We start from the raw sequence: 288,358 nt of genomic DNA, 5'->3' as shown, positions 1-288,358 counted from the left end.
TGCCCAAAGTGGTGGTGAAGTTCACCATCCTTGGAATTGTTCAAGAAACAGCTGGACATGGCACCCAGTGCTCTGGACTAATTGACAAGGTGGTGTTTAGTCCAAGGTTGGACATGATGATCCTGGAGGTCTTTGCCAACCTTAACGATCCTGTGATTCTATAATGTGAATTATCTCAGAATTTTTTTTTTAAAGAAGCCTACAAATTGTACCATAAGTCTCAAGCATCCATACTCTCAAATTCTTTCTTTGGTACCAAATAAATAAATACTAAACCTTCTATTCCAAACAATTCCTCTGGATATCTGTGCAGATTGTATGCTTTGTTGTATCACAGTTTTAGACAGCATGTAGCTGTTCCAAGGTGCTGATTAGTTTGGGAAGGCTGCTAGAAGCACTGATGAGATACTCCCCTTCTTCTGCTGGGTGTGGCATGTCCTTTCGACCCTCTCCCTCTTCTTCCCTCCATGCTCTTTTACCAAAGGGATTCCAGCTTTAGAATTATGAAGTTCTTATTCCGGTTGCAACTCTAAGGATTTAAATTTCATTTTCTAGTTCTCTGCAATCATGCTTCTCATCCTGTGCCAAAGTCATTCCTTGGGAATGTCCAGAACATTGACTCCCACACTATTTCTTCATCAATGCTATTTTTTCTGGTTCAAACTTTTCAAGCTTTTCACATAAATTTAGAAGTTGTATATCACATTCATATTACTGGACTCTTAATTTCCAGTCTGCTGGGAGCTTTCCACACGGAAAACACATAAAATATTTGATCTCTACAATACTTCTAAATACTTTCATCTTCCTCTTTCCCTTCTCTCCACTACCACCTTGTGTCAGGTTTTGGTGTGTATGTGTGGCATTGTGAGCAATCATCCGTATATAAAGAAGAATGTGTGTAAAAAGAAAATTATACCCTGTATTAGAGAAATCGCTGGCCATACTCTAGGACAGGTGCCTGTAGATAGGAAGAGTGAGCTACATTTATTGCCCAAAGACAACAAAACCAAAAATGTTTGTATTTCTAAAGCGTGTACCCTTAAGGTTTCATAGTTGCAGTTTGAAAAGGACAGAAACAAAAAATATTTGGCATAATGAAATGAAAGAATAAAAGGTCTGGCTCGGCTTTTGTCAGTTCAGTACTTAATGGAAAAGCAGGCAATGTTCCTGGGACCCCGTGGTGGTGAGCAGCCTCTTCAGTCTGGCCCTTGGGCTCTTGAATGAGAGCAGCAATCTGATTAGGTATTGCAAATTTGTCTTGTGAGTGAGATTAGAAAGGGAGGCAGATCCCAGCTTGTGGATAACCATGATCTCTGTGTGCCCTTAAGACATCTCTCCCCACCATGCCTTCGAGTGCTTGGGACAGAATGAGGAGGGGACGGCATCTCCTGTGGCATGGCTGACCCCAGGCCCTGCCTCGCCTGTGGAAGGCAAGTGCCCGCTGCTGAAGGGCTCTTTACAGATCCCTGTGCCACACCAAGTGCTTCAAACATGATTTCTGACAGCTCCACTCCTTAGGGAACAGGGAAGGGGGACAGGCAGTCACCACCGATCTGACCCATCTCTTCAAACAGAACAACCAAATTTTCCTCTTTCTGCTCCTTCTGGAGGTGGTGGCCTGGGAGTGCTGCTTGGTTTGGGTGCATTTCTGATTGTAACACCCTTTGTAATAAAGAAATCTTGTGTCCCTGTTAGGGAATAGGATCTAAGGCTCTCAAGGGCTGGCCAGAAGTGCCAGCTACTGTCTTGCTCTCCTAACACCTCCCAGCTTCCTTCTGGAAAGAAACCAGCTCAATAAGCAATGTCTTCACCAAAAATTAAACCTAAGCCTGCCTGGCCCTGCTCCTCATTACTACATACATACATACACACATACACACACATACACACACATATATATATATATATATATATATATAAAAATTTAGTTTTTCTACTTCTTGGGCTTATTGTCATTAGGGGCTTAGGATTGAGGGATAAGGTAGAAGAGTTAATTGCTGCAGCACTGACAGGTCTTTCCTGGGTTTTTGTTTGGTTTTGTTTAATTTTAGCTTTTTTTTAACACTGCTTGGGGCTTTCTTTTTTAATCTACTTTCTGAAATGTCTAGTGCTGAGAGATGTATTTATCCATAATGATGAACACATGGTTTGTGCTGCCTAGGTATTATATATCCATGTATTTCACAGGGGCATATTGTTTTAGGTAAGTGATGCAGCTTTTTTTTTTTTTTTTTTTTTTTTCCTAGTTTGGGGCTGTTTCCTGAACCAAATACTCATGCCCCCAAGGGTTTCTGCTCATGGCCACATGCACTAAAAGAAGACCACATACCTAAAAGCGTTCCTGGCTACTTGCCCTCTAACAGGATCCTTGTGAGGGCTCCATTTGAAGTTGCATGTTTTATTAATATTTATTGATAGTGAGCCACCCTCCGTGACAGCCTTCATTCTGAACATGTGCCAGGTTTTTCCTGCTCTACCCATAGACCTCTTCTCAGGGTTGCAAAAGCAATGAACCAGCATCCCACTTTATTTTTTAGTAAATTACTCCAAATTGAGGCAATAAAAAAGAGGCGTAACCCAGGAAAGTGAATTAAACTAATCTGGTGATTTTGTAGTTCCTGCACTGTAAGTATAAAAGTGGTGCAATCAGGCTCTTGAAAGCAAGACTGTAGTTTGATCATTTCAGTACCTTGCATGTTTTTTTGCAGAACCCATCAAATATTTCAAGGGGACATTCTCTGAAATAAAATATGTCCTTTAAAACACTCCCAATTGTGTCCAGTTCTCACCAGGCAAACTGTGGATTTTCATGGTGACAAGTGGAAGAAAACTATAATAATTTGTAAATAGCAATGTACATTTTAGCCCAGAGAAAGATAAAGACCCTTCACCAACTAAGAAGAAAAAAAAGAGTGCTTCAATGAAATTGACAGCCATGATAAATTCAGTATGTACTGAATGGTTAAAAGTGGGGGAATTTTACTCTTCAGGGTTGTCAGGCCTGTTTTGAGAAGGTGCTAAGAAGGTATCATTCTAAATTACTTGGCAGCTGTCAAAAGTATTCTTGAATAATTTGGACTGGTGTCTAAAAAGGAGTGTTTCATTCTGTGTAGGTAAGCGTGGAAAAATAAATGAAAAGCTTAACAGTGATACCACAGAGTATATCTCCCAGCCCACATCAGAGGAGAGAAAGAACTGCTAAGGTGGGAAAAAAATCCACTATGGATGTTGCTGACTGTGATTTTTGTCACATGTTCGAATGGCTTAGAGCTGTAGAACAAGGCTGCAGTTGTCAGAATATGAGGTCTTGCTGCTTCAAAGGTGTCAAATTCTTACTCCTCAGCTGGAAGAAGCAGGGCCTCAGTGCCAGAAGTCTGTAGACTTTGGCCTGCGTCTTATCCACTGCTGGCACGTGTGCTTTGTTGTTCTTAAAATAAAATAAAAACAAAAATAAAAGTTTTAATTCTAGTTTAAAGAGGAGAGATTGTTGTTAATGCTGCTAATATCAAAGGGGTGAAAGCTGAATGGGATCACACAAGTTGTGAGACTGGCCACGAGGTGAGGAACTGTTCACCTCTAATCTGGTTCAGGCAGTTCAAGTGAGGAAGCTGCTTCCACCTCATGCATGGGGTTGTTCATCTTTAAAATGTCTTCATTCAGGTCATTAGAAAAATGTACTGAAAGGAGTTTAATTCCACAAGTGTTACCCTGCTTTGCCAGCTCTGTAGGTAAAAGGGGGCCTTGGCTGTCCAGTTCAACAAGATGTGTATTCAAATGTGTATTATCATTCATCAGCCCCTGAGGTCATCAAGGTGCATAGCAACAACATCATTAATGACATCCATGGAAATCATTTCCAAACATCCTCAAAAATCAGGTAAATTTCTGATGAAATTACTCCAGGTGCTTTTAAACCATTTCTCATCTTATGGTCTGTGAAATTTTGCTCATCACCTAACCCTTCCTTGAATCAACAAAAAGCCCAGTATATTGACCTCAGCTGGCAGTTTAAGCCCCTACCCTGTCTCTCTCACTTCTCCAAAGCAGGATGGAGGAGAGAATCAGAAGGGGAAAAGGGACAAATTTGTGGGTCAAGAGAAAAGCAGGTTGTTTTTTGTTTTTTTTTTTAATAAGGTGGGGGGAAAAGTTGAACAAAGAAACAAGAAATGCAAAAGCAGTCACCACCAACAGGCTCACACCCAAAAAGCCTTGGAGCAATAGGTACTCTGGAAAAAATGCCCCCCAGCTTTATTGCTGAGCATTATGTTGTATAGTATGGACAATTCCTTCAGCCACTTTGTGTCACCTGTTGGTCTGTGTGCCCTCAGCCTCCTCACTGGACATGGAGAGCAAGGACAGACTGTGCTTTGGGGCTGGGAACGAGCTGGTCAGCAAGAACTAAAACACTGATGTGTTATCAACACTGTGTGAGGGTCCCAGACAAGCTGTAGCACCACAGAGGCTGCTAGGAAGAAAATTAATCCCATCCCAACCAGACCCTCTGCACACTTCTAAAAATATGCCCAGCATCACTCAAGAGCACCCTAACTGAGTGGCAGACTTAGGGTATTGCTCCCTGTCACCAGGCTTTCAGCAGGAGCAGCTTTCCAAAGAAGGGCATTGCCTGGGAGTTTCACACCTTGGCTTCTCACTTCAGCTTGGAAACTCAGAGATGGGACAAGGCATCTGAGGTCTGACTCAGGCTGAGGCTCGGGCTTGAACTCTCAGAACCAAACTGATGCATTCATTCTCAGCTACATGGAATAAACCAGGATGCCTTTCTGTTAACAAAATCCAAGGCCTGTTAGGCTGCTGACTCCATGTAGCCTCTGCCCTCCCGGCTGTTATGGCGCATTCCCCATTTTTAAAATTTGCTTTGTCACACCAGCTGCAGGAAGTACAGGGACTAATCTTCTGCAACGCATTCGTTTTGCTGTAGGGAAGGCAAATTAATTTCAAATTCCTCTGAGGTTGGTCTGGTAAAGTCATTAAGTTAATATTCATTCATAATAATGGAATTTTTGAGGCTTTTGCCTAAGCTTTACTCAGCATGCCCTGTTCCAGCTCTTACAGTCCTAGAATTGTCCAAGAGGGGCAATATTCCAGGAATGAAGGTAAGGGGGTTTTTTTTATGGTTGACCTCCTCTAAGCCAAAGTTTTACTTCAATAGTTTTCCCATCCTGGACTTGTCTTTGAAAATGTTTCCATGAAGGGGAATTTCTTCCCATTTATTTCATTGCTTCCCTCCAGCTTCCATTCTTAATGAGATTTGGGCTTCAAAACAGGTGTTTAGGTCATACTTCCAATTTCCAAATTTAGACTCCCTCTTTCTGACAGCTATGAATTCATTCCTCCTCACTAAGGAAATTCCTTGCTGCTTCCATTCTTCTGTGCCTGTCTGAAAACTGGCAGAGGCACCCCAATTGTTCTCATTGTTAGCATTCCACAGCCAGAAGACAGAAAAGTCCATTTGTAATGAAATGAGATTTTTCACATCCTGTCCTTCTCTTACATGTTGCCTGTGCCAGCACCATTTCATGCTCAGAATAAGCCATAAATCCAGAGCAGAAGGCTTTTTTAGATGATGACCAACTGCGTTTTGTATTTTCTCGAAAATACTTTATCATTTTTAAAAAATGGTTTAAGAAATGTTGATAGTGGAGGCAGTGTTTCACTTGAATTTAGACAGAGCACAGCTTCTACATCTCCAAGTGATAGACTTAGGCTACTAAATTAACCTTAATAAATAAAGAAACACAGGGTGAGGCTTATTAAAAATTACATCTTCCACTGTCTAAACATGAGTTTAATATGAGTAAATGGTGTTTTCACAGCTTGGTTCATAGCTTTTCCATGGTGGTGGTCCATTAAGGAAAGGTATAAATAATTAACATGTCCCTCTAGGTTGCAAAAAAGAAGGTCTGCTTTGTGTCATTCCATAGCTCTGTGGCCAAGGAAAGAGACCCATAACAGTGTGCTCTGTGAGCAGGAAAATCCAGCCATACAGCCCTGAATGCCTGCAAGGATGACTCTTTTGTCTCTACAAATATGATTACCTTGGAAAAAACCTCTAAAGAAATTATTTGATGGGCTCGTAGCCAAGATTTTTTTTTTTAAATATATAAACAAAAAAAAAAAAATCACCTCTGAAAAAAATACTTCTGAGCTCACTTTTCACACTTGAACAATTCCAACTTGAAGTATGCATCTTGGTGCCAGAATGCATTGGCTGGTTGTTTAGCAAAGGATTGGGTGATTTGAAAAATTATTCTGTTTCTCAAGAGCAATTATACCAAAAGTGGGAGCATTGAGGATGAGGAGAGTTCCAGGAATAACCTGCATGTTTCCAAAGGTATAAGTAAAATTCGGAGGCTCCATACTGCTGGTTGTAGAATGAGAGTCAGTTTCCTAGGAGATCATGTAAGATATCCCAAACAGAACACTTCAAGGGGTTGACTTCAGTTCTCTCAGTTTCCACTTCAAAATAAAATGTTGCTTGGCAGAAACAGGTGCCAATACTACCAGGATTGTCCCAAACTTCAGTCTTTTACAGAGTGAGAGAGAAAGTGCAAGAGACAAAGTAATCCATTCAGTTGGCCATATCGTCTGAGTAATTTTTATTTCTGAAGTACAGAGAGCAAGTATCCAATACAAATCTCTACAAGAATTAAGGGGCTTGGTACACCCACAATTTGGCCACAGTACCTGTGTCAGAAAACTTACCAGCTAATAGAGGTAATCTCTCATCACTTTGGTCACTCATTTGTTGCTCTCCTTCTCCAGAAGCTGTTCCATTTTAGTTGACAGCAATTATTGCATCATTGCAAATAGGAATAAGGGAACTTTTTTTCCTGGGAACTTCATAGGTCCTGTACCAAGGGTATCATTCCTATGCTTGAGTAACCAAGCTACTCCATTCACGGTACCTGAAGCCTGCTGGGAGTGCTCCATAGCAGTGCAAACTCGATATTTAGAGTCACTTAAGCCATGACAGAGGTGACTTCAGAGAAGAGTGTGCTGTGTAACATCTCTGCCCAGAGAGGATGCTGGCTTGCATGAAGAGACAGAGCTATTAACAGCCAAATATAGAGGCTGATTTTTTTAAAGTGCTATTCCTGTTGACTGATTTGTTACTACACCTGCCAACCTGTACTTCCAAGAAAGAGCTAAAAAAGTGTCCTTGAACCACTGTTCATGGTCTTTTGGGGAGGTGCAGTACTGTTTGCCTGACCCCAAACTATTAGGATAAAGAAATAGTAGTTCTGCTGAATTACGGATATTTCCCACTTTCAGAAGATATCTCCCACTTTCTCCTCCTCAGAGACATGAAATGTGAACAACCCTGACCCAATGTGTACCCATGTGTACTTAGGAGTACGATCAAGCACTTGGCTTCATGTCAGGTGAAGTAAAAACAAGATGCTTTTAAAAAATAAATCCATGCAAATGCTCTTCTTTTTTTTTTTTTTTTTCTGTTACAAAAGCTGGAATTTTGTCTTATACAAAATGCAAATGAGTAAGAGGCATTATATATATAAGTCATCAGAGCTTGGCTTGAGCAGAACATGGCTGGAGTGAGGTCCATGTGCTGCTGTGGCTCAACCCATGCCTTCTTTCATGTTCAAAGCCACTCAGGAAAATAAAAATAGACTTCTGTTTATCACAATAAGTACTGAAATTAGCCAACATGACCATCTAAAAGCCAATTTACTTTCTTTAGTTAATTGAGATATTTCTTACTTTTTGCATCTGCATACATTTGAATGGGAAAAAAATGACACAATTAGTTTTGGACTAGCTTGAAGTGATTTCACTTTGATTTCTCAAAGGTCTGAATTTCAGATATTGGGAAGCAATATATTTTTAAGCAGTTTTTTAAACAAAATTAAAATCATGTAAGTCCTCTGTTAGTTTTTTTGGAAAAAAGAAAATCTTATTTTAAAAACTTCTGATTTTGGTCATATTTTGAGGCTGACAGTTTCCAGTTGTTCCAACTGGTCCCATTGCCATCTTTTGTCAGTCACAATGAAACCTGAATGAATGGATATTGAATTGGTTCAAACAAAACTGGTCATTTATTTAATAGCTGTATTGACAGTCCTTGATATGATATCACTCTTCGGCCTGCAAAAAGGCTTTAAGAAAGTCTTGGGTCTTAAATACTCTTGTGAATATGTGGAGCTGTACCAGAAATACACAGGGGGTGAACTGCCTTCTTTGGAAAATAGCTTCTTCAGTAACCATGACTTGACAGACCATCAGACCAACCAAGAGAGTCCACAGTTCATATCAGGGGTCCAGACCCAGCATGGCTCCAATTCTGGAATACCCAGTCTCCTGCATCTCAGGGTATGGCAGTTTGGCTCCCCAGAAAAAAACCTCCACAAGTGGAAGAAGCAGAACTCAAGCTGCTTGCCAGATGTTTTTGACCAAGCTTTTGTCCTCTATAACTCTGTGGGATACAGTCAAACTCCACAGTCAGATGGGATAGGACAGAGCACCCAGACGAACCACGCAGGGCACCGAGTTCAGACTTCTGCAGCTGCAAGCCACTGAATAACAGGGAGAAACCTAGATTATAAAGTCTTTTCACATTTATTTAGCCAGTTGCGTCTACTGTTCCTCCAGGCACATTTTTAAGAGAAATTGTGTGCCCAGTGGATTTGACTTTCCTACTCTAAGCGCCTACCTGCTTCAGCATGCACCATTGTAATTACACAGACATACATGCTTGCTCACTCTCCCATAATTAGCTAGCTCCAGGCATTTACCAAGAGGTACAGATTCCCTTCTGGCATCTGTGGCATTTTAGCACCATAAACTCCAGCCTGCAGAAAGATGCAGTGTCCCATCCCAGCACGTTATTTCTCATAGCTGCAACAGACACTCTTTCTTATTCTTGGAAATGGCTAAATCTAAATGCCTGGAAGTTCAGAAGTCCATCCTCCCAGAATCACAGGATAGACTCGTGAATCATGAGATTAGAAAAAAGTTTTATCATTCTTTTACTTGTCTTTTAGCTCTTTGACCTTAAGTATCGATACCTTCAAACAATAGGGGAGGGGAACAGAGGTAGGAATGCAATAATCAAAAAAAAAAGAAATCTCCCATGGCTGCAGGACCTAAAGTGCACCATAAAATCTGGCACCATGGTGTGCTCATCACCTTCAGCCAGCAGTAAAAACATGAACTCCAAGGACATATTCTCACATCTATGACACAATATCACTATTGTGTAGAACCTAGCCAGACAATCACTTTGTTTCTATGCTTAAAATCTATTTTAACACTCTGTCAACACATAACCCTAAGAAAACGTGTAGAATCTGGACTCATAATTTGGTGGGCTCAGAAATACACTGCTTTGGAAATCCATGCCTCAATCTACAGAGCCAGCACCTCACACTCAGCAGCATGTTTTCAGAAGAAGCTGAGAATGAAAATTATTTCTTATTGAGCAGTGTAAGTAGCAGGAGGCCATTTGTCATTGTGTCCTCCCCTGTTTGGACAGTATGTTGCATAATGGCAATCCCATCCTGGTTACCTCCTTTTTGTAACCCATAATCAAAATATTAACACTGCTTGTACTACTATTACCACTAATGAACACAGTAAAGTATTATATTGTGAACTGCATCACCTAGCTGTTCAATTCCAGTCTTTTCAATATTAACTTTAGTACTTTAGGTTTCTTTTATATTGTAATTTTTTTGATTGTTTGTTTATTTAAAGAAACTGAGACTTTGGCCAGCAATTTGTTGGATTCCATCATTAAACTGTAAATTTTTGGTTAACTTGGTCTTTCAATCCTTTTTGTTTTATTTCTCTACCCTGTCAAATGGAGGGATTGGAGAAGTGATGGAAACCACAAATCGAATGCATGAGATTCCAAGTAAATAACAGCAGTGCTCCACTCTCACAGGCATTGAGAGGCAGAGCATTAGAGGCTTCTCATATCTGAGGAACAAAGATGTGATTTTTATGATGAAATTTATGGAACATGCTTTTTGCTCTGGAGTTTGCTTATCTGTCAATCATCCTTCTGTGAAATGGCTAAAGAGCAAAGCAAACTCAAACAGTTGTAATGTTTGCATCTACCTTGCATCTAACATTTACTATCACCCCCTATTTTAAAAAATATGTTGGGTGTTTCCTTATTTTTCTCATCTTTTTGTCCTTATTTCCAAGATACCTAAATTATATTAGTCCAAGATACCTAAATGATAGTCACACCATTCAGAGGAAAGAAAAATAAAAATAGCTTTACAGTAAATCCTACAATACTGTTCACAATCAGAATGTTTATGTGTCTAAATCAGGACTATGAGTAGAAAATGACACAAAGTTGAAATTATTTAACCCTCACAAAGAGACTGTATCTGTTTCCTTGAGCCTTCTTCTCATACAATTAGACTTACTGTTAAATTATAAATAAGAAGGCAACAATTATTGCACAGAACATATTCAGTGTACTCACCCAACAGAGTCATGATTTACAGCAATGACTAAGAATACTTTCTCTGAAAGTTGTGGGATTTCAGTCAACAAGAATAAAGAGACTATAATAGAAACTAGAATTATATCTAAATAAATGACTTGGGTTTATATTTAGGAAATGAGAGAAAAGGAGGATAAAATAGTCAGAATGTGATAATTTTCTGGATAAATAAATCTTATAAATTCCAAAAACAAGGTTGAAGCTTTTGGAATCTAAACCTATAGAAAACTGGAAAAATTCAGGCAGAATATCAAGATAATGTAAATTACTCTAGGAAATAAAAGTCTCCTTGATGCTCACTTCCCTGTCCTCATTGACTGCAAATTCCTGCTTGCCATCCCTTTTGTTAATATCTGTCCAAGCTGCACTAAACCCCTGGGTGTGGAGTTTTTAGCGCAGCCAACAGGACTGTAACACAATGAAAATACTTCTTTGACCTCTCTGTTTTCACCTTTGAAGTCACATTATGGATACAAAATATCTTTCAGTGCAGTACAGTATTTTATCTGGGCTTTTTCTTATAAAATGACCTGCTGTGCCGAAAAAGATGAGCAAAATCAGAATGACTTGAGATGTGAGAGAGCCCTGCAAGCAGAGAAGGGAATTACCTCGTGATTAGAGACACGTACTGCACAGATACACTGATTATTCTGCTTCTGTCTAGCAGACGGCTTTGAAAGGCACAATCCTTTTCAGTATTCCGAAAAAAGTGGTTTTCAGTGCAATCTTTATTCTATACTAAATAATAAAAAACTTTAGCCAGCTCCTCCTCCTTTGAAATAACCTGAATTGAAAGGAAGGTTGTCTGTATGGTCCTAACCCCAACCTTCCTTGTCTATGTTTTAGCATCATTGATTTTCCAGCCTTGTTAACATCTCTTCACAAGGCTCTTGTTTCTGAAAGTGCAGCAAGGTGCACATTAACCTGCCTGTCTCATTAACTGCAGCTGTTAAGCCATCTGCAATCAATGACGCTGATAATCAGATATTTTCTTTTGGTGCCAGGTATTAAAATGCAGAGTTACCATCTACTTCCAGTCACTCACCACAGACTTCTCCACAGCAACAATCTCTTTATTTATTTCATATGGATACTGGAACTCTTCACATGGATAGTGGAAAGTATGTAAAGAACCTGGAATTACTGAGTGCCTCCAAATGACAACTATACTTTATAAGTTCATAAAGTTATAATTTGAGATATCCATAATTGCTTCAAAGGAGGGCTTGAAATCCCATACTAATGTCTTACAATACTCACTTCCAAAGCTAAGCAAAGTACTTTGCTTATAGGCAGAAATATGAAGATAAGAAAGAGTTAATAGGAAATAATAATAATAACAATAATAATAATAATAAAGGGTTAAGAGGACATAATCTTAAAACAGGACATAATCTTACCCACAATTTTTTGTGGTTTTATTTGTTCTGGTAAGCACTGTTATACTCAGATTTCTTGAGTTTAAAGCGGAGGTGAAAATATTCCTTCCTGATTCTATGGTGTTGCACCCACTGATATCACTGGGGCTCTCGTAATAATCACAAATAAATTAGTTTCTCTCTCTCTTCCAGTGTTCCCTTGGCATTGCAGCTTTACAGCTCTTGCTGGAAAATGACTGGAAAAAGACAAATACAAAGAGGGTAAAAGAGGAGGTTATGGTTTTAACTTTACTGCTGCAGACTGGGAAAGGCTTGGAGCGAGCCCAGAGGTGTCTCTGTGAACTGGAAGAGTTATCCTGAAAACGTATAAAAGTAGGTAAATGGTCTCAATTCACAGTGCACTATTAACATTCCTCTGAAGGGAGGAGACCTGCATTCAGTACCCCAGAACCAACTAAAACCTGGTTTGCTTCATTGGGAACTTTGCTATGTACTATAGTGAAGCCTTTCTATTCCTGAGTGCAGCATATGAAGTCCAAGAACTGTTACCATGTGGATTTTTGAATATACTTACTTTTTCTGACTGATAAAAAAAAGGGCTCTCCTATTTTTTTCTCTATTTCAATGACAGTAGTACAAAAATGTTCCTTATAGGCTGTAGGGAGCTGGGGATTGGAGTTGATCAAGTGTTTCTTTAATAGAGACAAGACAGCAAAAAAAGCAAAAGAGCCCTCACATCCGGCCAAGTTGAAATTCTCCTTTCCCTGTGGCCACTTGTCCTATGATACTCAATTGCCAGCATCTTCATGTGACTCTCTTGCTCTGTTTGCAATCCAGTTCCCATTTTTTTTTTCTTAAACATGATACAGTCCAGTTCCAACACCACTGCACTCTTTAAAGTAAATATGAATGCACATTTAAAGCTTAAATAAATACAATTTCTCCTTAAGAACAAGAATCTCATTGTCTAGGTTGGGAAATTTACCCGAAGCTGAGTTTTTGATCCTTAATTGAAAAACTGAGCATCCAGTGGCCCAAACATACACTGAAATGTGAAAGACGTTGGGGCATTGGCATCTTCAGGGACCTGGCAGTGGTTATTCTAGCCATGGGGATTTCTTTTTGCTGAAAGCCTGCTTTTGATTTATTTCCATAATAAAGAGTGAATAGCTGTAGCATCCTAATGATTTGAGATTTGTTTCTAGCTAACTAGCCTCTGGTGGCCTTATAAATTTGTTATGGAAGGATGTATTAGGGAAAATGGAATCTGTCCAGCAGAGTACCTGGCTTGACTCTTGTAGGTGGTAGAAAACATGCTTCTAATCACCTCCATGAGCAACACTGCTCCAGAGCTGTAATCCTGCAACCATTCCATCATGGCTGCTCTTCTCCACACTTACAGGAAAGCCTGTGGAGGAATTCTGTGAGTTTCCATGTGGTAACACCCAGGCAGGGCATCCTGGCTGTTTGGAGACAGCTCCATGGGAGGCTGAGAGGAAGAGAGGGAACACAGAGGTAAAGGAAGGGATTAACTGCCCTCCCAAGAAGCAACCAACTTAATGAATAACTATGAAAAACTCTCCAGCCTGGAACATTTATGCTTAGAAATACCCAACAGAAATCAGCACAGTCGCTCCAAAGAGCAGTAATACCTCATTCCCAGGCTTGTGGTGATGCCAGCTCAGAGTTCAGATCCATAAATTTATCATTTGAAATAAACCTCTTTTTCATGCCTTTTTTTTTTTCTTCAGTTCTTTCTGAGAAAAATTATCTTCTCAAAAAAAATTTTACTAACATGTGGAAGGTTCACGAATGATTGTGTGTCAGCAGAAACAAGAGTCACGTCAAGGAAATCACAGAATATCCTGAGTTGTAAGGGACCCATGAAGATCACCAAGTCCAGCTCCTGGCCCTGTGCAGGACACCCTAAGAATCCCACATGTCTGAGAGCAGCTGAAGTCTGCCTGGGCCGACAGCATCCCTGGGAGGAATGACATTTAAACCAGGTTTCTCCTATGCTGTGTAAAGTTCAGTGGTGCACCCGAGACCAACCCCACAAAAGTGTGTGTGTATTTTTATCAGTAGTTTCCCAGAGAAGCTGTGGCTGCACCATCCCTGGAAGGTTCCAAGGCCAGGTTGCATGTGGCTCTGAAGTCACCTGGTCTCATGGAAGGTGTCCCTGCCCATGGCAGGTGGGTTTGAATGAGTTGATCTTTAAGATTCCTTCAAACCCAGCCCATTCTGTGATTCTGTGATTCCTGGTGCTCTTTTAATCCAGATAAGAAACCATGAGCTGAGCTCAGACATGCAGCCTCAGTCTTACCCATAGGAACTTTGCACCAAGTTTTCTGACAATGGTTAGAAAGAGCCTTTCTGAGGGAAAGGGTGGGTTATGAGCCCTTCCCTCTTTAAACACCAAGGAATTCAGCTGTGAGACACAAAGCTGCTGGAAGCCAGGCTTTCTTTGCACCACTCTGCATAATTCTACCTTTTTCTCAGCCTCCAGTTCCCCCATTTGTCTGAATCAATGCCTTGCTGTCAAGTATCATATTATTCTTTTGTGAACAAACACTATTTACCCAATTTACTCTCACTTACTTCCTCTTGTCACATCCATGAGGAATTTTCAGTGTTCTTCCATTCATCTTTTGCTTGGTTGTGCTGTAAAGCCACATCTATAAATGTAATAGATAGCCACTCCCTGTTAAAAATTGAAATATAATCTTTGTTCTCCAATTTCAGTTGGATGCATGAATCACATGGCATTGTTTGGTCTCAAGTAGGTCTGTGCTGAATGAGTATTTTGAATTCATTCTGAATTCATTCAATCTGTCAGAATTAGAAGTTGGTTCTTATGAATGCTCTCTTTTAGCGTCCCTCAAAATTTATTGAGAGTATTCATGGCAGCAAATTGTGTTCATATGATTCACTCATGGGAAAGAAACAAAAACAGGCAGTGCCATACCCAACACAAATAGTTTTATCTGCATACTACTTAATTCAGGTTTCAATTATCACCTTGTTTTATGATAATCCAAAAGCTGCTGTTCCCTTCTACTGTACAATATTAGCAAAAAGGTTTTTGTCGCAAAGGTGTTGCACACTCTGACATGTATCAAAAACCATTTCTGAGCCCTTCTGGCCTAGGGGACTTAAATAATGATTCCATTTTAAAGGTGTATCAGTTATTCTGGAGTGCACATGTCTTTCATTTCAAAGTGACATCTACTTCAAGATATCCTGGTATTATATAATAATTTATGTCACAAGATGAGACATCTTTGCTGATGTCAGAACTCAGCCTTGAGGGTTTCAACTATTCAGGTCTTCCTCTTTCTGTAAATAATTTGAAATTGTAGATCACCACTGGAAATACACCTTGAAAAGCCATGCTTTTGGCTTTTGGGAACCAAGAGAAAGAAGACCTGAATAAGGGTCAAATTCAACAGCCACTTCTTCCTACTCTAAGTCCATTTGTTTCTCTCAGGAAATATGCAAGCAATGGATAAAATACTTGATGCAGCCACAAGTAATGCACACTGTGCATTACCATGGAAGTATCAAAAATCAAAACAAAAAAGGCATGAGGTCTGCTGTTGTAGTGTCATTTCTTGCACACATTTCACAGAATCACAAAACACTGAGGTTGGAAGGGACCTCTGGAGCTCATCCAGTCCAACCCCCCTGCCCAGGCAGGGTCACCCAGAGTAGGTGACCCAGGAACACATCCAGTTGGGTTTGGAATGTCTCCAGAGGGGGAGCTCCACAACCTCCCTGGGCAGCTGTTCCAGTGCTCTGCCACCCTCCACAGAAAGAAGTTCTTCCTCATGTTTAGGTGGAACTTTTTGTGTTTGTATTTATGGCCACTATTCTTTATCCAGTCATTGGTTTGTTTGTTTCTTTGGTTTTTTGTTTTGTTTTGTTTTGTTTTATTTTGTTTGTTTGATTGCTTATTTGTTGGTGGGGGTGTTTAGATTTTTTTTGATTAGGGTGGATTTTTTTCACCATTATTTAGCATTTATCTTTCCAGATTTTGTTCTGTTAGAAAATAACGTCACAACCAACACTGAAGATAATTTATCTGCAGGCCAAGGGAAAAGCAAGATATTTGCAATATTTATCCCAGAACACAGTTGCAAATATGTTTTATTCTCAGCATTTTGATTTAAACAGCAGCCTGTTATCTGTGTTCATTTTGATGCCAACAGTGAGTGGCAAACAACTTTTCTTCTCTAGACAAGGCTTTTACTAGAATCTTTCTAATATTCTTTTCTGATTTGGTTTCAGAACTTGAAACCCGTAACTAGGGTTTACCATAATGTCATAAACCAAATAGCATATTAATAATGCAGGTTCTAAAAGTCCTGAGTTAATCCATTTCTGAGACTTACATATTCTTCACAGATTCATGAGAATGGTCTGAGGAAGGTACTGAAATGCATGACAAGATTGATAGGAACTCTAAAACAAGGCTGATCCTCTTCTTGTGATTATTATAGTTGTGTATCAGTTTTGGTGTTTTGGGTCCTGAGTTCTACAGTTGTGCTGTGGCCATGAGAAGGAATGAGTTATCTTTGCACCCACCAGGCGGGGCTCAGAACTGCTTATTTTGAAAGAAAAGAGAAGAAATTTTAATAAAGGCGCTCAGGTAGAGAGGTAAGTGTGGCCTGGGGTGTAATATCCTCATCTCAAATTGCAGAAGGTAGCACAACCTCAGTTGCTGCTGGGATCATTTTAGAAAGCAGAGGAAAACATAAACAGAGAGCAAGCACCTAAAATACCCCACAAGCAAGAGTAGATGCTCCATTTTTTGTCTTAAACCAGGCTCAGGAATGTGATCTGAACCCTAAACTCTTTCTTTCTATTACTGGATTCCACTCATCACAAGAAAAATAAAGAAATTAAGTACTAAAATTGTATTTCTAACCTTATTCTGCCAAACCACTTTATTTCACATAAAAGTTGTATCTCAATTCTGCACAAGCCATAAAAATTTGGGGTTTAGACTGACATGCCAGCCTTTGAAATGGCGTCTCATAAAAGGAGGAAAAGAGAGAAAAAAATAGATCTTCAGAATGGCAGTAGAAAAGCTCTTGGTCTTAGCTGGGAGCAGTATGACTTTTGTTGTTCCTGTGTCACTATCCCACTATTCTTTAAATGCAAAATTGATTTTTTTTCATATTGAAGTAAAATACAGGGTTGTTTTCCAGGCTTTTCATATTGGAATTTGGAACTTGAAAAACTTGTTTTCCTCCTCATTCTGCCAGGCTAGTAAAGAAGAAGAATTAGGTGATGCATAGTGTATATTTGTTGGCAAAAAACCTCAAGAGCAATAAATGAAGCTGCCACTTTTTTTTTTTCCTGAATAATTTGCCTCAACACGTAGAGCTCAGTGTGTTCAGATGCAGTTGGAGGTGGACTGTCAGCCTGAGCATGGCTGCAAAATGCTATCGTGCTGCACAATCAAATTTCTGTGCCAGGTCTGCCAGTGAAATATGTTCAACTATCAAACCACACAGCCCAAAATGAGCACAATTGTCAAACCTATGCACTGCAAGCATCATAGGTAGGCAAATATTTTTGGTAACAGTATGTCAGAGTAATTAAGGTTAATTATCTGCAGCTACAGAGGTCTGCTATTGGAACAACAATCTGTTTCCATGACAACCTGAAATTCATTTGATCTTTCTGTGTTTTGAAAGCATGGGTAATTTAGGTTTTCTCATGCCCAGGGCCAGTGGAGTAAAAGCTTTTACAGTTTTTAATTAAATTAAAACTGTGAATACCTGGTGGACTTACATCAGAAATCCTGACTTTGGAGGGCTGTGGCTCAAAAACTTCCGCAGATGGTAAAATTATTATGATTTCTTATTGTAACAAATTTTGTGGGTTTCCTGTTATTCTGCAGGACTAGTAATTAACTCTATTCCACTCAGGGGAGGGATAACAGCCAGTCTTTGGACTCTAGGCCAGGCATTAGTAGAGGTACAAAATTCAACCAGCTGCAACAACTGGAAACCAAAGAGGGCAAAGAAATCTCGGTCATTGTGTCTGGCAAGGCCATTTCAATACTTGAAGCAAAGCATGAGAGTTCCAAAGTAAGATGGGGGTAAACGTGAAGTTGGGTAGAAGTGGCTTTCCTTATACTGGCAAAATGCTTGACATTTCCAAAGGATTCCTAAGAGAAAAAAATCAACTTGTCATCAGATTTTGTGGCAGCACAAAAGCACAGTGAATACTGGCAAAATGCTTGACATTTCCAAAGGATTCCTAAGAGAAAAAATCAACTTGTCATCAGATTTTGAGGCAGCACAAAAGCAAAGTATTCAAGGGAAGTAAAGAAATCCATCAGCAGGAAGGAGAGTTCAGATCAAATACCAATTCCATTCTTGTCTCTTGAGTGTGGCAGGCACCTTGACTACCACAGTCTCATATGTAATGGGTGGAGAGCAACACAATGTGTTTATAATATTTCAAATGTATTCTGGTCCTGTCAAAGGAGTCATTATTATATCAATGAACAAGCAGGAGTCTACCTGATGTAACCCATAAATCCCCAATTCTACCATGTTCTTTTTGCTGTGATTTTTGCTGTGAAGAAAATATAAAACCCAGTTATGGGTTTTATTCTTTTCCCATAAATTGTTGGTATATTGGCTTTTGTATTGAAAGAAGATGGAATTTGTTTGGGCAGGACTATTCCAAAGGAGGGAAAAACTTCCAGATGTTGTATGCTTGAAGGAAATGTACCCATCTCACCTGAGGAGAAATAGAATGGCTAAAGCCACAGCTTGATGGTGGCTTACAAATAGCACAAAAATTCTGTCAGAGGTTCTTCTGAAAACAACCACCAGTGGACTTGTGAGTATTTCTAGAGACACACCAGTGCTGGACGCCTACAGGGCAGGAGATGTCATCTTAATGTCTTCTACAGAACAGTTTATACACCTGATTTACTTTGTCTCCAGAACAATAATCATGCTGAGTACCAGACTTTGTGTGAAATTACACCAGCTCATCAGAAAAATTTTGAATCTGTTAATTCATGAATTCATTTCTTAATATAAAGAAAAGTAGCAATGTCCTTGTCTCCCAAGACACTACATCAAGAGCAGAAGAGAAATTCCAAAATAGTTCAGAGGTTTACTTCAAACAGTATACACAATTTAATTTAGTTCTTCTGAGGGATGCTTTCAATAATTTTATATCAATATTGTACAGAAATGCTAGCTAAGAGATTCTTCTTCTCCCTCTCCTTGTTATTTAGATTTTGATGTCTTTGTTTGAAAGCAACAACATAGATGACAGTTCCCATTTCCTTGAAATACATGTTGTGAAAACTTTGTCTTTCCAGGATGATATGGAGGAGAATCTTTCTGATTCAAAACCAAGCGACTCTTACAGTCTATATATGTACCATAAGAGAGAACTGGAGTTTTATTTAATAATAAATTATCTCCTCTTCCATCTAAAGGTAATGATATTGAAGCTGCAGCCCATTGTTCAGTCATATGAAGAAACTGTAATGCCTGTTCAAAAGCATGAGGCACTTCCTTTTAGATCTAAATAGTAGAAATGGTAATAAAGTTTATTGAAGTGACTATTTCATTAGGCTGTACTTGTGAAAGTATGAAACACTGGAAGGTCAGACTAAATGTGTGCAGTCCTTGTCCAGTGTTCCATGCCATTTTTGTGCTGACGACTTGGCAGTGCGGTACATACCCTGAAACTGATGTGGTTTTAGCTCTGTGTACAATTTTCAAATTAACCATTTTCCTTCAAGTTATTTTAAACTATGAATCTGTCATCAAACTTAGGAGCAGAACATCTTGCCCTTTTTAGAGAGACAAATTTTTAGCAGTATATTTTTGCCAGCCTGCTTAAGATTTCTATCACAATTTCACGCAAAGATTTGTCTTCTGTTGTAACCCAAGTATCCATGCCCTGAAAGCACCAAAAGCTTCTGCCTATCTTCCTCCTGGACATTACCCCAGCAGCTCCACTTAAAATTCTAGTCCCATCACGTGTCCAGGCCTGGCTGTTCCTGCTTGCTCACAGGACCTGGCTGCAGGACTCTACATGAATCCTTTAGGAGGCTTCTTCACCACTCCTGCTGCTGGCCTTGTCTTGCTAATTTTGCCTGGAGTTGGATCACAGAGTCATGGAATCTCAAAATGGTCTGCGTTGGAAGGGATCTTAAAAATCATCCAGTTTCCAAACCCCTGCCATGGGCAGGGATACCTTCTACTATCCCAGGTTATTCCAAACCCCATCCTACCTGGCCTTGGGCGCTTCCAGGGATGGGGCAGCCACAGCTTCTCTGGACAGCCCGTGCCAGGGCCTCACCACCCTCACAAGGAAGAATTTCTTCCTGATAGCCAACCTAAACCTGCTCTTTGTCAGTTTGAAGCCATTCCCCTTTGTTCTGTCACTCCAGGTCCTTGTCAAGAGTCTCTCTCAGGAGAGTCAGACTTACTGGGGCTGTGCCAACCTGTGTCATTCTAGAATAAAACCCAATGTGAGTACACATTCCTTTCATGGCAGCTCCATCCGTGAAGGATTCTTACCAAGAGCTCATCACCAGATCCTGAAGACCAAACTGGAAGGTTACCAGGTTGCCAGGAGACACCCTCAGTCTCTGAGTTTCTTTGTCCTATAGTTCTTGTAATAATTTCTACGCAACACAGGACAAATGTAAAACAAATAACACATGAGAATATTTGTGTCCAAAGTTCCCTTTCCAACATAACGAGAAAATGTGTCAGAGGGAGAGCAACTGAAGCTAATTAAATCAGTGCTGGTATGATGCAAAAGGTTAGAGTAGACAACAAACAAGCACGCTCTGCTTTTGCAAATGATTCATCTGTTTGTTAGAAATGAGTGATACAGGTCAGGAAAGTGTTTGTAAGCAGCGGAAGCTCCCACCCTTTTCTGAACAGACTACGTGCTGCAGGTTGAGGCAAAGCCCCTCACTTCTGTCATTGCAACAGACACAGTAAGGACAGAGTCCAGCTATTCTTCTCAGGCTTAGCTGCTCTTGGATCTCTCTCTGGAGGATTCCTCTGCTGCAGCCAGCGTGCTCCAAACCCTCTTGTATCATGCTTGGAATAAATAAGGTTTGTTTGCCAGCGTAAGTCGGCAGTAAACACCATCTCTGGACAATTACACAAGAAACTGAGCAGAGGATGGCATGCCACAAGCCCTCTATCTGTGTGTAGGGTCCCAGAAGCTGCCCTGCTCTTTGTCGTTTGGTTAATTCCCAACAGTATCTGCAGTTTGTTATTGCTGGTTTTCATGTGCTCTGCGCTTCTGGGTTGAGAAACTGCCAAAACACTCTTAAGCACCAATTCTTGCAGCCCTTTTCTCATGAGATTTCCTCTTTTCTTCCCTGATCTCATACCATTCCCCACCCAGCTTTTCCATGCCCAAATGATCCAGATAAATGGATAAGAATTGACAGTTCTGAGTGCTTATCTGAAACAACAACATAATGTTTCCCTATTCATCTATTATTATAATATCATGTATGTTTAAAGACTTGAATGAATAAAATAAAACTTTATCTGTAACATAGCTATCCATTTAACTTCAAAAGTGCATTTTGTGTCCCTCATTGTACACTTTTACTGGATGGTTGAGCTTTCCTAGCAGAATTCTCATGGAAAACACATTCTTTTTACTGTAGTCTGAATTCTGAGCTGTCCACAGTAACGTTTCACTGCATAGCCAAAAACAATGTGACTTTTCAATTTTCCATTCAACCGTGCAGCCAGTAGTACCTAATGCTGTAAGTGTACATGGAAATTATCTATATTGCATGCAATATTCCACAACAGTACTAGTCTGCTGAGGATGTTCACAAATGTTTTGAATTAAAGAAGAGATGAGAATTTTGTAAGCTGTCCTCAGGCATCTTTTGATGATCCCTGTGGGTCCTCTCCAAATCAGGATGTTCTATGATTCTGTGATATTCTATCATGAAAAAATGGAAAGAGGGAAAATGACTGTTTAAATGGTTGATTTCGATTTGCATACTGAGCTCAAATCTATACTTTTACTTCTGTGGCAGATGAGTAACACTTCTGACCCCCTGGACCTGTGGCATTATCTTGAAAATGGTGCCCAAACTGGCAAGCTTTGAAGTCAGTGATGCTTACACTGTGTCACATCACACTTCCAGAGACATTTTTCTCATTGAGAAAATCAGTTGAAGCTGTTCCATGCCTGTCCTTCCAACACCAGCTGCTCATTTCCGTTCCCTGACTGCCCTGTCTATTGTTCTGGCAACAATTACTTCCTTGATTTATCCTTTTCAGTCAACTCTTATATTCCCTGATGGGTAATTTTCAATCCACAGCTTTTTCTTAATTTAGTTCCTCTGTTTCATTATGATCCTGTAGTAGTGGGACAGTGGGTTTGAGGTGGCAGCATAAGGGCAGAAGACAAAAGCCTGTCTGTGCCGCCAAGATGTGACCATGGTTTAAGGCACTAAAACTAATCTTTGGTTATCTGTAGACCCTTTGTGGGAAGAGTATCTGCAATGTCAAGATTCACCTATCTAAGATCACTGCAAAAATTATATTTTAAGTTTGGACACCGCTTCTTAAGATAGAGAGGGCAGTGAAAAGCAGTAGTGCCTTGAGTGGACTTTTTTGTAGGAGAGCCTAACCTCCAGCTTTGGATCTAACTCCAGCAGAGCCTGCTCCTGACATGCAGGAAGTCTAATTCATGCCTTCTGCAAATGGCTCCTGATACTCAAACCTTATCCAACCCTGCAGCTAATGTCAAAATTTTAAATGACTGCTCTGGAATACCAACAAAGATAAATTAAGAACTGCTTCTACATTCAAGAGTTCTTAGTCAAGTCTATGGCAAAATTCCTTTTGGCTTTGATATGAAAAAAATAGAATTAGTGCTTTTTGTTGCTCTCTGCTGGGTTTTGGTGGGGATTTCTTTACAGCTTTTTTCTTCATTGGCTGCAATCTTTCAGCTTTCCCTCACCCGACGCAGCCTTGAGAGCCCTGAACCATCTGCACAGAACAGAAGAATCTTCTTCAGAGCTCCAGAGGACAAGTGAAATATTTCAACTGTACCTTGTGGAAGAATGGTGTGGGTAGGAATATTTCCTTTAGGATGACAATATCTATGCAATGTATCTGCCTAGTGGTTTGCTGGGTTGTGTAGCTTTCCTGATGACAGGTTAGGATTCCTATTGCATCAGTAGCATTCATATATTAAAGGTTACAAAATCCCATACACTCTCATAGCTCAAACATAGGTCAAAAAGTACAAAGGGACAAGACGGGTGTGAGAACAAGCTAGAAAGTTGAATTTATGGGATTAGGGCCAAAATTTGGAAGGTGTTAAACTGGGCAGTGATGTATCATCGAGTGTCAAGGGGCTGAGCATAAAAGTCTTCTTTTCCAAGAAAAGGAAACCCCACACAGACAGACAGCTTTTGCTCCAGAGCTGCTCTTTCACAACCTTCTCAACCAGGGGATATTGTGGATGTGCCGTATCCCAGATGGCCATGGGCCCAGGCAGAAAAACTTTTCAAGATGGGGACGTTGTGCTCACAGATCTGATGCACGGTCTGCTGGGAGCTGTGGCTTTCTCTTATGAAACCAAGGGATGATACAGAGAGGAAAAGGCTCTTGGGTTCATCACCTCCTCTGTCCAGGAAATGCACCTCATGTCTCCTCACCTCACTTCTTCTTACACATGTGACTGCGGATGACTAAGCAAGATGTTTCCCACAGTCACAGAAGTGAGAGCTGGCAGATTTAGAACTAAAAAACCCCACCATGGATGTTGTGTCATTGAATAGCATTCCAGCTCCTTAAGGATGGATGAGACTATTCCAGCATAAGGGTTTCATGATATTATGAACATAAGATATTATGAAATCTTACGGAATTTTGCATTGGAGCCTGTATTTTGATCAAGAACTAAGAGATTGCTATTCCTCTAGAAACTTTTACATGTGAAAAGAATACAAAAAATCATTCACCTCTCCCTTTCTCAATTAAAGGGTGTAATCAATGGTGTACATGCCAGCTGTCTAGTTGAAAGATATAACATTTGTGTTTATGATGGCAGAAGAGACATAAAAATCTTCACAGTCCTTGGCATAACTTCCTTGTGGGTCTTGGCACACAGGGCAATGCCATTCCACCCAGAAAACTGCTGTCTCTTTCAATGTGGTAACCATGTACCCTAGCCAGGGATAATTTTGGAATAAATCCTTACCTCTTTCTCTTAAAAAAAAAAAAAATTAAAAAGAGAGATTTTTGTTGTGGTCAAATTTTAAAAATGAAGGATATGTAGTTAATCAGTGTGAATTCTTTGAGAAGCACAGAGTTCTAATTGTTGAAGTGGAAAAATCAACTATTTAAGAAATGCAAAACCCCACTTTTTATTTCAGGTTTGAAACATAGTGGTTCTCTGAGCCAGGACACACAAATTTTAGCTTTACCTTCTAGGGTTTGGCTTCTCATGTATCCTGGCAATTAGTTTGGCCTCTACAGTAAAACTCTGGGCCTGAGCTTGATTAAGGGAACATTTATGAATAACATCCTCAGAAAAATTAAGGCCATGGCCAGGCCCAGGCCACAGTGGCAGTGAAGTAGGTCCTGTGCTATGGCCAAGCTATTTCATAAAACAGAAGAACCAGGCAGCTCATAACTCTTTACATTGATAGCAGTCATCACTCTTCTTTCACAACTTTTAAGCCCAATTGGAAATTCCTGAAATTTTAATTTCATTTCTTTCTAAGTACTCTTGCCAAATTCAGTGCAAAACACCAGCCATGGTGGTATATTTATTATTAAGATGCTCTTGACATGATGGATGAATCATGGCTTTACATAAGGACAGAAAGACCAACCTCTTCAATCCCTCTAAAAAATACTGGGAATTAAAAAGGCTATTACCCACACAGGGACAGATTCTGCAGCCCTACTACCACTGACATGACTGAGAGTTAAAAAAACCTGCCAATCCTGTAAGTATTTGGATCTTTTCAAACTTTGATAGCTGTTTCTTGCAAATGGGGTTTTTTTTCCCATCTCTTTTTAAATCTTCACCAGTCTGTCTACAGGGCTATTCATGAGGTTTTACAAACTTACCCCTACCTAAAGCTTATCTGCCAGAACCTTTCCCCCTCTTCCCAACATGCCCTTTTAGGCTTCAAAGGATGGTTTCCCCAGTAGCAGGGTCGAATTCTAGTTGCTTCTCTCACTGTCCTGCAACCATTTGTTGGAAAAGTGAGAAGACATGCCTCTCCAAGGGGCACTTGCACCTCTCTGCACTTGTCAACGAGGCAAAACTTACTGGAAGCAGATGGAGTTTGAAGATTTTTTTAGTAAGGGATTCCCAGATGCAGCTCAATCCCTGGTTTTGAGACTCTTAACTCTCTAGTGACTTCCACAGCAAAGCAAGTGAGAGGATTTTTTTTTGTTTCAGATGAAGGAGCCAACAAAGCCAGGGCAGGCAGGACAGGTGGAGTGTGTCAGAAATAAAGGACATTTCCTAGGAAGACTGACTTGCTAAGGGGCCCTATTCACAGCTCATTACTGGGCTGCCCAATAGCGCCCCAAGGAGAATAACACAGCCCTTGTATGTCACAAAAATGGTTAGGCTGGGTTAGGGAAAGCTCATTCCAGAGTGTCATGAAACCATAATGCACATCAAGGGAAAAATGGGCAAGTCTTGCTATAAATTTTCTTCTGAATACAATGGGGTACCAAAATCCCTTCCCACAGTGTGATATGGCTCTGAGCTTCTCATTAGGAATGTCACAAACACAGAGAAAATGATTGTGGTGGGTTGACCCTCTCTACATGCCAGGTATCCACCAAAGCTGGTCCATCATTCCCCCCTCCTCAGCTGGACAGAGGAAAGAAAACAATGAAGGGCTCATGGGCAGTGAAAGAGCACTCACAAATTAACATCATGAGCAAAACAGACTGGACCTGGAGAAAGAAAATAGTTTAATTTACTACCAATTGAACCAGAGTTGCACAATAAGCAACAAACCCGAACCTTAAAACCATCTTTCTTTCACCCATCCCTTCTTCCCAGGCTCAACTTCACTCCCAATTTTCTCTACTTTCTCCTGTACAATGGTGCAGGAGGAGAGGGAGAGAGGGTTGTGGTCAGTCTATCACACATTATCTCTGCCATTCCTCTCTCCTCTGGGGAAGGACTCCTCACACTCTTCCCCTGCTCCAGTGCAGATCCCTCCCAAGGGAGACAGTCCTCTAGGAACTTCCACAGTGGGAGTCCTTCCCAGTGGCTGCAGTTCTACAGAAACTGTTCCAGAGTGGGTCCCTTCCACAGGGTCACAATCTTGAACAAGCCAGCCCCAGTGTGAGCATCCCACAGGGCACAGCATCCGTTGGGCATGCCCCTGCTCCGGCATGGGCTCCTCCATGGGCTGCAAGGGGATCTCTGCACCCCTGTGCCCTCCACAGGCTGCAGGGGAGCCTCAGCTGCAGGAGCACCTCCTGCCCCTCCTTCTGCCCTGACCTGGGTGTCTGCAGGGCTGTTCCTCTCACATCTTCTCAGTCCTCTCTCCAGGTGCCAAATGGGCTGGTTTATCACCTGTCCTTTTATGTTATTTATGTTATTTATGTTATTTCAGAGGCAGAGGCATAACTACCATTCCTGCTGTGTTCAGCCTTGGCCAGCGGTGGCTCCATCCTGGAGCCAGCTGGAATTTGCTCTGTCAGACAGGGGGGAAGCTTCCAACAGCTTCCCAGAGAAGCCACCCCTATACTCCCCTCCCTACCAAAACTTTTCCCTGTAAGTCCAATACAATTGTTCAAACATGAAAATCACTTCTCCATGGATGAAACCAACAGTTTTTCGCCCTTACCTGCTAATAAATTTTGGCTTTCACCTAATTCATCTCATTGTCAGCTGGGAGGATGTGCTGGGAGATAACTGGCCTGAGCAGTGCAGTTAAAAGCAAGCCGTGCTCCTCAGAAGGGATGGATTCTGCACAGTCCATTGAGTCATCCTGCAAATCTTATGGTTTCATTATTTTCTCTTTCCTGTTTCTAAAACTTGTCTACAAGTCCTTCAACAAATACCCACAAGTATTTTCTTCCACTTTAGATGTGACTTTCTAATGGGTCAGATATTATACTAATTATGTAGCACTTTTCAATAAGTATTCTTGTAACTTCATTCTCCTTACAACCCCAAGGCTATAGCTCTCCACACTGGTACGACTTTCAATATTCCATACCAAACAATGGGAAAAAGACCTGGAGTTCAAAGTCTGAATGCATTTTTCAAATACATTTGGTGCATTTTCTTGACAGAAAATTAATACAATCAAATTAATCAAATTAATACTAGGCCTATGCAGCGTGCAAACCCCATATTGTATTTACATACAAATGTATGTGCAGAGAAATTTAATTTGAGAGGATTTTGACAGAGAGTTCTGTTCTTATAAAGAACTTCTAACTTCTTCAGAGCAGAAGTTTGAGATCAAAGGTATTACATAAATCCATTGTTGCCTCCTATAAAAACTAAAATTTTAATACAACTCTGGTGTTATAAAAGAAGTGAAGAATTTCACCTCCTAGCTAGAAAGACCAATTGCTGAAGTTGTCTCACATGCAAGCTGTGTTTTCCAAAATTTCTCTTAAGCAAGTGCTGTTTATGACTATTCATCAATATACAAGTTGCTGATAAACTGAGCATTCAAAACACAATGGAAGTGTGATATATTTAAAAAAAAAAAAAAAGAGAGAATTTTCTAGAATGTACGAGATACATCAAGGTCCCAGTGGAAGCTGTCCCTGCCTGTGGCAGGGGCATTGGAATGACATAATTTTCAAGGTCCCAAACTATGCCACAGTTCTGTGATTGATTGAAAAACTGGTTTAAATATTAAATAACAAGTATTTTCAATAAGTAGTGTTTTAAGTAGCACAACATTAATTTCAAGAGGGTGTACTATGACAAATAATGTATTTCCCTTGCTTTTTTGATGCACTCCTTGAAGGATGGAAACGGGTTTGGTTTCTGAAAGTGCAGTGTCAGACACTCAGAAAGTAGTTCATGTTTTAGAGGAATTAGGCAAGAATGTTGCTTCCAACATCATCTGTTCTGTTGCTGTTTTTTGTTGTTGTTACATATTGCTATATACATGAGTAGCTATTCAATGTCCTTCATCCAAAAAAAAAAAAAAAAGCTTGAAAAAATTACTTCAAAAGGCTCAAACACAAAAAGCAGTAACGTTGATACACAAATACAGCTAATACACTAAAAGAACTTTTAGGAAAAAAGTATTTTTCAGGCAGGCTTGGGATTTAAGAATCTGGTTTAATATACTTTGGTTTCAAGAACAGTGGCATGGCACATTTATTTATACATTCACCTGCATCACAGCAAGCACACTGAAGAGCTTCCTCCTCTCTACATAAATGCCCTGGATTAGTGGTGATTTCTTTCCCCTTTTCCCAATTTACTTAATGGCAGAGTTTAAAATATCAGCTGAAGCTACAGAACATACACAAAAAGTGGGCCAGGATATAAGGAAAAAGCAGAATCTTAGGCAAGCTTTATGTGAAGCATTGTTTCTCATCTTCCAGAAGATGTGGATATGGTACACAAAAAACAGCATCAAATCCCTGCAGAATGTGCTTTTCTTGAGAACTCTCCTTAGATCCTAGTAAGCACTGAGGTTTTGGCAAATAATGTATTTCTGGTACATGTCTTTCCGCAATCCCCTTCACATGAACGTTTTTAAGGGCAAGCACTCAAAAAGATTGAACCCTATTACTCAAAATTTGTGGTTTGGCACTTCAGCCACACCTTTATAAGTTTCACTCCTCCCCTCCTTGTCTTTGCAAGGGCCTTCCCCAGGCACTGGCAGCAATTCAGTCTCTCCTGCTCTCCTCTCACCATGCTCAGAACCTTCTCTGGGGACCAGAAATTTTGCAGCTCAAGTGTCTGTGTTTAGTGTGAGGGGGTTGGGGTGACAATAAGTGACGCTATGCAGGAGTGTCTCTTGTGACTTTTAAATTTTCCAAACATGTGAAAAACTAATCATGTTTATCCAGCTCTCCAATTCCAACAATTATACTGTTAAGCCTTTTATCCATAAATGACAGTGAGAGGGCTGTTATTCATGTACATATATATGCATAACTTGTTTTCATCTTGCTAAATTCTTTGTTTCAAGCACATAGTTACATGTTCTCCTAAAATGTGTTTATTTTCACCATATTTAAGTGACTCGCCCTTTGACTTTCCTGAATGTGACTGTTCTCACTTTTCGAAACTGCTGTGACGTTGTATAGTCTCTAGTCCCTTGCTATTTACTTCTTCTCTAAAATGAAGAAATGCTTTCTTTTGCACTAGTTTTTCCAGCCTGGAATCGGCCTCTTTTTTTTGCGGCAGAGCTGATTACAGATAAGACCACGTGTGACATAAGGAGCTTTATACCCATTTCTGTATTATTTATTCCATGTGTCCTTAGGTTTCCCAGCTCTGTTGTCTAACTACTAAACAATACCGTCTCTCGCTCTGAGGGGGAAAAAAAAAGAAACCGCAAAAACCCTCAAGTATTTTTCATGTACTCATTTAAAAACAGAGAAAAACAGATGAAATATTTGAGCAGCGCTATCCATTATGCTTCAGTGTCAGAACTTTTGGGTTGTCTTTCATGGGGTGCACCCATGGTTTTAATGACTCAAACTGTGGGCCTGCAGGCTCATGCCAACCCATAAAGCAAGTGAAATATTGCTTTTTAAATTTAATTTATGATTTTTTGTTTGCAGGGAGACTTTTGTTCCCGCAGCTTCAAGCAGAGTTTGAAGCTGCTTCCATCTGTACAGCATGTTGCCTCTCCTTCAGAAGATAGCATCATAGAAAAAAAATCATATTCTAATGATGTTAATCTGGGGGGTTTATGGAGACTTATAATCTGATTTTCATTAGACCAAAGTAACTTTTAAATAGCGGGAGGGGTTGTGAAGGCAGAAAGAGATTTTGTCTTCTCCAAGGCTTCTTTACTTCATCTTATTCAAGACCTCTCCAATTTACTACGGTGATTTAATGTGTCTTCAGAATACAGCTGAGTCTAGATTAAATGTAACAAAGAACTGGAAAACTGTACAAGTATAATTGGAACATTTCTTTATCTCATTTTCCAATATATTTTGATTGGGGTTTTTCTTTTCACTCTCAGCTAATTGCTTTGCAATTCATTAAAGGATGGAAGGAAGAGGATGGAACCAGGGCATTCATCTGGAGCTGGATGAATCTGGAACTACATCCAACTCCTTTATTTTCTATGAGTTTCTCCTTAGTCCTTGGTTGAGGCCCATAGTGCTAATTTCTCAGATGTATATAAATAATTTAATGCTCTTGAAAGCCAAAGAAACTGGATCATGATCTTCAAAGGTTTTCAGCTCTTCAGCTGACCAACAGAAATAAAAGTGCTTTAATACCTTAGAGAGTAGAAAATATAGTTTGTAAAAAAACCCCATAAAACATGTTGAAGAGCTTGGAACCTGCAATTACAAAGAAATAAGGGGGGCCCTACATGTGTGTGTACATGATTCATAATTGTGTACACATTAATGTATTTTTAGATGGAAAACCCAAAGGAATCTAATTCCTCCTTCACTGGTCACCCTGGTAGCCACCTCAGAAGACTCAGAGACACTTTGGGGAGACTTACACAGGTGAATAGCTTCAGTTACATGAATCTTAAATGAAAACAAAACACACTGTGTCTGCAGTGGCACCTGTGCATAACTCTATGGTTTTGGTTCATTTAATACTGGTCTTAAAGGCTTCTGTGATGGGGCTATTTTTAGGTTGGTTTCCTATAGAAATAGGTTTCTGTGAGCATACAGTGTGTTCATCTACCCCTCATGATAACTGCTGAAGTCACTGCTCATTTCACGTCAGTTTGGCAGAGGCATGAAAGTGAAGATGGGTGCACGTGAATTTTCATGAGAAGGGGTAGCAGGATGGAGAAAGAAGATTCAGAATAGTTCTTTTACTGAGGAAATGGTAATTTTAGCTTAGTTCCTTGTATATCTAAAAAAGCAGCAACCAGCTGAGGAGGCAGCACATGCACTGCCCTAAAATAGCTGGGACCACTACCCCAGCCTATTGCTAAGATATACAGAGTGCCACCATGGAGAGGGGAAGCAGGAATGATGCTGTGGATGGGAAAAAGATGCTGGGAATGGGGAATTTGGGAACTGGGGAAGAATCCACAGGAAACCAGAACTCCAAAGATGTTCTCCTGGCGCTTTTTTGGTGTTTTTATTGGAGTTGGTGCTACCAAAACCCTTTTTGGCAAGGGCAGGGAGCCAGAAAAGCATAACAGGTGCTAACTGGAAACTTACAAAATAGGGATGCAGAGCCAAGACTGCTGCCTGTGACAACGAAGACCTGGGCAGAGAGAAAGCAGCTGCCCTGCATGCCTGTGAGTTAGAGGTCTGGTCGTGTGGGAATGGGAGGGAGGGTATGGTGGCAAGCCTCCTATTTATTTTGTGGGAATTTGCTATATGTTTAGGACCCACCAGAAAGCAGCCAGTATTATCTCTGCTCTCTACTCTTTTCCTCAGGGGTGAAGTAAGGACAAGCTTTCAGTCAGACCTCACCATGTTTCCCAGCTTTTGCGGGTTTCAGTCAGTCCCTTGTAGTTTAGAGGAAGAGATTTTTTTTCACTGTGGTTTGAATACTCAAGGAATATACTCTAACATACCATTGTAATTTCAATTGGTTTCTATGTTAGCCTGATTATGTAAAACTCTTGGATTTGCCTTCCAAATGCAAGGAAGTCAGTTGGACAGCATGTAAGATTCACCCCCTCCGTCTCCTCTGTAGCCGTAGGGAGGGTGGGGTAAAAAAAGCTATTGTGCAAAGAAATAAGAGATTTTCAGTGATGCATGTCACATTGTTGGAGGGAAGCAATGGGACCCCTGCTCTGAAGCACATGGAAATCCTTGGATACACTCGCAGGCACCCTTTGTTTACGCAGGAGCCTGCAGTGACAGCCTCTGCTCCGGAGGCTCCCTGCTTCGCAGGGTGGCTCGGAAGGGATATTTTTGAATTCCCAGGGCTTCAGGCCAGCTGTTTCTCTAACTGTGTGGATAGCATCAGTCAGTTCCCCCAGGCAGGGCTCACTCCTCTCTGGTGTTAGCACACTGCTGCAGCTGCAGTGTACATGCAGTCGGGATGAGTGGGGCCATTACTGTCGAGGTTGCCCACTGGCCTGATAGGGCAAATATTTTTGGGGCAGGATGTACCCTTTGTGTTGGTTTTGGCTGGGACAGACTCAATTTTCTTTGTAGTGGCTGGTGTGGGGCTGTGTTTTGGATGTGTGCTGGAAGCAGGGCTGGTAACTCAGGGATGTTTTCAGTATTGGTGAGCAGGGCTTGTACAGTGTCACGGCTTTTCCTGCATCTCCTTCCATGCCATCAGGGAGAAGGCTGAGGCTGCACAAGGAGCTGGGAGGGTACACAGTGGAACAACTGATCCCAATGGCCCAGAAGGACATTCCAGACCAGGTGGCATTGTGTTCAGCACATAGAGCTGGGAGAAGAAGCAGGTATGGGGGTATATGTGTGGTGATGGAGTTTGTGTTCCCAAGTCACCATTGGGAGTGCTGCAGCCCTGCTTTCCTGGGGATGGCTGAATATCTGCCTGCCTGTGGAAAGTGGGAAATGAATTCCTTGGTTTGCTTTGCTTGTGTGTGCAGCTTGCTTTACCTATTAGAGTGTATTTAGCTCAGTGCAGGATTTCTCTCACTTTTGCTCTTCTGAGTGTGTCCCCCACCCCAGGGGAGCAGGAGGGAGCAGGCAGCTGTGTGGGCTGAGCTGCCAGCTGGGATTAAGCCACATCACCTGGTGGCACCAGGACTGCTGAGAAGGATGTGTAGCCCCAGCTGCCTCCACAGCTTTGTGCAGATATACATCAGTGAAGCACCTAGCCCAGAAACAGCACCTTTCCTACACCTTTCCCAACCTATGGTGGCAAAAAATACCTTTTTTCTCCCAAATTTTAGGAAGAAACTCTTCTCAGAATCCTCTTTCATTAAAAAATAAAGCAGTCATTTTTCCATTAATCTGACATATTTCTCTGTGAGAACTGCAAGGGAAAGAGCTAAGCCAAATATATTCTGCTTTTTCTTCTTTTTTAAACAAATGTTGTCTTGAATCAGTGAGAGGTCTCCTATGCCCAAATATGATTAAACCCCATATAAGTTAAGTCTTTTTGAGCTGAGTGCAAGTTATAAAAGCTGCTGTGAGTCAACAGTAATTTTACAGTCCTAGTTTTGTGTGGTCCTTGTTTGGAGAGTATTAGGCATAAAGTTGTCATACTGGAGCTCTAATGGGTGCACTCAGTAGGTGTGATTTATGGGACTTGTTGCCTTGTGAGAATGAAGTCATGTAGTGTATCAGGATTGCCCTGCAAATGAAGCAATTAAATTTTGTCATCTTTCTTATGAAGGTGTCCTGACTGGGGGTAAGAACAAGCATGGGGGAATGTAAAATGGGGAGGGGCGACAGGGGAGGGGAAGTTGGGGGAGGTGGGTGATTAGACTCCATCTGTGGATGAACACTTACAGCACTTTTTCTAAAGTCTTCAGTTGAATTTCATTTGCTGAAGTCTAGTGCCATGTCTGGAGGCAAACAGCACATCTTTTACTTGCCAGTTCTATTTATATGCCTGTGAAGTAGATCATTGTAATGAATACAGATGGGCAATAACTACAAAGTTATTGCATAATTTTTCAAAATTTTATGATTGCCTTTCCTACTTCCTCTTAAAATAATGGCTCCACTGTACAGCCTGCAGACCATTCAGTATATCTTTCGTATATTTTACCATTTCAGCAGGATTTAATTTATTGGAGACACACTAGAAGTGGTAGGTAAACAATCTACAGAAAGAATCCGATTTATAAGACAAGGAAGACTTGAACCAGTATTAAGTTGCTTTGGAGATCACTTGGTGAATGCAAGTATATATGATTTTTCGTCTTTCTGACTTGGCAGCAAAGCATGTGGGGAGGAAGTCAACAGAAAGCCACCCACAGCCAGCTTTACAGAATATAGAACAGGTCTGTAATAGGATGTCTTGTTGGATGGAAACTGTTTCTGCACAATTTGCAGGTTTAAACCTGCCACAGGGAAAGTTTCAGGCCTGCTGTGAGAAATCCAATTCTCTTTCGTGGGGATGAAGCAGGTTTGGGTTTGCCACCATGGGGATAACTGGAACAGTCTGGACCTGTGAGTATCATTCTTCTTTCTCCTCCATTTCCAGTCTAATCCACTCTACTTCCACTTCTGAATTAATGAAGTGGCACAATTTTTCCTGAGCAGCCTTTGTGAGTTTACTGACTTCTGAGACTGAGATCCATCTCCCATTTAACTCAATGGAAGTCTTTGCCTTGATAAAATGAGTATTGGATGTGTCCCTAAAATAACAGGGTTTGAATTCTGGCCACACTGAAGCTGATGGCAAAGAGAAATTGGAATTTCAGCTTGATGTCTACGCATCATCTGCTGTATTGGCAAAGACTATTGCAAAGTCTGCTTCCCCTTGAAGGCAGAGTTAAGTGCTCTGGAACCACAAGCAGCTTTTCTTAGTCTCACTTCTGAAACCACTCCCAACTCAAGCCTGCAACCCTCAGGACCACCAGCAATTAACTGTATAAATGCCAGCTGATCTGGTCTTTGTACCCTATTTTGGGGCTGCCTTATGATTGCATAATTGGTTCTCAAAATCAAAGTCCTTTCCTATGACCTGAATATTCAGAAATACTTTGCCTTTTGGGTGCCCAGCTGGAAATCTGTTAGAAGAACTTGGTTTTTAGAAGGGTCTCTACTTCTAAAATTCTTGACTTCTCAAATTGCTTCATGGCACTTAATAAAAATTTGGTTATCTCAGCCTCTTTTGGAAATTGAAATATCCTTTCCTTTAACAAATTTTTATGGCACACAGCACCAAAGAGTACTTATATCATAGAAGTATGATTTGGGTTTGAATTTCCACTCATGTTTTATTGGTTGGTCTTGCTAAATAAAACTACCAGAACTGGTAACCTATTACGGTGGCAAAAGGCATTCTGAATCTTGTCTTGCCAGGACAGAGAATATTAAATTCCTGCCCAAGAATAAAGTATTTTTATAGTGTCATCTGCTTTTTATTCAAATATCAGATTTAAAAAACCAAACATAAAAAAAAGAGCCATTTCTCATTAGTTTGAGGGTTTTTTCATAGTTTTTTGGTATTTCATTTACTATCTACTATTATAATAAATTTGACCCTTGCTGCTCTCTCAATAGAGGGCATCTGTTGTGTTTTGTTAGCCTTGCCCTGGAGCATAAGGACTCCTTGGCTAGCAGAATTATCTCAAGAAACTCCAAGCATGCACTTAGTACTGTGCCAGCAACTTCGTAATACTATTGTGAACAGAGCTAATTTTTTAATGGTTTTTTTGGTAGTTTTTGGTTGGTTGTTTTTCATTGAATTTTGGTTTTTCGGTGTTTCTTTTTGTTTGTTTGGGGGTTTTTTTGTGGTTGTTGTTCAGGTTTTTTGTTTGTTTGTTTGTTTGTTTGTTTGTTTTGTTCTGATCAATAGATTAAAATTAGAAGACCTGGAGCTGGTAGCTTCACAGTGTCTCAGTGGCCTCTGGCTGGAATCTTTCAGCCTTCAGCCTGAACCATGCCTAGAGCAGAGAAAGGTAAATCTGTTTAACCTTCACCCCTCTCCAAACATTGAAATTTATACTATCAGCATTTCAAATCATAAATTTCCCTTTCAGGCACAGACAACTGTTTTCTTTCTAGGAGGCCACAAGCATCTTAGATTCCTGATCTCCTAAAAAGATTTTACTCTTGTTTTTCCCTCTTTCTATATATATTTTAATACTTTGGCCTAGTCTTTTCTTTCACCATATGGAACCACTTCTGCCTCCTTATCCCCTGAACACACTTTCCCACTCGACATGATGACATGTGACCATTCAACTCATAAACAGAAGTTAGGGAAACAGAGGTTAAACCACGGGCACCAAAAGTGGTTTTGAGAATGCAAATGTGGAAAAAGTGGGATAATCCACAAGCATGTGGTCTGTTACCATCTGCCCTGTGCTCTGATTGTACAAGCACATTCACCCAGAGTTTACAATTGAAGGGATACAATGTTTTGGGGTTTTTTTGCCTGGTAGAATACTGTGCATTTTGGCTTGGAAGGCATGCTTCCTTCCCTTCCCGTGGTGAGAGCACAGGTGCTGCATGCTGCTATTATGGTTGATCTTTTCCAATAAAGATCCCACACAGACCAGGATACCAAACACACAGCTCAGCTTGATCCTGATGGATTGCCCATGACCCCACAGCTCTCTTCTTCCTCCTGGAGCCCCATCTAGTGGCTCTGCACATCTGTCCATCTGCCATATTGTTCATCTCTGTTAATCCCAATATCCATACAGCCCAGAATGGTACAAACCAGCAGAAGAAAAGAGGGACGGCTGGATGCACGAGTAGCTCTGCAGCATTTGCACATGGGCTTGTCTTTGCTCTAAATGTCCCTCTGACAAATAAATACTCAAAGCTGAATGCTTCATCCTTAACTTTTCCTGCTCTGTTTCTCCTTTCATTCATTTAGAGTTTCCACTGAGAACAGGTTTCAGGTGATTAAACTAAGGAGGAAGGCTGGCTCAGATGGTGGGAGAATATAGAAACTAATGTAGCATCTGATGGGAAGTGTGTCAAAGGAAAGACTCAAAACCAGACAATGCATCATTGCCTGCAAGATAACCACATCTTTTCACAGTTACAAAGGTCCGATGGAGCAGGGAGCTGGTGGAACAAAATTACTATGTTTGGGGCTCAGGTCTTCTGCTAACAGACTTCATCCAGGTCATTTCACCCTCTGTGTCATAGCATCCCACCTGCAGAAAACAGTGTTGATAATATTTGACTACCACATGGTACTAAATTGCAGCTTAATTAATGGTTTGCAAAGCACTTTGAAATGTTCAGTTGAAACAGGTAAAGGATAATTAACATCATGTATTTATTTACTGAGCTTTTCTTGCCAGGAACAATCTTCCTTAAATTCCCCTTGCAATAACTGTTTGCACTGCTCTAGGAAAAACAAAGTGGTTCAGCCAGTATGTTTTCTGTGGGGAGACTTTTTGCTGCATGAATCAGATGGTTGAAACTTGAAGAGAGTGGCTGCCAAAAGGAGGGACAGGCAGGTTTCTGAATGGAGGAGCAGGGGAGATGAACAGATGCACAAGTGTTTGTGCTCCCTCAGAGCTGCATGCATTGTACCAGGCAGCTTGGGAGACACAGCTACAAGGTTGTTTGTAGCCACATTTCTCTTCACAGAGAAAAGCAAGGTACAATTCTTCCCAAGAATATTTCTGGGTTTCACGTTCTCTCAATTTTTTCAAGAAACTACAAGCATGCACTTAATACCATGCCAGCAACTTCCTAATACTATTGTGAACAGAGCTAATTTTTTAATGTGTTTTTTGGTAGTTTCTCTGAACCTCAAAGAAAGAAAAACAATTCTTATCTCATTTGCTGTGCCTCTGTGCTAAAGTAGAATGCAATATGGAGATTGTTTACCCAAAGTGATGGTGTTTTGTTTCCTTGGTCTGTCAGGGCCAATGTATGTGTGTGTGTCGGGACTGTCGGCTGGCAGTCACAAGATGAGTGCAGTGGAGTGCAGAGTTGAGTGCTTGGCAGATTCAGTTTAGATGTAATGTAATATAGTGTAATATAAAATGGAATAATATAGTATAATAAAGTAATTAATTAGCCTTCTAATATCCATGGAGTCCTCCTCATCATTCCTCTCCTTCAGGGGAAAAAATATCGCCGATAGTTGTTGTTCACTCCTGTGCCTGGACAAAACAGGCTCCCCATTCCTTTGCAGGACTCATGTCTTCATGTCTTACTTCTGTAGCACTTCTGCCATGTGGGTCAAGGCAGGCCTCAGTTAGACAGCAACATCTTCAGAGCTGACCTATTATTTCCGAGGGAAGTTTCATACCTCTCCTTCACTGTGCTTCACAAATTTTTCTAAATATGGAATGATGGCTTCAAGATCAGGAGAGGAAAAACCTTAAGTCTGAAGGGTCGTTGCCATAGTGAAGCTTGGACCCCCTGGCCAGGAGATGTCACAGATTCAGAGAGCTGCTCCCCCACCCCAAGCTGCACTCACTGTTTATGTGCTGGATGCAGTACAAGTGGCTCAAGGTGGGATGCAGCCCCCCACAGCAAATGAGGCAGAACACAAGCAAGTACATCCTGCTGGGAATCTGTGTGGGCTCCTGGTCTGAGTGACTTGGTACACAGGCACATAGTGATAGGATTACTGAGAACAGCCCTAAGCTAGAAGAGGAGAGATTCAGATTGGGTTTTAGGATGAAATTGTTCCCTGTGAGGGTGGTGAAGCCCTGCCACAGGGTGCCCAGAGACGCTGTGGCTGCCCCATCCCTGGAGTGTCCAAGGTCAGGTTGGATGGGACTTGGAGCAATCTCTTCTGGGGGAAGGTGCTCCTGCCCACAGCAGGGGGTACAGGTACATGGTCTCTAAGGTTCCTTCCAATCCAGGCCATTCTGTGATTCCGTGATTTCTGTGCGTAGCTGCAGTGTTAACAGAGAAGGCTGAGTGTTAAGAGTGGCTTGAATAATAAACAAATGCTGGTAAGAAATTGCTTATTCTTGGAATTCCAGGTCTAAATTTGGAGCTCACCATGAAGAAGCCAGAGTCATTCACTCCAGAAAAGAACGACTGCTGTTTTCACAAAAGCTCATCAATGTTCCATCTTTGTTCGCTTCCTCACTTCCGCAGGGAGATTGGCAGGAAATATTCAACAGCTCCTACAACATTTCCCTGGCATTCTGAGTGAGAAAGGGGAGGTCCAGAGCAAACGGGATTTTGATGCCTGAACCAAGCAGACTTTGCCCAGTTAGTCTGTACAATAATAAACACTGAAGGTTGCTCTTGAGGCATATTGTGAAATCCAGCCTTGCAATGGAAGAGAGAGACTTTGAGTAAATCACAACTGCATTTCCCCAGCAGTTTGGGTTCAGGAGCTCAGTTCTGTAGGTGAGGCTTTGAAGAATAGTAAATAAACTCAAGATCTGGAAAATTAACTCAATGAGCCCTTTGTACAACTCTTTCAAAGAGATCACATCATTGAAGAAAAGCATATATTGAAAAGGCTGCTTACAGGCTTTCAGAAAAATTAGAGCTATTTAATTAGATTGATAATTTTTTTTTTTGCTTTTGCCAGCATTGCCAAACTGAAACTTTCATAAAATGTGAGCACCCTTAAAATAAGAAAATTGGCGTAAAAGTAATGGAATTAAAAATAAATAAATTAAAAACATGAGTTCTCACTCTCCGTTCCAGTGACCTTCTGACTTCTAGGTTTTTAGATCTCCTCCCCAGGTTTTTCTCTATAAGCACCAGATTGAAAAAAATGGTTTTGATGGGATTTTAGTGGGGTTTTTTATCAGTTCAGGCAGACATTATAACCTAATCACCTGCCCTTGCCAAAGGAAGCTGTAAGAGCACCAGATGCTGAAAAAGACCAAAGAAATGAAGCCCTGTGTGAGCTCTCTTCAGAGCAGGGGCACAGGGATGGGAGGCAGGATGGGAGCCCACGCCTCAGCCGCACCTCCCAGACCCTGACCTGCTTCTCAAACCCCAGGTCCCACCTTCCCTCACAGCAGCTCTCAGGATCAGCTTTGAAGGGATCAAAGAGGCTGCCTGCAGAGCGAGTTATTAACCCGAGTGAGGCTGGAACAGATCTCAGGTTGCCTCTGCATTCAGATGCTTCAGCCAGGAGGGTCTGGCTTGTCCCTTTCTTTGGCTGAAACCTCACACAATGCAGAAGTGCCCTCAAATGTTGCTCATGAAACAGAAGGCCTGCATGTCAAGCAAAGCTCCTGATAGCTGCAGGTGTATTTTTCTTGGGAAGCTAAATTGCTAGAGAAACAAAAGTTTTGGTTAGTTTAGTTTGGCAGGACAAAAATGCCATCCTAGGGGAGACTTTATTTAGAAACTTTATTTTTCCTCTGTTAATTTAGATATTTTTATTGAAAAAAAAAAGTTTAAAGGTTCAAAAGTTCACAAGACATTCTTTTTCTGTTGTATTTTAAAAATATATATTTATGTATAATTTCCCAGTTAGGCAGGACTGTTGTTGCAGAGCTGTTGAACTCCAAAGTGACATTTCATTAGTTTTTGTGCTATAGTTTGAATTTTTTCAGTAAAACCTGCTTGCTTCATGCAGTATTCATTAGTCCCAGAGCAAAAGGAAACGGAAACTGCTTTCTTCTAACAAAAATCCTGGCTTCCATCCTCAGTAGAATTAGGTCTAATGATTTTAATTGCTGAAATTTCTTTATTCTACTTTAGAAATACTCTTCACCATTGGAAGCCTGATCATGACATGAATTACTCCTCTCCAGATGAAGCCAAGAATGTTGAGCCAATCCCACGGTCAGATATTAGGTGACAACTGGCACTTGAAATCAGAAAAAAATAAAAGTAGTGTACAGATTTCATGTGTGCCCAATGGACAATGTGTCTGCAGGCTGGTTTAGGCGTGGGAAATATTTCACTATGGAGTGAAATATGAATCTGGCTTTTTTTTCTGCTTAGGCTGAGTTCACAGAAGCAAAACAATGGCTGCATGCAGAGCCCTTTAATATTATATTAAAAAACAAGATTCCTCTACCAAATACAGTATATCTTACTCTGGCATTAGGAATAGTACAACACAGGCTCTGGTAACAGGGAGATGGCCCAGAAATTACAAAAATAAGGTTCAATAATAGTCTTAAAAAAAGAAAGAAGTCGTAGAGGAGCCATCATCATCTAACTTCATATAACAGACAGACCTGAAGGCAAACGAGGAATGAGAGCTTGGAGGGAAGATATAGGAGCATAACAAAGGATAAGTAAGAGAAAACTCCAAACAACATACACCACTTGGGACTCCATAAATATTGCCCATATTTGAGCTTGCTTCTTCTGGCCTCCAGATGGTCAGCATGGAGAAGGGCAAAAGAATCCATCAGAGCATCAAGAAATACACCTGTGTATTAAAAAAAAAAAAAAAAAAAAAAAAAAAAAAGAAAAGAGCACTTTGAAGGGCAGTTTTGGGGAGTCCAGGATAAGGCTCCTGGCTCATTACATGAGTTGCAGGACATATCTGTGCCACCTTCTCTGATCCAACCAGGCAAGCACCAGCAGAAGGTGTGGTTGTCGCTGGGGACACTGGAGGCAGATCTTTTGTGACTTGGGGGAGCCTCGAGCAGCCCCACAGGGAGCCTTGACCTTCAGAGGGCAGCTGGGAAGTATTACTGTGGGTGGTTTCTTAGTTTATATTTCCTCAGAGAATCCTCAGACACTTCAAGCAGCTACAGCCAGATTGGATGACCGCAGAGCCTTTTCAATACCCACTGTATAGCAGGTGAAACAATAAAAAAATTTATTGAGTAAGGAGCATTAATCTGTAGTCAGAGTCTTTTAATAGATGATAAATAAATATATCTGCTCTGTTCCTTTGAATCCTACCCCTTGTGTTCAGCTTGTGTTTTTAGTGGCAACACAGTCTCCGTGAGCTGTAGGCCCAACAAAATCAAGAGCTGTTTGAAAAAAAATAAAAATAATCTGAGCAGGGATTTAAAAGAGGGTGTGGTGGAACGGCGAGGGTGAAAAGTTTGACAGTACATCAATAGGCTGTTGGGACCTCCTGGCAAGCCCCTCACTTCCCCTTCAGTGAACACATGATTTTTGCAGAGACGTGTTTTTGCTGCCACATTTTTGCAGCTTCCCATTTCAACTCATGTTTATGCATTCCCCAGCAAGAAATCAAAAGCTATCCCAATGCTGTCTCTCATCCTCTGAACAAACTTTTTCATTCAGGAACTTTAGCCGAAGCAGACAGAAGGTCACAGAATTTTAAATTTCAAAAAATTTTAAATTTCCCTTTAGTGTGGTGTTCAGTTCCATGTGGGAGAGGGATAGAAGGATATTTCCAAAGTACTCTCTGGCCTGTGTGAAGCACAAGCTGGAAGAGACACCATCAGGAAGAGGAGAATAGTAAAGGAGATGGAAAATTATATAAATTAAATAAAGTGAAAGAAAGCTTGAGGCAGGCATGATGGGATAGTTCAGGAAATAGAGGATAGGGTATCCAGCTGTCCATCTGATGGGGAACAGGGAATAAGAATCACCAACCAAACCCTGAAAAAAAGCAGTCTCAAAGCATATGTTCCTTCCAGCTCAGCACAATCTGTGACTCTACAACAGATGGTGCCTTTCACTCCTTATTTCCACTGAACTCCTTTGGATGAGGAGGGGATGAAAGCTCTTAGAGTTGTAGGGACAACACGGGTTTAGCAAACCAGAGCCGCCACTCGCCGCTTTGCCGTGAATGCAAACAGGTTTCATGACCAGCACTCTGGCACTGTCCTCTTGAGCACTGTGTTGATGTCAAAAACCCTTTGCAGATAAGCACGTTCAGTAAAAATGCAGGGTTTGGTACTTTGTTTTCTTGCAGTCTGTCTTCCCTCCCTTTGTGCTCACCCATTTTTTAGTACCATCTTTTCTTGGAGCTTTTTTAAGTATGTGGCCCCATATCTAGCGCACAACAGAGGCAGGAAGAGTGATTCATAGAAAGATGACATTTTATGAGCGAGAAAGAATTAAATGTTCATTTATATTTTGTTGTTGCTGTGGGGACATATTTTTATTTCTGAAGGATTTTCTAATAAATGCAGTATTTTTGTGTTGGAATCAGTGAAATCCCCTGCTGTTGATTAAAATACTTCCATTATCATGTTTGGGGTTTTTTGTGAATTGGGCATCATTATAATTTTAGGAAAAAAGCTACAGTGGTTCCAGGCAGCTATTTTTCCTGAATTCCCTGTAGTGGATTCTTTTTCTCTAGGCAGGAAACTCTAACAACTCTAGGTGAATGGGCCAAAGGAAAGCAGTGGTTTTGTACACTTCCCTAACATTCATGTGGCTTGGGCTTTTCCAGAGGCTTGGAAGTCTTGCTTGGGGACTCTGAAACTTGCATTTTCAGAGTACTCAACAGACATTTTGGATAGATGACAACTGCCTCTTTTCCCTGAAGTCCTTCATTATAACTTTTCCATTAATATTTACTTTTTCCAGTCACCACATCTCACTGAAGGGTTGGGAATTTTCATTCACTGCTAAAGCTGTCAGTTAAAATTGCTGGTTTTCTGGGTTGGTTGTTTTTTGTTGGATTTTTTTTTTTTTTAAGATTTTCTCGATACACAGAATTAAAGTTTGTGATAAAGTTCACATCATTCAAGCACTTTTTTTTAATCTATTGTCTTTCTTGTGTGCAGTGTCTCCAGTACTGACATCTCCCCTTGAGGCACTCAGATCTTTTTTACCTCACCTTCATATTTTTTCATTGTTTCTTGCCTTCCACATCAAATTAGAGATCACTGTCTTCATTTGCATACCCCTATGGCAGGTAAGTGCTAACATACTTAAACCTGGGATGAAGCACCAAACACCAGCAGCATGTTGGAAAGGAAGATCCTGGAGTAGTGGGACAGAGTAAAATGAACAAGAAGTCTTGGAAACTCTTATTCAATACATCTGAATGCTATTCCAGCGTTCCCGCTCCTAATGTAAAATGTAATACCTTTTTTTCCCAGGTTCTGTCTTCATTCCTGCTGTCCTGCAAGCAACATTTCTTCCTTAAGGAACTGGTGATTTAAAGAAAATATGTTCTGAGAACTAATTTTTTTAAGGTTGCAAGCCAATTAAGGATGCCTTCAGCCTTTCTCTATTTTTTATTTATTGAGCTGTGGTGGCCTGAAGAGTATTGCTCTCAGTACAATTTAAGATCATTAAAAAAAATGAGAAGAAGAACACTGAGGACTGGGCCTTCAAATAAAGAAGAAACCTTTTCTTTCTCTGTAAAAAGTAAGAGCAATTTAGAAGTCTCAATTCATGTAGCCCTTCAAAAAATGTGACTAACACACCAAAATTATTAGCCTCAGTTTTGTCACATTGCTTCACTCAACTGCACTTGGGTATGTCAGCTGGCTCAGTGTAACCTGTCTGGATCATGACCAGAAATCATTTGGGCACAACAGTCAAGTCTGTCTGGGAGGTGACCCCACCTTTGTTGCATGTGCTAATCCCTGAAAGGCCAGAGGATTGTGTAAAAGACTGGAAAATCAAAGATCATCATAAGACCAGTTCACAAAAGTTACATTTTCATTGTCCAAGAAAGGATTTATCTTCTCTCTGAACATTATTCCAGTGCAGATGTGTGGAAATACTTAAGCCACATGTAGCATCTGGTGAAAATAAAGATTTATTTTGGCTGAACTGGCTGTAGTAGCAGATAGAGATCCGGCTTTGAACTAGATCTTAGTTCATAGCCTGCTGCTGCCTTGGGATTAATTTCAGAATTTCTGTTTGTTTTTTTTATGGAGAAATTACTTGCAGCTGATTTTTTAATATCTTTGCATTCTTCAAAGAGGCAAGCTACTGAAAAGAGATGGGAAAGTCAGAAAAGACTGGAAGTGACACTAACTTCAGATGTTAACTCATCTCATGGAGACCAGTGATGAATGGTGTCCTTCAAGGGTTGGTGCTGGGGCTGAGACTGTTCCACAGCTCTGTCAGTGACAATGGGATCAGTGCACCCCAAGCACCTTCTCTGATGACACCGAGCTGTGTGGTGCAGTTGGCACTTGGAGGGAAGGGATGGATCCAGGGGGACCTGGACAGGCAGGAGATGTGGGTCTGTGTGAACGTCCTGTAGTTCAACAAAGTGAAATTCAAGGTCCTACACCGGGGTCAGGGCAATCCCCAACATACTGGCAGGTTGGGCAGAGGAGTGATGGAGAGCAGCCCTGGCAGAAGAACTTGGGGGGTGATGGTTGATGGAAAGCTCACCATGAGCTGGCCAGAAATCAACTGTGTCCTGGGCTGAGTCCCCAGCGTGGGCAGCAGGGGAGGAGAAGGAGGGATTCTGCCCCTCTGCCCTGCTCAGGTGAGACCACCCCACACCCTGCAGAGCTGCCTCCAGCACCAGGACCCAGCACAGGAAGCACTGGCAGCTGCTGGAGCCAGGCCAGTGCCTCAGATCCAAAGGGATCTGAGGGATGAAGCAGCTCTGCTGCAAGGAAAAGCTGAGGGAATTGGGACTGAATTGGGAATTCAGTCTGGAGAAGAGAAGTCTCCAGGGGAACCTCATAGCAGCATTCCAGTATCTGAATGGGAATTTATAGGGAAGATGAAAAGGGATCCTTCATCAGGAACTGCAGAGGTAGAAGGGATCCTTCATCAGGAACTGCAGAGGAGTAATGGATGCAAGTTGAAAGGGGGGAAATTTAGGTTGGGTATTAGAAGTAAATTCTTTACTGTGAGGTTGGTGAGGCACTGGAACAGGCTGCCCAGGGAGGTTGTGGATGTCCCACCCCTGGCAGGGTTCAAACTCAGGTTAGCCAAAGCCTTGAGCAGCCTGGTTTGTGGGAGGTGTCCTTGCCCAAGGCAAAGCGGGCTGTGACTAGGTGGTCTTTAAGGCCCCTTCCATTCATTAACATTCTGTGACATCACCTACAACATTTTTGTGCCAGCTTTAAGAAAGGGAGGATAATCCTAATCTTGCATAAGAGATTACGTTTTCTTGACAGGAGCTGGAGTTCTGTGCATTTATTCTCACCATGCCATGCCATGCCATGCCATGCCATGCCATGCCATGCCTTCACCAGAGAATGTTCTCTTGATTTGAGGACATGTTTGGACTGCACCACTGCTCTCTGTTCAGTAGTGTCACTGACAGTGCACAAATGTTTTCAGTCTGTTTCTCACTGTCTTTTGCTGTGACTCTCCTTTTCCAGGACAGTTTTTGGACTTCTGGACCTTTCTTGCCTGAATTTGGGATGCAAAGTGAACGCTTACAGAGGCAGATATGGGCAGTGAGAGATCTAGTGTTGCCATTGATTTCTGCTGGTTTATTTCTGTTTTGAGGGTGTTTTGCTTTCAGTGGTGACATGGAAAACACAGTGGGTGGTGGAGGAGGTTTGCAGGGGGAATTTGCACATAGAGGAGGGAAGCAGAGCAGAGCACCTTTGTTGGCACAATTCAGACTGGACAAGTTTCAGTGATGGAGAATGAGACTTAAATAAATTCTGGTTCTCATGCAAATGGGGCTGTACTTGCCCAAGAACCTCTGCAGCACCTAGAATCAAAGAGAGTATCCTGAGTTAGAAGGGACCCACAAGGATCATTGTAGTCCAGCTCCTGGCCCTGCACAGCACAGCCAAAAGAATCCCACCCATTTCTCACTCTGTGATATAGTTTGTTGTCTACTCTGTGACTTTCCTGCACCTTGTAGACAAAGCTACAAAGGAAAAACACAACCTCCAAGTGCAATCCAGCAATGTTCCCTGTCCCCATGTGAAGTCTCCCTACTTCCAAATAATCCAATGCACATCACTGGATTAAAAAAAAAGCCCCAAGCTGAAAAGCTGTGAGAATGCCTTTGCATCTTAGACACAGACAGTCACAGCTTCTGCTCCTCAAGGCTACTGTCTTCCCAACACATCTTCTGTCATGCAATGAAAACAAGATTGACTGCTGGCACAGAAAAAAAAGGAAATAAGTTTGCCTTTTCTCCACTAGAAGGAGGAGCTTGTGGGTGGACAGATGAGGTGGGAAATTAAAGTTATTTCTATGTCTTCACTCCATGTATAATATTCACACTTCAGTTGTTTTTGTTCTGTGACTCAGGTCAAAGATTTCAAAGCGGTTTATTATGCATCCACTTCACAGCAGAATCTCTTCAGATCTGACAAACCAAGTATTTGTCACTGTTTGACCTCTTAAGCAAACTACAGCATCCTGCAGGGAGGTGGTACTCACCACTAACATTAATGCCTAGGGATGTTATTAAGACAACAAAGCTTCCTGTTGGTTCCTTCACTTGATTAAAATGTAATATTTTAAGTACTGACCACAATTTACAACATCTTTTAATCAAAGAGTCCAAGATGCTACCATTCTAATTGTAATTTGTCTACTTAGAGCTGACCAGAAGTTTTAATTGAACTAGGTTTGAAATTTCAGATATAATTTTCTGTAGCACCCATTGAGCCTACTTCTCCACTGAAAATGTAAAAAAAAAAAAAAAAAAAAAAAATAGAAGGAGTCCTTTAAGATTTATCTGCCTTTATGCCATAAAAAAATAGTAAAACAGTAACAGTTTGCTTCTCCAGTCCATCTCACAGTCTACACCAGGTGATTTCACATGGAGGTATGTATCATGGAGTGCTACAGCACCCCTCTGAAGGAAAGGCAGTGTGGGAAAGGCAATGTGGGAAAGGCAATGCAACCCACAACTGTTTTTTCTTTAACCATCTTACATACTCCTTTTAGTTCCACAGCCAAAGGGAAGTGAATCTGCAGAGACATCAATCAAGTCAATACTTCAAGAAGTAAGTGAACTCTTATCCTTCTGAAAAAAAATATAACATCTTTTAGACCTGAAGCCACCCAATACAGACTCATGTCCTTCTTACACTTTTCGAAGGACTTATGAACCTGGTTTCTACGTTGTATTAGCTTCAAATAATTGAGAAAACTCTGTTTCTTGTCCCAGCTGAACTCTTAACCCTGTGATTTTACCAGTCCATGCAGCTTCAGCCACCCTATAGCGTAGTTCACTTTTGACATGCGTGCAGCAAGGTTGTGACTTGGGGGCTACACATAGCTGTGACAAAGTTGTCTGATGCTTGCCAGGGCATATGTTCTGAGGGGACAGAAAGGGTAAATTGATTTATGTGGAAAAGTATGAGATAAGGGGGATATATTCAGGCCATCAATTTAGATAAACATCTTGAAATGCAAAAACTAGACTTGGTCTTGTTAGAGAACTGACCTGCCTGTCCATTGCTCCTGAATTGGCATCTTTCATCAATAATGTATTAATAGCACACTAAAATTAAAAATACTTTAAAGAAAGAAACTGGAAACTAAGGGAAAACAACGCTTTCTGTTATTTACATGGCACTGTAGAGACAGACAAGGTGAAGAACTCCAGGGGAGGTCAGGTTTTAGAAGGTGTGGGACGAATGGATTCTGTTTTGCCACTTTAGATTGTTGGCTGCTTTGCTGCCTACAAATTACATCTAGATGGAGAGTAGCTTAAGTTCAGAAAGGCAGCAAGGTGCCTTATGTTATTTAAATCTAAGTATGCAAAATAGGACATCTACCATGTTCTTTTTCCCACTGAAAGAACTCTCACTAACAATTATTCAAAGCAATCGAACATACAAAATAGACCCTTCTCAAAATTAAAATCACAGTAGTTCATAATTTTTAAAACCAAGTAAAAAACCAGCTAAGGGACTTGACAATTTACTTTTTTGTTCTCACTCCTAAAATGCTGAATCCATTTCAATCCCAGCTGGGGACAAGGACAGCCAACAACAACACATCACTCCTAGCAGGATACCTTTTTAGGTCCTCTTCTGGGATGCATCAAATGTTGATGACCAAATTATGACCCTTTCCACCTCCCTTACTGAAAGCATAGCATTTTTGCCAACAGCCATCAGCCAAGGTTTTGAAAAATATGAAGCACAGGACTATGCCTAAGTTACTAAAGCAGCTTCCCCACTATCAGGCAGGTAGGTTCTTAAGCAGTTTCATGTGACCTCGAAGCTCTCAGGTACCTGTCATGTTAAAAATGATATCATCTTAAAGATATGACTTAGGTATTGGTACAGGGTGAGCACCTTGGTGGCACCATCCTTCTCTCTGAAAACTTCAGGCTGGTGGCCTGAGCTCTGACACCCTTGACTTCCGTTACAGAGAGGTAGTGAGTATTTTAAATAAGTGCCCCCTGTTTTCAACAGCATTTTATCTGTACAGGACGTGCAGTGCAAAATTTTAATGTTATTATGGTACAGAGAGAATCTGGAGCAATCCTGCCTAGTTTCCAAAATCACGGTGTCTGCTCGTGGCTTATCCAGTGATACACTTGATATTCCCTGAAGGAAAATGAGAGAGTGTGTGTCACTAACGCTCATATAATTTCTACTGAGCCACTAGGATCTATTTCATTCTATTCTCCTAAGTGGGCAAACAGTGATAATGAATGACCTGACAAAGATTCATAGGTAGAGCTTAAGAACCATTGAAATATTTTTTTCAACAACTTTACAGTTTATTCAAGGCTTTCAGCCTTCCTTGTTCTGCAGAATTGTGTGATTGTTTATGGGAGTAAACTTCCTCATGAGGTTAGGATCAAATTCTGCAGTAGCTGCTCCAGAAAAATCATCAAACTTTCTTTGCCCCTCTACTTTCAAAAATAGGCTGGACTAAGGAGCAGGACAGAGGTGGAAGGGTGCAACACAAACCTTCCTGAAAAGAAAGGCACATTGGGGTTTTTTTTCAACAATCTTTGTTCTCCCACTTATTCTGCTCCAGTCACTTGTGAGAACATCTGTAAATCTAGATTTGTCTTCTCAAAAATTGATTAAGAAGTTGTATTGGGAACCTGATACGTGATCACTGAAAGAGATCTTTGAAGCACTTCAGAGGAGTGCAATTTAGACCGTGGGGCAAAAGCTGGAGTCCAGTAAAGTCAGCAGCCTCTTGACAATTATCGTTAATACATCTTCACTCTGCTGACACCTTGATACACTTTCCCTTTACTTTAGACTTTCCCAGAACAAAACACAGAAGAAGAGCACTCCCTACCCCATGGACCTTTTGCAAGAGCTGCATAGAAAGAAAATGAAACAAATGAATGTTTAGTGTCTGGGTAGTGCAAACATTATTTTTAAACAAGATGTTGGTGTAGGCTGCTTTTTTTCACTTTTGACCACTTCTGCATCTGAGCAAAACCAGTAACGATGACAGCAAAATTTGATCAGCCACCATCATGAGGTGAATTTCCTTGAATGACATGGATGTTTTGGCTACCAAAAAGTTACTGATTAAAATGACTCATTAATGAGGCACAGAATCATTCAAAGGCTTTTGAAGTTATTCTTGATGAAATGGTTAATGATATTTTTTTACCCTCAGCTGCTCTGTAACAGTTTTTGGGAATCCTGAAGCTGAAAAATCTGTCTTATTTATAAATATCTTTTTATTTCAGTGGGGCATACGCATTGCTCCAGAAACAGTGAGTTGTTCCCAGCTGCTGCGCTGTTCAAGGGCTGTTGTAACACTGTTCATGTGTGCTGCAGTGGAAGATCAGTTTGCTTTAGGGACTGGTTACATGTGCTGAGATACATGACACATTGGCTGGCACTGGTTTTGATTTTAAAATCATAACAGAGAAACCACTAACAACCTTTAGCAATGTCTCAACTATTAAGGCTGCATAATAAGGAATTACAGAAAATTTGTAAACTACACAAAACTGCAGTAAAATGTCAAAATTTATTACAGCTGTGGGATGAGGAGCCAACTAGTTGAACTGAAGGGACATAAATTAACATGTTTTAATTAAGTTCAGATAAACTAATGACTTAAAAGCAGAAATCTATGATAATGATCCGATAAACTATCTGAAATAAATGTTGGCACAACCACCTTAAAGATCATTTTTTTCCTTAGCATCGTTATCATTAGCATAAAATATTGTGTTAAGAAATCTGAATAGAAAGTGCAAGAATGCATGGATAACATCTTAGTCTTTCCATTGGAGGGAGACTCACAGTTTACAGGGGAAACAAATTGCCTAACAGCATCCCTCATGATGCAGTCAAAAAATCAATGCCTGATTGATTGCCCTGTCAATCAGATGTCCATCACTGGGTCATCAAACCAGCTTCTTTACCAGGCATTGAACTGCTTTCTTCAAACAGATTTATTAAAATAATTTGATGCCTCCCATCCCTGTGGTGCGTCCTCCTTTTGGGCCTGGTGTGTGGTTCTTTGCTTTGCATGGTCAGACAAAATTGTTTCTTTAACACATCCAGAGATGGCAGATTGAGATCAATCTTGTTTTACTTCACTACACTGAAGAGGATTAAAAAGAGTGAAAAAACTGGACTGAGCTACCATCATCTTCAGTTATGCTGCAGAGAAATATAATATAAAATCCTTTATGAGAATGTATGTCAGATTCAAGAAACTCAACAAACAGGCTGTGGCCTAAAACTAGTGTAGTCTGCTGTAACGAGGGGATGAACACAGCATAGAGCAGTGGATCAATCCTGTTTTTGGAGGATTTTATGGAAAACTAAGGCACATTCCATTCCTTTCTGTAGGAGCTCACACAGACATAAGTAGTGATTATCTTCTGGGAAATTTTTGGACAGCTGATCTACTTGACTCATGAAGTAAAAATTTCTGTGGCCCCCCTCTCACCCTTGTCTCATCCTCTCTTCTACTCCACTTCCCCATTTTCAAAATGGCAGGTTGAACATCCTTCTGAAATGAAAGATATCTCTTGTGAAAGACAGCAGAAGCAGGAAAGAGCCCTGCAGAATCAGGCATACAGTAAAGTATTCCAGGCTGCTGTTGCCCAATTAATTTTGTTTGCTTAGAAGGTGGTGCAAACACTTGCAAGCTTTTCCTCAGGTGCAATCAGAAGGAAAATAACTATTCACTCAAAATCTGATTAAGGATATAAAGTCATCCAGTCATCCCACGCTAGACTGACTCAGCCTGGTCTGTAAAATCCATGTATGAGCTTAAGGAAGCCACAGACTTACTAACACCCTAGTCGAGCAGCTTTATCTAAAGAGAATGTAGTTTTGGTTTTCCAAAGCTGTTTCATCTTTTTTTCCTATTCCCTGTGAAGTATGCGTTTCAGAGGAGAAGGCATTTCAGGGTAAGTGCTTGATCTAAAGGCCAGATCTAAAAGGCATTTAGCCCCCTAACATGATTTTGAGTAGTTTATTTCCACTGGGAAATTACTGTTCTACATGCTCTGAGTGGCATGCCAGTAAGAATACCAGTAGGAGAATTTCAAGTGACTTTTGTATGCACAGTTAGAACCTTGTATTGTTGTTTGTGGTTTTTGTTTTTTTTTGTTTTTTGCTAAGCCAATCTTCAGTAGTCAGCTTCCTTTTCTCCTCATCTGCAGCTGCTTCACTGACTATCCATCATCTTTATTACAGTGTCATTTCTCTACGTCATTCTCTTACACTAATCAGAAGCAGACCAAGCGGGAAAGAAATTACTCCACAGGGACGAGGTCTGATGCTGTAAACGATATGCTGAACAAGACTGGAATTCAATGCAAGAGACACTAGGCTTGTTTACACATGTTGAACTGATATCTTTTATCTGTGGGACACAGCGCAGCTCTTTCTTGCGGTCATTTGTGGCCATTCTCCAGCACCGCTCTGCAGCAAGCCTGTAAGCAGTGAACAGCTCCACTGCTGCCACTATTGTCGTTAAGTAGCATAAAACAAATCACCCACCATGGTGTGGTGATGAACTGGAGCCCAGCAGCCTGGAAACAGAAGCTGGTGTGTGAGCAGTAGGACTAATGAAGCCTAAAGATTCTTATTAATACATACCCAGTATGCCCTAGATCCTCACACTGTAGGAACCTTCCCCACTACCTGGAAGAACTTTCCCAAAAGTGACAGTAACTCCTTCCACCTTTCCCAAACCACCCAACCCCACATCGTCTTCATCCCTTTTCACCTCCTACATGCTTTTGGGAGTCTTACTACCTCATCAGGAGACAGGCAGTACAGTGAGAGTGCCATACTATGGCTTTCCTTGTCATTTGACTGACTGCTATTTCTTATTTTTGACATTCAACAGAGGCAGTGAGTGAAGGTTGAGTCTACCCTTTAGGGTTCTGTCAGGGAGTCTTCCTTCCTCCTGTCCCAAAAATATCAACTTTTTTCCCAAGTAATAACAGCTTACTCTTCCATTATGTCTATAATGAGACCATTATCACTGTCAGGTTTACTTGATGGATTCAGACCTGGGTTCAAATGTTGTCAGAAAGATGCAGATAGTCCAAGAGGTATGATGGCTAAAGAAGTCTGTTTCCTTAGAAAACCAAGCTGGTTTATATCCTTAAGGTAAGACAGCCTCCACTGTAGTTGCTCCACCACTTCTGCCTTCAGAGCAAACTTTGTCACCTTATCAAATGCCTATTTTGCAAGACAGATGTTATTAATTAAGTGCTTGAAATATGTCACCCCTCTGAGCAGCAATACTTCGAATCAGGAAAATTTTAAGAACACCATTCCTTCACTTTCAAGCCATGGTGTTGGTAAAAGCAAGATCAGCATGACCAGATAGGAAATTACTAAGGAACAAAAAGAAAAACCAATAAGGTTAAAGAAGTCAACTAAAAAGAAGTTACAAGAAAAATAAACAGACGAACAACCTTCAAAAAAAGAAAACAATTCTTTAGATTGTGGTTTCTCCTTGAGCCATTAACAGTCATCTGTCAGGTTTTAAGAATTAATTAGAATATTAAAAATAAATAGGAGGTTAATATATATAAGCACCAAATATGCTCTTCGTGATTTGAATGAAACAGTGCACCAAATAAAATGGCAATGTTTTCAGTAGGACCCTCCAGTGTCTAAATGGAAGATATTCTGTGTAAACTTCCAGACGGTATCAGAATTTTTATATCCTTATCAACGACTGGGTGGCTTCAAAAGTGCAGCAGTGGTTATTCAAAACTCCCAGTCAAAAATGTAAACAAAGGCATGCAATTATATCTAATTATGCAAGTCTAATTTATACAGTTATAAATACACATACAAACACAGATAAAATACATAATCAAACATAATATGCAATGCTGCTGAAAGGCAAGCTGTGATCTATGAATTAATTATGTGTGTTTTGCCACCCACTACAGAAGCTAAACCTTTGAAGTCTTTTCACATACTAAGGCCTTAAGTTTTCAGTAACTACCCAGCTGTTAAATGCTGATATTGCATTCATAAAGTCCACAGGACATTTGGATTGTTGATGCAGTTTAGTAGTTTAGTCCTGAAAAGCTGGATGCATTGGCAGTGACATCACCAAGACGTTCTCACTTAGTCACTAGGCTCCAATTTTGTCAGTCAGTTGCCTAGGATAACTCCTCATAAATAGGAAGATATTGGAAGGAGAAAAGAACTCAGAAACAAAAAGTACACTGCTTTTCAAGTTGCCTGAAGTCACAGTTTTTTTTTGGGTACAAGTCCCATTCAAGATCGTGTTGGGCATTTTGTCCAAAGCTATAAGGGAAGATACAGTTTGCCATTCTTTTCCAGGAGCAAAAGTAGAGAAGGAAGGTATGAGTAAAGAGAAGCTCATAACACATCTGCTGACGGAAGGAGGCTGAGCAGCACCATGCCCTGAAGCCTGGGAGGCAAGACATTAGGCTTCTCATGGTGAAGAGAAAGGGAAATTACAGGTGCTCAATAAAGAAAACCAAGAGGAAAATAAGGGAGGATTTGCTTTCCTCCCATTTAGGTGATTCTATCTTATTTGCATCAGAATCTCGGTAGATTTCTAGACATTTCCAAACCGATTTTATTCCTAAACTAGTGCAAAGTTTTTTACTATTGATCCCAATACATATTGTTCTGAACCATCTAAAATATATTGAAAAGCTTAATTAAGCTTTTCTTATCTTTCAAATTGGAAAGCTTAACTTATCTTTCATAATGGAGCTGAACAAAATCCCCATGATACCAGAAGCCAGTGTAGTGTTGCTTGACACTTTTGTCTCTAGTACAATAGTGCTCGCTTCAAATTTCATGAGTCCACAACACGCTCTCTGAAGGACCAGACCATCTCCATGGTTCCCCTTTTCCTAGCAAAACTAGGCTGTCTATGAAGCCCTCATGTTTTCTTAATGGTGACTGACCAGCAGCAAAACAAACTTGCCCTCTTCTCCTCCCCACTTCCATTCCTGAATTCCTACCGAGTGACTCACCTGAAGCGCTGAGAGTGTGTGTCAGTCCTTGCGCTGCGGCTGCCAAGGAGCCTGTGAATGGTGCTTGTGGTTTCTGTAACGTGGACACCTGCCCCATAAAATCTGGCCTGAGACCACCAGCTAATCCTATGCTGACCACCTGACAGAAACACGCAGCCATTCACCGTCTTTTCAGAGCATGTGCATGTGTGTGTGTGTGTGCGCTCGTGAAAGGCTGTATTTCTTCTCTTTTATTGGTCTTTCCTGCACCTGCTGCCAGATAAACAGCATGGGTTAATAGTCTGCTTCATGCCTGACATAATTTTGGGTTTATTAACTTGCCATTCTTTTTACTCTTGATAGAACCTGACAGGCAAGCAGACAAATACCTAAATTAACTTAGCTCCCAACAGGCACCTAGACAGGCCAAGAATAACACAGAGATAAAATGGAGGGGTTGAGGATGACTATGGAGTCAAAAAGGAGGGAGGGGGGGAAAGCATGAGAGAAGGGGAAAAAATGAACTTTGGACCAGAAAATTAAAAAAAAAATTATTCAAAGCATAACAACATGACAGAAGGCTGCCAGAAAAACCTCATCTGTGTGAGGAGGGCAGTGCATACTCAGTGGGAAAAATTCAGACACAAATTTGCCTCTGGGACAACATAGATTTAATCGCAAGACAACTTCGTAAATGGAAATGAATGCAATGACCTCAGCTCAGGTCGCAAGAGAGTAGGAACCCACCAGGTTATGAAACTACTGCAGAAATTAGCCATGTTTGGCAGCATGAGCTTTTGGGAGAGGACCAAGGATGAGCAAGTTCTGAGGATTTGATTTCATTTCAAAGGAGGGTGGTCTTTCCATTTCAGGGTCAACAGCAGGACAGTGCAGTGGGTGTAGAGGTGGAAAGGGAAGCACACAATTTGGCTGACTGTCACGAAGTCTGGATAATGGAAGATTTAACTTTCCATGTCTCGACACTCCCTGAATCTTCCCACATGGCCAAATCACCAAAATAATAGATGGAAGAAAATCTTCCTAGGTGGAGGAAGGTACATAATAGGCGTGTTATTACATTATTCCTTGTCACATGCCCTGTCAAAACAGACACCAGCTATTAAAGTCTGTAGTACAAGGTGGGGGACTGCTGTTCACAACTGAAGCTGTATAGAGATAACATGTCAGACTGGAAGTACCTGGAGTGTGTGGGAAGAGGGTGCAGTGAGATTTGGTTAGGCTTGTAAAGAACAGCGAGTTATGTCTGGAGCAAAGGGGTGTGTGCACATGCACACGTACTTGGAGCCACAAGTTGTGTTTCAAATGCATCACAACTCCTTTGCAGCAATCATTACGACTCCATCCCATGACCTTTCCTGATAAGACAAAGTAAAAGCTGTGAGGGAAAGAAAAATCAACTGCAGAGCCATCACTACAGGGTGTGTGTGCCTACATCTAAAGTAAAGAGAATGAAAAGCTTGTCATGCCTATCAGAAGCAAAACTCCCCAAAAAGCTCACAGAGGTTTGTCAAACAGGTTCAAGACTGGGATGAAAAGAAGGCTTCAGAACTGTTCTCTTTTGCTTCACAAAAATTATAATTTGGTGAGGTGGATAGTGAAAAGCAATAAGCTTTAAAAATGCAGATAAATATATATCTGGAATATATATCTGGTGGAATTCTACTTCTATGTAGAATAAGAGAAAAATGTCCTGGCCAAGCTTGTGAGTTTGCATTTGCAGGAATTGTATAAAGTACTGCCACTTTAAATGTTTTCTCAGGAGAAGTAAATATTTAATGTTATACTTAAATATCCTAAGTAATTACCCCTGTTCCTCTCAAAAAGTGCCCCACAGGGTGTCTCAAGACTGTTTCTTTCTGATAGACAGTAGCTCTGCAGAGAGGCAGCTCATGCTGACATCCTGTTTCAGGATCTGCCAGTGAGCTGAAGGGTGGAGCATGATTGCTACAGCAACAGCACGTCCAGCTGCAAACGTACGTGCTGCCATGAGTTTAAGCAGAGGACACATAGGTAGGCAAAAATACCTGTGGTGATAAATTACGCATGAAAAAATAAGTGGCCTCCTTCCTGCGGATGCTATCAAACTTACTTTGCCTGTGCCAGGGGCATATCGGGTATTTTAACATTCACAGAAGCACAAAATTACCAGTTGGGTGGATGGTGCTTGGCCTTGGTTACTTGCTGAAGTGTGGAACCAGTCTTAAAAGACTTCATTGTGCTGTGTCAATGTTTCATGTCCCTTGAACTGAAGAAGTGGTCTCACTGTTAAGGCAGAGTTTATAAGCAAGGCATTTCCCAAAAGTACTAATCTGTTTTGCACTGACTACATTTTTGGGCTGTTTTTTTGCCCCATCTTTCCCCTCCTTTCCCTACTAAAGAAATAAAAAGAAAAAAAAACTTCTAGCTCTATTCTTTTCAAACTGGTTCAGAGTACTGAAGTACAAGAAAACCAACAATGTTAGATGTCGGTATGGCTGGAATGATAGAATGGAGTCCATATTTTAGAGTATTTGCTTGCTTGCCTGCTGTCTCTCCATTCCCAGGACATGGCTGTGCCTCAGAAATAGGCTGGCCATTTGTACCATGTGGTTATTTCCTATTCTAAGCACTGTTCTCACAATATATTCCCTTCTAATTCCTCAGTGACTTCCAAAGCGACAAACAAATGTTTGCCCCTCAAGAGAATTCCTCTCAAGTTTTCTACCAATTAAGCTCAAAGCTTGCTTGGGCAGGTCTTTGAGAGTTTAATTGTTGCAGTGTAAGAAATTATGCAGTGGAAACAGAATAGTTTAATGCTTATGATGAAGCACCCACTACTCTATATCTTTGTTTTGATTTAAAGAGTTCTAAATAATCTAGGATGTGTACAGTGCAGGGGGGTTGGGGAATTTCATATCATTCTTTAACAGCAAAATTTCTTCCTTATCCCCCTGGATATGAAGAAGGCATCAATAAAGTATCTGCTTTTCATTAGGTTCACCATCATATATAGAAGATTAGGGGGAAAAAAGCTGATAATACTTTGCCTATTATATCAAAGGCTTTAAAACTGTTGCTTTTTTTTTTTTATATATGTGGATAAATAATTATTTGGAAAGAAAACACATTTCATAGCAGCGATACATCCAGCTCCTAAAACAAGAGGACTGGATAGATAATAAATGCAGCTTTAGGTTTTAACTTCTGCACTAGTAAAGAGATAAGGAAATCACACTGTTTCCTCATGATGTTCCCTAATTACTTCACTTTTCTTTCAGAGGAGGAATCAAAGAACACCATGCTTTAGGGAATGAGGCTTAGTGGGCCTGATATAGCCCTTGTTGTATCCTGACACTTGTTCCTGATTGTAAAGACCATGAAAATTCATTTAGAGTGATCATTGACTTGAAGTGAGCTTGGCTTGGCTAAGAAATAGAGTTCAGCTGGTCAACCAGATGAGGTCTGGCCGTTCATTAGGCATTGTCATCCTAAGGTGTTGGATCAAGGTGACCCACGCAGTAAAGCTTTGTGTATATCCAGGTTCCTACAACTTGTTGTAGACCAGGACCTAAGGTCCTGTCAGGTATTGTTTTGTTTATTGGGTAGTAGAAGCCAGTGCTCTTGGCACTGTAGGAAAAAGGAGACATTCATTCCCCTTGCCCTCCCCAAATCTGCCATCTGGGTCTGGTGTAAAGTTCCTAGGAAATTACCCCAGTATGACTGGAGACTGAATGTGCCCTCCCTAAAAAAGCCAATGGACACACAAAGAGGAACAAGGTTTGGCTTTTTTCTTATTTCTGCAACAGATATATTAAAATGTTTTGAGCTGTGAATAGAGGTAAAGCCTATATTAAATCTGACTCTGCATCCTAGACTGAAGTGTCATCTTTTCTGCTGCTCACCTCACTAAAACCTCTGCCCTACACGTGACAGCCACCTCAGCCATGCCTTGAAAACTACTTATCCCTAAATCAGGACAAATCTGTCTGAGTTTTGGCTTGATCTCAAGGATTCTCAGTGTCAAGTTCGGGCAGTTGTTTTGCCATCAAGCATATCTGTAGAAGCATATCTAGTTTTCCTTCTCAACAACATTTACCTTCACACTTGATTAAAACTATTATGCTTTAATCACTGAAACATTTAGTAGAGCCTCTTTGCATTTTGTAGACATGGTTGGCTGAACTTACAAGTTCAGGGTACAGTCTACTAACATAACAATATAAACCTGTGCTAGAAGGATACCAGCATCACTTCTCAGTTATGTCCATTAATTTACAAGAGTTTTACTCCAGATGTTGACTTGCTCTGTTTCAATATAGACACTTAACAAGTGAAACTTGGGACATGAAAAACCTTTCTCCCCATACCTGCTGAGTTAGAGTTTAGTCCTGGACCATTCAGGCAGCCAGGGTATCACCCAGATTTGAAATTTTCCATGACTGTTCCATCTGGAGACAAGATGGAAACTTCTATAACTGAAGGAGACAAACCTATGCAATGTTCCACTTTGTAATTGTAATTGTACTGACTGATCCTTCACTTGCCTTTGGTCTAGTTTTCATTGTTTTATTTGCAAAAGACAATAAAAATTTCATTATGTTCTCTGACATTGTAAAATAGAGGAAAACCATGACACAGTTAAAGCACAGTTTTGGCAGGAAGAATGAAGTATAACTTCTATATGATTAAAATACTTGTGTGAGCTCTTATGTGTGAAGGTGCAGAAAAGACAGCATAACATCCAGAATGGCTAGAGAAATCATCAATTACTGTATGTATGAATATGCAAAAAGTTTTAAACATCTCATGGTAGAACTAAGAGATACAAATAGGCTCAACTATTTCTCACTTTTTTTTTTCCTGTCATCTACCTCCCCAAATTTTATGTATTTTGCATGCTGTAGGAAAAGACGTCTTTTTTCCTCTTCCTTCCTCTTCACTCAGTGCTCACTTCCATCAGGGTGCCTGGGGAGCTGTGGTACATCACTGTTGCTTCTGCTGGCAGTCTCTGCAGGACAAGCTGAGAGCTCCTGCAATCCCCACTGCCTCTGGCTCAGGAAACCTCTGCGCCACAAACTGCTGGAAATGCGGGAGGGTGTTCTGAGGAAGTGTCGCTGCTTTGAGCTACTTTACTTTACTTGAGTTACTTTGCTTTTCTTTCTAGCATCCAGTGTGACTGCTGGCTGAAACAAAGATAGGGAGCCAGCTGGGTGAGCTGCTGTGCCTGCTCTATTGTTCATCAAACTTCACAGAAACTCTTGGTTTATTTGATATTGCATAGGGTAATGAACAAAGGGGTAGACCACCCTGGCCATCAACATATCCAGGGGTATGTAGTCATTAAAAAAGACAGACATGCTTTCTGCTTGTCCCCTGAAACCATCACTGTAGAGGGACTAATAAAGGGACAACAGCAACCATAACAGCACAGCTGACCTGCTGAAAAGGGGCTGTGGCACAGATAGATGGATTGCAAAACCCTGGGGCAAGCAGAAGAGCAATCATGCAAGGTACTTACTCCATGTCTTATGTATGTTTGAAAACATTTAGATCACAGAGCCTTTTTTGTGTGAGGTAAGAGATGGATGCTGGCCAGTGTTTTTCCATAGATGGATTGACAGGCAAATATGCCATGTGTAAAGGCTGGATGATGAAGCAAACCTGGATGATGTAGCAATTGCACAACTGCAGGACAGTAGTCTGACTGTGAGAAAGAAAGAAGCCTTGAATCTCTTAGTTTCAATGTGTGTCTCCATAATTATAATAAAGGCTGTATAAGAAAATCAGGCAATCTATTTAAACTGCCTTCATCCTGTACATTTAATAATACTTTTGTCCAGAGCAGTTTGTAAATGTCACTTTAGTGGCAACAATATTTTCCTTATTTCTCATCAGTCTTTCCCAGCTGAATTTAATCTTATTACTCCATCATGTAAACCCTTTAAGTAATTTCTTTCTCTTCTAGTGTTTATATTTTTTAAGCTTCTGTAGAGTCTTCCCTTTTTTCTCCCCTGGACCCCCTCCTTCATCTGACTTACTTATTACCAAATAAGTTGGTTGAATCCCTAAAGCAAGTTATGACAGACATGCAGAAAACAAACACACGTACACACACCCTGAACTGCCCAGAGCATAGACAGGATGCAGCCAATTGCCAAGGCTCAGCAATTAGTGCTTCTCACTGCTCCAAACTTTGACACATAATAAGATTCTGTGACCTAGCTGGGAGTGTCTTGCTAATTCCAGAAACTTTTTAGTCTTTAAATTGCACAAGTGCAAGAAGCTGCCATATTTCCAGGATGTATTAAAATCTGGAGGAAACTAACTAACTAACAAACTAACTAACTAACTAACAAAAAACACCAACCAAAAAAAAAAAAAAAAGAAAACAAAAAAACCCACAAAAAACTCCCTTACCACACAAAAAAAAAAAAAAAAAAAAAAAATTAAAAATACATGTTTTGAATCTCAGTGGGTCTGATTATTTATTTGAGAAACCAGTCAGATCTATGAAGTATGGCAGAGATGTTTTTGACTTAGTATTTTCTAGAGATTTTTATAAATCAATATTGCTGACACTGACAACTGCAGGCACAGAGATACACATACACAAAGGTTTTTAAATGTTCTGCTTCTTTGACAAATACAATGTCAGGAAAGAACTGGTTGTGGACTTGGGACACTGTTTTCTTTGCCTTGTTCTGCTTAATATTTTCTTCATAATGGTAGTCAATTCATTTCAAGCCAAACTGGGGGGGTTTGTCATACAAAGACACATAAATGTGCACAGTTGGCCAAGAAACATTTTCAAAGATGCCCATCTATCTAAATTTCAAAGCTGAGCACTTCTTAAAGTTCCTATGCAAAATCTGGTCTGAATGTCTTTTGGGAGCACTCTCCTTTCTCCCAAATAGAAAATAGGAATCATAAATTCTTTCTTCAGAGTGTGGGAAGGGTGATGCAGAAATTAAATGAGAAAAGTCACTGAGAAAAAGAACAGCTTCTAATAATGAACTGTTATGGAGAGATCTTTATCAAAAGTATTCTCTGTCATATTTGGACATCATAGAGTGCTCTTAATATTTTCTCTTTTCATCTCCATACAGTTATGACAATGTGTTCATCTTTTTAACTAAAAAGTCTTTCACTTCTTCAGCTGCAAGAATAAATCATGTGACAACAAAGGCCACCAGTGAAATCTGTGTACAGTGATGTACATGATGTGATGCTTTGCTGAGTCAGAAGTCCATGGGGAAGTGGTTCTGGGGCCATGTTTGTGGAATGAAAAAGCATTTCTACCCACGGCCATCCTTTCTCTATGAACTGGAATTCATAGAATCCTCAAAGAACCACAGAATGGGTTGAGTTGGAAGGGAGCTTGAAGATATCCAGTCCCACCTCTTGCCATGGGCAGGGACACCTTCCAGTATCCCAGGCTGCTCCAAGCCCTGTCCAACCTGGCTTTGGGCACTGCCAGGGATGGGGCAGCCAGAGTTTCTCTGGGCACTCTGTGTCAGGGCCTCACCACCCTCACAAGGAAGAATTTCTTCCTGATATCCAACCTAAACCTAATAACTGTCAGGCTGAAGCCATTCCCCCTTGTCCCATCTCTGTATTGAACATCCCTGCTTATATTTTTTCTATTCATTTCTATTCAAAGGAAACAATTTCCTTTCCTCTTTTCTGAGTCCAGCAAGGTAGCTATCCCTGTTCAAATGCAAAATCAGGTTCACCTCAAACCTTTCATCCACCATGGAAAATGGTCCTTGGAAGAATTAAACTATCTTAAAATTGCTAGATTGTTAAATTTCCCTGTTTGGACCTGGCTGGCTGAGTACTGTCCTCAGGATCACCACTAGCAGAAACAGAGAACACAATTTTGTGCTTTCTTAGTAGCAAGATATTTTAATTAATAGTATTTAGTTTCTAGGTTAAAAGGAGGTTCTGGATTTCAAATTCTTACATCAAAGAGATAAAGTGTGGAAGCAACAGGAATAAAACTGCTGAGTTAAGGAGGTGTTTGAAGAAAGACTCAGTGCCATGGTGTGGTGTTGTTGATTCCATGTTTCTGTGTCCTGCAGAAAGTTTCTAAGGTAAACATGGCCCTGGTAAGGTTTATCAGCAAAAGAGCCATCAAACACCACTTGGTGTGAATTTACCCACAGGCACTGTGGGTAATTCTTGCTCAGAACTTGCTCTTGAACCATAATGCTTGCTCTGCAGCATGACCCAATGCTTTGTGCATTCTCAGGGCCCTCTGATGGGAATGTGTGTCTTGCCCAAGGCTCAATCTGCCCGTGCCTGCCCAAATATACATGCTGGAGATGTATGCAATCGTATTTGCACGTATGCTCAAAGGGCCTCTTGCTAGAGAAACCCCTCTCTTGTGAAAAGTGGGGATAAAAGAGAATATTTTTTGTTGTTGTTTTTGCAGAAAAAATTAAGATGTTTTCAGCAAACATTCCTGAAGCCTTTGTTGAGTTACATTTTTAAATACATTAATTAAAATATTATTGTGACTTTATGATCAACACTTTTATTTACTTGACATAAAGTTTTCCTTAAAATGGCTTGGGTGGAAAATATGTGATTTGTTCCACTCACTGGAGGTAAAGTCCTGTGAAAATACTGGCTGATCATCTGCTGTCTCCATCACCAGACCAAAAAAAAAAAAAATCCTGTGATCAGAATTCTCCTTTTTTTCTCCTTCTATGCATTCATTCCAATATTCTATCAAGACCTAAAAAAGAGCTGATGAAAATATAACATTTCTTTAGTTCTTATAGAAAATGGTGTTTTGTTTAAAAAAATTGAAAAAATATCAGTCTTAGTTCCTCTGGAACTAAAAACTGTGACTTACATAGTCTTTTACAAGTATGAAATTGGCCTGCACAGTCTTTCGAAATTACCAAATCAAACTGGGGCAAAATTTACATGGAAAATTTGAGATCTGAGCATAGCTGTTGACAAGAAAGGCTGAAGTCATAACATCATTAAAGGTAATGGGAATTCTGCCACTAACTTCCCAAAGTTTGAATTTAAGCTTTCTGCCCAGCAGCACTACTCCCTTTTTACAGACTCCATTAGCCTTTTTTGACTGGCACCCACAAATCTGCTGCTCTGTACTTCCCCTTTTCTCCTACATCTGCAATGTCACAGAACAATCTCTAAAGAGAAGCAGGAGGTAAACACGATATTTTAAAATTAACCTTGTTTTGTTAAATATAACAGGTGAAGAGAACATCTGCTCTGGTCAAGTTCCAGCTCATTCTTTTATTATTTTTCAGATGCTCCTATATTTATTTTCTGAAACTAAAATTTTCAAAACTTTTACTCATGCCATAAAGAAATGCGTTTGTACACCAGACCACTTGAGTTCTCTCTCTCTCTCACACACACACACACACACACACACACAAAGGATAAAAAAGAGATTATCCTTTCTCTGTGAAGAAGTTTGAGAATGGTTGGAGCACAAATCTTCAAGGCATGTTACTTTCTAAAGTCAAGCTTTATAAATAATGCCAAGTTTGAGATAATAGTTCAGGTATTATTAAATTAAGAGAGTTAACTATCTACATGCATAGAGTAAGACATTTCTGTTCTTTATCCTTGATGCACTTTCTGAGGATTTAAACTAAAGGGTACAAGCATTGAAGATTTTGTTGATTTTGTTTCTTCACATGACTGTGCAGTAATTAAGACTACTCTTTCCAGACAATCTCATTTTTAAATCCCACTAACACTGATGAGACAGATAGGTCTTCAAGTTGCCCAGTTCAGTTGTTTTTGAGTTTTAGCTTTCTAAATGAGCCCATAACAGGCACAGCAAAGGAACCCACCATAAGGATACATGGATACCTGCAAAGCAAACACAGACTGGGAGTCTCACTCGGCGTCTGAGCTGCAGTTGTTCTTGTGTGCTAGAGCCTCCTACAGCTGCTTCCAAAAATTTCACACTAATGCTTTGTGGCAGTGGAGTGTCCTCACATGCTCCTTTCCAGGGAAGATGTCACAAAAGCAGTAATTATCAATCAGATTGAACACTTAATGATTTTCCAGATTTTTTTGCCAGTCAATCAATAACCAAGGAGCACTGTTTCAGTAATTCCTGCAGTTTCATCCCGGGATATGCCTTCAGGTCTCCTTAAGGCATGGATAGCACCTTTGTCCAACAGAAGCAGTTATTAAATTTATGAATTCCATTTGAGCTGTACAGCTCTGGGAATATTCCCAGGTAGTTTGGCTTTTGTGCTTTACTGCCACAGTGCCTCAGGAGTGCTATCCAAAAGTGGAACTTATTGTGCACACAGGTGGACGCTTTGTTTTTCAGAGAACAGTCACAGGCATAGAAAGGCACAGAAGACAGGAAAATATTTGGCATGAGGTTTGTCTCCAAACACATGGAGAGGACTGCATTCTTGGGCTATTTGTGTCTTCTCTACCAGTTTGTGTATCTGTTCTGTAAATTCTTCCATCATTTGCCTAATCCCCAGAGGATGACTTTACCTGCAGCACTACCTTCCTTATATCTCCTTTACACTCACAAAGGGCACAGCATGGGACATCTGAGTTCCCTCATGTCCACACTTTTCAAAGAAAACCTTCCCTTTCCTGCTTCAAAAAAAAAAAAAAAAGCCGTTTCGTTTTTTTGTAACTTATCATTCATTTCTTAACCCAAGAGATATCAGAAATGGTTCTTTTTTTCCATGATGTTACTAATTTTAGTTTATAATCTTAAGTGTGAGTTATCTATAATTTCTATATGTGTCTATAGTTTCACATATGTAATTTCTATTACCTTGTTCTATTTCATTACAAAGATAAAACAGCTTTCTGTATAAATCATTTAAAAAAATATTATTTGCAGAATCCTGGTCAATTCTGGCTGTGAACAATTTGTCTGATGAATGTGAATCTTTGACAGTCAAATCTCTCTGAGTTCTATTGTCCTTCTCCAAATACTGATCATTGCCTTGGAGTATTATGTGTGTCACAGATCTGTTTACTGATTTTTGTGACTTCTGACAAGCTCTGCAAGATATTCTGACATAAATCCCTGTTTCAACACTCCCCCAGGCCCATTTTTTACAGCTCTGGAGCTTTCCTTAGAGGAGTGAAAAAACAAGTTTTATAGCTTTGTTTTTAAACCTTTTTGATTGTCCTACCCTTTCTCATGTTTTAATACTCTTCTGTAACGAAATAGCCAGAAACTGCTGAAAACAGCAAGTACATGAAAATGATCACTTTAAAAAATCAGATTATCATCTGGGGGGTGTCCCTGATGTTGATGTCCTTTGTTCACATATACAGACTAATGTGCTGTCCCAAATATTATCTGTTGTTCTCCATACACCTAGGGGAGTTTGGCTTGACCAGAGTTGCTCTGCTTTGCAATTACGCTGTTAATTTTGCTGGTGATATTATACATTTCACACAGCATTGAGACAGCATATTTTCAAGTGCTGTCTTACTGGCAGCACAAAATATAACTAAAAAATTCAGGTAGACTCTGAAAAAATGTGGATCCCTGTGGCTGCTTGCTTGAATGGTGAAGGTTGGAGGTTATAGCAGTGACCCTGAGAAACTGTAAGAAGTGAATGGTGCAAAGTCTCAAAAAGAGTAGAATTGCATTCCATGGTCTCTGAGATGCCTGTAGCAGAATTAAAACTAGGGAGATTTACAAAAGGTTTGGGTAGATTTTTCAAGATATGGAATTGACATGACCGAAATAGAGAAACAGGAGTTTTTAGCCTTTGCAGAGTCCGTTCTGTGTCATCCCTCATTGCTTCAGCTGCCAGGAAAAAGGACAGATAGGGATGAGTCACTGTCACTCTCCAGCAGAGCACTTGCCATGCCAATTATGCCTTTCCAGAGCTCAATTTGGAGGCCAAAGGAACTGACAAAGAACTCTCCTGCCTTTGCTCTGCTCTCACTTCAGACAAACCACCATGAAATCAATAAATAGAAACAGTTTGATGACTTCCACACTAAACTGCTTTAGGAGAATAAACAGTTTTGTTTTGCCTTTAGAGCAGCTTGAAGTGGTGTATTAAAGAGGCTGCTCTTGAGTGATTTCACCCCCTTGGGTGTATGTATCATAGCATGAGAAGCTCACATATTCTGTAAAGAAAATAATGAATATAATGAAACAAGCCTTAATCTCACTGACTGGCTCTATGCAGGACAGAAGTTCAGGCTTCATACAAGCTTTAAAAATACTGTAGGAATAATTTCTTTTACCATTTGGGGAGAGAGGGAGGTGAGGAAAGATGAGTTTAAATATATAATTTAAACAGCTTCCAAGAAGAAATGGAGCTTTTCAGTGATGTTTGAGATGGAACTGCTTTTTTAATGCTATACTGGCATAGCAGTAATGGAAAATATGCCTCAGTGGAAAAAAAAAAAAAAAAAAAAAGGAGGTTTCATCATTAAAGGTGTGGCAAAAGGTTTTGTAAATTAAATCATAAATCAGTCAACTTTTAGTTCAATTAGCCCAGCCAAAAATACTCCTATTAAAAAAAGTCACTTCAGAGTTTAAGGAAAGTCATAAATCATTGCCTAATCACAGTTTTTAGTACCTTAGAATAAAGTACCCTCCCAGTCCTGCCCACCATGCTGGCGTGTGAGTGGAGTTAATAGGGAGCTTGCCAAAAGTTTTGAAGTGAAAACCATAGGGGTTTTACTCTTTCATTCAAAAAGCACATTAGAGACCTTGGCTATAAATCTTAGCATGACCTGTGGCACTGTTTAATCAATTTACTTCATGCCCTCAAGGGAGATGGTGTATGTCTTAGCCTGTGGTCCCTTTCTGAACATACACAGCAGACCCCACCACCTCCCCGACAAATCCAACTGCTAATTATTGAACAAATTCACTCTAGTGTTTTAATTAAAGCAGTATTTCTTATTCTAATTTGTGACACTGTGTCAGGTTACTCAGGGCTCTGTTTATAGTGTAGGGAACATGTGGAACAAGTCAAGATGTCACGGCAGGCGGTGAGCTCTAAGAAATAAATGTTGGCTTCCTATCCAGTTTGCAGTAATGTTGCGTACTATGGACACCAGCCTTGTGCATCTGATTCAGGGTAAAAGTTACATGCCATTTCTCAGAGAAAATCATCCACCTGAAGTGGAATCTGAGAAGAGAACAATGGATGCATGCCATATAACATAAAACATCCTTTTTCTGAATCCACCTGATCCAGAGAGCAGGAAGTCATAGAAACACTGAAGAAAAAGTGACTCTGCTGTATCCTGGACCTCTGACTAGTGACAGAGAAGAGCATTTTGAGCTTCTTCTAGCACTGAGCGTCAGTTTCTCATGCAGGGAAGGACGACTGACACAGCTAGAGCTGCTCTTCATCCTCACAGCATCCAATAATTACCTGCTGCTCGTTATCACCCAGCACTAAACTGCTGCTCTGCAGTCACTGCACAGCTGAACCGTGGTCAGGTCCACTCCAGCCTAGCACAGATGAAGGATGAGCAAGAATTGGAGTCACATCATGGTGTCTACACAGCTGAGATTTTCCTCAGAATTCCATACAGGGTTTATCTTGGCCTTCTCCAGGTGAATAGATTTTTAATCAGGCTGATTTGAGGGGTTTTTTTTGATGAGCTGTTCCTGTCTTTTCTCAGAATTGTAACGAGCAAAGTCTCTTTTTCACCCAAGCCTTTGGGAACTGAAAGCATGTGTGTAATCCCATCATCCTGTTCTAAAGTTAGAGGGTGTTCCTGATGGCAGCTCAGCAATTTTATAGGTTGAATGTCTTTAGGGGAAAAGACGCTCTTCAAAAAACTGTCTCAAATTTGGTCTTAAAATTTTATAACTGTCTGCAACTTTGATATTCTTCTGAAAGCCAAATATTTCTGACACCCTTCCCCCCCCCCCAAAAAAAAACCCAAACCAAACAAAAAAAACAACAAAACAAAACAACATAACATCTTTTCCATTTGCAACTGGGCAAAAAATACCTAAGGCCAGCCTAAATGGTTTCAAGATTAGTCATTATGATTCACTTCATAAATGGCAATTCTGACTATTGTACATTTCCTATATCTAGCTATCTAATTTCCTTCAGGAAAGCTATAGTTAGTTGCAAACAGAACAAATCTAAGGCCTCAGTCTTTATATTTTAGGCTTCACATTGAGTGACATTTTGTGGCCTCTTGCTGGCTGAAGATCCATGACTTATTATCTGTGGAAAGTCCAACAAGCTCCTTCTGACTTTAACAACCACTAATCTTCAAAGCCCTCCATTGTTCTGCATTCCCACAGGGCACAGAGCACTGTGGTCAGGACAAGCTCTGTGCTAGCAGAGAAGACTGCAAAGTTATTGTTTGGTTTTAGTTTAATTCCTCTTCTAACTTGTACGGTTTTCAGCATGCAGCCTGCTTTTTTTCTCAGCTCTAGGGCTGGGTTTTCTTTTAGTCATTAATAACTTAATTCAGTTTTCCCCATTTTTCTTATACTTTTCCCTCTTTATGATACCACTGCCTGCTTCAAAGGGAATTGAATTTCTCTCATGGCATGTTTCTACTGCTGGATTTCTTTCACAGTATATTTTTTAAAGTTTATCAGCTCTGAATTTTTATTCTTTATAGTGGTTTGAAAAATGTATTTGCTGCTCATGAAACGTACCAGACCATGACAGCACCAGAGACAGACATTTTCTCTTTCTGCTACCCTTAATGTACCTATTTGAACTCTACAGCACAAGGCACTTATAGAAACTTTTCCATCTTCACAAGTATCTCAAATAACATATAATCTTCCATGTGATAAAAAAAAAAAATTACCTTTATGAAGAGAGTGTCTTGATTAAAGACAAAGAAACATTCAAAGCCAGTGTATGATCATTAAAGTTTTGCTAATGCTCTCTCAGGAGAGGCAATGAAGCAGAAAGGGAAGAATTTAAATGGGAAAAGAGAGGCCATATCCACTTTTCTGGCAGCAAAGGGGGGACCATTGCTGTAGCCACAAAGTACCATCAGAAGGATTTGTGTTGTCTTCTCAGGTAGGCATAGAGGACAGGAATAGATATGCTTTGCCTAGTAAACAGCTCTTCTCATTTTTCCACGTGTAACTTGGAAGAACTTGCTCCAGTAAGTTCTTAAAGCCGTGATTACAGATCTCAGGGACCAGGCTGAGAGAACTCAAGGAGAAAACAGAACAAAGGGCCATGAGCAGTGGAACACAGCATGCTTGTGTTTGGAGACCCTGTGTCATTTTTCTGGCCAACACATGCTCCTTGTACCTGGTGTGTCATTGCTCAGCAGAAAGAGTTTTCCTTTCAGGGGGGCTGAGACCACCCAGATGTTTAGGAAAGTTTAGGCCGTGTTTGGGATACACGGCCACCTCAGGCTGAACAGGAGATTCCCTACTGCTGCTGAGAATTGAGTTCATACTCATGAAAGGGTCTCCAGGCAGCCAAGATGGGGAGACAGCCTTTCCAGGAGTTACTTAGGACTCTCTTGTACAATTCCAGTTTCTACTTACATACCACTGATGAGTAAAGAGAAGCTGTTACATTTTTTCTCCTGTGTGTGAGCAATAAAACCTCCTGATTTGCCTTGAAGCCCCTCAAATTGACTCCCCAAGGCTACCAGGGGATCCCAGATAAACCTGCACTCTGCCTACTTGAAAGCCAGCAGCAGCTTCAAGCATTGCAGGGCTTTCCAAGTCTGTGCGGTCACCCCATTCATTACTCATGAAAGAGACAGTGAAAGACCCAAATCTCAGTGGACCCTCTCATCTTTACTTTGTTTGTTTTCTTTGCCACAACACAAGCAGTCGCCCAGGCAGTCTCAGAGGAGCCCATGGCTCTTAAGACCAGGTTTTCTAGAAAGAGCATTCAACTTCTGGATTTCCATGAGCCTTGTTTTTGAATTAGCTCAGCCAAGATTTTTGTCACCTCTACCAGCCCTTCTTTCTTAGCAAGAAATCTAGTAGAGGCAAAGTAAAAGTGTCTCCATTTATTTAATACATAAAAATAACAATCAACCTATACATAAATGAAAATGAAGGGTACTTCCTGTAAGTTTCTGAAAGCTCCTAAAATTAGTCTCAGGACTCAAACAAAATTAATACTGTTATGTAGCCAGAGTTTCCATGAAAGTATCTGTACCTGAGTGTCTGTACAAGTAAAATTGTGCAAATAACTACTGGCTCTTTTCTGGCCAAAATCCTTAAACATCTCAACAAATGTGAACTCCTTTTCTTACTGGAAATATGGCAATAACCTTCTCTGTTTTTCCCAAACAGCTCTTCAAAGCAGTGCTGATGTAGAGGGAAGTGTGATGTTTCATTAGCGTCCTGCGACTGTCGTGGTGTCCTCGGTGCAGCAGCCAGCTGCCTCTGCTCAGTTATCCCAGGCACAGACTCACGTGCATTGTGGCTTTCCCAGGCTAGGGCTGTCTGGCAGGCTTGGCTGCCAAGCAGAGGGAGTGGTGGGACAGGACAAATGTCTCTGGCTCAGACTGTTCATTGCAGGGTCCAATTAATTCAAGCTTTCCTTCTCCTGGGTGCAATAGATTATCAGTGGAGATTATGCAAAGTATCTTGTAGCTCATTGTTTTATCTCTGCCACAGAGCAGCAATGCCCTGTGTTGGGATGGGTCATCTATGGGAGAAGTAATAGCTCAAATTGCCAGAGCTTATGCCCAGGGGAATTTTCTGTCAGTGTCCAGAGACAGATGGGATAGTAAATTATTACAGGATGACATGAACTGCTCGAGATTCACAAACAGAGACTGTGGCTCCCAGAATATTGAAAAAGCAGCAGCACAGCAGTGTAGCTGGTGATGTGCTGCTCTAGAATGTGCTTTCTAGTGAAAGTCCTGACAGGTGCTTTTTCTGCAGCCACTGTCCCCTGAAACTCCTGTCCCTCGTCTGAACTACCATGTCCCCTCACCGTCAAATGACTTCACATCAGATAGGTCTTGTGAAAACACATCAGCTTTCCAGGGTGCTCTCCTCGGCTGTCCTCTGCTCAGAGAGGTACTGTGTATTCCTGCTTCCAGTCATGCTAATGAGCATCCTGGAAGCCTGATTAAGCTTAGCTTTTGTTTTCGGGAAAAAGTATTATGACCTCAGGGCAAAAGAAGCAGAAAGGGCAGTTTGTAAAGGTAACTCACCATAAACAAATAGTGGTAGGTTATGTTTTGTAGGGAAGTTTTGGTGTTGTTGCTGATCTTTGAAAGGCTCTTTTGGCAACTTCAGTCACCAGAAGAGTGGCATTTCTTCACTTCTTTTGTACTTCATTTTATAGATATGAGCAAATAAATAAATAAATCTCTCCAACCAAATAGAAGCTCTTCTTCCCAACTGCTTTCATAAAAAAGTTAAGTAAACAGATGGGCCTCCTAGCATGTCTGAAGGGGATGCTGGATCATATTGCAGGCCATGGCTCTCTCTATCATCCAGCCGGGATTCACAGCTTTGATGTACGGAAGACAGCACTTAAGCTAAATCTCTGGGTAGCCCTGAAATCAAACACAGTTGGCTCAAAAATAGAGGCTGGGCTAACTACTTCCTCTTACACTGTACTGGCAGGTTTACATCCAGGAGCCCCTCCTCAGTTCCCTATGCATCAATCCAGGTCAAGCACATCTGGCAGCATTCACTCCCCAGGAATTAGGAGCCCCAGCCGCGGTGTTCAGACAATTACTGCTCCTTTCCAGCTGAGAGATCAACAGATTCTTGTGCAACACTATCTCTCCCTTTACCACACAAGAAGAAAAAACCTCAGACATCCTAAAAATATCTTTGAAAATCTTTTGGGAAGATCAGGCCTCTTGTGATTCACCTTTGAAGGTGCTCTCAGGCAGGCTTCAGGGCATAGGTGCAGGAATGAAGGTGCCACAGCTTGTCATTGCAATTTTTCTCTAACACTGGAGACAACATAGACACTGGCATCATTTTCTCACTTGAAGAACTTTCCAATATATCACATAGTTACCAGGTAGTTATTCTGCAAAGATAGTTAGAGCAGGATACATAAGTAGAAAGATAAAGGAAGCAAGAGGGGACACCAAGCTGTGTTCTCTACAGAAAGTGTTATTTTAAAAGAACAAAACATAAGCTTTTTTTTGTTTTGGTTTGGGTTTTTTTTTCTGTCCTGCAACAGGAAGTTTCTGGTTTTGTCTGTTGGCAACTTATTATTTCCAAGTACAATACAGTCTTCCTTGGGGGTATATCTTTTAGATGGAGTGGTTGGGTAATAGAAAGGAGAGCTGCCTCTTTTCCTTGCCCTGACTGCTGGACAAGAGGGAAATTTGGAATATTGCTCCTTCCCTGGGAGAATCTGAACAGATAAATCCTGGGGTAGGGGAACAGCAAACATCAGCTCTGAGTCAGGGAGAAAACCATGGGTTGCTGAGGAGAGCAGGCAGCAGGCACAGAGCCAGGCCTCCCAGGTGATGGGAAGAGGGGAACTGTTCCCAGGGACCCAGAGAAGCCTGTACAGAGCTGCTGTATCCCAGGAAGCAGATGGTGCACATCAAAATCCTGACACGCTATGAGCTAACCTGAGCAAAATTATCACCTCCTCCAATGGGCAGGGAGAATTGTTGTCAAATTCCTGTGTTTTCATATTTGTTAACCTGAACACCTTAATTCTCTCTGTTGTAAAAAGCATTCCCTGCAATTTAGGTTCTCATAAACCCTGGCTCTGGAGTTTTGGAATTCCTTTTGGTGTTCTAGGGGAATTCTTGCTATAAGGAAAATATACAAGCAAGTCTCCCTCAAATTTCTGTCTGCCTCAAGGTTCTGTAATAGCCATTTTAATCCCAACCTTGGTCAGGTCTAAGTCTAAAGTAAAAGATTGTAGGTTTTTTTACTAAAAGAGTGGGAAGAAATTGCTGTCTTCCAAAAACACATCAGCAAAAATATATGGCACTTTATATCTTAGCTTCAATTCCTTCTCCTTTTACAAAAGCTGTCCTGAAAATTCACTTCTCTGCTTTTAACTGTTCAAAGAGAAGTCTCCTGTGTAGACCATTCCTGAAGGTGGTAAATAGTGCTCTACAAAGATATGGAAAGTATTTATCTCTTTTATTTTTAATGCAAATTTGCAAAATTTGGAAATGGTATGAATGAAATATACATCTAACAATGAAAAGAAAAAGCAACTGACAAAAAAGTATTTTGCTGCTGACTGAAAACCAATCAGCCTACAACCCAACTTTCAAAAACCCAAAGAAATAAAACAAAAACCCAAAATGAAACAACACACACAGAGACACACACAATGATTTTGTAGCTTTGGCAATAAGAAAATGAGGTTGGCAAAACCTCAGGTCCCATATCTTGTCTCTGGAAGTGGACATTATTATCTACTTACAAAAAAAAAAAAAAAAAAAAAAGTATAAAAACCAGGTGCCTATTTATTCCAGGTGTGATCTTTCCCCTGGTATGTGGTCTCATCTTCTGCAAGCCAATAGTTTGGAGAGTTTCTGATCAGAGGACAAATTGCTGGATAAATATCAGATTCTTACCATGGCTTTCTCACAGAGTTTGTTCTGTTGACATTTTATTCACTGTGATGCCATAATTTGTAAATAAGTGCTACCAAGTACTGCTGTCTGTTCAGTCATTCAGATACTGGATCAATTTCGAAGGAAATTACTGTATCATTAAAAAAAAAAAAAAAAGTGTGAGAAAGCTGTCATGCAGATTTGACCTCCAGAAATTATTTTGCCTGATAGATGTGACTGCAACCTCCCTTCCCATTGGTTTAATTATTGTTCTAATCTCAGGTTGCAAATAGGTTCCTGAAATGCATCAACTTGAAGAGCCATGAAAGATAACTCTCTGCTGAGAGGAAATACTTCTCTGGCAGGTAAGCCAGTGACAACTGGAAAATATTTCTGGAGTATAATAGATTTGTTCCCTAAATTCCTTGGGAACTTGTAAATATGCTTTGAACACAGGAACCACAGCTATTGGGCAAGAGTATTTCGCTTAACAGCAATCAGTGGTTGTGCTTCAGAAAATACAGAACATTCCCATGATGAATCTGTGCAGTGGGAAATAAGCAACTTCTTATTTAGTTTGCTTCCTTTACCACACATGGCCTGAGTTTGTTCTGGGAGGGAAAATGGGACACTCTGGGTACTTGGGACACTTCTGAGCTTAAAAAATAAATACAGCCAGTTTTTCTAGCATTTGTCATAAGAATTCTTAAACACATAATTAAACTACTTTTTCCTTCACTATATCTTATTGAACCCAAAGACCACCCCAAATTTTGTAGGAATAGCAGAAAACAGATTGCATCTTTCAGCTGCTTTCTGGGCCTGATGCTAAAAAGAGAGATGTAGGTTTTTGTTAAGCATATGTTTGTTAATAACTTTCTTGTTGTTATACTTGAGACAAGAAGGAAGACGAGAATGGGAGATGTGTCAGATGGACTGAAGCATGGAAGTATCAAGTGAAGAAGTGGACACCCACAGTTCCAAGACGAAAAGAGATTAGGTTCTTTTCCTGTTTCTCTGAATTTCAGTAGTAGTGTGAGGTCCTGGATCAACAAACCCAGAGACTTGGGTCTTCTGTTTAGCCACAGAAACATTAGACTGTGGGTTAGCTTTGCAGGGTATTTAAAAATAATAATTAAAAAAATTAAAAAAAGAAAACCCAACAAAACAACAAACCAAAAAGCCAAAAACAAAACAGCCACAACACTAGAAAACTTTAAAATACTGAGCAGAGGGGGAAGGGTGTGAAAGGAGGGATGAAGAAGTAGTTGTGTACCAAAAGATTAACTAGATGGCACGAAACAATGGAAACCAAAGGAGGCAAAAGCAATCCCATGCAGTATTCCCAGCCACAGGATGAGAAAGGGGAGCAGCTGGAGCATGCTCACCAAGGTGTGGAGCCGGCAGGAGGGCAGCCCAGGCTGCAGGGAGGGAGGGTGTGCTGCAGGACAAGGTGGGGGTCTCGGCCAGCACTCACTCCAGCACTGGGTGAGACAGGTAAGAAGGAGGCAGGGGGCCTTTTGAGGAGAGTGATTTCATCTGGGGTTTTGTGGGAGAGGGAGGGAGAGCCGGGTTTCTCCCTGCCCTCTGCGGTACTGCACTTTCTCAGCCCAGCTGACAGAAAGGAGCAGTTACACAGGAGACAGGCCGGTCCTTGGAGCAGAGCTACAAGTGATTAATTGTATCAAGAAAAAGAAACAGTGTCTCCTTGCTGAGCTTTGTAACGGGCTTCATATAAATTTGCGTGAAATATTATGTGGGATTACTGCAGCCAGCCAGGAGTTTGGCTGCAGGAGCCAAGAGGAGGATGGGAGCCCGGCCAACAGGAGAAGCAGGAGATGAAGTGGATCGTGTTTGCCAAGGCCAGGAGGACAGCCAAACCAGAGCTACAGTAGCATAGTAATGAGAAATGGGAATTGCATTCAGCATCGGTTCTTCTTCTTCTTATGATCGTTAATGCTCTGCATCTAATTGTCCTGCCCTCCTCCCCAGCCTTGCTGCAGACCACAGCAGAATGGGAGACAACAATAGAAGGTAGAGAAAACAGCACAGAGGGGTTTAAACATAATCCTGCTGGATGGAGCCCACAGCTGGTGCTACATGAAACCATTTACCCCACCCACTGGAGCAGACCAGACGCTCTAACAGATGCTCCCTTCTTGAGCAGCAGAAAGGTGAGCAAGCCAGAGGTGACACAAAATGCCATTTCCCAGGTATTTGACTCACAGCATGTTAAAGATGACTAGGGAGAATTGGGACTTCAGGGTGACATTTGTTTGATCCTCCTGCTTTCTCCCATTCCTGCACAGTTTGTGCTCACTTTGGTTCCCATCTGGGTTCCAAATCCTCTCCAGAGCAGATCCTGTCCTTCAAAGCTGAAGAGGGCTGCAAGGCCAGTTGGACCTCTGGCTCCTGTCCTATACCTGGACATGGGGAGACTCTGGTTGATTTAAGCAGAGATGTCTCACCTGGAGCTTCACATTTATGAACACATAATATGTGGCAAAAATTGAACTGCATATGTCACCCTTATTTCCTTTGGGGAAGAGACTGCATTCTCACACATGAGATTTTCTCGAGAAATCTGTTTTTGGATCCAGACTTGGCATCCTCCATCTATCACAGCCTGAACTCAGCCTCTTCCCCCAGAAATAGTACAGATTTTGAACAACTTTGTGCTCTAGGACTCTTTCTAGGATTCCTGATTCTGCGCAAAAATACCTTGGCCTTCATGAAATCAATAACCAGCGATGAAAGCCCCGAGCAGATTTTCCCAACATGCATAATCTCACAGCTGAGCTACACACTGAAGGTGCTCTGCAGGCAGCAGCCCCTCCTGGCAAGCCAAAGGGGAACCTTGTCATTAGCTGTGCCAAATGGAGTGGCACGAAGCCTGTCTCAGCCACACCTCATGCTCTGCCCACCTCCAAGGCCTTCACACCCGAGGATGTGCTGCTTTCCCTTGGGATCAAGACCTTCTTGGCAGGGCTGGGAAATGGGGCACACTCAAACCATTGTGGAATAACCTACAGTCCCAGTTTGTGTGTTCAGACAACCTCTAGCCTGGCTAAGGAAAGGGTGTGGTTTTTTCTCTATTTCCCTCCAGCTGGAATCAAATGTGAAATCTTCTCATAAACACAAACTGAGAGATTCTTTTTTTCTCAAAGGACACAGGGCAAAGACTTGAATTTCTTCTCCCAGCCAACACTGAGGGAGTTCCCCTCCTGGAGGGAGGGTGCCTGCCAACCTCGTGGGGCGTCAAAGTGCCTGGAAAAGGGCAGTGCTGACCAGGAGCACCATGTGCCTCCGACTCGGGATTCATCCCTTTGTTCTCCAGCAGTCGTCACTGCTGCTGCTGCTCCCCATTGTGTCACCTGGTCAGTGTGGCTTCTCACCAGTCCTTACTAATGAGGAAAGGGACATCTGCTGTGTTGTGCCAATGCTAGTGCTAGCTCTAGGTTTTATTTGAGATTGCCACTGTCCAGAGAAGCTTTGGAAAAGGCCATCATGCATAGCTTCCATTAAATGGTTCAGGAACTGTTACGTTACCATGTGCATAGAAATATATATTAAAAATATCATACATGTAGTCTCACTATGAGACATAAACTAAACACTGTATGTTTAGAAGAAAAACGCACCAATAAAGTAGCTCCTCTTCAAAAAAAAATATTTGAAAATGAACTGTTTGAGTTTAAGTAAAAAGTTTTCTTGTAGAAGTAGACATCCTGAAAGAGTAGAATGTACACAGCTGGGATATCTCTCTTGTTTTGTTTTCATTTCCTTTTGCAGTCTTTTTGTATTTTAACAAGGTCATTTGGGCACTGCGAGCCAGTGTTGGCTGTGCATCTATGCTCACTAGACTGCCTGGGGCTCTTCCCTTGCAGAAGTCAGGTCAGTATCAAGCTCTGTGCAGAACCACCCACAACCCCAGAGTGGTAGTTTTGCTTTGTTTTGTTCCTCATACACTGTCCCTGTCACAGAAAACCATTTCTTAATTTGGTCTGAACTGAGACAGAGTGAAAAGTAAATTGTTTGTTCTTTCCCTTGAGGCTGAGCCCAGAGTTCTGTTTTCTTAAAATGTTCAAATCAGCTTCAGGTTTTGTGTTGTGGCCAAATACCATGATCTGTATTTCTCTTTTTCAACAAAAGCAAATTTTTTTTCACTCCTCATACCTCTTACTTCTGCTCAAGATAAATAGATGTATTTCTGTCCGTCAGCTGATGAACTCTGTTTCCATTTCCCTGAGCACCTTCTGAGCAGCCATTCAGCCTTCCTCTCTTTTGTAATCATATTTTGCAATCACATATGTAAGGTGTCAGGCAGAAGCCAGCACCTCTAAGTGACCCAGGTCTTTTATTTCATGGCTGTAAAACAAGTAGCAGATCAACTCCTGTGTGCATGGTATCCCCTCACTCTTCTAGCTTTCTCCAAGAAGCAAAACCCTTCCAAGTGCACCCATGAAGGTACCTTTGCATTTGCCTACCAAAAAAAAAAAAAATTTGATTAAGTGATCCTGTTTAGTTGGTTTTGCTGCCTTTTTTCACTCTGCATAGAGTGCCCTGATAAATAAACAGACATGTACAGACTCCACACCCTAGTAGGGAGGAGAGTCTTTACTCCTGGCAGGCAATAGCCTGATACAAGGTGAGATTAAGCAGCAGCAGGAACGCAGCAGAGATGTGATCTGAGCTAGAGAGAATTGGAGTTGAAAGCTGAGAAATAAGCCAGTTTATCTGGGCTCCTCCATAAAAGAGCTGCTGCTGTGACAGATACACAGGCTAATGGCACTTGAAGGGGTTAATACACCTGGAAAGTGAGTTTTCAAATGAACTCCTTTTCCTCTTGGCCTCAGCATAAGGCAGTGCTCTATTAGACTTGACCTTTCTTAATGTGAATTAGCAGCTCAGTGGAACAGGATCCAGAAGCCAGAGTCCCTTCCCTCTTCACATCCATGCATTAATGTAACAAAAGCAAAAAGGTGTCAGGAAGGCTAAGAATAACTGAACAGATCTTGTGCCAATTTGAAATAAAATATAGGACCCTCCAGAAGTGGAAGTAACTTGGTTGCTTCTGAACTCTAGGTGAGGCAGGCATTTTAACTCACCCACCTCCAAACCGCAAAAGAAAATGAAACATGGGCAGATTCAGGTACTGAATTTAAAATAAAAAATAAATAAAATAAAATGAAACTAGTCAGTTCATCATTTTGGTAGGACAAACAAGAGGAAATGCCAAATTATGTCTCTAGAATATAAATTACATTTTTCTCTCCTGAAACAGATTTGCTCAATGCCCTTCAATAAAAGTACTCCCTCGCCCCATTTCCACTGATTTCCTGGGAGGGTTTCCTCACCCATTCCTCTCGTTCAAAATGTTTCATCAATCTTGTCACCTTGGTTCTACCCTGTCTCATGAGGAAATGGATGGAGCGCAGCTAGACACGAAGATGTGCCATCCAGGAAACCAGACCAAAACTGGCATGTTTAAAAACGTATTTGAAGAGAGCACACGACGACTGTGGGGGCGGGGGGGAAGGGGGGGTGGAAAGGGAGCAGGGGATGTTTTTCAGCCAATGCTTTACTTCCCCCCTTCTTCTCACAGACACTTGCTGTTGTCCAGCAGCCCTGAGAACGAAATACTTTTTTTTTTCTTTTTTTTTTTGGTGGGGGTAGGAGACAAGCAATGATAACCAGATCCCCATGGCACATCTGCCTTTAGGTCCCTATGGGAGCCACAGCTGTGCAAAGGGGAGAGCGAGGCAAAAGAAGTAGAAGGGGGTGGTGTCCAACTTCAACTTTCTAGAGATGGAGTTATTTTAAGCAATATCTTTGAAACAAAAACTCGTGTGTTCTCCGTTCTGCAACGCGCTGGGCAAGGCTCAAACACCGGGCTGGGTTGCCCGGGGTCGCGGGCCCCGCCAAAAAAAACAGAGCTCTGAGGTGGGTCTGAGGCAAAGCTGGTCACCGGCGAGGAGCGGTGACGCGGCCAAGCCCAGGGAGCGTGCCCTGGTTGGTAAACAGGGCCCGCAGCACCCACGGCCCCTCCGGCATTTCCCTCCCCGCGCGCTCGGCGTGCGCTGCTCCCCGCAAATGATCCGTGAGGCGTGGGGAGGGATGGGGGCACCCCAGCCTCGTGTGCGTTTCAGCCTGGGCTTGCCTTTGGTTTGTTTTTCAGGTTTCGGTCCAGCCGGGCCCGGCCGGACGCTGTGCCCACCAGGGGAGCGTCACGCCGGCCCTCAGGCCTGGCCGCCTCGGGGAGGCCACGTCCGTCACACGCTGCTTCCCCAGAGCAGCTCCCACCATCGCACCTCAGCACCCTGCACCCATAAAATCCCACTCCCACACGCACTCAAAGGAAAGATTTTATTCACGGTTCCACACCGAGCTTGGCTATGGGGGTAAACTTCCTCAAAGGCAACACGTTCTGAGACGGGGAAGCTCAAATCGGTTCAAATACATCTTCAAAAGCCAGGTGTTACTGTTAATTGAGTTTTAAAGTCTGTCTCAGATCAGAAAGGCATTAAAGTCCATTTTCAGGTAGAAATAAACAAGCTGCTTTTCCAAGAAACTCAAAGCTGTCACATTGGTTTTGACCAAGTGGAAAATCACTTTCTTCTCCTCACATTTTATGAAGGAAAATGGGTTCAAGGTAGAAGGATTCCAATCTGTCACATTGATTTTGACCAAGTGGAAAATCACTTTCTTCTCACATTTTATGAAGGAAAATGAGTTCAAGGCAGAAGGATTCCAATCTACCAGTGGGTTTTGGGGTGTGCTTACAGGCTGCTGAAGTTTTGGGATGCATATGAGAGAGAAGGGGAGGCCCAAGGCCATCTTAGAGACTTGAGAAAATAATGGCAAAATCATCACCCTATTTTCTTCCCTGGCTGCCTTCTTGGGAGCCAGACAATGACATTTTCATGGGTTGGGGAACAATCAGAGAGGGAGAAAAGAGATGATCAGTACTTTAAAAATACTGTTAAGTATTTTAAGATACAGATCTCCAAGCATGCAGATGCTACAGCAGTTAAGCTTTGTGTAATTTCTTATGGTTAAGGGCTTTTGCATTTGTGAAAATGCACAAATTGAGGAATAAAGCTTAATTCAAATGCCCTTTGTTCACTAAATTATTATTTTCCATCTGAATTTGCTGAATGCCAACAACTCCTAGTCAGTGGGGAGCAGAGGGTACTCAGCATTCCTGAGAACTAGCCCCAGGATGTATAAGTATTGCATTAAGTCTCCATAACATTTCACAGATTTGGCTGATTTTCAAGATCTTTAAAGCATGACACCATACATTTGTCCCGTTTTTTTCTCCCTTTGGTGTGGGTGTATGCCCATGGTGGGAGTGCTGGTATAGGATTTTATCTCAAAAAGCAATCTTTAAATTCAGCCTCTTGTTTTCCCAGGGGTATTTGTTTACATAAAAGGCTTTGTTGTGGCAGCAAGCACTAATGTGTTTGAAAATCTGTCAAGAGTAATTAATTTATCCTCATTGCACCAAGCTGTTGGATAAGTTAGCATTATCCCCCATACTACAGCAAGAGAAGCAAGAAACAGAAATTAACCCATGAGGGGACTAAGGAGGCTGTCAGAGAGCCAGAAAAGGAACACAAATCTCAAGAATTAACAGGCTAATGCCTTAACCACATGAATATCCTTTCTAAGGTTTGATTTGTTGCCATATCCTTTTTCTGCTTGATCACTTAGGACAAAATGACCTGTCCCCAGATAACATTTTATATGTTGGAACTAAAAATAGGAATTCTCCTCTCCTACTCTTAAATTGTAGCATTGTAAGTGTACATCATGGGAACTTGTGGGAAAAGAAAACTAGGGTTCAAGAGGAAAAACAGATAAAGACCAAGTGTGGGAGAAGAAGAACACTACGGAGGGAAAGAACCTTTGGCAGAGTGTGCAAGGGATCCACCTCCAAATACTTCTCACAATTTAAGGCTTTTCTTGCTGCCTCCCTCCATGCCCTTTGGAGAAATAAACATGGTATTGAAGATTTGTTTTAATCCTCACAGGTAATGTTCCTGTATGTGCAAAGGTTTGCCATACTACTCCTTTAATAGGAATTCAACCACCTAGTGGGAGAGGCACAGACCAAAAGCTGCAGGAAAACAATAAAATATCCTCCATTTACTTCCTTAGGTTTTTGCCCTTACCTTGAAACACAGCTTTGCATGAGTTTACAAGTGACCATAGAGCTGAAGAAAGCCTGAGGCTGGTGATTTTTCTGCTGTCTTTTTAATACAAAAAATACGAGATTCTTTAAACACAACACTGTCACCTCAAGTTAGTTTTCCAACAGCTTTGCAGCGCCAGTTCCAGACCTGCCAAGTCTCACAATCTCTGGTTGAAGATTCCCTCAGCTGTCTCCTGTCTCACAGTCCATCAATGCAGGGCTGGCACTTCACTTAGCATCACATCACTGTTTCTCTTTGACTCTGAGACCATCTCATACTGCATGGCACCAAATTGTCTGCCACCCATCCACTCTGGCACCAGGGTTTCCAGATAAGAGATGATTCATCTACCATGTCCCGCTGAGTCTACCACCTTATTTTCTTCTGAGGAATCTGCATAGGGAAAAACCCTTTCTGTGCAGGATGTCTTTAGCCATGGCAAGAAAATCCTCTCCTACACCTCTCTTTCTGTTGTTCTTTCACATTGTGGGAACCTGGATAGTGTTTAGCACTGTTTCATTAAGCATTGCTTGCTCCCAGCGCCTGCTTTTGTTAAATAAGAGCTCCACAGAAGAACATATTCAAGCTAGAGTTATGTTCCTTAGAAAAAAATGTAGTTCCAAGTTAGTTTGGGTCCTAAGGAAAAAGCTGCAACATGCTTAGGGTGAGGGTTCCCAAAAGCCCTTGGCTCTGATAGAAGAACAGGCAGCAGCTGTCACACATATGCACAAGCTGGAGGATGCCTTTATCTGCTCACAGGGTATGAACATGCCACATCTTTGGGAAACTCAGCTCCAGAGCAAACTCCCTGCCATGTTCCACACACTTCCTCCTTCCTAGCAGCATGGCTCTGGTGTAAGGTCTTTACAGAGCAGCCCCAGAGAAGCCAGAGACGTTCTGCAGCAGTGTAACTTGGGTAGACATTTCTGACTGGTCATGCAAGCAAAAAAAAAGCCAGGTGTTACTCCGATAAGGTCCTGTCTACGCAGCCATAGAATCACAGGTTTGAAAAGACCTCAAATGTTGAGTTCAACCTTTGATTAAATACCAGCAGTAAACTACACCAAAGACTGAGTCCAGTTGTTTCTTGAGCACCTCCACAGATGGGTTTTTTACAACCTCCCTGGGCAGCCTGTCCAATGTTTTACAACCCTTTCCAGGAGAAAAATATCCCCTTATGTCCAACCTGAACCTCCTCTGGTGCAGCTTGATACCATTTCCCCTTGTCTTGCTGCTGGTGGTCTGGGAGAAGAGGCCAACCTGACCTGGCTGCACTCTCCTCTCAAGAGAGTAAGAAGGTTCCTCCTGAACCCCGTTTTCTCCAGGCTGAGCCCTCCCAACTCCCTCACTCTTCAACAAGCTTGTGCTCCAAATCATTCCTCAGCTCCATTCCCTTCTCTGAACATGCTCCAGCCCTCAATGTGCATCTTGCAGTGATGGGCCCAGAACTGGACACAGGATTTGAGCTGTGGCCTCACCAGCACCCAGCACAGGGGGACAATCACTGTCCTAGTCCTGCTGGCCACACCATTGCTGATCTAAGCCAGGTGCCATTGACCTTCTTGGCCATCTGACCACACCTGGCTCATCTTCAGCCACCGGTAACCAGCACCTCCAGGGCCTTTCCCATCAGGCACTTTCCAACCACTCTGCCCCAGCCTGGAGCTGCAGGGGGTTGTTGTGACCAGGGTAGGCAGACAGACTTGGTGCCTTCAGATGGCAGCATTCTGTTTTCAGCACATTGATGACTGGCAGGCAGTACACCCAGGGTGGTACCTGTGCCCTGCAGCATAACTGAGTGCCAAAGCTTCTCTTAACATCTGACCCTGAGGTACAATTGCTGCCTTTGCTCAAGAAAAAACACTGTCTGTGGTTCTTGGAGGTTGTTGCTGTGCTAACAGCTGTGATGTCATGGTTAAGGGTAGCTACAACACATTTCCTCTTGAAGCCAAAGTGCTAATAAAAGTCTAAGCAGAATTAGAATAAAATGTAATTATAGGGTCCACATAAGCCTTTAATAAGGATTTCTACATTCATCATTTAATTCAAGATAGACCTTTCTCTACCAAGCAGGAGGGAAATTGTAGAAAAATGGCTAAATAGATCATGGAAGGCATTTAGTGTCCTTTGTTAGCACAGAATTTGTTACATTCAGAAATGTGGAAAATGCCTCACTTGGGCTATCAGATTCTAGTTGAACTCTTTTGGCTATGGCCAACAAGTCACTTGATTGTTATGTGTGAATATCCCAAGAAATGGCAAAGATGAGCAGGCCTTGGGATCATGCTGTGCCTGAACACTTTAAAGAGGAACTGGGAGTCCATACATGTAGGTCCATGGTCACCTGGGAGAAGCCCAGCCAAGAATCTTCTGTGTCATTAAAAACAAAGCCCCATGAGCTCCAAGCAATCTGAAGGAAGCAAGTAATACTGTCCTTCAGCAAAAACATAGCTGAAGCAAGACTGGAAAAATAGTGCATAATGAGTTTTTTGTGTCTGGGTGGATAATGAATGCTTTTTTCATGTCTACAGGGCTTTTACAGGTGAAATTTGAGCCAGCATTATGCCAAACCCAGATCAGCTACCCTCTAAAATTGGCTTCAAGGCATAATCATATTCTCTGTTCCTTCTCTCCCCTTTATCTCTTGAAAGGATAATTCCTGACAATTTACATTAACAGGCAGATGTGGGTAGGGGGCCTTGCTTGCTTGCTTTCTGGAAAGTGCTTAAAGTGAGGTCTTCTGTCTCCTCTAAGGAGCCATTTACTTGCACAAAGGGAGGTAGGATACAAAAGATCCTAATATTCCTTACCCTTTAATCTTCCTAAACAGGCTTAGTGCAGAGCTCAGCCCTTGCTGTGAGAGGCAGAGCTCTGTTTTGCAGACTCACTGCTCAGCAGATGACACCATGGGCAAAGCCAGGGGTGGAAGTGGTGATGTGGAGAAAGAGGTACAGTGCCTTCCAGCATCCCATTTCCAGCCAGGGACATTGTCAGTGCTCCTGGCTGATATCACACTCCTGCTGGACATGCAGCCAGGAGCAGTTCCTCCCTGGGATAGTCCCAGAAGAGGCTGCAGGCACTGTCTAGGTGGGAGGACTGCACACCCATGAATTAATGCATCCTGTAGGATACATATGGCATTCTAGGCAGTGTTCCTGGTGCTCCCAGGGACTTGCAGGCCCTTTAAAGAACAACCTGCCAAGTACATGTCTGGAGAAGGCACTGCTCTGTTCTTGGTTCCTCTGGGAGAGCATGTGTGAGAGTGTGAAGGAGGTATTTTCTCTTTGCCAGTGAGCAAAGAAGCCTCCTAGAAAACGACCCACTCACTGCCAGTGTTTCACAGTGAATGTTACCCACATTACACCTGGCACAGAGGCACAGCCAGTTTGGAAACAGACATTATGAAAGAAAAATAATGGCTCAGCTTTTCAGCCCCGGTGGTACAATGGTTTATTTTCACCGTGCCATGGAACAAGCGGGAGAGCTGAGGCTGCTGAGCTGTACTTCTGGACCTGACCTAGTATCACAGAAAGGCTTTGTGCCATGTGCATATGCCAGTTGGACTGGAGCAACTTGGAACCTTCTGCCCTCTGCTGCTTTACCTGCTGCCGACATCAGCATTCACACTCAGTTTTACTCAGAGTCTCCTCCATACCTCTGCCCTTCCACTGTTTCATCACAGCAGTAGCCTTCCCTGGCATAACAACAGACAAAAAAGGGGTGTCTAGGTCTGGATTCTTTCTTTTCTACCAGTAGTTTTTACTTTTGGAAGTCTCTGTCCCAAAATTCAACCTCAATTCCTCTTTCATTTTTCATCAGAGGGTTTAAGCACCTCAAAGACACATTTTATGAGATGGGTGGGTTCTTTTGTCTTTTTCTGGTTTTGGAATATCATTATAAATGGGACACAGAAAATGGTTGCTTTGAGACTGTTTCATTACCAGGAAAATGAGCTGAACTTCTACCTCACATTAAAAAGTGAATATAATTAAGTTACTTTCTTCTTAGATCCTTGTAGGTTTCTGTCTGTCAAAGAAATTAAACAGTTGGTAACCTCTGTGTAGGAAAGCTTCAGGCTTCAAAAACCAGGAGTTTTGTTATGCATTGGCAATATTGAGTGCATCTCTGCACACAAACTATCCCAGGACTTTGACTAACTGTTATTCCAACCACTAATCCTTCACTTTCCTGTCCTAACTAATAAAAATCAGGCAATCCTCATGCATGTCCACCTCTGGGAAGGTTGCTGCCTTTGTGGTCTGAAAGACAGTCAATTTTCTGTCAATATGGAAGGCATTTTACATGGATGAAAACTCTGTTTCTGATTTCATGTGCCTTGTTCAGGAAGATTTTGAACCAGGTCCCCCAGACAACCTGAAGCACACCTCAAAATTAATTGCCTTCTGAAGTGTGTTATAAGAAATTTTTATTTAACTTCAATTGTCTCGGATCTCAGTGTCTCCCTACTTGCACCATATGTTTTGGGGTTTTCTTTTATTCCCAGGGTAACCAGGAGATACGGAACAAGTAAAGGAGCCAGCAAACCAGACAAACAGAAGTATCTGCTTTGACTCATCATTTCCTGAATCCTATGGTGACTTTAGAAACCAGAGATGGAAAAGCTGCATCACATCACCTTATCTATCCCACTGCCAAAGAAGGTTCAAGCATGGGACATTATTTGCCAAGCTACTTTTCAGTTTCCACTTCTAAGTGAGTTGACCATATCTACATCAGATAGTCTAATGTTGTAAAAGCTAAAGCATTTGCTTGGTTCTCCAGAGCCTTGTTTACTAAGTTCTGGGCAGAAATGAACAGATGGTTGTGAATGATGAGCACTGCTCTTGTAAATAGGTGGTGCCCTGGACAGTGATCACAAAATCATAGAATACTTTGGATCAGATGGAATATTCAAAGGTCAGCTACTCCTCCCTTCCCTGCAATGAGCAGGGACATCTTCACCCACATCAGGTTGCTTAGAGCTCCATCCAACCTGGCCTTGAATTTTTCCAGGGATGAGGCATCCACCACCTCACTGGTCAACTTATTCCAGTGTTACCACCTTCACTGTAAAAGACTTCTTTCTCAAGTCTAATCTAAATCACCTTTCTTCAGTTTAAAAACATCCCCCCTTGTCCTGTCTCAAAATGCCTCGATAAAAACTTTGCCTCTATCCTGGTTATAGGCCCCCTTTAAGTACTGAAAGGTGCCCTGAAGCCTTTCCTTCTCCAGGCACAACAATCCCAATTCTCTCAGCCTTTCCTCACAGCAGAGCTGCTCCATCCCTCTGATCATCCTGGTGTCCCTCCTCTGGACTGGCTCCACGTCCTTCCTGTGCTGGGCCCTGGGGCTGGAGGCAGCTCTGTAGGGTGGGGGGTGGTCCCACCTGAGCAGGGCAGAGGGGCAGAATCCCCCTCCAGCTGCCCACGCAGGGGGCTCAGCCCAGCACAGGGGGGTTCTGGCTCATAGCGCACGTGGCCAGCAGGGCCAGCTCTCAGCCAGCAGCACCCCCAGGTCCTTCTGCCATGGCTGCTCCATCTGCTCATACCCAGCCTGGATTGGTCCCAGCAGTTGTCCTGACCTGGGTGCAGAACCTGCCTTTGTCCTTGTTAAACCTCATGGGATTCCTATGGGCCACTTCTTGAGTTTGTCCAGGTCTCTCTGGATGTCCTTCAGGCATGCCACTGCCCCCTCAACTCGGTGTCACCTGCAAACCTGCTGGGGGGGGCACTTTATCCCTATGTCCATGCCATTAAGGAAGACATCAAACAGTACTGGTCCCAGTGCCACAGCTGCTACTGGTGAGTTTTACAGATAGCTGGCTGAGTATAAAAGCTGGAAATATTTTGAGAGGAGAAGCAAATAAGACACAAATACAATTTGATGGCTCAGCAGAAGCCAAATATGATGCTATGAGGTGGTGTTTATTTTTTACCAGCTAACCTTTGGGTTAAATCTGTCAGCAATACCATTCCCAGAAGATTCAAACCAGGGAAGATCACACTGGGAAAACAATTCTGGCTCCAAGGTCTAGAGATATTCAACATAGCAGCATTGTCCACATCATTAACATCAGTTTTGTTCCATCCCTGGTGTTTGCCAGCAGGATCCAGTCTTTTCTGCTTGACATCATTTTATTTCACATGAATTTAGAGCTGTTGAAAGGTGCAGGCCTTTCTGTCTTAGATGCTGGCTTCTCTGTACACCTATGAGCTAGGCAGCAGCTTGGCAAGTTGGATGTCCTGGTTGTCCTGCCAGGACATCCTAGTCCTGAGGACAGTATTCATTGCCCATCTCATTCACACTCAAGCCTCCAGGTCAAAGATATGGTTTCACAGATCCTAGATGTAAGGCTCTGAAACAGTCATTTGAACTCTTATTCTTGTCACTTTCCATGCAGTATTGTAGTGAAATTATAAATGGGATATGACAACTTTTACACAGGTAGGCAGGCAGGATTTTTCTACCCCTTCCTCAACTCACCATTCCAGGCAGCAACAACAATTACAGTATAGTGCAGTGATATAATATAAACACTACTGAGAAACTGAATATAAAATTGATTGGTCATTAAAGGAGATCACCACCAACTGTAGCCCAGTTTCATTCCAGGAGTGACAATAAGGCAGGTACACCAGGGATGGAGACCTGACCAGGATTTAGTCCACCTAACACTTCCAGGAAGGGCAAAGCCTGTTGGGCATAGTCTGACAGCAAATGTACAGAGAATGTGTGAGAAGCCTTTGCAAGACCTGGTGCCTTTTTAATTCAGAGGCATCTCAGGGACACGTTTCCTCGGCGCTGGCACTTCCAGAGGAGGATGGATGGTCCCCAAGGGAAACCTTAAAGGCTTAACTGATTACAGCAGATCATAATAAGGCAAAGCAAATGAGAAATAGGCACTCTTTGAACATCAGAGGTCATTCATAAACAGCACGTCATAAGCCTACTCAAGTCTTCTAAGCATCCCTGGGACAGAGTGTAGAAAGCTCTGGGTGGCCTTTTAAACTCACATAGGGAAAACAATTAACATAAAAAGATCCCTTGGCAAAAAATGTAACCTTTACCCATCATGGGAAAACCAGAAGTGTTGCTATATAATTAGTTGCTTACCTGCCTCTGCAGAGGTGATTGAAAGGTCCTGTGGTTTTTTTCAAGACGTGTGATTTGCCATTCTATCTTTTCTTACAGGGTGCACACGTAACTCTACTGACTTCAACAAAAAATTATTCCAAAACATTTTGATGCAGACACTAGAGCAGCCTAAGTCAGAGGCAGGCCTGGGTCTGATGGACACCCAGATTAGGCTGTAGCACACGTGGTTTGCACCTCTCTGAAATGAAAAAAGTTGTCTTAATTCTACGGGGCAAGGCATTATGAATTGGCTCTGTAAGTCTCAAAGACTTGTCTTCTTTTTTATGGCAAGAAAAAATTATATCACCTACAGTGTTTCTTTGTCATTCATCTCAGTTTTCTTTTCAGCCCTAGCCAGATATTATTTACATTTTTTTTCTTCCTCCTTCTGCTGCATTTTGTTTTCTAGCTATAAATATAAGCTAGTTATATTTTCAGCCACCTGAAAATATAACAATGCTTAAAATAAATGTGCACTTACATGAACAAACCACTTAAATTCACAAATCTGAATCAAAATATATTGTGTTCACTAACTGTTTTCACAATCCAGGAATAAGAGAGTATCTGGGATGTAAGTGGCTGTCATCCACTGTTTCCAATTTTGCACCAAAGTGAGAAGCTATTTGCACTTATTTGTTTCTGAGCCTGGTCCTGGGCAACAAACTCTGTATGATTTACCCTTTTGTGTGATGCACTGTACACTTTGATTATGGCAAATTGCAGAGGACATCAGTCTCCCAACAGAAGCAGGTATATTAAACCCTGATAAAGGATCTCTTCGTGAGCAAAGTATCTTCTGCATAGAATTACAGACTGATATTCTGCTGAGTGGATTTTATTATTAAAAATTCATGGTAAATTATAGGCCACATATGCTCCTGATTTCACTGATTTTAAAAATAGAAAGGGAAAGCTCCCAGCTGGGGGCACAGCTGCTGCTGAACACTGGTAGAAATCATAGCCAGGAGTGTCACTTGCAAATGCAGCAGCCTGAAACTGAACCAGTGGGAGAGTTTGGTTTCTCCTCAGCCTGCAGCTGAATCTTGGGGGTGGGGTGGGCTTTGTGCTTGAAGGATCAACTGCCTCTTCTCTAAGGCAGATGCAGACAAGTTGAGCTGTAAGATTCCCAAATAGTGACAGTTCTTAGCCAACACTGTACTTCCAAGAACCTGATGTCATTGTTGCGGTCTCTTTTTAAAATCATTCAAGTGTGAGCACTTAAAAAAATGCATCCATATGGATTGTCAGGATAGAGCTGGGATACAGGCTTCATGACACCAGGTACTGGTGAGGAAGAAGGACACCTATTGAGGACAGTTGATGGCAATTTTCATTATCTACAGAAACAGTGAAGGGAAGAACAGAAGGGAAGAGAGGAACAGAAAGTGGCTGTGTTGTGCCTTTTGTGCCAGCATCTCCCTCAAGAAATATCCCACTGCCTTTTAGATGGAAGGGTCTGCAGGAAGGAGGATATCATGTGCAAGTTATTGGGCTGGACAGCTGCAGAGACCAAGTATCTCCTCTTCCAGCACTGAGTCATTGCTGCCAATGTGACAGTAGAAAAACCTATCCAGTGCCTGATTGTACTTTATTTGGTTTGTTTAAAATGCACCTGGTTGTAAAGTCTTATAAATATCAGATGCAGCTTCTTTCCCATATTCAGTACAAAGCAGAAGGTTTTTTGTATAAATGGACTTTAAAATGCAAATGTAAACAGTCCTTTGGCTTCTTCCCTTTCAAAAGAAAGAAAGAATGAAACTGTGAAAAGTGGTTTTAGCCTGTTGGTGAGGCTCTCTGAAGGGTCTGTGTAATGAGACTCCAAGGAGAGCAGCTGCTGCCTCCTGATCTTTAATGTCTGCAGTGCTCTTGACTCATACAGCAGGGAAAATAAGTAATGCTATCTTGTTTAATCATGCTGTCTTCTACCTTGCTTAGCATTTACTAACTGGACTGGACCACCTAACTTGAAGACCTGCTTTAAAGGCAACCCTTTGATGGAAGAAACCCCAGATGGAAATTTCTGAAACAAGGGCACCCTCTAATGGAAACGAGAATGACAAAGCATGACAAGCATTTAGGATAGGGAACATACATTTTCTCTTCTCTGGGTATTTATGCTAAGCTTATGCAAGAATCAATCCCTCTCCTACTCTCAAAGGAATGGCTATATATTCTGTCTTTTAAATGTAAAAAGAAAAAGTTTTGGTTTTTTTCATTGCAGATTAAAGCTTACAAAAAAAAAAAAAAATCTTTTGCACAGAACCCAAAACCACTTCACCAACCTGAAGACTAAAAACCATCTTGGCAACGGTTGGTCCAAGCTGTAAATTAACACAGGAGCTCTGGCCACTGAGGCCGAAGATCACTTTGTTTAGATTACTTCTGTTTACATTAACTAATGTTCCTGCTTCAAACTGCATCAGCAGCAAATGAGCTTTCCCTGAGCTGCTGCTGGTGTTATAAGAGAGCCATAATTGTTCCATAGCATGGAAGAACACAGTAATTGCTATTCTGTGGGCACTTGTGTCCTGGGGTGACTTTATGATGCTTGTATCCCCATTTGTTTGTTTAGTCCAGAAATAAGTTTTGCACCTTTTAGACTGGTTCTGAGAGTGAAGTGGGGAGAAGAACGCAGTTTGTTGTCAGGAACTGCACTTGTTCCCCTGCATCCTCTCCTGGACTGTGCTTTCTGCAGCACAGACAGACAGCGGGACAGGGCTTTCCTTTGCTTTTAGTTAGCTTTTAGCTAGCTGAGGCAGAGAAGTTCCCTGGACTGTGTTTTTTCTTTTTCTTGGACCTGTTCAAACCTGCTCTGCACTGAGCACCCAGCAGAGCAGCGGCAGCTCCACCTGCGGCCACCGGGCCGGGCCTGGGCCGTGGCATTTCCAGCACTGGAGGGGCTGCTCAGAGACTGAGTGAGCTGAGCTGCAGCCCACCCAGGGACTTGCTGAGTTTGTCCTCTCTTTTGGAGTGGCAACAGTGCTTAATATTGTTCATTTTTTTGTGCTGGTGAATGCTTTGCCTTGTTAAATAAACAGGTTTTTTCCACTTTTCTCCAAGGAAATCTTTTCCCGAACCAGTTGAGGAAGGGACCACTTAAATCTGCTTTCTAGAGAAACCCCTTTGGAGGTTTCCTCCCAAATTTGCCCTAAATCAGGACAACTTGACCTTGCACAATTAGGCTTGAGTTCTTCCATATGAAGCAGTGTCAGCTGCAATCCAATGGTGAAGGCTCTGTTAGCAAACCCTCTCTTACCTATAAGCAGAAGTTTTACATAGAGGATGAAAAGCAAAATGGGAAGGCTACATCACACATCCAGGATGATTCCAAATTATTCTTCTGCCTGCCCCTACAAGCAAGTTCTCTCCTGATTCTCATACAAAAGATGAATGACAGTGTCCCTGGAGAGGATTAAATTCCATGAGTGCTTACCAAGTTTCTTGCCTTAGATTTGCTCTCTCTCATCCTCTGCACCATCATGTGATTTCAGGGAGTGAACTGAGAGATGAGTTTGTCACAAAGGCTCTGATTTGTATGTTCTAATGGTATCAGAGGACTTCTGGAGGGCGCCACTGTATTTGTTTGCTATTTAATCATCAGCCAATTTCATTTTGCCCTGAGCACCCACGAGCCTGTGTGATACAAAGGATGTGCAAGCCCTAGGAACCACATCAAACAGGAGAGGGGTGCTCTGTCCAGGCTTGCCGGCTGTACCTACTGAATGAAACACGCTCAAGCATTTCCTGAGAAAGTCTAGTGAGTCAAATCAGGCCAGCAGCACAACCCAGCTGTGTGCATCTTCTGTTTTTCTTGTGTTACTGGCCCATAAAATAACTAACACTGATTGCCTCAGCTTCAAAACTTGTGTGTGTAAATCAATGCTATGTCTGTACCATAGCACCCACATGGCTGTTGACGTAGTATTGTAGTTAAGGCTTCAAAACAGTTTTTATTCCAAGTCCAGTGTTTTCCCTTGCTCCTGAGTTTCTGAAAGGTTCTACTTTCTAGGCTGAAATTTTCCATCACTATGTTCAGCCAATGGCTTCTGGGAGAAAGTCTGAGGAAAATCCATTTGACCATTCTGTGAAACTGGAAAACAAAACAAAACTTCTCTGGAAAATTATTAAGGAATATATTAACTTGCACATCCAGCAAGAAAAACACGAGCAGAAAACACAGCTGGGCTTTGACAAGGAAGCTGATTAGAATTTTTTAAAGATGTGATTCCCTGTAGATATACTCTGATGCATCTCTTCTGATTTCACCCTTTGCTTGTACTGAGTTAGGTGACAATGGAGTTAGATAGAATTTTACCACAGCACTAGAGTTATCTTTTGGAACGTGCTGGGAACACGAGTGTGTTGTTACTCAGAGGAATGTGAGTGTCACCACTGCGTAAGCAGCACGTACAGTCCCCACCCTGTGGCCTGTGCCATGAGGGGCAGGAGCTGCCCCATGTCAGGACAGACACCACAGCTCTGCTGTACAAGCTGTCCTCTTGCAAATGGCATTGAAAACCTGGAAATCCAGACACAAGGGGAAAAAAAATTAATTCACCTTGGGTGAATTATATTCACTGCAGTGTTCTCACACGTGATTAAGTAAATATCATTTGGTATGTACTCCCACTCTGTTGACATTTCTTGTATGTGCTTTTATTATTTCTAGTAGTGTGGGACACAAAAGGCAAAGAGATATTCCTACAGGATAAAACTATTATCAACACATTTCTACAAATCTCAATAACAGGCATATGCACATATCTCCTCTTTTTTATCTGTGTCTGACTCCAAGCAAAAATTTAATCTTCATATGCCCCTAAGCATAGAGGATGAATTTCTCCCAGTTTTGTTTTGCACACAGTGCCTCACTGGTTACCCACAAAGCAAGGCCAGCAAGTGGCTGTGGATTAGGTCCTCAGTGAAACTTGACAGGGTAATGCTGATGAATTGCATCAGCTGGAAGTCTGGCTTGCTGGTGTTTGGGAACTGTGGCGAGGGAGGTGACTAATGTGTTGCAGTGTGTCTTAAGCTTTGAGACTGAACATCCTGAGGAAACTCTGATCTCAGAGCAAACCTTAAGGAAGTGCCTTGTGTATGTTGTGGGAGAGGAAGGCTAGGAGGATGGATGAGAAGGAAAGGATTTTTAGGGGATTTCTAACGCTCAAGACTTGGCAGAACCAGACCTTGGGACAAGCTCACATTAATAAATGGAGCTTGTTTTGCTGTGTCTAGAGAAAAACTGACATAGTGAGAAAGAAATGGAAAAGATCTTGTGTTAGAAGTTTTGAGATGTGGTAGAAATTTTCATACAGAAAAAGAAGGGAAAAAAAGGGTAGAAGTTCACATTTCCACATCTCTTTTTCTGCTCTTTATCTTCTACCCTTTTCCAAAGAAGGCATTTAGTGTTTGCATCTTTGGACAGGAAATTGTTTCATTAAACCAGTCTGAGGAGCTAAACCTTTCTGTGAGGATTCTAGGCGAGAACCTTTGTCACAGCTGAGCTCTCTTACCCTGTGGGTAAACTGAACAGACCAGTGGGTTGTAGCATTCCTGGAACTCCTTCCTGATTCATTCAGCTGCTTCAGAGTGATCCAGATAGGTTAGTCCTGTCTGATAAGAAAACCAGGAAGATGAAGCAATTGCATTTGGTTAAGCTGGAGCAAAGAAATTGCTTCAACCAGTGAAAGTGAATTAGGCAAATTCAATTTACAGGCCTCCATCATGCAGTTCTTTAATAATATAATCCAAATTAGCACACCAGGAGTTTAAGTTTGGAAATATCAGGAAATTATGAAGTCCAGGGGAACAGTGATATAATGGGACAGACATTGAGGATGACCTTCAGTGTAACATAACCTGGTCATAGCAGCCACTGTGAGTGGCTCGAAGTACAACTGTTTGTTCCCTGGTATGTGTGAGCCAGACCTCCCTAGTGCTGAAAAGAGGAGTGAAGGGAAATAAAGCCCTTTGCATGCACTGCCAATGTGCTCCTCTCTGGAAACTTTAAACACGGGAGCCCTCCTATGGCAGTTCTTCAGAAGTGTGGTTTTTTCCAGAATGAAAGTGTCACCAGAAAGTGCTGAAGTACAAGCAGAGAGAAACACAGCTATAAGAGAAACCTGTGCATGGTGGGTGTGACTGTGGGCATACACAGCTACTGAATGTCAGTGGGCAAGCCAACCACATGCTGCTTTTGTCGGGCAGATCACAAAATTTAACCTGACCAGCCCAATGACGACCCAGCAAATTAAGCCTAGCCTTGAACACTGAAACTGTTTACACCTGTGAGAGCCTGACAGGCTGCCTGCAAGTGCAGGGCCTCTGCTCCTGTTTGTTTGGGAGCTTTGACGGTAAGGGGTATCCTCTGTGCGCCCAGAGTGCCAAGGTGAGCCAGCCTGCAGAAGAAGGCTCAATGCTACACACAAAATTCCCTTCTCACAGCAGTGTGGCCTGGAGGTGATGGGTGACTTACAGGACTTGTTTAAAGCCTCTAAGAGATACAGATGGCCTGGCTGGGCCTGAAGCCATCCCACACTGCTGGTCATGAGCTTGTAGATGAGGCTGTGCAAGATCCACCAGGAGTGGTCATCTGTCAAGCAGGTCCCTGCCACGGGGTGTCCATGCAGGGGGGCTCATGTGGTAATACATGACAAAGGACAGCAAAAGTCTCTCTGGGGTTCAGGGATCATCACTCACCCACACCCAGCTCACTCAGCACCCGTCAGCGTTACAGCTGGGATAAGTAACTACAAGGGAGCTGGAGGGTGCTTGTGGGAGTTTCATTCTCTTCTGACCCCACACTGGCTGTTTCTGTCACAGCCCCTGGTGTTCTGAGCTGCCTTGGGGACTTACAGGCCGGTCCCAGCAGATCACATTTGTCCACAGAGGATGAAAGAAATGCCAAAATAAGGACCCTTTTCTCAGGACTTGTGAGTAGAGGGAGGGCAGGGCTAACCCTTTTGGGAGCATCGCACACTTAAAACCACATCAGCTGGTCATAAATTCACTCTTAAAGGGTGGTGGCTTCATGCCCGCCTTGGTATGCACTAATTACTATAGTGGCTGTACCCTGTTAACAGAAATGCTCAAACGGAAAAAGACATTTATTAATTATTGTCACTTTGCTAAAAGGAAGACTTCACAAGCATTTCCCTGATGTCCAAAGACAGTAAATTTGCATAATTTTGTTCAAAAGTACAAAACTCTTGAGCCTTAATTGACAAACAAAAAGCCTTTTGAACAGAAGTAACACACATTGCCACATATTGCAAATTGTACCCCTGGCTAACCAGCACCTACCCTTATGCAGGTTCCAGACCATGTTCTGAACCTCACTTGGTTAAACGAGTGCTTAAACAAACTTCAGTTTGGTTATTCAAAGTAGCAGCATCCAAAGACTAAACCTCAGTGTAATTATTGTGCAAGAGGTGGTGTCCAGGAATTTTAATGCAAAGCACCTGCTTTTATCTTATGTGCTAAAATGTAATGCTGGTGTGCAGCACTAGAAGGTAATTAGGCTGAACAATTTCTCTAATCTTAGGGGCTATTTTAAAGACTATAAATTTTAATTCAGCCATATAAAAAACATTTTTAGAATATATTTTAATCTCTCTGGATTAATGAATTTTCATATTTGGTAACCGTGCAAGTCAGTGAAGTTAGGAAGGTAAGCTGTTGTTGAGGATAAACACATGCACAGATATGTTTGTACAGATACATAAATAAAAATCTCTCTAATGCTGTTTCCTTTTAATTATATCTTAATTTCATTTCTTTACATGCCTTTTTGTTGATATGCTAACTTGTCTGGAAGAGAAGAACACATGGAAAAGGCCCAGGGATCAGTGATGTCAGAGGTTCAGTGAGACTTAACTAACACTTGAGAGCCCAGTACTGGGGAATGACTGACCCACAGTGAACTAATATGGTAAGTCTCGGTATTTTGAGACTGGCAAGTTAACAGTCACCTACTGTGCAAGCCCAGGACATTTTTTTCCCAAGCAAAGTTTCACAGGGCTTCTTATTCTGAATTCACACATGCTAATAATGCAATCTCACGTCTTGTTTGTTGCTCCTGCCTAATTACAAAATATATTTTTTCCTCTCCTAACAGAAGAGGAAGTATAAATATTTTTATAAATATAAATCTTAATTATGGACATGGATATTTATAAAACTAAAGTTCATGCTGCCCTTGTGGAAGAACAATTTTCCATCATAAAACAAGCAGCAAACTAAAGTGGAAGACTGGGATGTGCTGTAACATTATAAAAGTTAAAGAAATCCTTTGAGGACACCACTGATTCTGAATGGGTTTAGCACAAGTCTAACTAGGAGCGGTCCTCATTCCCTGGTACAGACAAATTTTTTTCTGGAAAGGATTTTTTCTGCATACACTGGTTTTAAAATTCTTCTTAAAGTGATCTTGGTTTTGGGGGGTTTTGTTTGTTGGTTTTGGTCAAGTTTTTTGGTCAAGCTTTTTTTGTTTCAAAATTAAATAAAATATAAAAATGAAAAGAACAAGTCTTTAAAAGAGTCTAAGCCAGTTTTCCCTTTCACACAATATGTGATTTACATAGTGATTTGCATTTAACAAATGCTCTTCTTTGATGTTTATACAACATCACCTTCTTCACTGTGTTCATGGATAATTGTAAAATGAAGCCTTGCCTTATAAATTTATCAGGGAATAATTACTTTATTGCTCTACTATAACCAGACATCGTCTTGTCAACCGCAGAATAAAACCAGAAAAAGTCATCTGGCTTCCAGGAGAAGAAGTTGTGTCACTCATGCAAGTATCTTTAATAATATTTACTCAGAAATGTACATACTGGCAAAGAAAAATGTAAAATGTTTTCCTTTCTGCATGTTTGTCCCAGCATGAAAATCCCTCTTTAATTACTTGCTACATTTGCCAGTAAATGGTGGGGAGGGCGGGGGAGCAGGCATACAGGGAAGAGCTATTTTAAGAAGCTAGGAAAGGTTTTCAAGGCTCTTTTCCTATTATTGTTCTGCTGTGATTTTGCTCCTTGAGAGATTTTTAGGTTGGATAGGCTCTTTGCTGTTCTGTGTGAGTTGGGTTTGTGCAGCAAGGAAGAGTCTCAGGCCAGCTTTAGCCTTGTAGTTCCTTCTCTTTCCTTGCTCCTGGAGACTCCAGAAGCCTCTCTAGATCTTGCCAGGTCTTTCTCCTACAGCCAGTGCTAAATTACCAAGGCTGGGCAGATCCTGCAAAGCCCCTCAGTGCCACCAAAACTGCAGGATCGTGGAGCACCTTGGATCTTTCAGAGTTTCAGTAACACTCTGTTCCCTTTAACGTGGCTTTGACAGGCTGTCACTTCTTTTTGCACAACCCGTACTTTTAGAAGTAGTTAGGTATTTGTGGGTGTCTGGTGAAGGGATCTCAAAATCCCAGCCAGAATGTAAACAAAATACAGCTCTTCCATAAAATTCAACAAATATTGGCCAATATAAGCCTACAAAAAAAAAAAATCAGACTGTGCCACGCAACATTAAACCTCACAAGCTGCTGAAATCCCTCACCTTGAGCCTTTTTTCAAAAGCATCAGAAAAAGCACAGTCTAACATACATAAATACACAGGGACCATGTTAGGATGGTATGTAGAGGTCAGTTTGTGTATTTATTCCAGATTTTAGGAAGCAGCTTTTGAATGTCTCTGTGCATTCAGAAGATCCAGTCCATAAACTCCGATTCTATTGTCAACAGTATTTTCTTTGGAAAATAAACTGCCTTGGCTAAATTTGGACCTACTCCCAAATCCAGCTTAGTGCTCACTTCCTGATAAATGGCAGTAGAAAATTTAGACCAGCTAACATAAGCATTAGCATCTGTGTCCATAGACAGGAGGTATGTATAATAAAAGTGGGTGGGTGGACATCACTCAATAATTCTGTAGGCCACTTAAATACTAGAATCCACTGTTTATACAGCTCTGAAAGATGGGCCATATGAAAAATCCAGCTAGGCTATAGAGCTGTGCTGCTCCAGTGGTACTTGTCTAATTCCAGACCAAAAGTATATTTTTCCCCATGGAGGCCTTATAAATGTGGTCCATCCAAAATTCCTGTGGGAAGGCCTGCACTTCTGGTGATATATATATATATATATATTTTTTTTTTTTAAGGAATAGCTTGTGGTGCACAGGTGGGGTCCTAAGCTGGGGGGAAGGTACAAAGATTCAGACAGAGGCAGGGATAACACCGAGAAAGCTTTAATAGCAGCTACTGGATACTGAAAGGATCACCCCCAGATAGTGCTTCTCTAATGTTGTGGAGTTTGCTAGAGTGAAATGTAGGCCAGAAAATCAGAGCTGGAGTTCAAGCCTCCAAACCAAATATAGCCAGTTAATTCACATTGACTTCAAAAATGGAATAATGAAGTGACAAAGTAACATAGACCCATATCTGGGCTCTAATGTTTATTATTTGCATTTCCTTAACCATTGTATCTTTTTTATACGATTGAATTCTAAGAGAATGAAAAGAAAAAAGCAATTTCTTCTCTATTTCTCTTTATTTTTTTCTTTTATCATTCCCTGTTTATAACTAAGCAGACATTTTTTCTGTTTTGTTTTTTTTTTTTTTAAGGACGTGTCTGCACATAAAATTACTTGGGTAGATATTCTTTTATATTTCTCTGCAGCCAGATTTTTCTTCACTTTCCTACAACCTTCTGCATGGGAAAAAACAGCACCAGTGATACAGTACAGAACTCTGCTAAACAAAGGTGAAGGTAAAATACACTGGTGTCTCTGCGCACTATTCTCACTCAATTAATGGTGTTTGGATATGTAAATCAAAGATGGCTTCAAGCAAGTGTCTTGAAAATGGTTTATTTCCCTTGAAGTTTTATCATGGCCAACAGGAATTGGGTAAGTTGTGACATTTACATACATCCTGGACGTCAGTCAAAATTGTTGTAGGCAAACTAACAGCCATGTCCCACATGTCAGGCAGATCATGCACACACGGAATTGGGATCACCCTCACCAAAACCAGCTGTGATACACCTTTTCATTTCCAGGGCACAAATGTCTTGAATGCCTTTTAGTGCCTCCAGAATGGAATAAAGGAGAAGGGAGCAGAGGAATGAGTGGACTCCCCATGGGAGCAATCACCTGGCTCCAATCTGAGTCAGTAAGTGAAATCAGGAGTCATCTGTCCACACCTCGTCCCCAGTCAGACAAATTTCTCCACACTGCACACTCCTGGGATTCCTTGAGCCTGTTGGCTGTTGTTGCCAGAGTTTTAGTTTCTGGAGGAGAGGGTGCTCTGTTCATTGTCTGGTTGATGTCCTTCTTTAAGACAGCAACCCTTTCCCAAGCCATCTTCCATGCAGTGCACAAACCACTGCTTCATGTTCTGAAAGGCCTTTAGAGATATAAGAAGCAAGTATCAGATGTCAGCATTTAGCTCTTCCTGCTTTACAGTCCAAAAACTCCAGGGATTTTACAAATGAGCAAGAATAAATGCAATCTGGGAAAGGATGAAATGAGACTGAAACAAGCCACAGGCTATTTCAGAGACCAAGGAAAATACTTTACTGAAGATAATTCCTGACCCTTCTTAACACAATAAACACCAGCTCTGACAAGTTGTACTGAGGGGTCCAAAGCCACAGACTAGATAGATCCTTCGGTTTTGTATTTGCTGGGTTCCCCAATGTTGGAAGGAAATTATGAATCTGACTCCATGTTCTTAGAAGGCTAATTTATTATTTTATGGTATTATATAATATTAAAGAATACTATACTAAACTATACTAAAAAATATAGGAAGGATACAGACAGAAAGCTAGAAAGAATACTCATGAAAACTCTTGACTCTTTCCAAAGCCTTGACACAACTTGCCATTATTGGCCAATAAGTAAAAACAATTCACATGTTGGATAAACAATCTCCAACCACAGTCCAAAGCAGCAAAACACAGAAGACACAAATGAGATAACATTGTTTTCCTTTTTATCTGAGGCTTCTCAGCTTCCCTGGAGAGAAATCCTGGAGAAGGGATTTTTCCAGAAAATATTATGGTGACACTTCTGTGTGGTGGGTCTGAGCTCTTGGATGGGAATCGATGGAGGTGCAGCTGATTCCCTGGCCCACCACTGAATGCATAAGGGAAATCAACTGAAGTGACAAAGTAAGTTTTAGCAATACCTCACTAGCCAACATGCCAGTGATGAAAATTTTCAATCACAGAGCTCATCCCTCATCATTCCAAACTGCTGCTCTGTATTTTCTCCTTAAGCTGCTTTGCACTGACATGACTGTGAGACGACTTAAGCTTTCACACAGAATCAAAAAAATTCCTTGAACCAGCGCTGCTCGTGAAATGGCCACAGATAATGGTTTTATGATCCATCAGAAGTTTTTCCAAAACTAATGGGTCTGGAAGGCTGAGGAAGTTACAGAATTGCAAGACATGGGGCAAACCAGTCAGGACTACATGTATCATTTTTGAGTAGGCTTCCTCATCTGTGGTAAAAGAAGCAGCAAGAGCAGTGGCTGAAGAAAACAACGAAAATTGTTTAACCTTCCCATGAGTAAGAAGAACTGTGAGTGATCTGTGTGTGTGGGTGTGGGTGGTGGTTCTCTGCTGAGGAGTGGAAACTCACTAAAAATATTTTGTAAAGAAGAAGGAAAGCTAACTCCTCTTTCTGGAGAAAACTGCAGTTTGGAGGGAGGTTGCAATCCAGGTAGAATTGCAGTTGGCAAAAGTCTTTCCTGTGTGGGCATCTTGTGGTAAATAACTGAGCCTCAGAAACTTGTGGCAATGGTCTTTGAGGAAGATTTGGTGGTTTTGATTTAAAGGGCCCTTTCAAACCAAACCATTCTACAGTTCCTTGTTTCTAAGATTCCTGCTGTCATGGAAGAGGCTTGGCAGCCAGCTGGCCACATGGCTTTGCAGCCAAGAAATCAAGGAGGGACTTTAATAAGACCCTGCTCAGAGAGATACATTTATTTATTATTTTTGCCACCTAGTTCTGGTTTTATCTGCTTTGCTTCCAAGGATTTTTTTTTTTAATTCTTTGTTTCAAAGTGAAGACAGATGAGCTGCTGAGTTTCAGCTAATTTACTGAAATGTTGAGTGGAGCTGAGAAGCTGTCTGGTGATGATTGTTACAATGAGCTCTTGATGGTACCACATCAGAATGACTATAAATAAACTCCACACTTGTTTATCTCTTACATAAACTTTGCGTACCAGCAAGTAAACCTAAATAACATAATGAGAGAACTATTAAGGCTGAGTACCTCTGGAAACTGTCTAGTCCAAAGCCTTGCACAACGCAGGATCAGCGAGGCCGGGTTGCCAGGAAGATATTGAATCCTGTTTCAAATATCCCCAAGGAAAGAGACTCCATGACCTCTCTGGAAAGTCTGTGCCTGTGCTCAATCACTCTTGGAGTAAAAGCACTTTTGTCTTCTGTTGAAATGCATATTTTTTTTTCTTTTTCTTGCAATTTGTGCTGATTGTCTCCTGCCCATCACTGGACAGTCCTGAGAAGGGCCTGGTTCTCAGCTGCCTCACCCTATTGGCAAAGCTCCTCCTAACGCAGCCCGGGGAATCTTTGCCCTGCAAGTGCCAATTGCTCTCATGTTGATCTTGTTAAGCGTGACCCCCAATGGCTTTCTGCAAAGCTGCTGCTCCTGTGAGCAGCCCACAGCCTGAAGCGGTGCCTGGGGGAAGGCAGGGCGTGAGCACAGGAGCTTCTCTCTCCTCTCCCCTTTGAGGTGGCCGGGGAGTTTCCGTGCTCCTCCCTTTTGGGGGTGCCCGGGGGTGTCCGCCTTCTCTCCCTTAGCGGGGAGGTCTGGGTAGTCTCCATCCTCATCCACCCTATGGGGAACCAGAGAACCTTCATCCACTCTCCTGTTTTGGGCGGCTTGGGGGTGCCCATACTCCTCCCCTTTTAGGGAGGGACAGACGGCATCTGCATTTGTCCTTCACTTTGGCCAGGGGGAGGGTGTGGGGGGGAGGGGGGCGGCGGGAGGTTCTCCATCCTCCTCTCTTTTGGGGGGAACCGGGGGTTTCCCTATCCTCACCTCGCCTTTGCGGTTGCCAGGCGGTCTCATCCTCCTCTCGCCTCGGGGGAGGGCTCAGGGTTCTCCCCGCTCCTTTCCCCTATGGGGGACAGGGGCACCTCTGTCCCTCACTCTCCCGGGCGGTGGCTGGGGTTGTGTCCGCCCTCCGCCCCCACGGCGAGAGCCGGGGCTTTGCGATTTGTTTGCATTTTCATCACAAGTGACTCGTTGGGAGAGCAAATATCAGTGAAAGCACTTGATGTGTTGTGAAGTTCCATTTCTGCCAATTTTATTTTATCTGGTCCCCCGGGGGGATGCTCGAGGGGTTTGTGTCCCTCGCGCCCCGGGGGATGCTCGGGAGTTTCTCCATTCTCCTCACCTTTACCGGGCTGGGGGCGGTCTCGGTCCTCCTCCACTTTTGGGGGCCCTCTGTGTCCGTCCCCCTCCGATATGGGGGGAGCCGGCGGTGTGTCTGTTCCCGTGTGATTTAGGGGGACAGGGAGTAGTCGCTGCCCCGCTTATGATTTGGTGGGGTAGCTGGCGTGGGCTCTCAGTCCCCCTGTGATTTGGGGAGCCCGGCTCTTTGTTCTCCTCTGATTCGGGGGGCTGGCGCGGGCCCCGCCCTCCTCCTATTAGGAGGGGCAGGGGTAGTCTCTGCTCCCTACCGATTTTGCGGCACCGGTGTGGGCTTTGTTCCCCTCTGATTTTGGGGGGCCGGTGCTGTCGCCGTCCTTGCAGCCCCCGGCCATTCTCCGTCCTACTTGCCTTTGCTGGGCCGGGGGTAGTCTCTGCACCCCACCGATTTGGGGGCACCGGCCCGGGCTCCATCCCCTTCGGATTTGGAGTAGCCGGCTCTGTCTCCATCCCCCTGCGATTTTTTTTTTTTTTTTTTTTTTTTTGGGGGGGGGGCGGCTCTGTCTCCGTCCCCCTGCGATTTTGGCAGGGGCGGCTCTGGCTCCATCCCCCTCCGATTTGGGGTGCGGGCGCAGGTGCCCGGTAGCGGCGGTGGCACCGCTCCCAGCTCCGTCCCAAGCAGCCTCGCACACCGCCCAGGCCGGGGCCGCAGGCTCCCGGCGCTGAGAGCGGGGGCGGCCCCGAGGCTCCAGCGCGGCGGGGCCGAGGGCGCGGAGCTCCGCGGCTGCGTGCCCGCCCCGCTGCTCCGCGCCGAGCCCGCATGGAGTCAAAGCCCCCGGCAGCAGCTGGGCAGGAGCCTTTGCAAGTGTCCGGCGCTCTCTGGTTTCTCTCCCGGAGCACCGTCTGATCCGCCGGTGTTTCTCTGTTATAGATGGATAATGAGATGATGGGCTCTCACAATTAAGGGATGAGTATTGTGTGAATATTAAGAAAAGCTTTAGTGATGTATAGTTATATTATTGTAGTTTAGATGTCCTCTGTTCTCCCCATAGTTCTGTTAGAGGTAAAAATCGATCCAAGCAATTTAATCAAAATAAAAATAGAATTTATTCGCGACCAATATACAGTCCCGACAGGCAACAATCAAGGAACAGCACCGACCCCGGGATCGGAGCTGGGTGAACACAGACTCGGCCTCTATCGCACCAAATCCCCCACAGTTCACAAATGCCACTTGGCAGAGCCTGTTCTTATACCCTTTTTCTAGCCCGTGGAGGACTCTCTTTGTCTCCTTTCAGGCTTCTTCATATTCATATTGCTTCCGTTCTCTGTCCTGAGCTGGCCAAAACCCTTGTCCGGGAATCGATGTGTTCATTCACCGGAATCCAGTACTCAAATGTATGTCCCTGATGGCTCCATTTATTTAAGATTAACATCTTCATGGGCCATCACTGCTGGGCGTTCTTCTGTTCATACCAGTGAGAACGACCATCTCCTGTGCCGCGCTAGGTTCTCTTCCTATGCTAATTGCATACCTCCTTCTTTGCTGCCAGATATGATTTTGTCACCGTGAAGCAACTCCCTTTCCCGGCTAGTGTGTTTTAGGATTTTATATTTTAGACATATTTCACGCATCTATACATATTATCTACCAGCACGAATTACCATAATACATATAACAGTTCCCTTTTTCCCCCTCTGCATTGTTGCCATCTGACAGCCAAAGTTGTCTAGGACAGGTAAAAAGAAGGCACGCACATGTGCCCCTTACCTGGGAGAGTTGGGAATGGAAAAGCTTGTTGCTTAGGCGGTGCAGCATGGCAACACCTGACCTCCAATTGAGAGGAATAGTGGATTTGTCTTTACAAACAAGCTGTGGGTCTGCTGGTAGATAAAACTAGCACTGGGAAGTAAAAGAAACAATGGGAAGGATTCCACTGATTGATGAGTGGAAAAAGATTTTTGCTTTTACAAATAAACTTTAGGTTTGCTGATAAATGAAATTAGACATTGAAAGATGAAAGAAACAATGGGGAAGAAAAAAACCCCTAAATTCCGTAAGAATTAAAAATTAAAGGGGAGGGTTATACATTAGAGGGAAATCTTTGGTATCAGGTGTATCGGGAAGTCTGTACCTGTCAAGTACCTCAGCCAATGTGGAAAGAGAGAAAAGAAATGTGGCCAGGAAATTAGGATAAAAAGGAGGCTGAGTCCTCCAAAAATTTGAGAGATCCCAGGGGAATGCCCCATGGCCTCTCCCTTTATTTGAATAAAGTCAAAAAGGACTCCTCTGTCTCTTTTTTGGACATAAACCAAAAACACTTCTGGTGTTTGTGGATTAATTTTCCTAACACAATCAAGTTACAAGAAAGCAGTCTCCACCAATAAATGGCAAAGAGCTGACTGACAGACTTTGGGAGTGGCCGGGGCTGACTGATACAACCCCCAGGGGTATAAAATACTGAACATCCACCTTGAAGATGAACTAGCCATGTGGCATCCACGAGGGCAGTTCCCAGCGCTGCAAATTTTTCCTTATGTAGTCCTTTTGTTGTACTTTTGTCAAGGTTTAATAAATCTTTTTAAATCTCAAAGTGAGCATTGTTTCTCACATTGTCCAAGCATCCCGCGGATAGGCCAGCGCTGGAGGAGAATTTGTGCCACCTTTGGGTGTGGGGCAAGTGTTTTTGATGCCTGCCAGGGCCTCTGCAGCACCCAGTTACTGAGTCCCACACAGGACTGAGGACCCAAAAAATGAAACAACAAAAAACCCACTCCGGGGTTTCAAGACTGGTCCTTGTTAGCAACCTCAACTAAAGAAACCTGGTGGGAAAAAGGGTAAAAGGGTAATCAGAGTGTTCCCTTCAGGCTTTGTCAAGTGTTCAATGCCTTTCCTCCAGGATGGTATTTTGTGTCCTCAAGCACAGGCTTGGCTTTAACAAGCCAAGAAGTGCAACAGTGAAACAGCAGCTGGCAGCCACTTGGGGTCACCTGAAGTGACACATGGCCTGGGTGTGCATTCCAAGGGCGAGTGGGTGGCAGGGACAGCAATGTCTCTCTGCTGCCAAAGCTGTAAGAAGAACAAGAAGCATCAAAACATCATTTCAGGTCGAGCCTTGATTAACTCTTCTTCTTTCTTTGCCTCAAATGGGCAGCAGGCAAATGCAGCACGGTCTGTGTCGATTCAGGGGACAGCAGCATCCAAAGGAGCCATGCAGGGATGTGCAGGTGCCAAAAGGGACTCTAGGAAGGATAGGCACACTCCAGTGGGCTCAGCCTCCCGTGCTGGGGCAGGGAAAGTGTGTGAGGAGACCCCCAATGTGGAGGAAGGAGTCCCAGAGAAAGTCATCCCTAGGGACTCCAAAGGAAACCCCCGGTGTTGCCAGCCTTTAACCCTGTCTCACACTCAGCAGCTGCGTTATGTAATGGAGTGATTCTTGATAACTTTGTTACATACGATAGCCCAGAGCTTTAGAACACTGGGTGGAAGGAATGGCATTTCTAGCCATCTCCCTTCTGGAGACTTTGCTGTTCTAACACACAATCAATGAATGCCCATAGCACACCCTGAGCAGCAAGGGAGAGCTCTCCTTGCAGCTGTGCACCCCAATATGGTATGCTTTTGTCAGCTCTGAATTTCCCCTTCCCCACTTCACCTTCAGGATAGGAGAAAATCCTGACTTTGTCTCTTGGGTTTCCTGCTCATTCGCAACTGAAAGCTGTTGAGATCCTGGACCTGCAGCCATGGTGTTGGGCCCATTGTACCCACCCCAAATATCCTCCTGTACCCTAAAAACAGCTGCTGGAGATGGAAAGTACAGTAACTGATCTGGTTACATGAATGCACCCAGGTGCCAGCTACAAATCTGTGCCACCTTCTGTCTACGGCCCTGATGTACCAAAACAGGGTTTGGGAGGAAAAAAATTTGGGCTTTTTTCATAAATGCAGATGCTCTTTCATTTTTCTTTTCTTTTAGGAGGGCTGCCAACCCTTTGTACCCTGAATGGATCTCCAAGACTCTACCTAAAGGCCTGACCTGAGCTGGGATCCTTCCAGCCGGGACCCCACCGTGAGGGGATGGAGAGAGCTCTGTGTGTCAGCCCTGCTCTGGAGGCTGAGATGGGAGTAATAATTATCCCATTTCTAATGTCCTGTGAGCAGTGACTGCCAATTCTCCAAGGTCCAAGACACATTTTCCCCTGGAGCATGATGTCCATTATTACAAAGCTTCCATTTGTTACAAACGAAACATTTTCAGTTTCATTTTCTCCCTGCAGTGGAAGAAGAAAAATCATGTAAGGTTACTATTGTAAATTAAAAAAAAAAAAAGGCATTTCAGGCATGTTTGTTAAGTAGAAAATTTTACTCCTCAGGCCATAGCCCCTCTCTTTTCAAAGGTTTCCTTAGAATGCAATGTGGAATTGGCTCAAGCTGGAACTGCTGGGTAATGCTTACTAATCTGTATTTTTTCTTTAGGATGCAACTGTCTCCAGACTGGAGTAGATTGACAAAATTATAAGTAATTTTTTTTTTTTTTTTTTTTTTTAAGGTATGGAATGTCAGAGTGATACAAAGAACTGGTAGAAGCAGGATATGATGTTGGACAACCAGACAAAGAGAATGTGACTCCTCTTCACTGGGCAGCAATAAAAAACAGGAGCTGGTGAAGTGAGCTGGGAGTCCCTGTGACAGTGACAATGTACTCTGCCACTAGTACCTATAATGACTTTTGCTTTTGTACTTGAAGACAAAGGAAGAGAAGAAAAGGGTAGAATTCAAATTTTAATGCTATTACCTTTGTGAAGATGTCACTGAAATTGAAAGTTAGCCCAGCTTCTTTCTATATGAAATCATGTAGTACTCGAAATAATGAAATTTTCCCAGGTTTGTTTTTTTTTTTTTTTTTAACAAACTGTCCTATTTTTAAAGGAAAGGTGTCTGCTAAGGAAGGTGGGAACCTTCCTGGAATGGAAAGATGACCCCACCATCCAAATCATTACAGCTACAAAAATTATGGGCCTTCCAAGCAAAAATGCAGGAAAAGGAGTAACAGTTGCTTGGTATAAAATATGTACAGAAGAGAACAAAGAAAAAGAAAAACACAGGACTTTCCCCCCGCTGGGCAGTTTGCCTTTTGGTGCAGTTAAAACCACTCCGGGCAGGGGGCGCTGGTGGCTCCGGCAGGGCAGGGGGCGGGGCCAGGGTCACTGGGGCCAGAAGGGGCGGGACCAGGGTCACTGGGGCCAGAAGGGGCGGGTCCCCCCGCTGGGCAGTTTGCCTTTTGGTGCAGTTAAAACCACTCCGGGCAGGGGGCGCTAGGGTCACTGGGGCCAGAAGGGGCGGGGCCAGGGTCACTGGGGCCAGAAGGGGCGGGGCCAGGGTCACTGGGGCCGGCAGGGGGCGCTCCCGTGCGCGCTCGGACCCTCACTGAGGGAGCAATGGTGGCTCGGACAAAAGGGAGCGAAAGGAGCAATTCCACCGGGCACTCAGGTGATGGTAGAGACTGCCCAGCTCCAGGTGGCACACTAATCACCAGCTCTTCATTCCCAAGCGCCAGGGTGGCCAGGAAAGCAGGCAGATTCGATCGCATTGCCCAATGGCAGCATAGCAAAGTTCCAAAGCCGAATGCATAGCCACGCAACCGACTGCCCCAATGCGCCGGCGGAAGGGGAGCAGGCAGAGTTACACCCCAGTCGCTGAATTCCAGGATTGAACCAAGGTTATTTTGCTCTAGTTAGACGCAAAGGAGAAAATCCCAGCCAGATATTCTCAAGAGGTAAAAAGCACACAAAAGTTTACTGGCAAACTACAGAAAATTAAGGAACTCAAAAGAGTGAACACAACCTAACATCACTTATCACAGCATAGACTTAGCCCACTGGACACAGAAAACCTTTAAACTCATTCAATGTTACCTTCTGTGAGAGAGAAGAAGAAGAAAGAGAAAACCAGAAAGACATGAAAGATAAGAAAAACAGACATATATCTACCGAGTCCCGGTTCCAGTGATGCAAAACTCCAAGATGAAGGCAGGGCTAAAAGACCATATGCTTCCCTCATGGTGACCCTTCATCCTTGTGGTGACCCTAACATTTTCACCCCATCCTGGGCCTTCCTCCCAGGAGGGACTTCTGGTCTCTTCTGGCCACTCAGGGATGGGGTTAGGCAAAACTGGGGCTGCCTCCAGTGTGCCGTGACTGACAGACATTGCGGGGCAGAGCACTACCTCCCCAGAGCAAGGTCTGATCTACCCCTAGCACACATTCCAAGCCCCTCAGGTTGTCTCAACAAAGATTACTTTTTCAGTCTCTGACAGGCAGGACCCATCCCCCACAAAGTCTCGGGCAGAGCGTGCACATTTTGCATGATGTGCAACTGCCTAGGCAGCCTTTAAAACCACATGCCCTGAAGCAAAACCCTCTGTCCTCCTCAAGGTTTCCCAGCTGCCAAATCCTAATGACACAGTGATGATCTTTTTGGCACAAAGGGTGATGGGATGGATAGATACTTTATTATTAGGAACCCCCCCCCCCCAAGCCAGTATCCTTCTAGGGAGTTGGAGAAGGTCCCCCCTGAGCCTCCTTTCCTAGAGGCTGAGCCCCCATCTCCCTCAGCCACTTCTCATCTGACATGTGCTCCAGAGCCTGCCCCAGGTCCATTCCTTTCTTGGGACACATTCCACCACCTCAAAGTCTTTCTTGTAGTGAGGAGCCCAGAACTGACTCCAGGATTCAAGGTGGGGCCTCAGCAATGCCCCACCTTGCGGTCACTGCCCTGGCCGTGCTGGCTACACTATTGCTGTTGCAGGCCAGGATGCCATTGGCCTTCTTGGCCACCTGGGCACACCTGGGCTAGCGTTTGGCAGCTCTTGACCAGCACCCCTGGGTCTTTTTCTGTGGGGCCACTGGAAATTGCACAGAATGGTCAGAGGAATGTGCAGAGTTTAGTAACAACCCCAGGGGGCCCAGTCTGACTGAGGGACTCTTGGGCTGCTTTGGTAACAAGACAAGTCGACCCAGTTGCCAACTTGCCTTGAACAGGAGTTGAAGCCTTTGATCAGGACTGCCAGCACGTGTAGCCATGACATTTTATGAAAAATCCTTTGCTAGGATTTTCCCTCCTGAGGAGCTGAGGGCCTCAGGAAAGAAATGTAAACAATAACTATCTGCTGCTGTGGAATGCAACAGGGAGTCAGGAATCTTTGTTATGCATTCCATTCTTGTTCTTTATGGCCTTCTGATGAATCCTTTTCACTCTATTCTTTTAGTATCGTTTTAATGTATCATTTTAATAATATATATATCATAATATAATAAACCAGCCTTCTGAAACATGGAGTTGAGATTCTCATCTCTCCACTCGTCCCGGGAGCACCCCACACAGCATTCACCACAGGCACCCTCAGATCAGTGGGCATCTATAAGGCAGGAAGGATTCCCAGTCCCCAATCCAAGCAGCTGCTCATTGACAAGCACAGTCGGCTGCGTATGCTCTTGCTTCTTGAAAATGTAACCCACAGCCGTGGGAGCTCATCTCCAAACATGGACATAAGCACTTCCCTAAACGTTCATTGTGGCAGGTTTCTGTGGAACACAACGCGTTCTGTCTCCAAACAGCTTTGGCAGAATGCACAGCACGCTGCTGCCTGGCACTCCCCTTCTCAGCAAGATGTGCTGACCAATTTTTGAGTCTCACAACTCTCCTGACATCTTTCAGCAGCTGCTCCCGTAGCAAGAGGCTGTAGAAGTAAAAGCCAGCCATGGGCTGCACCTTTCCCCTTGCGCCACGTAAACCACATCAAACTCACTCACTGCTGCTCTCTCTACCACCCTTCTTTCTGCAGCTGCCATAGAGCTCTCTGCATCTTGGAGTCTGAAGGGAAGCACGAGAATTTCCACAGAGCGCTGGAGGAGCACTAGCTAGGAGCACAGGAGAGGTGTCCATGAACTCCTTCCATAGAATGCTAATGTGAACTCCACAGGCAGGCGAGTGGCAGCCACCATCCCCTCGCAGTCTGAAGGCTGCGCACACAAGCCTTCGTTCTTCGCCTCTCGGGAGCTGCTGCTCTCTGTCCCCCGGAGGCGAAGAAGCGGCGACTTCTGCGCAGCTCTGTGGGGCAGCGGAGCGCTCCGGAGCGCGGCGTCTGCCCAAAGGCGTCTGGCAGCGGCATTACCTTCGGAGCGCTCCACAGCCTCGTATTCTGCGTCTCTTGTCGTCTGCATCTTACTGAAAAGCTTTTCCACTACATCTCGCAAGGAAAAACTGTGCCAGGACAACACACCAGCCTGGAGCTTGCCCCTGAAACTTGTATTTGCTGCACATTCAAGGGGCACTCCTCTTTACTAGGCAGCCTGCAAACTGCTGTCAGATCGCCCTGCTCTCTGCCCCCTCCTCCACAGCTCAAATACCAGCGGGCACATTCCAGCCTTGCAAAGACAAGAGATCCCGAGAGATGTCACAGTGCATACCTGTAGCACAGACGCTGAAAAGCAGCAAAGCCGAATACCATCGCTAAGCTTCATTTCTGGGCACATCTCAGAGTCATCTCTGGTGTGCGCTATTTCAAACCTCCTTGGTGAAGGAGGACTTTAAGGACACCTTGTGTTTAGCAGAAATCTGCAGCAGTGAAGCTGTAATAAAAAGCTTATCTCCCTGTTTTGTGATGAAGTCCCACAGCTGCAAGCGTATTCTCAGCTGACTGCTTGTGAACGACTGCTTGTTGCTGGACTTCTGCAATTGGGTACACTGCTCACACAAGCCCTGTGCTCTCCTGCTCCATTCTTTGCCTTCTGTAATCCGCACAGCTGTGATGCCCAGTGAAGGCATTCAGATTTGCTGCTTTTTAGCACGTATACTGCACACAACCACTGTATGCTGTGCAAGGTTTTTCCTCACCTCAAAGTACAGTTGAACCTTTTTCATTTTCCAGAGTCGAAACTGCCCATGTAGCTCTGTTGTAGGGAAAGAAGCCAGAAGAGAAACACTTCTGCTGGATCAGTTGTTCTCTATTCAAGGGCAATAGAGCACCAACACCCACCACAAGCTGGGCAACGAGAAGTGGACATTAGAATGTCTTTTGTATTGACATGTGCTTTTTGGTTATCTATAGCTGCATAGCCTTTGCAGCAGTGAAGGTGTAAGAAAGTGCTTTATCCCCATTTTGTGATGAAGTCCCATGGCTACAAACTTATTCTCACCTGACTCTGTGGACGAGCTCTTTCTCAACTTTTGCAATGAGGTACACTGTGCACAACATCCCAGGACTCTGCCACCTCATTCTGTGATTTGCACAGAGCTGAAGCTCAGTGAAGGCATTCAGCTTTGCCACTTTTCAGCGTCTGTGCTACACGAATGCACTGTGAGATTCCTCTGGATCTTTTGTTCTTGCGAGGCTGTAATGTGTGCACTGGTAGTTCAAGTTAAGAAGGAGCGGACAGAGAGCACTGCGATCTGACACGGCTTGCAGGTTGTATAGGAAAGACGACTGCCCCTTGAATGTGGTGCAAATACAAATTTCCACCAGGTTCAGGGGTATGCTCCAGCCAAGCTTGTTGTCCTGGCACATTTTCTCTCTGTGAAATGCTGTCTGGTATGATTCAGACGACAAGAGACGCAGAATATGGGGCTATGTAGTGCTGAGAATGTAAGTGCCTGGCCCAAGCATCTTTTGGCAGAAGCAGTGCCCTAGAGCCCTTTGCTGCCGCCACAATGATCTGTACGAGAAGCAGATGCCTATTCTCCTCTGGGAAAGTAAAAGCAGGACAGGTTACAAGAGTTGAAGAAGGAAGCTGCAGAGCACCGGGCTGGTGGCTGCAGCATACAGACTGTGAAAGGAGCGTGGCTGTTACTGGCCTACCAACTGAACTCACGGTGGCAGTCGTAAGGATTAAAGTTCAGCAAGTGCCACTTGTGCTGCTACCTGTGCCTCTTCCAACCCCTCTGTGGAAACAACTGTGCTTACCTTTAGGTTCCGAGATCCAGAGAACACAATGATAGATGCAGCGGAGAAGGGAAGGACAGAGTGCACTGGTGAGTTTGATGTGGGGCACATGGAAGGTGCAGCCCACGGCTTGCTTTTATTTCTAGAGCCTTTTTCTTTGCAAACAGCTGCTGGACGTTTGCAACAAGATGTGAGAGTGAAAAAGTGACGGCAGGTCTATCTGGGAAAGAAGATACAGAGCATTGTGCGCAGTTTACAAGCTGTTAAGAAAAGGCAGTACTTTGAGAACATCTTCTGTCTTGACACTTTCATCTATGTGACCTCTAGCTGCTTGGACATGGTGACAGTGAAAGAATGTGAAAATATTTGTGCTGTGAATGTCCGTTTGCACAGGAAAGAGGGTACATTGGCAAATGCCTTCTGTCCTGGCACATCTGTCAGTCAGAACTGCAGCTGAAAACGCTTTGCTGTAACAATAGTCTCTGCCACTTTGAGAGAATGTGCTGATGCTATATATATATGTATCGTTGAGAAGTAACATGTGAATCACTAGCGTGTTTCCTTTAGTTTACAGACTGCAAAGGGACTATTATGGCCAGCACTAGCTTTTTGTTGTAGGACTTTTTCTTTAAGAGCAGCTGCTGGACATTTTGGAGTGGTTTGGGATCTTCAGGAGATAGAGTGCAAGATGGTACATAGACCTTGAGGGAAAGTGCATATCTCCAGAGAGCTGGATGCAGTTCAGTGGGTGCGAGTTACATGTTGAGCAGCTGATGGCACAGAAAATGTTCTGAAAGGAAGAGGCCGTGTTGCAATTGCCTTTTATTTTGAAGCTTATAAACTGGGCAGCCAACAATGAAATGATTCCTCTTCCTTCTCTGCTACATGCAGGATCACATTCTGTCAGTGCCCAAGAGCCAGGATCCACATGGGAGTTCTTGCCCCCATATTGTTCCCACACGAACGAGGCTGGGCTAGAAAAGCGCTTGTCTTTTTCCGGGGCACTGTCAGCGCTCATCGAAATAACCACACCACGGCGCTGTCGACTCACAAAAGAAGGGCACGCACCGAGCCAGCTCGAAACCACCCCAGGACACAGCCAAGTCAGAAACGTCCCTGCTCTCAAATCAGCTGTGTCAGGACAAAGATTTCACCCATCTTCCCCTTCCAAGTGGGTACTCTTCTTTGCACCACACTCAAAGGTCAACACGAACTCCTCTGCCCTAACAAAATTTTTCACTCTCGTAGAGTCTGGTAACAAACTTGAAAACATCTGCCAAAACCAGAGTTCGCAAAACTGTCAGTGGAGAAAGCTCTTTGCTGCCTAGAACTTCAATTGCACCCATCAAACTACAAACACACACCCTGCTATCGCCACTTTCCTTCTCAGCTCTAGGTACCATTGTAAGCCTTCAGTCTCACAGAGTCAGGATCCAAATGGAATGGCACCAGGGATTGCTTACACACTAAAGCTACAAGGGACAAAAACTTGTCCCGCTGAGACTTGGTCTCTGCATTCCCACTGACAGTTTCACAACTCTAACCCAGAGAACTGCCTATCGGGAAAAGCCTTTATATTCACTGAGACCACCCAAAGTGCCCATCCAAACTTGCTTTCTTTGCCAAAGAGAGGAACTAGAAGCCCATCTCAAAAGAAATGGCATCCCCTCCTCCAAAATCCAAAACATCCAGGGCCTGATCCTATACAAAGGTGTCAGAGCACTGGTGTTAGTCATTACCTGTGCAGGGCACTAGATCCGCTGCACACCAAGACCCAGCGCAGCTGCTTACCTTGTCCAAAAGAAGTGTGCTGGCAGAATTTCAAGAAGGCTGCCGGGAGGAAGTGGAAAACACATGCCAAAAGGATTCTCTCAGGAGAGAGATCGCCTTGCAAAGATGGATACCGACTCCATGATTGTATGAATTGAGTCAGGGCTTCCAAACCAAATATGCCGGACAGAAAGTTGCTGCTGCCCTTAAGCTGCACGTCACAGCTTCTTATCTGCACCTCCAACACTGGGGCTAAGTTCTTTCCTTCCCATGAGAAAGCATTGCTGTTCTCGTTCAGGAACTTACCAGGCAAAAGTTGCATGACACATCCGGTACTGACTGTGTCCAACAATGGCCCCTAAAGAGATACTAAAAGAAAGAACTCCAAAGAAACACTAAAAGATTGTTGATTAGGAAAAAAATTTCTAATTAATTTTGTGAAATCCACTTTTTTATAAATTAAAAACTCAATCGCATGTTGTATGTCCAAATTTACTTGAAAAGAAGGACAAACCTTATTTTGGGATTGTGAAATGAATATTAAGGATAACACCACCATTTTCCTTTAGTAGACTAGTCTATATTGACCAGGTGCAATGAATCTAGCCAGGATGTCACCTTGACCAAGCCAGGTATACCTAAAGCAGAGCCTAGAAGCAAACTAAGGCCCAATCCTGAGCTTAACTGCAGCTCAGGAGCCAAAGAGCAGGTGTGTGGGTGAAGCACAAACAAGCCTTTCCCAGCTGTTCTCACAGGACCCTGCTCCAGGTTACACAGCTGTGCTGCATCAGAACGTAGCTTGAACACGGGCAGCTGAAGCTTCAGAGGAGGGAGGGTGGATGATGAGGATTACAAAGGTTTTGTAGGGAAGAAATGTTGCAGACTCCTCAAAGTAGTTATAGCCTTTTTGTGGGCCTGGGATTTTGGTTCTGAAATATTTCCGTCTTTAAGTTAGGGGATAGTGAGATACACTGGCTGAGGTGCTCCAGCTATGCAGACAAGTATGAAATTTCTTCTTACTGCTACTATGGGGTGAGTTCAGGAAACTCCAGTGACTCCATGTACTTTTATCACTGTAAAAGCTCCAGGTAACATGAGCAGCTTGGTAAATGAGCTACTGGTTAATGTATTGAAAAAGAAATGAAATGTTTATTGATCAGGACAAAACTACTTTTTCTCTAGGATGTGCTACTCTTCTCCACTGTAGTTGGTTTCCTGCTTCTAGAGTACACTATTTGCAAGACTCCTCTTCAGGTCTTCTCTGTGTCATTAGACCATCCTTTCTGTTCCTGGACCAAATGATTTAACTATTTCATGTGAAGTGGAGCAGCTTTAACAGGGATGAGTGACAATATCTGTTTTAGAATACTCAAGACTTCCTGTCCAGCTACTTTTCTCATGTGCTTTTAGCTTGGCATTTCTTAGTCATTGTAAGAGCTGATTGATTTGACTCTATTGCTTGGTGTACAAGTGTTTAATCCATAGCTGCTTCGCTACCCTCTTGTATTGGGTGTTTTCTCATCTATTTTGTGTATTCTGAATTATAATATGGATTTGGAGGGTTGAATATAAAGAAGTAGTTTTGAGAATTTTTTTGAGAATTCATTCTGTTTGTAGCCAAAAGGTTACGAAAATGCCTATAGGAATGATTATATAACAAAAGCAGACAATAATAAAATTTAAGATGGAGAAATAGACTTTGGATTTGACAAGATGCTGTGTCAGATGAAATACTGTCATGCCTGGCTCATTAAATCTACAGGGAAAGAAGGGGGAGTGAATCTTCTGCATTCTCTCAAGAGACAGAAGCAAGAAAAAGAGACAGGCTGAAATCTGCTGTTATAGTTTTGTAACAAGTGACTCAAGTTCTCCAGCTACAAGACCGAGACACTTGTAAGGAAATAAATGCTTCTTGCTGTGAGTTTTTATTAATACTATGCTAATGTACATTCTTTTAAAGAAGCAGCAGAATGCAGTGGATGGTGTGGTGAAAATATCAATCTGTGGAAACTAATGAAGTCTTTCAAAGGATTTGCAGTAGATTTTTAAGAACAAAAGCATCTATGTTTTCAGATTTTCTGAGTAAATTGTATTTTAAGAATTATGTGTTACTAGGTTTTAATAGATTTAGCTGTATTTCCTGAAATAGAATTTCCAAGACTTCCCTTATCTGAATGTAGATCTATCACTAGGCATCCAGATTTTTAAAATGTGTAAGTGCCCAATAGGACATCAGAGTCAAATCTTAATCAAGGCTTCATACTCAGTCTGTACCAAACAATTCCTTATTATTGCTGTTAAGAGAGAGCTGCTTAGCATTTAACAGTTCTAGAAACACTGCCTCTAGTAATTAACTCTTGGCTCAGTCCCAAGGAAACAGAGGCAAAACTTCTGTTGGTTTCAGATGTGCATGATAAAGTCTTATTTGATAATACAGACACTTAACCATGTGTGTTACACTGCAATGAGAGATCTCTCATAATTTAATGTACTGTTGTGTTATCTTATTAATACTGAGTTTTTCTGAATTCTCAAGTGCATGAGAAGTTTTCTTTATCTTCCAATTTGTATAAGGTTTTCCTCCAATTTTTATAAGGAGCTAGAGAAGGCAAGAAGATACTTTCAATTATTTGCCAAAAATGGATTTCTGTAAGAGCTTCTTGAATTGTATACACTAGAAATGAAGGGTAGATTAGGAAGTAAGGTTCTTCATGTGGGATGAATTATCATTGATTTAAGAATGATGATGTTTCCTGAGAGGCTCATTAAAAATGTTTGTAGTGTTTAATTCATGCAAGATAGACACCAGGAACTTGCCAGGTGGCATAGTGCCACACTGGATGGCTATAATATTATATTTCTTCTGTGTACAATTCTTATCAGTAAGAAGTTTCCAGAACAAACAGGATTATTAGCTTTATGGTGCTCTGTTCTTTAGGCTATTGAGATTTCTTGGATGGACATCTGCTGCTTAAAATATCAAAAATAAAGGACAAAAGCAAACATGTATTTAATTTTATATCAAAATGTAGAGAACATGAAAACCACTAAAAATTAACTGTCTATTTACTCTATATGAAATGAAATAGTCTGAGCCTTTCTTCTGATAAAACTAATTACAGGGTTCAGAAATTACTCAAGACTGCAGACTGAAGCTGTACCAATTTTATCTGAGACATCACTGTAATTGCAGCAGTGAAGTGCCTGCAAATTCGTGTTGCTTAGTAACATTATGGACAAAGTTTCGGGGACAGAGTCATCCTTTTATTGGCTTCTCTGTTGGAATGTCATTCACAACTGGCATATCACTATTTTAGCATTATGCCCTGGCAAGACACAGTTTGTGAGTCCTGTGTTCTTGGAGTTTGTGCCTATGAAGACCCCGCTCAGGGAATGAATGACTTTGTGCAGTCAGGAGCTAAAATACCAAGGAGATTCCTAAGTCAAGCGTATCCTTTAGTGTTTGCAGGCTCCAGACATGGTGTAATTAGGCTAAACTTAGTTACAACCATGGTGCAATGGAATGGATTTTTAGTAATTTTCTAGTAATTAATTTCTTGCCATATTTGTATATTTTTAATTACTTCCTTTTATGTTCTGATTTTTTTGGGTGAAGGATATTCCCCTTTTTGCTTCTATGCAAGCTACATTTTGTATAGCAGGATGAATCCTTTATTTGGAGGTCAAGTACAGCTGGCAGAGTTTTCAAGTCATCTCAAGAAAAGTCAGGGCTATATATAAAGTTTTGAGTAATAAGTGACATATGATAGGATCAGCTGTCACCTAAATTTGTCTGTAAAGAAAATGATGGGTTTTGATACATTTGAAACCTTAATCTGTGACCTGGTGTAAATGCTGAATTCCATAAGTATTTTTCCATTCTGCCATGTTGCAGATTAATTGTTGGACACATACTAAACCTAGGGAGAGAAAACCCTCTGTTCTGGTGTAAGGCATGATGAAATTGTGTTCTGACTCCGATGAATGTGATATCCGCATTTTGGGACTGCCTTGGCCAAGTCAGGAGTATAGCTACACTTTTTTTTGGCCTGGTTCTTGATGTGTTAACACAAAATTTGAATTACAACATTTGAATTAATTGTAGTAAAGAGTGCCTGGTGGACCTGGTTTAGTCCAGGATATTTTTATGAAGGTTGAACAAGATTGTCCAAGAGCTAATGGGAGTGGTTGAGGATGGTGACAGGTTTAGGATGTGCTCCATCTTCCAGAGAGTGTGATGGTCGCTGTAGTGTGCTTCTTTGCATTTCCTGTCCATTGTGAATGTAAGTAAAGCACTTGGCTGTTCCTGCTTTGCCAGCATTTTTGTTTTGAGATTTGGTATAAAATAATTCAGGGTTGCTTATTTTTTACCTTGCAGACTCAGAGTCTCCTTTGGACCAGATGCTAGCTAAGTGCTCACCTGTCACATAACAGGTAGCCTGTGCTGTAATGGATGGTATTAACAGAGAATAATGATGGCTTCTAACTCCTTTGCTAAGTCTGCTTCTAAGTGAATCTGTAGTTTAAAGCATATCTTGTGTGAAAAGAAAGGTGGTCTGTTGTTGTTTTTTGGGGTTTTTTTAATTGCCATTTAATCTTTTCAATACACTCTTAGGCTGCAAAGCTAGGAAGTTGTGCAAAAGCAGTTACAAAACTTGCATCCCTATTTAGGATTGAGTGATATTGGTCCCTGGATGCACCCTTCACTTAAGAGCTGAATTTGATCATCATTTTGAGTACCTTTCCATTCAGATTATTCTGTTATTACTGTATCTGTCTGTTGGTTGTGGTTTGTGCTTTGGGGTTTTTTTTCAAGTCTGTACAAACTGTGTGCTATTTGAAATTGTATTAAAATATATTGAGAGTTTCGGCAAGATTTTAGGATGTCTGATGTAGTGGATGGAATAATGTACAAGAATTCATACTCCAGGGTGCCTGGCTAGTAAAATTGTGCCACTTCAGTTACCAGGAAATCTCATAACTTGTTTGGATTACACACTTCCTTCTGGGAGGAGGGACAGCTGACAAATGCTCACCAGGCAGAACTAAATAGTCAGAGTCTTCTCTACCCAGCTGTGTTGAAGTGTAACACTGGAGTATTCAGATCTGCTTTATATTGAAGTTTGTGAGGAACAGTGCAGGCACTAATATTTCTGATTTCAGTTGCTTTATTTCTCTGCTCTCATTTTAACCATGTATTAATGTGCTTGGCTGGTGTGCGCTTACAGTCTCTCTTTTCCATGTCAGATGTGGCAAATTAATTTCAAATGATGTCTTATTATTATTGGAATAGAAGCAAAGAAAGCAAGTAAGTAGTTCAGGCAAAAAAGAGTTACATACTTTTACCAAATAGGTGCACATGAACACAATTCCACTTATTTTAAAGTATCAATACCAAAATGAAAAGCATATCAGGATAAAAACAGAGGCAAAATTTTCATATGAAAACGTTTGTTAATAGGTGCTCTTGCTAAAGGGACTATAAAACGATATGGTTTCCAAGAAGACTTGGGTTAATAGCATCTGATGGTTCTGTAAAAAAGCAAAATAATTTTTGGAAACACATTTAGGAAAGCTTACATAAGCAGGAAATATAATAAAGATAAAGAAAATAACATTCCTCAGATTCTTTTAAGGTAGTAAGACACTGTTCTATCTTTCTTTATTCTTTCACAGGAGGTTGTTTCTGTGCTGCCTTTGCCAATTCTCTGTCAGTCCAAGGTCATTCACCTCTGTGATAAACAACTGTCTGACAGAATCTGTCCAATGGTTTTATTGCCTACGAAGCCATTCTGTTTGGAACGCTGCACCACAGAAGCTGCAGTAAGACATTGTCAGCTTTCCTAGCAGTGCATTTTAATTTCATTTAATGGTGCTTTAATGAATTGCAGTATCTCTTAGCCTAGTCAGAGGCTTTAGTTGAAGGCTGTACAAGCTGATTAGAAATACATCCTCAGTGACTTAAGTGCAGGGTGTCTTTATTGGCCAAGTGGTTTGAGGTGTTGAGTGCTCTCAGTGATCTCAGATGTGGGAAGGAGATGGCAGGGCTGAGCAGGCTGCAGGGAGGTTTGTGTGTTTTCCCTGTGTCAACAAGACTTTCAAACCAGAGAAATTAGATGTGGTGTCTGACCTGTCATCTATAATATACATGAAACACTTAACAGGTTCTCAGAGGTATTTTATGTATGTACGTGCAGAGATCACACGACATCTGCCCAGAGCCTTCAGAAGTGCTACAGGAGTGGGTGTTTGTGAATGAGGATACTGCGTAGCCTCTCTCTGAATTACTGCTGGGGAAGCCGATGGCGAAAGAAGGAGACTTCTCTCTCTCCTGATGAACTGAAGGGTGCTTGTGTGAAAGGAAAGTATTGGATTGGGAATTAATGTATCAGAAGGGATTTGAATGTTAGAGGACTGGGAGGAGGAGGAGAAGGAGTGTTTTGAAAGTATTCTATTGTGGATTGTTGTGTGTATGTAGTTTTCCCCTTCCTTTTCGTGTCTGTGTAGATTAATAAAGTGTGTCTTTTCCCTCCATTCCCAAGTTAAAGCCTGCTTTGTTCTGTTCCCGAGTCACATCTCACAGCAACCATTTCGGGGGATACACCTTTCATGGGGGCACTGGCACTGTGCCAAAGTCAATCCATGACAGTCACAAAATTCAGTCAAAAGTGAAACAGTTTGTAAGTATTCTCTTTAGCTTAAAGAAATCATGTTTATTATCCTCACTGAAGTCCTAGTTAATTCCACAGGCCACGAATAGTAGTGGGATGCCAGATATAAATCAGCTTATGTGGTATGTACATAACAAAACTCATGCCATTTTCGTTTTAGGCCTATGCTCTTTCTTGTGCTGTAAGACAGCCCTCTGAGGGCCTTCTTTGAAAGGTAATTCTTCTGTGAAACTCTTTGTGCTGGGTATGGGGTTTTCTTTTTTTTTTTTTTTTTAATTTTTTAATTGGCAGACACACCTAAATGTCTTTCAGTTTGCACCAAGTATCACGGGCGTGGTCAATGCTGGCAATAAAATGAGGGGAAGTCTGGGTTCTCTTGTGTCATCACAGTCATCTCTAGGATCACTCAGACTCATCTGATTAAGAGGTATTTAATGTAACATGAGCCTGCAGGATCATATTTCATGTTAAGTGCCATTTTAGAAAAAATTCTTGAAGTTGACATCCTTTACTTCTGCATGTTCTCTACTGGTTAAATAAAAGCTGATTTAAGTATTGGAAGAAGTGATGTGGACCCCAAATAAAGACAAATTCATTTCCACGTGTGCTTCTTCATACCAGTTTACATTATCACATATTTTCCAGTATTTGAGTCATTACTTGGAGACCAGCAGACACAGGAAAGAACATAGTTGTCTGAAGTTGAGTTGTTTAACAACTTATTTTTAAACACCATTACCTCATGTTTTAGTTCTGTCTCTAGGCTCACTGCTAACACTTAGGGATTAGTTTGATTTGTGAGAATAACTTGCTGGCAAAACACCCCATGGAAGTTGTCTTAGCTAACAGAATTACATATAGAAAACAACATTTCTTTCTATTTGTACTGTGTACATCAAGCCTTAGGAAAACATGCTGTCTGATATGTAGGGAGAATGATTTTTTTTTAATTGGTTAGTCCTGGTTATCTGGGGACCTAAACTGTCTGCAGCAAAGAGGGGATTTTTACCACCAATAATAGTTTGCACATCTAAGGTTCTGTCTTGCACGTCCTTGCAGATGAAACAGAAGTATTAGCATTCTAGTCTGATAATATTAAAAAGAAATTAATGTGAAGATTTAAAGCTTTGAGGTTTTGAGGAATGACTGAGTGCTACAAAATACTGTACTGTGTTTTTCCAGATTTCTATTAGACTTTTCTAACCTTAATGCTGGTGTCATAGTGAGGGAACATAAATCCCTGTCTCTGCAGTATCTTCTTACTGCTTATGGCACAACAAACACCACCTGTGTCAACACATTGACTGCTGGAAATATCTTCTTCATTACTACTCCTTCTTGTATCATTGAGAGGAATTCTTGTAATTCATCCTTGAGAATGCCTCACCCACCAAAGTGGTTATTGTTCACAATATTTTTAATCTTAGGACTTGAAGAGCAGGCTAAACTGTGCTCAGGAGAAGAAAAATTAGAATTTTTCTATTAATTTCAATTGAATTGCATATGGGATTAATTAACATACAGGCTGGATTAAAAAAGCTGTCCAGTTATTATACATTTTTGTTTTGTGGAAGGTGATGAAGAGTTGGGCTGAATACCCAACTCTATCTACATACCCAAGAATACCTACAATACTGTAGAACTATGCCATAAATTCAAAATTACTTTTACCAAAGTAATTTCATAGATGACTTATTTTTTTTCTGTAGTTGTACATGTAAAATCTGAAGCCGAAAGTTAAATGGGAATTTTCATTTTGTCTGCTGCAAAAATATTCTCACACTAGGAACATCAAAGAAGGCAAGCACCAGATTAGTAATTCTCTAGGATGTTGTTTTTCATCTCACCTTCTTCTCTTTTCTAAATATTGATGATCTTGTTCTCTCCTTGTTCCCAGAATTTATTGTGATGGATTTGTAGTGATGCTTACCAGGATCACATACTGAAATGACAATGCAATTAACATAAAGGATAATGTAGGAACTTTGAAAGCTGTGTCTGGTCTCCACCAGTAACCAAGCCTGGGAAGTCCTAAGCATATCAGACTTTTGGCAAGCTCAGTTGTAGTAATTGTACTGTCAGTCAAGAACTCAGCCTTGGTTGGAAGTACAGAACGCATAACTACTGACGGACACTTTGAAATCCAAAGTTGATTATTTTTCTTTCAGTTTGTCGTGTTTTTGCCTGTAAAAACAAGGTGTGAGTCACTCTCTGTAAAATAAAAAAAAAACCAAAACAACAACAACAACAAAAAAAAAGTAGGATTTTGTCTGAAATCCTTCAGTTTTGTATGGGATTGCCTTTTTTTTTTTTTTTTTTTTTTGAGATGGATGGGGATGAAAGGCTGAGTAACTTGCAGACATAAATGACAATGAGTTATGTAGATCTTCTTGAAATAAGAACAAATTGTATTCAATGTTTACTGTACTGGAAAAATAATATGTTCCTTTTGTTGTAAATAGTGTCTGAACACATCAGGAATTCTGCATGTGGAATTGTAACCAGTTCATTGTGGCAGTGGTCTGGTCTGGTTCTTCCTTCATCCATGCTTAACCTAATTTTTATATTTTATTTTATTATTTTATTATTTTTTATTTTATTTTTTCTTCAAGTATAGTAGATATGGCTCAAATTCTTAGACTGCCAGGGTCTACAGCTGTCAGTGACTAGTGCTTCACAGGGACATGAAGACCTCAAAACAGCACTACAACATCTGTGTATTTTATTTTCAGCTTGCGTTTTGAGCTTGTTTTGTTACAGATGTAAGCAGGTGTATATAGTACTTCGGGTTGGAGAAGTAAATACTTGCTGTTGATGCGGTGTTTGTGGTGGAAGAATCCCAGGCAGCTCCGAGCACAGCAGAGACCTGAAGAGCAGCAGAGCCACGACGTCGGGGTTTGTTCCCCAGGCAGCTCCCCTTGACCTTGCTCAGCAGCGCAGATTAAACGCTGCCGGCGGCGACGGTGGCTGGGAGGACGCTGCTTTCCCTGTTCGGGACGGCAGATGAGAGACGCGGGGCCCGGCCACACCACCTGAGCCCGCCGGGCCGCACCGGCCGCGCTCTGCCCCTCGGGCACCGCTGCTGGGCGCACGGGCCCGGCCAAGCCCTGCCTCCCGCCGCTACCTGCGGGGCCGGGCCCGCCTCCCGGCCCGGGGCGGGGCCCAAGGAAGTGACTTCAGCCGGCGGCGGCGGCGGAGCGGTTCGGCGGGGCTGAGCGCGGAGCATGGCAGCGGTGGCGGCGCGGGCGCTGCTGGCGGCGGGCAGGGCGGGCGCGGGCGGGCGGCGGGGCCGCGTCCTGCCCGCCGCGGGCGCCGCTCCCCTCTGCACCGTGGCCCCGCAGCAGCAGCAGCAGCCGTCGCCCGACATGAAGAGCTACCTGTGGTCGCGCTACAAGGAGGCCAAGAGGGTCACCAAGGGTGAGCGGCGCCCGCGGGCGGCAGCGGCGCGGCTGCCCCTCGGCGGCCGGAGCGGAGCCGTGGTGGCGGCTGGGAGCGGAGCAAGGGCGAAGCCTGTGGGGGAGCGGGAAGGGTCCGGGAGCCGAGGCGCGGGTCCGTCCCGCAGCGGCTCCGGCGTCCGTGCTCTGCGCTGCCGTGCTGTGCCCAGGGCCGGAGCGGCAGCGCGGGGAGAGCCTCAGCCGGTGGGTCCTGGGGCCGGACAGCGGGGACACGGCTGTGGGGCGGAAGCCCCTTCATCCTCCCCTCGGAGGGAGGGCCGAGCCCCTCACACCATCGCCCGTCCGCGGCTCTCGGAGCGTCTGTGTACAGCGCAGCTGGGGCCGGGCAAAGTGGCGGCTTTTGGGGGTGTGTTGGGTGTAGAAAAGAAAATGTAGAAATAAAATCGAGAAGTTGGTCATCTCATTGATGACCGTTATATGTATACGCAACGCGACTATTCTGAAATAGACTGGTTTTCCAAAAAGTTAAAATGCTGTGAAATTTTTGATGACTCTTTTAATTCATAACACTGTGTGAGGCATTATAAAATGCTCACAGCACATACATGACCCTGGGAAGCCCTGGTCTTCAGCCCAGCCAGGCAGAAAGCTACAGGAAAAAGTAAGCAAAATGCTTGTTTCTCACCTTGCTCCGATGGGAAGGGAATTACCAAGATAATACTTGCTTGAAAGTGTGGACTTTTCTGAGAGCTGAAAGAAAAAGAGGCAGAGTGTGTTCTGTAATGCCATGGGGAAGAGCATGTCCTGTTGTGGCAATGCATAATGCTTTAGCTTGCATGTTTTGCCTATAAAGAAAGAAATTATTGTGTTTTCCTGCACTTAGGAGTCTTGAATGTGAACTGGGACTTCACAACACTGGGGGCAAGCAAAGCATTTGTGAATGTAGAATAGCGTCAGCATTTCAGAAGTGAAATTAAAAGTCACGTTAGAGATCTCAAGAGAGGTCTGTGGGCTTTCGAGGGTGAGATAAGGGATAGGAAGAAGGGAAGTGTGTTTTATTTTGAATCTATTTTTCTTTTTTCTGTTTTTGGAATTAACTTTCTCTTGTTCTAAACCACACCCAAATAATACTTAGGAGCTGAGGTAGGGTAATGTTGTGAGAAAATAAGTTGATCAGTGGGTGTGAGCTGGCAAAAGATGAGGCAACTGCTTCTAGAATATTTCAGGCTATTATATTACAACTAAGTCACCCAGTGGCTTCAAGTATATGATATATCAGTTAGTTATGATGTTGAGATGACAAGGCTACAAGGCTCTCCTGTTTTTTGACCCAAGGTTTATAGCACTTGTGATGCTGTCTGCTGGCCAGAATGTCTAATAGCTACCAACTGTTCATACTGTCTGTTTTCAGACAGCCACCAGTCAAGCTAGTTTTCAGCTGAAGTATCTTTTTATCCATATATAGCTACATAAATATCTTTATTTTTAAAGCAACTGTTGACTCACCAAGCTGCACAATTGATGTTTGAAAAAATACTTTATAATACAGAAATGGGTGTTGTAATGTGATTTTGAAGTTGGTTAAAAACTGTGCTAATGACTTCAAGTTAATTGAATGTTCTGTGGCCCTTTCTATAGACGAATAGGAATATAGTAGGAATATTTGCCTTAATCATAGCATGTCAAATTGTATTTGATTTGATTGCTGGGCTTATTTGAAGTTTGGAATTAAACTCAGGGAATTTGCTTTTTTCCCCTCTCTTAAAAATTAAAAGACTTGGGTGCCTGCATCTGAAGTCCCCACACCTACCTGCCTTGTTGAGATGTTTTCAGTGGTGGAGCATGCAGGGGCTCTGTCAATTCCTTTTAAACCTATATGGAAAGTAACCAAACAAAAGCATGTTCCCTTTAAACTCGTCTTTCCAAGCACATATTTAAGATAAATGTTCCCCATTTTTTTCCACTGGTAGGGAAGTCTGGAGTATAAAGAAAGTATATGAGAAAGGAAGGAAGGAAAACATGCTCATGTTTTATGCTGCCAGGAGAGTAGCGTTTAACCTCCTAATGTTGCTCTTTAAAGTTTTGTAAACAAGAAATATAAACACTCTCAATGTTTAGTACTGACATTGGTGTTGGTCCTAAAGTTACTTATTATATCATGGTTTTAATTTCTCAGCCAGTATACTTTTTCAATCAAATATCAACAGAAACATACCCTTAAAAAGGGAAGTGATTTATACACTCCGTGTGTGTGTGTGTGTGTAGAAAATAAGCAGAATATTTTTGGTTTTCTGATTCTCTAGGAGGTTAATAAGCATAACAGTGTGTATGTAATGGTTATGTACATAGTCACATATCGTTTATTCATGTGAGCTGAAATTGATTAATGTGATAACTTTGAAATGGTGAAGCAAAAATGAAAGCAATATCAAATTAGAACAATGTCAGTTCTGCTTCAGGGGCAGGAGCTGGACCTGTAATGGGAGGACAAGTAATGGGAGTAGAAGACAAGGCTCCTAAACTAGTAGTAATAATAATATAATAATATTCTTCAACTCCAAATTAATTTTCAAAAACATTAATAAATGCGTTAATGGCGTTAGCAAAAAATTATGTCTGGTGTTCTCTGATAAGCGTGATGCCAAAATGCATCTTCTCTTCAAACTTGGACTGCAGAGAAAAGTGTACTTCAAATAAAATCTATGATCACCAAGACAAGTTAGGGACAATAGCATGTTCAATAGCATCATATTGTTAATGACTACTTGGTTAGTGTGAATTAGATTGATAGTTTCCATCATCATTGATCTATATTTGGCAATTGCTAATGGATTTCTATGTCTTTATTGAAATAAAGGTACAAGCAAGGCTGGTATGATTTTTTTTCTTCTCCCCTGTTCACAGAGTTGGTTCCTTCAATTATGAGTAACATGCTGAACCCAGATGCTATTTTTTCAAACAATGAAATGAGCCTGTCAGACATTGAAATTTATGGGTTTGATTATGACTACACCTTGGTCTTTTATTCTAAACATCTGCACACGCTCATATTCAATGCTGCTCGAGATCTTCTTATTAATGAGCATCGGGTAAGTAAAATTAATGGAATAACAATACACTTATGAATAAAGGGTGTAATAAATAATTTTTGACTGAGAGGCATAAATCATCTTTTTATGCCTCAGGCCTTGCTTGGCTCCCTTATAGCACATTTTGTACAACAGCTACATATTCACAACAGAAGCCCTGTTTTATTCTCAGCTGCAGTTTTGAGCAGAGAACAGTCTGTCAAGGAGTACAGTTATATTTGTCTTATCTTTTACTGTGGGCGTGCGGTTTGTTGTTTGTTCCTGATTGTCATTTATTGGAGTCACATTAATAAATAAGAAGCTTAAAAGTTACCATTACTGTGTTTCATCCCTTGCTGTGAGTGCAGTGATTAATTTCCCTATGAAATATTTTAAGCTGGACTTCACAGCAGGGCTTTGATTGCACTGAGGGCTTGTGATGTGGTCTGTGTGTACCTGGCATTTCGGCTGCCTTGGCTGAAGGGCAGCGTGTGCTGTGGTCAGAGCCTGGATACACGGAAATGTTCAGGTCGGAGCACTGCCTCCTGCCTCTCCAAGCAGTGTTCTTGCATTGGTGACCACTTGACATGCAGGCAGTTTGGAGCTGCTTGTTGTCTAGTTTGGGGATGGGAAAAGCTCCCGTGTGTCAGGAAGTGGAGGGGGAGGTGGGTGGCTGGGGAAACTGAAGGTATTTCTGGGATAAAGACTGAAAAAATCTGTGGACTAAAAGAACCAAAATTAATTAAACTGTAGGACTTGCAGGAAAGGAAAAGACAGAAGGTCCATGGAGTATGTTAATAAAGCTGCTTGTGTATTTTTATACAACCTAAATCCGAATGCGTGGTGTTATTCTACTTTCGTATTTGAATCTAAAGGTTAGGAGCTATTTATAAACACCTATAAATATCCTTGGAAGAGCAAACAAAACTTCATGGGTGCTACAAGCGTACACAGCTTTATACCCCTGCAATTTTGGCATGCCTTGATAGCAGTTTCTGTGGGATGTATAAATATACTTTATTAAAGCTACATGGTTCATGGTAAAAAAACATGTTACTGTAGGAGTCAAGATTAATTCTTGTAGACAAAAATTCTAATGATGTTTTTCCTTTTCTGTTTGAATGGATTTGGGTAGCAATAGCTTTCCAATTTGTCTTGGTTAAAATCTCCTGAGTTCTACTAAATAAAGCTGTAATTACTTTTTGAGACAGCTTATTGAAATTATCTCCTTTTGGAATTTATCTGCTTATACTGTTAATATATTTTTTTGCCTTTACCATTAGAAAAAGACCCTGTAGGCGGTGTCCATTATGACTGTCACAGTCAACCCAAAAGATGGCCAATTTTGCTCATGGCAGTGGGAGGTAATACATAAAAAATTGTAAAATGCAGTGTAGGAAGCAAGGAATTGTCCAAGAGAATAAACATCAATTTAATGCTAATCACGGAGGTGGCAGCAGGTGTTCTATGTAAGCTCTTGTTCCTGGGTTCGTTTCTTTTCTGATGCACAGGCCTTGTGCTTTTTTTACGAGGACTGCTGTTTCAGTTCCCTACCAAAAGTGGGGTAAGCAAACAGTACCATTTTTAGCATTTCTTTGTTTGGTTTGCAAGGAAGCTTTGATTTATATGCCAGGGTAAGCTCATATGTACTGGCATGTATCTGAAAAGACAACTTTCTAGTAGAATAAATTAAAGTAGCAAGTGAAGTATGTGGAAATTTGATAAAGTCAGAAATTAATTTCATTGTACAGGCTTGATGTGGTTGTTCTGGGGCACGTGCAATGCATGGTAGTTTTTAATTGATCACATTCTGTATCGTTCCCTGATGATTTCCCTTGTGTCTCTGCTTCATGTTCCCTGACCAAACCTGTGCCTCTTCCGAGCTGTCTGGAGGCTTTGATGCTGTTCTTCATTCAGATCAGTAGCCTGCCCCACGTTTTCTGGAAGTGCTAGTGTAGGGATGATAGGACTGTTTTCTTTAACTGTAGATGCCTGTATTCGGTACAAATGCAATCCACAGCAGTTTCAGAGCAAGTCCTCTTCAGCAAGATAAGAACTTTGGGGGAAAATGACAGTTTATTTCTTATAAAATAGCTAGATGCTCTGTTGAAGCTGCCTAATGCACTTTTCCCCCGAAGGCTTTTAAGTCAGCCATATAAGTATGGAAACTGTTGTAGAGAGGGTGACAAACAATGTCTGGTTCTAAGGCTGCTGTAACCTGTGGGAGGAGAAGGAAGAATTGCCTTTCAGTGTCTTAGTCAAAGAAATTATAGTTTTCTCAGGCCTTGTTGAAACTACTGAATTATTTCACCCTTTAAAAACAAATTAACAAATCCCTTAGCCCAAGACATGCAACTAACATTTCTTTTCATGGCAACCTATGTTTAAAGCAGAACACAATTACAGTTGACTGATAATGGGCTTGTACTGAAAAATATTAGACTACAGCTCACACCATATAATGGTGTGAGCTACCTCCACTATGTGTATAGAACCTGAGGGAAGAGTACCTGACAGACATTCAGTTCATGTGGATCTCTAAATGAATTTTTTTCTAATGTATGAAGAATGTATTAAGAATATATTAAATTAACTTTTTGAGCAAGAGGCTAATGTTCAAAGGTAATCACTACAGACTACCTGGATGTCCAGCTTCAGATACCAGGATGGCCTTAGATTTAAAACAATGACCTTGGATTTTGGAAAAATGTTTGATTTGTCTTGCAGGCATATGTTCCTGCAAATCTCATCAGCCTATTAAAAATTCTCCTAAATGGTTACAGCAAATGAGAAGCATAGAAAACTTACACTTCTAAAATTCTGCAGAAACAATTTTTATTGTTTTATGTTTTTAAAATCAAATCATTGCTCTCTTTTCTTAGTATCCTGCAGAAATAAGAAAATATGATTATGATCCCAATTTTGCCATCAGAGGGCTTCATTATGATGTGCACCGGGTATGTATAAATAACTTTGTGATGAGTTATGTAGTGCTGAGAACATAGCCAAAGAAAATAAAGAGAGCTTTTAAAAAAGCCTTTCAACTTTGCATTGATGTGTAAGGATTTTGTTTCATGTTTTTCTCTTTAATAGCAATCTTTATTCTCTATTATTACTATTATTATTATTACTGTTATTATCATCAATAAGAATAATATTATTTTTTAAATGGCCCTTAAGTAGAACATGTTTTGGGCATTTTGTCCTTGTGGTGGGTGGGAAAAGACAATTTAGGGTGCAACAGGATCAAACTAGGTAAGTCGTTGATGAAAGTATTTTGGAGGCTGTGAAGGAAGTTGCAAGGAGAGTGCTCAGGTGTTCTTGAGGCAGAAAGGTTGTAGAAAATTGCTTTGACTTCTGTAATTTCACATCAAATAGCTGAAGAGATAAAAAGTGTTATTTTCTTTTTTTTTTTCTTGCAAGGCATTATTAATGAAGATCGATGCTTTTCATTATATTCAGCTGGGAACAGTTTACAGGTGGGTAAATTTATTTTTTCTTTAAAATAACAATGTCTGCTTTTACTTTTTGTCTCTTTTAACTGCATTTATTAGTGTACAGCTTGGATTCTTACCAGGGCCTGTGCCCTGATGACCACAGACATGAATGAGCATTGCAGCCTTGCTGGAAGGAGTTTTCTTTACATCTCTGTGTGTACACACAGATGTGTACACATCCCCTGCCTGATCCAGCACATCTGATTCCCCAGATGAGCCCTGGGAGAATTGGCAAGCTGGTTGGTCACATAGTGCTGACTCACTTTGTTTCCGGCTGTTAAATTGTGCTGAAAGACATCTAAAAATACCCTGATGACTTCTCTGCCGTTGCTTTCTATGTAAATAATTGTCGCAGGGTACCTGATAGCATGGCTTTGGTGTGGTTGTGGAGACACTTGAGAGGTCCTGCTGTATTTGCATAGAGCTTTTAAGTTTGGACACATTGACCAAATCAAACTTGCACCACACTCGGTACCAGACTTCAAATTAGACAAGAAGCCAGACCACCTTTCTTAAAGTCATTGGACAGAAAGACTTTTACCCAGGTTTATTCTGTTGCACTCTTAGTTGTGTTCCCCCACCCACCATGAGAACAGAACACCCAAATTTGGGTCCAAAAGGGGATGTGACATAGAAATGATGGTTTGCATGAGACCTTTATGAGGTTTCCTCAAACACCTGTACGGGGATGAGGGGAGGAAAAGAGGCTGAGGGCCATGTGAGAGCTGCTGTCATGATGATGTGTGGTTATACAGCTGCACTGTGAACTGACAGGACTGTGAGACTTGTGGTAAAAGTAATCTACAGCTTTGCCTGGGCAGTCATCTCCGCTTTTCACATTGTCCTCTCTTGATCTGTGCTTAAGTAGCTGCTGATGCACGAGTGTTTTCTCTAACAGTATTCAAATAGCATTTCGCATAGCTGTCTGCAGACCAGAAGGTACCTCCTCAGTTCTGATGGTGTTACTTGGTATCTGGTTTATATTTTAGTTGCATTTCTTTGTGCTTGCTGCTGTGGAGGGGTTGATGCTGAGCTTTGTATGTTACAAACTCCAAGTATTATCTGCCCTGTTGGTGCACAAGACTGACTTGAATGCTGGAGTTCTGACAGCAGCAGCTCAGAGTTGGGTCCCAATTGGTGTGTGGAGACAGAACTGCAGTAAAAGAGATGGTTAATGTAGGATTCTGCCACCACAGAAACCCTGAGGAAGCTGATGTATCATGCCTTGTCCACTGCAAGGCTGGTGTGGACTCTAAGCACTGAAAGCACTAGGCTTGTGAATGAATTTATTTTTATTTTAATGCTGGCAACTCTTCTTGGTCAGACCAAGAAAGGGAGCCACTGAAATAATTGTCTTACAAGGCTGCAAAACATCATTAAGTAGGTTTGGGAAAAGGAGACCAGCTGATCTGGTTTGCATTAGTGGTTTTTTTTAATCCTGAGTAAAATATCAACACTTTTGTGGCCTCTGGTGAGGATGTTTGCATGCCTGCAGTCTTTTAGATGCTTTAGTGCAAGATGTTGCTGTAAACATTCAAAACCAAACTAAAGCCTGTGCTCTATAATAGTTGATAAACTCTGGGGAAATGTTATCTCCTTCTTCCCCATTTGTTGTTTTAATTATCGACCATCCTTCAAGTAGTTTTAAATTTTGGGAAACGAAACTGTTCATACATTTAAAAAGAAATTCTTACTTAGTTAAAGCTTGTGTGTATTTTTCACTCCCTTAAATTTTCAAGGTCATGCTGCAGAATAATCTGATTTAAGCACTATCATATCATCAGTGCTGTATAAAAGAAAAGGCAGAGTGAGGAATTACTTTGTGTTAAGAAACTGGAAGTTCTAACCACTTCTTAAAAAATCCCCTGGGGCATAGTTTTAATGGACACTAATAAGCTCTTTTCCCATAAGAAATTAGAAAGTACTTAAAATTGGAATGTGTTTTGTGTGCATGAGCCTGTTAAAATGTTACTTGTTTGGTAAGGAAAGGTACTGTTTTAACTTAAAAACACAAATGTTCCACTGACATTATTAGGGTTTTAATAAGATCCAGATCTAAGTGTTAATTTGTCAGGGTTTGGTGATTACTTGAAACTTTTAATCTGACTTTTGAACTAAAGCTAGTGTTTTTTTCCAGAGGCCTCAGTGTTGTCCCAGATGAAGAAGTCATTGCAATGTATGATGGTTCTCATGTCCCTTTAGAACAAATGAGTGACTTTTATGGAAAGGTAAAACCACAAATGGGTCTTTAAATTGGGTGAGGTTTTTTTTTGGCATGAGGGTAGTGGTTTTTAAATTTTGTTCTCATTATATAAGTAGCAGTTATATTTTCTCAATATATGATTGACTTTAGTGCTATATGTGAAGTTTGCCATCTAAAGTGACAAATTACTTTTCTCCCTCCTGCTGCTGTAGTTTATCCTCTGTCTGTTCCCTTACCAAGTATACAGACAGAGTGGTGGAGCACAGAAAACCAAGTGACTTGCTCAGTGTTGTGCACAGATTCTGATAAAGGCTGGCAAATGAGCCATATCTGGTTCACATACTTTACTTTTTCTTGGTAAAAAAAGTCTTGGTCTGATGGCTTCGCTGGAACAGCAGCAAGTAAACATATGGAGGCAGCTCCTGCATGCAACCCGGCAGAGTCAAAGTAAGAGGATTTGACAAAAGATGAGTGACAAAAGATGAAACTTCTATGTTAAATCCTAAACTTTGCCAATAAGGTTGATTTTTTTTTCCTCTGGTGGGTTGCTTCCCCTTTCCCAAATGAAGGGTGAAGCTGACTTTTTGCTAAAAAGCCAAGTTTATTTCACCCCTTTTAATGTAGAGATGTTGATTTTATGTTGACATGAAAAGCCCTTCTTTGTGATTTGGAACGTTTTATTGTTCTTGTACTTGTTCTTATTTTAAGGAGCTGAATTTAGAATTCCTGAATCTAGTCTCTGCAGCAGTTGTGAATATCACACTGGCATTCCCAGGGGGATGCCTTGGTCTGTTTAGGTCCTTACTTTCTTTGATCTTGGAAAGGACAGTGGTGGGACGAGAGGCGAGGGACACAACTTGAAACTCCGGAGATTCCTCTGACCATCAGGAAATGCTTCCTTTGCTGTGAGGCTGACCTAGCAGTGGCACAGGCTGGTTGCCCAAGGGTTGTGGGGTCTCTGTTGTTGGATACTCAGGAACCATCTGGACAAGGTCCTGGGCAGCTGGCTCTAGGGGGCCCTAGAGCCAGCTGCTGGCTTGGACGAGATGATCTCCAGCAAAACCTTACAACCTCTGGTGTTTTGTTACTCTGATCCTGAGCTTCTTGCCTTACCTCCCTTCTTACTGAGAGGTATTTGGGCTGTATTTGCTGTTATATAATGAGATTTAATACTTCTGTGAAACATAACTATTGTTGTTACTATAACAGCTTTTGCAGACTATAAATGTCTTCCTTTGTTACTGCGCTAGGTATTGGAGATCCTTGCATCTTTTTATTATCTCATTTTGAGGAGGTAAATTGGTTTGCAATCCTAATTAGTATTCCACTTAATACAAAACCCATCAAACTAAGAAAACCTCCATCCCTCATCCATCAGTGCCTCTTGTCTGCAGAAGTGCAGACTTCTAGTGAAGGCCTTCTCTTGACTTTTAGCTGAGCACTGTCTTGTTTTTGTGAATTTAAATACCACTCTTAAGAGTAATGATTTGGGTTTATTTGAAGAATTAATCACAACACTTCTGTTGGAGATAACTTTATTGAAGATCTTAGTTGAAGAACAATCTTTAGCCATGTGAAGAGGGATGGCAAAAGCTGAATATCTGCAACTAAGCTGACATGTTTATACTGAACAAATGAAAGTGTTCTAATCTGGGAAATGCTAATCTGGGAAATGCCTGACTTTGTTTTTTCTTTCCTTGTCTTCCCATCACTGTAGAGCTCACAAGGAAATACAATGAAGCAATTCATGGATATATTTTCCTTGCCAGAAATGACACTCCTTTCCTGTGTGAATGAATATTTTCTGAAAAACAACATAGACTATGAGCCTGTTCATTTGTACAAAGATGTCAAGGTAGATGTCAAGCTTTGAAGATTTGGATAAACTTGTATATTTGGGTGTCTTCTCTGTGAGCACTTCAGGAAGCTTTCACCTGTTGTGCTAGCCTCAGTGAAATGCCTCACTTTAGGTTTTGTATGGAGTAATTATGGGTATACAACCATAAAAATGTAAGTAAAATTAAGGTAGAGTTTGGAAAAGAATAAACCAAAATTGGTTTGAAAACTGACATTCTAGGACTTTTGCTCTTTTTGTGGGTTTAAGGGGTGAATAGGGTAAAGAGGATCTTGTAAGGTGATAAAAGTTCTTTTGATTGTTGTTGACACTCTCAGGGATTTACTAGGTTATAGGGAATGTAAGAGGCTATAGGAAGTTCCAGTTTAGAGCTTTCATTTTGGCTAGTGTACAATCATTTGCTATCTCATACTTTTGAACTATCTATTTCCCTGTTTACCTCTCTTCCTCCTCCAGATAAGCTCTAGTACTAGTCTAGAGTAATTTGACCTTTTTGATTCCTCAGCATGTGTCCTGCAGAGGAGATAATCTTATGTCATGGTTATGTAATGTAGAGGAGGCCAGTTCTTGTGGTTTCTCTGAAGCATGTAGAGAAATTTCTCTACTATTCAGCATTACAAGCATTTTGGAAACCCTATAGTGGTATTTTTTGAGGATTTTGAGGACATACTCTGAGTAAGCAGCAAAATGGCACTACTGCTGTTCTAAACAAAGCTGTCTGGTGCAGAGCTGGCTCAGGAGAACTGTTAAATGCCTCCAGCGTGTCTTGTAAGTACTTTGTTCAAACACTTAACTTCTTTCATCTGTTCATAAATTTCTTATGTAAATAATCAGGGCATTTGTGAGTGATTGTAATCTAAAATCTGTCAGATGTACAACTTTTTTTTTTTTTTAAGGGGAAAGGAATGTGTTCTGCTCCAAAGGTCACTGGAAATCTGTGATGACTCTGCTTCTGCAGAGGGCTTTCACCCCACTTCACCCTCCTGAGCAACCTTTCACAGTTATGTAAAAGAGCTCCTCTGCTATATAGTTTTGTACTTCCCAAAATTATGAAGTTAATTTCTGAGAAGAGAAGCTTAGTCTTTGTCTGGTGGTGACATCATACATACATATACACACATACATATATATAATTATATTGACCATTACATGGCATTTCTGTAAAATTGGAAGTGTTGAGAAATAAGTTGTTTTAAAAACAAATTGCTATTGCTATTTGCTGAACGCTTGAAAAGATGAAGTTCTTTACTGCTCATTGCTTTCCTTACAGGATTCAATCAGGGATGTTCATATCAAAGGAATAATGTACAGAGCAATTGAAGCAGATATTGGTAAGTACCAATGGTATCAAAGCTTTTCTTACTGATAGTATATGATTTTTCTGGCTTCCCTATTTAAAGATTACAAATTCTAAATTTTTAAAGTTTGAAAGACTTAATCCCACTTGTGAAAGGTTGTGTTCTGAGCTCTTGGTTGAATGCATACAAAGTTTTTCACAAGAGTTTTCTCAATTAATGCTGTGTTTTCCCCAATCCTCACAGAGAAATACATCTGCTATGCTGAACAAACTCGTGCAGTGTTAGCAAAGCTGGCTGATCATGGCAAGAAGATGTTTCTCATCACAAACAGTCCCAGCAGCTTTGTGTACGTGAGCAGTTGTTTGCTGTCGAACTATGCATTTGTAAGGGATGGGGAAGATGAGGTTCTCTAGTATAATTCCTTTTATTGCACAGGCAGCTGCACTTTGCTACAGTTAATTGTTAATATTCCTCTGTCCTTTTTAGGGACAAAGGCATGAAGTTCATCGTTGGCAAGGACTGGAGGGATCTCTTTGATGTGGTCATTGTCCAGGCTGAAAAACCAAATTTTTTCAATGATAAGCGAAGGTGGGTGTTCAGGCAGTAAAGAATGATTCAAGCAGCTCTTCCATATAAGGCCAGAGAGTGTGTTAGGAAATATTTTCGTTTGGCTGCAATGTGTAAAATGAAATCATATTTGATGAAATCCTGGGTAAGGTCATTACAAAATGCAGCAATACCCAATGCTGAAGTCTAAATATTTACCCTTTTTTGCCTAAGAAAGTTCTAGGAGCTGTTACAGGTATACTGGAGCAAGTTATGGCCACAGAAGCCATTTTTAACTTCTTATTTGCATGTTGGTGAACTGTGCTTCTTTCCTAATAAACCTGAGAAGTCTTGATGCCTTTCAAATAGACCCTTATCTGGAAATGTCTTCCATTGCTTCTGGGTTGTTTTTTTTTTTTCATCACACATGATATTTAAAAGACATCTGGCTAGCTGACAGACTGGAATATTTGGACTAGTTGTGATTAAGTAAACACATCTCTAATGTGTATGCCCTACTTTTACCCTTGAAGAAGACCTGTTCCTTTATGTGTGCTTATGATTTGAAAGTGAGATAGAAGGAGATGGGATTATTTTCCCTTTACTTTTGGCATTTAATTTTAAAAAATCTTTGCTATATGTCTTGGCCCCTGTCCTCTGCTCTCTCATCTTCAGTTGTCCAGGTGTGCAGACTGAGGGATTGGGCAAGATTCTTACACATCTATTTTTTTGTGTTCTCTCCTCCTTAGTGGCAGACAACTCATGCTGTTTCTTCCCTTCTGCCTGGGGTCCCTGCCTTACTTCTCAGCAGTTGTTATCAAACTGTTTTTATAAATGCCATAGGTATACTGGAAAGTTACGTTGCTTTTCACTGGTTAAAGTGGAAGTTTGGAGTTTTGCTTTTTCTCTTACAAAATTCAGATGCTAGAGATGTTTTTTTTCCTTTTCAGAGATGAATATTTTTAATGCTAATACTTTAATTTCCTAAGAAGTGTCAGGATTCCTACAGCAACATAACAATTGCATGTCTATTCTAGACCATTTCGAAAGGTGAATGAAAGGGGAGTCTTGCTCTGGGACAAGATTCACAAGCTGCAGAAAGGCCAGATTTACAAACAGGTATGCTTTCAATAGATCTTTCTGTTGAAATTTCATACCTGTTTCCTAGAATCCCAAGCTTCTTTGGATATAAAGCTTTCTAAAATGCAGATGCATTCTTTAAGAGAGTTATTTTAATGTCTGAAGCTGTACAAATTAATTGTTGGTATTGTATGTCAGTGTCTCTTGAAGTGCTACTATCACTGAAATCACCTGTAAAATTTGGGATTCTTAATGTATAAACTGAGGACAAGATTTGTGCTGTGTAATATTTTTAGTGGTGTACTAAGTTCCTTTTTTGTGCACTTGAAGGTGCAAGTCACATGCTGCTACAATGTCCATGTCATTATTTCCGCAGGGTAACTTGTATGAATTTTTGAAGCTTACTGGCTGGAGGGGCTCTAAGGTTCTCTACTTTGGTGACCACATATACAGTGATTTGGCAGTAAGTAGCTTGCTTTCCCAAAATTAGAGAAAAGATGAGGCTTTCTGTTAGTTTTTCTCTCTTCCTCTGCAGTTATTCAATGTAACACACTTCCATTTGAGATTTTAATATACAACAAAATTTGGTTGTTAAGCCATATTGCTTTTTTTTTTTTTTTTTTTTTTTTTTTCAGCAAGGAACCTTGGTGCTGTAAAATGCCAGCCATATTTTCCACCTGACTTGTAGCATTTAAGTTGTTTACTTACTGTGGTCAGGAATGTGTCAGGTTGTATTTCTGATCCTGATACTGATTGTGTCAGATGTACTAGGGAGTAAACACAGATATCCAAATGTACAGTATATGCCTAACTTGGATGATAGCTGAATGAACTTCTGTTTTGAATGCAGGAGTCAATCTTCCTGTCACTAATTGTGAATGTTCTTCCCAAGATAGTGCTCTGATTTGTATGCCCACTCTCCAGGCTTTTTTTTTTTGGCTCTGGTTTTGTTGCCCCCCCTCCCGGGTTTTTTTTTTTTTTTTTTTTTTTTTTTTGCCACCTTATGGACAAATGCTCTATTAATTGTTACTTTAGGGTAAGTGGCTACCACTTGGCTCTTTTGTAGTTGATTCCTATTGAATACCTGGGTGTGACTTTTCCACTCCAAGCTTTTGTAACATTCAGCAGCAGCAGGTGTTAACATTTTCCCCTCACTCTGCTTTTAAAAAGAACTGTAACATTGGATGCTTCAGAAGACTGAGGGCCAAGAGGAGGATGCAGCTCTGTTTCACTGTGGCACAGGTGGCAGCTGCCTTGTGTTGTACCTGTCAGGAGCAGCTTGAATCGCTGGGGCTCCTGGTTGTTTCTGTCAGCTGGGTGAAACCAGCACAAACCCAGCACACAGTTCCTCCAGGTACTGCTGGCAGCAGCAGAGCTCTCATCTACAGAGGCATTTCCTGCTGTTTGTTTTAAAACTAATGAATTAGTGTTCATTGCTAGTGCTTGTGTGTTCTTCATCTCTCTCTCTCTTCAAAAATGTAGGATTTGATGCTTAATCTGAAATTAAATTCTATTGTCCATTGGCACAGTTAAGTCCCACTGTTTGTACTGTTTGTACAGTCATACTTCTGTTTGTACATAAAAACCAATTAAATTAGTGCTGCTTTGGGATAAACAATAGTCAGATTCTTTTCTTTTAAGTAGCTCTTTTTAAGACTAATACCTGTATTTTGTAATTCTTGGTAAATAGGACTTGACCCTGAAGCATGGCTGGCGCACTGGTGCAATTATTCCAGAGTTACGATCGGAGATTAAAATCATGAACACAGAGAAGTACATTCAAACCATGACCTGGCTGCAAACCTTGACAGGATTATTGGAACACATGCAGGTTTGTGCTCTGTGTGTGTAATCAGCTCTGGAGAGCCAGAGGGATCCAGCCAGGTTTCTAAATGCTGGACATTGATGTTTGCAAGTGCTTTCAGTCTTGCTGAAGAGTTGGACTGTAGATAAATGCAATTATTTGTGTGGTTAGTTAATAGGAGTTTTCTCAACATCTTGTCCCCTTTCTCCACTGGTCAGCCTGGATCAATTCCTGCTTTTGTTTAAAATGCACATGGATAAGTTCTGTATACTGATCTCTGAATTATTGCTCATGTCCTGTTAGCTGATAAGGGTTTATTAATAGAAAGGTTTATTTACAGACTTATCCTTAGTTACAGGTTATCCATACTTTACATTTCAGGTTCACCGTGATCCTGATTCCCAAATGATTTTAGAAGAATGGAAGAAGGAAAGAAAGGAAATGAGGTAAGACACAGGGGATGAAGAATTTGCAGTATGCTTTGGAGCCAAGGGTTCTATGCAATATCTTCCAGAGGTTTCTTTGCAATTTCTTTCTATCCCTAGTTTACATTCCCTGGTAGTTGCATATATTTTATAATATTCTTGAAGGAATATTCTACCTGTCTCTTGTGCAGCTCTTCTCTCTGACACTTTATAGATATTTTGCCTGTTCCCTGTCTTTAGAACAGATGTAACTTTTCTGTGTGAAAAGGTAACATCCTATCAAAAATCCCTTTCCTTCTCACTTTGATTCTTCTGTCCCTCTGTGTTAGCTGTTACTGTTGATGACACAGCTTCTGCACAAATAAAAACTGTATTTTTTTGTCAAGGCTTAGGTCACTTTACCGGGTTTTTTATGTGATTTCTGCAGATTGTTTGTAATACATCTTAGAACACATAGAAACTGAGATCTGCACTAGGTTGCATTTAGCATGGATTTATCACAAAGTTAGGTAATAGGGCTAGAAGTCCTAATAATCTGTTATTATGAAGGAGAAATCCCTAAATGCAGGGGGTGTGAAGTGCACAGTTTTCAAGGCCATCTGTACCACCAGCAGCCTTCTCCAGAAATGTGGGAATAAATGAAATGGGAATGACACTTGGCAGTGACTAATGCCCAGAACTTAATTCCAATATGTGTTTAAAGATTTTTGTGTGCACGAAGCCAAATCTTTGCCTTTTCTTAAGAAGTCTTTTATCTTTGGAACATTGGATTTCATTAATATTTAGGTAAAGGCAAAAATCTTCTTTGACAATTCCTAGAAAAGAAGGCTTGAGATGTCATGTTTCTGATGTCAGAAGCAACTTATCTCTAGTGGGAGATGTGATTCACAACTTCTTCACAACTGTGATTTCTAGACCTGGGTTGTATATGTGCAAGAGGTGAAAAACTTCTGTGGCACATTTTAGTATTTTGAAGAACAATGGCAAGAGAATAATGCATAGAACAGGTTTAGGATCTGCTTGCTTCAGGTTATGGGTGCCAGCTGGTGAAGAGACGTGTGCAGGTCTGCTCACTTCTTTGTTTTCTCTTTCTGGGGGACAGGGAGATGAACAGGAACTTCTTCAATGCACAGTTTGGAAGCATATTCAGAACTGATGAGAATCCAACTTACTTCCTGAGACGTCTCTCTAGATTTGCAGATATCTACATGGCATCACTGAGCTGTCTCTTGAACTACGAACCTGATTACACATTTTATCCAAGAAGGACTCCATTGCAGCATGAACTTCCTGGCTGGTCAGACCAGCTGTGCACTGGTACATTCAGAATACCTTTCCTACAAGAGACAGTTCAGATCAAATAAACTCTTGGTGGCTTTTCTCTAAAATGGACAAATATCTGTTGGTTTTCTTGAATGTACCTGTATTTAAGTCACTTAAATCTGTTACCTTGGTTTATATGTATTTCATACTTATTCTCATAAGCTTTGTACCTGGTTTTCTTCTCTTCTGCTCAGACATGTGAAAATTCCTCCTACACACAGAAGAGATGATGGACTGCCAAACTAGTAGTGGGCCAGGAGGGAGGGCACATTGGAGGGGGAGGACTGCTGCTGTTCTGGGGTGGTTGTTTCAGCTTGTTCATCGAAAACTTTGATCTGCAGCCTTGTGGTTTACAAAGAAATACCAGAACTCTCTCTTCTGGCCCTTTTCAGCACTCCAGCTGGAGCCTGCAATGGATTGTGGCATGGAAGACCTTAAATCCAATATTAGTAATTCAGTGATACAAGTTAGTACCCAGCTTAGGGTGAGGCTGAGAAGGATGGGTCACACTTTTTACCTTTCCTTGCTGCTACAGACGGAGCCTTACCTGTGAGGGGCCAAGGGCTGGAATGCCCTGGCTCTGCTGCACTGGGCTCAGGCTCCTGGGCTCTTTCTCCTGTCTGTGCAGTTTCTGTTCTTGCCATGTCTGTGCTTGGCTGCAGGTGGACCTGAGCCTAAAATGGAAACTTGCAGTAGCTTGGGCTGCTTCAGCTTCCTTCTCTTAACTTTTAGGTACCCTTTTTTTGAGTTTCAGAACACTTCAAGTATCCACTCTCCAATAATAGTAGTTGCAAGAGGTTTTGCATTTCGAAGTGCAGACAGATCTCTCTATCAAGCTTTAGTTTGATCCTAAATGCTGCTTTTAAAGATTTTAAACAGTGTCTTATTCCAGTGGTATGCAATGTGGCTTTGCTGTTTCCTAGGAGAGAATGTATTTCATATAACCTTCAGTAATGGACTTCTAGAGTCAAAAGTAAACACGCACAATGGGAAAAGGACTTAGAGGAAGAATTAAGAAATGAAAAACCCAGAGTTTTCTGATGACGTGTTTTTAGCTCAAGCCCTGAAAGCTAAATTAGGAGTGGTAGACATTTTGAATAAAGGTAAATAGTTTTGGTATAGATTGAATTTTTATTGAATTACTGATACTGAAGGTAATGCGTGAACACAAACTCTGGGTAGCATATGTGTTTCAAAGATTTGAGCTGAAAATTGTCTATTTTGCACAAGGAAAACATCTGTTGATGTATTTCCTCAAAGAGGCACTTTATAGAACTGCTATATAGTTGTTTTTAAATAAGAATTGTTTCCTTTCTCTGAATCCAAAGGAAATGTTTGTTTTTTAAAGTGGTGCTTCCCACCCCAGCCACTTTACAAGGCATAATATAATTAATAATTTCAAATTTTAGTTATTAAAGGCTTGGTTTTTAAAAGCATGGGATTAACAAAACATATAGCATTTGGTATTCATTTTGGGATATCACTTGCTTTCTATCATGATTGCAGGCAAACAAACTTTTGTTGACCAAAAGTTTTCTGGTTTGGTTTGTTTGTTTGTTTTTTAACCTGTCTGTATGTGCAAGTACCTGTATTGAATTTCATATACAGTATATTTCATGTTTTTAAAAGCATGTTTGCAAAGTAAAGAATGTACTGTAATTAAGCCTGCACAATTTTGTAAGTAGTTTTCCTGTATGCTTGAAATCAGTACGAAGTTCTCAGAAGTGGTTTAGATATTATGATTTTGCTGTACTCCTTTTTCAAACTTGACTGAAGTGTGTGATTTAAACACCCCTGTGTTTAAACAGATGAATATGCTTGAAATGAGTAAGTTCATCTGACTGTCCTGATGTTTTGCTGGAATAAAAAGGTAACGTGTTGCAGGAAGTTAGTTTGACTGCAACTCATCAGAAGCTGACTTGGTGGGGGTGCAAGAAATACTTAGCATAACTTGGTAATGAATATGAAGATGGAAATATCCTGATTTGCCTTCAGTTCTTTATCCTAATGCTCCGCTTCAACTGAACTTGGTTTTATGCGTGTGGAGCACCTCTCATGCTCCAGAGATTTCAATGCACTATTTAAAAAAAAAAGACCCACTCTGTACATTCATCTTGTGTTAAGCAGTCTAATTGGCTTGGATGGTTATATTATGCACATAATGCATGTTTTGTTTCAAGATTTTCTTCTCTCACCCTTCCTTTTTCTTAAGTTTGATTTCTAACTTCTCTACCAAGCTATGTTGCAACAGCCAGCTGAAGTAAAATATTGTTTGTATTGCATGACTTGTTGAAATAAACAATGTTGCATGAAAAAAGTTAATTATTGAAGGGTTATGTTTCTTGAAAATAACCCAACTATATATAATATAAATTTGAGAATATTCAAATGTATTATTTATTTTTCAGTGCTAAAGTGCTGCTTTGTAACTTTTAAAAATGTCTTGCATTTTTTTAGTGATTTCACCTTGACACTCTCTGCATTGCTCATTTTAACCTTATGCTACTGATTTCAAAGAGATTTTTAGGCATGTTTAATGGGCAGTGTCTCTGTACTAATTTTGGGAGTATGGTTCATTTGAACACCAAAGCAAGAAAAAGTTTTTGTTCTGGTCTATCAAAAGCACAGAGCTGAATAGCCAGTCAGTAAAAAAAGAGATTAATGAACTGTGGAGCTTTTTTTTTTTTTTTTTTTTTTTTGTGATAAAAATATTTAATGATTATTACAAAAAATAAATGCTTGAACTTTATCTTATGGTCTCTGTGAGCCTTAATATTTTGATTGACTGGGGAGAAGGAAAGAACATGAGCTGTATCAATTGCAAAATTCTGTGGGGAAAACTCTCCTAGATGTGTGTGTTTAAGTGTGTTCTAAATTTTCTAAGGTCCATGAAAACTAGCAGGCTTGTGTAGGGGGACAGGGGAGGGAGTTGAGGAAACTGTATTTGGTTGGTTCATCCGAATGAATGTGTATTTACATGTTGTATTTCCTTCATTGTGCTTAATAGCTGCGTCAACAACACTGGATTTGCCCCCTGCCTTGTTCTGAGGGAATGCCTCCTGGGGTAGTTCCCAGAGATAACTAAAGCTTCCCTGGGTTCCCTCCTGCCCCTATAGACTGGGAGGATGTTACTCCTGCTAGAAAGAAAACCTTTCTTTTCTTGCTGTTGTGTGGTTTTTTTCATGTTCTCATTATGATATTTAATATTTTGGTGGGAGGAGGTGGCACTGAATCAAACTCAGGTTTGATCCATCTCTGATGGTGAGCGGTGACAGGGGCAGCTGTTACTGCTGTGCTTGGTGAAAACAGTGTCTGAAGAACCTTCAGGCCTGAAGAACTGAAAGCAGACATTGCATGGCAAGGGGCTGTTCATCTTCACAGTCCTCTTTTCACAAAAATGGTTCATTTCAACATACTCATAGCACCTGCATTCCTTACTAAAGCTGCCTTAATTACTGCTTCTCTTTGGCCAGTGAGGTGAGATGTAAAGCAAACACCAAGCCAAGGTCGAGGAAAGACAGAGAAGCTAGAGGAGGCAAGGGGGACAGTCAGGATGGCTGTGTTTCCTGCTGCTGCCTATCTAACAGGAAAGTATACCAGCCAAAAAATCCCCTCAGTTTAAAAATAGAAGTTTACCACATGTTCTGTGTCACACTTGCCTGTTCTAATTGTAACTGAGCCAAAATGAAAGCACAGGCCTGGAGTACTAGAAAATTTAGGATATTTGCCAAGTTAGCAGCCCCATGTGCTTGTAGCCATTTTAAAGTCTGTAAAGAAAAAAGCAGTTAAATAGCAGGTGAGTGAAGATCAGCTGCTTTTCCCAGAGAGGTGTCTGTTTCTGGGTAGGTTAGTTGAGACTCCATTTTGCTTTCAGCACTCACAGTTGGCACGGCTCAGATTCAGCCAACACTTCTGAAGTTGGTATCTCTGTGAGCTATAGAGAAGGCATCTTAAACAAAGCTGTGCTCTTTTGGTTTTTAATTTGTAACAAGACTTTATTCCCTGTAATGTAAGTGCTCTTTTTTTTCCCCCAGTAAGTGTAAATAGCAATGTGTTTATTAGATGACTAATCCCAAATTCAGTTTTTAATTCTGATCATAAGGACCACTCATCACAAGCTGTTGGTCATCTGAATCCTATAAAATAGAATAAAAAGGAAATCAGACTTGAACACTGCATTAAGAAACAAAAGTAACATTTTGGCAAAATTTTCCATACAGATGGCAAAGTTGGCACCTGACATTTCTGCACCAAACAAAACCTTTTACTGGATACAAAATGGTGCATTTTGATTTTAGACTCTGCATGTACAATCCTTCCTTCCCTGAACTCCCAGCCCCTCCCTGCTGGGTTTCAGATTCTTTGGAGTGCTAGCATGGCTCTCAGCTGTGTTTGTAGCAAGGAGACATGAAGACAAAATTAGAAGGCTTTTTAAGTTTTTATGGATGTGTCACTGTCATCCAGTGTCGTTTGAAGTCCAGTTTAATTCAGCTATCTTCGAAGATGGCCTTGAGATGCAGCTTTTTCAATTTTACTACAGGTGAGGCAACCCAATTTCAAGTAAGGGAGAGACAGGAAAGCCAGAAACTCAAATGCTGGTTTCTTGAATTTATTTTCCCGTTCCAGCAAGACATTTTTTCTTTTATAAAGTCATTCCCTCTTGCCATTATATTAGTAGTGTCTCAATCTCAAATCAAAATGAATACTTACTGAGAAAAGATCATAAGTAGGTTCTGGTGAAGTCAGTGTTGAAGAATTTTCATATGAAGGGTTGGTGATATTTGAAGGCTGTGACTTGTCCAGTGGTGTTGTGTCAGTGTCATCTTTGGACTACACAAAAGCAGACAATTGCTTAAATTTCATCCTCTTGGCCCAGTGCATTAAGTGGGGCACTTGAGCCTCTCTACCAGCTGGTGCACGTTTGATTCAACTGGCTTTATTGTCTAAACCTGTCTCTGGGCATAAACTGTGGTTTTGGTTGTTGTTTTATCTCAGGTCACTTAACACTGGTATTTCTTTTCCTCTCCCTTCTTGTTTTTAAGCCTCAGCAAAAAATAGGAAAGGAAGTGTGACCCTGAAATGGTGCTTGGGGTAAAAAGTACTTGGGTTAGTCCTGAGGGCTCTCTTTGAAACTATTTAAAAATCTGTTTCCTCTGACTCTTGGCTACTGGGTTTTGTTCCTACAAGATGATTCACATTACATGCAGGGACTAGAACAGGAAGGGACTTCTGTTCCCTTCTAGGTAGACTTTCTTTTGGGTATGTTCTTGTATATGTTGTAACATTTTTTTCCTCATCCATCATCCCTATAGCTTAGTTGTTGCTGGCTGGTTTTGCATCTAGGTGTTGCTAGCAAAATCAGTTAAGAGAAATCAAGCATGAAAGTGCATCAGTATGAAAACCTGCACTTCTGAATCCTACAGGTACTTCAGTTTGTTTGTCTGTTGGATCTGGATCATTTTTTCCTATGAAATGTTTCAACCCCCAGAACAACAAAATTGACAGTAATGGAGGAGGAGAACGGGTGCGCTTTCAGTGGTTGTAATTCCTCACATCCCTAAGGATGAGCTTTCTGGGGAGGCAAGGACTTCTGCACTGCTGTGGTGCAGTTAAATCAGCTTTGGACCGGTCCGTGGTGCTGGAAGTGTCTGTGTGAGCAGACATTTGGGTGGAGGGGTCTGGAGCAAATGTGAACTCATGTCCAAGGCAAGCGTGTGAGCCTTCCCCACTTTCTCTGCGTCTCAGTCTGAACAGCTCAAGTGTGAAGTGATCAGGAATGTTTCTAGTTTAACCAAATGTATGGAAAAACTGAAAGTTATGAATTTGAGAAGCGCAGCTGTCCCTCCTCCAGCTTTGTGTTCCCACCTGCCACCTACCTTGAAGTGCTGAAAGCTGATGTTTTTATTCCTGAACCTGAGGTAAGAATATCCAATCAGAGCCACAATTCCAGTAAACAGACAGATGCCAAAGAATATTCCTGTCCCAGTACTGGCATGGAGCGGAGCCTGGAAGCAAGGGAAGAGGATGAGTGAGATCTGGGCAGGCACTGGTCAGCTTACAGCACCCAAGCACATGCAGTGTTCCTTTGAGATATGCTCTGGTCCTGAGCTGTTCTTGTGCTTGGGTTTCCTGGTTGGTGCTCCCTAGAGACATTTGAATGTGGCCTTTTGATAGAACCACAGAAAAGTTTATGTGGAAATAGATTATCGAATCCAGTTCTTCCCCCTAGCACTGCCAAGCCCATCACTAAACCTTGTGGACCAAGGAGACAGCTGGGTAACTGGGAGAATTTGCAGGAATTCATGCAGGAAAAAGATATCTATTTTCAAAACATTATTTTGAATAAGAATGACTGCCAAGGCAAGAGTAAACAAGGTGCCTTAAAAGCTTGAAAGTGGAAGAACTAAAATGGAGCTTTTAAAAATCTCTGTTATGTACATGAGCTCCATTAATTTACATACAGAAAACAAATTTATAACTGTGGGAAGAAGTTGTTCAGACAAATTTTTGGTATCACTGGTACCTTGTTTTCAACTTCTAATTCTCTTTGAAAGTAACCTTTTAAGCTGAAAGCTGCGTATATGTCAAGGAAACTGGGAATATATGAATGTCAGCAATGAATTTAGGGTAAAATAAGACAGTTACCTCTCACTACCCCAAAAACCTGAATCACTATGCACTTACAGGTTCTGATGGAGCCTTTAAAGGCTCTGAAATGATGTGGATTATCCCATTGGAAGCAATTATATCCCACTCAACAATAGCACTTCTGTCCACATAGCGGATCTTGCTCTGCCAGGAAAAGAAGCAATGAGAGCTGAGTTTTGACCCTTCTCTCTTTGGTACTGAAATTAAGATGGTTTCCCCACCTCAGCTGCTGAGTGCTCAGCTCACCACAGAGAAACAACACGTGGAAAAAACCATGGAAAGTTACACTGCTGCCTCCCTGGACATCAGCCTGGGATGGCCCCGGGCTGGTCACGGTTCTCCTGTGCATGGAGCAGCCATCATCATTACCTGCATGTTACTCTGTCCTTTTTTTTTTTTTTTCCCTTTCTTTCTTTCTAACTGAAGGTTTTTATGATCTTTGCGAAGTTGCAAAGCTCTGCCCAGAAGTGCAGTCATTCCTGAGCACCAGGCAGCCACTTTCACTGCAGAGGATGCCATTTGCCACTCAAGTTTGCTGGCTGGAGTTTGCTTGCTGCGAGCAAGGCTCTGTTGGTGTCACCTGCCTCTCCCAGAAAGCTACCAAGAAACTTTACAAATGCCAACATCTTTTTTTATAATGACAAGCTGCTGCTTTCATCTCTTTACCTATCACACAGCCATCTCCCATAATCCTACCAAGTTGAGAGGAGAGCAAAATGAAGCCCATATCCCCATTTTTCCATTCCTGAAAGCCACTTCAACAGCTTCCTTTGAGTTTTTCAGGTATGAGATCTCCATTTGCAAGCTGGTAAATTTGCAGCTCGCCAGCCGCTATCCTTCAGTCTCTGGACAGGAAAGAGCCTTCTGAACTCAGTCTCTCTTTGCTGCCCACTCTAATCTTATCAAAATGCACTCCAGATCAGTGTGTCACCTGATTACAGGGTATAGTGTAAGAGAAGGAAAAGCACAAAGATGGGAAATTTATTACAAAAGTACCTGGTCAGCTGTGGGGACTTGATGTTCCTGGCCCCCCGTGCTTGTAATGAGGAGCTTTTTCCCTAGACGAGTGAGAAGCGTGGTTCCATTGGTCAAGTCCTCATAAAACATGATATTGGCATTAGATAAATGATACTCGATGTCTCTCCCAGAAAGGGTCTGCAAATGAGGGCAAAATACAAGGACTGTTAATGGATCTCATGAATCCTTTGGATTTACTAGTAAGCTATGTGCCTGTGACCTTTTCCCCCCTCTGCTGTTAAAGCTGCAGCAAGTGCAGCAGCATTAGAGGTTATTGGGAAATCTGCATGGGAACAGTGGGACATTCTGTCCCTGCTGGCCTCTGATGGCTGCCTGCAGCAGAAAGGACCTTAATGCCAGCAGGACAAAGGAATGTGTTCCTCTGTAGGATGACCTGAAGTGATGAGACTCAGAGATATTCAAAACAGCTTGAAGATGTGAACCAGTGAATAAACCCTTATGAATTGTTTGAAACAGTGTTTGATTGAAAGAAGGAAAGAAAGAATAAAAAGGGCAAAGCATAGAAATGAAGTTATGAATGGATGTCTTTAATGTATTTGTAGGAAACACCAAAGCTTATGTTGCTTTCTCCAAATAACTGCGCTCCATGCTAATGAGCCAGAACACACTTCATCTCAGGCAGCCTCCTTTGTACCAGGGTAACTAAAATCCCTGCTGGAAAAGTCTCTATAGTGACTTGAACGCTCAATAACCTTGCACCCCTAACCACGGAACGGAAATAGAAACAATGAATTCATGTCTTTTGTGAGAACAGTTTAAATTCTGTAGGGTTAATCAAAAGTCACATCATACTAAGATTATTTTTCCAAGCTTAAATTTCAATGGGATGCAGAAACCCATGACAGCTGTTTAAGAAGTGTTATTAGAACAAGGAAGGAATAAAAGAGAAAAGCCCTGACCTCATTTTCGTTTAACCCACTGTCATTGGGAGCAAAGAGGGTGGCATGCACTGACAGGTCTGTGAGGTACTGCAGGAACTCTCTCCCCTTCCTGGAGGTGTTGGAGTAAGCCATGATGTCCTAAGCAGAAAGAAAATCCAGCTTTACTAGAGAGCAATTGTGCACTCCTGTGTGGAGAGTGGAAAAGATGACACTGTACAAATGACAACAAAGGAACTCTGTTATTGGCCATGAAGCAGCTCTGGAGTGACTTTCCAAAGGAAGTTTGTATTCAAAACCCGGCTCCAGCTGCTGATTTGATGAGTACATATTAAACTGATTTGCAGATGCTGGGCCTCTGTTGTCTTTGAGGCTGCTGATACATATAGTGCCTGAATAGTGACAAAAAAACCCTTAACGTTTTGTCTTTTCCCAGTTGCAGTTCAATGAAATTTCAAAGCACAGTGCCTTTTGTGGTGCTTAAAAAGTTGTGCAGAAGTCTCCTTTAAGGTAAAGCCATACCAGGATTTTAATTCCAACTGAATTGTAGAACCCAGAAACCTCTTTGGAGCAAGTAATTAAAAAAAGTAGTAACAAGTTCTGGTTTGGATTTACACCAGATAGGCGCAGATTTAGACCACTCTGCCTTGCTCCACTGGTGTGTTTGGCGGGCTAGCAAAGCAAACCCTGGGTACAACACTCAGGGCCTGCTTTGCTCCACTCCCACCCCAGCCTTTGTTCCTACCGAGAGGAAGTTTGTCAGCGTTGGGAAGGACATCAGCACTTGCAGCAAGTTCCCACTGCAGGAGATGCCATCCCCCACGTAGCCTGGCTTGCAGGTGCAGTTCACCTCTGAAAGGTACAAACAGAGAGAGCTGTATGGGCAGACACCGTTTCCAAGAAATCTTTAAGCCCTGTGCCTGAAAAACTACTTGTAAGCAACAGGTTAGATTTTTTTAAAGTTAAAAAAGAGGCAGAGTCTGTTGCAGTGTTATCTACCAGCCTGTGGCTGATGGAAGGAACCAAAATCTGAGCTGCTGCTCTCATTTTCACAGAGGGATGAGGCAAAGGCCCCTCTTACCTTTCTCCCTGTAGCAGAAAACATCCCAGGTTTCGCTCAGGTTGACTCTTCTCCCATAGTCCACAATGCCAACATATCCGGAGCCGCAGTTTGGGGAGGAGAAGGCGGTGGGGTAGCCCACCCTCTCACCATCCAGCCAGCCAGCAGAGCACAGGTGGTACCTCGCCTGCAGCCAGCACAGCCAGAAGGGAAAACTCAGGGGAAAAGCCGGGTGGTGAGGCTGGGGAGCTGCCCATGGAATGAACAGAGCCCCCGGGGCACTCAGGCAGCCCCTGCCCTGCCAGCACTGCTCCAGCCTCACACTTTGCTAAAGGTGCCTCTAAACAGTGAGTGTTTGTCTTCCTTCCAGAGTTGGAAGGAGCCAGTAAGAGACAGGGAATCTGACCCACTCTTCTAAAACAAGTTTTGCAAAGCTGAGTTGGGATGCTCACCACACTGACACCAGCCATGTGTTGTCTATAACATGCTCAAGGGAGGCAATATGGAAGTGGGTCTGTTAACAGCATTTGAGAAAAAGATTCCTGGAGACTTAGTTTAAAGAAATAAATTAAGCATAACTCTGAAGTGCATGTTCCTTTAAGAAGTGTTAATAATTAAAACCCCCTTGAAAATACTCTGAAAGTCTGACTACCTCTCACCCCAGCATCACTAGAAACAAGAACTTGGCAAATGATATCAGTGCTGTGTGAGCATGCGTGAAAGCAATAAAAAGTTTGAAAATTGCTCCCAGCCAAACATACCCTGGGGCATGGGTAAAGGAAAGGAGGGAAAATGATGCTTATTAGCACAGAGCAGCCCCCCTGCTCCTCCCTCTCCATTTACTCTGTGTCTTGGTCCTGTTTGGGGATGTCCTCCCTGGGAGAGGCCTCCTCACCTTCTGTGCATACAGCAGCTGGTCGTAGGTAGCCATGGTGGCTGACTCGTTGGCACAGGCCTCCCTGGCCTGCTCGTAAGTCATTCTGTACTGCCCCGTGGGGGACCGCAGGTGGAACACCCCGACCGTGGTGTCTGCAAAGAGAGACAAGGACCAGCTCCTCCCCAAGGGGCTTCCATGGTGCAGTGCTGTCATCTTACTGCAAAAGCTCTAGACCTTCTTGGTGATTTCTCACAGGCAGCTCCTCACAGCACTGACTCTTTCCTCACAGCACGGCCAACAAACTCCATCTAACTTCTGGACCAACCAACCTATTCTTTTACAATACCCATCCTAACTGGATCTAGCTGTGGCCTATTAAGGGCAGGCCTGTTCCTAATTCTCGGTAATTAGTGGAGATGTAACTCCTTAGGGGTGAAATTACCTTCATCACTATCTCTGTTCTCCTACATTCCATCTGTCCACAGCGTATAGCCAGCTGTGCCATACAAATACCCGTAGATTTTGTGAATTGTAATTAGAGCAAACTGATTCCTCAAGGATTCCTACCTGGACTGCCCTCACACGTTGCTTCATGATAAATTCATGTTCACATGTAATTATTATCAAACATAACTTTTATAACCATTTATTGCTGGCTGGGGGCTGTGCACAAATTACGAACGGGATGGGACTGCTAGGAAAATATTTTGAGCTGTTTTATTTTCCAGCATTAGTCTCATTACATGGTTATGACAATGGGAAAATGCCAGCAGCTCACATCTCAGGCAGCAGACTAAGAATTTAATGTTACAACTCACTTTAAAAGCTTTTTGACCAATCACACAAAACAAGAGCATATTGACAGTAGTTCCATCCAATCGCTATAAGCACACATACCTTTGGATAAAACAATGCTTGCTTATTTCAAATACAGTAACTGTTTGTAAGCCTTAAAACACAATGCACAGAGCTCCATTATTAAGCTTAGAACTTCCCAATATGTTGCTTGATATACTTTTCTGCAGTTTAGGGATTTATTCTAGACAAGTGTTAATACAGAGACCATTGTTCCATTTGTCCTTACTTTTACTTCTTACATAATTTATCTGCTGACCAATCTCATGGCTACTGCTTAGTTCTAATCACAGTTCTGCTACCTCTGAGGCCTGCCTTTTGCAACTTTCCCAAAACCCTCTGATTTTAAGGATTCCCACAATGTTCCAGCTGTAACCTCATTGTTTCATGGGGACATTAAGTAGAGGCCTGAGTGAGATTACAGCTCCCGGTCACAGGCCTCAGGGCACAGTGGTGGCTGTCCTCCTCACCTTGGAAATGCAGGTCGGTGCAGTCAGCGTCGGGGTGGCACTGCCCGTTGTCCTGCAGGCAGCGGTCAAGGGGCAGCTGCAGCACGGAGCAGTTCAGCCCATCACCAATGAAGCTGGTTTTGCATTCACATTTACGTCTGCCCTGCTCGGGGAGAGAAGGAAAAAGTCCAAGACGAGCATTTAACTGACGTGACTCTGGTGTTTCAGTCAACATTCTGAACTGCTGGGGAAATTTCACTTGATATAAGCAGTAATGGACAAACAGAGAAGTTGCTACTAACAAGTAAGCCAAATATTTACGCATGTACTTGAGTGCTTTGCTGAATTAACACCAAAGCATAATTTCATCCACAAAATTGATAACATGCACTGGAGGGTTATATTCACAAAAACGGATGGCAAACATATCAAAATGATATTTAAATGACTGGGCATGGAAACAAGCATGGAATTTAACAGCCCACTGCTAGTAATAAATGAGAACTCTAAACCAAGCAGGAGTTGGTGACATCCAGGGATTGCAATGGTTGACAGCTGGAATGGATTATCAGCAAGACTTTTCTAGATCAGTCCAGATCAGGAAGGCAGCTCAGGCAAGACAAAATGGAATGGAGAAGTGATCCTGCAAGCACCAGGACAAATGCTGGATCAAGTCACCTGCACAGGTTTTCCTTAACCACATTGACTACATGGATCACGGAATTTATGTCATGTGGCTGCAAAAATTTTCAAGTTGAGTTCAAGCAATCAACAAGTGACACTATTCACCCAGCTGCCCCTTTGTTTGGCTTCCAAAATGTATTTAATTTTAATTCAAGAAATTTGTGTTGTAAATAAGGATAGACAGTTAGGGAGAGCTAAGACTGGGACAGAAAGATTACGTATGCAAAATATCCCAGCTTCTGTGTTACCCCATTCCCCAGAGCAAAGATCTTAAAGTGTTTCTCAGCCTTCAGCTGAGGCATATCAAACTGATGTAGAAAGTAGGTTGGAGCTAAGTAAAGGTTGTTTTGGAAAACAGGGATTTAGAGAGGTACAGGGTACTCCTCCGGCCAGAGGAGACTTCTGCTGGCACCAGGGAAAAACTCTTCAAACTTCCCTGCTGGGGACTGAAATAATTAGACTTACAGGTCCTGTGACAGTGCAGATGGCATGCTCGTGGCAGCCTCCATTGAACCCATCAGCACAAGGGTTTATTGGAAGGCAGGTAAAGCCATCTCCCTTGTAGCCCTTCTGGCAGCTACAGAAGACTTTCACCCCGTGCTGCGTGCATTCAGCCACCTTGTGGCACCCACCATTGTTCTGTTTGCAAAGTTCTGCAGCTGCAGGGGAAAAATACAAATGAGTAAAGTCTGCTTTTAAAGAGGATGTTCTTCATAAAGACAAACCACAACCAGTCCTGTCACACAAAAAATATTAAAATACTTGCTGGGGAAAAAAAAAATCTGCTTCTATTTCCTGAGGCATTACTGAATTTCTGTAAGTCCATCCCTTAGGGCTCTGACAGCCTTGTCAGGATGTTCTTGATTTGGGAGATGTGGTACCAACCTTCAGATTTCTGGGCAGGTTGATTTTGGAAGATGTAAGACACCTGTCTGAGAAAGAACAACTGTTTCTGTAGCAGTGTTACCAGGGAACTGCCTTGCCTATGGGCATAAAGAAAAATCATAGGATCATTTTTGTTGGAAAAGCCCTTTGGTATCTTTGTAAGTCTCTGAGGGAAACCCTGCTGTCTTCAAAATTTGACTGAAGTGCACTTGCTGCCCATGCTCCTGCTTGGTAAAGTCTGGAGAAGTCTGATTTAGAAAAACCTGGACTCCGTATATCCTAAACTTGTTTCACCCACTGCAAAGTGGAAGCTTTTAGGGTGGGCAGTAACTGCATTGCTGTGTGTGTGCAAGAGGGAAGAACCTTCCTTCTGGCCCTGACTGGGGGTGGGAGCTCACCTGTGCACGTGATCCCGTCCCCGTCGTACAAGGGCTTGCACTGGCACGTGTTGTTCTCCGTGCAGACGGCGTTGGCCGAGCAGCTCGGGGAGCACACTGGTGGCAGAGCTGCAGGGAAGGCAGGACAGCTGGAATCAAACAGCTCTGGCACCACAATGCCTTCGTTTCATGCAGAAGGAGAACCCTTAGTACCAGTCTGGCTAACTGGAAAATTTGTAATAATTTTATTTTGTGACTGCCACAGCCCAAAGCCTCTCCACAGGGGAGGTAGGAACTCATATTGCCATATCACAAAAGAGGAGACAGTGGGGTGAAGGGATTTGTCCTTAGTCCAGAGCAGAGTTCCTAAGTGCTCTTAGATGGCTTCTGACATTTATTACCCTTCTTGTCTTATCTATGGAAACCTTCTGCTGAACTGCAAGTAGTTTCAGCCCATAGCTCCATGGACTGAGTGCGAGAGCAGGCAGAGACCTAGCTTGGTTTCACACAGCCGGCCCGTCCATCCTGTTTCACAGAAACATCGTCCTGTCCCCGAGTATCCTTCATCGCACTGCCCGTTGTTCTTGCATTCACAAGCTGGAAAAGAAACACAGAGATCACTTGCAGAGTGGGAAAGTCTTTCTCTAGAGAAACATCATCATGTCAGTTTAGATATAGTATTACCCAGAAATAATTTAGATGCGTCTACCTTCATGGTATTTCACCATGAAGCCAGTCAAGCAGAGGACCAGACTTTCCAGAGTGGTTGAGCAATTGTCACCCTTGGAGGTTTTCAGGTCCTGACAGGATAATTCCTGAACAACATGAGCTCAGAACTGACCCTGTTTTGAGAGGGAGTTGGGCTCAAAGCCTTCTGAAACCCCTTCCAATCTGAGTTAACCTGTGGTTCTGTGATTTTATAATTGGCATTTGTTCAATGTGCCTCTAAAAATGAAAATGAGTATTGACTGCACATTGCAGTGGATTAAGAAAACTGCATAGAGGACTGTGGCAGGAAAGAGTTAACAGCTGAATTGAAGACCCAGACAAATCAGTCTTAATGAACAGCAGCTGTAAATTGTGGGGAGGCCAGAGGAAAACAAGGTGTGTTGAGGAACAATGCTTGGCTGCTCTGTGAGAGAAGGTCCAGCTGAGTAAGGAAGCCAGATATGAGGTTAGTAAGCTTTTCTGTAAAATGGGGACAAGTTACCTATAATTTCTTTTTTTAGGGTTTCAGATATTTTCATGACTAAAAGCTTTTGGATTCCTTCAGTTCCTTCTTAGGTGAGGCTTTGCTGCTTCTGCCCTCCAACCTGAGGTGTGATGGTCTGTTTAATCTATAGGTGATGTTTTTTTCTCTCCTCTTTGGGTCCTGCAATAACTTATGTGCTGAATCCTTCCTAAAGAATGATTCATGGCTCTCTGTTTTATAAAGTTATGCTGAAGCATCCTTTATGGTCTTATCCTTCTTGAAATACTGTTGTTGTTTAGAGAAGAAAATTATGTGGATTTGTGGAACTGATTTTTTGCATACCTGTCCTGCTGAAAAGAAGCTTCACTTGCTGTTTTTTTTGTTTTTTTTTTTCATTCCATTTGATTAGTTAATTTTTGTCTGACTTAAATCTGCATCGAAAGGAAGGGGCTATAAACCTTTTTTCTCTTAAATTTCATAATCTGGTTTCAAGGTAATGGCTCATAAGTTTTATGCTATGGTGTACTATAAAGTGGATGAATTGTAAGTAGTTATAATCCTGAGACTCTGTGTCCAAGCCTGTTGTCTTGCCTATAACCCCCATCCTCTGTGCCTCAGGAGCAGCACAGGGTCAGGATGGAAGCACTAATGTTGTAACTTCTTATCTGAAATGCTTTATGTCAGGAAAACATCTAAGTGTAAAGGGAGAAATTGACCCTACTCCCACCTAGTTTACATTTGAAGCCTCAGAGAGGTGGATTTTGCGAGCAGTTGCTTGGCTGTCCCTCTTCACAAACAGCCCTCACCTTGGCGTCCTTTTTCCTCTCTGTGGAAGTAGCACGTTCCTTGAGGAGCCAGGTTACTAAAATCCTGTCTTAAGCTTTATGGGTGTGGAGGAGAAAGCTGTGCTGTAGATAAAACCACTTGTTGCTGGAGGCCTTGCTTCTGTTCTGTTAGTGCTGTACTGTGTAAGAGTAGGAGGTCCTGTGCAGACGCAGCCCTGCAACCTCTGCATGCCCTCTTCTCCTCCCTTCTGAGACCTTGTGCCATGCCCTGCTGTGAGGAGGCACTCAGGAAAAATACTGATGTTAAGAGGGCAGCTTTCCTTGGCTTACTCAGAAACTCCTTGCTGACAGAACAGCTTAGGCTTGTCGTGGGCATGGATGAGGAAAGGGAACTCAAACGTACGCCTGCAGGTGAAGCCGTATCTGCCCGGCGAGCACAGCTCGCACGAGGTCCCGTTGAAGCCGCCGCTGCAGCGGCACTCTCCTGTCCCCGTGTACCCGTCGTCACAGGAGCCACGGCCATTGCATGGGGTCTCTGGGCCCCCTGGGCAAGCTGAAAGGTTGGAAAAGAAAAGTGGCTCTTTAGCTCAGGTGCTTTTTATTCATTGTCGCTGTTGATTCTCTAGCGTGCTGTAAAAATCGTCGAGCGGGGAGTGCCTGTAAATGCACCTCTCCTGAGGTGTGTAAAAGTGGCTGTGACACAGGACTGCTGTGAGCCCTGTGCTCTAAATTCCTTGACACGCTTCCACAGCTCCTATCAGAAAGGTGCTGAGGATCAGCACTGACTTGTGGCTGCTGTTATCTGGCTGCTTGCTCATTCAGATTCATCTGTGAATGGCACTTCCCAAACTGAGCCTTTCTTGAGTGTCTCTGTGGGTCTATGTTCTATCAGGGTGACCCCAAAGGCCAGCTCAGGATGAGCTGGCCAAAACTGCATGGGATCTGCATGTGCCTCTCTGTGAAACCGGGACAGAGCAAGCTGGCAGGGTTTGTGTGGCTGGACCTATCTGCCAGCAGAGATCCTGACCTGGACTGTGTCCTGGTGGGGGCCCCAGCACTGCTCCCTGCAGGGCTGGCAGGTGAAGGAGAACAGTTTGGAAGTGTCAGCTAATAAACTGCTGAGATAGAGCCTCCCAAATTGTCTCCACCTGTTCAGAACTACAACTTCTGAGCTTACTCTGCTGATCAGTGCACTTTCCTGTGGCTGAGCAATTATGCACTGGTTCTCAGGTGTGTGCTGGTGCGGCTGTGTGAACCCAAGCCTGTGTTTAAAGGATTTTCAGCTCAGCAGGACAGCCTTTACTCTCTGTAGCACTCACCTGCTATTACTATGGAGATTAATACTTGCTCTAAATGTGAAGAAATAATCTGAATTGAAGAAGCACTTAACACCTTGTGCTCTTGAGCTCTTGCAATCAATTTCCCTCGTTTTGCACCTCGTCTCTCCTCATGCCTCTTATCCCAGTTCTCCCAGTTCTGGCTGCTGGGCGCTACACAGCTGTACTGGGGAAGGGGAGGGCACAGGATGGCCGTGCGGGTGGGAATCCTACCTTGGCAGTCTGGCCCGAAGTAGCCCTTGCAGCACTTGGCTATTTGGATGACCATGGAGCAGTTCCTGCGGCATCCATCCCTCCGCAGCCCATAGGACTCGTAGGTGCACCAGTGGGTTCCTCCCTGCGTGTGGCGGCACAGAGAGGAGGGGGACAACACAGGAGAATGAGTGCTGCATGGAGTTTGTTTTTTTCCTCTTTAAATCGTAATTTCTGATGTACATTGAATCAAAATGTGATGTGTGAAGAGGGCAGGCTGGAGACCCCCACCCTCTGTGATTGCTGACATGCTGAGCAGCACTCCTGGGAGTGCAGGGGCTGCTCTGGAGTCAGCTGAAGCATTTTTACCTGGCTGCTCTGTGAGACCAGCAAGCATCCCCCACCACCACCACCACTCTCGTGTTTGCCCAGGGACAGCTTTGTCACTTAATAGTGTGATAGCACTGTCAAAGGTTCTCTTTTAATTTATTCTAATAAAATTTTTCTGGTTTACTGTTGTGAAATATAGCGAAGAGCATGTTAGTCTGCTTACATGTGAGATTTGAACATTTTACCTTTGGTTTTGTCCCTGGAGGGCATTTATAGTTACTGAAACAGCTAGCACAATGCCCCTGGAAAAGGGAAAAAAAAGTATATTAAAATAATGGCTACAAAAGACTATTTGACTTGGACAAAAAGTTTCTTTTATGAGAGCAGAAAAGAGAAATCTTATTGCACTTAAAAAATTAATAGAAAACCGTGGAGGAGCAAGAGAGGAGAGTGACAACAAAGTAGTTGCAAATAATTGAGTGCAAGAAAATAGTTTTGGTACTGGAATATAAGTTTTGGAAGAGGAAACTGGTCTGGGTTTAAAGGAGGAGGAAAAGATAACAGATGCTGTTCAAACAAGTATTGATGTCATCTGTATTAGACCTGGATGTCTAATTTAGAGTACAGAAAAATGTCTGCTTCTCATGAAATTTGAGGAAATGGTATCTGTTTAATTTCATTTAATGACATCATAAAGAAAAGGCAACTTGAGAAGATGAGATATACACAATTGTTGGTTTTATAACTGAAATACATGTTCCAAGAAGCTTTTTTAAAGACTGACTACCGGAAAGTTCTTTTACTTCTAGGAATTTTTTTTCATACCTTCAAGTTAAACTGAAGTAAACTTGGTCTTGAAACTTTGAAAATTTCCCATTTTTGGGACCCATCAAAGTCCATGGAGGAAACTTCCTCCATGCTAACAGTGCCTGTTCAGGTGTGTTGAAAACAAGAAATGTCAAGGACTGAGACAGAGTAGGCAGTTCTCTGTCTTGTGTCCTTCATACCCTGTGCTGCTGGAGTAGCAGCGCTGTCCTTTTTCCATAGGGAACTTTGTAAAGGAGATCTCTACAGACAAATCTGTAGTGTGAACTTCCACTAATTTAAAAGCACGACAGAAAGATTTGTCCTTGCTCAAGTGTTTGCTTGCAAGTTTTTTATGGTCTTCAGTGGAACCACTTGTCCTGTGTGCCACTTTGAGCGGATACAGGATTTGTGTTGTGCACCCATGAGGCATTGTGCTGCACTTCTGAATCTCTCTCTAACCAGTGCAGCAGATGCAGCCAGCCTGCAGCAGAGGGGCTTTACTGGCAGGAGCGCCAGAGCTGCAGGAGTGTTACCCCAGGGAAGGTGGGTATTGCTGCCTCGGCTGTGTCTCTGTCAGGGTGGGGGACCCCAAGGGGCACTGACCATGAGCTGCACAGTGAGGAAGCTGTCGCAGCAGCCCCCAGGCTGGGCTGTATCAGCAGGGACCCCAAGGGGCACTGACCATGAGCTCCACGGTGAGGAAGCTGTCCCAGCAGCCCCCCAGGCTGGGCTGTGTCAGCAGGGACCCCAAGGGGCACTGACCATGAGCTCCACGGTGAGGAAGCTGTCGCAGCGGCCCCCCAGGCTGGGCTCTGTCAGCAGGCAGTTGATCCCGTAGGCGATGCCCCCGTCAAACTCCAGCTGCCGCTGCACCACCTTGCACTGTCCGTCGTTCAGGAACAGGGCACCCTGGGAGACGGGATGGGGAGAGGGAACATGGCAGGTCATGAGCTGCTCCTCCTTGGGTTCCTGCTCTCTGTAGGAATGCTCTTGGGGCAAGGTGGAATGGCAAACTATCCTGTAAGTAAAATTGATGTCAAACACAGTTCTGGGGCCTCTCTTCCTAAGATGTGTGTCTGGAGTACTGTGTCCAGCTCTGGAGTTCCCAACACAGGAAGGATGGGGACCTGTTGGAGCAAGTCCAGAGGAGGGTCATGAAAATACTCAGAGGGCTGGAGCACCTCTCCTGTGAAGACGGGCTGAGAGAGTTGGGTCTGTTCAGCTGGGAGAAGAGAAGGCTTCAGGGAGACCCTTCCAGTCCCTAAGTGGAGATATGTGAGAATTGGAGAAGGATTTTTAGCAAGGGCATGTAATGATAAGATGAGGGATAATGGCTTTAAACTGAAAGAAGGGGGTTTAGGCTGGATTTTGGGAAGAAATTCTTTACTGTGAGGTTGGTGAGACGCTGGAAGAAGTTGCCCAGAGAGCTGTGGATGCCCCATCCCTGGAAGTGTTCATGGCCAGATGGAATGGGACTTTGAGCAACCTGGTCTAGTGTAAGGTGTTACTGTTCATAACAGGGGGGTTGGAACAAGATGATCTTCAAGGTTCTTTCCAACCCAAATCATTCTATGATTCTATGATATCTTTCTTTTCTGAAGAGGACACAATATGCCAGTTCTATGTTCACAGGCTTATCTTATGTGTATTTAGGTTTAGATGCTTGCCAGGTATGACCTGATATATTTGCAAAGAAAAATGTGACATTGTACTGGTTTATTGGGCTATGTGTGTGCCTGCAACCTTAGCTTGGAAGTGCTTACACACCAGAGTTTGCACGCAAGGAAAAAAATTCATGGGGTTCAAAACCAGGCTGATCTTAGTGGTTTTGCATTCGTACTGTAGAAGTTAAAGTGTGCTGGTATTTCAGTTTCAAGGTGACTGAGAGCTGTTTTGAACAAATAGCATCTTAAAACAGAGCAAATGGCAGCTCCAAAAAGTCCTGCCAACCATACAGCTTGCTGAATCTGCTGGTGTGGCTCTTGGCATGTAGGGGTGATGACCAAGGAGGTTTTGGTGCCACTGACCCTCCCTGGGGGCTGTGCCAAGGAAGAGTGTGGTCTGCAGGAGCAGATCCTGCAGCAGGAGTGAGGAATAAACGCGCCAGCAGAGCCAACACTTACGATCTCCCCGTTATCCCCACAGCTCACGCTGAGGTTGGAGCCCTGCAGGGTCTTCAGTGAGGCGGAGCTGGGGAGCTGGTAGGCCAACACCTGGGGAAGAAAAGGGGAGCTGCACGTGTCTGGGCTTGAGTGTTTTGCCTGTGGCAATGCTCCCAAAACACAAGGGCTTACCGCAGCATCACGGACAATGTGGAATTTGAGGTACTGCACCAGTTTGTTGGTGTTGGACTTCTTGAAGAGGAAGTCCTGCTGCTCCTGCGGCAGCCCACGGATGGCTGTGTCAGTGGGCCAGAAGAGCGTGACGGGTTTGTGAATGGGATCGTTGATCAGCCCCAGCAGGTTGTTCTTCTGCAACACAGCAACAATTGGGGCAGAAGATTAATGCCCTGTCCAAAGTGCCACGGACCCTGTGGGGTGAGTGTCAGGTGTAACTGGGGTGTGGTGCTCTGTGGGCTGCCTGCTCACCAGCCTGCAAATACCTTGGCTTTCAAAAGCAGATGTGTGAGTTGAACTTGATATGCAGTAGGACAGAGCTGGGTGGGGAAGGGAAAGGTGGCTGTGGGTCTGCTTAACATCCCCAGCCTCTGAGGGAGTGTGACTGGTGGTGAGCAGGGTTGTTGTGCGCTGTATGGTGAGCCCTTTGGTTCTCCTGAACAAAATCCTGCCAGTGATGACACTTTGTCTGTGTGTGTTTTTGTCTTAAAAAAAACCAACAAAAACTTACAACCTTTTCCCAATGGCTCCTGTCTCTGGTGTCCTTACCTCTAGCAAACTGCTGAACAGAATGTACCCATGCTTGGCTGCAACCATTTTAAGACTTTCCTACAAAGAAAGTAAAGCGAGTAATTTACCTAAGAGATACATTATTTGGGTATTAAAAAAACAGATAAGAGCTTGCTTTTCCCTGTAAGTCACTTTTTGTTATAAAATCAAAGCTGCTGTAAAAACCCTCTACATAAATCCTCTTATCCTTGTCCTTACTTTATCTGTAATTCCAGTGAATTTGAAATATGATATTTAATTTATTTGTTTGTATAAGGTCTTTTTAGAGTCACTTTTTTGTTGACTTATATGATTTATATATCTGACAGTAACTGTGGAAAAGCTCCTGAGTTGGCAATGGTGATAAGCTGCACATACCTTCTTGAGGGGGAAATCCTGCATCTGTGAAGGGACCAGGATTTGGTTTATGACATGGATCACACCATTTGTGCCAACAGCATCGCTGAGTACAATTTCAGCTTTGTTGTTCAAAACCAGTGAGTCCTGGAAAGGCAACAAAAATGTTTTTTCAGTGAAACCTTGTGGGAAAGTGAGGCTGATGCTGAATTGCTTTGATATCATAAGCCCAGATCATCTTTTCTTTGCAGCAAACAGTACTTTCAACTTTAATAAATTGTCCTTTGCTTTTTCAAACTCTCCTCGTGCTCAGAAAGACAGAGTCTGAGGATAAAATAGCTTATGCCAAAACAAGGGTTGTTGAACTCGACTCTTGAAATACCAAACAAGTGCTGGACTCTTCAGCTGAACAGGTAATCTTAGCTGAAAGTAATTTATTTATTTTTGTGCAGCAGAGGAGGAAAGGGAACCACTGATATTTTTAAAAAGGTGAATGAGAGTGGGCAGTCTTGCTGTTCTGTTCCCTGTCCCTCCATGTTTGGTTACCTGGGAGTAGCTGATGTGTATGGGGTCGCCGTGGAGAGAGGTGATGTTGGTGATGGCTGTCAGGTCCTTGTACAGCAGGTTGGCACAACCCACCATGTGGTACCGGAGCACTTGAGCCATCACTCCTTTGGCAATCCAGTCCTTGACCTACAGTGGGGAATGGAGGGGTTGAGAGGCAGCTGGGCAAGGCATCTGAAGAAAATAAAGCTCATTTGTACTGAGCCCTTTGACTTACTCGTGGGTCACTGCTCAGTACGTCTGTGCGAGGGACAAACAGGGTGAAAGGGCCGGGGCCTGAGAGATCTCTGACGGACAAGGCCTGCCAAATTGAAGAGGAAAAAGCAGCAATGAGTTAATACATGTGATGCCACATGGTGACAGGGACTGCCCTGTGGAGGGCAAGGTGGTGCCTGCAGCTCCATTGCTGCCATGTGTTGAGTTCCCTTCCCTGCAACACAAGGGTGAGAGAAATTCCTCATGTGGGCTTTGATTCCTGGCCTCATCTGTCACCTTTGCTCACAGGTATTAAATAGAAGACTTTGTCTTATAGCCATGTCTTGATCTCCTCTGCAAAAACGAACAGGAAATGTGGGAGTTAAATTAATTACTCCTAGGAGTACAAATGGACCTGGGCTGTTGCAGGCACTTTGCAATGACCATAATAAATAAACTGTCCTGGGGTGACTTTATGGTGCTTGTATGGTGCTAATTGAGAGAGACTGAGAGCTCTCCTAAAGCAAGAGTACCTGTCTACCATGGTAGCAAAATTGAAACTGGATTATAGGTCTTTAGGTTAGCAGACCAGTATAAAGGTCTGTGCTGCCCTGAGGCTTCTGGTAAACAGAGAACTGCTGTTGCCAGTCTCCAAAAATCAGTGAGAGCTGGCTGCATGCTGGCTGTCATGCAAGACACAAAGCATCCTGTGATGTTTCATGGAGACAACCGAAAATGTTGCCATTTGGAGATTTTGGAGATGCAGAAGGCCCAGTAAATGAGTGTTATAATCTTGCTTCAGAATTCACAAGAGATGTGCTGGCAGATCTCAGTCTGTGAACAGGTGAAAGCTTCAGTTTTATGCCGTCTGGATGTAGCCACAGCTCTCTCCATAGAGAGCAGCAGGCACAACTTTCCCAGGCCTTTTCCTGGGGAAGGCTGTGAGAAGATCAGAGAAAAGAATGAGAAATAATTCTTCTCTCCACTTACTGCACCTGTTGTGCACATGTGGAACGTGTTATGGAGATTTGTTTACCAAAGGGTGATTTCTTAATCAGAAATCAATGTGATGATGGTGTTTAGATTGATTGACCAATTGGATCAGTCTGTATTGGACTGACACACCAACAGATTCAGCAAACTGTATGGCTTGCAGGTCTTTTTGGAGCTGTCATTTGCTCTGTTGTAAGATGTTATTATACAGCTCTCAGCTTATTGAACTGTCTCAGCTCATTGGAAGGGTGATGAGCTTAATAAGTAGAGTGTAGTATAAGATAGAATAGTAAAGCAATGGATCAGCCTTCTGCAATCATGGAGTCAATGCTAATTATTACCCAGCTGGGGGCCTGTGACAACATCTGGAGACCTTACTTTTCTTTGGGACTTTGGTCTTGATCATTAATACTCCAGGTCATTAATACTGTTTTAGTGACAGTTACAGCTTACGTTATAGCTTACATTAGAGCATCTCAAGTACTAGTGACTGACAATCCAAATCCAGTCCCAATTACATTGCAGGAAGTTGGTGAATACCAGATTCTTGTCTGCTCTGCAGTCTTGGAGAAAAAAAAGGGATGAGAACACCCCACGAAAACCTGGCAAACCCCAAACACTCAAACTTTTCTTACCTCTAAGTGAAAATAAAACCTAGATGTTGTGGAGCTCCTGAGAAGTTCCTGCAGTTAAGAAAAAGACTCTGTAACAATGCTGTAAATGTGAGGCAACATCTGCAGAGTGCAAACAAATGCAACACTCAGACGAGAAAAGGAACTTCAGGTTTGGAGTAAGTGCTGCATATCTGTATTGCTTCTGTTCTGTTCTTACCTTACTCTGCCAAACAGCAGGCTTCTTTGAAACCTAAAACTCCCTAATACTGCAGTCATAATGATTGTCCATTAGGGTTTTTGTTTGTTTTGGCAGTTAAGGTTATCTTGCAGCATCCTGTTCCTGGTTTCTTGGATTGGGATTACTTCAAATTCTGGGCTATAACTTTGTCCCAGAAACAAGTGATGTGTTTCAACCATTGTATTAACTATGGGAAGAAAAATAGGGGGCAGCAAACATGTGAAGCACTTTACCTGGAAGATGTTGCCTCGGCACTGAAATCCATCCCCAATGTAGTTAGGTTTGCAGGTGCAGGTCCTGTCTGTCAGCTCAGTGTCATTACAGATGGCAAATTCACTGCAGCCTCCATTATTCTTGTAACGGCAAAGTTTAAAATATATAATTTCTTCATTGCCAGGTGTATAAAACAATTCCAATTCACCCTTCCACTCCCCCCTCCCCCCGCCCAATTTATGTAATTTAGGTTTAATTGCAAGCTCTTTTTGAAACCACATCTTGCTGGAACATCTGATGGCACATATTTTCTCCCAAACACTAAAAAGCATTTAGGATTTATAAAAAAAAAAAACAAAAAACAAAAATCCTCTTCTTTTATGCAGAGGACTTAGTTTTGATTCCTTCTTTAATGTATTTAGTTCATGATACTGTGAGGAAGCAAAATATTGCATGCAAGTCTCACTCTGCACCTCAGGGATGAGTCTTAGCTTCTCTGCCAATGCAGCTCTGACTAACCTTAAGGGGAATTATTTACACACTGTAAATCACTGGGATGGTGCCAGGGCCTGAATTTATTGAGGAGCATGGCACAGGACTGTCTGATGGCCCAGGTCAGCTGTAACAGGGACTTGCCTTGTCCTTGTCTCTAAAACAACTCCTGTCTGCACCTGAGTCCAGCGTCGGGCTTGGAGCAGAGGATGCATCTCACCCAGCTGCCTGCCTCCAGACAGCTCCCTGCACTAAACCAAGGTATTCCTCACTCAGGAGCAGCATGTTGGGGCTCAGAGCCCTGCTCAGTCACAAGTAGGTGCTCTCCTGTTACCACCTTGGCTTGCAAATAAGTTTTTATCCTGGGCTTGAGATCAAATTGGGGGAAATTGAAAAGCTTTCTTGTTTTTTCTTCGTGTACTTTTTTCATGGTGTCCTTTCTGTTGCTGATCATTTCAAGGATCCTTTCTCATGGGCCATGAGAGGGAGCAGAAACTCCTTTGGGAGCTGCCAGTGGGGCCTGACTTGACAGGTCAGAGAGACACCTGGCTGTAAGGAGTGGGTTTGGGTGGATTTGCTGTGGATTTGTCTTGGCTTGGGTAGACTTGGCAGCCTTGGCTACCTGTGAAGATTTGCTGCACAGAGGTTTGGTCATCATGGAGCCAGGTTAGCCTCTGGTATGACATTGATGCTCCTGAAGATGATCTTTATTTTTAACACATAGTTAGCCTGGCATAATTAGTCAAGTGGAAGCAAAGCTGCTGGAACACAGCACAGGAAAAAGCAAGAGAATTCGAAATCATAGGGAGCAATGGCTCAGAGCTTTAAACTCCCCTTCCTCCAGGTTGTGTTTTTACCCTTGCTCTTTCATCTCTGCCACCTTTCAAGGTCAGAGAAAGCCAGTTGAGAGGCCAGGCTGGGAGGGTGAGAATTGTTGTTGCTGTGCTCAGAGCACAGAGGATTAATGTACACAGAAGAGTGGATATGTCCCTGCTGCAGCTTGCCAAGAGGCAGAGCAGTGCAGCTGGTGCAAAGAACCACACTGATTGCCAATATGTGGCTTGCAGTGTGTGAGCCAGCTTGTGCTAAACAAATGTGGCTAATTTTTAGCCTGCAGTGACAAGTGAAGCACAGAATGGGTAGTGCATGGCATGTCCAGAGTTGGGTGTTGTGGAAGGAAATGGTTTGGTTGGCTTTTTGTAGGAAATCTGTATGACAAATAATTTGCTGACTTAGGTTTTGGCACTACAGACCAGGGTCTGTTTCTCTGCACTGGATTTTAACTGAGTTATTTAAGACTCAATGCTGAGTCCAGGCCCTCACTTATGTTCTATCCAGGCTGTGGTTGAGGAAAAGCCCTTCCTGCATCTTTAATTTCACCCATAGTGACAGCACTAAAGCATGTACTGAACCAGAATACTTAAAGATTATCCAAGTTAATGTAAATAAATTCTTAGCACACCTAACTTAATTTAGAATGCATACAACCCCAAAAGTGTAATGATTATAATGAGACCTGAAATTGTACTCTTAAATGGATACTCACTTGTGAACACATACTGATATATGTGCAGGTTTTGCCATCTCCAGAATATCCCTTCAGGCAATTACATACTGCCTACAAAGCAAAATCAGAAAACAATCACACATTGAAAAATGCTTGAATTTTTTTTTTTCAGCACACAAATATACAGTTTATTTTTTCCCAGATAATTTCATTGTGATATGGTGTGGAATTTATTAAGCTAAAAGCACATTGTGTCTCCCAGAGCAGTTTCTTCTCCAGTGTGAGTAACCATAGACTGAGATTGGGAAGTAATAATTTTCATTAGGCTCTGTCTACCTTTTTCTTGCCTATCCATCTCTGTTCTCCTCTCTGATGTCCTGTTCATTTGAAATGGCCCTTCTGACATCTGCACATTATTGTCTTGCTAACAGGCTAAACCTTTAATTTGTCTCCCTCATGTTTTTTTGCATAGGTTGGTATTCCCCTCTCATCCCTTTCCTTCCCCTGTTTTTTTTTTTTTTTTTTAAGTGATGAAAAGTAGCTTCAAAACACACCTGGAATTGTGTGTTTCTGGCAACTTCCCATGCAGTGGAAATATAGCTGACACTTTGTTCTGGTTACTATAGTTTACATTTGCAGTTATCACAAAGATGAAAAATAGTTGCAAAGAAATGAATTATATTCTCCAATTCACTGACAATTGTTCTGAAATTAGAATTTATATTTAATATGTAGGAATTTGAAAATTCAGTGAGATTTCTGCAGCAGAAATAAAACTGGGAGGTAGTCTAATTGTAGTGTTTATGTACCTCCTGGAGAAGTGAGAGCCCTAGAGAAAGTAGATGCAGTTCTGTCCTAAAAATTTTCCTTTGCAGTGCTGGGGTTTTGTAGTGGAGGTTGTTATTACAATGTTAATTACATTCTTACAGGTAAGCAGGAATAAATAAACAGGTTGTAGCTACTTCTAGAGGTCAGCAAAAGAGTGAGTGGACTGCAGAATGTTGTAACCCCTGTGCAAGAGCTATGGTTTAGGCCATTTTGTTTCCTTGTGGATACATTTGGACAGTGTGGGGAGTAGGACTAGTCTAAAATGGAATTTTTTCCATGGACAGTTTCTACAACAATAAAAGAAACATCATCTAGCAATACTTTCAAACTTACAGCTTTTCACATCAAAACCTCCCAAAGTAGAAAAACAACTACTTGAAATAGCAAAACACTGTTTTCCTCGGTATTTTTGGATTTCTTTCACTGAAATAGATTTTTTTCATGTTTATCTGCACTCCCCCTCAAATGCCTTTGTGAGGGAAGCATATACTTTTCACAATTGTCATGAAATTCAGTTTTCTACTTAAAAAAAAAAGTTGACATGGGGAAATCTTTTTTTGCCCAACAATAAACACTTGACTAGGCCTATTTTTCTTCACCAACAAAGTACTCACTTGATTGGGTCCAGTCTGTGTGCATTCTGCATTTCTATCACATCCACCATTGTTCACCAGACAAGGGTTGATTTCTTTATAAAACAGAAACAGTGTAATAAAGAGAGAGTAATTCTGAAAACCCAAGGAGAATAAATTTTAAGTAAAGCATCCTAGGAATGCAGATTTATGACAAAATTCGTTCCCTCAGTTACTCAGTACCTCAGTCTAGATCTTCAGTTGTCTTGGTGGAGGCTAAAGCAGCATTTCTGAACCAAACCTGAGGAGGTGTGGTGCGGTATCTAAAAGTCTGTGATGGTCAGAGGAGCGTGTGTGTATCAAGCTGCTGGAGAAAGGGTTATCCTTGCTAGGGGGTAGGTGTTGTTTGACAAGATTTGGTGTCACTCCACACTGCTGCATGTGCACGGTTTGCCAAGTAGCACCAGCCACGTGGCAGGAAAAGATGCCTTTGGCATCGGGGGTATAGAATAAGCAAGCTGCACTTCTGGGTCAGAGTGGGAGGAGGAACATCCCCCTGGAGGAAACCTCTCCCGTGGTTTTCCTGCGAGTGATAGAGGGGCAGGGCGTGTGCTTACCGAAGCAGACGATCCCGTCCCCGGTGTAGCCGGCGCTGCAGACACAGGCTCTGTTTCCTGGTGTTGTTCTCCTGCACTCTGCCTTGGATGAACAGCCCCCATTGCTGCTCCCACAAGCATCAATAGCTGAAAAGGGACAGCAGCAGAGATTAAACCAATGTGCTGGCTTCTCATGATTATCCGTCTCCATTTTTAAAGGGATTTACTAACATTTTTGGAATGAGTCTTTCTGAATCAGGAGGCCACACTTTTCATTAGTGCTAGTTATTTAATACCTATTATTGTTTCCAGAGGGAAAGCTGAAATGGTGTTTCTAGTCTGGAATGTTAGAGTACATCTAGGACTGACTTTCAGTAACATTCCCTCTCCCAATTCTGCCCATTTCAACAAAACACAAAAAAAAAAAAAAAAAAAAAAAAGAATGTTTGTGTTCATCTATGGTTTAAATAGCCATTTAAGTGTTCCCTGAGCTTGACATTTGCTGCACACATATCACATAACTTCTCTTGCAGGAGGTCTAGAGTACAATACCACCTAGCCCTCCTGTGACAGCAAGTCTGGGTTCTTATTCAGATGGATACTCATACTGTTTCTCCAGCTCTGGATGAGCTGGATGCTCACAATTTGAGTGCAGGAAGGGAGCCTTGTCTGATCTTCAGTGTGATTCAAATCAGCCTGAAAATTGCCTTAAGTTTTGCTTCAAATGACCCTAAATTGCTCTTTCATCTGTTTCAGACCAGGGAGTTGATTTTTTTCTGCAACTAGTTTTGTCCAGGAATCATGTATATGGAAACAAGGAGAGTGCAGAGTCACTATGGGTGACCTGTGTCACCCAGCTCTTCCTGCACATGGGGAATTGCCCCCCAACAGATTAAAATGGCTTTGTCTGTTTTGTGCCAGAAGAGAAAATGAAAACGGGCCGAATAAGAGTGGCAAAATCTGGGATTAGGACACTGCCAGCCATTGTGAGTAAGTAGAAAAATAGGCTTCTGTCTGAAAAACATTAGTATTTTAATCAGTTAACTATTAAGAAAAAATATAACTAATTATGATTATTGTAGCTGGAAGCAGTCTGTTTTGGATAACCCAGATTTTTGGAGGAACACCTAGCATAAGGTGCTATTATCCCTTTCTGAGGGTCTCTTAAATCTCTCTACTCTACAGAAATGGATTTTGCCACACCAGAAATCTGAGCAAGTTCAGAAAGCTGAGGAAATGGTTGAGCTACACAGCTTCCAATAGCTGGAAGTGTTATTGTGCCCTGAATTGGCCTCTCTTTGCTGGGCTTTGTTGGGAAAGGGAGTAAAAGTCACAAACCAGGTTTCATTACTCTCCAAACAATGGGGCTGGGGTTGTGCACAGCATGTTCCCTTTTCTCTGCTCTCCCTCAGCACAATGCCTCACAACTTGGAGATCTGGAGCCCTTTGTTTGCTATGAATCTGCACCTGTTGGGCTGCTGTTTGTTTTGAGGGAACTGGCAACAATTCCTGGTTTTTAACTGGTGCATAGGGAACTGCTCATCTCTCACCAACTCTACTGTGACCAGAGAGTGCTTCAAGCATTCTTCTTTGCTTTCTTTTTTTTATGGTTTTTTTATTTTTTTATTTTTCAAAGGGAAGAAACAAAGTTCACTTGCCTGTGCAGAATGTCCCGTTCCCCTCAAAGCCAGCTGCACACTTGCAATAGGCAGTGCCATTTGATAGGAGGAGGCAGCTAAGGAAATGAAAGGAGGGAGGCATCATTTAAAAGAGAGGAAAAAAATAATTGGTCAGGTCTTTTGTACAGCCCTTGTTTTTGTGAGTGTTTCTGAAGGTAATATTGCAGAGAAATAACAAAGCATTTAATCATACAGTAAGAGGTAGCTAAGCCCATAAAAACGGACCTAGCTGGACCAAGCTTTTCAAATGTGTTTTGGATGTATTATTTTAGGTATTAGAATTCCATGCTTTGGTGTTTAATATCCTATTTTTTTTTCTTGTGCAGAGCTACAGGATTTGTATGTCTGCTCACCCAAAAAAGCTGTGCACAATTTTTGTCTCTGTGCACCCAGTTTATGGAGGGATGCAGCCAGCACAATTCACCACTGCCCCCTACTCCTGCCATGCCTGCACCTGTCCTCAGACCTACAGGTGTATGTCAGTGGATGAAAAATACACAAGAGAGGAACAATCTGCTTCTGTCAGAAACACAGTCGTGATTCCAGAATGTGTGGGGTCCCCACGAGCAAATCTGAGAGTGTAGTTTTGCCAAAAAAGCCTGGTAAAAAATTGCTACTGTGAACTGAAGGCCACAAACACACAGGGAAGAGAATTACCTACATCTGGAAAAAGGTGGTTTGCCCCTCTGGTTTCTCAGCTCCTACAGAAGAGCTGTGGCTGAAAATGAGGAGTCTTTCCAGCCAGTTTTCCTTGGGTTTTTTTGAGATGTCTTGACTAGCATAAATCTTGCTGCCTGGTCAGTGGTAAGGGGACAGATGCACTTCAGTAAATGGCTCAACAGGGCTCACTTACTCCTCTGAAAACTAGTTATTGTCCCAATATTGGTGCTGGACTGGTTAGAGCATTTTTTTGTTGTTATTTGTATAATTTGACATGAAGTGAGGAGAGGTTTGAACTTTCTGGCCTCATCACCACATAGATTAGATTTACATTGCTCCTTATCTCTGTGAGATCTACTGCTGAGAAGTCATGAACAAGGTGGATTTGATTTTTTGCCTTGCAAGAGGTCCCCTTTTTCTTCCCTCTCCTCTAAATGAGTACAATTCATACATACTTAGCACTGGTGTGGCACGAAGCGTTACATGCATCATCTTTGATTTCTGCAAGTGGAAAAAAAAATGAAGTAGGAATCAGAACCTTTTGGGTCAACATTCTTTTAGATTCAGAGTCTTTTGTTCCCACCGTGTGGAGCTGGAGGCTGAGTTCTGTGCCAGACCACTGTGCTCTCAATCTCAATAGCGACTCCACCTGTAGAGTCTGTATAGATCAGTGGATACCACTTAAATTAATTTGCAAGGAAGAGCTGTGTCATATTGTCAGGAAGACATTTCACCTGTTGTCATTTACCTGTATTTAGTCTGGTGAGTCTTGTATAATATTAGAATTATATAAGGGTATGTTTTCTAAAGGAGCTGAAATTTTTCTCAGAGTATATACAGCAAACCTCTAACAAAACTGTACTTATTACTAATATTTTCCCTGGGAAAATTTAAAATTGATCTTGAATGCTCTTATAAATGTGCTTGTAACATTTTTAAATTTTACACTATTATAGCTAGAGTTTTGAAATAGTTACTGAGTACATTTTAATTATGTATAAATAGACTATAATTTGACTGGACATAGAAGCTGTATTAAGCCAGCACAAAATGATTTATTTGCTAATTATTTTTTATCACATTAAAAAGAACAAGATAATTTAATATCTGGTGTTGTGTAGCTAAATCAACTTTTAGAAGCACTTGAGAGGCTTTTGATCTGAGAGTCAAAATGTGCTGAGTAGTCCTGCTCTGGAAAACATGTAGCTTTACTAAATGAGATATTCTTTTGGGGCAGATAGAGGGTGACACTGGTAGAGAATTAGCTAAGTAAGCGTTACAGTGTCGAGTGGTGTCTCAACCAGCTCTCTAATAATGCAGTAATTAATTGCCACAGCACAGGAATGTGACCCATATTTCACTGCATGTGGGAAGCTGCACTGGGATCTGATTGTGACTGCAGTTCTGTCATTCTCTGAAATGCTCACCTTTTACCCCAGAAGAAAAGAGGCAGGACACTCACCGGTCTCACACGTCACTCCTCTCCAGCCAACGTCACATTCACAGGAGCCATCCCCATCGATCCCGCTGCTGCATTTCCCATGGACACAAGTGCACACTGTGGGAGAGATGGGGGCATGCCACTGTCCCTGGCAGTGTGGCAATGCGGGCAGGAAGGACAGCAGGAGTGGCCCAGACACCACCTGCTGATGGCACCTTCTGCTCTGCGCTATTTGAAGAAAGGCTCTCTCTTGTGCCCTTTGGTTTCTAATTACACAATAACTCTGAATTCAAACTATGCTTATATTGCCTGTATTCCCAAATGCAGGGTCTGAAACTGTATTTTAATGGGGAAAAAAATTGGTGGAAAATAGCAGTGCTATAGAGGATGGTTCTTGCTGGATTCTTTTCTAATTCTGTGGCGTGATAGATTAGGAAGCCCTGTCTTGAGCCTAGGGATTAGAAAGAAAACCCCATAATGGGAAAAGAAAAAGAGTTAAAAATGTTTTTAAGCCTGGCCTGTTAGGAAGTGCTGTGTTTCTAGAATCTGGAGTGAACATGGTTAGAAGATAAAAGGGGAAGCCACTGTCCCTGGCAGTGTGGGCAGTAAGGACAGAAGGGGTGGCCCTGACACCACCTGCTGATGGCACCTTCTGGTCTGGGCTATTTGAAGAAAGGCAGTGTCTTGTGCTCTTTGGTTTCTAATTATTTAACAATAACTCTGAATTCAAACTATGCTTATATTGCCTGTATTCCCAAATGCAGGGTCTGAAACTGTATTTTAATGGGAAAAAAATTGGTGGAAAATAGCAGTGCTACAGAGGATGGTTCTTGCTGGATTCTTTTCTAAGTCTGTGGTATGACAGAGTAGAAAGCCCTGTCTCGAGCCTAGGGATTAGAAAGAAAACCCCATAATGGGGAAAGAAAAGGAGTTAACAATGTTTTTAAGCCTGGCCTATTAGGAAGTGCTAGCACTGGGCTGAACATGGTTAGAAGATAAAAGGGGAAGCCCCTGACCCTGGCAGTGTGGGCAGGAAGGACAGCAGGGTGGCCCTGACACCACCTGCTGATGGAAGCACTGTCTCCAGCCCAGGGATTAGAAAGAAAACCCCATAACAGGGAAAGAAAAGGGGTTAATGATGTTTTCAATCCTGGCCTATTAGGAAGTGCTGTACCTTCCTAGAACCTGAACGTGGTTAGAAGACAAAAGGGGAAGGTTTGGGCCCCTGAGGGGCCTGCCAAGCTGCGCTGTGGTTTGGGGACGCTGGGTACCTTGGTCACAGCTGCGGCCGTATCTGCCCTGGCCGCAGCGCTCACAGGCCGTGCCCACGAAGCCCTCCTCGCACTGGCAGCTGCCCGTGCCGTTGGTGCCATCCAGGCACACGCCGTTCCCGGAGCAGGCGCTGCCGGCTCTCCCTGGGCACGGCTGGCACTGTGGGCCGAAGAACCCCGCGCAGCACTCCCTGGTCTGCAAAGCCAGAAATGCTGTGCTGAGGGGCAGGGGGAATGAGAGAGCTGGGTTTTCACAAGGGTTTTAGGGATAGGGAAAGAGGGTGGGTTTATATTGGATATTGGGAAGAAATTATTTAGTGTGGTGAGGCACTGGAACAGGTTTCCCAGAGAAGTTATTGGTGGACCCATGCCTGGAAGTACAAGGCAAGGTGGTGGGGGACCGTGAGAAATCTGGTCAAGGGGAGGGTGTTTCTGCCCATGGCAGGATGGTTGGGACTAGATAAACTTTAAGGTCCCTTCCAACCCAAACTAGTTTTTGATTCTGTGGTATTTAGCAGCACATCAGCTCTGCTGGTCTGTGACCACACTCCTCAGTGTGCCAGGACACAGGCTGCCACTGCAAGTCCTTGGTGGGACCCAGGTGCCCTTCACCCCTTCAGAGAGAGGTGGGGAATTGCTAGGGACAAGCACAGCTTTACCCTTCCCAAACCTGTGCTCCCTTTGCATCACATGGACACGCAGCGCTTTGTGCGGCAGCTATCATCAGTCTTTAACCTTCCCATCTCTGCTGTATCCCGAATAAAGTCAATAAATATACAGTTAGCAGCTGCCTTGACATGCTGCCTGTGCTTAGTGGGAGCGATGAGGAGGATGAAGATTGGGGAAGGGGGCTCCTGGTTTTTACCACGATAGAAGCAGTGAACTCACAATGATGGTTTTAGCACATTTGGGCTTGCAGCCAATCTGGATGGTGTACTGTCTCATGTGGTTTTCTGTGAGGACACAGTATTTCTTCACCCCTGCCTGAGCAAAGATTGGAGAAACAGATGCACTTCTGAATAATATTGATCAGCTACTTTCAAATCTGTTAATTCATGGGACATTAACTTTATGCATGCTGTGCACTGACTCACCCATTCATGATTAAAATGAAGAAAATACTTTTAGAAATAAAAATGAACATATGATCAGTTTAACTCAGTGTCTTGTGGTGTTTTAAAGATGTCTAAAATTGCTTTTGCTCAGAACTGAACAGATTCTATTCAGAAGTTTTATAAACTTTTTTTAATTTTTCACATTTTCTGATCTAATTTTTCTTGGAAAACCAAGTTATGAAGTTGTGCAAAAACAGCTGTTGAAAAATTATCTTCTAGGTGTGAACACAATTGGGGAAAGATCGTTTGCTGAAGAAAGATTTTGATCTCAATGTACACTTGTGAGGAAATTGAGACAAGAATCCATCCAACTGTTCATTGTGAAAATGTTAATGAGTTTGATTTTTACCCATGAGGAATTAAATTTGGTTTTGCCAGTCGAGTACTTTGATGTGGTGGATAGGACTTAAGCTGCTTTGGAATACCATCACTGGCATAATTAATTTTAAAAAATTATAAAGGAAAATACACTTATGTAATACCAATGGAGAGGCTTTCACGGCTAAGTTAGGTATCAAGAAACTCTAAATATATGCAGTTCTCATGTATTGGACCTGGGCATCCAAAGTCTCTCTAATCTCCAAATTTTCTTGTGACAATAGTTTACAGCATATTGCTGGGGATGGATTGACTTTGCCCTTTTGTACATCTCTGACTTGAAGGTCTAAAGCTGGTGCTGTAATTCCTTCTGGAGCAGGCATACTTCAGACCACATTTAACTCCCCTAATTTTGCGTGGTAGGGGTAAACTTTGCAGTTTAAGGAGTCTTGGTTGTCCCAGTGCATGTGAGAAACTGTCCCTGAAAGATAAATCTGTCTTTAAGCTGACCTTCTGCTACCTTGATCCCAGGTAGATTTTTCAAAAAGAATCTATGAAGTCAGGGTGGATTGAGCCTCTTGAATATAAGCAATGTATGTAGCAGGCTGAAATAACTACTACGTATTTTGGTGAAACTGAGACAATTATATATAAAAAATTATATTAAAAATAGGACTGAATGCATATCTAGTCAGTTTTTATATGGAGAAATGAAAGACCCTAGCATTAATGAAAAACAACTTACGATTTCTTTTGTTCCCGGGGGACAACTTGATGGTTGTGAACAAATTCTGCACTTCTCCTTATGCAACACAAGTGAGAGGTAGTTAACAGATTGTACAGAGATGCAGGCAGGTTGTTCCATAGAAAAAGAATGATTTCCAGCCACATTTCTAAATCTGGTGCTTGAGGTACATTATCAGGGCGACCCCTTTGGTAAAGAGGGTGAGGGAAGCTGTCCTCCTCAGCAAGGAAGAATATCCCTAAAAGTGGCTCTGTGGGGACACCCTTCCCCCAAGGGGAAGAAGGAAAGATCATTTGGTTATTTTTAATTTGGTCTTCTAAAGTGATGCTTCCCACTTTATAAACAAGTGGTCTGGTTATGAAGATGTATTAGAATAATGCATTATTATCTGAATATTAGAGCTCAGCAATTTCTTATTATTGAGCTACTCTGACTACATTTTATCCAGGCTGTCAGAACACTGATTTCAGGACCAAAGTTGTCTTAAGAGATGCTAAAACTCTGGTAGGAACATCCTTTGTGGAAAACGTGTGCATTCCTTGCTGGGAAGTGGTATCACATATCCTATACTTTTGAGCTTTGTTTGACTGCAGGTTTCTCTGAGGGGATTTAAGTTTCTATATGAACTTATATCACTTACAATGATCACAGTATTATTGATATCACATCTGTTCTTCTGGATTTCCAGCACCTTTCCCAGTCCATGAATAATTCCTCTGTCTGTGGCAACGTTCGCATAGCTGATAGGAGCATCATTTATGTATCGCTGCAAGAGACATGCAATCAGTTAGAGAGTAGCAGAGGTGTTCCATGGCTCTGGGGTAGCCTGAGCAGTAGGATCTGGCAGAAAGAGAGAAATCCACAGGGGTCAAGTCAGGAAAACCAACAAAGGTAGTTAGCCTCGGGCACTGGCTCGTATTCCAGCTGCTGCATTTAACTGCTTCACTACCCTGGAGGGCATGGGGTGACTTGCAGCCGATTAAAACCTCTGAGCAACAGGATTTGGCAGAGCAGCTTTTTCCAAGGGGTGTAAAGGCCATGAAGAAGGAGCCTAAGGCGAGCCAAAAGGTGGATTTGCTGTGTCTGGGGGATGTGGGGCTTCAAGGAAACCCTACCAGTAGCTGCCCTTTCAAGGAGGACTTCCATCATCTCAGTGCTACCCCACACTCCCATCATGCCCTCACCAGCAAGTCCCAGTGCAGGTGCTTGTTCAAAGCTCAGCTGTGGGCAGAGCCAAGAGCAGGACTGAAGCTCTGGGGGTGAGAAGCTTTCTCTCTTCCTTTGCCCACAGGGACTTCTGGGACAGAGGAGGAGGACTGAGCTCCCTTCCTGGCCCTGTCTTTTAATCTTGCTGTGCCTGATTTTTCCATGAGTGGTATTGAAAGACAATTCATATTTGTTGCGCAGTGCTTTGAGTTCTTAGGATTGAAAGTGGAGTGAATCCACAGAAAATAGAAATAATGTTTTATTATTGAGGGCAGGTTTCTAACAGCCCTTGGAAGTCAGATTAATGGCTGCTTTGGAATTCAGGCTTGAAGTTGCTAGAGACAGATACCTAAAATTCAATTTTAATTGTGAACAGCACAGCTGAAATCAATTTCAATCAAAGATACCTCCAAGGGTGACTTTGAATTAAGCAGGTCTGAGACAGGCCTTGCATTTGAGTGACAACTTTTGTGCTGTTGAGTCACAGAAGCTGATGAGGGGTGCACAGTTCCTCTTGTACCCATGCAAGTTTAAAGCTGGGGCTGGGTTTGTAAAAAGCAGGAAAAAAAAGCTGTTTCTCCCAGCAGGTGCAGACAGCAGTACCTGGCTGTTGTGGAGGAAGAACCCAAGCTGGTAGGAGAACCCCAGCATGGTCTCCCTGTGCATGCCATTGTGCAGGTTGTTCTTCAGGAGCTTCTCATCCAGCACAACGTGATAGCGGATTTGCCTTTCGTCCTGCCAACACAAAATTACATTCAGAATTATCTAATACAGAATGAAAACTTCCTAGGGAGAGCATTTTCCAAAGGATTTAAGCCAAACATAGATTGCCTGAATTTAAAGAGAAACTTCTTCAGTGGATAGGTTATTTCATTTCCTCCTGTAGTCAGCCTGCATTCTGTCCACAATGACAATGTTGTTGACCATGGAAGACGAAAGGCTATTGAATTGGGAGCACCAAGGTTTGATAGAGCCTGTAGTGTGTTTCTGTGCATAGGGCTGGCTGCTGAATTCAGGGAAAAGTCAGATGATTTTTAGGACTCTGAACTTCATGGGTTCATTTGACATGAAGGGTTGCATATTTGTGTGTGTTTTTATGGTCTTTCCATCCCTATTCCTTTTTCATTTGAGAATCTCTGAATAACCTATAGGAGAACAAACTGTAGTGAGTGTTTAGGGTAATTTTTCTCTCTATCTATATTTTTATATTATATATATAATCCTTAAGGGCATATTCAATCAATAAATACTGCTTTTAATTGTCTTTAATTGAACAGTTTTCTATGCCTGGTTGGTAGAGTATATTCATATTTCATGTAAAGTGATGAAGTTACTCTCTCTCCATCAAAATTTTGCGAGGGTTTCCCAAGGCTTCTACATCATGTTCTGAAGCAGGAGGCTCCCAGAGCTCTCCCTGACTAGGAGGAGGAAGCAGAAGCAGGATGTGTTGGTGGGAGATTGACCAATATGAGAGAAGCTGGGGTGTTTGGGGAGTTTAGGAGCTGCCTAGCCAACAGACAGTGCTGCTGCAACTTTGTCTTTGCAACGAAATGTTGTGGGAAATCCTGTTGCTCACTGTCCCCTTATTCTGAATGCCCACGCTGCTCCTGCTCTTCTGCTCCTTCAAAAGTGTGTGAAAGCATAAAGATCTTCAGGATGTGAGATTTGTGATGTGGCCTGGCCCACAGAGTAAAAGACATCTCTTAGGGCTGGCCTTGTTCCATAGATTTGGCAAAAAATATTTGCAGATGAGAAAGTGTGAATTAAGATAGAGCTAACCTCCATCAGTGTCCAGCCCTATTTAATCTCCTGACTTTGATGAACTGGAGAAAAAGCTAACACTGTCTTGACTTCTGTCTTTAATCAACAGCAGAGTTAGAACATCTTGCCCCATCAGGTCCAAGAAATGAGATCTTCTCCCTGTGCTAAACTCTTCACTCTGCAGCAGAGTTCTACCAAGTGCTTCACAAAGAGGTTAAGCCTCAGGCAGACTTAACCTTAGAGTTGTTTTTGGATTTTTTTTTTTTTTTTTTTCTCAGATTGCTACATCAGGCAAGGCTGGGAGGATGGAAGAAAGACTGAAGAAACACTGGTGAGTAGTGGAAATGAAAATGATTTCTCTGTGTGTAATCCAGATCTACTGGGATTGATGTCCTATGCGTCTCTCAAAGTTCATTAGAAATTCTTCTTGTAGTGATGTGGAAATAATGATGTGTCAAGAAACAACTAAAACAGTGTTCAAAAGCCATTTGAGCAGGTGGAGCTCGATCACTTGTGAACGTGGGACATTTGCCATGGGTCTGTTGGTAAATGGTTTGGGATGAGTCATTTGAGCCCTGCACTCCTCAGCTTCCTGGCTGTAAATGGAGACCATGTAAGTAGGGATAGAGTGTGGATAAATATTTTTGGAAGAGACAGGGAAGAATTAAAGCCACTGGGTAAATCATGGGTGAAGGTTCCTCTGCAAGGTGTGTGGCTCTTAATATTTGTGCTATCTATAAAGCTGTTTCAAATTGGAGAAAATATGAAGAAAGCTGCTGGGATAAAGCAGAAAAAGGATAGCTTATCTTGGGAGGAAACCAACAAGGCTGAGAAGGGGGTTTGAGCTTGTAAATATGTCAGGGTACAAATTGCCAGAGAGAGTATTGCTGCAGTATTCCTGCAGGAGTGACAAGGCCAGCATCTGGACAGTTTTAGGAAAGACTCACAATATTTCATGGCATTATTAATGATGGGGTATAAGTGATGTCAGGGGACTGGAGTTTGTTCACCTAAAAACCTCATTTCAGTGTTTTTTCTGGTCACTCCTGTAGTGACCTTCTTTACATAAAAAACCTCTCTCAAAATCCCAAACAAACAAAAAAAAAGTCTACTGACAAGATGTCTTGGAAATTATCACCGTGTTTTTAATTGAGAGAAGGCAAAAACACAGAAGAAATAGCTAGGCTCTTCCTAGACTAACAAATATCTAGGCAACTCAGGACAGTATAGGTAGATCCATCCCATTTCAACTTCTTTGGTGTTACACACAAAACCTAACTTAATGGATTTTTGGGAAACAAATCTCCCTATATTTGTGGCCTCATAACCCATCCACTTGAAACAAAGATGAAATACTGAGCTGTTAGGACGAGCCTTGTGAGTAATACATACCAGAGTAGCAGATTTCTTATCCTTTAGGTAATTTTCTATGGCATCATTACTTGGGGCAAAGATTGTGTATGTGTTTGCTGCTTCTATTTCGTTAGCCAGGTTGTATTGCTGTTGTGAAACACATTAAAAAAAAAAAAAATCAGAATGACCACTGATAGTCTGAAATGCAAACAAAGCAGAGAGCTTCCTCTGCTCTGAAACACTGTGAGAATGGTGTGAAAGCTTACAATAATGTAGCCCCTGAACATGGAGTAGTCGGGCATTTGCTCCAGGCGGTCCAGCAGCCTCGGCAGGACAGCGCTGCGGAGCGGGGTCAGCACCTGCAGAGGAGCAGACACCCCACATCACCTGCAAGGATCACACACAGGCCAAAATGCTGCTCTGTGCACAGTGTTTTCCACAGGAGGCTCATAGGTTTGTGCTGCTTGCCGTGCAGAAGAGCAAATCCTGTTCAATGCATTTGATACCTTATCGATGACGTGGATGACCCCGTTTGTGGAAGCGATGTCGCTGGCCACAAAGTGAGCGCCCTCGAGGGTCAGGTTCTGCAGAAGAGAGAGGAGAGAGGGCTTGCCTTTGCCTTGTTGGGGAGCTGCTTCCCAGCAGCTCATCCTATGGATTTCCACACCTTCCCAAGTGCTGTCCTAGGGCTGTACCATGGCGCCACTCACACCAGAGGCTGGGTGACCCTCAGGGAATCATGCTCAGGGAGGGGACTGGAGGACCCTTGGCTGCTCCCTGGGTGCAGACTGGCAGAGCCCTGGGCTGGCTTGCACTGGAGGGGTTTGCTGGGCCTGGTGCACTCGCCTGCAGCACAGGGCAGGCTGAGCTCTGAGCTGATGCACACCCTCCCAGCTCTGTGCAGCTTTTTTCATAACTTTTCCTTTGGAGCATGGACGTGGGAGGAACTTCCCTCTCCCTTATTGGGGATGAAGTGCTTAAATGTGACTTGTGTATTTCTAGGAAATCCTTCTCAGAACATGGAATTTACCTGATAAAAAGGCTAAGGGAGAAGGGCTGTAACCTATTTACCATTAAAAATACCCTCAGGTGGCTTAGAACTATCAAGTTGCACATGGGAGATGTGTGTTATCACTGCTTCCTCCTAGCTTCCCTGTTCCCCAAATTAAATTATTTTGTTTCCTTCATGCTCTTTTATTAATTTTGCTCACACAGGCTGCTCCAGGCAAGGACTGCCATTCTGCTTGGTTACAGCTGTCCAGGGTCTGCAGCAGCTACTGGGGCATTAGAAAAAAATAATATTGTGGACAAATTTCAGTGATGTAAAGTGGTGGAGAAAAACAGGTTAATGTTTCTCCCAGAGGGCCCCATATAACTGAACTATGCCTTTAATTTTATGATGTGTATTTTAGAAAAAATACATAATGTATGTGTGGTTTTGTAATACAAGAAAGTCAGTGGCAGTGATGGCCAGGGTTTGGTGTATGATACCACAGCAGTTTGCAGGTCATCTCACCCCATTTTCTTTAGACAAGTGTAGGAATTTGCTCTGTAGTGATGTTGGCAGCATGTCAGAGGACGATAAATTCTGGAAATCAGCAAAGCTGTAAGCTCCTGTCAGTACATGATACCTAAAGGAAATTAACTGGATTTGAAGGTTTTGTATTTTCGCTCTTTTTTCTTTGTCTTATTTCATTAAACATGGTTAGTGTGTCTCAAATGGTAATTTTAAGCAGGAATTGCTTCTACAACACCTTGTTCAGCCATGTTTTCATCTTAGTTCAACATTTAAACATTTCTGACATAACATAAATAATGCTTTTTTCCAGTGGCCTTGCTACAGAGATTTATATGCCACTGGAACTAGAAGGGCAATCCTATGCTCTTCCTTTAAAATCAAAACACCTGTCTTGCTCTAGTGGCTTCAAACCAAAGGCTCGTTTAGCACAAAACCAGTTAATTTAAAAAGCCAAACCCCCAAAGCATGAACGTACTTCAGGAGAGTTGGAATGTTACTTTTTGTCATCCAAAAGGCTTTCTCATCTTCATCCATGCTCTCAATTGCTTGCAGAGAAGGCACAAGGACGGTCAGGTTTGAGGTGGTGGACAACACCGAGTTTATCTTGGCCTCCTGCATGGAAGTAAAGAGGGTAAAATAATTCCTTCTAAGGATGGTCTATAAATAGTAGCTGGTGACATTTTAAGCAAGGTGGAGCATGTGACGTGCTTTGTGACCAGCCTGGAAAGGGAAAAACTATTATACTGAGCAATGACTTGAACAATAGCACTCAGAGCTGTACAAAAATGGTAAACGAGTGTCTATTTTTTGCAGAATAGATTGCCAGCATTTAAAGGGCAGAGATAATGTCCAGGTCAGAATTGTTTCTTATGATGACATACATAACTTGACCCCCACAAAAGTTAGCCTGTCTCATAGGTTTCATATTATGCACTTGAATGTTAAAAAAAAAATAGTGGTGATAAATGGAGGTGATACATGCTAGTGGCTGCTGATAAATTCAAGTAATTTTCTCTTACAGAGTACTCCATGCTGTTCAATAGATAGAAGGACTATGAACCATGATATAAGAAACTCCCATGACACAGTGTTCCCATCTGGAAGAAGACTATTTAACAGGGCTGGGATTTTTTTCAAGATGCCCAAGAGTTATCTGTGTCCACTAGCACTGCAGTGGAGCTTGCTGTTGACAGCTCTAATTTTAGATGGGGATTGTAAGATCTTTGGCATGCATTAATTAATTAATCTTCCATGTTTTTATCTGCCTTAAGGATGGAAAGAGTTTCCACTGGAGAGGATTTTTCCAGTTGTGTGGAATTTTTTTTTGAGTGAAAAATGGAAAGCTAAATATTTACAGGTGACCTTGCTGAAGATGGGGTTCTCCAAGCTTTTCACAGGCTCCACAGCTTGCCAGTTTTGATACTGCCAGACTTGAGGGAGCAATATGAGCTTGGGGTCTACCTTTTTGCAGCTGGTATGCTGCCTGGAAGCTGTTTTGGATAGTCCTTCATTACCCATATTGGGTTCTGAATCAAGAAGAGAATCAGCTCCCTTAAATAGCTGGGAATTTTGTCTGTGTTAAGATCATCTTTCTTCCTAGCCATCATCCCTATCACCTTCCAAATATTTAAATATAGAAAGAGCAACAAACTTCCCCTTCTCATCCTTCTTGAGCAGCAAGAAAAAAATTTGGTTATGAAAAGTGGTAAACATCACATTCCTGCTTAAGTACAAAGTTAAAAACCCACAGATGGATATGCCTCCCTATTTTGCTCGTGTTTGTAGTTACCGGTGTTTATTTTCAGTGATAGAATTGCTCTGAAGTGTAGCAGAAATTTCCACATGTGTTTCAACAGATTATACAGACTCTTCCCTCTGATTTGTTCCTTCATTATCTAAAGAGCATATTAGCAGGAGAACAGCATTTCTTATAGTGCCCATTTCTTTAAATTCTTTAGTTTCTCTCTACAGTGTCCAGTGCCACAGCCTGAGCTCAGGGCCAGGCAGACAGCTGGCCTGAATTGGCCACATGGAGCTCTCTTAAGAAGCTCCCTGAGGTGCTCCTTGCCATTATGTACTTCAGTGACCCCCAAGCCATTAAACTTTGAAAAGCCTTAAAGCAACTAATGTGCTGTGACTTCTGATGATATTCGTTAACACATCACTGTCCTTTCTTGTTCACCATGCATTTGCTGAACACTTCTTACATTTAGGGTTTAAGTTCTTGTGGGAGCAACAAGTTTTGATTTTTATTTATGCAGCTCCAATCACAGTGGGGTAGGACTTCAATGTTACTGCTGCTCCAGTAATAAATGAAGCATGTGAAAATAGAAAGTAGATTTTGACAACCACTGTATCTAGAATTTTGGGGTTTGAAACCTACTTTGGTGCTTCTTCCATAACCTGGAGCCAAACAAGTTAATCTTTCCTCACTGAGGTTGTTCAGCCTGGAGGAAAGAAGACTCCAGGGAGACCTTTTGTGGCCTGTCAGTACTTACAGGGAGCTTGTAAGAAAGGTGGGACAGACTTTATAGCGGGACCTGTTGCAAAAGAATAATTGACAATGGTTCTAAATTCAAAAAGGGTGGATTTAGGTTTGATATAAGAAATATGTATATATTTTTTTTTTTAACAATGAGGGTGATGAAACACTGGAAGAGGTTGCTCAGGGGTGTGATGGATGACCCAGCCCTGGAGACATTCAGGATCAGGCTGGGAAGGACTCTGAGCAACCTAACTTAGTTGAAGATGTCCCTGCTTATGGCAGGGAGATTGGACCAGATGGGCTTTAAAGGTCCTTTTCTACTCAAACCTTTCCATGATTCTGTTTCCTGCACCTCAGCCAGGCCTGCACAGACTGAGTTTTTTCCTGCTCTCTTGCTGTGGCAGCAGTACACTATCCAGCCACACACTTGGATTTTCCTGCCATGGGGTATGTGGAAATAGGGGGGTAGGGCATTGCCTTCCCTCCCCACTTGTCATTTTATTGAATGAGAGAAGTTGAGACACCTGGGGTCATGTTCAGTCTCTGCTCAAACCCTGCTGCTGCTCATCTGGGCTGCAGTGTGTTTTCATGCAAAACTAGTCATGGCTTATGCAGCTCCCTGCCTCAGAGAGCAGGCTTGGAAATAGCTCTGCTGCTTCCTCTGCTGCTTGTAGAGCTTCCTTACTCACTGAATTTGGGTTCAGAAGTTGGTTTTCAGGCAGAAATAGGGAACCAGGTGATAACCCCCCCACAACAGGTGGGAAAGGCACCCTGGTGTCCCTCCAGATTTTCAGCTTCCTCTCTGATGGAAATATTGCTGCGAGGCTCCCATTTCTAAACTCTGCAAGGCTCGTGTATTTCTGCAAACTTGAGCATAACTACAGAGATTAACCACCAAGTGTACTTACATTAACCCACTGGTTAAAAGCAGCTGCTTCTGACAAAGTGGATAGCTCCTGATGAGAAAGAAGAGAGATCAATGAGTTTGTAAGCTATTAATTAGCTGTATCAAAGTGCTCTTGACTGTGGGGCCACCCATCATGTCTGGCCTGGCCCATGTGACATGGAGGAGGAGGAGGTTTTCAGTGTGTGTGAAAAGGGATGGCATTAATGTGGTTTTTTTTGTTGTTTGTTTGTTTGTTTTTTTATACTTTCTGGTAAAGGGAAAGGTGAATTATCAATTCTTGAAAATCAGGCCATGGATTTCTTAGGTGTGTACCTGACCTTGGTGTGTATTGTGTACTGACCCCAAGCTAAGAATTAATTTCCTGTGACTTTAAACTTAATTCTGCTCTTAACTCCATGCTAAATTGATTGAAACCTATGTTGTTTTAGCTGATATTTTTACAGCATCTTACACATCACCCAGCCCTTATTCTGCCAGAGTACTTAGAACAGAAATAGATGATAGTGTGAGCAGGGGTGGCAGATAGTGCTGAGAGCCATGTAAGATTATTGCCAGGAGCGGAGACTGAGGACACTTTCATTTTTCCTGTGCTGTTAAATGCATATTTATTTCACCAATTGACTTGCTTTGGTTTCATCTGCCTGTGGGTCGGCACAGTTTGTTTCAACATGATACATTGATCATTTCCACAGAGATAGTGCAGAGCAAAACTTCAGAAGAGTTGACTGCTTGGTGCTCCCAGCTGGGAAGTGAGTGCTTAGCACTTCTGTAGGTCTGGACTCTGTTTTTCAATTTGTTTTCAGTTTCAAATTTCAATTTGTTTGAAGCCAGAAACATGCTCTGTTCCCTTAGGCCCCTTCCTAAGCCATGTTTTTAAACACAACAAATAATTTATGTATCAGGCAAGTGTTCCCACTGGAACATCCTCTGCAGAGGTCACTGGTGGGCACCATATTTTTCTGACTGTTTGTAAAGGCTTTGCTATTCTCACCCTTTAAGATGCAGGGTGAGACCTGTGCAGCAGGTCCTGTGCCCAGAGGCAGTGACCCCAGTACTTACATCTGCAGCATTTCCATAGCACATCCTGCCATTCCCCTCATAGCCCTCTGGGCACACGCACTCCCAGCCACGGGAAGACTCAAACTGACAGGTTGCCTTTGAACCAGAAAGAGAGAGAATTTGTCAAATACTCAGGAGACCACTCCAGCACAGATAGATTGTGTAACTTCTTACTAGGACCTGTTTATATATAAGCAAAACCTTACAAAGGAGATTTTTGCCATCTTCCATGGGTGTTCTCACCTTCCTGTAGGACACACTCCATCAGCCCAGGGCACTAGCTCCCTCCCCTACCCACCATGCACTAAGTCTATAGGAATCTAAACCCTTGCTCCACCTTTTTGTTTCCTCGCTACAGGTTTGAGGTCCTATTCTTTCACCTGACTATGGCAGATCCATCCTCTGCTCCCCAGAGCTCCTCACCTCAGCTCTGTGCCCCACCTGAACTACAGGGCACAGCAGAGCACATGCAGCTACTGATAAAGCTGATAGATGCCTGGGTGGAGATTGACTTGGGTCCCAAGAGGATAGTGGATCCAAGTTGTAATTGCTGGTAGAAAAACAGCATTTATTTATTCTGAGCTTGAGATAGTCCTTCTGTGCTGGCAGATTTGGAAGCAGCCCTTGGAGTCTGTCCTCAGCTCATGTACTACACTGATGTACACAGTTTTTGGTGCTTGTAGAACTGCTTGGAAAATGCTTTCTCTAAAGGAAATTGCAGGCTTGAAATGGCAAATAAATTCTATGGTGTGCGCAGGAGGCCACGTGTGATATGAATCTGAACAATTTGTTCAGGGAATGATTAATTACTCACCAGATGATGGCATTTTCCATTTTGTTCCAGGCACGAGTTTATGGGTGTGCATTCAATTCCATTCCCCTGAAATCCATCCTTACACTTACAGTCATTCTGTCATTTCAATAAAACATGGCAATTCATTAAAATGATTAAAATAGTGTTCGTATTCTAGACATGGTGAATTAGTTTCTCTGTGTTTCTGTAACTTGGCATTGACTTTAATGGAATGACACTGACTAACATCTGCAGAAGACCTTCATACCTGACATCTACTAATGTACTTTCTAAAAATGTGTTTGCTGCCAGAGCACCACCACGTAGAAAGGAGGGAACACTGGGACTGGAATTTAGGGAGACTGTTTTGGATAGAGAGCACCATGTGGAAATAACATCACAGCTGTGAGGGAGAGGAGGATTTGGGGAAGAGAACAGAGTAGGAAGCCCAATCTCTGGCAGATCCAAATGGTTGAGGACATGCAATGAAGGACGTGAGGACCTACCTGACCTGGCCCGATGTATATGCAGGTGGCATTCTGGTGGCACCGTGCCGTAGTGGGCAGCAGGCAGGTGTTGATGGCTGAGCAGTCCCTCCCATCGCCTGTCCATCCTGCCTGGCAAACACACCTGTGCTCCTCTGGGCCTGTCTGAACACACTCAGCCTAGGGGAAGATGCAGAGGCAGCCATTCAGCACTCCTAGGGGACATCTGCCTTCAGCCACGAGGCTTGTCCAAGCTCTGCAGTGCTATCTGGGGAAAGAGCCTGGAACTCCAATGAAAACTATGACTCCTGTGTAGAAGTTTCTGGCCAAACCTTCCACTTTGCTTGCCTTTCTGTGGGAAAAGCAAGTACTTACATTGATATTGCAGCCACCAGGGTTTAAAACAGCACAAGGATCAGCTTTGCTGCAGCTCAAGCCATCTCCCTCATAGCCAGGTTTGCAAACACAGCTACAGAGACAAGAGGAGGAAGGAGGCGTTACACGTGACAGGACAGCTCGAAAATAAAGTGATTGTTTTCCACTGCAACATGCTATTTATAGGCAGCTTAAAATTGGTAGCCTTGGATTTGTGATGCAAGTAGCTCAAGTGTGTACTTTATGGGTTTTTTTTCCAAAATAATGACTGGGTTAATTGAGTCAAATCAGGGATCCGTTCTCTGCATATGAGACAGGGAGTGAAATTAATTCTGAACTGATGTTATCATTGCAAAGCTGAACTAACAGCTCAAAAATATTTATGGGCTGGCTATGCTCTCTCTCAGTTACACAGAAGATGCTCTCTACCTGGAATGTGTGTGAGACAATGAGCCCTCCCGTTTCCCTGGGTCCCACCACAGGATTAACCTATATTGGAGGGAATTACTTGAGCACTCAGGTTCTGCAGCATCCCCCATGGTGCTGGTCATGACTCATTGTGGATACACTGCAGCAGGAGGCAAACTTGCTGCGTGTGAGGGGGAGCTTGAGGCAGTGCAGGGCAGCTGAAGCAGTAACAGAGTTTTGTGGCCAGTCCTGGCAGGGCTGGGGAACCTGTGCTGAAGTCTGTGGTGCTGTGGTGTGTTAAACTTACCTGACCTGACCAGAGTGAGATATCCAGCCTCAAACTGTTGAGAATTTAATTCTTTTTCAGCAAGGCTTAAACTCCTAAATCACTAAGGGGTGGTTAGAAATAAGAGCTTCCTAAAAGCCTCTGTAGGTGTTAGAAAGAAGGGAGGCTTTTAAATCAAGGATCAGCTCTGTCTGCAACTATCAGTGGTAAATATATCAGGTAGAGAATATTGAGAACTCATAATTATTACCTTGCAACTCAAGGCTGATGTGGTGCATGTTTGTTTGCTGCATAGCAGGGTTGCAGTGGCTGCTGCCAGGGGCTGTTTTGGTCAGGCAAACAGGAAAAGCTGCAGCACAGTGAATATTAATGGGATGCAGGCTGCTGACTTACCTCACTGTGCCATCGCTGAGCTGACAGTCTGCATGTGCATGGCAGAGCTGTAGGGAGGGCTCACAGGGGACAATCTGCTTCTCACAGAGCTTCCCTGTGTATCCAGCTCTGCAGGATCCAGGCAGACAGCTCCCATCGCTGTCTATTCGGTTATCACACTTCCCATTAATGCAGAGGCACTCTAGCAGAGATAAACTACAATTTATGTGGGCAGGTCCACAGTGGAAAAAGGCATTTATACATAGCATTTCTTATGAATCAGCTCTTCCTATTTTTTTTTCAAGAATCTAAACTTTTGTATTTTTTAATCTCACTCTGATGTGAGACTTTGTTAATCATAGCCACGTCTTTTCAGGTGTGTTTTATGGGTAACTATTTAAAACCTGTTGTATTTTTACACTGCTCTTAACAATGAATTTCAAAGTGCTTCAGAGAAGTAGGAGAAGTAGAAAATGCTATGTCCTGGACTATTAAAGTTTTTCATTGCATGACTTTTGTTGTGCTTTCAGTGACAGGGCAAGCCTTTAACACATTGAGCCCACAGATCCTCCAGGTTGCACAGAGCATCTGCACAGATCTATCAGCACATTGCTAGGACTGGGTGGATTAGAGCTGCTGGAGACACAGCAGTGTGCCCAAGGGACACAGCAGGAAAGCTTTGTGCATTCCAAAGAAGTGTCAGTGACTAGTCAAGCAAACACTTATTATTTTGGTGGGACTGGACTTTAGGCTCTACCACAATTCCTTATGGAATTTTTGTCTCAGCTTTTGTCTATGTACCGTTGAACCTTCAAGGGAGCTTTGCTTCGTGAATGGCAGGCTGTTTCATAACAAAAAAGACTAAAAATGGTTTTGTAGATAAGGAATGTGTGTATGTTTGATGTTGTATATGCTGTAGACTCTCAAATGTATTATGGTTTGGCTTAGCAGGATTAAATCTGCCGGCACAGAACAGTAACCTATAAAATAGATCAGAAATTTTTCAGTAAGGGTAGTTAAGTGGCCTAAACACAACCTGTTTATAGATCTAGTTGTTCTTAGATTACATATGTTGGTCATTGCAGGCAGAATCTGTTCTGTTGTGGGCAATAGCAGATGGGAACAGAATAGCAAAAAATTTTCTTTTCAATTACTTGTGTGAGGGAGACACAAATCAAAAGAACAATGAATTAGTATAAAGCAAGCTATGCCCCATGCAAAAAGTCATTTAGAGTGTTTACACTGACCCTGGCCTTATGATGTGTCCCTTTGAAATAGGAAATGAAAATACCCCAGTAAAATCTTGCTCATCTTCCACAGGGACTGTTTAGCAACCATTTAACTCCTGCCTGAACACCACTAGAGTCCAAAAGACCCTGTGGGGCTGTTGCTCACACTCTGGTGCTGAGGCTGGAGAGCTGCACTTACCTTTGTCACACTGAGGTCCATATTTGCCAGGGTCTGAGCAGAACTGGCAGCTCAAGCCTTGAAATGCCTCCGAGCAAACACAAGTGCCATTTCCATCCAGGCCATCCATGCACTGTGATATGGAAGGGAAGATGGTTATGTGCAAATTCGAACAAGTCTTTAGCCTAGAAAAGAACCTACATGCCCATCCATATTTTGTGACTCTGATAGACTCTCAGGAAGAACTCCAGCTTTGCTGAGACAGGTGTTTCAAAGAAAAACTTTCTTTATGCTTTTTCTTTACTGCTATATATTCTACCTTTCTTTGCAGTTTTTATGTGAGAATAGTGAGCTGGGGGGCTCATGAGACTGTGCTGTGCAAATTAAAAGCATGAAAATGGGTCACTCAGCCTTGCCTGTGTGTTGGAACCCTAGAAATCTGCCATTTGGACATCTGAGAGGTGACAGATTCCCTTTCCCTCCTACCTGTAACTGAACCTGAAATCCACAGCCATCACTGGTCACAGGTGAAGGGGGCAGCCCTTGTGGAGCCCAGCATTCCTGTTGTGCAGAAAAGCTCCAGGGGTTTTTGGGACACAGCTCATCCTTCCCCCCCTGGAGTGCAGGGTCCTGCTGGATGCTCTGCTTACCTGCCCATTCCCTGAGCAGGGTTTGGAGAAACCTCCCGGACATGGGCTACAGTTAGGGCCAAAGAAGCCTTTGCAACACTTTTGTTCCTGCAAAATGAAGAAAATATCCTCTTTTTCAGTCCTTTAGGGCAAAGGCAGTGCATAAAGACCAAACCTTTGTTGTGTTTTGGCCCTCTGAGAAATGCCTGCATGGATAACTGTCTCTGAAAAGCCTTGTGTTGAACCAGAACCAGCTCTGCAATGGCCTGGTAAAAAACCAGGAGGGGTGTTGGCAGCTCAGTAAGGGCGTGCACAGACCACCAGATACTGCCCTTGTTCTTATCAGTGTTAGAAATCCCCATTCTGTCCCCACTTATGAACACGCCAGTGGGTATCTGCTCATATTGTGTGCAGTCTCGTATTTGCCAGTGGGAGTGCAGTGGAATTAGGATGCAGGCAGTTTCCTTGGAATCTGAGAACAGGAACCTAAGGCTGTTTCACCCCAAGGAGATGCTGTGACAGCCAGACATGCTGCTTTGATCTTTCTCCTTCCCTTCTGCACCAGGGTGGGATTTACTGAATGGCCTTTTCAGTTGTATGTTGTTTTATTTGTGCAATGCCTTCTTGATCTGTTTATTTATAAAGAGAAAGTGTATTAGAAAAGACTGATTTGCATGTGTTATTCAAGACAACTAGGAATCAGCACAAGGCTTACAAAGCTTACAGTTTTTAGACCTATCTGCCTGTCACTAAGTGGTGCTCATGAAGGGCAGAAGCCTATTTAGGAGCCCCAGAAGGGTGTAAGGATCTCTTAGGATTAATTACTTCTGCAAGAACTGGACTTCCCAAGCAGTAATTGGGGTGTGGTTCTTGTGACTGTTCCCCACTCATTGTTATCCAATATCATGGGAAGACCTGGGACAGGAGTGGCTGGGAACAGGAGAGGATGAGTTGTCCTGTTCTCCATGGGTGAAGCTGTTACGGGAAAATGAAGGCTCCTGGGCTTGGGGCCTCACGTGAAAACTCCTGCATGGCAGAGTATGAGTGTGCTGTTGTCAATAACATATGACAGCTAATCTGGATTTTCCCTAATATTTACCTGTGAGACGTACACCAGCTCCTCTCAGCCTGGTGCTGAAGTGCATGGAAACTGCATGGACATGTCCAAACATCTCTCAAATCCAAAAGGAAAGTTCACCATGTATAAGAGAATATTTTGGAAAACCTTTACATACATATCACCTTAATGAGTTGTAATTCTATACCTTTGCTGTTATATTGCAGGCTCCAGCACAGCCAATTTTTTGAAAATTTTTGATTGGGCATTCAATAATGCATCTCTGTTTTGAGAAAGGCTGGAACATGCACAAAAGGGAAGCATTAGCATTTCTAAGCTATGTAGAGTTCTGTGATAGAGTCTTGATATCACAGCATAATTTACCTGGAGTACAGAAAGCACCTTGCTGGTATTGCATTTAAAAATTTTATTAAGTTATGTATTTTTCACTATATGAACATTCTTTTCATTGTTTCTGACTACTGATTTACAGGACTACTGTTGGTGGATTTTTATAATATGGGGAATAACATTCCTGTGGTAGCTAGACTTGAATTTTGTATGTGGAGAAATATACAGCTAAATTTGCATCTCTTAGATACAAAGCAGATGGGAGAGCTTCAGTCCTTTCTGAACCTGTGTCTGCAGACTGTTACTTCAGGGAGGATGCTTAATCAAAAGGAAACTTTTAACAGATGTGAGGTCTATTTTAAATGTATTCAGTTTATTAACTCTCAAGGCATCATCATCGTGATTCTCATTCCTCACATCTCCCCTCTGCTGAAACAGGACTTGCTTCACCTGAGAAACAAGAGCTCCTATGAATGATACAGGGAATTTTGCAACAGCAAACAAAATAATGCTGGAATTGTCAGATGATTCAGTCATTGCTAAAAAGAGATGAAAGTACCATCTGTATTTGTATTTTTTTTTTATGCAGTCTCCTGTTTCCATATGTGGTTCCTTTGCTCTCTATATTGGCACAGCAATAATGAAAATATGGGCATGCTTTCCCCCTATGCCTTTTGTACAACTGTGAGTCTGCTGGGAAATGTCTTGGGATGGTTTTAGGATGGGCTGTGCATCCTGGGGACAGGGAGGGAGTGCATGCTGTAAACAGCCTGCACACACACCCTAGATGAAAGCAATAGAGACAGGGATTTGAAAAGGTGTTATACCAGCTGCTGAGATGCATACTTATGGATTGCTGTGAATTTTGAGTACCTCTGTTTTACAACTTCTAAGTGTTCCAGAATGAATCTGGAACCAAAGCACAGCACCAGGACTATATCTGCTGGCTCTGATTTTTGAAGAATTGTTGTTCATTTCTACCTTCTCCTTTCTTTCCCCATTTTTCCTTCCCTCACTCCCTTCTTTTAATGAACACGAAGCTTCCTCAACAGAAGAAAACAAGGACATGAATGCACTGGTGTCCTAGACTCAGTATAGTGGGTTAACTAATATTGTCTGAGAGTCTAGTGAAATCTACACAATTAACTTCTATGAGAATATATTATTTTTTCCTGGAAAAACACAGATTAATTGAGTCTAGAATGCAGGCACTGTGAACAGAAATTTGTCTTGTGTATAGGTGGCAAAGAGAAAAATATTCTTTGCTTCCACTATGATCCAGTGGTACCTAGATTTTTTTTTTGTCTTCACCCTTTGGTTGCTTTTCCTGACTAGCTAATTTATCACCATGTGGTGGTGACAGAGTCTGGCAATTACATTACTGAGGAGATATAAACTCCATTGGCAGTTTTAAAGGTGAATTCTCTACATGCAATAACCTCTGAGAGGCTGAACCTTCCAGAGTGTGGATATGGAGTTTGTCAAAGCTGTTGTCCTTGTGACTGTCAATGTCTTGTTTTTCAGTCAAGTTAGCATAAATCCTAGAGCCAGCATCTATTGTGTGACTCTGGTTTGTAGCCATTGAACAGGAGACCATAAACCTGAATTATGGCACTTCTCCCACAGATTTATCACTGTGGCTGTGGGGAAAGAATCAGGGACTGGTTTGGATTTAGTAATCCCTCATGTTGTACAGAACTTAAAGGAACAAAGGATCAGAATTACAAAAGCATTTGTGCAGCAAATAGCTGAGGTACCAATTCCACTACTATGCTTTAAAAGTCTGTGGGTCAGGTATATATATTTCAGCAAATACATTTTGATATTACAAAAACTGTTTTACAAGCCGCAGAGTCAGGTCTGAAGCTGACAGAGGGTCTTGCCTTTGTACTTCTGAAAATTGCTGCAAGTGTGCCTTTACCCCTTTAGAACATAAAAATCCAGCTGATTGTTGTGGGCAATGTTTCCTGCTGTTGATGTTGCTCTCCTTGATGCTCAGTGCCACTTGGTGTCACCTACTGAGTCCCTTTCTCCCCATGGAATGGTCCCAGCTGCGTGTGCCTGCTCCTCCTCTTCCTGAGGGTGGGAGTCTCGTCTCCCTCTTCTGCCATGCCCCAGCAGAGGAGAGAGAAAAGAGCCCCCACCTCCAGGCAAGGTCAGATCTGCCAGTTCTCAGTGGTTGGTGGATACCCTGCCTTCACACTGGAGTCACTGGAGCACATAGATCAATTCCCATCAAATCTGCCTCTGGGGTGATGATCTCTGGGGCAAGGTGGAGCAGGGAGCTTGGGTCAGCTGCTGCTTCAGTGCTCTGAGCCCCACTTGTCAGAGATCATCCAAACTGGCCGTGGTGCTCACATCAGGCAGGACTGAGGACCTGTTGTCCCCTCTGTGCTCTTTGTGACATTCAGAATAAGCCCTGCTGTCCTTCAGCTGGGCTCAGGCGCAGCTTTCAGCATTACATGCATAAGTATGCATTAGTCCAAAGGTTTAATCTTTAGGGATGCAAAGTTCTTGTAAATGTGTAGATCTACCAGTTCCTACAAGGTTTGTGACTTTTAACTCTTTAAAGACAAGCAGTGTTTATTAGGTGCTGTTAATCCTGTTTTCTGAGAGTGATGGGAGTGTTTGGTGCAGAGTAAAAATCGCAAAAGCCATTTCTCCTTTGTGTTTTCCTGGCTAGCAGTGCTGTGCTTAAATCTTGGAATATATAACTATATTTTTAAAATATGCATGAAGCTTTCAAGCCTGACAGAAGTTCCTAACTTAAATTTGGGGACTAATTTTTGTGACCAACAGCGTTTGCTTTGTCTTTAAATAATTTTTTGCCCATTGCTTCAGGACAGATTGATGTTGGACATAATTTTTAGGTAGGTTTTTGGTAAGGAATTCAGAGTAGTGGTGTGTTCTGGGTGTGGATTGCTTTTTTGCATCAGAGATTGCTGCTTGGAGCTCTGCCTGGTTTATGATTATATTGCACATACAGCACTCTGTAGTTACTGCCAGAGGTGGTAGATCTTTACTGCCCGTGTTTTCTTCATTGCATTTTGATGCTGTCCAGCTCTGCTGGGAACCTCTTTGCAGGCTGTGGTTCTGGACTGTTGTAAGCTAAGACATTAAATGTTTTCCTTTTGTACCGGAACTGTTACTGGCCCAGATGTGGCCTTGAACATGGTCCAGAGGCAGCTCGCTGGGGCTGCGCTTACTCCAAGGGAAAAGTTTGGTCTGACATTCAGCCTATTACCAGAAATAGCATCTGAATGTTACCAAGGCCTGTACTGTGTTACCTAAGTGAGCAAGCTTTGTCAGAATCCACCCTTTTACGTGGGAGAAGTTTTGTTTCTGGAGGAAATCAGGGATAGGGGAAATTGTGGCTGCTGAAAATGACATGTTTCTAATATATAAATATTGCATTATTATGTTAATATTTTAACTTGCTGTTTCCTTTCCCTGCATATTTAGTAGAAATTAAAATATTGGTCTGGAGTAGTATCCCTGAGAAGCAGGGAGTGGTTTTCTCTGAGAACATGACACTTGTAAGTTCCCATGTACTTGTATGCACAGATGGGATTCAGGAACTGGAGGAAAGAGTTCGAATGGAGAGACAAAGGGTATTTCAGAAAATGAAACCACTAGATTTTTTTAAGCTGGTATAGGGTGTTTTCATGTGAGCTCCCTGTTTGCAGTTTGCTAGGCTGGTGGCCATTGACTAATTTATTTCCAAAAATACCTCTCAAATGGATGATATCAGAGAAAGTAAAGTGAAGGAAGAGGAAGCTGGAATGCCTTCTTTGGAAGAGCTGGAGACACAGATTCTTTGTGATTCTCTTACCTTTGTGAGCTGACTTGTCTCGTCACACCAATGTGGTAAGATTGGAACAATTGTGGGTGGGATGAGAACCCCCTCAAGGATATAAATACGACCATTTTTAGCAACAATATCTGTTTCTTCAATTTTTTCTCCATTCACCAAGACTTGTCCCTATGAAACAATAAATTATTATTAACAACGAACTGGTTTTAGCTCCTCAGTTTCTGTTGATTTAATTTTAAATGTTTAAAATTACTTTCTAGTCATATTTCTTTTGAATTTGCTATTCAATTTTTATCATGCTTGTTTATGCAAGAAGCACACATATATTGTGTATTTTCTTGGTCTTCAACAGAGGCATCTAAAGTTTTTCTATAAATCTGCCCTGTCAGCCTGTGTAAGTGGTGAATAAGAGAATGGCCAAAATGGGAAGACTACTGATGACTTCAGGCACTGATTTCAGTGGGTTTAAGCATGCCTTGGTGTTCCTTCTGACAGAGGAGGGGGGAAAGTGAGAGAGAGTCTGGGATCTATCCAAATTCACAGGAGAGAGGAAAAAAAGTATTTTTTCTGCATTTACTCCTGCAGATGCTCTGCCCTTGCAAGAATTTTTATAGGTGCATCTCTGCTCCAGGAGAGAAGGAAGCTAACCTAACAGATCAGCTTGGTTTTGCACAAGTCCTGATGAACTAACACTTAAAAATGTGTTCACTAGGTACATCAGGATCAGAGACTATACTATTACAGAGAGAAAAAGAATATTTTTGTGTGCACTGATAAATGTTTAAAACTACTAAAATATGTAACTGAATGATTTAAAATATTTTAAATAGATTTTTTTTAAAATAAGGCAGAGCATGAATGAGGACCATTCCTGGACTGTGGATAAGCATAAGGACAAAACCTCTGTGGCCTATCCATGTATCCCAATAATTTTCTCTGTATCCTTTACAATATTAATGTTAACAGTAGGTGGGAATGAGAAGTTGAAAATTCCTGCCTCATCATAGAAAGAAATTCCCCTGCTAATGCCTCCCCTTGTCCCTTTTTTCTTGCCCCTGCATGCAAAGCTGCCTCGGTCAGAGCGAGCTGCTCCCAGCTGAGGGCTGTGACTTACAGCGCTGGTTCTGTCAAAGTGAATGACCTGCTCTGCCATGGTCCTGATGTGCTCTATGGAGACAAGGCTGGCAACCTCCAGCTGAAATTAACAGAAGTTGGTTGAGACAAGTGTAATATCAATACTCTTTTCAAATCCAGGCAGATTTCACTAGAAAGACTTTCTTTGGGGCGAGGAAATTATTATCAATGTGATAATTATTATCAATTGAAAAACCAGCTTGTGTAATAAATTGAGTGCTATTAAATCATGACTGAGTTTGCTTGTTCCTGCAGGTGAGGACCTTATTGCTCAAAAGAATATTAATTTTTCTTCCAATTATAACAATCAGTCTGATTAAAGTTAATACTTTTCTCTAAAAATAGCCCTGTTTGCATTCATAGACCATTGAGGTGGTGGTACCACCACAAAAGAATATTAATTTTCCTGCTCAAAAGAATGTTAATTTTTCATCCAATTACAACAGTCTAATTAATGTTAATACTTTTCTCTAAAAATAGCCCTGTTTGCATCCATAGCCCATTGTGGTGGTGCTGGTACCATGAATGTCCACGTGGTTCTCATGTTCCTGCTGTTCCCACTCTCTGTGCTGGGAGTGACCACATCAGATTATATAAACTGAGCCTTTCATTAAGGACACAGCCACTTCTTTCCTTCCTTCCCCACAACAGAGACCGGGAAGGGGAATAACTTTCCCCCAGGAAAAACGGGGCTTGCTTAGAGGATGGAAAAACCAGCTCTTTCTGAAAAACAGGAGGCTGATTTTAGCAGAATAGGCTCAGAGGTAGCTCTGTTTCAATGGCAGAAAGTCCTTTTCTTGCTCCTGATGCCTGCAGTCCTGACAGTACCCCTGACAGTGGCTCTTGCTCCTGCTCTCTGGGCTGGAGCAGCTGTGCTCACCTCAGTGCTGGAGACAAGGTGATATCGGACCAGCTCCAGCAGCTTCCAGGAACCCTGCCAGTGCAGAAAAGAGTCTGTTTTAGCCCAAAATGAGCCTCAGAAACCTAGTCTGGCTTGTTGAGTGGACATGGGGATGAGAACATCATCACTGGACTGTGCACCAGAAACCTCTGGGGCAGTGGTGGAGCTCAGCTCATGGCAGGCACCCTGGCATTTCATGCCCTCATCCCTACACCACATTTTATTTTGATATGGGCCTTCCCTGGCATGCATCTGTTTTGGGACAGGCAGGAGGTGTCCAGGGGACAGGACACCAGTATCCACCTCCTGGGACCCCACCAGCAGTGACTGCCATCCAGTGGGACCCTTGTGGCAGCTGCTTCCCTTGCCTGTTCCCACCAAGGGTGGTGCATTTCAGGAGAGGTTTGGGGCTGTGCCATGTGTCTGTCCAGGCTGGGATGTCTGGGCAAAGGCAGAGGACTGGGGGCCTGGTGCAGAGGAACATCATCCCTACATGTGATGGGAGACTGCAGATCCTCTTCCTCTCTAGGTGTTGTCTTGATCTTTAATTTTTAGAGATGGCTTTCAACCTTGATCAGAGGAGCTAATTCAGATGAACACTGGGCAATGCATGTATGAATCTCCTATCCATCTGCTGTCTGAGAAGGATTTGCCTTATAGAAAGACTGTACCTCTGCAGAGAGTAGGTAATCCATAACCTCAGCCTTCATATTACTCAGAGCCTTGTTACTTGGAACAAAGACAGTGTAAGCCTGGTTGTCCTGCTGTAAATCCATTCCTAGGCCAGTTTTCTGTTTTGGTTTAAAAATAAAAGTGAAATTACATATTAATGTTGAAGAACATTTGAAAGTAGCCTTATGTAATTGCTTTAATGGATCCTTACCTCTATCAGAGATGTAAATTGGCTGTACCTTCCATTAGCTTGAAGTAATGACATTATAGTATTCTGAAATTGGATAAAAGTAAGATTTGTTTTAGCTGGGAATATGAAACAAATGCCATCTCTTATGAGACATTTCTTGACTTACTGTGTGAGTGTCAGTTGTTACAGATTGAATACATTTCATTTGGGGGGCTGGTGGTGCTTGGAAATGACCGAGATGGCAGCACTTTTTTCCTGGTGTTATGCTGGTTTATAGTTGGATTTTGTCAATTTCCTGAAATACTGGGTGGTCACAGGAAACACAGCTGTGTATGTATGGGGAAAGGGTTTTTATCTCTTTATTCCCAGTGGGGAAAAAAAAAAAAAAAAGGTAGAGGAGTAAAAAAATTTGAAAAATACAACATAAGGAAGGGAACTTTTATGCTGGGCACCAAAAACCCATTTTATTACCACCAGGGGAAAAAAAAAAAAAAAGGTAGAGGAGTAAAAATTTTGAAAAATACAACATAAGGAAGAGAACTTTTATGCTGGGCACCAAAACCCAAAGCATTTAAAATCACTTTTTTTTTTTTTTTTTTTTTTTTTATAATATTAGCCTTTTGTGGGGGGAAATTGAAACTTTTTTTTTTCCTTTTTTTTTTTTTTTCTTTTTTTTTTTTAACATTAGCCTTTTGTGGGGGGGGAATTGAAACTCTGAATACAAGTTTTGGCTGGTGTCTGTACAGATGTCCCTCCTTTTAGTGTGTGATTCTGGCATTCAGTGAAATTCACTGATCATGACTGCCAATTTTCCAAGGAACCAATCAGATGCAGTGAGAGCATCCAAACCCTCCATGGTCCAGCTTGGCAGAAGGGTGAATGTCTGTTTTCTGTGGAAACTGTGCCATTACCTTTCACTTTGAATACTGCTTCTGTGAGCTGATGGGAAATGGCTCAGTAGAGTTTGTTTAGTTTCTGTCAGTCACCCTCTGTCACACTCGCCTCACATGAAACTATTTAAAGAGGAAGTTTGACATTGCATGTCTGTAACTCATGGCTCACCTCTTTGCTGCTCTCAAATGCTGGCTCCACGTTGTCCATGGCTTTGTCAATAATGTGCAAAATTCCATTGGAAGCAATGACATCTCCCTGCAAAATTTTTCCTTTCCCCCTTCCTCCTTGGATTCTAATCCTTAATTGATTATCCTGAAAGAAACCAAGGGATGGATAGTGAATTCTTTATTGTGAAATGACAGCAGAGTGTGTACACAGGTTGAATGTACTCTAAGACCCCTTCCTGTTGCCAACACCTAAGCAATTTATTCTGTGGAGGTTAAAGATTGCTTCCAATGCTTATCAAGGAAATGGAAAAAAATTCCTTTGGATCAGGACCATGTTCTTTTGCTTCAGGACAGCAAAATTCAGAAGAGAAATAGAGAGAGGCCCTGAGGGGAATTCAGTGTACCTGAAAGTGTTGTGGTGACCGGTAATAATAAAAATCTGCCTGGAAATGATTTAAAATATTGTTGTACTGGGAAGGTCCTTTCCTATAATCTTGTGGGACTCTAACCCATTTCCTTATATTCGATGTATATTTAAAACAACAAAATGTTGCTGATTCTGCACTGTACTGAAGCCTTCAGGAAACAAACGGGGTTCAAATAGCAATGATATTTTCCTGTTACCAATGGACTGTGTACTCACTGAACATACAAAATAGATATCTGTGCCCAGATGCCACTGATCCACTGCAAAACATCAGAAGTACTTGATTTCAGCCTCCACATAAGCCCAATCCATCAAGAGACACATAGCGGACCAAGAACAATAATTCCAGATTATAAAATCTAGTGTATCATCCACAGAGAACAAGTTTTTTTAAACCAGACTGCCTGACGATTACTGACGTTGAGTAATCTGGATTGATGCTGAGCTTTGCTATGTATTTCCCATGGTTAATTGCCCTGGGTTCTGTCTGTGCAGGGATTCCATCTGCTGCCTCCTTCCAAGGCTGCTGATGCTCACTGGGAGGTGGGATCTGCAGCTCAGCCAGTGCCTGCTCCATGTGAGCAGTGTTCACAGGTTTCCAGCATAAACTCTGTGCTTTTTTCTCTCCCTGTCCCCTCTTACTTTACCTGGGCTCTCTGAACACCCCTGCCCCCCACCCCCAGCTCTGTTGGTCATACCTGCAGATGTAAGATAACACCATTTTAGCAAACATTTTAGACCAGTCTGTGTTAGTCTGCCAAGTCACTCAGTGCTGATACATGACTAAAGATAACTTTTTGTTGCTGGTTTTAGTGGGAACTTTGATGCCAGTGAGGTTTGAAGTTCTTCAAGTTCGGCTTGAACTCCTTGTAGTACATGGCCATGGCTGTGGATTTTCCTGATCCAACAGTTATCTTCACCCTGATGTCTCCCTGCAGAAAGAGCTTTCCTGCTCCTCGTGGAGGGAGCAGAGAGCACTATCCTCCTGTGGGAGGCTGAAAGGTCACTTACCTTTTCTCCCTTTGACATCTCTCCTGACTTGCCAGTCAAAGTATATATTACATTGGCACTATTCAAGCTACTGGTGTTCAGTTGACCTGCAATAATATGGAGTTTAATGAAGTACTGGGCTTTCTGTTTATTTTTCAGGAGATCCTTTACCTAGAAAAGCAGAGGAACAGAGATTTATTTCAATGCAGGCTTTATCTAAAAAAAAAAAAAAAAGATTAATGGTGAATACTCTGAAATTACATCCTTGACCCTGAAGAGAGGTGATGGAGTCTGAAAAAAGTGGAGACCTCTCTTGGTTTCGGTTCGGCTCGCATTGTACCCTTACATCCCTGCATGAGCAGCAGGTGCCTCCAGAATTGTCTGATGTCAGTGGAAGGTGATAGTTACATGTCAGTCTCTTTTTTGTTTTTTCACTGAAGCCATTAATTTTTTCTCCCTTATGTACAAGGTGACCTGCAGGCCTTGCTGCTGAAAATTCAGATCTTAGTTCAACCCCTGCCTCAGCTGAGTGGAAAGACTTTGAGCATGGCCATGTAAGACAATCCAAAACTTAGCTTGGGATGTGACAGTGTTCCACCCTAACTCACCAAATTATTTGGTTGTTTTTTTGTTTTTTTTTTTAAGTGGGAAAAGTGCAGCCTGTGGCCCTAGATTTAAATGTGACTGGAAGTGTACTAGAGCAAATTATTTGTATCTGTTGAATCAAAACACTTACAACACAGATGAGATTTCTACAGAAGCCAAATCCCCCAAATGTGAAACCTTTTCTCTTGTTTACTTACATTTGTGCCTTTGAGTCCCTTGTTTGTCGGTACAAACACAGTAAATGGTCCCAGAGTGCTCAGCTGCCATTCATAGGTATTTACTTATGGGAAGAGGGAATAAAAAAAGTTTAAATGCCAATTGAAAACCTCATTTGTCAAAGGGAGTGTGCAAAGCTGTGAAGGCAGAATAAGCAATAATACTATCTGATTATTAAATATTAAGATTCTAAAGTAGAAGCCATTAAAAGATGGGAGACAGATGGGATGTGAAATCCAGGTGCTGCTCTATATTTGACACAAAATGAGGCAAAACATTCAGGATGCTTCTGGCACCTGGATTCTATGGCATGCAGGCCAGAGCAAGGACACAAAACCAGCAGCTTCTCTGGGGATGTGTCCTTTCAGGAAGACAGCCTTCTGATTTAAATCAATTCAGTCTCTATGGGGTGTGAAATATGCAGCTGATAACCTGCTGGTACTGCAAATATCAGCAACCACACAATTGGTAATCAAAACTAGATGCACTGAAAGTTAATTAGAATTAATTTACTACCCAGAGGCTATTTCTGTATCCAGGGCAGCAGCATGAGAGACCACTGGTTCTGCAGCTGAAGGCATTAAACATTTCTGATATTCAGCTCTTTTTCTAGAGGTATAAAATCAGAACTGAAAAAATATTTACAGGTGTAATGTACAGAGAATGTATCTCAAAATTAATATGCTGTCCTACAAAACATCTATAAATTCTTAGCTTTTGAAAGACATCAAGTGTGGAGTGAACATATTTGAAGTTAACCTGGGTAGTGGTTAATGTGTCTTTACATTACATATTATATTAAAAATGTGCCATATGATCTATTATATAGATCATATGGCACATTTATGTCCAAAACTTAACCAAAGCACATGAAATCTAGGTTCTTAACTCAGCATGCTGGGCACTTTTCAGACACATGAGGAGAAATGCATAGAGAAACTGCAACTGAACTCTCAGTGCTGAGGCAATGGATATTGATCTTCGGTGCTGAGTATGAAAGTCTCTGCCAGGTTTTGACCTTGGCCAGCTATGGGGGATTCTTATTCCTTCTGTTCAGGAATTCATGGTCTTTATTTTAATTTCTGGGCTCCATGGGACTGAGTAAATTGTATTAAAGAGAAGGATTTTTCCACCACGTTTACAAGTTTAAGTCAGAGATCCAGCTCAATTCTAGCAGTGTTTGTTCATACCTCAAATTTTTGGCCATAGAGAAGATGATGAAGGCTGTTAGGTTGTTCGGTTCTGGTAACCAGGTAAGTGGGAATGCCAGTGTTTTTGATGGACTAGTGTGTGTCATTCTAGGCCAAATCTCATTTGTCCAAACAGTGGGGGCAGGAAGAAGAAGTGGGGTAACCCCACTTGTTACACTGTAGGGCAAAATCCACTGGTGATGTTAAAGTGGTTGTGGAACAGGTTTAGGACTCCTGCCTGGAAGTCCTTGCAGTCTGCAAGAACTTTTCATGGTTCAAGGAGCAGAGCCTCACACCACATTCATGGTGTGAGGAGCAGAGCAGCTTCAGATGGTCTGAGGGGTTTTGCAGTGGGCAGCATGTGTGCTGTCCTGCTGTGGGTGGCATTTTCCTCTAGCAGGGGGTGTGGGGGGAAGACAGGGCAGGATCAGCCCCTTGGGCTCTGCTTGTGTTCAGTTACTCACCCATGAGCAGGAGGCTGGATGTCAGCTTGCCCTGCCACTGTCCTCCCACTTCTGCATTCAGCTCTTGGAGGCGCTCCATGATGTTCCCATAGCACACCAACCCGTTCCCCACGGAGCCCCCCTGGCATGTGCACCTGGGAAGGGATTGGGATTTTAGCTGTGCCTCTCAATAAACTGGCACCTATTGCTCCTCTGAAGGCATTTCCAGGAAGCACTGGTGCACGGTGGTTAATTCTCTGCCTCTGCATGCTGTAAAGTGTGTCAGTGTGTGGGGCAGCCTGATGCTGCTTGCCTCACATGGTGGATTCTTGTTAGCTGGGCCAGGAGACAGCAGTGTCTGTCTTGTAGGAACTTTGAAGAGAGGCTATGTGCAGCCTCTGCTCCCAAAAGTGTTGTGGATGCTGGAACCCAGAAATCTCCTGAACTTACCCTGTTTGTGAGGAAAGAGCAGAGGACAAATGTGTCAGGTGTGACTCCTGCAGCAGGGAGTCTCTTTTGTGAAGAGCTCATTCATGACATGGGATTTGGCAGGATTAATGATAGTTAAAGGAGGTGATAGAATCTCATCAGTCCTTGGAACAGCTGCATTGGTTTTGTAGAAAAAGTTTTTTCCTTTCAACAAAGCAAAGTGGTGGTTTGTTACCCTGCCCTTTAAGTAATGCCACCATTGTGGGCATTAATACTTGTACTTTTAACATTATCTTTTTCTTTTTTTTTTTCTGCTGCAGCATAAAATCTTGTGCTTTTTTAGATGTATGTGTTGCTGCTGCTGTCTCTCTTCTGGAAGTAGCATCTCATATGTAACACCCTGTCTGTCTCCTGGGGACTCCAGCCTGTGGGAGATGCCAGTGAGGTGTGCCTGTCCCAGTACTCTGGCTGTCTAAAGCACTCAGTCACAGTGCCCATGAGATGGACAGACACTGGATTAATAGTACCCTTCCCAATTAAGTCTGCAGCATGTTCAATATTCATATAAGCTCTAACCACAATGGTTCATCTCTCTGGATTTTTTTTTTTCCTAATGGCTTTACTGGAGAAGAAACATTATGTCAGCAAAAGATGCTCTTTCTATAACTACTCATTTGCATGTGCTGGTTGTTATGAACACACCCCTGCCTCTAACACCCCACACTGGTACCAGCCAGATGCCAGACCCTCTCCTTTTTCCCATGGATGGTCTCTGCTGCAGCTGTTTCTTTAGTGAGAGCAATATTATTGGAAAGTCCCCACAAGTCCCTGCAATCTGGGGAGCTGCACACAGGCTCAGAGGAGTGTTGAGATTTTGGCCAAGAGTCTCAAGCTTTGATTCTGATCCTGGGTAAAAATGGCAGTCTAAAAGCAACCTAAATTTTTAGGATGCTATTCTGAGGGTGAATCCACTTCTTTCTAAGGGGATCTCTTGAGCAGAGAGAGCATGACTGTGGAGCCTGGATGAAGGGTTTACAGCTGGGAGAGAGGAACAGCTGCTCCTTGGGAGCTGATCCATTTTTTCTGGTGGTGCAAATATTGCTAAATTGCTGTAGGTAGCTCCCTTCTACTTCTGAATAGAGAAGAAAACAATTGAGGCTTCAAAGGAGCTGAGAAATAGCAAAGTAGAAAAAAGGAACAACCCTTGAAATACGGCACAAATCAGATCCAGGTTTCAAAATAAAGTTCCCCTCTCTTTTTCGTCCAATGTTCAGAAAGAAGCAGGTGTTAAAACATAATAACTTTTTTGGCTATCATTTCTGGGGGCACAGTGAACTGCAGAAATGCCTGTATGGTTTGAAACTTCTCTCCTGAGGACAATATAGCTCATAACTGAGTGGGCATCCAAGTGACATAGTTTGGATTTGTGTGCCAAGGGAAAGCATTGAGCAATTACAGATTTGCACCTATTGCATGGGATTGAAGCCTTTAACCTGTGTGCTTCCTCACTCCTTCTGATGGAGGAATTGACTTTCTGTGGCTGGGCATGGGGAAGACCAGCAGGAAAAGATGGGAATTGTCACACTTCAGTTATTCAGGGAAGAAAAAACTATCTCCCTGGAAGAAGAAAGCTCAGCTTTCCATCTCTGTTTTACCAAAACCCTCTGTAATAGAGTTTTGGTTTATGAAGCTACTAATTTCTCCATTGAAGACCTAGAGGAAAAATAAGGGTGGCATTAAGAGAAAATAATAGAGTTTAACTGACAGTAGGGCAGCTCTCATTGGAAACCAGAGAGGTTTATGATCTAATATGCAGTGTAATTCTGCACTGGTTGGAGCTTCATAGCTCCTGGGCAAGGCTGAACATGATTACAGTGCTGAAGCAACACCAGAGAATGCGTCAGCAGTCATTCAGGAAAAATCTACATGGGAACACAAGGCAAAGGCAATTGTGATTTTTGAGGAGGTTGCTGTATTATAATCACCAATCAAATGTTTGGGTTTTTTACATCTTTGCCTGTATAAGAGATTTATTCCTGTACAAATAATTTGGTTCTGGAGAAAGTAGAATTTTCTGTGCGAGGAAAGCTAATAGGACAAGTGTATCCTTAAAAAAAACCAAAACAAAAATAGAAAGGAAACAATGAAGTTTTGTGGCCTCTGTTATAGCTCTGTGTTTTAGAAAACAAACAAAAACTAAAAAAGCCTTCCCAAAATACATTTAAAATCTGAGATGCAGCCAAAATATAATGTCACTTATCAGAATCTATTTTTTTGAGCCCACATTTACAAATTAATGCTTTTCTTTTTAAAGTTCCTCTTTCATAAAGGGATTTTCCTTAGCTCAAGTTTTATTTCAAGCCCACTTTATTCTTCTGTACTTTTTTTTAAATTAAATATCATTAAATGAATGATGTGCAGAGAATTTTTATTGTTCTTTTCCATCCCCAGTAATACATTTTTAATTTTCTAATTCTAAGATTCTCAAAACTTCTCAGCTTTCAAAAATTGTTTTACAGTGGTGAAACAGTGACTAATTAGGGAAAAAAGCTCCTGATTTGGAATTTCATTTCAAAATTTCAGCTGCTGTTGTGCAGTGTTGTACTACTCAATACTAAGTGTTGTGTGAGTCTGTAGTAAGCAGTTTTGGGTAGCACACTATGCTGTAGAGGAGAGCCAGGGGATATTCTAGATAAATTTCTTTGAAATGCACAATAGCTGATGCAGAAGTGATGCTGGTGTTACCCTGCCAGGGAAAGCTGCATGATGGCACAAGCACTGGCAATGGGAATACTCTCCTGAGTGAATGCTTTCTGTCTCTGGATCTAGGTTCCTAACTTACAATAAATGGCCTGTATTGTCCTTCATGTTCAAGCTCTCAGCTCCCAAAAACTGTTATTTCAGGCACAGCTCTTTAACCCAATACCTGCCATCACTGGGCTATTGAAACACAAAAGCCAAATTCTGTGGTTTAAGAGAGCTTTGTAGAGTTTAGTGCCATCTGTGCCTTTTCTCTAACATCCATGTAGCATATTTCTGTACAGCAAAAGCCAAGTCTGCCAGAGGTTTTGCAGTTTCCCACTTGCTTGACTCGAGGTTTTAAGGAATCTGCTGGGGTTGGTGTTGCTTTCACAGCTTGGGGGGCAGATTCCCTGGTTGTGTCTGAATTAGTACACTCAGAAGAGGCAGGGCTTCAGTGCTATCCCATAATTAATGCAGATTAATTTTCAGCATGCTGCCTGGCGTGTTTCTGGCCCACACCAAGGAGCATTTTCCCTGGCAGTGCCCAGGCACAGTTGAAGGGAGAGCATGTGCCAGGGATTGCTGCCAAGAGGCAGTTACTCTGTTTTGGAAGAGACTTTAGCTGTGAGACAGACAATGCTGCTTGCCCTGAGGAAGAGAAAAGAGGTTTTGGTCCCTTTTATTTACTAGTGTAGAAATGACCTCTGAGTGCTTTAAAAGTAAAACTTAATAGGTATTAGCAAATGGCCTGCTGAAATCTATCACTCTGTTAATTGGCTGACCCTAACCCCATTAAATCTTGTGATTTGTCCTTGATAGAGAAGCCATTAAAGATAACTTCAGGAGGTGTCCATCTAGAGGATTTGTTTTAGCAGCCTATTTACTAAGGAAGGAGGGAGAAACTGTGGGAAAATTTCATAAGCAAAAAGACTCACGTAATCTGTCCCGGTGCAACTGTTAAGCATTTGGCTTTTTTGTGGCAGGTGTTGTTTGTTTCACAGCTGTCCATCATGCTGCAGCCTTTCCCAGGTACAAAGTTGGTATAATGCTCCTTACATTCACAGTGGGACTAAATCAGAAGGATGTGAGAGGGGAGAGAAAATTAGCTGTGCACAAATTGTGGATTTCAGCATAATTTCTGAAACTAGGGCTTGAACACAGTGTCTTAGTTAACCACCTGGTGAGCTCAGACACAAATATAAAGCTTATATTTGTACACACCAGCCTGTGTTTCTGCCATGTGCACTTCACTGAGACATGACCATGAACTGCAAAAGAACCCTGAATGATCAAGTCCCTTTTTGGCTCTTCAGGGTGTCCAAGCAAAACAGGCCTTTTGAAGCTTTGCTTTTTTGATGGTGCGAGTTTGACACACAGAAATTGGAGCCACTTCCCAACACCATGAATAACATCTAGTCTTTGTAAAGTGCTGTTCATTGATTGTTTTCAAAGACTCAGATTGCTTCTTTCCTAAATAAACTAAATTTAGACATGTTTATGCGGCACCAGTACAAGAACCCTGCTGGTTCTACAAGTCCCCTGTGTCAGACAGACAAAATTTAACTGGGAGAAGATTTATTTCAGTTGCCTCCATTTTTGGGAGGCAAATCAGAGCCAAAATAGTCCCAGAAAAACCAACACTATTGCCATTCCAATTTTCAGAGAGGAGCTAAAAGGACTCCCTCCTGGTCAACAGCAGGGCTTATGGTAAAGCTAGGAATAGCATGTGATTTCTTTGGGAGCTGTTTCCATACCCCCACAGCTTCTTTTTGGAGAGAGAGCATTACTTGTTCTTGGGCAGTTACACTGACCTTTCCTGGACTGTCATAGATGCAGATGCTGGACTGTGCAGGGCAGCTGCCATGTGCTGCCTGACAGGGGTCTATGGGCAGGCAGATTTGACCATCCCCTGTGTAACCTTCTCCACAGGTGCATTTGTGCTGGTTTGGCCCGAGGTAAACGCAGTCGGCATGAGGATCGCAGACCTTTTTGGAGCACGGGTTGATAGCTTGTGAAAAAAGGAGTGAAGTAAATGAATCATTGCCCGCAGTTCTAAAATTGAAGAGAAGGATTTACCAGAGCACTTCCATGACAAACAAAGCCTGGGCAGACTAAACTTTTCATAACAGCCAAGTCTGAAGTACTGTGGCCACGTGGAGATGGAAGAGAGGAATGTGTTTATGCTAACATAGCAACCAACCGTTTGCTTTTGAGCAGAAATGATCTCTTAACTTGGCAAATTGAGTTATAAACAGATTAAAGCATGTAATGCGCTCATTAAAATATCACAACTATTTCCTTGTTCTCTGGTGGATTTTAACTAGAGAAGGTCAGGTGGGAGGTACGAGGTCTGTGCAAGCTTCAAGCACATGTTAGATCAGTTGGAAAATATTTCTCAATACAATAGGGCTTCACTGTTTTCTTTCCGGTAGTTAAACAATATAATGTCATTGGTTCAGCTGTATGGAAAACTGTCCAGCAAGTACTTTAGTCTTCCACACTCTTCTGCTTTCAGGATGGCACCAGAAGTTCACTAGTTATTTCCATGAATCATTTTTTTTGAGGCAATAGCATTGCTTGTTCTTTTTCAAGACCAAGCAGTGCTTGGAGAGCATCTTCTCACTCCTTTGTGTCCACATTAGGTTACGGTTAAGCAAATGCTTTATCTAGAAGATGGCATGCCCTGGAGACACCTAAAAAGTGGTGCTTCTCACTGTTTTCTCCTCTTTTCTCCCTTGAATTCCCCTCAGCTGAGACTGATCTGAGCCAACCTCTTCTAAATTGTGCTTTCAGCATCAGATGAAACAATATTCTTTGTTGCAGTTAGTCTAGAAAGAAGGACTGGTACCATAAGACATAAAGTGACTAGGGAAAATAAAATCTGGACTCTTATACAGTTAATTTGGGCATGGCAAGTTGAATCTATAAAGAGACTTCTAAGTATCTTTATGATGATGATACTGGCAGTGTTGAACTTGAATGGCGAGTTGAGTCTATAAAGACACATCTAAGGTAGAGTTTACCTGCAGCTGAGATGCTATCAGCTTTGTTTCATGAAAAACAGGAAAGCTAAAATGGACTTTACTTGCCTGTAGAGTTTGTGCGTGCTGATGGAACTGAGCTATCACATGATGGATGCTGAATAAACATAAGCCCTTTGTTGCTGTTGTTATGAAAGCAAGCTTTGAGGCTGAACTGTACCAATCAGAGGGATATGACAGCAGTGTAAGCACTGATGACCAAGTACCCACCTCATGTGTTTCAAGGGGTTTGACTAGCTTTAGTCTGATTGCATGGGCTGTAACTTGTTAGCAATTGGATGGACAGGCTTCTGAAGCACATTTTAGGATTTTGTTTCTTCTTGAAGGAATCTAGTTTGTGCTTTGGGGTATGAACCCATAAGAAAAATTAGATGGTGAGATGTGGCACAAAAGCACATTCCATATCTGAACTATAACACTGACAGTGGTGTATTTAAGGAACTGGGGCAGACATGGAAATTACTCACGTTCACATCGCGTACTGTCCCCGTGGAAGCCGGGCAGACAGGTGCATTGCAGCTCTCCTCCATCCTCCCCTGAGGCAGCACACCTGGAATGTGCAGGGCACCGCAGCGCCGCGCACTCGGCTATGGCTGGGGGACAGAGGGGGACAGGTTAAGATGTGCCTGCACGCTCTCAGGCTTTGAGGTGCTGTGGAAAACCAGAACACCAGGAATATTTCTCTGCTCTAGGATGTCCTGACCCCCAGGGGAGCACTGACTTTGACCCTCATTCATGGAGAAAGTTTCCTAGACTTCAAGATAGAATAGAATCCACAAAAGTGTGAAACAGATTATGGAGAGTATTGTAGGTGTATCACTTGGTGAGAAATTTAGGGTTTGAGACTTTTAGTATGTTGTGGTTGGAAGCAAGATGGAGAGCACAGGGTGTTGTCCTGGGGTTTTTCTTCATGCTTCTTCTTCCTTCTTCTTCATGGGTTTGGGTGGCAATTTGTAATTGGGCAGAAAAGTCCATGTTGCAGGCGGACTTTGGGATCAGTTATTGGGTTAAATGGGAAAACAATCTAGGTGTCAGTTCTTAATTGAATAGTTTAGTCTTAAAAAACCTGGTAACAAGAGATGGTTAGCCATTTTGTGCTTTGCTGCCAAACTCACAGTAGTGAGACTGTTTTACTGCTAAGAAATAATAAACAGCTGAGTCTGAACGTGAAACTGCCATCTCAAGTGCCTTCAGTACAGACCCAGAGAAACTGATAAGGTTCAGCCTAGGCTTGCTTGCTCTTCCATGACTAACCTGAGACTAAGTCATCCTCACCAATTCCACCTGTATCACAGCTGTTCAATACATCTCCTGTGGAAAATGCCACTTACGCTGGTCGCAGCGGAGCCCTTTGTATCCAGACAGGCACGTGCAGCTTCCATCCCCTGCAATGCCACTGTTGCACACTCCATGAACGCAGTCACAAACTACAGGGAGAAATGGATTTGCTTTGCTGAACAAGGATGGTGCTTGGAAAGCCATCATTACTCATAGCAAGGTGTGTCATAGCCAGCAGCTTTGGCCAAACCAAGCTCTGACCTGAGGCCTGAATTTGTAAGTGAGGTGATCAGTGTTTGCAGTTGCATTTGTCAGTAAATAAAACATGAAGTTTTGAAAGCTGTTAAGAACCCCAAGTCTGAAAATCTGCAGAACACACACTGTAACACCAAACTGACTTGTTACTAATGTCAAAAAACTTGCAAAATTTGACAAACAATCTGAAGCCAAAATTGGATATAACGTGTAACACAGACCTCTTTAGTAAACAGTTAACCTATTGCTTGGTTTTGCTTCAACTCTGTGTCTCTCACGAACCTCAAGAAGAGATGAGATTTATGACCTTTTTTTCTCCTCCCTAAACAGAATTTATTTAGTTAAAAGCATAATTAATCACTGTAGAAGTCTCATACTTTTCTCTTCCTACAGTCTCTCATTTCTGTTTATATTCTGGTTATAAACCCAGTGACAATATGCACACAAGATGATGCATTCACAGTCCAGGCAACTAAGAGACCCTTTAAAAATAATTTTTGAAGCCTTAAGTATTCTGAAAAAGGTTTATAGTTATAACTGTTTGAATTATGGCAATGATGCTTTTGAAAAAGGACATTTAGAATTACACTTGGAAAAGTCCAAAAGAGGTGCAGAATTGTATTGCTGACTTCATGTTTAAGCTGCAGTGATGTAGCATGTCCCCTTCCCCCTAAAAACACAGCTTGTGTTCATGCAACACCTGCACTAATTAATTAACTAATGTTAATAGTAATAATATAAAAACCAGGAATGTCTAAGATATTACTGAAAAGCAGCCACAAATTAACATTGTTTATATTTTGCTTACTTTAGAATACCTGGAGGAGCTCAAATATCTGACAGCTGAAGTGTAAAATATTGCTTAAATTTATATGTAATTTAATCACCTAGTAACTTGGAAAATAATTACATTTATGATATTAAATGCATTCAAGTACCCTATTTTCCTGAAAATGCTGGTTCAGTTACATTTCTGTGTATCAACACTGGCATCCAGTGGACAGCTGGTAGAAAAAGGGCCTTTGAGCCAGCAGTGGTGTAGGATTAGTGTAGAAAGGCTGACACAGATTATTTAAATCTGAAACTCCTCAAAAGTAACATTATATAGATCTTGAAGGAAGAAAAGGAGTTTTACTTTGAGATAAGCAACTATTACCACTTAAGAATAAGACTATTTAAATTTTTTTTCAGGCAGTTTTCTGGTTTTTCAGTGTGATTTTCAGCAAGGGTCAGGAAGGTAAAACAGTAGAGACCATTGAGAAGCAGGAAAAGTGGAAAATGTTATATGCATTTATACACTTGTGATACATAAACGTTTTAGACAACACACATGGCTTTAATTGCTCCTTTAGACTTCTGATAGATGTATGGCTAATCAGTGAATTCATCAATCACCCTAACCCCAAAACTAAAGTAAACACGTCCTTTATCACACTTTTGACAGAACTGTAGATCTCCCTGGCACAAAATAGAGCAAAGAGCTCTCTTTCCTTTCCCCACTGTGCTCTCTGAGGCACACAGCAGCTCTTACTGGGAACCCTTTGGGCCTCTACCCATTTCACTGTGATTTTTTAGAGTCTGAATACAGCTTTCACTCCCTTCTTTTCCCTAATCAAATAAAGCAAGTTCAAATTTACCTGATGTGCAGTCAGGACCGAATAAATTGTCTTCAGCACATTTTTCACAGGCTGTCCCACCAAATCCTTTCTGTGAATTACACAATGGAAATCAAAACTTAAGTTTCTCACCTATCTCTATACAGACAAATATATGCTTAGCAGGCTGAAAACAGCAGCTTTTGCTGCCAAAAGGAAATAACATGGCAGTTTCAATCAACTGCTACCACAATCTAGAAAACATTGTCTTTTGAACAATCTTGCCCCCACATATTTTTAAAAAATAATTTGTAGATCTTCAAATCAGATGTTCTAAATATCAAGGTAACAACAAAGTACAATAATCAAGCCTAATGTCCAAATCAGGCTTACAGTTGTTGGGTTGTATTTTCTGGCTGCTTCTGTCTCTGTCTCTTTTTCATATGTCCCCAGAAGAGTATTTTTGATGTAAAGTGAGGATGAACCAGTAGAGGGGGATGTAAAAAAGATTAATTTTATTTTTTTATTAAAAATCTATTTGCCTGAGGTTAAGCACTACACCTTGCACTCTCAGCAAAGGAGCAATGGATGGGGAGTATAGCCCCATGAATAAGTTCTTTCTATTTAGGGAAAAAAAGTCACAAGTTTAAAATTTAAAAAACAGGAACAGAGCCCAATTTAAAAAACAGAGGAACTCAAAACACCTGTCTCAGGAAAGCAAGGTGAAAGAATTTCTTAATAATTCCACCTGAACCTGCTTAAGTCTGGAGAAATAATAGTGTGAAGATAAATGCAGTCCAAGCAAAAAATGAACTCCAAGCTGATCATCACTGCTGTTTCTGGAATATTTTCCAGAATTATCTATTTATAGAGTAGAACACACATTACTCCTTAGGCCAGCTTACATGCTATTGTTGCATTTGTTTTCCATCTAAAAGAGAGGACATACCTGACAAGTGCACGTTCCGTTCCCAGCTATGCCCTGTGAGCAGCGTCCTCTCCCGCTGCATGGCGATGCAGCTCCTCCTGGACAGGCTGGAAATGGCAATGTTTGAGCCATCAGGCTCCTTGCTCTGACCCTTGTGCTCCCCTTGCACACAGGTGGCCACCTTGGCAGCTGCAGGGTTTTGGGCCAAACAGGGATTTTGGGGGACAGCTGCTGTTTTGCAGCTGCCTGAATCTCCTTGCTAGAATTTTAGCATCAGCACACACCACCACCCTCTCTTTTCTGGGAACTTGGATTAGTGACTGTGGTAAAAGGATTGAACAAAAAAATATTTCTCTTATTCTAATGTACCATACGGTTTTGTTCCTGCTGATCCACCTCTGTCTGCCACACCCTAAGCTGTTGGCTTTTCTGTCATAGGCAGAGCTTGCCTGAACACTCTGTGTGTTGATGTAACTCTGATGGATTGATAATTCGCTCTCAGTCAGGATTTTATTTGATGCTAAATTAGGGTTTAATAAGCTTTTTTTTTTTCCCCACCAAAAATTGCATTTTCTTTACATGGGAAATTTTTCCTTTTCCCTGCTACCTTCATAAGACTGTGATAATTTATTCAAATGATCTTGGAAGATGAAATATCTAGATATCTCACAATAAAATCCTGTCCAAGTGGCTGTGGTCACTAATCAAACTTGTGTGCCAAAGGTATGTTATGCTCTTCAGTGCCTCTTGTGCTAAAACCATGGTTACAGGCAGCAGTATAGAAGGTGAGACAGTCTGAACAAAAACCTCAGCCAGCAGGATAAGAAAAAAATGAACATATTTATAATAAAAAGAGATTAATTGTTTTGTCTGAAATGTTTCAACATTCAAATCTTTACCGGAATATTGTCTACAGGAAGTGTATATTACCGTGGTTTTTAGTCAGATCATTCTGTCAGGTTGTCTCTCTTATAGGGGTACCCTTATTTTTCACAGTTGTCCTGCCCCTCCTTGGAAATTATGTACTAACTCTCTTCCATAAGCCTTTCCTTCCTGTAATTAGAATTCCCATTAAGTACCACAATTTTGATGCAGGTGGTATCTAAATGTATCAAACTCCTGCTGGCATCACAGGTACTCTGCTGTACCTTTCTAGTGGATTTATTACCTATAAAGAGTCTCAGAGTTTGTTCTGTGTGGGTGGGGATGGGCAGCACTGATTTATGCTCCCCCTGCCTGAGTTAATCCTGATTTAGAGTATTTAGGTAATGTGGAAGTTTTAGTAAGAATTAATTTGATTTGGACAGAGTGATGAGCAAATAAGTGGATGTGCATGTGTGTACACTTAATTCCACTGAAAGCTCCGGCTTTATACCAGTTGTTAATATTTCTTAATTTATTCCTTAATGTAGTCTGAGGTCTACTGCATCTGCCTAAGCTTCTTTTGAAAAAACAATAAATTTAAAGATTAACATTTAAGTGCTGTTTATCTCTTACATGATGAAATAATAAGATGTTTAAGAATTTAGGTTACTAAATAACTACAAATGAGGGAAAGTAATAAATACATATCCTTTAATTTTTAAAGTGGCTTTTAGTGAATCGTGTTTTCTGGCTACCGTACGACAGCTAAATCTTAAATATTCATGGCAAATGTTTAATAGTTGCACAGAATAGAAAAAAATATATTTGCATGCCTTTATTGAATGTGCAAGGATAGAGAAAACTCAGAGTTCATGGTATAATTCCTATGAAAAGTTACTTTAAAATTGTTGACAAAGCAGATTTTATTTTTGCCCTTGGCATTCATTACACTCCTTGTCTTCACTGCATCTTGTCTCTTGTTTTGATACCAGCACCAAGGGACAGCTTTATCAGCAGTGGGGTAAATTACCAGATTGTTGAACAAGTTTGGCCAGGCAGATAAAAGGCTTCCTGCAACCAGCAGGACCTCAGGAGGCAGTGCTGGGACACGGGAGCAGGGCTGGCACAGTCCCCTGCTGCCACCCTGGGGAGAGGACAGACCTCTGCTTTTATTGAGGATGCTCTTTGAAAAGCAGTAAGGAAGAGATGCTCTTCCTTATCTCTTCACAGCAGTCAGAGTGTGAAGGCCAAGTCTTTGAATCTAAGCCAAAAGAACCTAAATCTATCAGCATTTTTTCCCTTTCATGGACTTAAATTCAGCACTTTCCAAGTGTTATCAAATAGAGCCTCTTAAAATACTTCTCTTCGCCCGACTCCCTGTGAGGCTGAAGCAGTGAGTAGTACTTGAAAAGAAGTATTTGGAACCATACAATTTGATAGCATTAAATTTAGTATCTTTCCTCTTGGCCTTTATTTTTTCTTTGCACATTTCCCCACCCCCCCCCCCTTTATTCTTACAGTCCTTTCTACTCAGTTGGCCATGCCATACACCTTTCAGTTGGTACCCAGGCTTTTCTTAGGAGCCATGGAAATATTTGCCCAGAATGGGAACCTGTGCTGGGGTAGGGAGCAGCTCCTGCTGCACCTGAGCTCCACCAGCTGTAGTACCTGTGGCTGGATGATACTGGCAGTGTTGAAAGGCTGTGCTCTTTCCCCCTGGATCTTTTCTGATCCTGTGCTTTTCTCTTTTTGACTTTATGACTTTTTGCATAGGGGATGGCGTGCAGCTGGATAGCTTGGTGTGCTTCGTGGGGAGGGAAGGGGACAAAAGATCTTTCATTCACACTGTGTGTTTCAGCATGTGCTATCATTTAAGGAAGTCAGAGTGCTATTTAAGACCTAATTTTGTCCTTGCCATCAGATGATAAATGTAAAGCAAACCCCTAGTCAGGGATTTTTGCCCAGCCTCAGGAAGGACCGTCTTTCCTCCAAATATTTCAGCTTGTGCTGTATTCTATTGCAGAGGCTGTGATAATGTAGAGATAGCTATTTTTTTTCCCTCCAAATGAATGCAGAAACAATGCTGAGACCTTGATTCTTTGCTTTTTGGGGTCAGGAAGTTTGTCCAAAGGAAGAGAGGGCTTCCTTGCCTTGGCAGCCTCCTTCACACAGTGGTGCAGGCAGGGCTCTGACTCTGGGGCAGGGGGCTCTGCCCCTCTCCAGAAATACTGCTGCCCCTCGTGTGGCTGCCCAGAGCACCCTGAAAAAGGCAGGATGAGCTCTTGGGCTGCACTTGGAGGTGGGGAGGTGAAACCACCCCACAAGTGACTCTCTTCAGAAGACATGACCACACACTGTGCACTCAGCTCTTTGCCTGGCTTTTCTTCCGAAGCTGCAGTGAGCTGCAGTTTGACTGCTTTCCTCTATTAGATAAGTCATTAGTGTGACTTACCCATTTATCTACTGTTTGCCTTTAGTAGATAAATGACTGGTGTTTAAATAATAGCTTGGGCTAAAATTACAATTTTTTAAAAATCTGTTTTGTGGACAAAGGACTTCACAGACAATGAAACAGACCTTGAGGCCATTAACTGAAGGAGGAAACACTCTGGCTGGGCAGGGAAACTTCCTCTGTGGGTCTGGATGCCCATCTTGGTAGCCTGAGATTTGATGCATTTGTGGAGATGCTGAAAAGCTTTTCCTGAGAAAAGGGGCAGCAGGAGGGGAGGCACTCCTGATTCCCTTGCTTCAGTAATGGCTTTCAGCATTCACAGGCAGTTAAAGAAATAGTTTCAAGTGTAATTAAAAGAAAAGATCCTCCCTGCACCACAAAATCAAGAATTAAAGGGATTTGGAAATATTTCAGTTGCAGATGAAGGTGGTTTTGACCTAAAATGAAACATTCAATTTGTGGTTGGAAAAATCTTAATTTTTAAAATCCATTTTGGTGGTCCTCCTGAATGAAATAATTTTGCAGGCATTGACTGATTTGTTTTGAAAATCTCAAAATCAAGGAGGTTTTCTGAGGCTCTTTACATTTTTCTATTAATATTTCTTTACGAATGAAAATTTGAATACCTGTTTTTCATTCAAATCCCCTAAATTTTAGATGAAAGCTGCTATTTATTTCTACTTTTATAACAAGCTCTGAGGAACAAACTTCTCAGAGCTATAGTTTCTGAAAAGAAGAAAAGTTGCTGCTTTATTTCTGTTCAAATTCTGTATGAAAATAAAACCCCAAAGCCCAAAACATCTCACCCATGCAGTCTGGGCCCCAGTGTCCCTGGCAGCACTCGGGTTGTTCAAATTCCTTCACACAACGGTGCCGACAGCCCGGAAAAGAAAGTGTGAGTGTTTTAATTTCCAGGTAATACCTGTGGAAAACAAGTTAGATCTGCTTTAAAGTACTTAAAAGCCTCCTGTGGGGGAAAATGAAATTCTCAAGTTCTTCTCCTTTCAGTGGCAGACAAGAGAACTTTAAGCTTGGTTGCATTGGTCTACCTTTTTTTCTTCTTCCTTAAAACATGCATTGAATTTCAAAGTCTAAAAAGATCCTTGGAGCTGGTTTTTTTGAACAGTGTATTTATCTTCCCACCCAGGCCTAAATACAGCACATTTCTCTAATTTTTGATTTGAAATAGTATTTTAAAAAATGTTTAATATCAAGGTTCTTTAAATTCTTAGTAAGCTCAAAATAGTTACATTTTTTTAAAAGTACTTATATTTTCTCTAAAATACTGCTTTTCCCCCCCATTTGGAATGGCAAGATGTCAAATTGGTTTTGAGATCTCTTCCTGCCCTTCACCCCTACAACTCCCTGATCTATAAGTGTGAAAAATACTTTATTTATATGATATAAAGATTACCACCTAAATACAGTATATAAATTTATAATACATTTTTGTATCATTCATATCAAGTATGCAGAATAAATATAAAAGAGACTATAATTCTATTCAAGAGAAAATCTGTTAGACCATCAATAGCAATATTTATTTTCCTCTTACATCACTTGCTGTTCAACTTCAAGCAACAAATACCCTGAATGCAGCTTGAGTTCTAGAGTTGGTGAAACCAATGGTAAATGTTCATAAGAAAATTGCATAGACTAGAGAATTTTTGATGTGTATTAATATTTTATAATTAATATTAGAAACAATACTACTATCTATATTAGAAAACTAATGTTAAATACAATAACAATATTATTAATATTAAAAATTGTAAAAATAATATTCATTAATATTACTTAATATTAGAAAACAATATTAATGAGAAAAGCCCTGACAGAGGAGATACCTGCAGTCTGGTGTCCCAGTCCCGTTGGTAATTTTGGTGTAACCAGCAGGGCACTGGGTGTCAAGGTTTAAAGAGCAAGGCACACATTTGGTTTTCATTCTAATGAGCAGCTTTTGATCACATTGCTTCTTCACCTGCAGTAGGAGAAGGATAATTAACAAGAAGGAAAGACACTACCCCAAGTGACATTGCTGAAAAATGAGAAGTTTAACTCAGCTTTGTGCTCACTCACAGCTCTTTTCTGTTCAGCAGGAGCTCCTTATTTTGGAGCTAAACTAGGAAATATATCACATATTAGTGCTGTGCAGGAGCTTTGTCTACACAAAATATATCCAACCACTGCTGGAGAAACCCTTCTAAGCATAATGTTTTTCCTAACAGTGCTTTATCAACAAATGCTGAGTTTGTCAGACTTAAAAGCCAAGTTACAGAGACAGCATCAGCCTACAGAGTGTTAATTCCAAAGCTGTTGACAAGTGCCTTCCCCACTCAAACGCAAAATTAAACAAGGTGTGGAGGAGGCAAAATTAAATCAGCACCACCATACTCATCTAAAGGGCTATGGCTGGTGGTTTCAGACTGGTGTCAAAGAATGACGTCTTGCTTTGCATTCACATCTGGTGGAGATTTTGGGCCTGACCCCACCACAGCACTCAGAGAAGAGCAGTCCCGTTTTGGTTGGTTGGTTGGTTTTTAACCTGTTTTTATGTGTCTATTTTAAAGCAGTAAGTCTTTGCTGAACTGCATCTAATGTTGACTTTATCTTCTTTCTTACTGGTGTTTGTAGAAGCAAGTTCCTCATTCACAAATGGTGAGAAATGACCTAATTCAGAGTATGGTTTTTAAAAGCCAGCAACATAACCCTGTGCAGTCCAGAGGGTCCTGGACCTTCTGGGCACTCATGGGATGCTGCAGCCCCTGCAGAACCTCACAGCTGGTCTGGGTGGGTACCCTGGACCTCGGGCAGGATTTCTACATGTCCCATGGTGGTCCTGGATGAAGCCTCACTCAGCAGTTTCTCAGATTTACAGCTGGACATTTCAGCAGCAAAGGGTGTGAGGATGGATTACAGACACTGATAAGGAGATTGAGCTTCATAACCTCTGAGCCACTCTAAGTGATTGCCACCACCCACAAACAAGCACATTCCAACATCTATTTCGTTGCCAAATTTTAATTTTCATAACTGCACTGTTTAAATCTGGTCTGGGTAACACTGAAATATTTGGGTAGTGAAATTCTTTTGTTGTGTAAATGCTTTTCAGGTGTTCTTGCAGTAAAAATGTGACCTTTTCCCAGATATGAGCATAATGTGAATACAGCTTGAAAAGAAATTTGGTTTTCATCAAGAAGTCACTCCACAAAATTTCATTTTTGGAATAATAAAATTCATTGAGTGTTTTGAAAAGGAAAATTATAAATAAAAATAACTTATTCCCTTTCTCTACCACCAGCTGTAAAACACTATTTGTTTTGGAATGCTAACATTATTTCTACTTTCTCCCAATTTCTCATTTCCCCTTTTTGTTTTTAGAGAAAATGGAAGAAAGCTGACTTTTTAGTGACTCTTCTTTTAAGTTTTTTTTTTTTAAGAAAACATATGTTCCAGTAGTTTTTATACATTTCAATGTATGTTTCCATTTAAAAACTGCAACCAACCAACAACAATAGCAACAAAACACCTGAGTGTCATCCTTTTCCCCCTTAAAATTCCTCTCTTTTTGTTTCCTCTTCTAAATCTGTTCTGCCTCTCTACAAGTGTGGTGAAAACAGATGTTGTGAAATTCCACAGATTCACAGTATTTGTACATGACAAATGCAACACTTCCCCAAAGGTCTACAAACTCCTTAATTATGTTTATAACTTTGTGTTATTACTTTACATAGCTCAATTCCTTTGATTTTTTTATCCCTTACCTGTCTAAAATAGCTTTTCCTCCTTTTAGTTAGTAGGAACAGATGATTTTCACTATAGAAAAATTTCTGCTTTCATCTTCTGACTTACCAGAAATCCTAATCAATTTCTTTTGATAAATGCATTATTTACAGTCTTTTATCACATGTGCCAGTTTTAGAGACTTTTTCAGTGTACTCATGCTATATAGTTTGAGCCAAATTCTCCTACGGAACAAACAGATGCATTTCTGTTATTTCAGAGGACTGAATTACAGGTTATAATTCATTGTCATATGCACTAGTGACTGTTAAAGTGAGTTTTTCTGCCATAAGATACAGTATCTGACAGCTGTTCTCTCTATAATACAGAGTAAAACAGACAAAAAAAAAATCCATTATATAAAAAGCTGCTTCTTACCTCATCTTGGAGTCGTGATGTCAAACATAGTTTCATTGCAACCAAAAAAGCAAAAAAGAATAAAAATCCTGGACTTTTTTCCATTGTGAATCAGACTTTTTTCTTTCAGAGCCGTCCAACATGAAAATTCAAATTTTTACATGAAATGATTGTTAGGGGTGCTGTTCTTTCTGCATTCTCAGGCAAATACTTTTAACAGGACTCTTGTCTTACCCAAGGTAAATGAGTGAAGGATAAGGCATGCAGAGCTTGCCTAGGCAGGAGAGATTCCAAAATGCAGAGTATTTGGTGAAAGCTGTCACTGGAAAGCTGAATAAAACCTCCCTCACTGAATGCCAGGATATCCTGACAGGGCTCCCATCATTTATTCCTCTCTCTGGAGCTGCTGATAGTACAAAACCAAGGACACTGAACTGTTATGACAGAAGATGATTCTAGGTGAGCATGGATAGGGGGCTGGAATAGCTACTGGGCTTCTTATTATTATAGTTATTTAACCAATCTAAGGGAGAGCAAAGGATCTCTGGAAGTTGGCTTATCAGCCCTGATAACAAAAGGACAGGTCACCCCAATGGGGTTCTGGGGAGAAATACAATGGATTTTATCTCAGGAGGCCAAAAGAACCTCTTCCAGATTTGCTTAGCTAGATAAAAAGGGTCATATTTTTTCTCCCTTTTTGCTATTTTTGTTAAATCATTTTGACTGATTTTTCTGGAGCTAAGCAGAGGAAAATTGACTCAGCTGTATTACTTGAGTGTGGTTGGGAGAGATGAATATTCAGATTTGCCAAAAGTCTTTTGATTTTGCCATTTTGATTTGCCAAAACCAAGACTTTTTCTTTCTTCTCAGAGTTTTTCAGCCATTTCTGGTGCTGCTCTTTGCCACTGCTCTGGTCAGTCTTGTGCAGACTTTCTCATGTCACAAATAATGTGGCTCCCTCCAGTTTTTCAGCTTTGCCTGGTCCCCCAGCCTTAGAATTTTTTTCTGTCATTAGAAGGTGCTCCTTATACAAAGCTGTGCTTTATAACACCCTATCTTTAAATCTGGGTGGTTTTCCTAAAGAGCTGAGTGGTGATAAACATGCAACATAATGTACAAATCCATCTACTTTTGTTCCATGCTCTAAAAGAACTCTGCAAAATCACTGGGATGGCAGGGCAAGGTGTTTCCTGTGCACTCATCAAATCCTGTTCCTTTCTCTGTACGATGAGGAAAGTAAATCATTCCTTGTTTATGCAGACATGATAGCAGCCAGGGTTGTGATGGACCTGCTGACAGTAGGTACGTTCCTTAGAAGGGCTGTTTCTTCTTTCTGAGGTCAAGGAATATTTGCAATGTACAATGTAAAAATTTGCAGATTTGCAATTGTACAACGTGCAGTCTGGCCTGGAGGAAGGGATGGCTCAGGTTTTACTCCAAAAGCAGAATGCTGGGGGATCTCCTCTTCTGCATGGTGATAGCCCACGGCCGCATCCCATTCTTTGTGGGAATTTTGGGAGTGCAATTCACCCTCCCAAATCTGCAGAGTGGCTGTCTGGGCAGGATCAGTGCCCCCTGGGCAAAGCACACCTGCCTGGTCCCTGTGTGGGTGCTGGCAGGAGCTGGCAGCTCCTTCAGCAGCTTGGGATCGGCCGGGTCTCTCGCCCGTTACCGCTTCGGGCAGTGCGGTGGTGAAAGGAGCTGTAAATCAAGCACGTCCCTTTCCTGTCCTGTGGGCTGAGATAAAAAGTAGCAGCATCAGCTCTCTTGTTATCTGCTCTTGCCTCTTGTATAGGCATTTGTGCGAAGTAAACTCTTTTTTTCCTTTCCTTCACTTCCCTTCTCATCAGGCCATGGCCTCCTCCCTAACTGCTGTGGTGACTGCTTTCCTTGTTCCAGAGGGACCAGCCATCCTTTCCTCCTGTTGCTGATGGGCATTTTCCTTATTCCTGAAGGTTACAGACTCTGCCAGGTGCTGAACAACCCTACAGCCGTGCCTGGCTTGCTCCTACCCTGCTTTGGGCAGAAATTCAGACTAAAAGATCACCTGGCACCCAGGGTGCGTCCCTGGGGGTGGGAAGGTGCCACCTCTGTGCTTGAAGCAGCCTGTGCAGGGTGGCAGGGTGTCTGCCAGCTTGCCCGGGAGTAGCCTCCTGAAAGCTGGCATCAGTTTGGCATGGGGAGCCCAGCCAAGCCTCCCTCCTCAGATTGCCCTGTGTCTCAGCTTCTGGTCACCCTTGTACCTCTGAACATTTTTAGGTTGCAAGCAGCGTGGTGAAAAAGAGCATTAAGAATCACTGTGTGTACTTTAATACTGCAAATACCAGGTGCTGGGCCATTCCCTTTTGCATGTCACAGTTTTGCTCTGCTTTGCTATTGCATTCAGGGACTGGGTGCTCCCACTTTAGGTAATTATGAACTAGTTGTCTTTTTGCTTTCTTCATCCACCTGCTGCCTCTCCCCAAGTTACTGCTTCTGTTTCTGTGCTGTAAATATCACCTAACCAGAGAAAATGTGATGACTCATTTATGTAGATGCTTTTGAAAATAATATTTGTGCTTATTTCAGCATCACCATGAGGTAGTTGCTCTTTCTCAGAGCCAGGTTCATGAGGTCAGTTCAAAAGTAACTCAAAATCAGCAGAGATACAGACATAATGGCTGCAGCACTTGCTTTGTTCTACACAGTTTTGATGGCTACTCAACTTCCTGCATTTTAAAAATTTTGGTTGAATATTGACCACATAGCCTGCACTGTATTTTGTTCTCCTTAACTTTCAGAATGTGAAGCTCATGCAACCAGAGGTGACTGAACTTCACATGATGAGGTCTCAGAGACTCATACAAAGCTCAGCCATCTCACAGTCATATTGCCAAAACACCATTTCAGAGGAAGAAATAAGAAAGACTACTTTGAAAGAAAGCACTCATTGCAGCCTGAACATTTGTGTGCTCCACATGATAAAAGCTGATATTGCTACCCCACCTGCAGTTCAGCTCCTCTCCCAGGGGTGCAGCCTATTTAGAGATCTTAGAGTGCCAAGGGTGAGGGCAGTATTGAGCTAAATTTGATATTCTTACTTGGTAATTTGGAAGTAAGCAGAAGAAAATCAATGAATTATTGTTTATTTTACTGTATGTGGCTTCTGTTTTAGAGCCAGTCACAGCAGGAAAACTGTCACAGGGGTGTTTGAATACAGTTGGAGGCTCCACATGTCTGAGGGAAGTCACTTTGCTCTTTGTTTGGAAACTGGCTAAAGCACCTTGCAGAGGGGTAGGGAAATATAAAATGTGTTCATAAGAAGAAAGCTTCCTGGGGGGGGAGGCTTTGGCTCTGCCGAGAGAAACGTCTGAATGCTAATTGTAGGTGGGAGGAAGGGGGGTACAAACCATCAAGTTGCCTAGGAGGAGGCTTGGGGAAAGGAGGGGGGAATATTTGGGAAATACTGCCTTTGATTAACACAGACTTAATTGGAACATAACAAAGAGATATAAACAAAAAGGGTTTGGCAAGTTAAATCTTTCCAGTGCCATACATCTGAGGAAGGCAACGGTGGCCTACAGAGAGCCTGAATGGGCAATGTGGAAAATGCCAGGGGTGTGTAATTTTATCTGCGGGGTTATGACAGCCATCATTTTGAAACACGGTGACTATCAGAACTAATTAATTCTCCAGGCCCAGAGGATGCACTGGGCTGGAGCTGCAGCTGGTATGCTGAGGAATGCCGCGCACCCGGCCGCGCCAGCGCCTTTATCCATGCTAATGAGGGAGAAGGCACCGACAGCTGATCTAAACCCCAATGTGCTCACCACGCATACAGCTGATGGCAATGCAGACTGCCAGGCAAGGGGTGGTCTTAGCCATAGATTAGATCCTCATAGTGGCCTCTTCAGCTTTCTTTCCCTTCTGGGTTTTTTTTTGTTGGTGGGGTTTTTTTTTTTTTTGGTGTCCTCAAAAGAGTCTTTCAGCTGGTGAAATTGTAAACAAAAGGGATTCTAGCTGAAGCCGTGGCGAGAGGGCTTTGCTAGGGAGCCATGAGGAGAGTGGTGTGTACGGTGCTAACTTGGACTTTGATAGTTACCACAAATTTTCAGGGCTGGCTTGGGCTGGGGAGCTGTAATGCTGAGCTTAGAATCAGTATTGTGCACTAAAACTGAGCTACCACAAAATCAGGGCTGCTCACAGGTACCTCTGCTACCCTTTCATGTTATCTGTAATTGCATGTTGCTTTAAAAAGTGGAAGTCATTCTCAAGGAATGGGAAAAGTCCCAGGTCATGTAGGTTCTGTAGGATACAGGAGTTATTGATAAGTCTCCAATTTCTTGGAAGTGTTCTCCATGTACAGCTGTGAGACAGATGCACAAGAGGATGAATCTACAGGGTTCCTGGGCAGCAGTGCCATGGGGCAGGGGAAAGGACTTAGTAACCTGGATCTGGAAGTATAGGTGGTTTACAGGAATATTAAAATCATCTTTGTGTCCCTGTCTCTGCTTTCCATCTACTGCCTTGTCTTTCTTGATAGACCATGCACAGACTCTGATCCCGTGTTGCTGCCAGCCAGTGGTGTGATCAGTGGATGAGGTACAAAAATCTCGATTTTCGTTGAACACTGTGGCTTTTGCTGGTGGTATTACACGCTTCAGAATCATTAAATTTCACATTTAATGGAGTTTAAATACAGCATGTATTCCTTGCAGAGATTTGAAATAAAATTAATTGCAATTCTTAACTGCTGGGTAAATACACTAAAATAAATTTGTGGTTTGAGTTAACATCAGGGTGTGTAATGCCAGCATGTAAGGAGCTTCAGCTTTAAGATGTGATCAAAGAATATTGGAAGCTAGGAACCAATAAAGGGCTTTCAAAGCTGGCTCAAATGGACCGTTATGGCATTTCTCAAGCAAACTTATTTTGCAGTTTATAAACATGCAGGAAGGATGGTGGTTTTTTTGGTATGTCTTCTACTACAGTTCTGCTAAGGTTGCAGTATGTAAAGGAAACATATTAGGAAAACCCTGAGATTCCAGGATTTGGGATGGATAGAGGGATGTACAGCATGGATTTCTGGTGCTGTAAATGTTACATTGATTTTTCTAACCCTGTGGTAGAGAAGCAGGACAGAGAGTGGCACATACATTTCAGATCTTAGCAGGTAGCTGTGGTAGGACTGGGGATGTTTGGGAAATCCAGGCACCATAAGTTAAGGGATTTTGTGGAGCTGAGGAAGGAGCAGAGGCTGTGTTTTTCCTGCAATGTAACTGCAATGTAATAAATGTTTACTGCAATGTAATAAATGTTTACTGCAATGTAAACCTGACGACTTCCTTCCTCACACTAGATAATGCAGAGAGCTTGCTTTAATTTTAGTCTATGTAGAACTTGTCTGGTCTCACAGTAGTATTTTTGTTTTGTCTAGTCAGACTTAAAGCTAGATTAATATAGTTAATAATTCACTACAAATGGAACTGAATTGCAGATACTGATATGGAGCAATCAACCCTTGCTCAGCTTTTTATTTTTCTTTTTCTCTCCTTTTTAAATGCAGCCTTTATAGCATTATCCAAATTTGCTTGTTTGTGACTGGCTATAGAGATTGATTTCAGCCAATTATCTTGTCTAGGAAAAGCCATCCTCAAATCTGATTGAGAAAGCCAATTGTGCAGAAAACAATGTGACATGATTCCCACAAATAGAACAGTAACACAATGTTATTTTTCGTTGTCTTCCTCCTCATGTTGTGTAAACTTGCCGTGGCTTACATCAAGTTACAGGGCTGTGTGATGTGCTCTGCTAGCTGGGTGACTCAGAGTGGGAATGCAGAACGGGAATCCCTAAGCCACGGCCGGCCACAGGGACATCTGGCATTGCTGGGCAGAGCCAAGCGTGGTGTTCCTGGCGTGGGGTAGGGGGGGCAGGCCAGCAGAGACTCTGAGCTTCTGCCATAGGAAACGGAGCTGGACTGGGGAGAAGGAAGCTCAGGCTCTGGGTTTGGCTCTGTTATTAAAAGCTGTGGATAAGCCACTCTCCCTTCTGCCTTGGCCGTGCCTTCTCTCCTTTCTGCCTCTCTATAGTTTGCCTGTGTCAGCGCCTCCAAAGGGGACACCAGAGGCGAGGATGGCTCCTGGCGAGCAAATCTCCACCAGCATCCTCCGCCCCGCTCCAGGTCAGTGCGCTGGACCATGGAATGCTCCAGGATGGAGGGGACGCCGAGCATGACCCCGTGCGGGACCCTCGGCGGGGCCACCGGAGGGCAGCAGAGCCCAAGGCACCGCTCCGAGCCCCCGAGCCGCGGGAGCCGCGCCGGGAAGCGGCTCCAAGAGCCCCGCGAGCCCCGCCGCGGGAGCGGAGCGGGAACGCGCTTGCAGGACTGGGGTGGTTTCCCAAAATTGGTCTGAGAGCACGTGGGGATAGAGAAATATAGAAAAGAAATAGGGATTAAAATGTGTGATATATAGAAAACAAATCAGTGAAAGGAAAATATGAAATATGTAAAATATAGATATTATTATAAAAATATATAAAAACATAAGAGACAAATACATAAAATATATTAAATAAATACTTAAATGTATAAAATGAACATAAATATATAATACATCTATAAAATAAACAGAAATCATATAGAATAAAGATATAGAAATACAATTAAGTCAATATCAAAATGATGCATGTTTGCATGTTATATACACACACACATATATATATATACACACACACATATATATATATATATATATTTGGAAACAGTCATCGTATTGCAAAGAGTACAAAGTAGAGAGGTAGAAGAGAGAGGTTACAGTCAGACACCTGCACAAACATATCCTGCATCTCAGAAAATGAGCAGCCAGAGAACTGTTCACATTCCCCTGACTCACACAAAGTTATATATACACTATGAGTAAGAAATTTGAATGATTTCAAATCCATGGGATCATCTGCTAAAGATTCATCCAAAAGATTCTGCTTTGTTGAAAACTAAACTTTGTTACAAAGTTAACTGTTTGGCGTGGGGTTTTGTTTGTTTGTTTGTTTTATGGTGATAAAGTAAACAAGGATTCTTACCAGTTCTACAAAAGCTATGCTAAGAGGACTATACTTTGTGGTAAACACACTGGAAAGTCTAAATAAACAGAAAAACATAGCAGCAGTGTTACTGGCAATGAGATTAGGCTGAGAACATGCAGAAAACCTCTTCAAAGGCTCACCTATGTGTAGCAAGGCTCTTTACAGGAGACACTTTGTAGGTGAGGACTTTGCAGAGTCCTTTCAAACAGATAAGTTTTGTATATGTCTGATGTAACACAAAAGAGCTACAATTTTAAAAGCTTTGATGAAGAAGTCAAGTATTTAGAGTTAAGAACTAGAGTCCAGATGTCCTCCCCAATGCTGTCATGCACTTTAGCAGTTAGACAATATCATGAAGTAGTCCTCTGAAGAGTAGAAAACAGTAGAAAATAAAAAGGTTATGTAGGGGTTATAAAATAGAAACTTTCTACTTTGTTTTTGAGTGCTTGTCATATTTTCAAATTTAATTTTTTTTTAAATTTCTGTGGCTTTTATGTGGTTGTTGTTTGGTTGGTCAGGGTTTTAAAAAAGGTTTTTGGAAATTTTATCAACTAAAATATTAAAATTAAAAAAAAAAAAAGAAAAAAAACCATCTGTAAATAAAGTTTCAATGCAGTTATTTCAAATCCACCCAGGTGATTAGCTACAGTGACAACACTGATGATGGGAAGCTCTAAGGAGGGAAAATTTACATCTTTGGGCCCAGTACCAGTACTGGTATTTTCAAATGCATCTCTTCCTGGTCCTGCCAGATACTCTTCCAAGACTCTCATCCAGCAGTATCTCTCTCTTTCTGTGATTGCAGAGTGTATTTTAATATCAATTAACATGAGCAATGAAAACAGTGTAAAGGCATATCATTTCACATTCACAACTTTTTATTAGCATCCTCTTTTTGCCCATCATCATCAATGACACTGAACCAACCATAACCCCAAAGTCCCTGTATGTGTCCGTACATGACAAATGCTGGCTGGCTGCCCACAGGTTTTTAGGGATAAGGAATGGCACTGTAGGACAGTGAAATTTAAACTTCAAGTTATTGTTTGTTTGGGATTTTTGTGGGTTTTTTTTTTGTTGTTGTTGGGGTTTTTTTTGTTTGTTTGGGGTTTTTTTTTGTTTGTTTTTTTTTTTTTTTCAATTTTGACCCGCAGCTGTGAAATTATATAAAAACTTCAGGAATCAGTTGGAAAATTACTTTATTGATCTCTTGGGGGGAAGCAAGCTTTACTTCCTAGAAGAAAACCAAAAAAATAATTAAAAATATGACTTGATTATTTTAATGACAGAGATTATCTTCATTCTTCCTCTGACTCTAGTTTCCATGAAAAATATCGAAAGATCTGGAAGGATCTGGAGAATGAAAATGGAGATATTAGAACATTAGGAAGTGATAAATGTCTGTGTGGAGTAGGTAGAAAACTAAAAAGGGATAAAATGAATAGAGGTATTATGATGTGTAGAAATTTTTAATAGGATTTTCTTGGTTTTTCTTATTCTACAGTAAGAAATTTTTTGAAAGAATTGCCTTTAAAAAACAACAACAACAACAACAACAAAAAAGCTGCTTCTTTGTAAATAAGAGGTGAAAGAGCTTTCAGCCATTTCTGCTAGTGCAACTTTTCTCTTCCTTATTGCATAATTGTAGGTAGGTAACTCTTCACTTTTTAGAAGTTTGTGGTTTAAAATTGTTTCACAGACTTCCTATGCAGCTTTTAGCTAGAATGTATAAGAAGTAAACTCTTTTTTCTTGTAGAAAGTATTTGGAATAACTTTTTTGGTTAAAAAATTTTACTGAAGGAAAAACATGAGTGTTCACTTTTTTGCCTCAGTTGCTGGATAAAACATCTGTGGTGCACTGGATTCCTCAAAGATGTAGCAGCTCATCTCAAACTTTGTTGAGGAGCAATTCAATTGCCTAAACACTGGCATCTAGTGCTGCTTTAGATGTCTTTGGTACTAGTGAGTGCTGTGGCTTCCTGGAGTAGTATCTGGCAGTCACATGGGATAGCAGGAGGCCTCTAAAACAGTCATAGGCAACTAAAACACATCCTGTGGGTATAAGGATTCCAAGGAACTAGAAACCTGAAAGCATCAACAGCTGCAGAGTTAGTGTGGCTATTGAGGGCTGGGTGTAGGATGACAACACATTTCTCCTTTTCAAGTCCCATCAGGCAAACATCTATAGAATCACAGTTTTTAAGTTGCAGATTTCTCTCTTTCTTACTTGTGAATCCAGAAGTCAGTAAGCAGTGGCTGCCTGGAGGTTCTGAGAACTTCAGTGCATGGAACCAGTGTTCTGAGGGGAAATCAAGCTCATTCCTTGAATCACTACCTTCCTTCATAAAAGGTTTTTTTTTCAATCCAGGATTTTTGTTGGGAAATCAATATAACACAGTCACAATTTGTTGTTTATGTGATGTAGTCTGCAATCAGAGGGTAGAGTAGATACTCACCTGTTCCAATCAACCACTGCTGAGTATTTCAAGAGGTGCTATGAAGCAAGTTTTCTGTCTGAGATCCAGCTCTCACTGGCTTGGCACTCTCAGCTGCTGACTAATTTTCCAAAAGAACTCAGTTCTCATTGTGACTATTACGACCAGATTTTCAAAAGATTTCAACAGACTGAGTGCTGAGCTTCTTTGAAAATATCCTAATAATTATTTAGGTGAGTAAATAGCATCTGACTCTGGTTCTAAAAGCTGATTCTTTCTGGAAAGTCTAACCACTCAGTGGTGTATATTATGAATTTTTCATGTTCCCTGTATGTGATTTGCTTTTATATATTTTCAGCATTTGAGCTGTTGTAGATGCAGAATTTCTGCAAAACTAGAAGAGTAGAGCAGCCATAGATTGCACTAGGGTGCAATAATTCAGGATCAATGAAATGCAGCCTTCCTATTGATGGGTTGATCACATTAAAACTTGAATGCTGTTATTGAGCAAAGTTTCCTGAGTCGCTGATAAGTAGCAAGAGAAGATATGGTAGAAGAGTGAGGGTGAATTCTTCAGTCAGTGTTAATAGACAAAGTCTAGGGTGAAAAGAGACAGTGCTGATGGCAGTCTTGCCTCCAAGGATGACAGCACTGGGGACAGCAGTGAAGCTTTTAACCCTGCCTCCATTACAAAGTTGGATTTAACTAACACAGTGCTGAAGAGGCAAAATGCCCAAATTTGTGTTCTTGGCAAAACTTCTGAGTGAACACGTTATTCTGAATTTAACACTTGAGATATGTCAGAGTGCAAGAACATAGCAACATGCCATGTAAAATCAAAGACGCATTTGATGTTCTCTTCTTGGGAGTGCTCAGTACTGAAGGTGGAGCAAAAGAGTATAAGAAACAGGCCAAATGCAGAATAATGCTCTCGAAGTACTTTTTCAGGATTCTGCCTCTAACAAGATATTTTTATCTGGTTTATATCTTTTTTTTTTTACCTCCATGGCCTCTTCTGGACATAACTTCCACAGTGTAGTTGCACTCCATGTGAAAAAGCTCATCTCTTATTTCAAACCTTTTGTCAGATGCTGGGGTGTGAGATATAGCGAATACTCTATGACTTTGTGAAATTGTACCATCCCTCCAAACTCTGCCCCTATTAGTTTTGGTTTTTTTCAGGCACAAGTGCTATGTTTGATGTAGTTTCCCCTCATACGTGAATCTCCCTGGATCTCTGACCTCAGTTTTCTCTGAGCTAAAACCTCTTCTGGCTCATCTCTGTAGTTTTGGAAATGAGAAGATCTAAGTTGCCTACAGCAGTCAAGATGTTTATGCCTCACAGATTTCTCTTGCTATATAACAGTATTTATTCTTCTTCATTCTCAATTCACCTTAAAAATCTCAGCATTGTGTAAGTTTTTCTGCCTATTCTTAAAAGTGGAGCTGATAGTACAGAGAGGGACGCACAAGGGTGCCATATTTTATTTATGGAGTATGAATACTGGTTTGAGGACAGTTCTTGGGCTACGGTTATTTTTTCCATGCATGTGTGGATTAATGCAGGATTTCATTTGCTGCTCGTCCCCCCTGGCTTCTTGTGAAATGCTCTTGCATCTCCCCAGTCAGTTAGCCTTACAATCAACCTCTCTGAGCATTTTCATAGCACGTTATGTTTTGTTGCCTCATTAACAGCTCCATTTTCAACTATAATTTCAGCATAGTAATGCATCTCGCTTCCCAGCCAGTATTTTCTCTCTGTGTGAAAATCACCTTTGCCTCATTTCCTATATTTCAGTTAGCTGCTAAACCACTTGAGGAACTTCTTTCCATAACCACTTCCATTTCATCTAATGTTTCTTTATCCAAAAGCCAGGTGTTGGTGCAGACATGTACTCCCACCTTCTTTTACTCTTTGAGGCAGAGAAATGAGAATAGTTTGGTCGTTTGGGACTCATGCAGAAGTATGGCAGTGATATTGTAAAGTGAAATATTTATTATTTTTGTTTCAAAATGGGTGAGAATATCTAAACTATATAATGTTGGTTTCATGAAAACTGTCCAGTGAACAGTATATTGTTCTGTGCTTTGAAAGCAAAGGTGGTGCAAAAGACAGAATTACAGGATTATTTTGAACAGTCTTTGAATAACTTGTTTTCTGACTGGCTTGTTGCTATAACCTCCTGCTGCCCCCAGTGTGTTGTCTTTGGTTGGAAATTAGATACCTGCACAGAGCTGCAAACATCATCTGCAGAACATGAAATAGAAAATCTCAAATGTATTTGGAGTGAGGCTGCCCTATATATTGGATACAAAGAAGTGTACTTTGAGACATGATGTTGCGGAAGTTGTATTTTCTTCTTTCAATTATTTAAACCACTTGAGCTTGTCTCTCAAACTTAATAACACCATGAAAATCCCCTGGTGAAGCTACAGTTTTATGATACCAGGTAGGGTGTATTTTATTTTCTATTTCCAAAATTATTATTTGTCAGCACTCTAGATTGCTTTTCTGTAATTGCCTTCCATGTGACAGGTGCTCCAAGATGTTTGTCTCTTAGACTCTTGGTCATGGAGAGCCCTTCACAAAAGAAATCTCTCTCATTCTGGTTACTTCTGACTTCAGAAGGGTTTTGGGTTTTTTTTTTTTTCTCTTTGCTGTGTCAATGTTTAGAAAGTGCCTGGATGTTTGCAAAGCACTTCTTTACCTAAATCCCATGTAATATTTATGGAAATCAGAATAATTTTAGTAAAATACTTTTTTGGTTTAGGAATATAAAGCATAATTATGGTTTTTTCATTAAAAATATCATATTGATGTTGTTGGTCTAAAATGATCAGCCAAAATATTTTGCCTGCTTCTAATATGAGCACTGGCAATTATGAATTCTGAACTAACACAGAGAAAATAACATAGGTTTAACTTTTATTCATATAAGAAAATAATTGTTACAACCAACTAATGAAAATGTCCTAATGTTAAAACGTAGTTCTTGGAAGATGTGTCTTTATGCAAGAGATTAAAAAGGTTAAGTCTGTTTAATTAAACAAACCCAATAATAACTTGTGTCAAAAGCACTAGGTAGTACCTCTACAATAAAGGCAGTAATAAAGGAGGAAAACAAAGGTTAATAATTTCAGAAGAGAAAAATATTGCATATTTTTTATAGTTGAGGCAATTAGTCCAGATAACTATCTGCTGCAGTGAGCTGCATTCTCCAAGCACTGAAGGAAGATTTTGAGGTATCTCTCAAAAGCAAAAGCAGATGTTACAGTTTTATGAGTAGTTATGAGCGGGACTTAGTGCTGTGCCAGAGGGTTTACACTGGATTGTGAGGACTGGTCTGTAACTTCTGCCCTACAGAAGTTGTGCTTTGTGGTTTTAGCCTTTTTGTAAATTTTGGCCGAGGTGTGTGTTTGAATTCTGACTGGACAGGATAGCACCTTTCACTTAAACCACGTGATTTTGGGTTGTTATGAGAGAGATGCTAATGGTGCCAAAGCTGAATTCATGAGGTAGGATGGATGGATATTCATTGCAGCCCCAAAGTGTGGCAGCAGAGTAGAGAAATCATCCCTGCTTGCAACTGAAATGTTTTCAGAACAAGGAGAGAAAAGCTGATTTGTGACTTAAGGAGATATTTCCAAAATCCATTCAAGAACAGCTAGAAATGAGACAGCTAGTTGTAAGAAAAGCAGCAATTTAAAAAGGGGGAGTAGGTTGTTCACTCTGGTCAGTTGGCCTAACCGTGTCACAGGTAGGACACCAACGATAATTAATATTGTGTCCATTGCTCTGAAAATCAACAGTAAAATACAGAAAATGCAAGCTGCACAGTGGTGTGATGCAGATTGGGATGGATCTGGGAATAAATCCTGTTGCAAACTTATATGCTGTTAACCCTATATGCTCCATCTTGCAGCAGGACTCTTGTGAAACCTGGAAATTCCTTATCCAGACCAAAGCCACAGGAAAACTGGGACGTGCTACTGTCTAATTTCAGTCTTGGCTAAACCTTCCTTATTAAAGTAATGATTTTCCAGTGTGGAGATAGCAAAACATGTTAATAATACAATTCATGAGAATGTGAAAACTTTCAGAGACTGGTTTGGAAGTCAGACTTAGCAGGAAGAATGCATAGAATGGTTTAGACCCTGCTGGATGGGAGGTCCAGCAGCACTGTTGCTTCCTCTCAAGTGACAGAGGTATGTGTTTTGGTTTCAAGGACATGAAATTCATCCTCTGGCATCCTGTGTGGTATGGACCACTGTAAATCCCTCTCTAAACTTTCATTTAGAAAGAAGTGCTGGAGTCGGTCCACAAAAGCTAACATTCTGTTTTCCCCAGTGATAAATTACCGTAACATTTGATAAACACAGTATGCCATAAGAGGGTATATCAGCCACTGTTATCAAAAGTTAATTTTCTAGACTAAATATTCATTTGGATCATTAGAGCTATTAAATCCTGTGTCAGGTTTTAAGGAGCTGGCTGTGCCTGAGTGCTAGAAGGAGCCTGAAAAGAATCATATCCTGTCAAGATAAATGATTGAACTGTTCAATGAACTCTTTGACTGGCATTGGTTCCAGTCATGCCAGCTGAAGCTCAATTCCTCTTTGTCTGTGTGGTCTTGTTTTCACCTTGCCTGTGGGGTGAAAGCAGTTTGATGTGACCCCCTTGCAGACAGAGGCATGAGCCTAACCTCTATTTACACCCTGTCATAATGGGGAGCTGGCAAACACTGCTGCTTGCTGCTGCTCTCCTCCTTTTCCCTGCTTTTTTTTTGTCAAATAGTTAGAAGTTGTGCATTCTAATAATAACCTAATTAGCATAGCAGGCTTATAACATCTTGTTTATGTTGTCTACTCTATTTTGAACAGAAAGAAGCAAAGAAAATATGCTCTTTTGTATAGTTCAAGTACTGCCTTAGGGATAGCATATGATGTGGAGCAATCAGGTAACTGGATAATGCAGTAGAATTTTGTCCTTTTGAAATTAAAATTTGAGATGTGAGCTAATTCAGTGGTGTACAAAGCCCGAAGCTCACATTCTGGTTTGAAAGTTGGTGTATGACACTCAATATCTGATTTATTTTTTGGCCTTCAGGAAACCTCCTAACAAGTTGAGTTTGTTGATAGTGCTGTATGTTTGCACTGACTCTAAACTCATTCATTTTCTATAACAGTAAAACTATTGTCCAGCCCTTTTTCTTTATGGCCAGACTTTCTGTGTCGCCTACTGCCTCCTGCTTCCTCCCTTCCTTTCCCTCTGGTTCACGGATTGTTTCTTGGACCAGACTTGGAATGTCAACACAACCAAGTACCCCAAGGTCTCCCTACCCCATGCTCTCACAGTGACTGACCTGGAGCACTGGGGATCCCACAGAATTCAAAGGAAACATGCATGTGCCCTGGGAAATAAAAGTGAGGAAAAACTTGCTGGGGAATCTTCTGGAAAATAACTGTGGATCTCAGGATTTTCAGGTGAAGTGAGACACTGCAGGCCCACTTGAATGTATTGTTGCATTATTGTGGGGCAGGGCTCTGGTTTACTCTACAGTGACTACCTCCTGACAGTGATTTATCACCATAATATGTAAAAAGTTTGTGACCTACAGCAGTGACTGATAGCTCCCCTAGCATTCACTAAAGGGAAGAAAAGAAGCCTTATTTAAAACTACAAAGGAAAGAGATGATTCTAAAAAGAAAGGGAGGAAGGAAGGAAGGAAAAATATGCTGATGAATCTCCTTTGCATTTTGAGGGATCATTTCTATCTCTACAAGGAGATAAGTTATAAATAGAACAACAAATATATACGATTCTTTTATGACTACATTAAAGGGAAATGATGCAACTGAGATGGAACAACTTGTGGAGACAGCTAGAAACCTCTCAGATAATATATGCAAATATAATGTTAGGAAATAAAGAGTGCCTTTGTAAGTAATAGAAAAAGGAAACTGAAGATATTTTTAATGTATTCAATCTATAATTAAGATTATTAAATTGTTTTGAATGTAAATCCTGATTTGAGGAAAGAGAGTAGGGACAACTTATGTTCGTTCCTCTCGAGCAATTATACACGTGTCCCTACCAGAGGGAGATCCAATGACAGTCGAGTCACAGCACTGCTGCTACTATGCAGCAGGTTGAAGAAAGCCCCTAAATTTGAGGCTGTGCAGAATACACTAAATGAAATTATCTGAAAGGATAAAAATCATTGTCCTCTCAGGGTGCTGATGGAAATGGAGGAGATGCGTAGGAGGAATCTTTGGTAATGCTCAGAGGGAGCCTTAGCAACTCCTTCCCCACGTGCCCAATCTCTGCCCTTCAGGTCCAGGAGATGGGGAGTGATTTAGATGATCATGTGTCTGACCACTGAGACCAGCGGAAGGTCCCTCTTCGTATCTCTTCTTACACTGTAACACCTCAGAGAGGAAAACTTCTCTCCCTTGTCTTCCTTCATCCTGTTTGTATTAATCCTGGAAGGTAAAAATATGAAAATTAGTCTATGGCTTTTAATCCTGTTTCAGACCTGTTGTCATGTAAGGTAGTAGGGTGTTACATGCGCTGCAACACTTCACTTTTTGGGTCCAAAGATTGTTTCTGCTGTATGAGTCATTAGTGAGAGTGAGCTGTGGGAAAGTGGCACTTCTGCTGTGCCACAGCTGTCCTGTACCACTAGTCCTGAGTGACTCAAACATGCCATGAGGGACACCTGGAGTCAGCTGGGGATGGGTGTACATGCAACAGAGCTAGACACTTCCAGAAATGTTCTCTTTTCCTGTGAGATGATACCTACTTACAGAAAAGACTTTTCAGGAAAGAACATATCTCAACATTTTCTAGATAAAATTTTTCTTCTGCTGCTTTGGCACACTCGAATTATCAAAAGAAAACATTCCAGATGGACTTCCTCTTCTTTCTCCCTGTAGAGCTATTGATTTGCAAACCTTTTCAGGATTTTGGCTTTTTGTTCCATTGAGAATAGGAAGGGTTTGGATCCTCGGATTGGCAGCAGGGAGGAAGGCTGCCCACCGTGGCTCTCACACACCATGGTGTGGTTGTAAGGATTCATGCACATCAGCAAAGCCTTGCAGTGTGATACCCTGGCTGCCTTCTGGTCCTGAGTGGGGCTCCAATATGGAGCAGCAGCTTATGGCAGAGAAGTTCCATGCTAAAGCCCTTTCTCAGAGCAGCTTTGCATGCACAGCAAAGCCTTTTTACTTGTGCTTTCCTCAGCAGCTTGGGGTTTGTCCCCTACATTGCGCTGAGCTTCGTGCTTCCAGAGGCTGCTTGGTTTTGGAGTAAGCCATGAACTTAGAGCACCAATTGCATTAATTGCTTTCACGCCAGCGTATTTCCATTGTGGCTGCCATTATAGTTGTGTAATGTTTTTTCTCTCTCTTCTTTCATGGCTTTCTTTGCCTTGACAGGCTCAGTCAGATTCCCTCATTCACATCTGCTAATGTGAGGGCTGAATAGAATAAATCTATGCAACACGGCTTCAGAAAAGACGGGAGGAGGACGGTGGAGGGAGAGGTGTAATAATCTCAAAAAATAATTTCTACTTAATAACTGCCATTAAAAAAAAAATTCAGTCAGTTTGTCCCAAGAAAGATGCTTGTGGTATGAGTAGTAACAGGGCCCCCAATCTAAAAGTCTTATCACCCCCCTGTTCCTTTTTTCCTCAGCTTAAAAGTCACCCAAGCGAAGGAATAGACAATGCACAGATTACTTTATTTGGCTTCGTCAGGTTTGCCAGGAGAGGAGAATGCTGCCAAGCTCCCCAAGACAAGCTATGCTGGGTGCTTGCCCTTGTGCCAGTGTGAAGACAAAAAAAAATCAGGAGCCTTGAAAAGAAGCTGGTGCAGCACATGGCTCTTTCCCACTCCTCACAAATGATGGCTGTTGTGCTCGTTAACCTCTTCTGGGGCTCAGTCAGTTCACGCTGTGCAGCAGCGGAGCGCTGAATGAAATGAAAGGCTCGCAGGACCCATAGAAATGCCATAACTCCTTCATTCCCAACACGCAGGCGAAGGCCACCTTCCCCGTGGAATACCAAGTGCCTCTCGTCAAACTCTTAATAAGTCAATCCTGGCTCCATGTGGCAGTGACAGCTCAGATTCCTGCACAGGCCCAGCTCCTGATTTATCCCACCGGCTTTGGCAAGGCACCTCAGGCTCGTGCTTGGCTCCGCTCTGCCCGCACGCTCAAACGAGTCTGACTCTTCAGTAGACGTGGGTTCAGTTTAGTTAAACCAGCCCTGTCTCTGTGCAAAGCCTAGTCCCGCTCTGATCTCTAGCAGGGATCTAAAAGGAGACATGTAATGAGCTTTTAGCTTACAGGATCATTAAATAACTCCATAACATCCCTCATAAAAAAAATGTCTTTTTTATCCAAATGGCTACAGTTCTGATAAAGAAAAGAGAATCTCTTCTTTGTGCTTATAAATGAACAAAGGGGACTGTACAGGCTGATCCAAGGCCCACAGAAATGAAAGGAAAACCAAAGACTTCAAGGCACTTCAAATGTAGGCTCTTCTAACTAGTAGCCTTTGATTTTAAGGATTTTTATCTCAAACTGAAGAGGACAAAGCTACTGTTTAAAAGGAACTATGAGCAGTTGAAGGGCATGATAAACTCCCATCTGAGTCTGTGTGCTGCAAACAGATTAAAATATGAGCTCTGATATTTAAAACAAAAGGGGAGAAAATTTGAAACAAAGCCTAGAGCTAATTAGGAAAATCTCAGAAAACATACCAAGAAAAATAAGAAGCTGTGGCAATTTGAATGATACAGGGAAAACACATGGAATTCAGCACAACCAATATTTTTCCTTTAATATTTTTCACCTGAGTTTATTTATCAAAGGGTAAAGTATGCAGAAAAAAAAAAAAAGGAAGAAAATGCCAATGCAACAAAATGTACTTTAAAATGTGAAATACATTTAATGGTGTAATATTATTGTATTGCCTTGGATGTCAAATTACAGTATTATCCAGTGCTTCTTAGATGTCAGTGAGTGCAGGATGAAGAGCTGCTTTCCATGTCCTGTGATTCTGTTGCCTTTCTGGATGAGGAACTATTGCTGGATCACCCTTTTCTTTTTTTTTTACCCACCCCAGATCCAAATCACCGTTGATTCACTGAATTCTGTGAGTTTTTGGATGGTGCCCCTTCTGTTGAGTCAGTGGATACTTCATTTTTCTGTCAGACACTGAAGGATCTGTTCCTCTGATTCCTTGGTCAACCTGAGAACTCTTTCTAGGCTCACCATGCAGTGAAAAATAACCAGATCAGAAGCTTATATAATAGCAATTTTCAATTTGAAAACTACATAAAAAGTGGGTTTTTAATAATCCTGTATATCTTTAAAGGAAATAGCATCAGAAGGTTTATAGCTTGTCTGACTTTACCTTGGGGAGAAGCATGTAATCGAATTTACTTTTGTTGCATTTCAATTTAAATCCACGAATGTCTGTGTGTTGGTCTTATGCTTGGTATGTAAAAACCAGAAAGCAAAGCCTAGTTAAGAGAAGCAACAGCAAAATGGTATGAGTGTTTCCAAGGGATGAAAAGTGTGTGGTCTTCATTCAGATTTCAAACTGGTTTGACCCCATGTCATCCTATTGGCTTTAGTTATTGTCCTGATTTATGTTAGCACAGAAAAGAGCAGGATTAGATATAAATGTGGTAGTCCATTGTTTAGATAAAACATGTTTGTTTTTCACAGCAGCATTCAGAGAAGTTGACTAGAACTAAATAATTTAATATATATATTTTTTTAGAAAAAATGTGTCTAAACCCATCTATATGCTCATTTTATGCAAAATTAGAATTAGATATTGAAACATTTAAAAACCCTATAGTCCTAGATCATTAGCAAAGCACTCTTAGACATATTTCTGTCCTGGGTTTCAGTAATTAATACACATGAAAAGATGAAGTTTTTAAAGGAAATACAAATTTTATCATCTGCTGTTGCTGAGATTATACTTTGAGTGAGATGTACCAAATTAACTTAAAAATCATTTAAAAAGTGCTGTTTGCCTTTTCATGCATACCTCACTTGCCAGAACATTGCACTGTTACTAAGGTTCACCTGAGTATGCATATTCTTATAATGAGCAGCTCTTCAGAAAAGAGAGTAATTGCTTGTGAGCTGAACATAAAATAAGGCTGGCTTAATTTGGCTGACTTTTTGAGTTTTAATATAGTTAGGGGAAAGATGTCTTCGCTTGTGTACCACTCTACAGCCACTGGGACAAGGTAGAGCCTGCTGAGCATAAAATGTGGCCCTGATTTAAAAGTCTAATATGGTTTAAAGTTAGAAAGCAATAAGAATAATACATATAATGTATTATTAAGCTGGGCTGGTGAAACCTGGTGAACCAGCAGCAGGGAATGGAGAGCACTCAGGTGTATGGGGCACTGGAAAACAGAAAGAGGACAATGGAGCACAGCAGCATGTCAGGAATATGTTGGAGCATGAAGACAGGCATGAAATCCATGGAAAAGAGATCTCTTTAAAAGGCAGGTGAGATAGATAAGTATCAGGTTTAGATTGGATACTAGAAAAAATTTATTCATTTAAAGGCTTGTCTTCTTTGGAACAGGCTGCCCAGGGAAGTGGAAGAGTCACCATCCCTGGAAGTTAAAGATGTGTGGATGGTGGAGCTTAGGGACACAGTTTAGTGGTGAACTTGGCATTGCTTGGCATTTTTGGACTTGGCATACTTGGCAGTTTATGGTTTGAGTTGATGATCCTAAAGTTCTTTTCCAACCTCAATGACTCTGTGACTATATACTGGCTTGAGGCTATATTTTGTGACCTTCAACTTGTGGTGTGGTCCCAATAAACAAACCTTTGTGCAGTCTTCCTCTCAGAATGATGTGAAACAGTGATGAAAGGAAGCTATCTGCTTCGTGCTATCTCTTTCCCATAAAATATAATTGGAGAAATTGAACATGATACTGTGTTGAAGATACAGCTTGTCAGATAATTGTGCCCCTGGGATTTATACTTCTGTTCCTAATTTTGTGTAAGCTGTTTTAAAATGCCACATCAAATTATGCTGAGAACATAAACATTGTGAAAAAGATGTTTAAGAGTTAAGAAACACTGCAGTTGAATCACCTTCAGCAATCTCCTGCAGAATATATGTTATCATACAGCTTTTAATTGAAGAATGACACTCGGGTTTGCAAAAGAGTGCCACTAAAAAGTGAGCAGATCATTTTAGAAAAGTTTTTAAGAACATTTGTAATTTTGTTTGGTTTTGCTTTATAAAAAAAAACAGGTGAACTAGAAACCATGCTCCTATGATATTTAGTGTGGTTAAATTTTGATGCAGCAGTGTGAATGGTCCTCTGGACACACAGTGGAGCTGCCTCTCAACCTGCTGCAGTGCTAGTATTGCCATGTAGCTGTAGCTCTCAGCATGACAGAAGAAATGATCATTTATCCAGATTCTTTGTGAACTTTGGAGCTTGTATTGTGCTTTGTGCTGCTGAAGCCTGGGTGGTTTTAGTGCCTGAAGTAGCACGTTAGCATCAAACTCCGTGGTGACCTGCAAGCACTGCCTGCAGGGTAAAGGCAGCCCCACGGTCAATCACTGAACTTGAACTTCATGTTCATAATGAAGCTTCCTAGAGATGATTCTCTCTCTGGCTTAAGAATTGCATGCACAGAAGGATAGCCTCTAGCTCCACTTCCCATTACTGTAGGAGGAAAATAGATGGGTGTTCTGGTATTTTGGAGTCCCTTGAGGATGCAGTTTTTTGGGAAAAAACAAAAAGGTAGGTGTTACAAAGATTGTGTGCCTTAGTGTTAGGAATCAGACTGATTAATACAGAGCTTCTTCAGGCACAGTCATGTTCCTAAACACCACAGTGTGCCAGAAAGAAAAGCAATGAAGAGAATAGCAAATAAATGTTCTGCCAGTGGTGAAATTCCCCAAAGTATGTGAAGCCTCAAATGGGGCACCATTTTTTTTGTGCCTGTGAGCAGTGTAGGCTCGTAAAAGACAGCTGCACAAAAAGTCTCATTATTTCTGTAGGTGATAGTTAGCTCCATATTCTGGCATGTTTCAGTACTTTCAGTTAAATCTGGCAGGGCAGACTTGGTGTGAAACTGTGGTGAGGAATGTAACACCAAATCTGTATCAGAAACCAAATCTGAAAGATGAAGCAATTTTGAGTGAGCTGAGGTTATACCTTTCATCATTGTGAGAGGCAACTAATTTTTTGAAGGTCAGTTTGTGACTGCATCTCAGAGCTGAACACCTCACAAAGCTGAGCAGTTCAGAAATAATGCCAAACAGCATAATTAGACTTTGCCAATCCAAGAATTACCCTTTTCAGGATGAAATTTATATTAAAGGATCAACAGTTCCCTGACACATGGTTGTGTTGAATTTGCAGTCAGAACATCATGAAAGAGAAGTAACACTAAAGCCATTAGGAAAGGTAGAGGTTTAATTAGAACTCCCTCTGATTGAAAGAAGATTAAAAATACTTATTGAGTCCTTCCTTGCTGCATCATTCCTAAAACAACGTGGTAAGCAGGGTCTCTTATAAAGAGAGAATTACTAGGTTATGTGTACTAATTGGGCTTCTGATAGACATTGTCTATTGATTTGTCTATCAGCCTCCTGATTAACATTCATATTTCTCCATGAAGAAAAGCTCTGAAAGATAGCTTGAGTCTTTTTTTCCTCCTGTCAGCTGGCTGAGCAGAGAGGAAACCATTGCTATGGGTGCCTGCCTGGCTCCTGGGTGTTTCCATGTTTGAATTTCCTGCTTGTGACAACATAATGTGATTTGTCTTTTCTTTGCCATGTTTGCAAACTTTTCTGTTATCTGAGGAATCAAGCACAATACTCATCTATGGCTGCTTGTGATGAGTTATTAATCTCAGGGCACTCTGACAGAAGGTTGCTCAAGGCATTGTCATGGACAGTAAAAAAAGCAAATCCAGCCTACAGATTTTAGAACATATGAATTTAAATACAATGCCATTCTTTATGAAGACAAATATTACTGTAGGTTTGCCCATCGCCAGCTTTGTATCAATCATTGATGCCAAAGTGCTAAGATGCACTCCTTGCCCTCTTTGGTAACAGAGATTTCGAGAGTTTATTTTCTGTAGTTAGAAGAAAACAAGAGGCATAGAAAAGTATGGTCTCTTTTTTGTTTGTTTTTAGGTATTTGTTTTTGGTAGTGCCACTTTAGAAGAACTTTTCCCCTTTAAATAAAAATTTCCCTTGCTGTCAGCTTATTTCTCTACATGATGTTAAATCTATCTTATAGTAAAGAAAAAGTAAATGGGGTTTTGTTAGTTCTATGGCATTGGTAGCAATGCAGGGAAGAAAAATAACCCATGCAATGAGCAAATGCAGGCTAGGTGGAGAGTACTTTAGAGCAGAATGATGCACAAATGAAGAGTAAATAGAAAAACAAGTTAATGGTAGAGACAAAGACTCTGAAATTAAATCCTAGATAAACTATGCTAAGAAACCAAACCTGCAAGTTCAAATATCCCAATTATCTTAGATTTCTGAAAGATGCAATGGGCAGTCAGTCCTGTTTTCCATTTTCACTTTGTCTTCCTTAGAAAGGCTACTGATATTTTTCCCACTAGCACTGATCAATGCAATGGAAAGCCTGTTTCCAAATAAGATCATTTATCAGAAGATGTAAAAAATGGAGGTTACTTAAGGAAGCACGGACATTGTTATTGAATCTGCGACCATGGGAGGTAGAAGAACACAACAAAAAGAGGCCATGTTAATAGACTTCAGTAACAAAATAACTCTTCTGTATTTAGCTGTCTCCAAGATGCTTTTAACAGGACATACCATAAAGGGAGAAAAGCTGTTTATTGGTAAAGGTCACTGTATATTTGCTATCCTGGATGAAATGACTGTACACACAAATCACTACAACTCATGCCAGGCTCTGGAGATGGAGTGCTGCAATTCAAGAGACTTAGAAAAAGAACTTCTAGCTTCCTTTACCATCCCCATGCAGAACTGGTGTGTTAATATTAGACCTCTGATTGAAATTTCTCCCACGCACTCACCTGCATTTATATTCCTTCTCTGCAAATGGAGGGCAGATGGTACTTGGTCTTTGCTTAAAAGGAGGCAGACATCATCCCCTTCTCACTGGGTATCTATAACCTCTCTTTAGCTCCTGCTCCTCTACCTCAAGCAGTGACTGTGATTCTTAAAGCCACTGATAAATCTGTAGAACTCCTTATTCTCAGAGAAATAATCTGAAATTTGCATTTGTTAAAAATGCCTTTGTTGGTTTTGAAATGGGACATAGGCCATACAAGACATGCTTGAATCAGCTCTATCCTTACATCTCTAGAGATTATTTTCACAGGCATTGCAGACCAGTTGGGCTGCATTTACATCTCTTCTCCTAAAGAAAGACAGGAGATGATGTCAAGTGAATCTACAGAGTTCTGGGGCACACTGAGTGTTATGATTGGATACATTAAAACATTGATATTGTAGTCTCATCCATTCTCTCTCACACTTGCACACAGAATTACTGAATTGGGATTGTATGTTCTCACCCAAAACAATGAGTTCAGACATGTGTATTGAAAAAAGTGAGGGACTGGCTGACAGTATGAAACATCAGACCCACATAGGAAATACAGTGTATTTGTCAGTTCACAATAAATCATCTCATTGTCATGTAACAGACAGCATGGAGCATGTTAGTCTACATGAACATCCAATTTGCCTACTTGTAATGAAAATGCTGTTTTCTGGGAATGCTGCTGCACTGTTTTACATGCTCTCTTGCTCACATGCACATGTTATATGAAAGGATGCTCTTTTCATAACTGAAAAGTATCACTGGAGAATAGGCAGTTTTATTAAAAGTGTGTTTCCTGCTGACAGTTTACATATTTTGACAACCTCTTGGAGAGCAGCAATAATCAGCTTGAGGCCATGCTGCGTATGGCCTCAGTGATGCATGGCAGGAGCGCAGAGACCCAGCTCCGCATCCCGCCCGTGCTCACCCCCGGTGTGCTGGAGTGGAATTCCAAGGGCAGCTCTGCATTCATTACCACCTCATTATCTGCCTCAACGTCTTTCAAAGTCATTTTTCCTCATGACTAAACTTGGTCAAAATATTTTTATTTACATGTGCTGTCAGATTTTCATGTGTGAAGGAGTTTTTATCGTCTCAGTTTGCATTGCCTCAGTTGGAGCTCATGGTCACAGCAGAGGTGGCAGTGGCTCTGGCGTATCAGACTAAAGTCATTTGGGGACACAAGACTGCTCTGCTTTTTGCTTGTCAGCCATAGGTAATTTTGCAAAAAGGGGAATAAGCTCCAGGCTCCCTTCTCCATATCCTAGTACAATTTGAACCATCACTTGCATAAAATTAATTCTCTTTTTTTCTCCTCCAAAAGAATTAATTATAGCAAATCCTTGACCACAGAGTAAAGGCAGTGAGAGGGTGACAGCACAGATCTATCAAAAGGAACAGTAGGTTTGCTTCTACAGGGCAAGGTGTTCTCTTTCCAGTGCTTAATTTTTAGAAATTAAACTGTTAAAAGAAGGCCTTTGTTATTACACGCTTTATCTATTGCTTACAGGTGGATCCTTTGAGTGTAAGTGAGAATAACCACCACAGTGTTTTTGTGTTGTGGTGGTGGGAAAAAAATTAAAAAGTTGCATTTTATGGATTTATTAGTGATTTGTAGATAATTGTATGGAAATTTTAGAGCAACAAACTTCCAAGATTTGGTAGCAGAGGGGATGGAATCAGTTTTGAACATAAGGATAGCCTGTCCCACACAGAGTTGCACAGACTGTAGCTGTGACCAATGGGATTAAAAGAAAAAAAAAAAAAAAAGAAACAAGATTATTGTGACCTGTAGGTTCAGAACTGCTGCCTGTACCATAGTGGCATATTTTGGCTTTTAGATGTTGCTCAGTTTTCATCGATGTGTGAGCACAGTGGACTCGTTCTGGTAAACTCCAGAGTAGAGTAAACAAGGGTGTAATCTACATATCATTGATATCAGCTGGAAATCAGCTAAAGATGTGAAATGCCCAAATATATCCCTGAAATATTTTGCTCAGAGGGTTAGCTTGGAAACCCTAAATAGCCATCATGGGTGGCAGAAGCCAATACTGGAGAGTATTGAATATAGATAGGAGAAATATTTCTCCTCTCTAGATACTGACCACTACGACATGGTATATAGTACCCATGGTCCTCACATGAGATTTTCGAAATCTATGGTCATATAGGCTCCAATTAATAGAGGAATGAAGGATATACTGTTGCTAGTCCCTGATTATCTCTAGAGATCTCACTAAAATTTTCTACCTGGCATTGCATGCATAGAATATGGCTTTTGGATGACAGGGGTCAGAAAAAAATTATCACATAAAATAGTGAAGTCTGTAGGCAATCCCAAATGAAAGGACATCCTGCAAACCTGTGTGACTACATGACCTCCACAAGAAAGGCTTTGTTTTCCTCTGATGAAAAGGACCCCCAGTTTAGAGATAAAGTTTCTGCCCATGGCTTTAGCACAGGTTGCTTCTGGTTGGATCCAGTACTCAGCACAATTTCTTAAATGGAAGAGTCTTACTCTCCATAGCTAGAGAGGTTTCAAAAAATACCCTGCCAAAACCTCCCTTCAGGCTTTACTGTGTTTTTCTTTTGTCCTTCCTCTTGGTCCTATTATCTAAATCTGTCTGGGGTGGCTCTCTGATGTTTCTCAGGGAGACAGGCCACTCTTTCCAGTCTACACTGCTGAAATTTTCATCCAGGCCTTCACTTGCAGATTAATTTCTGTAACTTCCTGAACGTCTGCCCCATCCAGTGTACGTGCTTAAGTGCTCGTTTTGCATCCCATAGATAACAGCACCATCATGCTGGAGTAATTTCTCCATATTTAATATACTAATTGATTTTGTTTCTTAGTTTTACTTTGTCTTCTGCAACATCCCTATTTCATGTATTTTCACTACTTTTCAAAGACACTTAAAGTCCCGTTCATTTTATTCAGTGAAGGCAAATGGTTTATCCATTCCAAGCTACACTTTTTCTACTACTGCTGCTGCTGATTGTTCTAGGTCAGGACCCAACCTTTTCTTTGCTGAAAATACTAGCTGAGAGCAAATGATCTTTAATTCATATGGGTGACAACCTGCATATATCTGGCTGGAGAAACTAAGAAATCTTACTGATGTTACCTACATTTGTTTCTGTTGACCATTTCAGTATTTGTTCCTTTTCTTTAAGGTATGCTGCTTTAGGGAATACAAAACTTTTTTGATCAGTTGTCCTTCTTTTCAGAGATTTGCTGATAATAGTACCCAAGGGAGAACTGGCATCACATGGGGCCCTGAATTCTAATTTAGTATAAACAATGAAACTCCTGATAAAGGTGAATAAGTCTCTACATTTTCAGAAGGAAATATGGGATAATTCCTGTTTTGTAGCTGGTGCTATCAACAGGATGTCCTGCTAAGCCTGGTGACAGGACAAGAGACAATGTGTACAAACTGAAGCACATGAAATTCCATCTGAACACAAGGAGGTACTTGTTGTTGGGGAGAGGCTGTGGAGCTTCTGTCTGTGAAGATACTCAGCCTCATCTGGACACATTGCTGAGCAGCCTGCTTAAGCAGGAGGTTGAACCAGGTGATCTAAGAAAGTCCCTTCCAGCTTTGATTTGGGAATTTTGTGATGACTTACGGTTCAAACAGTGAATCTTTGTTTATGTTATCTAATGCGTGTCACTTTCATTACACACAATGCTGGTTTTCCTGAAGGTGCCAGGGTCTGTTAACTTATCCACAGAAATGTCCACAGAAATGTTCACTTTGTTTCTCTTGTGCAGACTAGGTCTTGATGTTCTGAATTCCAAGATTCAGACTGGAAAAGATGTTCAGGATATCACATCCTAATAGACGGAATCGTGTAAATGCCTTACTGAATCTGTGCCTAAGACAGCAAAGGGATAACAGAAACCCATTATTCATACAAACCACAATGTTTCTTTGGTTTTCTTGTTCTGATACTTTCAACTCAAATTGTAAACAATTAATTAATTACAATACTCTTTTTGGGAAAAAAAATGGGAAAAAGCTAGCACTGGAGATACAAACAACTCCCTCAATAGTTTTGCTAAGGAGATCACAAAAGTTTTACTTTAGACAACATCATGAGATGTGTGCTTGACCTTTGTTTCTCAGTATTAGTTATCCATATAATGATTTTACTTTTCCTAGAAGCGATTCTTTCAACTTCTTCCACATTTATTTATAATTGATGAAGCAACCTTTTGTTGGCTTAGAAGTATACTAAGTATATGTACTTTCAAATGCAAGCTAAATCCAGAATTCAAATACTCCATACTCCTCCCATGAGGATTGCTCTGAACTATGTGGTAGTTAAAAGAATAATAATATTCTGAGGAAAAAAATATCCCATCTTTAGGAGTCTGGTTTCTTCTTATTGATTCATGTAAGCAGTGAGGTCCGATTTTTGCTTATATCTGCTTGGTTATAGCTTTGGAAAGCATGACATCATTCAAATTCAGTTTTTTGTAATGAATTTTGCTTCTAGGTTTTCATCTGAGAAATCTGGTCCCTGACGAGTGATTTGTAGAGAGGAAAACTCTGCAGGGCTAAGAGTTTAATTTGGCTTCTCTTGCACTCCTGTTTATAAACCCCTCATCACCGCCTGGACCTTCTATTTGGGGCTAGAAATGTTAAAAAAAAATGGCTAATGAGAAACTCAGCAGACTGCCAAGATTTGCCAAGGGTTTTGCCCATTTGTTTATGAGGCAGTAGAGTGTGACATTGTCCTAAAACACCTGTTGTTGACTTACAAGTGTAACTCCACATGGATCTTCAGTGATTCCAATGGGGGAGGAACCTCAGCCTGCTCTCAGGAGAAGCTGCTCCACAGGTGATGTTTGAAACCAAATGCCTGAACACGACGAGCATTGGGGCTGGCTGTGGTGCAGCTGTAAAACACAGAGACCAGGCACTGCTTTGGCAATGGTGCCAAAAAAAAAAAAGCAGATGCAAGGTCTTGTGAGAGGAAGATGAGTTGTGTAGGGGCAAACATGCCCATATATAAGTACATGAATCTCTGTGTATGGATACATAGCCTCGCCCCAGTCAGTGCAGTTGTACACAGCACAGAACATGCAGCTGGAGCAGAGATGCTCCTTTGGCAAGTGCAGGGAGGGGAAGGAGGTAGCCAAAACCGAGGGTACCACACCTGCAACATTTTATCTCCTCTGACAGTTTCTGAGGGATTGGTTAAGTGCTTTGATACTGCCCAGTCTGGGGTCCAGGGAGCTGTAATTTATCTGCTTATTAAGCAGCCAGTGTTTAACATCAAACATTTCAAAAATTACCAAAAAATCAAATAATTTTGGGTCTGATGCACAGACTCAACACTTTATTTGCATTCGTTACTGTACAACATCTGAGGGTTTTCCATTATTTTTGTCCCTTACATTAAACCTGTGTAAACGCACTGAATTTGTGGTGTTATTAAAATAACAAAATATTATTGCTATTTCAGTATCACCTTCCAGAACATTTTCTTCTTGGGCTTGAGGGAATTCAAGAGCGCTGTGCGTTGTTTTCCTTCTGTGGCTGTGGCCGTGAAGTGCCTGGCTTTGTGGGGACCCCTCGGCTGCCCTTTCTTCCCTGGGTGTCCATTGTGGCGGGCTCATTCATGCATCCCTAAATCCAGCGTGTGCAGCAAAATGCTGACTTCCAGGGGCAGGAAGGGCCTTCCTGAAACCGCCCCGCTGGCTCAAAATGCTGCATTTTGTTTTATGTCCCCCGGTGGAAACAGTGGAGCCCGCTCGGCTTCCCACCTACCCTGGGCGAGCCTCCGCCGGTGCCTGCCCCACACGGGGGAGCAGCCCCTGGCTGGGCCCCCGGCCCCCCCTGCCCCCTTAATCCCCCCGCCCGCGTTGCCCGGCCAACAGGCCAGACAAGCAGGTGATGCATTGACAGGGAGCAGATGGTCTCCCGCCGAGGTAAGCGGGCCTCAACAATGAAACCATATTGATCATATTGCTCCTTTTATCTTCTTCGGCTTCAACTTCGGTCTTGAGGTTTCTCCGCTAATAACACGCGCCCTCCCCCCGGCCCCCCGGCCCGCCCCCTGCCCCGGCAGCATCGCGGCCTTCCTTCCACAGCTTCTGGGGAGAGGGTGAGCGTTCGTCCTGCCCACCCAGCTCCAGCTCTGTTTCTTCTCCTGCTGAAATCCTGCTGGAAGGAGGGAGGGCCAAAGGGTGCCCACCATTTCCCTACTCCCCGTGACCCTTCAACCTTGTCTCCCTGTACTCCTCTCCCTCCTGCCCTCTTTTCCCGTTTAGCAGAGGGGTGAGGAGCCTGTGAGACCCCTCTGCCCCAGCCTGACCACTGAGGCACAACATCCCTCACTGCCTCATTGGGCACCTCTGACTTCCTCTCCCTTTGGCCCCTTAACCTTGTTTATGTTTGTGTGTGTATAAAATAGGCTGGGGAGATGACTGATTTGCTCCCACCTGCCGTGTGCAGGAGAGCGCCAGGGCCCATTCTGAGTTTGCTGTCCTCTCCTGTACTGTGCCTGTGGTCACAACTCCTTCAGGCTGCTCAAGCGGGTTTAGATGGAAGCAAAAACTGATGCCTTTCAATCCCTGTCCCTGTCACTTCCTCTCCTTGACTGCACACCCTTCTTCAACAGACAAACAGCCAGAAACAGGCCCAGTCTCTCCTGATGCTCACATCTTGCCCTTTCTCCTTCAGCATGCAGGGTCATCAGCATGAGAGGGAGCCCTGGAGCTCGCATCCTGTTCCTTCCATCATGTGCCCCCCCTCAGACACTGGTGTACAGATAAACAAGAGAGAGAAGCCAGGCCCTCCACCTGCCTCCCCCCTTGCTCCCCTCCTTTTCAGCAGCCTCAGCCCCCATTCACTGCTGTGTGAAGATGCTAAGCACCGAGGGCTCGAGCACTGTTAGCCACTATTCACAATTTTAATACTTGCTTCATAGCTGTCACATAAATTCATTGCTGACTGCAGCCTTATAATAGCAAGAGGGAACTTTAAAATAAAGAAAAAAGGAGCATGTAAGGAAAAAGAAAAAAGAAATCCTAAGGGCACTTTGGTATGGTATCTGCACTTGTTTGCAGGTGGTTTTGGAAACTATAACTACTGTAACTCCACACAGTGTTCTCTAAAGTAGCTGGCACATTGTGTTGGTTTTTTTTTTAATCTATTACGCCAGCACACATGCACTTTTTTTTTTTACAGTAGATAAAAATGCCTATAAAGGCTTCACCCCTCTCTTTTTTTATAAGGGGAAAAAAAAAAAAAGAGAAAAAAAGAAAAGCAAAGAAAGAAGCTTGTGAATGAATGAAAAACAATGCAGGGTCACAAAGCTGTCGCAACCAATGTCATAGTGGTGCTGCTGGGCAGGCTTACAGAGGACTTCTTGTTCCTTGATTTTTATGGTGATCGGTAGAACGCATGTAGCACTTTGCGAACAGGTTCAGGACAAGTGGCAAAGAAAAGGCTCCTCACAATAAACTCTTTTCTACAGCACTGGGAGCATTATGCCTGCAAACACCTGTAGTTTTCAAAGAAGGAGCTGTAAAAGACGCAAACAAACAACAAAAAAAACATATAAATAGGAAGGCAAGACAAGTTGCACTGCATGTCACAATTGGCACAATGGTGGTTTTTTAAACCCATCTGAGACCATGTAGTTTAAAAAAGCCACAGAAATATTATTGATTACCAGTGCCAGTATACAGAGGTGCTGAGCTTGGGAAACAGAGAAATGAGATGAAAAGAGAAATGGAAGGTTCAGCCTAGTGATCTGGCAGGTTATCAGTGCTGCTCTGCGATGGTCCTGCAGGAACCAAGAGCCTGCTGTTCCTTCTGAAGCATGTCCTTGAAATGTCCTCCAAGTCCCTGTGACCTGTGAAGCCAGGGTCTGTCCTGAAGTCCAAGGGCTATCCTTACATATGCCACTCAGCCCAAAGGCTCAGTAGTACAGTCCAGACTTTTTTGTCTAGGTACTAAACACTAGTTAAATATGACTGCTTTAGAGTGTAAAAAGACATTTACCTTCCTCTTCAATGTTGGGATAAACTAACAAAATATCATTAAGAAGACATATAAAAAAGGGACCCTGGTTTAACTGACTCTCAGGTTGATGAAGGGAATATCTCCTGACCCCAAGATTCCTCATTCCAGTAGATGTATTGTGATGCAGGTCCCCAGTACTTCTTGGGTGAATACCCCAGTTCATGTCAGAGTAGGCAGCTATGTTTTTTAAAAACCTGTAACAGAGGTCCTTATTAGCATCTAGGAGAGCTCTGCCCAGAGAGAAACATCTTCTCACTTCAGAACAGCCAAAGTGGTTCAATATTGCACAAAATTAAAATTTTATATGAAGCAGAATTTTCTTCATTTGCAAAAACCAATATAACTTATTACGTTCTCTATGTCATTCAATGTGTCCCTTTCTTTTTCTGTCTGCAGTTTTTCCTCTGTGATTCAATTCATTAGGATTCCTGCAGTCTTAAATTTACCAAAACCTTTTATTTTGATAAAGTTATAAAAACCCAACATTCATCATCTTGATTGTTTCTGTTGCTAACAACTTTATTTTAAAAAGGAAGGAAAAAACTCCTCAACTGCCCCCAAACTTCATCCTTCTTCTTCCTACCTTTTTTCAGTTATAAATGTAACTGCATGCAACTTAGTAGATTGAAATATGGTGTGTTTGAAGCAGAGAAGATTGCTGCATGTTTTATTTGAAAATTGATCTGATATTTTCTTGGGGGTATTAATCAAAGTTGGGGAACTAAAAGCATGGTCACCAATCCATCACATGACACTCCTCAGTGCCTTGAACTCTTATTTCATAGGGGAGTCTCTGGACTCAAGCATAACTCATTGAACTGGTACACATATACCAGGTTTTGGTATTACTTGAGAAGGGTTGCATTTCTGAGTGACTCACAGAAGTAAACTAATGCTTGGCATTTTTAGATCACTAGCCTGATATCTGCAACTCCTCTGTACAACTTTCCTACAAATTGTAATAAGATGGAAGCTACTGTGGTAAAGTCTGAACTGAAAAATATTATATACTTTGTCTTAATAAACAAAATAATTGTCTCTGTTCCCTAAACAATTTAAATATGCTTTAGTAAAAATTGATAACTTTTTTTTTCCTCCCTTTTTTTTTTTTTTTTTTTAAGATGGTTTGAAGACTTTTGGCTATATCTAAGAACTCTGAAGATGCTTGCACAAGAAGATTGTAGTATGAAAATTTTAGAGCTGCAATGTAATCTCATAGGGGTCCGTCTTATCCTATTAAACCTACAGTTTAAAGTGGTTCAAAATATTGTTTCCTAGTGCAAAACTCCTTCTTTTCTAGTAGTCATCTATTATATTAAGATGACAGGAATAAATAGTTTTTTTCCTCCTTAGATAGGCCTTAACTGTAGAGTTGGATCAAAGGACAATAAATTTTTCTGTTGGCCTCAGGCAGCTTTTTCTCATTTAAAACTTCATTGAAATGGCTGTGTAGGGCCATATTACACTGATTCTGTGAGCTTTTACCCCTTTCAATGAGTCTAACCAGAGCAGTAAGTGTATTGCATCTGGGAACTTCAAATCAATGTGCATCCATGTATTCCTGTCCTGGTGGGAGTTAGGTGTGTTTATCTTAGAATTAATTACCCTGAGTTAAACAGCAATCTGTTATCTGTGACTAAAGCATAACCAAAATTTTTTCTTTAGGACAAGATTTGGAATTTTTTGTGAAAACTTGATTCTGTCTTGGTGTGCTGGTGATATCATCAATGGTAGACCTTAGCACACAGCAGCAGATGGGATGGATGAGCTATTGCTGTTCCCAGTTTCTCTGGGCTTTGCCACAACAGCATTGAGAATAACTGGCATTTTCCTTGTTAGTTGAAAGATATTCCAGTGCTCTGTGCAGTCTGGGATTTTAGCACCTTAATTGTGTTAACGGCAGAACTGTGCTTCCCTAATTCCTCTGGAAATGCTTATGTGCTTACCTGCCCTTTGTTATAATGGGGTTAAATAAGTTCATTGTGACTAGCAGTGATTTACTAAAAGGGTCATATTTTGCCTGTAAGAACTTGAGACTGAGAGCTTGATTGTGTGGGTTAGATCTGCTTTCTGTATGCTTTGTTGTTGCTTGAGCATGGACTGAGATTAAGATATTTTCTTTGCCTTTGGATCTCTTCCAGACACTTTTTTGGACATCTCTGGATTGTTCATCTTTCAGAAGTCCAAAGAGATGTATACTATGGCCTATTTTGGTCAACTTGAAGCTGATCAGACAATGAAACTCATATTCAAATGGGTATTGGCTAGGACAATTGCAGCATAATTAATTATTGCAATTTATCACTTTGTAAATCACTAGTCTGCAGCCTTATCCAGGAATTCTTTACAGCTTTGTATAGTTCTGTTATTACCAATGAAGAGTGAAACCATGAGGCCAAGACCTTTTGGGATTATCCATCTGAATACCTTCATATGTAAATAATTACTGAAGTTGATGGGAGTAGCTAGAAGTATAAAACTATGGAAATGGTTGCAGCAGTGATCTGAAATGTGCCTTTGTTCATTATAAATAGCTTGGTTTAATTTGTTATCTCTACAAATACCTTCAGACATGTATATTTATATATGTGCTTATGCTTGTAAGCAAAGTTTATCTTCCCTTCCAGCAGTGCCAAAGTAGAACTTTCTTGACCATAAAGCAAAGAATAAGTCAAGATTTTTGCAAATAGCTCAATACTATTATTTGTACTGTCATTTAGTTTTGCAATGTCTGTAGTCATGCTTTTTTACCATTCTGTTTGGCTCTTGGGAGTTTGCTGACTGTGGAAAGACTATTCTCTTTGAGATAAAGTCTTCCTGACACTCAGAATATACTCTTTGACCTGTATCCTCTATTTCTGCTTTCTCATATGCACACTCTTCCTTTTGTTCATGGCTAGGAAACAGATTAAAGAGATAGAAGGCAGTGTGAATTTTCAGCTCTAACAGGGCCTTGAAGCATCATCAAATAAGATTATTATTTGAGAAGGGCAAGGAGGGTGCTTGGCTCAGCAGCCTGATAGTTTTATTGACTTGTTCTTAAAGGTGCTCTCCTGGGCAAGAGTTGGTACCAGTGAGCTGAATATATCCACTGGAGCGGGTGCCACAGTGTTATCCACTACACAGCTTTTCAATTCAATAGGGTTACTCTAACAGGGTTTGTGCCTTAACAGTATTTTAACTTTCAAATGCTTCATAATCTAGCCCTGCCACGTCCCTGGTAACTGCAGTCATTGGTTTCTGCACTGTGGCAGCAGTCTGATTGTGTAAAGTAAACTGAGGGACAGGATCCCAAGGTTCCTAATTGTTTCCTGACTGCACAGAGCAGGGAGCCTATGAAAGAGTTGGGATTAAATCTGCATCTGAGCAAAACAAACAGGTCCCATTTATTGTAAGCTGAAAGAGGTACACTGGCTATAGTTTCTGGCTTGTGCATTATTGTCCCCATGCTAAGAACACCATGGCTGCTTCCTTCGTGCTGACAATTGAAAATTCCAATATTCCATACCTTAAAAATCTAGTGTTATAGTTTGTTGCATGGTTTTCCACTCATTCATGTTGCTCCTCAGTAACTTAGCAATGACCAGTCGAGATATGCACACACCATATTGTTTTACGTGTTTGACTAGAACACTGACAGATTAATAGGAAGGGTAAATAGCTCTGCACTCTGTGGTGGCTCAGTGTGGGCTGGCAGGATTGACTGCTGCCAGACTTTGTTGTATTTGCACAGAGGAAGCCGCAGCAAAAGCCTGCTGGGGCAAGGTGACGTGGGTCATGGGTATTTGTTTCTCATCTCTATAGAAAACAATTGTCCTCTCAATGGAAGACAGCTTTTGGAAACTACGTGGTTCCACTAGTGGGCAAGCATTTGTACTTCCAGAGCGCTAAATAAAACGAAGCTATATAGTGGCAGATGTGTTAAGTGTCTGCAATACCCTGCATATCAGGCAGGAGAATTTGGGTTCATACACTGATAAATTATTTTCCTCTATTTCTTTGACTTGCTCAGTTTAGAAGAGAGAATTGCTCAGATTTTCATGGGTATTTTCCTGAAAATTTCTTCTATGCTGAATACATTTCTAAGACGTCCTCTTAGGAAGAGCACAAGGACTCAGTTTTTCCCTAATATAGCTATATCAGCTATAGCTGATATAGCTTTTTGGTTATTGCAAATGGTCATTATTTTAACAATTGCTAGAGCATCACCTTGGAAGGCCATCTGAGGCCTCATCTTTACAGAAGAGGATACCATAAAAATTTGCAGAGACACTGAGCTTTTAAAGTGATCATACACTTATAAAGCATCTAAAATAGTATTTTTTTCCTCTAGGTTCCACTGTGTGGTGCATCACAAAGCCAGTTTTTGACAGGTTGACATACAGGTCTGAGGTCCGGAGTTAGGATCACAGCTTCTTCAGCTGTGCAGGTTCTGGAAGGGCAAACTGAGGTACCCAGGTTCCTTGGGTAGATTGTCTTGGTTGCCTCTTGAAGAGCTGAAAGTCCTTGTGAAGGACGCGTGAACATGGATCACCTGGATGTATGTTGGGTAGTTTGGGTACTGCTGGTGGTGATTTTGTGGAAGTACAGACTGCTGGAATAAACCCCCTTGAGAGTTCCCCTGTGCTGATTCCCAGGCTACCCCTCCTGGCCCCACCGAGTACCTGAGCTGAGTGGTTGGCCCTGCACTGCGGGTGCATCTGCACTCAGTACAGCTGGGTTATCAGGCAAACCAGATGTTGTCTCCAAAGGTCACACAGAGCGCCTTGCCCACAGGAATTTTAAGGCATAATTTCTGAAACTCAGTCTTGTGCCATGACCTTCCTCTTTTCCTGAGTTACCCTTGAGGATACACTCTTTTTTGCCACATACTGCAGAGGTGCAGAGACTTCCCACTGTCTGACCCCCACAGAGTGTTTATTAAACAGTGTTAGGAACTTTTCTGTATCTAGAGGTTTGTGTGGTGTTCACCCATGAGTTGTCCTGCTGTCCATTTCCTAGATTTGGTTTTATTCTAGGTAGGGTAGTGGCTGCATGCAGCGTGTGAAGAGTGTAAGCCTCATGCAGTGCAGGCATATGCCCATTGGAATATTATTTTGTTTTACATTCATGAAGTTCATTTCCTTGAGAAAAAAAAAAAAAACCTCAGTCAAAACCAAACCAATAAAATATCTGAATGGCTTTAATTTAAATAATTTTTGATTTCATGAGACTCACTTAAAATAAACAGTGGTGGATAGGGAACCTATTCACTGCTTATGGGTAACTCTCAACAATGTTGACAGCCCACAAGAAAATCAGTGTGGGAATCAACCCCCTATTGTCAGGATAATGTAAACACATGACAAAGTCCTTAACTCCAAAAAGGGAGGAAACAAGCCATTCCTCTCCTTCCTTCCTGCAGTGTGTTTTACCCTTTCTCTGCTCTGGGGTAATTATTTGCACTGCAGGGAGGTGACCATAAAGTACCATCACTCTGGAGGTGGTGGCATGAGCAGATTGCTGTGGGGTGGGGTGTGAGCTTGCAGAGCCTCAGACACTGCGTGGTGACTTTTCCTGTTTCAGCACAAGCTGCAAAAGCTACTTCGCATTGCTCACTGGATAAAAAATCCTGTGTGGGATTATTACTGTGCATACAGTAATATACTACATATTCAAGCTCTAATTTGCCTCACTGTATTTGTTTTGTATAGAGGTAATCTCACGTGGTGGTGTTTTACAGTAGCTTTGTTGAAATTACTGCAGAAGATCTAAGGATCCAGACTGAGCCCCAGACTCTATTTTTTCTCCTCAAGTAGAATATTTTAATAGGTTAATGGCCACAATAAACCTGTGGACAGTCTTGAACCACATCATGATGTGACAGTGATTAGTTACTGCTGTTTGGTAATGGAGACAAGACTCTCTTTTTCCCTCATTTACAATGACCTTGCCAGCTGTCACTGCATCTTTTCAGCATATGCAGAGACACTGTGAGGCCTCCACGCAATGGAAGAGGGCTCTGGATTTTGGCTGTAGTGAGTTTCAGTAAAACTTCAAATGTTCTTGGGCTATATATATGTACAGTTTACATATAAACTATAGGCATATAAAATTTCAGGCAGTACAGTCGTGGAGAAATTAAATATATCACTGCCCTGAAATTTATCTTCCAAGGTTTCTGGGCTTGCCACAGATATTTTCAATTTGTGTGATGTTAAAGGCATGCTACAACTACAACATAAAGAATCTTTACTTTTATCCCTGTGTGCTAGACTGTGAAGTCTATAGAATCAAAAGGAGAAGAAACATATAAAAGAAAATTAGTGTCAAATATGGACAGGGAATAATTTCCTAACATAATTCTGCTACATGGCTTTATGCATCAATATTCAGAGGAATCTTTACAGAGGCTTCCCATGAATTTAGGATGCAATTTTATGTTCCTTCGGAAGACTTTTCCTACAAGGGTTTGGTGCTGGCCCATCACAAAAGGGGTGGTATTTTCATCCCAAATATTCTAGTGTTTCAAATGGATCTGTTCCAGCACAAATATGCTATGCAGAAACTTCTCTGGCCAAAGCACTGGATTAAATTTGAGTAAAGAAGTTACTCCTGTGGCCTTAAAACCCTAATAATTTCCTCTTGCAAAGTAGTTGGCTGTGAGGGTAGGAGGAGTGAATAGATACATGTGGTAACTGCAATGTGAACAAATATACAGGAGGTCTGAGAGGGTAGGAAAATTGGGATTCTTAGAGAGATCATATCCTCCCTTCCTTGTGTGACTTTTAGCTGGTTGGATCTGTACAGCATGATGGAGCAGATGTTTTCCATTGATATCCATCATATTATTGATGGTTCTTCACCTGAATTTTACATGGTAGTATCCATCAACAGCTGTACATTTAGCATTGATAAAAAAGTAAAGTAAGCAAAAGTTGTATCAAATTTTGCTGCTACAATTGGGTTTTCTTTACAGGGTGCCTGCTGAGAAGTTAACTGTTTTGAATGGTTTTCATATTACCATTTGTTATTTTAAATTTTTGGGGCATTGCTTTACTGGAGATATTGAAGAACAGGTTGAATGCAGTTCTGTGCCATTTTCTTTAGGCTGACCCTCCTTGAGTAGGAAGGTTGGACCAGATGACCCACTGTGGTCCCTTCAAACCTTACCCATTCTGTGATTCTGTGGTTGTGTTGCCAAAACAGGTGACATAAACTGATATTGACAAAGATGTGACTGAGAGTTAGGCACCCAGACCCCAAGGACCTCAAATAAAATGGTGTAGGAAGGTTGTCTCCTGGTTCATAGAAGTACATTGCCATGTAGTACAATAAAAAACGGAATAAGCAGTCACCAATTTACCTTCTTTAATGAACTCACATCCAGCAACAGCGCAGGCAGCATGAAGGGTACAAAATGCTGCACCACACATGCACAATAGCTGCTTTCTGTTGTATGTTTAACAATTTAAAGTCAGTAAAATACCTTGACAGACACCCACTAACTCTGGAAGTAACCAAGCAGGCATTGGTTAGTTATGAGAAGGACTAAAATCATAATGTTAGTTCAATTAATTTCTTATTAATTTGCTGCTTTTGCCTGCTCCTTGCCAGGAAGAAGAGGAATGTAAAGTTGCTAATTTACTTTCCTTTCAAAGCATTTGCAGGAGTAGACTATTCCACAGCATATTTCAGTACCCTCCAGCTTGCCTGAGCCCATGTCAGAGGAGTCACTATGTGGCACAGGGGCTCAATTTTGACCCAGTCAATGAGAGAGAGGGCACAGGACAGGTATGAGCCCAGTTTTTGTAGGAATTAACCCTGATCACCAGCATGGCTTGGAAATTTCAGAACTGGGAAAGGTGTATCACATTTGAAAACAATTCTGGTATCTTCCAAATGCTGTTAACAAGGTGGGTGGTTAAACCCCCCGGGATTATGTTGTGTATTTGCTAATATTACTGCCAGTGGTTCTTATTTAATTGTAGTTAATGCAAGAGAAAGGGGGTCTAGAATCTGGAGTTCTTTTCAAATGTATGACAGAAAGACCTCTATAACATGGATTACACCTAAATGGTTCAACAATTAAAACTACAATTAAGAAAAAGGTGAAATGTAGAATCCAGCAGCAGAGTGGCTGTAGAAGTACAAAAGGAACTTGAGTAAACCTGTCAGGTAAGAAAGCCTTGCAGAGAGGAGGGTTGGTCTGACTGTAACATGAACTATTGGGCAGTGTTGTCGCCCTTCCGAGCTGTTGGGAAATGTCTGAGCTCAGGTGGAAGCCTGTAGTTCTGGATCTCCAGCCCAGTCCCTGAGCCTGCTAACAGAGGTGTGTCCCTTCTCATTCAGGCTCTGTGAGCTTTCCCTCCCTCCTTGACTTACAGTGCTGCTGGCTCTGGGTTTCACATAAATAATCCTTCAGTCATCACCCTACCCTTTCTGTCGATACGATGACAAATGCTGACAGCAAAACCACTTGTTCCTGGAGTGCTGACTCCTAAAAGGCTGTGACTAACCCCACTCTTCTCCTGCAGAGCAAACATTTTTGATAGTTTTCTGCCACAGCAGTTTGTACAAGTCCTGGAAAAAAGTAAAGATTTGTTGAAGAGGATAGGTTACTCCTGCTGCCAGTTCGGGAGATATTTTTTAGGAATTTTATTTTTTGCAATGTGTCCTAAGCTGAGAGGAAGGACAAGCTGTTTTTTTGGAGGACCTGCTTGCTATCTACTGCCACTCATTGCTGCAAAGCTCTCCTGATCTGCAAGGAGTGGAGTGAAGAAACCTCTATGGTTAGAGGGAAACTGCAGCCATGGGCATTGAGAACTGAATTTGGATTTCTGCATGGAACTCACCCTACAATTATTAACAGAAAATTTCAAATCGTAATATTGAAGTTCATTCAGGCTGAAATAACTGAATTTGGATTTCTGCATGGAACTCACCCTACAATTATTTACAGAAAATTTCAAATCGTAAGTTCATTCAGGCTGAAACTTAATGGAAGCAAAGTTGCAATTGGGAAGTCCATTGGTTTTGTGGTTAGGGATTTTTTTCCCCTTCTTTTCAAAAAAATGTCTTGAGAATTCATGTTGGTTTTGAGCTGGTTGGATTCTACTTTTTCCTGGTGGATGGCAATTTCTTTTTCTTGAAAAAACAGATAAACCACACAGTACCATTCACAGTGCTTATAAAGGCCAAGATATAAGATTTCTTTATTTGCTGTGCCGTATTATCCCACTGGTCTTGCAATGAGCAGGAGGGGTCAGTTTTACATGGCCGTATTGTGGATCAGTGGCATTGTCTGGTGGCTGTGGAGACAGCAGTCAACTTATATGCTATCAAATTAGCTCCTGCAGAATTTAATTAAAGAGGTCTGTCTGCAGCAGCACTTTTTCTGGGTAGCACTCTTCCTTCACATAAAAATAACTTTCCTCCTCTGTGTCTTTATTCCATTTTGGCTGTTCTTTTAAACAAAGCTTCTGCTGCATTGGAAACCTGTCTCACGTACAAACTTGCTATGAAGTTTGTAACTGATGGGAGCTCATTTCAGAGACAGAAATGCTACTGGAAACATCCATGTTTGTGTGAAGAAAACACCTCTTGACAACTAGTAGCTTCTTTCAAAATCCAAACATTTTGCCCTTCTGCCACTAATTTGTTTGATTATTGGTTTTTAAGAATATCAGTTTGTTCCTTCAAGTACAGCTAAGTTTTCAAAAGACAAATGTGGTGGGAGTTTCCCCTAAGCTTAGAATCCATTTTCATTTTGAATTGAGCAAATAGAACTGCAGACTCCATTTGCTTATCGTGCTCCAGCTCTTCACTAGGAAGCAGGAGCAAGGGCTCTGTGTGAGTGAGAGCTGTGATACTGAGCTAGCTATACATTTTGCCTCTTCTAAATTTCCACATGGAGGGTGTTTGTGACCCTCCAACACCAACTGCTGGAATACCAGCCATCATGGCAGGCTTGTGCCTCACATGTCCAAGTCCTTCAGCTCCCGCCCCTGGAAGCACGTCACGTACGAAGGAGAAGCAAAACACAAAGAACAATTATAGATCTTTCACGGGTTTCTGATGCTGGAAGAGCCCAATCAAAATTTCTCATCTGACTGTCCCAAAGAGAGGAAAAACACTTTCTTAAAGATTCACAATCTGAGAGCCTGATAGGATCTGCCGTTTCCATAGAGCTGGGCCCTAGATTTCCCTTTAATGTAATTAAGCCTGAAGATTTATGAATACAACAGGCCAGAACTTGATCCATGTTCATTTTCAATTACTGGAGTGAAAGGCCTCCATCCAGATGTCTCTATTTACAGCATTCACACAGGCAGGACCGGGGGCTGGGGGAGGAGGGACCGCAAATTGTCACACTTGTTAATTCTTCACTGAGGACACTCAGCAGAGGTCTTGGCTTTGACCCCGTGACAAAAGGCAGGGGTCTGCTGGAGCAAGTGCATCAATGATGAGGGGGCTGACCCGCTGACCTGCCAGGGTCACTCCCTCTGCTTTGTAGGTATTTGGGTAATAATGGGGGTTCATTCCTTATTTTTATTTCTGTTACAGTGCCAGGGCAAGGAAAGAAAGAGAGGAGCTCTGATGTGAAAGACAAACATACATAATGAGAGGATCAAGCTTCCCCTGGCAACAGTAACGACTATGAAATGCTACAGGGGAAATACACAGTACTTAGTGACCCACATAATCAGGCCTATTTTAGCAGCATTGTTTTTTTTTTTCTTTTGAACGTTTCTCTTTTTTTGTTTTTTTTTTTTTTTTTTCTTTTTCCTTCTCATATTCCCAGAGCCATATCTTAGTGCAATGAGCAGTATTTGGGCATAGCATCTTTTCTCCATCACCAGCCCTAACCTGATGCTAGATAGGCTTTTCATCAGGTGAGTGGTGGCTGGTACAATACCAAGCGTACTGTCTGTCTGTGTTTTCATTCCAGTTCTTCAAAGCTGTTGACAGACTCATGCTAGATTCTGTTTTCCCCATTTTAAAAATTCTTAAAGCAAAATAACTGAAGTGTCACTGTAAAAGAAAACTGTACCTTTTAGCCATCTACACAGAGCTCAGGGCTTGTTCATCTTTGACAAAGCTGGTGAAACATTGTGAAATCCTAAAAGCAGCAGTTTCTCTCTCATAATGGCATTTCTATTTTCACAACACAGGGAGCAAAGCTGTGACAGGGCAACATTGTTTTCACTGAGCTATAATTGCATGTCATAAATTAAAATATCTTCATTAGAGCAAGCCTCTTTACAAATTTTCCAAAAGGATAGATTATTTCTTGAAATGGCAGAAAGTATTTCACTCCATTAGCATTTCAAAGAGATTTATTTCTTTCGCTTCTGAAGCTGTACCTTTTTGACTTGCAGATAGGCTTTGCGGTTTTAAAGGGATTTGAACAAACTTTGCCAAATGTGAAATTATGAGCAAAACCAGAAGCCCAAAGCATCCTTTCCATTTTCAGGCAGTGAATAAAAGCTGCATAACTATTGCACAGGAATGGCTATTGTATAAAGCTATTTGGGAAAAAAAAAAAAAAAAAAAAAAGCAAAAAGAAGGAATGAACACCTGATGCTATCAAAACCAACACATTTTTTATCATTGAGATGAAATTCAGAAGTTCCTGAAAGAAATAACTGAAAACAACCCAGGCAGAGTGGGTGCCAGTAATCAGAATAGCCATAGAAACATTGATTCATGTAGGTTTGAAAGGGCCTTTTAGATCATGGAGTCCAGCCATTGTAAACTGCCTCTCTGTTGTAATCAGTTGGCTACAGGGTTAAGAATCTGAATGTGATTTATACTCAGCTGTTGCTCACACCATGAGGTATCTTGTAGCTTTAGGCTTAAGACTTGTTTGGGCTTTAGGCTCTCTTGTTTTTTAGCAGAAATTTCACCTGGAACTTGCTAAGCCTTGTGGCTCTAGATTTCAGTGTACGGTGTTTCTTGGATGAGGCTCCTTGTTGCCACAGGGGGTCTGCAGTCCTACCTGAGAGAGCAATCATTTCAGAGTCTCCACACAGACTGCATCGTTCTTGCCCATCTATTTTGGGGTAGAATCCTCTTGTAATGCTCCTGGCCTCCTTTTCCCTCTAGTCACTCTTGAGAAAAGCTGAGGAATGTGGCCAGAGGTTATAAGGAAGGATCTGCTGTTCAAAAGGCTGGTCAACAAAAGAGAAAAGCAGCTAAAAATATTTTGATTAAAAAAATATTTCTGTTCTTTATGTCTAGGATGAGAAGCTAAGAATCCTTAAAACTTGTGTTAAATTGATCCCAAACCATCATGATAAAAGGGATGGGGAGGGAGTGGTAAGAAGGAGTAAGGGAAGCATCTTTCTTCTCATTGAACGTGGCCTGATCACAACCAGGTTTTTCTTCAGCTGCAATTTATAACTTTTGGGTTTTTTAATAAGAAACAACCATTATACTTGCACACATAAAGACAAGGATTTATTTTAGAAACTAATTAGTGAAGTTGGGGCTATGTGGCTTGATCTCATTGCACTCACCTGTAAAATTCTTGCTTGTCTTATGGTCAGGAGAAAGGATCAACTAGTGAGGGAAATGTTTTCCATCATCTTAAATAACCTCTGACTGTGTCTTACAGAGTAGTCTGTGCTGGCCCACTGAAAATTGGACCAACACAGAACATTTCAGAAAACCCCACCTGCAATGGCCTGTGATCAGCATTACAGGTGTAAAAAAATTGGTTTAGATACACACTTAGAGTTTCCATGCTGTATTGCTCAGTTGGAGTTTGTATTCTGTTTTATTCAGAATGTTATCCTGAACAAACTTTTTGAAGTTTTGGTTTTTGTGATCATAAAACTCATAATTTTGGTTGTTTCTGATTAAAGAACATTGACAAACCCCCGGAAGAAACCCTCAGTTTGAATGAAAATTGTGATATGAATATGTTGGAAAAGAATAGATATTATTTATGAGATTTGTCCTAGTAGAGAATACTTTAACTTTGTATTATTTAATATCATAGTTGAACATGACTACATCTTGACTACAGGAACCAAAAAGAACACAAAATTTACCTTCATTCCCTTAGGTAGAAGAGTTTGTTCTCAAGCAGGGAGCTGAGTCAGTGCAGTTTAAGCTCCACTTTGATGGAGGAGGGATTTGAAGCCCACTGTGTAGACCCCAGACATTAAATTGCATGGCAACCCTCAGGGATTTCTCTGTGCCCAGGATTCACTTGTGTCAATATTCAAACTGAAGTTTTATAGCAGGTTCTCACAGAAGCATGGCTCTGCTAGGGTTGATAGAGATGTGCTGATTTAAATCAGTAATTTTTTCTTGTTCTGCAGTTAACAATGGTCTCATGTCCCAGGACTTCAAAATATATGTTCCAAAGCTTGACATTCAGAAAGTTGCATATTTTTTTTTATTAGGAGCTGAATGTGAACTGTTACGAGAATGTAATTACAAGGAATAAGTACTTTGTTGACTTTTATAATTTTATTTTCATGACCTATCAAGAGCTTTTTCCTTCTTTTTGCATTATTTATCTACCTTTTCAAATAATTTATTCTGAAATATATTACTCCTGTGTATTTGAATTTTAAATACTGCAGTAGGGAACATGTTTAGTTTTCTCTGCCCTGTCCTTGTTGGAGGGGTAGGAGTTCTGCTGAGGCAGGGTTTTCAAGGTCAAACATGCTAAAGCAAGAAAATCTGAAAAAACAGCTTGTCAGTTGGGTAAAACTTGGCAGAAAAAAAAGTGGTGGGTGCTAGTTTGTGGAGGCAGTTGTCATGGGTTACAGACAATGTAGCTGACAGGTGTGACATTGCTTCTAGACTTGCATAGTTTTGGTGACTAATGAAGCCCAGGATTTTGGATGTTTGAGGACCTGGTATCTCCCTCACACAGAGCTCACCTGGAAGAGCAATGCAAACCTGCCAACTCTTCAAAAGGGGACACTGGTTCCACTGTCTCCTCCTTCCACAGGCAGCGCTGGCATTTGGGACCTCTGTGGTACTGATCCATCTCACCCATGCCCTTAGGGAGGGTTCTGAATTTGACTTTGATTCTTCAAAGAATCAAAGAGAATGCTTTGGGGTAAAAAACAGGAAAGGGACAGTGCGCATGAGGTGTGAGAGGAAGCCTGCTATCTGAGGATATACCAATATAATTCTGGTACCCTCGCCAGTATCCTTTTCTGCAGGAGAGATAGCTGTGATTGCCAGGGTTCCCAGATTGTTCCCATTGCACATGTCCAGATTTTATGCTTATGTTTAAACCTGGATTTATTTGGTTGGACACTGGGACTATTCTTGATACAGGTGTGGTTGCACATATTCTTTGTAAATTCAGACTCAAAGCTAATAGGTCCATAATCACATCTCTTCCTTATACAGTTAAATTTTCCACTTGGCAAAGTGATATGAGGTGATGTAAGCTGTTTTATTAATGAGGCATAACCCTCCCTTTCTCCCATACTCTCTTGAATGCTGCTCCAGGGATAACTGAGTTTATCCTAGATAATCTCAGCAATGAGATTTGGTTCTTTTACTCTCCTTGGAAAGATAGTGTGAAGGCCTGAGAGGTCTCAGAAATCAAGATTTGTTGCCAGCATCTCTGACTAATGATAGTACACAGTCTTTTTTTCAAGTGTTCTTATATCGTTATGAGCGACACACAGTAATGATATCTTGAACTTTCATACGCTGGCCAAATTTGATCTATTCTACAAAATGTTAGCTCAAGTCTTAATGTTGTTTGTCCTTTGAACAGCCAGCATTTGTGCCTGTAATTGTATTTATGGGCTTTCATCAGATCTCAGGAGTGGAAGTTCCTCCTTTAGCTTATAATTTACATGATGAGCTGATGAGCTCATACCTGAAAATACCTGTGAAAAACCACTTGGCTTAGACTAGATGATAATCAGGTAAGCTTCCCCTGTCACTGTAGTGACTCTCTGAAGATTTTGGGCATCACATCTTAAGCCACAGCACAGAAGGTTAAGATACACTTATGCAATAATTTGAAGCACCAGCAAACACATGTTTTGCTTTCTCACAGAAATTAGGCCAAATAATTTGTTTTATATGTGAAGTATAAATGAATTCCTATTACAGGAAAGGGGAAAGATGTGTTATTTTCAGAGGGACAAGAAAAATCCTAAAATGACCAGTGGCTCAGTATGGCAGCTTGGTCACTTGTTTCAGAAAAATATTTTGAGCAAGTAATACTAAAGAACTCTATTTAAAATAGAGTGTGAGCTGGAAGATGGTACTCAATTACTGTCTCTTCTGAAGGCCAAGATATTTGTAAACCCCTTTAAAATAGCCTCTAAGTCAGTATCATAAAAACATGAAAAGTGTTTTTTTAACCTCTACTGAATTATACAGAGATATGAAGGACTGTTCAGGCTTTCTTAGAATTTTTTTTTTGCTTTTTTTTTTTTTTTTTTCTGAGCTGTATTAAGCTCAAAAAAAAAGCTTTTTTTTTTGCTTTTTTGGTTTTTTTTTTTTTTTTTTTTTTTTTGGTTTTTTTTTTTTTGTTTTTTTTTTTTTGTGTTTTTTTTGTTTGTTTGTTTGTTTGTTTTTGTTTTTCCCAAAATGTGCTTTTTATTAAAAATACCTGATACAGTAGGTGGAATCAGAATTTCTGCTGTTCATCCAAGCTAATTGCTGTTGTGAGGATGGTTTACCTTGTTATCTGAATAGACCAAGGAGTCTGTAGTCACACTGGTATGTTACAGTGCTCCCTTCAGTATTCCAGTGTTTTATGAAAGTAAGAGCTAGAAAATTAAAGTATTGAAGTTGAAAATCCCCAGTGCAACTTCATTTTAAGTGAGATGCTGTTACTCACTTGTATTTTGTTTTTCTCCTTGCAAGTTTGATAAATGAGGCACTCACCACACCAGCAGAAATTTCAAACTGCATATTTTGCTGTGAGGTTTCAGATGAAGTTTATTTGCTGCCTAGGTAACAAATCCAGATGTGGCACTTGTCTGTGTATTTTACTGAATTATGTGAAACAAGCTGAGGACAAACACAGGAGACTGTACTTAGTTAAAGTATATGCTGTGGTATCCCCGTTTGTGTTACTAGGGAAAGCAAATATTGTATCCTTGTCGTTTGGATTTGTGTGGAAGTGAAACCATGAGCTTGGCATTTAGACACAAATAACTGCCTGTATGATTTCCATTATCTTTAGCTGAGCTAAGATTGTTTTACTTTGGAAAGTAATTGCTTGCTTATTGATTAAAGCCTCATGACTACAATGTTTCAACAGAGAAGAAAATTCAAGCAGAGCAATGAACAGGACTGATTCCTGCTAGCTTGTGTCTTTTATTCTCTCATAACTTTAATCTTGGACTGGTTTTCTAATTTTGATTGTCTTTAAAATGTATGTTTCTGAACAGCAAAACTCCTCTTGAAACTGGAATTAATGCAGATATCAATAATAATTTTTTACATCAGGGCGGTACAGAGATAATCCTTCTTGGAAGACCAACTGCATTTTCTAGAGACCAATTCACCTGGCAAATAAACCACTAATACTTTGCTGCTAAAGGGATTTACTGAGAAAAAAAACCAGGGTCCTGCTGTAACAAATCAAACACTCTGTGCTGCTTAGCATGGTAATGACCTGAGATTCAAAATATATACACTTAGAATGTATAAAAGTTATTTTCTGTATTTCTTGATGTTACAAATTAAGGTAACATTGACAGTACAGATGCACTGAGTTCCTAATGTACCTTGAACTGTACTGATTTCAGTGGGAGATTTTGCAGTTTTATGGCCAATTATCCTCTTGTTACTTGACCTCTCTTCAACCCAAAATGAATGTGACCCAACAAGGGGGTAGAATCATCCCCCTTTATTTTGGTGAATGGCTCAATTGCTAAGAACAAACAGGGGTTAGCAGCCTGAGTGGTTTTGGTCACTGTGGTCTCAGGCTCCCTCTCTGGGCTGAGAGTGCCCCTGCTTCAAGCCTTTACAGCTCTGCCTTGGCTTTAGGAGCAGGGTTGAGTTGATCATATTTCAGAAAGCAGGCTCGGGCCAATGGAGAAGGAGAGAGGCAGAGCTTGATTTTGAGCAAAGAGCTGATCAGTCCTGTCTCCACTGAAGTCTGTGTGGGTTTTGACGTGGACTTGGATAAGGTCAGGCTTTGGTGGGGCATGATGAGGGCATTTATCAGCAGGGCTACAGATGCCATGCTGCACCTCAAGAAAGCTCCTGAAAAGATTCCTATGATGGATGTAGTCAAAGAATGGAGTTTGCTGGGCAGCAATGGACAGAGAAATAGTCATGAGGGACAGCAACTGAAGAGACTGGAAATAGTAAAAAAAAAAAAATTAAAAAAAAAAAATAATCAACCCACTGCTCAACTTGTATCTTCTCAGCCAGTGACAGGAATGGATTCTAATATCTTTAAAAGTATACAAAAGAATTTGAAGGCTGAAAGCCTCCATTTTACCCTATCCTCATAACTAAATTTCAGAGGAAATTTCACTAATATTGATGGAATGCTGTAAAGTTATGATCAGGTTAGCAGTGTAATAATTGATGTCCTGAAATCTTTGGAGTTATAGTGACTTTTTGCTTGGAACCTTCTGGAGAACTCTCTTCTGCACATTTTGATCATCACAGAGACTGTAGGAACACTTGCTGTGACCAAAGTCACCTGGAGGAGGTTGCTAAGTGTTGTGTCTACCTCCTCAGTAGTTTCACTTACTCTGTGAGTAGTTTAAATGTGGATTTGTACATCTGTGTTGATAGCTCCTTTATATATAGTGGCTCAGAGAAGTATTGCAAATACATTATATATTCAACATGGATCTGAATCATCTCCCATTTTAAAAGTCAGTCGTTTGACTTAACAGTGGTGTTTTTGAGAGGCTCCATAAGGTAATACTAAATTTCAAAAAAGTGCACATCTGTCGGCTTTTGACAGTAATGAATCTTAAGTAGGTTTGCAAGTTATTTATGGGTATCAAAGTGATGTTCCTATTGTAGATCAAGAGCCATAGTGTGCTTCCCCTCTCTCCTGCTTTCCCCCTTGCAGTGCTGTAAATCTAACTTCTGCCCATCCCATTGTCGGAAGAAAAGCAGCCATATTGTGCTGATTGCTATTAAATTAAAGCAGAAAGGGAGGGAAACAAATGCAGAAGCCAATCTTACCAGCAGGGATACCGCTATCTTTTATTTTGCCTTTTGGGGGTCACAAAGTCATGGCAGGCAGCTGACCTCTGATAACCTTTTCAGTGACACAGCATGCAGTTTCTTTCGGAAGAACTTAATTAAACACAACTGAAGTTCCTGGCTAACATTTGTTGTGAAAAGAGTTGCCTTTGATTGGTGTTTTCTGCTGAGGGGACAACAGAGATGATCTTTTGTTCAGGGGAGAAAAGTTAGCATACGTTAGTTAAGGATTTGTGGTTTCCTATAGTGGTGCTGGGTCTTTCTGAAAATTCACTGGGGTTCCCAGCTAACACTGAAGCACCACAGCAGTGCTTCTGTTGTTTCAAACTCATTTCAATGAGATTTTTTCTTTAAAGAAATAAGTCTAAAACTCATTTTCAATGAGGCTACTTCTACTAATTGATGTGTAGTGTGGTCCAAAATAAATAAACTTATGTTCTCCGTAGAGAGTTGGTGATGTATCTGTGGTGGACAGTATCTTTGATATGAACCATGCAGTGTCAAGCATGTATCCACCAAGGCTTCGCTGTGAGCCCGAGCAAGATTAGTTGGAGCAAGGTAACATTTATTTAGTTCTGTTGTGAGAATGTTCTTGCAACACAGGAGAGAATAAGCAGTTTTTATGGCATAGTTTATAAATCCAGAGCACTGACTGAATTTAGATAGCAGCTACAAGGTAAAGTGTGTAAAGCTCTTTTAGTTGGAGAAATGCACAAATATAAGTACTCTGTAATGCTTTTGTAAGTGTGATCAGATTGACCCTTTTTAAGTGCAACCAATGGGAGAACATTAGACTAGAGAGAAAAACTGTTAATGACTCGTGGAAATGTAACTGTGTTATGTACTTAATGTTTGCAGAATCCTTTTGAAACAGGAAACACTACCCATGGGTCTCTTGATCTAACTCAGGGTGTGTGAGTGTCTGTATGAGCCTTTGACAAGCTTAAAATTCTAGATTTTCCCTGGTAGCAACAGGCAGGGAAAATACCTTTCCTTTTCTTGGTGGCATGGTTTGGGAGTTTGAAGCAGTTAGGTCCTTGTTTTGGGCAGGGAAGGAGGCCCAGCTCTCTGACAGAAGAGCTGATGTCCTGACAGGGGCGTAGCTCTCATCAGCTTCTGCCTGCTGCCATGGCACAAGGCGGCCTCAGCTGGCAGTGTCTGACTGTGTTGCCTGAGTCAAACCATAGGGACTCTCTGTCAGCTGAGGTCCTGCTCTGCTGGCAGTCCTTTATCAGTGGGACAGGAGCTCCCTGTGAGCTCTCAGGGCAGCCAGGGGCATGGCAGCAGCTCCTGTGCTTGACGATTTTCCTGGGTGTTGCCATGGGAGGCGAAATGGCACTGCTTCATTGAGAGCTGTGGGAGAGCCTGGGGAAAGGAACAGCGTGCCATGGGAGATCCCTTCTCCTTTGCTACAGGAAATTCACTTCGGCAAATACCAGCCAAAAACTTTTTACAAAAAACTTCCCCATTTTTTGCTCTGCAGCCTTCTCTTTCCTCTTTTTGCCCCTGATGTTTGATACTGCAAAAGATATGTGTGGAAAGTGTTTGCTGAGGCTGTGTCGTAGTTAATAAGTCTCTGTGCAGGCAAAGGCTCTGGAAAGCATCTGTTTTTGGGGTTGGGGCCACACTACAGAAATGATACTGTCAAAACTGCCTGGGAAGATCAGGTTACCAGCTCATTAGAGGGAATGTGTCCTGGTAGCTGTAAAATGAGCTTCCATATTCCCTCATTTCTAGCATCTAATTTGCTAGGTGGTTTCATTTATTAGCATACATTCAAGTGTGTGGGCACTTGTATGGCTCTTTCTTTAAGAAACAAAAACATTAACCCTCTAGTACACCACCTGTTTGCACTTCATTGTCAACTGTGAGGGGTTATTTTATTGGCTTCATTGTTTTGCTTCTCATGATTTTTTTGTTATTAACATGCAGGCTGCAATCTGATTTCTTTTGCTAGAAATGGACTTTGTTTGTCATTAATACCACACTTCTGGCTGTATTTCTTTATTTAAAAGAAATAAAGCTTTTCTTTTATATCTAGTCTTTATATCTATCCTTGGTCTGCGCCTCTGTCCTAGTGGCTTTCCAAATGTACTTGATTTAGCTTTTCAATATGTAATTAATGCCAAACAAGTTAATTACTTTACAAGTGTCCAAAATTCCCTCGTTTCATTTCTATTCATTTATAAACCTTCATTATACAGCCACTGTTCCACATAAACACAAATGATTGTTAATGAATGCCTAATGTCGTATTCATTAGAAAATCAGGTTAATGGCTAGTAATGAATATCTGGGCTACTTGTTACTTTCAAGTATTTTTTTCCCCTTGTTGATTACAATACTTTTTAATCTGCAAAGACATCATACCTGTGTGTTAGGCCAACTGAAACACGATGAGGTCAAAACTTTGAAAAGCCCCCAGCCGTTCCCATATTACAGATGCTTTCTCTTGAGATGGAGTGCTAGATATATTTGACAAAGACAGTCAAGCTGTAACTGCTAGTTTATCCTCAGTTTGTGATTAGTAGACTTGGGAGGACTGCTAATGTTATTAAAACCATTTTATGCTAATCAAGGTGACAAAGATCATTCCTAGATACCTTTCTATTGTCATGAGAAAGTTAATGGTTGGACTTGATGATCCTAGAGGTCTTTTCCAGCCTTAATGGTTATGATTATGCAGGATTTTTGTCTGTAGCTGGCACATACTGAGACATATAGTCATTCTAAGAAAGAATATTTATCATAGTGAGAGTATGGGTGCAAACTCTAATGCTTCCACATAATTTTGCAAGTATTTAAGATTCAAGACAGGTGAGCACTCAAACTGAAAGCAGTGATGTTTTATACTAGCTAAACTTTGACTAGATAGTACTATTTCACAGGCATCTATATATTCATGTGCTGTTAAAGATCATTGGGAATGAGCAGGTCTTAAATGGTTTAAACCACAGAGCCTTAGCTGCTGTGTGTTGTCTCCCCCCATGAGGATGATCTGCTCCCATGAACTTCTAGAGCAGCATTGGAAGAATATATCTGTACAGCTGTAAACCCTGCTATCATAGCTGAAGTTGTGTGGAATTCTTCTGGGAAGTGATCTGCTTTATTATAGTTCTGGACATGGAAATACAGTTCTGCTCTGAATGTAGGATAGGACCTGGGACCTTCAGAAAATATGCGTTGGGAAAGATTTTTGAATCAAAGGTAAAATTGGGTCCTGACTTTTTCTGTAGTTGAAATTCCACTTGAATTTATCCCAGAATAGACATGAGATCCTGCCCTGACCAAATTGCTTTCTAGCTAACAACATTCTTTAGTCCCTCCCAGAGCAGTGCATTTTTACTTGAGGTTTTTATAACTGTTGTATTGCTATGTTATTTCATTAGCACGGTTGCCGTCTCCTGCCCCTGTTCTGGTTGTGTTTTGATGGATGAAGAAATGCCTAGAGTTTGGCTATAGTGACATGTTGTGCTTTGACCTAGAAGGGTTCAGTAACCTTTATGCTAGATTATCCAAATGTAAACATGTGTACATACATGCATGGGCAGCGTCTTTTCCTAGATATTTAGAGAAAAATAAGATTGAATAATATCTCTTGCCTTGCTTTATAGGGACTGCCTGCCAAAAAAAAAAAAAAAAAAAAAAAGATTTAGCTATTTGAAGTTACATATCTGTAATAACTGGGCTATATTTCATATTTGTTTTATAAAGTGTTGGCTCATTTTTGTTTGCTATTTCTTCTGCCATGGTAACCTGAAGGCCTGGAGATCCTACAAGCATTAAAGCTGGAGCTATAGCTCTTCTGAGAACTCACTTTTGCATTGATGTCCACCAACAGCCCTCCTGTTTTGCCTTATTAGACCTTTAAGCAACTTCATAAACTGATTGAGCACTGCTGGTGATGAACATGGTCCTGCTGGACACCCCAACCACAACGGCTCTTTACAGTTATAAAGAAATTACTCCTTATTAGTAACTAAACCTTAAAAGAACACATTTGCCCTGATTATAAATAGTGTGAAAAAGAATCCCCAGAGTAACTCTACAGACTGCTGTTTAGATAATTTAAAAGAGAAAAAGAAATATGATACAGTTAAAATGTGATTGATCTTTACAATGTTCCTGTCAAACAAATTACACATTAAATAAGATGAGAGAATTTCTGCAGTGAAAGACAATAAACTGTATTTATTACTTAGTGAAAGCATGTAAGTTACAGTGCTTATTAGAGGGCATGATCTGCTTGCAGTTAATGTTGGTAGTTTGTAAGTAACCCCAGTCAGGATTAGAGTCCCACATCAGCACTACAGCTGAGGGTGTTACATGTGTTGTTTGATCTCTAGCAGGAATAATTAGTGGTGCTTACTATCTGAGTGATTCACAAGGGTGAATCAACACAACATCATATGCTGAAAGTCAAACATATGCTGTGGGATTTTTCTGAATAATTCCTACTGGCATCTCAGACTTGATCAACCCCCTCTCTGTCTGCTTAGCACTTTGCATGACTGAGCTTTAATGAAAGTGCCAAAATGTAGGCATGTGCTGACATTGTTTATTAGGCAAAGACAGCTTGGAATGCCTTCAAGATGCAGCATGGAAGAGCATGGTGGTACCTCAAGGCAAGTGTTTTGTGCATGGCTTTAGAACACATGTGATGGGTTCCTGGGTTTGGCCTGGAAAAGGAAAGGTGAGCAATTATTACTGATGCAGGGCTTCAATCTACTGTAAGAAGAACAGTGAGTTAAGTCACAAGTATCTGATTTTATTAATTAATTTATTTATGGTTATTTTGTAGGTCAAGAATATCAGGCAGTACAAAATGGAGCAATCTCATGCTTTGTCTCTCAGAGCACCCTGCCATACTGCAAATTCACACGAGGTAAGACTAAAATATCAGGTAAATTTCCATTGTGACACCTGAGAGCCCCCTCAGATCTGCTGCATCTTTGAAATTTGCTGGATAAAATCTCTTCTAGAAGTAGTGTGCTGAGCCTACAAAACCAGAATAAAAGTAAACCACACTACTTATTAAATACATTGCAGGCTGTTCCTTGTTGCACAGCCCATGTGAATGGAGTGTCATGGGCTGGAGACATTTGCTGCTGTGCTTTACCTATAGTCTCACACAGTTCCCTTTTCCACCCACAAAGTTAACTGCTTTTTATACCATTATTTAATAAGCACTTTTTCTACATCCGTAGCATACAGCATGTCCAAAATTCCCATCATATCTGTGGGAGATGGCTTTGCTTATTTTTTGTGTATACTTAATTTCTCATGTGGTTTTTAGGAATTTATGTTCTGATCATGCTTGGAACAAGTGTTCTTATGCTGTTGGATAGCTCTTGATCTTCTGACTGATTAAATAACCCGTTTTCCACACAAGGATTATAAAGCAACATGAAACAACAACAAATAAAACCTCATTTGGTGTAATCTCTAGTAGTATTCTAGTACTATCACCTTCTGCATTTAATGCACTGTTCAGATGCCCTGTGAAGAATATTTTAGGAATATATAGATGTTGAAGCATTGATTTTATTATTCATCTGCTGTATAAGAATCAAAATCAGCTTTATAGGTGCAATTTTCTCTTTACTAGAGGTACAAAGACCAAAAATTACAAGAATAATTTCATCTTTCTCTTTCAAATAAAAATAAATAGATGAGTTCATCAAGGAAATTGCTGACCTGTTATATTTTTTCTTTCATTTGCTAATGATCTCCTTTTTCAGTGAATGAAGCTTGAGCCTGGTGATTTTTTCTGCAACGTGTACATGTATATCTGGTAAATTAATGGCAGTGTGCTGGGGAAGATGGTAGCCATAGGCCAAGGCTTTCTGTTGCCATGGATCCATTGCAGGCCCCTCTGATTGTAGCTTGTTAGGGCTTTGTTTAAACAAGTGGGAACTGGGGCAAAAAAAAAAAAAAAGGTTTTCAGCTATTTCTGTCATTTACATTTTAACTGTTCTAATTGTCCTAATTTCCTTCCTACTTACAATGAATGGTGAAAGGAGTAAGCCTTCAGTGGTGACCATCACACTCTTCAAACTCAGGCCACACATTCTGTCCATGTTTTTTCTCCTGTGCTGTTGTGCCATGGAAAGGATTTAGCCTGGCTGGGCGTGCTTGTGGGACACAACATGCTGTACATCTGTACACACTCATATTGTGTGAGAACTGACAGTGCTTTGGGCCTTAGTTTTATGAAACAGTGCTTAAATGCACCTTGGGGGAGTGATGCACCATGGCACTTAAATTCACCAGTGTTTTAAACAGAGAGAAACACCCTTTAATATTGCGCACTGCTGTTGGTATTGAGCCCAGGCTCATGCTGAACACAAGGTGCCTTGTGCAGGTGCCCAGCTGTGCTGCAACCACCACTGCTGTGCCAGTTTGGGGCACTGCCATGGTGACAAAATGTCAGTGGGCAGCTGGCCTTCCACAGACAGGGATAAAACATCTGTGTGCAAACGTGTCTCCTTGTGTAGCCTTCCTATGTGTACTGCAGTAGAAGAGGGGAAATGTGTGAAATTCTACCAAGATTTGAAGAATCAGAATTTCTGATTTTAGTCTGCTCTGATCTGAACTTCACCTCCACTGCAGGACTTGTTATCTCCACATATTCCCCCTCAGGGGCCATGGCAGCCATGCCTGCGCAGAAGTGCTTCCCCTCTCTTTCTACAGATCTTCTGCATCAACAGAGAATTACTGTGAATCAGAAGAGCTGCTAGACCTTGCTTTCATTGCAACTGAAGTCCTTTTTACTCTAGAAAATTAGGAAAATGTCAAGTGACTTCAAGTGATGTAAATCCAGTTTACTGTTATGTTAAAAATAATTTTTACTCATCAAGAGGGAGCATTTGCTTTAATGTAGATGAATCCAGCTTGTTTCTAGGTTTAAAAGACTTTACCGTGAGGATGAGTATTGCAACTGTGCTGTGGCTGGAGATGCTTAAGGCTGTTCCACTTAGAAACAATATTTAGTAATGGTGCCAAAATAATATAGGTAATTATTTTCAATTTACTGTGCATAATTATATGACTATTAATGGTGCTAATAGTAAAAGCCAGCTTGTTGGCTGGCTCTCATTTATCCAAGTCTGTGTGAACTGGAGAGTGGGACCCAATCTCACTCGTTTCTTCTGTTTCGCTGTAATACGCATCTCACTCAATGACAGCATCTAAGCTTTTAAAGATTGCATGTAACCCAAAAGTCTCAGTCTGGCCTCAGATAATGATCCAGTGAAGTATCCCAACAATGTAGAAGAAGAAGGCAGGATTAAGGCTGCAGTTACTGCATTTCCAAACTCTTTTCTCACTACACTCCGAACCTATAGTCCTTTTCTGCATTTTTTCAGCCCTGAGGTTTTTAGGGCAGAGGCAGCTGGGAGGTAAAGCTGGTGGAGCAGCTGATGAAAAATCACAAAAGCTGCTATTCCTCTATGTTTGTGAACTCTGCTGTTCCCATTTCTTGTGACAGTGCTGGAACAGTAGTTGCTCCTGGCCTCTTGGTTTTGTGCTCCTTCACCTCAGGCGCAGGCCTTTCTCCCTGACTCTGCTGTCCAGTTATGCTGTGAGGTTTTTGGGGCAGGACCTGACTCATGTTCTGTGCAATGTTTCACGTGGTAGCTCTTCTTGTTTGCCAAGCTGTGTAGTTATACAAGTCATGCCAGTCTGTCTGGGAGGGGGAGAAAAGGAGAGGGTCTGATAAAATTTAGCCTAAGGAATTGCCTTATTGAATAGTCAACATCTGCCTATATGAATGCAGATCATTATTCCAGTGGGCTCATGCTTTTATTTGCCCAACATATGGAAGATTCCCTGCTTGCTTTTCTGTCACCACAATTTTTTCCTCTGCAGTACAAATAATCCAAGCATTTGTGTCAGCTTCTTTACATTGTGTTTTCCTCTGTTATAAGTGGCTCTTAAAGGAAGGCACGTAAGTTTCATTTTCTCTCTAGAGCACACACAAAAGTAAATCCCATGGTTTTACAGCCTTGAGGTGTGCAATGTGCTGCTGGAGTCAGCAGCCTGTGTGTGTAGATATCTGCAGGGCTGCCCTGGTAGTTGAAGTCCTGGCTCTCTAAAGTACCTAGAACTAAACAGTTTCTTGCTGGCCAAGGTATGCAGGAGCTTGCAAGCTCTTGATGCATGTCTCTGCACTGCAGAAGCTCAGGAATGTCCCCCTGACCGGCTGCAGAGCTGTGGCAGCAATGATGGGCAAAACGAGCTGGATTTGGTGCAAATTCTGAGCCTGGAAAGGGAAGTGTGGAGGCAGCGCTGGTGTGCCTGTGGCAGCATAGACATACTGGTAATACCCTCTAGTGGAGACAAGAGGTCTGCCAGCAAGAGGAGGGGGTTTGCCAGCAAAATTAAACACCAACTTGAACAGCTTCAGGACAGCTTTATCACATACTGTACAGCTGCTGTAGGATTGTCTAGAAAACAATTTGCTTGTACATTTGTGATGGTCAGAGAATATGATTTATTTCCATGTCTCCTAGCCACCGTTACTAGGCAGGCTCTGTAGCATGGACCAATGTTTTGCTGCATCATTCTTAGTATACAGGGGGGTAAAGTAAATAATTTACTCTCAATTTGTAATAGATAGCTACACAGAATAGAAGTATGATCACCTTTTTTAATATTTTTTTTAAATTGGGCTTTCCTGCAAGTTAGAGATGTGAGCATTTGAAGTGTGGTCTTTCTTGCTGCTGTTATTCTTCCACATCTCTGAAAACTCCATGGGAACACTGGAATTTCTGTTGCTCAAATAGATAGGGAAATATGTGGATTCGGTTGAATAATAAATAAACAATAGAACACAAAAACATATTCCCCCCTCCTCCCCCCCAGTCATTTGCAAGTGTAAAGTTGCATGGTATTTTATCAAGATTTATAGCAATGTTATACTGGGGTGATTTGATATTTGTCAGTAATTAATACTCTGGCATATCTACTACTTCTTTTATAACCCACATTAATTTCAGTGGGAACAGAACTAAGATATGTTGCTCTTCTGTGATGCCTCTCTTTTGTTATGAGATAATATCAGTTTCAGAGAAAAGGCTCAAGAAAGGGCTAATATACATGAACCAGAAAATCTCTAGTCTTCACCTTGAATAATTTATCAGTTAAGTAAAGGATATTACTTTAAACTGGAATATGTTATCTTGGAGGAAGGAAATATATTGGAAGTCTATAATATTTGGCTTCTTGGAAAATTTTACAATTCAGCTTTCACTCACAAAAAAGTATATGAGAAATTGTTTCTTTAATAACAGAATAGGGATAATTTGATATTATTTTATAAGATTTTTATCAGTATTGCAAGTAGAGAAACATTTCCCCATAAAATATAGCAGTGATTATATTATTTTAGAAAAAAAAAAAAAGAAAAACAAACTGCTATAGGTATGGCAAAAGCAAAAAAAAGTGGAAGAAGTCAATGCTGATCCTCTAGTATCCATACTTAACATATCAATGTTTATCCTGTATTTATGCCTTTCTTTTGATTATCTAGTTAAGTGATAAAATTTTCCATGATTTCTAATTTCATTTGTGTGCAAAAACGAACACTTATTCAGATAATTTTTTTTTTTTTTTTTTTTTTTTTAAAAAAAAAAAAAAAAAAAAAAAAATTTTTAAAAAATTTTTTTTTTTTTTTTTTTTTTTTTGCAAACAACTGGAAAGGTTATTAAGCATGACCTTGATGTTCACACCCTAAGCCAGTTCAGCAACCTACAATTTTTTGGCCCACGGTGAAGGTACCCAGGATTCAGGTGGGACCTGCTGTAATTTTGCTGCCTTCTGAGGAGTAGATCCACATTTACACCTCTGGAAGCAACAAACTTAATTAGGCCTTTTGGGTTGCCTGCTTCAATTCCTATGGACCCAGATTTTAAAATTGCTTCCATAGGCTTTCAGTCAGGCCCTGATAGGGTGACATTTAAAGCAAATGCTTAGTGTAAGCTTTCAATCAAGTGAAGTTTTGAGAATCCCATCAGCACTGTCTGATTGCTAGAACCAACATGACTATGCATAACTGCACTGGCACACCAGATTCAGCACCTGAAATTTGTGTGAATGCAACATAAAACCAGCAGTCAAGTTTACCTTCTGAACAGTGTGAAACAGTTGTATTGGTTTAAGGTGCATGGATTAAACATGCTGCTGAATGAGATAATGGCACATTGCTGGAGCCACTCTGGGGTGATGAACTCCATGATGACTTACTTATTTTCTGTGGAAAACATTCAGGGAAAATCACACCTCTAAAGATAAAATGAGATGAAATTACAATTTAGAATTGTGTGAGGCTATTACATATTATAAGGTGTGAGGGGAATAGATGGTGGGAAAAAAAGAGATGCAGTGGTAAAACTGTGCCATCTTCCCTCCATGTATAAGCAACTTAAATTCATCTGCCAGGTGAGTTTAAGGTACTGAGGCATTCCCATTCATGGTTGGCTCTGAAGAGAATTATTTCAACTATGACCTGAAAGGCAGCCAGCCGGCAAGGTTTCAGCATGCTAGTTTACATGTTTTCGTCACAGATGTCTAGAGAGCTTTTTGCATTATTTTTAATAAGAACTGCAGAGCAAACCCCACAACCCTGAAATCAGAGGATATTAGCAAGTAGGAGTAAAATATTTGCCTATTTCTCATTTACCATTTTGAAAGGGACTCCTTTTTCCTCTAGAACTATACTACTTGTCAATCTCAGATAGAATGTGAAGCAATTAATCTGCTGTGACTTTTGTTTTTAAAAAGCTGTTAGAAAATCAAATTATGAGTAGAAGATGAAAGTTATTTCAGTTTTTACTGGAGCAGCCGTTTTGTTTGCCCTGAATACCTGGACTGAGCACTCATGGCCATGAGAAGAATCAAAGGGTGGAAATGTGGGACCTCTGCTCTCTTCTGGACATGACATCACCCTCGTATCCCTAGCCCAGTAAACACAGATACTGCAACAAAAATTGTGAAGCAAATTGCAATATATGATTCAAGCCAAGACACAAGAATAGCCCCAAATCCCTCCTTCTGTATTTAAAATCCTGGAGGAGTAGCAACCCATGTTTTGCATGATGTGAGCTGTAGAGAGAAAAATGCAGTAGGTTCTCCCACTGTTTTTCTTTCTCTGTATAGAAAATACGTTTTCTCTAACAAGAACAGTCTAAATATTCCATTAATGCCTATGTGTATTATTAGCAAAACCCCTTTCAGGATAGATTACAGTATTTTGATTCATTACTCATCAGTATGTATAATTATCGTTTAACAATGTTATGAAGGACTGATGAAGGGAAGCAGGTGTTTAAACATGCTGTACCAGGAGTTTGACACAGCATTTAATTCTCTTTATTTGTGCTTTTTAAAGACATTTATTCAAAGAGAGAAAACAGTGAGGCACCATATAACCATGAGTGTTTGCAAGAGAAAGAAAAAAGATGTTTAATCAATTTTCAGAGCAAGTATTTTTTAATTAATAACAGTGAGCTTTTTAACAGCACTATAACATTATATGAAGATAGTAATATAATAATAAGAAAGTAATGAGATGTGTTACAGTTTTAGACAGGAAAAAATTTTTTTCTCTCAATGGGCTTTAGAACCTTAAATTGTTCCTGGGTAACGTGTCCACAAAGTATTCATGGTAATGGAAACTAAAACTGAAAAGCCTGGTGTGATTTTTGAAGTTCACACGCTGGGGGGTGCTGATTCCAGGGTATGTTTCCCAGGACCATGAGGAAGGCCAGTGCAGCCACATGGGTGACATGCATCCTGCCTGGCCCACACTGGGCTTTGCTTTGTCCATTGTTTCTAAGACATCAGCATCCTTGCTGGAGAACATGGGGGTGAGGGCTGTTTCTTCAGAGCTGTAGGAAGTTAGGATATCCAGGGCCAAAGAGTCCTGTGAACTGTCTGCCTGAATGAGAAGACTCCTATTTACCTCCAGGTAATCCTGTCTGGGAAGAAGAGCTTGCAAACCTCCATGCTTAAGAGCTAACCTTTGCCAGGAGCAGTAGTCTCCCTGATCACTGCAGTTTGCCTTATCATACTAATTATCTAGCTACCAAGTGTAAATTAATAGAAGCTAATAGAACCTTTTTAAGTAATCCTTATTTGGGTTAAAAAGATGTGCCCTGCCTTATGGTGAAAGTCATCCTAAGTCATCCTAATGATCCCTGTCAACCGTAAAATGTACACACAAAAAATAAACACAAGTTGGTGTTTCATGATTACATCTCTTTCTCATTGCCTGATAATTTTGTTTCCTCTGAATGATACTCTAATATTAATGAAAATAGCATCTTTTTTAAGTTTAAAGTTGGTTTTTTTTTTAATAGGAAAAGTAGTTTTTCTTTTCCTCTGTTTACTTTGTCTTCTAATTGCTGTTCCATGTCATTAACAAGGAGGCTGATGGGCCAAATTAACTGCCTTTTTTTCTCTCATTTCTGATTGATCATCTTGTTCAAATGAGCATAGATCACTTTGTTCATCTCAGCATGCTTTCCAGGTATAGAAATCTTCCAGTTTGCTTGTACTTTGCTTTCATTAGAAAAAAATTATTTATAATTTCAAGGCTAATGATTAGAGTGATCAGAATTGTAACTTTAAGCAGGTGTGGCTGTATGTACTGAGTCAGACTCTGGGCAGAGCCAGTTTGAAGAACCTTCTTGTTTGCCTTGCAGACTCATCTTTCCTGCCTTTTAGCAAACAAATGAGTAAGGTGATGTGCTGCTCAGCAATCAGTCCCTTCAGCTTTCCATGAGTTCAGTGCAAATCCCCAAGAAGGGAGGGTGTAAGACTGCAGTTTTCTTTGCAATAGGGTCACCACCCTGGTCTGACCCTGCCAGAAGTCAAAAGCAGTAAATCTAACAGTGTAGGTTATCCATATTTTATACATGTATCTTAGTTTTTAAGGACTTTCCTGTTTTAATCTCTGTGTCAAATGCTTTCATAGGGGGATTTTTTTTCCCTGCACATGCTGTTGCTTCACTTCTCACCTCTAGTGTACATCAGGCCTAATCAAGTATTTCAGCTACCTTAAAGCACTGCACAGAATTTGCAATTGTCGTTGGCTGTGTAAATGCCAACTCCTTTAAAGGCTGTGTTTGAGCTAAGGTGGGGGTTTGGGGTTAAATACAGGGGGTCAGTAATGGCTTTGTCCAAGCCACCTACCTCCTGGCTCTTCAGGTGGATGCTGCTTGCGGTTTGGCCATTTGTGCTTTTCACTGAATTTTCTTCTATTTTTCAGTGGAAATTTGTTGTCTCAAAGATCATATTCCTAAGGACCTCAGGATTGGTAGCTGACCTGTTATTTCCTGGGATAGATGGGTCCTTGCTTCTGCTGCTGCTGCTGTCTCATAGGGTCACTCCAGCTCACCCAAAAGGTGCTCAGCTGAGGGTGGTTTTAAGGAAGCAGCTGCTGCAATTTCAAGTGTCTAAATCAGGTCTCTGCTCTGGATTGTCTGCCAGAGACAATGTGCCTTGTATCATAGGGTTTTGGCAGCTGAACCTCCTTATTTAACCATCTAAATGTGTACTTGCTGCTCTGTTTCCTGAGGTCTGTGTCAAAGCTAGATCCCTGTTGCGGGACCCCAGCAGGGATGGTGTGGCTTCCTGCTCCCTCCCTGGGGTGCCCTGCTGCCTGCAGTGCCTGTACCCACCATGCTGCCAGCACCTCCTGGCCAAGGGGCTTCTCCTTCACCCCCAGTCCTTCCAACCTGTTGAGACAGAGTGTCAGTTCAGCTCCTTTCTTCAGGTGAGATCTGCCTGGTACCATAAGTTATCAGGACACAGCTCGTTTGACACACCATGTCAGTGATGTGATACCCAGGAAAACACAAGCTTTTCTGATTAAATATTAGCATTTTGTCAGAGAGCTTCAACACTTGAAAGTTAGCCAGGCTGACTTCAGTGTGAGCAGAGAGTTTTGGGCACCCTGCAGACAGTCAGTCCAAAGAGCAGATCCTGCAGCAATGGGTCTGAGGTCATTTTAATGTGGCTTTTGTGTCTTCATAAAAAAATGTAACTTCTGGTGTTACTTGCATGAGAGTTGATGTTTAACGTTTTGGCCTTTAAGAAATTATAGTTTGACATGAATTTTAACTTTCCTG

The 288,358-nt window shown here is 41.7% G+C and overlaps 2 protein-coding genes across 3 annotated transcripts; one reads left to right on the top strand and one right to left on the bottom strand.

The window, feature by feature from the left end:
* The first annotated feature begins 125,600 nt into the window (after nt 1–125,600).
* NT5DC3 (5'-nucleotidase domain containing 3) lies at nt 125,601–145,606 on the top strand. 2 transcript variants are annotated; one of them, XM_041398471.1, is made up of 14 exons: nt 125,601–125,832; nt 128,715–128,899; nt 131,761–131,835; nt 132,302–132,357; nt 134,513–134,603; nt 136,296–136,433; nt 137,704–137,764; nt 137,975–138,077; nt 138,218–138,319; nt 139,315–139,396; nt 139,734–139,820; nt 141,048–141,188; nt 141,543–141,607; nt 142,689–145,606. In XM_041398471.1, the coding sequence occupies exons 1-14, from the start codon at nt 125,640–125,642 to the stop codon at nt 142,948–142,950; spliced, it is 1,641 nt and encodes a 546-aa protein (XP_041254405.1). In that variant the 5' UTR covers nt 125,601–125,639; the 3' UTR covers nt 142,951–145,606. The 2 variants fall into 2 exon arrangements, with proteins under 2 accessions (XP_041254405.1, XP_041254406.1); XM_041398472.1 differs by lacking the exon at nt 125,601–125,832 and adding an exon at nt 125,856–126,471.
* Nucleotides 145,607–146,994: 1,388 nt separating this feature from the next.
* STAB2 (stabilin 2) lies at nt 146,995–224,512 on the bottom strand. Its single transcript, XM_041398625.1, has 69 exons — nt 224,429–224,512; nt 222,115–222,248; nt 221,074–221,189; nt 216,973–217,058; nt 216,066–216,135; nt 214,227–214,322; nt 213,363–213,488; nt 211,666–211,862; nt 210,790–210,923; nt 206,705–206,838; nt 205,032–205,114; nt 204,250–204,399; nt 202,813–202,956; nt 201,772–201,834; nt 201,560–201,679; nt 200,868–200,921; nt 199,968–200,048; nt 198,872–199,021; nt 195,760–195,822; nt 194,897–194,986; nt 193,653–193,739; nt 193,024–193,135; nt 191,617–191,797; nt 190,530–190,623; nt 190,176–190,334; nt 189,691–189,786; nt 188,877–188,972; nt 187,819–187,866; nt 184,901–185,037; nt 184,423–184,537; nt 183,413–183,490; nt 183,173–183,265; nt 182,946–183,053; nt 180,396–180,527; nt 179,227–179,352; nt 178,587–178,643; nt 177,297–177,392; nt 176,409–176,604; nt 175,159–175,254; nt 174,152–174,197; nt 173,016–173,092; nt 171,379–171,504; nt 170,804–170,877; nt 169,401–169,472; nt 167,383–167,502; nt 166,933–166,980; nt 165,327–165,410; nt 165,092–165,238; nt 164,567–164,692; nt 164,189–164,248; nt 163,598–163,774; nt 163,427–163,516; nt 162,066–162,212; nt 160,742–160,798; nt 160,188–160,311; nt 159,041–159,190; nt 157,153–157,257; nt 156,682–156,789; nt 155,864–156,057; nt 154,736–154,877; nt 153,429–153,562; nt 152,555–152,720; nt 152,219–152,325; nt 151,495–151,614; nt 150,554–150,712; nt 149,594–149,701; nt 148,786–148,914; nt 147,620–147,739; nt 146,995–147,045 (listed from the first exon to the last, which is right to left on the bottom strand). Exons 1-69 carry the CDS (start codon nt 224,510–224,512, stop codon nt 146,995–146,997), a joined length of 7,650 nt encoding a protein of 2,549 aa, XP_041254559.1.
* Between the last annotated feature and the right edge of the window lie 63,846 nt (nt 224,513–288,358).

The sequence above is a fragment of the Onychostruthus taczanowskii genome, unplaced genomic scaffold (assembly GCF_017590055.1).
Source record: "Onychostruthus taczanowskii isolate IOZ18803 unplaced genomic scaffold, ASM1759005v1 scaffold15, whole genome shotgun sequence".
NCBI lineage: Eukaryota > Metazoa > Chordata > Aves > Passeriformes > Passeridae > Onychostruthus > Onychostruthus taczanowskii.
This window is presented reverse-complemented; position numbering and strand designations above follow the sequence as displayed.

Bases quoted from the DNA above. Each gene is read 5' to 3' on its own strand.
- NT5DC3 (XM_041398471.1), top strand. From the start codon at position 125,640: ATGGCAGCGGTGGCGGCGCGGGCGCTGCTGGCGGCGGGCAGGGCGGGC. The intron at 132,358-134,512 runs GTGGGTAAATTT...GTTTTTTTCCAG, and splicing joins CAGCTGGGAACAGTTTACAG to AGGCCTCAGTGTTGTCCCAG. The intron at 138,078-138,217 runs GTACGTGAGCAG...TGTCCTTTTTAG, and splicing joins AACAGTCCCAGCAGCTTTGT to GGACAAAGGCATGAAGTTCA.
- STAB2 (XM_041398625.1), bottom strand. From the start codon at position 224,512: ATGGAAAAAAGTCCAGGATTTTTATTCTTTTTTGCTTTTTTGGTTGCA. The intron at 176,605-177,296 runs GTGAGTTCACTG...CTGGCTTTGCAG, and splicing joins AATGTGCTAAAACCATCATT to ACCAGGGAGTGCTGCGCGGG. The intron at 171,505-173,015 runs GCAAGTGAACTT...GTCCCTTTTCAG, and splicing joins GAACGGGACATTCTGCACAG to CTATTGATGCTTGTGGGAGC.